The sequence below is a fragment of the Lepidochelys olivacea genome, assembly GCF_965140295.1.
Source record: "Lepidochelys olivacea isolate rLepOli2 genome assembly, chromosome: 16".
NCBI lineage: Eukaryota > Metazoa > Chordata > Testudines > Cheloniidae > Lepidochelys > Lepidochelys olivacea.
Genome location: NC_140426.1, coordinates 21,488,801 through 21,732,593, shown reverse-complemented (window position 1 = coordinate 21,732,593; position 243,793 = coordinate 21,488,801). Strand labels below are relative to the sequence as shown.

The 243,793-nt window shown below is 46.2% G+C and overlaps 5 protein-coding genes and 2 long non-coding RNA genes across 14 annotated transcripts in view; 3 read left to right on the top strand and 4 right to left on the bottom strand.

Moving 5' to 3' along the window:
* Positions 1-899: 899 nt before the first annotated feature.
* ENTR1 (endosome associated trafficking regulator 1) lies at positions 900-7,908 on the bottom strand. Its single transcript, XM_084650244.1, has 8 exons — positions 7,792-7,908; positions 7,603-7,694; positions 7,126-7,503; positions 6,352-6,425; positions 4,241-4,352; positions 3,127-3,189; positions 2,116-2,255; positions 900-1,560 (listed from the first exon to the last, which is right to left on the bottom strand). The coding sequence occupies exons 1-8, from the start codon at positions 7,859-7,861 to the stop codon at positions 1,467-1,469; spliced, it is 1,023 nt and encodes a 340-aa protein (XP_084506370.1). The 5' UTR covers positions 7,862-7,908; the 3' UTR covers positions 900-1,466.
* Positions 7,909-8,105: 197 nt separating this feature from the next.
* Positions 8,106-18,693, top strand: PMPCA (peptidase, mitochondrial processing subunit alpha). Of its 2 annotated transcripts, none has more exons than XM_084650242.1 (13): positions 8,106-8,260; positions 9,244-9,446; positions 10,413-10,492; positions 10,782-10,864; positions 11,143-11,237; positions 11,770-11,870; positions 12,749-13,012; positions 13,363-13,455; positions 13,816-13,934; positions 14,416-14,506; positions 15,094-15,156; positions 15,647-15,791; positions 17,064-18,693. In XM_084650242.1, exons 1-13 carry the CDS (start codon positions 8,208-8,210, stop codon positions 17,231-17,233), a joined length of 1,560 nt encoding a protein of 519 aa, XP_084506368.1. In that variant the 5' UTR covers positions 8,106-8,207; the 3' UTR covers positions 17,234-18,693. The 2 variants fall into 2 exon arrangements, with proteins under 2 accessions (XP_084506368.1, XP_084506369.1); XM_084650243.1 differs by having other exon boundaries at positions 15,094-15,160; positions 15,651-15,791.
* A 1,862-nt stretch (positions 18,694-20,555) lies between these two features.
* INPP5E (inositol polyphosphate-5-phosphatase E) lies at positions 20,556-34,943 on the bottom strand. 2 transcript variants are annotated; one of them, XM_084650240.1, is made up of 11 exons: positions 34,851-34,943; positions 31,221-32,298; positions 29,866-29,989; positions 28,884-28,981; positions 27,918-28,042; positions 26,839-26,958; positions 25,606-25,713; positions 25,316-25,477; positions 24,026-24,141; positions 22,611-22,747; positions 20,556-21,373 (listed from the first exon to the last, which is right to left on the bottom strand). In XM_084650240.1, the coding sequence occupies exons 2-11, from the start codon at positions 32,066-32,068 to the stop codon at positions 21,241-21,243; spliced, it is 1,971 nt and encodes a 656-aa protein (XP_084506366.1). In that variant the 5' UTR covers positions 32,069-32,298; positions 34,851-34,943; the 3' UTR covers positions 20,556-21,240. The 2 variants fall into 2 exon arrangements, with proteins under 2 accessions (XP_084506366.1, XP_084506367.1); XM_084650241.1 differs by having other exon boundaries at positions 31,221-32,292; positions 34,851-34,918.
* A 2,858-nt stretch (positions 34,944-37,801) lies between these two features.
* On the bottom strand, positions 37,802-80,128 carry SEC16A (SEC16 homolog A, endoplasmic reticulum export factor). Of its 5 annotated transcripts, none has more exons than XM_084649835.1 (33): positions 79,990-80,128; positions 69,728-72,611; positions 68,693-69,217; positions 67,685-67,830; positions 65,306-65,394; positions 64,057-64,192; positions 62,928-63,126; positions 60,973-61,150; positions 59,892-60,034; positions 58,641-58,702; positions 58,257-58,395; positions 57,616-57,858; positions 57,108-57,205; positions 56,102-56,183; positions 55,529-55,646; positions 55,108-55,219; positions 54,700-54,805; positions 53,859-53,999; positions 53,597-53,710; positions 51,261-51,465; positions 50,189-50,437; positions 49,245-49,333; positions 48,210-48,257; positions 47,862-48,023; positions 47,123-47,200; positions 46,834-46,890; positions 46,086-46,191; positions 44,332-44,469; positions 43,272-43,366; positions 42,127-42,201; positions 41,434-41,493; positions 40,472-40,549; positions 37,802-39,449 (listed from the first exon to the last, which is right to left on the bottom strand). In XM_084649835.1, the coding sequence occupies exons 2-33, from the start codon at positions 72,530-72,532 to the stop codon at positions 39,381-39,383; spliced, it is 6,945 nt and encodes a 2,314-aa protein (XP_084505961.1). In that variant the 5' UTR covers positions 72,533-72,611; positions 79,990-80,128; the 3' UTR covers positions 37,802-39,380. The 5 variants fall into 5 exon arrangements, with proteins under 5 accessions (XP_084505961.1, XP_084505960.1, XP_084505957.1 ...); XM_084649834.1 differs by having other exon boundaries at positions 68,693-69,856; positions 69,995-72,611; XM_084649831.1 differs by having other exon boundaries at positions 68,693-72,611.
* An 8,121-nt stretch (positions 80,129-88,249) lies between these two features.
* On the bottom strand, positions 88,250-168,974 carry NOTCH1 (notch receptor 1). The gene is made up of 34 exons (XM_084650510.1): positions 168,819-168,974; positions 164,471-164,552; positions 126,196-126,458; positions 125,065-125,403; positions 118,596-118,718; positions 118,058-118,291; positions 117,352-117,507; positions 116,967-117,152; positions 115,409-115,522; positions 113,612-113,725; positions 110,859-111,092; positions 110,309-110,419; positions 108,612-108,804; positions 107,840-107,985; positions 107,311-107,424; positions 105,761-105,880; positions 105,199-105,351; positions 104,151-104,379; positions 102,853-103,054; positions 102,489-102,642; positions 101,846-102,030; positions 101,105-101,237; positions 100,310-100,567; positions 100,093-100,205; positions 98,526-99,097; positions 96,925-97,353; positions 95,781-95,929; positions 94,959-95,175; positions 94,559-94,649; positions 94,125-94,290; positions 93,025-93,320; positions 92,370-92,517; positions 92,160-92,257; positions 88,250-91,456 (listed from the first exon to the last, which is right to left on the bottom strand). The coding sequence occupies exons 1-34, from the start codon at positions 168,874-168,876 to the stop codon at positions 90,026-90,028; spliced, it is 7,611 nt and encodes a 2,536-aa protein (XP_084506636.1). The 5' UTR covers positions 168,877-168,974; the 3' UTR covers positions 88,250-90,025.
* A 38,863-nt stretch (positions 168,975-207,837) lies between these two features.
* Positions 207,838-211,180, top strand: LOC311531861. 2 transcript variants are annotated; one of them, XR_014714295.1, is made up of 2 exons: positions 207,838-208,002; positions 210,769-211,180. It is a non-coding gene; the product is annotated as an uncharacterized lncRNA (long non-coding RNA). The 2 variants fall into 2 exon arrangements; XR_014714296.1 differs by having other exon boundaries at positions 207,838-208,130.
* A 27,333-nt stretch (positions 211,181-238,513) lies between these two features.
* LOC311531859 overlaps positions 238,514-243,793 on the top strand; it is a 23,088-nt gene continuing 17,808 nt past the window's right edge. The window contains exon 1 of the long non-coding RNA XR_014714292.1: positions 238,514-238,713. This is a non-coding gene — a long non-coding RNA (uncharacterized lncRNA). The remainder of the gene's footprint in view (positions 238,714-243,793) is intronic.

Sequence of the window (243,793 nt, the reverse complement as noted above, 5' to 3'; positions counted from 1 at the left end):
TCCATCATACACATTGTAAGGAGAGTGATCACTTTAGATAAGCTATTACCAGCAGGAGAGTGGGGTGGGAGGAGGTATTGTTTCATGGTCTCTGTGTATATAATGTCTTCTGCAGTTTCCACAGTATGCAGCCGATGAAGTGAGCTGTAGCTCACGAAAGCTTATGCTCAAATAAATTGGTTAGTCTCTAAAGTGCCACAAGTCCTCCCTTTTCTTCCTATAAATAAAGGAAAGCATCCACCTGGGATGCCTCTGAAAGAGGTTGCTGATCTGACCTTGCTGCTGTCTTTCCAGAACTACCCTGTGCGCATGCCACTTACACCCACCTCAATGTTAACAACCGAGGTAGGGTGCAGCAGCTAGTATACACTTTTATTTCCTACACTTCCCTTCACTGCACCTGCCATAGTAACACTGGAAATAAATACTGCAAATTTGAGTAACGACTAATTCCCAAACGCTAATTTCTTCTCACACTGCACCTATATTAACTTCCCCATTTTTCCAGTCACTACTATTTCATTGGCACTTGTTAACTCCATTTTTTCAGTCACACCTGAAGTTGGTATATGTAATTATAGTTTCACTTCTGCTCAAATTTGAGTTTATGGGTATATTTATACGCATTATACTCAATTCCTGTATTAGACAGAATACACTATTGTATTAGATCAGAGTTCTGGACTTTTTCTGGAAAGTAGTCCATTGCACAAAAGCAGCTGCCTCACCTCTACCAAAGTGACTCTTTCCACTTTAAAAAAGAACCCATCATTTTTTATTTTCTGAAAACCATTTTGTTTAAACCACCAAGAATCACCAACAAAAGGCAATAGTATTTTGCAGTTTAATTTCTTTTTTAAAAAAAAGTATGGTTACAAAACCTAATACAATTAAAAAGCCATTTTTAAATATATTTAGAAAGTACTTAAACTGTTAAAGTATTATGTATGGTGTAGTCTCATTTTCATATTTAATTATACAAGAGTTCAAAATATTTTCCCCTATCTCACCACTCATGGCAGTAACAAAAACAAAACCACAGAAAAGATTTATTTGCTCCTAGCATTTATAAAATACTTTGACACAGCACTACTAGAGGGAATGAGGGGAAAATGCAGGGAGCATAGTGTTTTGAGTCCAGTGCTCCAGTTCATTTTAATGGGAGACTGCAATGCACAAACAGCGAAGGCTGGGTCTTGAGGTCCCAATCCAGCAAAGCACTTAAAATATATGCTTTGCTGGATCAGGTTTCGGAGAGCCAGTGGTTGCCATTGTACTGTTGATACAATGTAAGGAAGGGTAATACTACACCAGTACATAACTGTTCTCCCACAATAAAAACATTAAGGGTAAAGGTTGCATATTTTAAGACAAAGCATTTTTTAAATATTAAAGCAAACAATCTTTGAATAGTGATTTTGGTATGTAAACAGAACTCTTGGGGTTGAGTTCCTTTAGTGGTTTTTTCACGGTCCATCATCTGAAATTTCAGAAATTCTGTCTATCGATTTAAGGAGTTCGGCAACAACCTGCAATGATTCTGCTCCAGAGACCAATTGCCTGGAATTTAAAAAACAAAATACTGAACAGGATAGGGTAGATTACAAGTAACAAGAAATGTTACCAGAAGAGGGGTTGATATGCAGAGACAAAGATCATCAGAGAACATCTATGCAATTTCAGTTGCTAAGAAAAACAGTTCACTTGAATTGCAAAATTCACTGTAAAAGAAAAGATTTAGGTAGTTTAGGATTAATATTTACAGTGTTAATTAAAAACCCTAGTTGTATAAAAGCTTAATACTACACAGAAAATGGACTTAATTTTGAACAGTTAGTGAAAAATCTGAATTGTATAATTATTTTCCTGCAGTGTGTGCACAACACAAACATAGCAACACTGAGCTACTGTAGGTGAAACTAGAAAGTGAAACTGAACAGTCTGTTTGAACCTCCATGCTATGTGAAATTGAAATTCAAAATGTAAACAAAATGTAAACATGATCTCATGAATGTCAATGGAAGAGCCTCCAGTACTGTAATTTTCATTTAGTCTATAGACTCCTATTAGGACAAGTTCTTTATTTTACTGTTCTCTTTATAAAGCTGAACTTACTTTATTGAAGAGCGTGAATTTGTAATTACTCTCAGAAGATTCTGCAGGGCAACATCTGCATTTTGTTTCACTACAGCCAAACTAGCAGACTCGCCCGTCTTCAAGGCTTCATTCTCTGTCTTGTAATTCTTCAGCTGAACCTTAGGAAGAGTTTAGTTTATTATAAACAATTTCTCTGGAGCAGATGCACATTTATTTATATAAAATGGCATAAGAAAACAATTCCTATGAGTATTTGAATGCTACTTTTGGGGGGCTAATTTAGGGCTCTCTCCATTAGGAACTTGTGCTATCTGCAAGATCATGGTCTCCACTTACAGGGATCAAAATTCTTCATGTGATCTCTGATCCAGGACTAACCTTGGAAGTCTTTACCAGACCTGAAAGCATCTGTACTAGAGTCCCACCATGTGCTTCTAACCCTGGCAGGTTGCTAGTTAGCAGTCTTGAAATCTGCTTCATTCTGAAAACCATCTTGCTGCTGCTTCCCTTACTCAACTTTAATTCTGATATTATAGTAGTAGATTTACCAACTCATTCAGAAGTTAATACTTGATATCAGAAATCTGGACTTCCAGGTGGTGTTGGGGTTACTGTCTTCTCTTACCAGTGTAAGATACAAGGCACTAAAATCAGTTCAAATTTAGAGTGTGCATTGGGGATGAGGAAGAGAATAATATGATTTTAATGTCTATCACGTATAACATACCATGGCTAAAAGTCAGTGTTTATGCCAATGGAAAGTGAGAAATCTCAGATTCTGTGGAATAAGAAGCCTCACAATAGTTACTGGTCCCATGGCGCACAAATTCTAAACTTTGGAATTGTGAAATTTTTGGTTTACATTGACTTAATATACGTTCAATCAGAACACAAGGACATTTTATAGAAGATTCACCCACAGGTGAATACTTTTCCAGTAGCACTGTTATAAACTCTGAAATATCAAGATATTTTCACTTGAAGTTCATACAGTAAGAGAACCTTAAAAAGGAGAGGACAGATTCATACCTGAAGTAATGCATTTTCCTGTCTCAGTTTTACAACATTATTTTCTGCTTTCACAGCCCGTTTCTGAAATAAAAGATACCAAGATTATTTATATTTATATTGCGGTAGCGCCCAGAATGCACTATGCATTTTCCTCATACAGAGGAATGTATAAGCCCTATCTCAAAGAGACTAAAATAACAAAGATCGGTATGTTACATCCCTTCCCTATCAAGTGATCAAGGCAGCAATACATCTCCTTCCTTCTGAATAAGGAAAGAATTTACTCACTATAAACAAACAGATGACTTAAATACCAACTTTCTTGCAGGCAATGTCTATATGTAAATATCTGTAAATTATGTGTAAGGTGGGTGTTTCCAGAAAGCTACACAGAATCAGCTGAACATGAGTGATTAAGTTTCAGAGTAACAGCCGTGTTAGTCTGTATTCGCAAAAAGAAAAGGAGTACTTGTGGCACCTTCGAGACTAACCAATTTATTTGAGCATAAGCTTTCGTGAGCTACAGCTCACTTCATCGGATGCATACTGTGGAAAATACAGATGGTCTTATACATACAAACCATGAAAAAATGGGTGTTTACCACTACAAAAGGTTTTATCTCCCCCCACCCCACTCTCCTGCTGGTAATAGCTTATCTAAAGTGATCACTTCTGTATTTTCCACAGTATGCACCCGATGAAGTGAGCTGTAGCTCACGAAAACTTATGCGCAAATAAATTGGTTAGTCTCTAAGGTGCCACAAGTACTCCTTTTCTTTTTATGAGTGATTAAGATTCTTTAATCAGTCATGCAAAGCCCTGACTCCTGTATAACTGAGGTACGTTTGGAGTGGAACTCAGCTCCTTTTCATGTTAGCAGCCCTTGCTTCACACGTGCTGTCAGTAATAGACACTTGATACTATGAAAAGTGATAGATAACTTGTCTCCTGAATAATGTAAGGGAAAAAGTTGAACCCAAGTGTCAGAGTTGAAAAGAGAATGTTACCATTACTGAACCATCCTCCCCCCTGCATTGCTTATGCTTCCTCCAGTGTGTGAGGGGGAAAACAAAAACCCACAAGACAACCCTGATCATGGTTCTGTACTATAAGAACACAAAGAAATATTTACAGTCATCAACTGGAGATTCTGTTCTACATGCTGCACCATTGCTTCTAGATCCCGAGCCTCTTTTTGCTCTTTAATCTTGTTCTCTTCTAGTTTTTTTTCAAGCTTCTTTACCCTTGTTAAAGAGAACAAAGTAGGCATTTTTATTTGCATTCAGTGGGAGAGAGTACAAAGTGTTGCAGGCAAGATGATTCTCTTAAGGGTCCAATATTTTTAGAACATCCTAGATAGAGGCTTCAGTATGACAAAAATGTTCATTCTAATGTACTATAGAAAATCCACCCACAGAATTAGGTTTCCAGGCTGGGCCTCAGGGGATTTATTTGTTCAACATCCATTAGCGTCAAGGATAATTATGCAGCTGAATCTCTGCACATCAAGTCCATTCACTGTTGTTATGTTTAACACCAATAATTTGGGCTTGAATAGGGACTGGGCGTGGCTGGCCCATTACAAAAGCAGCTTTGCCTCTCTTGGAATTGACACCTCCTCATCTATTATTGAGAGTGGACTACATCCACCCTGATCAAATTGGCCCTGTCAACACTGGTTCTCCACTTGTGAGGTAACTCCCTTCCCTTTATGTGTCATTATATAATGCCTGCATCTGTAATTTTCACTCCATGCATCTGAAGAAGTGGTGTTTTATCCACAAAAGCTTATGCCCAAATAAATCTGTTAGTCTTTAAAGTACCACCAGACTTCTTGTTGTTTTTGTGGATACAGACTAACACGGCTACCCCCTGATACTTGTTTTTATGTTGCTTTTCAAGCCATTCTGAGGTGTGGTTGGTTGTGTAACAATCCATTTTTAGGAAAGTGTGAATTGCCTCAGTATGTGAAGCAGCATGGTGTAGTGGACAGAGAAATTCCTGAGTTCTAATCACAACTCTGTCACTGACTCACCTGTGACCTGGGGAAATTCACTTAACCTCCCCACCATCAATTTCCCTATTGGTAAAATGAAAATACTTACTTGCCTCACAGGAGCAAAGGAAGGATGATTAATACATTACTCTGAAGTGTTCCAATAGGCAAGTTTGCCCTCATTGACAAACTGAGTTGAATACGTTATAAAAGAGGACAGGATTTGGCTCCAATTATTATTAAAAAAACAAGACACCAAATCAGATTAACATTCTTACTTTCCCTGATTTCCTTCTAAAAGGAAATCCAGCTGATTTCTTGGAAGCCAAAGTTTCTCAGCTGAAATAACCCTGTAGTGAAGTTGTCATACAATAGTGTAAACCAGTGGTCTCCAAACTTTTTACACCCAAGATCACTTTTGAATTTAAGGGCAACCCAGGATCTACCCCATCCCTTCCCCAAAGCCCCGCTCACTCTATCCCCCCAAATCTCCATCGTTCGCTCTTCCACACCCTCACCGGGCTGGGGTAGGGGTTTGGTAGGGAGTTTAGGCTCAGGGCTGGGGCCAAGGGGTTTGCAGTGTGGAAGGGGGCTCTGAACTAAGCCTGGGGCAGGGGGTTGAGGTGCAGGAGGAGGTGAGGGGTGCAAGCTCCAAGAGGGGGCTTAGAGCTGGAGGTTGCGGTGCAGGAGCGGGTTTGGGGTGCTGGCTCGGGGGTGCTGGCTCCAGGATGGGGCTCGGGGTGGGGAACACAGCCTGCCGCCAGGCAGCCCTTTCCTCCGGCAGTTCCTGGTTGGTGGTGCAGCATGGCTGCCACTAAGGCAGGCTCCCCGCCTACCCTGGCCCCACACCACTCCTGGAAGCGGCCAACGCACCCCTGCGGGAGAACGGGGGGGGCACATGGCTCCACGCACTGCCCCTCTCTGCAAGCACCGCCCCTGCAGCTCCCATTGGCCACAGCTCCCCATTCCCAGTCAATGGGAGCTGCAGGGGCGGTGCTTCTGCTGGCTGCTTCCGGAAGGGGCTTGGGGCTGGGGCAGGCAGGGAGCCTGCCTTAGCAGCAGCCCTGCAACACCACCGGAGATTGTGATTGACTGGGAGATCCTCTAGGACTGACCAGTCAACAGTTGGTGACCACTGGTTTAAACTGTCACAAATCTCGTTTCATTTAGTTACAATGTATAAGGATATCAGCACTTCATCTTCATTTATTAAGTTAATGATTTCTTTTCCGCTGTAGTATACATACTTGTCTGTCTGAATTTCAGAGAAGAAGTGAAGCTGGTTAATCTTGCTTCGTAGTTTGGCATTTTCTTCTTGTAGCTGCAGAAAAATTCTCATTAGAAATCAGGAATGTATGGTCTGGTGATCGTACTGATCTTTTAGCTTATGCTATAAAGAGTTTAGAACTATTTCAAGGGGCTTTATTTCATCGAACTCTGAAGCCAAGTTGCCTTGGTACCATGCACAGACTTCAGTGACAATGAAGTTACATTTTAAAGACCCTTTAGGGCAGTAGTTCTCAAACTTTTGTGCTAGTGACCCCTTTCACTTAGCAAGCCTCTGAGTACAATCTCCCCCTTATATATAAAAAAAAAATTATAAGTTTTTTAATTTATTTAACACCCTTATAAAAGCTGGAGGCAAAGCTGGCTTTGTGGTGGAGGCTGACAGCTTGTGATCACCCCCCCCCCTCAATGAAATAACCCCCTGACCCTCTGAGGGGTCCCGACCCCCAGTTTGAGACCCCCTGCTTTAGGGTGACCTAAAATAACTTTTCTGTAGCATGCTGAGGTGCAAACTCAAGCTCCAGCACTTCACAATCCACCAGGACTATAAACGAGAAAGCCAAGGTGAGCGAGGCAGTATCTGTGACTGGACCAACTTCTCTGCTGGTGAGAGAGAAGCTCCTCAGGCCGGGGAAAGGTTCTGAGTGTGGCGCTGGCGGCTGGGATGCTCCGAGTCCTTTCCCCCGACCGGAAGAGCTCTACAAGCTCGATCAGCGACGAGCTCAGCCGCCTACCTCCCGGACGGCGGGCTGCAGCGGGTGATAACGCCCATCTCCGGCTTCCGCCCCGGACGCCAGGCGCCGGTCCCCGGTCCCGAGAGCTGCGTAGCCCAGCGGGTCGCTCTCGTCCAGAGGCCAGGGAGCGGAGTCCTCCAGCCCCGACCAGTCCGGGCGGTCGCAGTAAAAGGAGTCCGAGGCGCTGGGCCCCGGCGAGGCGCCCCGGGGCCCGGCCAAGTGGGCCCGCTCCTCCACGGCGGCGGGCTGGTAACACCCGCTCCACTCCGCATCCTCCTCGTCCAGCAGCGTGCCGCCGGCGCTGGGGTCCGGGAAAAACGGCTCCGGGAGCCGCAGGCCCAGCCCCGAGGCCTCGGGGGGCGGCGGCCCGGCGGCGCCCTGCAGGGAGAGAGGGCGCAGGTGGGGGTCGCGGGCTGGCTGGGGGGGTGGGAGGGGGGTCGCGCGCCCGTCCCTCCCCGCGCCCCGCCCCCTCGCTACCTTGGGGCTGGCGCCGCGCGGGGCCGCGCTCCGGCCCTGGCTCCGCACGAACTCCTTGAAGGAGAAGGGGTTGGCCGCGCCGGGCTCCTCGCCTGCGGGGAGAGAGGGGGCGCGTCAGCCGGGCGGCGCGGACTCGGGGCCCGGGGAGACACCCCCCCCTCCCGCCATGCCCCCCCTCCCGGCTCTCACCGCCCCAGAGGTGGGGGTTCGGGGAAGGGGAGCGGGGGCCGACGGCTGGGGCGCGGTTGTGACCCGCCATGGCCCCCCCCCGCTGCCTCCGCCTCCGCCTCCCCCCCTCAGCAACGGCTAGAGAGGCCCCAGGCCGGCCAGTCAGCTCCCCGCGAGGCAGGAGGCGGGGCCATTCCCCGCCTGGGCCCGCCCTTCCTGGAACGGTCCAACCAGCAGCCACCTCGGGTCATTTTCGCCTCCGCGCTAACCAGTGGGAGCCCGCCTCCGGACACTCAGCCCCACCCCTCGCCGGCATTGACCAACCAGCAAGCACCGCCCCCGAACGCGCTTAGCTCCTCCCCGCGCCCCCCGCGCGGTGTCCGTGCCGGGCAGCCGGGCGGAAGGGGAGGCGGAGGCCGGGGCTTCCCGGACATAAGATGGCGGCGAACATGGTGCGGTTTCGGGGTGGCGCGTGGGGCCCGGTTCGCAGGTGAGAGCTGCCTCCTCCCCCACCCGAAGAGTAGTTGAATAGAGCGGCCCGTGGGCCCTCACTCTCCCCCTTATTGGAGCCCCCTAATGACTCCCCCCGTTAGCTTCCCCCCCAATGGAGCCCCCCGTGATCCCTCACCCTTCCCCCCCCCATGGAGTCTCCAGTGACTCCCCACCCTTCCCCCCAGAGTCCCCCAGCCTCTCCTCTGACAGGGGCCCCAAGGCCCTTGCTCTCCCCGAGCTCTTCCTCCTGCCAGAGACTCAAGAATCCTGGTCCTCCCCAGTGCCCGCTGCCAGACACCCCCAAGAGTCCCCTCCCCTGCCAGAAACCTCCCCCCACCCAAACCCACTCCTCAGTGACTCCTAATTGCTTCACCATCACCTTTCCAAGAACCCGGGTGCCACCCCCAGGCTCTCCTCTGACAGGGACCCCCAAGATCTATGTCGGGCTGCTGCCTTCAGGACCCCGCACACCCCTAGCTGCTCTTTGGCCAGTGACCTCACAAGATCCCCACAGGTCCTGACCTGCCCATAAATAAGGGGGCATAAATGAAAGCATATCTATCTACCTCATCTACCCAGCCTCCTTCCCTTGGGGCATCATGCAGGGCTTTCCTTTGGCTGGAAGCCCATTCGCTCAACCACATGATTGTGGGAACATTTTAGCCTCTTTCATAGTTTGCTGGACATTGAACAGCCCTTGATGGACAGAATTGGAAACCTCAGCAACCTTCTGGCAGTATGACTGTCACTAGTGAGGTCAGGGCCAGTTGATTCCATGTATCCATTTAAGTACTTGTGTGGGCCCCAGCACTGTGGTATCTGAGGGAATTTTTATCTTCTCAACACTCTAACAAAGTAGGGAAGTGCCATAATCTTCACAGTCAAAGCATCCACTCTCAATTGTTACTAAAAGCCTGTTTGATGAACTGAGGTCCGGTGCACTGATTAGTGTTTTTATACAAATGTCTATGATTGGTCTAGGTTTGGCCTGGCAGCCTACAGAAAATACAGCAGTGGTGGTGGCTGCCCCAGTGTCCCTCTCACTTCTCCTCTGCCTGGAGTGCCTAAGCCTGTCTTCGCAACGGTTGACGGACAGGAGAAATTTGAAACCAAAGTTACAATGCTAGAGAACGGACTGCGGATTGCGTCACAAAACAAATTTGGACAGTTCTGTACTGTAGGCAGTAAGTACTGAATGACTTCAAGCAGGCAAGTCTCACTGCTCAGGGGAAGTGCTATGACTGGTGTTATACAGGTCAGACTCAATGATCACAATTGTCCCTTCTGGCTTTGGAATCTAGGAATCATTGCATTTGGATCTACTGTATATAGAGGCCCACATCCTGCTTTGGCATCAATGGCCAAATTCCCATTGACTTAACCGGGAGCAGCTTTGGTATTTAGGTACCAACGCAATACAGACATACCTAATGGTTTGTCTTCACTGCACAGTTAACTTAAGTTATCTACGCTTGAGTTACTCCCCTTGAGTTAGCCTAGCTCAAGCGAGAGCAGCCACACTGCAAAATAACACTAGAGTTGTACCAAGTGGCAGAGTGGCAGCTGATAAGTTGCGTTAACTTGAGTTTTGGCCTATACCCCAGTGGGCCAGCCAACTTGAGTTAAAAGCACCTCACTTGAGTCAAGGGATTTTGTGTGGGGACGGGAGCAACACTTGAGTTATAACTCAAATGAAATTTGCAGTGAAGTTAAGTCCTTAGCGATATGGTAGTTAAATATTTACTTAGAAATAATCGCAAAAAGAAGAGGAGTACTTGTGGCACCTTAGAGACTAACCAATTTATTTGAGCATAAGCTTTCGTGAGCTACAGCTCACTTCATCGGATGCATACTGTGGAGACATTTTCCACAGTATGCATCCGATGAAGTGAGCTGTAGCTCACGAAAGCTTATGCTCAAATAAATTGGTTAGTCTCTAAGGTGCCACAAGTACTCCTCTTCTTTTTGCGAATACAGACTAACATGGCTGTTACTCTGAAACCTTAGAAATAATCGAATGCATTGAAATTATGATGTTTTAAATTGAGGTGGTCTTCGCTAGTCATATGCTTTCTCATGCTTGTAAAACCAGTGAATAGGCTATGGGGTTAAAATAAACATTAACTTTTTTTAATTTTTTTTTATGTAAGTTCTTATAAATTCAGGATCAAGACATGAAGCAAAATACCTTAGCGGCATTTCACACTTTTTGGAAAAGTTGGCTTTCTCTGTAAGTATTGTTTGTGACGATAAGGTTCTTAAAGCCTCTGTGTTAAATACTTACAAAAAACCTAACCTGTTATTAGTGTGGCTGTAATTATTCTCAGAAGGCCCAAGTCTGCTTTCCTTGAGCACCCAAGATTCTTACTGACTTCAAGGAATGCGGCTCAAGCTCTAAGTATTTATTTGCTTCAAGTGGGGAAAAAAAGAAAAGTGCTTCAGTTTATTAGATCACACTAACAAACGGTCAATAGACACATTTCATAAGCCTTAACACTTTTTTTTTCCCTTTTGGTTAGTCTACAGCCCAGTTTGGCAGCAAAGATGAAATTCTTCTCACCTTGGAAAAGCACGGGGGTATTTGTGATTGTCAGGCATCAAGGTACAAATCTTACTCTGTATTTCCCTATGCATGAATAGTTGTCATGATTGCTGACAATGACACATGACTGAACTTGATTTTCTGTTCCACAACAACAATGACTTTGTTTTTGAATAGCAAGAGTAATCTCTTTGTAGCAAATTGCAATAAGGATGCTAGTGTGAACATAAAATATGGAATTTTAGCACTTTACCATCTTCAAAGTAATGGGCAAATATTGCCCGGAGTTCATATATTCCACTTGTAAACTGAATGCAAAACATCTGTTTGTGTTGCAGGGATACCACAATGTATGCTGTTTCTGCTGATGCCAAAGGCCTAGACACTGTGGTGAATCTACTGGCTGATGTAGTACTACAGCCCAGGTTATCAGGTGTGAGAATCTGAGTCACTGTTTCAGGAAAGGATACCTAGACATCACATGACAAAATTATTTCAGTACTATTGTTCATTACATCCTACTTATTTAAAGACTTTACAAAGTCTGTGTTGAGTATTGGATTAGAGCAAACATTAAATTGCTATAGAATGTTTTTATTATGAAAGTTAATATGCTAATAAGACAGGCCAGTCATTTCCACTTCCTTCTAGCAACAGGGTTTGTTTTAGACTGTTTGCTTTCATCTGAGAAGATGAACAAAGAATAATATTGCCCTAGTCTGAAAATGGATTCAATCTACTGCTGCTTTCCTATCAGCCTCAGTGTTTTACTTAGGACTGAATAGTGTGTATGGATTCTTTCCCCCACCCCTCTTGATTTGGGCTTCTTTGTTTCTGGACCTCAGAGATTCTGCTGGAGCCAACATCCCATGGTGCTCCTTGTTGTCTGTGCAGGACCCAGGGAGTTAATTACCTATTCAATACTTTGGACAGTGGTTCATAGCCTTTGTTTTATCTCGCTGTAGATGAAGAAATTGAGATGACTCGAATGGCTGTGCAATTTGAGCTCGAAGATCTGAATATGAGACCTGATCCAGAGCCGCTACTAACTGAGATGATACATGCGGTAAACTGCTGTGGGGTTTGTCTCGCACACATTGCTCTCTGCAATATGTGATGCAGTTTCTTTCTCACCCTTTACTTAATTTCACTGGTGCTTTTTATCTGGTCTATAAACACACTTTTATTATGCTAACATAGAATTTGGGGAGCATTTTGCTTACACCTCCATTTTGAAATCCTATATTCTGCATGAGGTACAAAGTCAAGAAAGGGGCAGTTAAGGTTCCAACATAAACCAGAGCTTATTCACACTGCCATCTTTGTAAAGTGTGCTTGATACTTGGACTTCATGCTTCTTTTAGAACTTCCTGTTTCCAGCATTCCATTGTTTTTCCTGTTTCCACCTTCAGGATGATGACTTACATTTATGTAGTGCTCTTTCTCCCCAAGGATCCAAGCTATTCATCTAGTACCACTGAAGTCTGGGCTCTGGTTCTGCTGAGGCGGGCGGGATCCTGCCCCTGAAAGTATAGGCTATAGAAACTGGACAAATCCCTGCTCTTACAAACAGGGCCATGATATAATTAATATCCATGTACAGCAGACAGGGTCTTGGATTTTTAAAGCCTCTGGAAGTGCCATGTACATTGAGTCCATTAAGTTTACTGTACCTTCCTCAAAAGAATGAAGGGCTTTGTTGATCCTGAGTCCAGTTAGTCTAAATGTTTCAAACCTGACAGTTACCCAATCCTCTCCTGCTATAACTTATCTTTGCGGGTGGGGCACAAGTGAAATGATGCTCAGTATGTGTTCCCTCTCTTACTGCATCTACATTAGCCTAGGCACAAAGGGGCAAAGGAAGGCTCACGTCATAATTTTGAGGGAGAACAAAGCATTGTGTGTTCTAAACTAAGGGTGGTTGTGTGTTCACCCTCCCAATAGGCAGCTTACAGGGAGAACACCGTGGGACTCAACAGGTTTTGCCCCGTGGAAAACATAGAGAAAATGGATCAGAAAGTGCTCCATTCATATCTGCAGAATTACTATACACCTGACCGGATGGTGTTGGCTGGGGTTGGGATAGAGCATGAGCAGTTGGTCGAGTGTGCCAGGAAGTATTTGCTTGGTGTAGATCCCGTGTGGAGAAGCGAGAAGCCCAAGCAAGTTGACAAATCCGTTGCACAGTACACAGGAGGAATCATCAAGGTAAAATAAAAGCAAGAACTAATCAGTGCATCATGCAACTTCCTCTTGTGTTAAAGTACAGTAATAGATTTGAACTCCCTTGATTTCATTCATCGTGGTAGGTCTTCGTTTTCAAAAAGGCACCTCTTGACTTGTGATAAGCAGCATTTGTACCCACAAAACAGCTAATTACATTAGTGCTCATTTGTACATGCAGTTGCCTACTGTGCAGATGCAAGTTCATAAGCCCGCACTTCTAACAGCTGTGTGCGCCCATTGAGGCTGCTGCTGGGCAACTCGTTTGATTTCTGTAATTTACCAGGCCACGCTCTGAAGGTGAAATTCAATCCTAATTTGTTCTCTCCCCACAGCTTGAAAAAGACATGTCGGATGTGAGTTTGGGTCCTACCCCAATCCCTGAGCTGACCCACATCATGATTGGGTTAGAAAGCTGCTCGTTTTTGGTAAGCACTGTCCCAAAAGTCACTGCTGTGCACACCCTAAACTAGCAAAACCTTGAGCAACCATGTCATTGTTCAAAAGTTGGAGCTATTTTGTGTCTGAGAGTACAGACGCATGCAGGTAGCAAGGGAGCTTTTTCCAGCAGTAGCCTGGTGGGAGGCTGGGAAAGGTTTTGCCATCAGACTCTCAAATGCAGGAGTGTGCTATCACATGCATCGCTAGCAAGACCTTGGAGCGATGCACCAATATTTGCACGGCTTCTTGTGTTCATCGGGGCATTTCTCCTGGTATTTTCCCTCTTCCACTTCACTTTGAGCACCAAGAGGCACTGCAGCTCCACTGACTCTCTCACTGTGATTCAGGAGGAAGACTTCATTCCCTTCGCTGTATTAAACATGATGATGGGAGGCGGTGGCTCCTTTTCTGCCGGAGGGCCTGGCAAGGGCATGTTCACCCGTCTGTATCTTAATGTGCTCAACAGGTGTGTTTATCTCCCTTTCAAGGAATGCTGCCAAAGAACTCGTCTCTGATGAGGGCCCTGAACAGAAGGCCTCACCTGAAAGCCTAAATATGTCCGGTTTTTAAAAATCAGCTCTAAGAAGCCAGACATGGCTTATTTGGGAGGAGGTGGGTGTCGTTCAACTGAGCACGCAGGTGCCCTGGGATCCTGTCATCCTCCACTGGCCCAAGTCTTCAACAGGGGGGAAAAAATTGTGAAAATCAGCAGTTGATGCAGCTGTTCCTGCACAGTATCCTTCTCCTGTTGAAACAGTGGGGAGGGGAGTAGAAGGCAGACATGCACAGAAGAAAATAATCAGGGGAGCGGAGACATGTTCCTGACTCTTGGACTGACAGTTCAAATTGCCATCAGCATTTGGGAATCCTATCTTGAAGATGAAGCAGGGAGTGTATTGTCTTTTGTTAGTTAGAGAGTACTCAGATGCATGTTCTTGTACTTACAGGCATCACTGGATGTATAATGCAACCTCTTACCATCACAGTTATGAAGATACAGGTCTCTTGTGTATTCATGCCAGTGCAGATCCTCGACAGGTACGTGGCTCTTCTATATCCCAAGCCATAAATTCATAAAAGGTAAGTCTGTCGCTGACTTAATTTCAGATAGTCGTTTTTTCCATATTATCATTAAGCGGTTATCGGTTGCATATAACACATCAAACTTTGTCATTCACAACTACAGGGTACGTTATTTTGAGGTGGGGTTGCATGTTCATAATGGCCAATTCTAACTGTAAAATGTTACTGGCATTGTGAAAGTTCACGACTCTGGAAGAGAGCATCCTATTTTCCCACTTAGCTATGTATAAAGATGAATTGAGTTTATGTATTCCTGACCCACTGCTCTTCCCCAAATGGCTCAAGTGCTCTGCACAGCCTCACTCCCCTTCTGGCAAAGCTCCATTCTCAGTGATGGGAATTGCTTCTGTGGTGCCCTACTACAATTTTCCTGTACTCATGCAGTTCAGTGAAGGAGGGGTTTGAATCTTTCAGACTCCAAAAGGAGAAAAGGGAAAGTCACCTGCTGATTGCTGGTTTTTGATCTTTTTGGTTAAACCCAAGCTGAGAGAATGGGCAGGCATTATTCTATTTTTCTTTCAAAGACTCGCTTGTTTTTACAGGTCCGAGAAATGGTGGAAATAATCACAAGAGAGTTCATTTTAATGGCGGGAGCAGTGGGAGAGGCAAGTTGCCCAAGCTCTGTTTTATGCACATAGTCTCAGTACTGAAATACCATGGTGATGGGCCCTAGCTAGGCTGATGAATTTCATATGTAAGATTTTGAATGTACATTTTCTACTGACTATGTTTCATGTGTTTAATAGTCTAGTAATCACAAGAGCATCTCCACAAGGAGGCAGGTGTTTGTAGATCAATTTTCTGTGTGTACAGGTGTCAAATATCTATGTAGAAGAAGGGACCCTTTGCCCAATCCTGACTTCACGCCACTTCATTTTGGAACCATTTCCGTTAATTTACCAAGCACCTTCCTTTTCCTTTTAAAAAAACCCACCTCTTTAGACTACCCCCAGCTCCAGACTTATGCTGACAGCAGAATGAGATATTGATGTCTCCCAGTTATTCGTGGAGGATGATGACTGTGTACAGCAGGTAGAGTAGTTGCCAGTCCTGAGACCAGTCTAAAGCAGTCTGCTGTATTTTGTTGCCATACAGGTAGAATTGGAGCGAGCAAAGACCCAGCTGAAATCCATGCTTATGATGAACCTAGAATCCCGGCCAGTTATCTTTGAGGATGTAGGAAGGCAAGTGCTGGCAACAAACACAAGAAAGCTCCCTCATGAGCTGTGCTCTCTCATCGGTGAGGAAACCCCATTGACTTTGCGCTGACCATGTTGGGCTGTAGGTGCACTCTGCTGATACCTTCACGCAGGAGCCACCTCGCGAGTTCGGGTGGGAGGATTTAAACGCCTAAATCCTGTCCTTGATAAAACAGGACCTTTTGGTAGGGTGCCACCTCTTCAGCAGTGTGAGACTCTTATAGGCTCTTAACCCCCAGAGTGGGGGGCAGGGAAGTTTCAGCAGAATCCCTCAATGGCAGCAGTCGCTCTAAGGATTAAATATTTGTTTGTCAGTATTGGGGCAAATTCCCAGCTCACCTTGCTGCTGATGGTATTTCAAATATAGACAGCAAATGTTAACTAGTGAGGCGATGAAGTCTGAGCCAATGCCCATTTAAATCAACGGAAAGACTTCAGATTAGGCTCTTTTTGTCTAATGCACTGGAAGCCAGGCCATCCCAGCTGTGGCATGGACTTGCTCTGTGTCTGGCCAAGCCACTTAATGTTTCTGATCCTCTGTTTCCCCCTCTGTAGAACAGGAATTACTACCTTTCTCACTTCACGGGGTGTTAGGAGGGAGGGTGACAGTGCAAATGGAAGTGCTCGTTTTGCCCCCGCAGCCCTAGGGTGTGTTTACACTAAGCAAGGCTTAAAGAGACACCATCAATTTGATTTTTAAATTAATTTTAAGAGCCAGCCCCAAAAGGCTTTTATGGGCAGCCCTGGGAGTAGCCCCTGCGAACAGACCTAGGCCCAGTTCTGCCCCTCCTCCCCATTCCTGTCTCTTCTATCATCTGTGTTGCCTCTCAATTTATTTCAGCTTTGCTGCTGTCATTACTGAGAGAGGCCCTCTTGGGTGGGGCGTAGCGCATGAGTGATATGGGCTGGTTTGTGTACCAAAACCAGAGCAACTGACCAGCAGAACTGGCCTGACAAAAGCACTATCAAAAAAGTTTTCTCTGATCTCAGAACAATTGTGGCAATTATTTAACAGTTACAAATCGGAGGGAAATGCAGTTGTGAACCTGTCCCCCTTTAACTGGGCATACTTGTAATAAATTAACTTAATATCTTCAAAGCATCTTACAAAGTAACCCTCAACTGCTTGTGAGCTAGCTAGCTTGGTGCTCCCGTTTGACAGAAGGAGAAATCTGACACACAGTTTCAGAGCTGGGATTAAAATGCAGGCATTCCAAGTATAGATCCAGCACGATGAAATTATTCTGCCTTCAGGGCAAAGCTTCTATCTCTGTTTAAAATGCATTTGAAATAGCTCTTGTCATCGTCTGCAGGTAACGTGAAACCCAACGACATCAAGAGAGTGGTCGCTAAAATGCTTCGTAACAAACCAGCTGTGGCTGCACTGGGTGACTTGACGGAATTGCCTACGTATGAACACATTCAAGCAGCACTGTCTAGTAAGGATGGGCGGCTACCTAGGATGTATCGGCTTTTTCGATAAAGCAGCAAATGCTGTATAGAACAGGAAACTTACTTTTTATATACATATTGTTCTTTGGATTATGTCACTGCAAAAAAAAGAATATTTACATGCACATGGTGTAAATACGGAACTTTTCTTGTAGCTGAGACGGCGTCAGCTGTTCAGAATGTGAAGCGTTCATGCTGGTATAAGCTTACAGAGCGGACCCAGCTCTGAATGACCACTTTGGCCATCAATAAATTCTTCTGCCTTCCGCGGAAGGCTGTGTGTGTAGGCCTTTCTCTTGGCACCTTGAATAACAGTGTGGCAAAGCAAACCTAAACCACTACAGGTGAAAGGGCTACACATACTGATGAATTAGCCAAGATCTTACAGTTACCACTTGCTTTAAATATCCAGTATTGCAAGGGAAGTGTGTTCGTGTTACTTTTTCTTGATAGGTCTGAGCATTGGTGGTGGTTGTGTTCCTTACGAAAAGAATAGATTTAGGTGGAGTTACATTTCATAAACCGGTTGTCCTCCAATCTTGCAGACTGTGAGTAGTAATACTGTCCCTTGGGGAGGATTGTTACAAGTGTTGCTAAAGTAAGGTGCTAATGTGATGCTGCTTAGTCCAGAGAATATATACACCTGAAATCAAGTGGAAGGGAGGGCACTAGAACAATCTGTCCCCGTGACAAAGTTCTGAGTTTATACTTCATTTTAAAATGTAAATATTGGCTGCTTTTGTAAAATACCTTCAATAATCTGAACAAGATTGCTGCATGGTCTTGTTTAGACGTATCATGGATAACCTACTTACTTAGTTACAGCTTTCCATCAAATGCTGTGCTCTCAGACAGATTCCCCCTGTGAAGGGTGTGGGGTGGTAGATATGTGGCCACACAGTGCTCCCTTGAAATTAGGTTGAATCTTAAGTGCAACTCCTTGTTTCTTGCAAACAGAAAAGCAATTTACCCTGATAACTGCCTATTTCCCCAGGAAAGATTAAGCTGAATTAAATGTTGTCAGCAAACAGACAATGATTTGTATTAAGAGCTTAGTTTTGAAAGTAATTGGTTCTTACTAAAAGCCATTAAGAAGAAATCCATATAAGAATACCAACAATAACAGGGTTAACACAAGAAACCATCACCTTTGACAGGTGAGATGTAATATCCAGTTATATACAAATTTCTGACCTTTCTAGACATAATTAGTGAAATTGTTCAGTGCTGCCATTAAATGACTCTGCATCAGTGATCAAACTGAGCAGAAGGTTCAGAGGCAGCTACTGGCTGCACACACATAACATCCATTCATGTGAGTGGAAGTTGTGCATGCTTCTGGCCCAGAGAACATGCCCAAAGTGGTGGTGTTAATACTAACAAAATGCAGCCGCTTTTTGAACCTATGGTATGCTGTAAAACAGACCGCTTTGTCCTGTCAGTTGTGGTGCGTATGTTTGTCAAGGAAACAAATAAAGGCAATGAAATGAATGGGTGTGATTAGTAAGTGAGCAAAGTGACTATGACAGTTTAGAAAGTTATCAACTCTTAATGGATTTCTAGAAGGCTTTTAAATTGATAGTTAATGAAGTGCTTTTAAACTAATCCATTAACACTTAGCAAGGCAAGCAAGGACACGCTTCTCCTTTACAGCTGAGGAAAGATGACATGATTAGCCCTAGGCCACCCAGGCAGTAAGCCCATGTCACAGCTCTGACTAGAACTCAGCTCTGCTGTTGCTCAGCAACAAAGCTGGCTCTAGCTAAGGTGCACAGTTTTGTTGGGTTTTTTTTTAAGGAACCAAAAAAAAATGACTAAAACTGATGGCTGGACCTGTCCTGTGCACAAACAGAGATGGTTTTAAATTCAGAGGCTCTGTCTCACTCTGTGGGCTATTTATCTTGGCATGTACATGGTCCCATAGGCTTAGGGCTATGCATCTTCTCACTACTGCACATACCCAGGAACCTTCACTCTCTCTGCAAAGGATTTATGGCACATGGGCAGAAGGTCCCTTTTATAGCTTAGTACGGTTCCTACAGGAAATCTACTTCTCAGTAACAAGCTTAATTTTAGAAACCATGCCATTTGAGGTATGAGTAAATCTGTTCCTCATTTTATTTGTAAACAGAAATTGGGACAGAAAACACACTAACAGGTGCTTTAACACAAAAATGCTGAAAACTGAGAGAAAGTTGGACTTTTCTTTATAATTTAATTTCTAGGCTATGTTTGCAGTATGAAAATATCACTTAAACCAAAATCTGATGTGTTTTTCAAAGGGGATGGGGAGACACATTAAAGACTCAGTTCCATATGGTGCTCGGGTCAGTTGAGCAAAGCACTTAAGCATGTGCTCAACTTTAGGCATGAGAGTAGTCCCCCAGACTTCACCCTTGCTGAATCGGGGTTGGCATACTCAGCACCTTGCAGGATTGAGCCTTATGTTCCTTCCATAAAGCAGCCAGTTCTCATTTGCTCTCCTACACATTCAACAATTCTATCCTCAGATACCTCAATGAAAGTTTTGCTCAAGGAGGCATTGATACACAATTACTGAGAGCAACATTTTTGTTGAAAAGGTGATTAATTTATTACCAATGAAGGGTAGTACTTCTCATAGGTTTTCTTCTCAGAGTTTGGAATGATCACAATATTGTTCATGTTCTGAAATATATCTTTTCATCCAAAGGTTTATTGTGGAAGTAGGTGATTGCAAAATACTTAATTACAATGGAGCTTCCTCCAAATCATTTGCTTTGTATTTTCAGTAGTAATGTGGTTTAAAAAGTGCTAGCTTTAGCTAATGATTCAAGCAAGGTATGCCCATGAGAAGTTTTACTGTATTAACGGTCACGTACATTTTACCAGTGTAATACTTGACACTTAAGAGTGCCTTTACCTCCAGAAGAATCCACATTTTGCTGATTGGGAAACGCGGGGGACATAACTTCTCCAAACTGAGAATCAGAGAAAGAACAGAACTGAGTTATTCTGATTCCTGGTTCTTGCTCTGAATATCTCCCAAAGGTCAAAATGCATTTTTCTCCCACCCCAAAGTAGCTTTCTTTAGTGCAGTTTTTACTTCTACCATAAATCACTTTTTGCTGGATTTTTACACATTAACGCCACGGAGGCCACTGATTTCAGCTGCAGTGTCTCTTGCTGCTGCACGCTTGTAGCCGATTTCTCACTGAAGTAGAAACTGGATCTCCACTGCAGAGGATCCATAAATTATGATATGAACATTGGTTCAGAAAGTCTGACTTTATCTGAGGACATGTGCTCGTTTGAGAGATTAATATGCACCCTTAGCAACAACAGAAGTAGTAAAAATAAATACTAATTAAAAGGCCATCTCAAATGCACTTTGATTACTGTACATCCATACAGATCTTGCTGCAGAGGTCCACAACAGCAAAACTATTACGAGCAAGCATCAACCTGGGAGAGAGACTGCTCAGGTTCTCTAGTTGGTCCCCTTAGGTATTTTACAGAATACATTTGGCTACAGGTAAAGAAAGAAATAAACAACTGCCATCAATGCCCTCCTGAGATGGATACTTACAAAGCAAGTATCCGGAACAGACTGAATAAAACAGATGGAACCACAATTGTCTCCTTTTTGCAAAATGTCCTTGAGTAACCGCTCCAATCCAAGACCGCTCGTAATACAATGCACCCAATGGGGCATCTTGTCTTGGGTATGGCCAGAATCACCACCTAACTGCATCCTGTTGCTTGCAAAGGAAGTTTTGCTAAAAGTGACCTGACTGAATAAGCAGGGGCCTCTGTTCTGAATATTTACTCCCTTTCTCTTCAGCAATAAAGCACTCAAGTTCCTTGGATTAGCTCATGCAAATGAAACTTGAGAGCTGAAGTTTAAGACATTTAGCACAGGCCACAGCAACTGGTACTCAAACCGAGACCCCTTCCTCTTAAGCTGTACCTCTGCAGACATGGAATCAAGTCGTCTTTGCCTGGGTCTGAAATCCTCCTCCAGGGCACCATTTACAAGCTTGTTGCTGGGCTTTAAGGTCAGGAAACAGTACAGACTCTGCTGGATTTTTGGTCCTTTATCTCCTGCCGCTTCTGAAGTTCCCTTGTAATTCGTCTCTTTATTCCAATTAAATAAAGTTCTCTGTCAAACTGCCCTGCAGCGAGCGGGATGCTAAAATATAAAGAAAAGCTGTTAGATTTGTGCAATGTGCACAACTTATGTTGACTTAGAGCTCCATGATTAGTGAAGGACCCAACAGTAGCAAGAATGAACTTTTCCATTTTCTCTTGGACTAAGGCATCTGGTTGTTGCTCTAACATTAAGTGAAACTAAATGTTTCTCTACCGTCGCAGCAAGTTAGGCTTGTTTGGAGAGGCTAGATTGAATAGTAAAAAGGAAACACCCTCAATCTAAGCATGAAACTTCCAGTATTAATGGGAAACATACATGAGGAAGTGGCTGTCAGCACTGGACCCTTAAACATATGACTGTCAGTCAAATAGATAAAAGAAACAATAAATGTTTGGTTAACTATTAACTGGTCCTGCGAGTCTCGTTATCTAACTTCCAAGAAAAGTCACTCTGAAATGTGTACGACTCCACAGCTCATCCCCGTTGTTCCGCGCAGGCTAAGATGGAGTTTACTTATGCAGGATCGGAAAGCCTTCGTCTTCCTCCTGAGCCCATAAATTACTTCCCATCCTGTAGCCAGGGAGCAGAAGAATGGGAGCAATGCACCAAACCTGTTTGCCTTCATGGAATCAGCAACATCTCTGTATTTATCATGTTGACATGGTCACATTTCACCCACCCCAGAACAGAGCACCTATTGAGTTCTGGAGGTGGGCAGGCACAAACCCGCCCACATCTGAAACCGAGCAAACAGCAATTTTAACTGCACTGACTTCCCGAACACCCAGTCAGCACTGTTTTCTAATTTATAGATTCTTTAACATTTTTAATTACTTGGGCATGCAACTCACAAGGGAGACAACTAGCTCTACTGAAATGCAACCACTTCTAGGGAGGGGGAAAAGGAAGTTTTGGGCAAGGGGAAAAGGGCAGCCCCCCTATTTCCTCTATAAAGGGCAATGAGAACTGTCTCTCGGATGAGCATCCTTATGTGGTAAATGCACTAGACTCAAGTTATCTCCCTCAGAAGGACCAAGGGGACTGGCAGGAGGGATTCTGCTATTGCCAGGCTGGGTTAAATGCTCTTTATTGTTTTCGGCACTGGGTCCAAACGTTACACAGAAATCACCCAAATACACTGCAGTGAGTTACAGGGGATTCATTCCATCTCAGGAGCTCTTGTGACAACATAAGCCACAAATTCCTGACAGGAAACATGTCCTAGGAACTCACTGCAGCCTGATCACATGTGTAGATGCACAAACAGGTCACTGACTTGTCTCTGCCGGGCCTGACTTTCACCCGGAACAGCCCGTACACTGGCCTGTGGTCTGACGTTTTGACCACGGAACAGGAGGAGTACTTCACGGCATGGATGTCATCCTTGTGACGGCTCCTGTAGATCACTCGATCCTGGGAGGCCGAGAAAGAAAGAAGGAGGGAAACAGATGGTCACTCCCTTTTGCCTATCTGCTCTGGAGAGAAACACTTGTTCGCTAAAGACACAGGTTAATTTAAAACCGTCCACTTTTAAAAGTGCCTTGCAATCAAAGGAACTCAGAGTCCTGTGTAGGACTCATTCTCCCCTGCCCCAGCACCCTGGGAGGGAGGCAGCACACTGGAGCATGCATATCTGGCACTGCAAACCCAAGGATCTGCTTTGCATACAGCTCTACGTGTTGGTGAGAATTCCCTCTCAATGAGCTTCCATGCCCTACATGGCTGACCCTCTGGACTCGAAGAGGGATAGCTGTCCCTGCCGCATCTCACCTCCTATCTGGCAGGGGACTGGGGATCCTGGATCCATATATCTGAGGATCCACTGACCCTTCCCCTAGCTCACCCCCTATGTGCCACTCTGCTTGGGGTGATGTGGAAGTTTCCAGCATGCCTGTTTGATCAGGTAGACACACGGCGATGGGAAGGGCATCCCCATCAGTCACCCACAACAGGTGGATTTCCTCCCATAGAGAGCAACAGAACTGCTATCCAGCTGTGATGGGATGTTCACCCCACACTAGCCTGGAAAGTTGTAATGTGGCTCAGAGGGGTTAAATAGGCCCACGTGAGGGAGAGCTAGGCTTGACAAGCAAGCACTAAGAGAGACTGAAGAGCAGCTGGGCAGGAGCAGGCAGGGCTGGTATAAGGCCAGGAAGCCTGCAGTCATTCTCTGGGCTTACAGAGGGAAAGCAGGAGACCCAAGGGAGAGTAGAAGCCCTGGCCACGAAGGCAGGGTTTACCCAGAAGGGCTGTGGAGCGGAAGCCTTGTAGAGGTGGAGCAGGAAATGGCCCAGGGAAATAGCAGCAAGGTTTTGGATTGTGCAAACCGTGGTCACTGATTCGAGATTCCCTGACCTGGAACCCAGATTAGTGCATGGGCCCAGGTTCCCCGATTCTCCACTGGGGAAGTGATATAGTCTTGAACTGGAGGACTGCTGGGAATGATAGCCGGTCCACCAGTGAAATTCTAGTGACCTGGCCAGCAGGCCAAGCCATAAAGAGGAAGCACCGCAACCCCTGGAGTATGAGAGAGGCCACCCGAGCGGCAGGAAGGGCATCAGATCACGCAGAGCCATTTCCCAGATGCAGTCAGGAGGAGGAGCCCCAGCCATGAGTAGAGAACCTACAGTGGCCAAGAAGGATTGTTAGTCCATTCCCTCCCCAGAAGCATGTTTATAAGTAACCCTGTACCGTGTATGAAGGCGTCCTCTGCTTGGAAGTGGTGTCGTAGCTATCCTGCCCTATATCGAACTTATAGGAAGGACGGAAATGAATGGCAGCCTCCTGGAACCCTTTGAAAATAGCCCCTGCAGGGGAAGGGGAGACAGTATGAAGAACAAAGTGATTCTTCTCTAGTAACCAAGCATAACAGCATCTGGACGTTTACAACACACATTTTAAAAGCAGTTTACCAATCGGCTAGAAACTAAACCAGTAATGTACAGGGCTACAAAACCGGACCCAGACAGCATAACTGGGGGGTTAGCTAAAGTCTGTTCAAATTAAGGGTGAATCTCTAATAAGGGAACATTTAAAAGACTGGAGAACTAATACTTGGCATGTTTATGGTACCTTCCATTGAAACCCTCCGCATGCTTTGCAGATCAATCAGCTCTAAGCACCCCTGTGAGACAGATGGGAATTCTCTCCAGTTTACAGAGCAGTGAAGAGAGGCAAGGCACACCCCACCTAAGTGCAGGGGAGACTCCCCAACTCCAGGGCACTAGGACCCAGGTGGCGGAATTAACACGACACTTGCTGCCATCACATTGTTCACTTGTGTGTTCTGCCCTGCGTTTCTCTTGTCTGTTTAGACTGTAAGCTCTTCGGGGCAAGGACCGTCTTCTACCCTGTGTTCGTGCAGCAACCGGCACAATGGGACCTAGTCTTGGCTGGCCTGCAGGCACCACCATAATAGACGTGATTAATAATAATGGACTACCTTGGCAGGAGCATGTGGAATGTCAGGCAGAACCCAAGAATTCACATTCCTACTCCCCTACTTGGAAGTGTGATTAGATTTGAAAGCTATTGGCTTTCCCTTCCCAGAGACAACGCCCTCACTTATTTCACCAGCAGGAGAGTGAATTTGTGTGGGGGGGTGGAGGGTGAGAAAACCTGGATTTGTGCTGGAAATCACTTTAGATAAGCTATTACCAGCAGGACAGTGGGGTGGGAATAGGTATTGTTTCATATTCTCTGTGTATATATAAAGCCTGCTGCAGTTTCCACGATATGCATCTGAGGAAGTGAGCTGTAGCTCACGAAAGCTTATGCTCTAATAAATTGGTTAGTCTCTAAGGTGCCACAAGTCCTCCTTTTCTTTTTGCGAATACAGACTAACACGGCTGCTACTCTGAAACCTGTCACTTATTTCAGTGGCTATTCAAGAAGTAAGGAGCAGGCTGTAGACATTCACATGCTTGGAAATCTCCAGTCAGTGGGGACTAGCAGTAGAGGGGAAGGCAGCAAGTCCCTTACCATTATTCATTTCTTTAATGAGCTGGTCATACTGCAGTAGCTTGGACAGGTCTTTTTCCAGATGCTGGTTCAGGATTGAATCCACGCTCTCACGATCCTTGTTTAATCGGAAATTGAAGTCTCCAAACCAGAACACCTCGTCGAACCGAGTTGTGACGTCAGCTGCAAAGCCAAGTGAGACGGCCATCAGCCCGATTTCTGCTTTGGGGTGGAGCAGCAAGTTAAGCCACAAATCCTTCCACTAGCCACGCACACACACACACGGATTCTGTTCACATCAAGTTACTCACAAGGGCTGGATCGATAGGGATTTGTATCCGGGACATTCTTGGGAAGTGCAAGTGCTTGGATGGTTTTATTGTAGTCCAGTATCCTCTCATACACTTTACCATCCCCCGCTGAAAGAGAGATGCATAAACACTGCAAATTCATGTGGAAAGATGGAGATTTTGTGCAGAATATAAATACAATTGCCATGGATCATTATTATGTAGATTGTGGTAGAGTCCAAAATGTGCTGGGCACTTTCTAAACATGTAGGATGAGATGGTTCCTACCCTGAAGAGAGTACAAATTAAAAAGGCAGCGACAGGTGTGATAGGGAAAGGGGACATAACATACAGAGCATTTGGTGTGTTAGTAGAAGTTTGGTTTGTGAGTTCCCTTCCCTCATACTTCCCAACCCTGCAATCCCCAGCTTCAAATCCAGTGTCATTATGCACCACCACCCCTCCGCATGTAGGAGCAGTTAACTCTCAGGATCCATTAATGTAATGTACAAGGAGGTGACCTAATCGGTAGGAGTGATCTTCAGAAGAGATTTAAATGAGGAGAGGGGAGTCATTTTGTAGACCAGCCCTCATTCTTTATGGAGGGAGAGCGTGGAAGGAGACACAGATGTGGGAGAGCTGGACAAATGGCAATAAGCCTGGCGTCACTGGCAAAGTGGAGGAGATAGGGATGGGACAAAACTATGAGAGACAAAGGGAGATATATAAGGAGCAGCAGCCTCAAAAGCAAGGAGCCTGAACTTGATGCGACGGAGAAGAAAGGAGTCAGTGGAGGGATTCAAAGCAGGTGGGATGGAATGAGAGGCAAGAGGATTTTAGCAGCTGTTCTCTGTATGAACTGGAGGGGGCAGAGTGAGTGCTGGAAGACCAGAGAGGAGCTTACAGTAATAAAGCCAGAAGAGGAGGATTTAACTGTGTGGTTAGAGCGAAAGGCTCAGATCTCAGAAACGCAGCGAAGGCAGAAGCAGTAGTTCAGATATGCCAACAAGGAGTTCATTCTACACTTGGTTTGCTCACAGCTTAAATGGTGGGGTGTGCTATGGCAAAGAGGAGATTAAAATAAGGAATTCATACACTTTACCACTGCCAAGAGCAAAACACAGTAGCTCCATGTCGGAGTCAGCCTTAGAGCAGTAAGTAATACAGCAAATGGGCACAAGTATCTTGTAAGCCAGGTGAAGCAATTTCCGCCCCCCAAACAGGACATTTGTGTTAAGTATGTAACTGACTCACATGTGAAATGGGACGTGACGAAGAGGAAGGAAGTCCCAAAGAACGTGAAGCAGATTCCCAGGGCTCCCTTCGTTTTGATCTGAGACACAATGCGAGTGGTCACAGTGGCATATTCCACCTCTGCAGGGAGAAGGAAAGAGAAGCTGCTGCTGTTACAGGAAGCCCATTGAAACTGCATTGTGGGGAGGAAAGAGGGTGGGGAAGGGAGGAGGGGGCAGTCATTTAATCAGGCTGCTGCGTTGTTGATAGGGCTCCGAGGATCCCAGCTCACTTTACAAACTGTACATGCATCATTGCAGTACGCCCGCCCTCCGGCCAGGCCCCAGCCAGGCAGTTAGCAGGAACACATACCACCACTGGCTCAGGACGTAGGGAAAACACCTAGCAAGTGCCACAGGTTTGTGAAGGTCCATGTGGCACAGACAAGACCTCTGCTGTCAAGGTGGCATCTGCGAGACACCCACTTTAGATAAGCTATTACCAGCAGGACAGTGGGGTGGGAGGAGGTATTGTTTCATATTCTCTGTGTATATATAAAGCCTGCTGCAGTTTCCACGATATGCATCTGAGGAAGTGAGCTGTAGCTCACGAAAGCTTATGCTCTAATAAATTGGTTAGTCTCTAAGGTGCCACAAGTCCTCCTTTTCTTTTTGCAAATGTCACTCAGCTTCTCTATCTGGGAATCTAGCCTTCACAGAAGGAGGAACGATGCACCCACCCTGGTGGCAGATGAACCTCGAACTGAAGGGAGTCCAGAGGCTTCAAACATGAGGTTTAGTCCTAAAAGCCATCCCCTCCGGCTTGTGGTTCATAATAAATACATAGGTTACTCTGCTCCCAAGAGGTGCTTAGCGCTCACAACCCCCATGGAGCTCTCAAAAAGCCTGGTCCTATTTGGCATGGCAGGCTACTGATCAGAGTTTGGGCATCACAAACACTTTCAGCAGGTAAGGAGAATTTACACCTTTGACTGATGCCACTCTGAGGTTTCCACCCACCATTACAAGCCTCCCTGTCCCACACAGCGACAGCGCAATTTTTCCCTCTCTGTAATCTCCAGCGCTTAATTAACAACGTACCTGAGCAGAACCAGATGAGGTCTCTTCTTATGAACACTGACATGTAGAGAACTCCGTGTGCAGCTGAGTACAGCATGACGTAATGGGGCCCCAGCGTCTCCTGCAGACGGATCTCCCACTCTCTTCTATGGGAGACAACAAAAGCACCATGGCTACATCACAACTACAGGACAACATGGAGGGGAAGAGTTATCAGTCTCTGGGCAGTAGGAGAGAGAGATGTAGCCCTTGGGAGGTGCCACAATGATGCCCACTGGTGATGAGAGGAAGGTGATGGTGATGAGGAAGACAATGGAATGAGCAGGCAGCGTGGGGAGCCAGCAGTGTGAGGGTGCAGCAACTGCTACCATATTAGGGTTTTCACGGCAAACCTCCTCTACCAAAACAATGGTGCACTGGGCTGATCTGAAGACAAACAGCTTTTTAAATTGAGGACGTATAAAACCTATAGGCAAACACAGTAAGCACCTTGTTGGTTGCATGCAGCAACTTTACTCTGACATAGTTTTATATATATCAATAGATCACAGGAACTGCCAGAGGGCATTCTGAAATTCTTGGAAGGATGCTAAGAATGAATGCACATCCACAGCATCTTTCAGCCAGCCTGATGCCTAACTGTACCCTGGGGAGCGACCCTGCTTAAGGTCACACAAGTCAGCAGCAGAGCTGAAGGTTCCCACTGAAATCAAGAGTTTTGCTACTGCTTTCAGTGAGAGGAGTACCGAGCCCAAACTTTGGGTGATGATAGGTGGTTAGGACTATTATGAGGTTAAATAAAGACACCCTCTAGAACTCGTTTTCTCCTTATACTGAGGAGTTCACAGATTTATGAAATATAAATAAAGCACAAGGGGAATTCTATTCTGTTTTTTGGTGTATTGAAAACTAATTTAAAAAGAAGAAAAAAACCTGCAGTGATTAGCAAGTGACAAGGGTGGCTCTGCATTACACTGTTTCTGCTACCTGTCTGGACAGCCTTCTTGAACGCCAACAACATACATGTCCTGGGCATAGTCAGGATCCGATGGGAACAAGAAGTCATCCAGATTCTCTGGAAGTTCCTACAAAAAAAGGAAGAGATGCACAGCGTCCGTTATGCTAGCATTTGGAAAAGGAGGGGAGGGAAAATCCAGAAAGACTTCAAGTTGAATGAGTTAATAAATCACTTACAACCACTGCTAATATTTTGTACTTACATAGCATTTTAGATCTGAGACACTCAACATTAATCAAGTCTAATAACCTCCCTGCCCCATAGCTAAGCATCATGGTACCCATGCTGTAGATATGGAAATTGAGAAACAGAGGGGTGAAGAGTTTTGGTCAAGGTCACACAATGAATGCCGTGGCCTAGTGTGTATTTTTAACTCCTCTCGGATATTTATTTAAGAAGAGTTTAGAGGCTATATACAGACCTCTTTAAAGTCCTGAACCTGCATCCCCCGTTGAACTCACCTAGTGAGCCTCAAACTCTCTGGCTCTGTCCCTAAGTCACTTGGCTGCAGCAATCTCAGGTTTCTCTGCTGTGCAGAGATGTAGTTACAATTATGTTCCCCTTCAGAGACATTCTCTCCATAAGCAGTTGTGCATCACACAGATTAATAGGGCCCCAATCCTAATTGAGGCCCTAGGGAGCACTCACAATACTAATAAAAAAGCAGCAGCTCCCACCTTCCTGCTCGCTATATATCAAATACTACAGGTCACAGAATTTCACCATTACAACAATCACATCTGCTCAACTGAGCATGTGCAAGAGGATCCAAGGACACAGGAGGAAGGCTGAGCTGCCATAGAGACTAAGCTACTCAGGCAGAAGAAGATCAACATCATAAATATATTGAAAGTGACAATTTCGCAAGAAGCAGTGGTGCTAGTCCGTTTAACAAACACAGGGGGAAATATGCATCGCCAAGAGCCAAATTCAGGAGATTCATGTACCCACCTTCCGGCCTTGCATATTCCAGGTGGCCACAAATATTCCAATGCTCCGATCAGGGAAATATCTGCTCAGTTCTTCTGCTCCCAGCAATGCACCACTAGCTAGAAGACTGCCTTCCAAATAGCTTCTGTGAAACAAGGAGAGGGAAAAGAATTTTTAAAAACTCCATATTATTAAAAAGGCATATAAGCAAATGTTCTGGTTGCTGGAATCCTAATTTGCATCACTCAAGAATAGACCCAAATCTTAACAATATTTAACATTGTATAGTACTTTGTGTATTAAAAGTTCCTTTAAAAAACGAGCTAATATTCACAGCCCTCAGAAATGCAGCATTAAATATTGAGTTGCTTCCAGGGAGAGAAGACGTGACACCGAAAGAGGAATCTGGCCAGAACACCAGGGTCCATACACTCTCTTGTGAAAAGTGCCACAAGGTTTTTTAACACCCACAAGTGGTCAGGGTTGTTTGATATCTTAGTCAAGAGACAACAATTCTAGCAGCACAGTTCTACTCACTCTCCTATAACACATGGGCACCCGTCAGTAACGGCTCAGCAGGAATAATGAAATGTACTGAATCACTAATACTACTTCCTGCAGCACCAGGTGCTCCTTGGGGGTTTTCATATCCACTGAAGTGAAGTACTGAGCTGGCCCAAGCCTGCTTTAGCTTGGCAAATCTGATGAGATCATCGTCGCCTGAGGGGGCACAAGGCCATAAGCATGAGACACTAAAGATATGAAGCACACAGAACAAAGCAGAGTAGCTTGGAGTTCTCAGAGGTCTTCTTATGGAGGAACAGAACACTCAGCATCCTGTTTCACAGCACGCAAGCTTCCTGACTATACACTAAACCAGAAAGGACATTTTTAAACAGCCAAGTTGTATTAACACTCTTTTCAGTTACAACATCCCATTTGCCATTTAGAGAGCTCTCTGAGCACTGCCAAAGCTGCTTGCAATTCTCTCAAGCAATCCCCAGTCAGCCTCTGACCAATGCTCAGGTTGGTGTCAGGAAGCTCTATGATTCTAAGCCTTGATTAATACAGCCAGCGACTGCACTTTCTACATGTTATGCTTGTGCTCTCAAAATATTCCCCGCATTTCCTGGACACACATTGATCCAGCCCCAGTGTTTCTTCCTAGCATGCTGCTCTTCTGAGGAGCTTTGCCATAAAGCAGCCATTCAAAAACTTGCCCCTCCCATGACAGTAAATATAAGGGAACAAACAACTAATGATAATTTGCTCACTGGTCAAGTTACTTATTCCAGACAAACAGAATTCTGCAAGGCAATGGGCCATCTAGTAACAAATACTGTATTCTCTCTGCTGTGAAAAGAAGGAGAATATACCTGTTTCGAACATCCTTGGCACGAAGAGGGGTGAGCAGGCTGAACGTAGACTTCATGGAGTCTGTGGAACAGCTATCGCAGACCATCCCACGGTTGTGAAGCCCGGTGTCACTCAGGCTGCTGCTCAACCTTTCAAACCTGCTCTGAGAATAATGTTGGTAATCCATATAATCTGAGTCGATCCTATTAGCTGTCCTCAGCACGTGAGAGGCCACGCTGAGTTCCAGGGGGGGCAGTGGTCGAGGGGGTGTTATTTTGGACAGCCGGGGTTTGCTGCCTGAAGATTCTTTCCCCTGCATAAGCCCCACAGAGGCACTGGGAACCTCAGAGACCTGTTTCTCGGAATCTGAAATGCTACCCTTGTTCTTCCCATAAGGGCTCGCTTCCGAGGCATCCTGCAAGTTGTGCAAAGAACCCTGTTCGCCATTGAGTACCACTCTGCTCCTGGTGGGATGACTCAGGGACGACTCCTGGAGAGAGCCATTGGAGGAGCTTGTCTCATTGGGATCGATCAGATTTTCCAGACTCATTCTAAACACTCTCCTCCTCCTCCAGCTTTTCTCATCAAGAGATGATGCTCGCGCTAGCCTGGGTTTCCTGGGAGGCTTTGGAGTGACAGATTTAATCTTCATATTGGGTTTGATTTCATCAGGGGGAAATCTTAAGGTGTCATTTAAAAAGGATTCTATGTCTGGATGGTCCTCAAGTGCAAGCACCCTGCTGTCACCAGCCTCCTTCCTCATAGCTCCACCAGTCTTCTTCACTTGCTGGTCCTGTAGTACTCTGCCCGCTGTGTTCGAAGTAATACATGCCACTGCATGCTGGGAAAATCCATTTGGAGGGTTCATTCTCCTCCTATGTACCAGCTATGGACCCCTCTCCATAGAGTCAGTCCCTCAAAGAGTCATCTTCCTTTACTGTATAGTTTTGGCTCGCAGCGTGGTAAGTTCAGGAGTTTGAACCGAAACACAGAGATCGGGAATGTGAATACACATGAGTCTTTTGCCAGGAATACAGGAAATTTATGTGAGTAGCAAGATGCATGGCTGGAAAAGCCTTAGAGGTAAGAAACCTGCAACTGCCCAAAAGAAACAGAACTGTAACAACCTGCTGAGCCGTATACTATAAACACAATAAAATCATGCTCTTGCATAGCCCCTTCCATCAGAGGATCTCAAAGCATTTTGCAAACCTTAACAAGCCCCCTGTAAAAAAGATTAGTGTTATTTCCATTTTACAGAAGGAGAAATTTAGGCCCAGAAGAGTGAAGTGACTTCCCAAGGGCTGTATGTGACACTGGAAGTAAATTCCCACCGTGCGTTTTATAAGGCAGGATGTTTGTTCACTTTAGCAGAGCAGGAAATGAAAATTAAAATCACATACAAGTTACCACCTTAATGTTTTAGGCTTTCAGATGGTCACTCTGTGTGCTGATTCCATAATACAGGTAGGTAAAACATTCAGCATCAGAAATCAGTAAGTTTTCAATGATCTTAGGTTCTGTAATGATCCCATATCACCATAATCAATTAAGGTAGACCTGTGGCTGCAAAACACATAGGCCACTACCACTTGAGTTGAAGAAGACTCTCCCTTAGCTGCAGCAGCATTAGGCGTTTATATGTGCCCCTCTATGGGACACAATCTTGGGATCCACAAAACAACTTCTTACCATAAAGGCAAGGTGCTTGTCCAGATAGCTACAAGCAAATTGCAGTACTACACTGCATTGCTCAACAGTCTCACCTGACAGGGGTGAAATGCAAATCTTATCAGAGTTATCCTGTTAAATATCAATCAAGCCTGAATGTTACCTTAATCTTCTCAACACGTATTGGGTCAACACGTGTATGTTCTCCAGTGGCTGGGAGTCTGGAATGATATTCTATTCCTGGATTCACCACTGATTATTTATTATTAATATGGCACCAAACATTTACTAGGAGCTTTATGACCTTTTAACCTCTCGGAGGAAATTTACTCACCTGTAAAATGGGCATACTACTATTTACCTGCCTCAGAGGAGCCTTATGAAATGTAGGCCTCACCTGCACACAAGCTTGCATAAGTTGTTGAACTGGTGCAAACCGCTCTTATTTTGGCTTAAGCGTGGCTTACTTCATTTTACGGTTCCTAACCAATTTAGAGCTAAACCAAAATAATCTAAAACCCTTTGAGACTCGGGTTCAAATCACCATACCACAGATTATTTTCTAAGGTACTTGTAAGAGAAGTTCTGCTGGTAATGCAAATAATAAAGTTTTAGTAAAGCTACTATGGTGACTGGAGTAGCATAAGAGTCTGGAGAGAATAAAGGCAGGGTTTCTTTATTGGCTAAAGAAAAGGACTCCAGACTGGGCCTTAATTCCTGTTCAACCGTAACATTATGCTACCCCACAAAAGGGTGGGTCACTCCTGGGGAAACTATTTTTATCCAAAGGGGCTGGGATTTTTCAGTGACCTGATGGACAGAGAGTCTAAACAGCATGGTTAGGAAAGGCCACCCCCCTAGCTCCCCTTTTCTGGGACAGGGACCCCCATAGCTAGGGCTGATGGTGCCCGAGCTTTGTGTTAGTGATAAAAACACTTATTTCACTCCAGGTGTGTGTGCATATGGGGACTGGGACACAGATATTGTGTGTGTCTCTATATATTGGGGGGGGCAAGATAGAGATGGGGGGCACAGAGACTGTGTCTATCGATATAGCAGTGAGACACACCAGTGTGTTTGTGTGTGGTGGGGGGGAGAACACAGGCAGTGTGTGTATGGGTGGGACTCACACTGTGTGTGTATGTAGGGGGGGCACACACAGTGTGTGGGGGACACAGAGATTGTGTCTGTCGATGTGGCAGTGAGACACACCAGTGTGTGGGACTCACACTCTGTGTGTGTGTGTGTCTGTGTAGGGGGGGCACACAGAGATTGTGTCTGTCGATGTGGCAGTGAGACACACCAGTGTGTGGGACTCACACTCTGTGTGTGTGTGTGTCTGTGTAGGGGGGGCACACAGAGATTGTGTCTGTCGATGTGGCAGTGAGACACACCAGTGTGTGGGACTCACACTGTGTGTGTGTGTGTCTGTGTAGGGGGGGCACACAGAGATTGTGTCTGTCGATGTGGCAGTGAGACACACCAGTGTGTGGGACTCACACTCTGTGTGTGTGTGTCTGTGTAGGGGGGGCACGCAGAGATTGTGTCTGTCGATGTGGCAGTGAGACACACCAGTGTGTGGGACTCACACTCTGTGTGTGTGTGTGTCTGTGTAGGGGGGGCACGCAGAGATTGTGTCTGTCGATGTGGCAGTGAGACACACCAGTGTGTGGGACTCACACTCTGTGTGTGTGTGTGTCTGTGTAGGGGGGGCACGCAGAGATTGTGTCTGTCGATGTGGCAGTGAGACACACTTGTGTGTGTGGGGGGGGGAAGAGACACACAGCGGGGGGGGGGGCAGTGCCCGCGGGGTGTGATCAGACACTGAAGTGCCGGGGGGGGGAGCGGGCTGGGGACCCCGTGTCTAGACCAACAGGGGCGGGGGGGGCGCTCAGTCACCCTACGGGCAGGGGGGCGAGTCAGAGGCCGAGCGACCCGGGGGGGACGGGGCCCGCGGGAGGATCCGGCGCCGCCCTCACCTCCAGTCCAGCGAGCAGCCCGCGGCCCGGCCTTAGCAACCGGCGCGCTCGGCAGCCGCGGGCCGGGGCCGCCCCTGACAACGAGCCGCCGCGGCTCGGAGGGCCGGAGCCCGCCGCGAGCGCGCCCTGCCGCCCGGAGGGGGGACCGGCGCCCTCAGCCCCGGCGGCCCGGCCCCGGCGCAGCGCCGCGGGGGCGTGGAGGCAGCGGACCCGCCCAGCCGCCTGCCCTCGCTTCGCCGCGAGCAGCGGCTCAGCCGCTCCCGGCCACGGTGCCCCTCGCAGGGGTCTGATCTGGCTTGGGTACCCCACCCTTCACCGCACTTCAGGGCTGCTTGCTTACAAAATCAGACCGAAAAATACAAGGGGCACAGCACCCTGCCTGCGAGAGAGAGAGAGAGAGAGAGAGAAAACAAACAATTTACCATCTAAATACCCCAAGGGATCCACTGGAATAGCACTGTTGTGCTCACGTTTCCCTGTAGAGCGTATATACAAGTCACTGTCTCTATGCAATTTTCGTTTGTACCAACTCGGCGGGTGCTTTCGATGGAGCCTGTTGTAAAACTAGCCAAATATCTAGATGAATTGGCATCCGATGAAGTGAGCTGTAGCTCACGAAAGCTCACGCTCAAATAAATGGGTTCGTCTCCAAGGTGCCCCAAGGCCTCCTTTTCTTTTTGCGAAAACAGAGTAACAGGGCTGCCACTCTGAAACCTGTACCCCCAGAAGTACTCAGACCCCTTGTTGAGAACCAGGGGCCTCCCATTTCAGCCTTTCAACAATTTAGCAAGATGCAACAAGGGATTAAACATGATATACTAGGAGCCGCTATTCCTAGGAGATAGGATACAGAATTTAGAAGGGATGTTTCAGGGTATTAGACAACTGAAAGAGTTTAGGAAGTAACATTGTCGTCTATAGGCAGAGACTATCCCACAACTGTCCATTACATGGTATCCTACAGGTGCCTCGAACACTGTCAGTTCTGGCTGCACTACAGTGGAGCACTGGCTGAAGTAGGTATGGCAATTCTTATGTTTAACACCCATTCCTTTTTCATTTTTTACCCCTTAAACTGATTATACAAGTAGATTCTCACTAGAGTTAGCCAGAAACCCAGGTCGTTTGCAGTATTCTTTCCACCATACACTACAAAACTTGAGCAAGAATAAATGGAAACTTTTTCTGTCTCACCTCTGCAGCTCGGGAAAGGAAATGTTTTTTAAAAATATACATGGTAGAGCAAATTACTAGGATTTTTGAAAAACTAGCACATGAAGTCTGAACCGATCTGCAATATCAGTAGGCGGCCCTATGGGAAATCATGAAGGATCACAGGAGACACCGTCTCACCCATTGCACCTGAGAGATGGAAGGGGAGAACTCAGTGCTTAATTTGTGCCAGTGCTTGGCAAGGCCGAGCCCTGGCTCCTCCAGGCTTGGCAATTCATAGCTTTGGCGTTCCTGCATCAGTTATCAATGTAAAAAAAATCGCTTGAGCCACAGCACCTCTTTCATTGCATATTAAGCACTGGGAGGACTTTCATATAAAATTTGATTTGAACATGGAAGTGTCAGCTAAAGAAAGGTGCCTAGAACTAAGGATGAGGCATTTCTTGCTTCTCAGACTTAGAAATTGATTGGAGGTTAGATACATGCTACTAAATACTTACTTTAAAAAAAAAAAAAAAAGGAAAAAACCTCATTGACTTGGGCCCATAAAGTAGGGATGCAACAGGTTTTAACTGTGCCTGTTCTAAGCAAGCACCTCCTACTTCAAGCCGTCTGTAAGTGGACAGAAACTAATGCAGCTTTTATCATGGAATCTTCCAAAAAAAAATTTCAGTGAATAGGCCCATCATAAATAGGATCAGTGCTTGTCATCCAAACTCACCACTATATACAAACTAGCATCAAAATGCAGCTGCATTCCAGGTGGAGGGAAAAATTTATCCAAGGTCCCAGAACTTTTGAAAACTACCATAAAACCTTTAGTATCTATACCAAGAGAGGACCTCTGACGTAGATAAATTAAGTTTGTTGCAGAAGGACGAACAGCTGCCAGCATTTGAGCCTGTGGTTGCAGGAAGTGCAGGTATTTCAAAAGTTAAGACATAAAACATGCAGTGAAGGTGTGAAGAAAAACTAATTATCCATATCTGAACTATAAAACAGCATTATTAACTTTAGTAAACTGGCTGTATCTGAATAGAGAAAACATAGTAAAAACAGAAACAAAAATCAAGAAGGCTGGCACTTAATACGAAACATTGAAAGCTAGGAGGATTAGATTAATATCTAGTCCGCACCATTGATGCTTTGTATAACATACTTGATTGCCCTGTTACTCAGTTACAAACAGTTGCATATTATAAAGGTAAAAACAGTGCGCTTTCTAAACCATTCCATGACAAATGGAAAATTCCACACACAAAAAAGTATCCAGGTGGAAGAGAAGATACTGACTACTTTTGATGTCGGGCTGCAGTAATGCAAACCCAATAGGAAACAGCACATTTATAAAACCATATAAAAATCAGAGGCTTTGGGAAGGTTACCCAGGGATGAATCCTTTAAAAAAAAAAAACCCTTGTCTGATATTTACTGAAAAGTGTACATTTAAACCAACTGTACTGCTTTTCTAATAAGCACTGATTTTTTTTATATTGTTACAAGCCTGAAACAAATTGGAAAGTCATTTATTTACTGTAAAATAGGTTTTAATTTTGAACATTAAAAGGAAAATATTCACTTTTAAATCAGAGGTTGAAATATCAATTTCCAATATATACAAGTTAAAGATTAGTAATGGATAAGTGGCAATCCTTAAGAGGCAGTATTTTCTAAATTATTTAAGAAGCCTGAAGCGTTCAGTGATGTATCTCCAACTGTCCAGAAAAGTTTCCATCCAATTAGCTTGCTAACCAATAACCACAAGAAAAAGTAAAGTGTGAAAGTGCTCCAGAGCGCAAAATATTTTATTTAAGAATTTACAGCATCAAATCTAACACTTCGGAAAGACAGCAGCTCCCAGCTCAGAGGAAGCCTTCTTGAATTAAAAGATATTTGGCAGTCTCTGAAGCCAAGTATCTGAACAGGTTTTTAGTTACAAAAGAAAGCCACACTGACTGCTGCTGACCAAGTCCAGGATTTAGAGCATGGACCACTACCAGAAGGCTACTAATTCCTCCAAGTCACCACATTTTATTTCAAATCATGTATAATCCCTTTGGAAATATACATACGGCTGCCCAGATCTCAAAAGGTGGTATGTATTACCCAGGAAAAAGGGGGCGGGGGGGAATTAATTCCACATATACATTATTTCAACTCATGGGCAGAATGCAAGTAACATCAATCAGCTTCCTTGTCAAATCCTAAAGAAAGTATGACCTAATGATTTAATAAATATTTGAAGTTTATTTTCTCTCCTTGTGGGCCATTCAGACTTTTCAATGCATGTGAATGTTACACCTCAATGGTTTTCAGAATTTCCTATACTAAACCTAAAGCTTTTCAAGTCCATCAGTAGAGGTGTAATCCATTTAATTTAGTATGAAATTCAGTTGTTAGCTATTTAAGACCTTAGTTATTTTATTAACGGAAGTTCAAGAGCAGAGCATTAGGAAGAGATTCTGGCACTCAAAAGGAAAATATTTTTTAAACAACTTTCAAGCTGTTACCACCTTAATTATATAGTGCCAGTAGTTTGAGAGAGAAAGCAAGTAACCATATTGCACTTAAGAAGAACACTCACTCATCAGAAATAGTACAGCATTGACTATTTTACAAAGAGCTTCTTTCAGACTATACAATTTGTTTTACAAGGAGTCTAAAACACAACTACAGACATACTAGATAAAATCCAAATCAGACGAATTTCAGATTTTATTACAGTCACAGTTTTAATTCACTATAGGCCAATTTATTTATTTGGATGAGCTGAGGCCCCCCTCCCCTAAAAAAAAAAATATAAGCATGTGAGGCATGTCCCAGATGAGCATCTTAAACCTTCATATATTGGCAAATGCCAGTATTGTTTTATATGCATTACAATTGTGCATGGTCCTGTTAAGGCCATAGAGTTTTCTGTTAAAAGGTGGACATATATGTCCTACATTGGGAGGGAAGTGTCCTTCAGAAATGACCCTAAAACCTAATTTATGTCTTCAAGTCACACTGGTAGGTTTAAAATCAACCGAAGAACTCCTCCCTTTGGTGGCAGTTTACAGTTGGTTTTCACAACAGACAGTAACCACATCCTTCCCCATTCATCCTTCTCCAACCCCAGTAGGAGATTATACCTTTCTAACCAGCTTTTAAGGGAAAATGTATATTTTTTCTAGTTTGGTAATGATTCATGTACATGAGCTACAAGTAGGGAGACCCATGACAAATGATCAGCCAGCATTAAATTACTGTCATGTCAATTTCAAGATTGCAATGATACTACTATGTGCCATAAAATTTGAGTAGTTCTTTGAATGTCCAGAACTAGTGTAAGTGTTCCAAACGTCAAGTCATTATATTCTATTTCAATGTTGGGTATTTTCTCTGTCCAATTCTCCCCAGCCTTGAACTTCCAGTAGTTGCAGGAGACTGAAAAAGATAAAGATTTATAAAAATCAAGCAATTGCTCTTCTCACCTACTAAAAATCCTGCAAAAATCTGGTTACCTTTCAGAACAAAGACTGAATATTTTTTTCTGCTTTGAAAAAAGAAATTTAATACGCTGGAGGTCTAATCCAATTCCCAGTGATTTACACAGGAGCTGGACTGGTCCACAACTAAATTTAACATCCTAGTGTCAATTAAACATGTCACTACTATCCATGTAAACTGCTTAAATATAAAACCAAAGTTTATCAGAGATTCAGCTAGCAAGGCAGATAATGATTTGCTTGTCTGCTGCCATTAAGTATTAAGATGCTAAGCCACATTTCAGAAGTCTGTTGTAACACACCAAGATTGATTCTCCACAGGACAGGTGTGGGGTGTTGCATGTGTAAGCACAAATTCAAAAGTGATGAACAGGCTGGGCTAGGGAACCTGACCCGGTAGTAGTGACAGCCTGCTGCATGGCTACCCCATGATTCCTGTCCCCTCACAGCAAAGCCTAAAACAAGAGAATATTTCCCATGCCCCACTCCTTTTGACCCTGCATACTTGGTTGGGAGGAGCAGATGTAAGGGACTATGGCTTAGCACCTAATAAGATTAAATTCCACAACATTATGGAGGGCAGGGCAAACAGAAGAGATAGGGCCAAGTGATTTGTAAACTGAAGGGACTAGCACCATAGAAACAATAGGAGAGCTGTAGGTGTGGATCAGAAAGATGAACAAGAGTGAACAGGGGACAGAGGTGGAAAAGAAGGGCGTATGCAGAGATGAGACAGAATGAGATTAAGGGCAGAAAAGAAAGCAGAGAGTTTGTCTGTATGTTTGAAACTGGTACATCATGCCACGTCACTTTTTGAAGGCAGATATGAGAAGCAGACACGAAGCAAGAGATTTCACCATCACTATCAGCTATGTCAGAAATATTTTGCTACCTGGCTTTATTTTCAAGATAAAGGAGCCCACACACAGTTTCTCTAGCAACAATGAGGGTTTCACTCACTTGTGCAAATTGAGAAGGGTTGTAGAACTGAACAGTTCCTGCTGGAGGTCCCCCAGAAGGTGGCACACTACGGAGAGGCTAGAAAGCAGATTACATTCCATTAATTCTACGTATTATCTCTCCCAAGTTTTGTTTGCTTACTAGTAGAAAGAAGATATTATAGGCATTGCTACTCTAAAGTAGGTTCAGAGCAGCAGATTGCAACACATGGGTGCAATATGTGTCAGCACTTTTTGCAACTCTTTATTATTATTATTATTATTACTATTTGCTTAATCTGTAGGCATTGGCAAAATAATATCACATGCATGAACTGTAAACAGCTCTGAAAATCCAAGCATGCAAAAACGAAAGTAACAAGACACCAGTGCAGCTTTACTGAATTAGTACCCTGTGGTTTTGTTAGTAGAGCTTAGGCCTCCCGCAAAAATAAAATGTTCCATCTGTGAGAACTGTTATGCTTTATTGTACGTACAGAAAAGTTTTATGATGTCAGCTCTTTACAGTGCACTGAAACGTAACAGCAGAGATGAAGCATTCCTTTAATTCCTACAGGGGTTGTTTACAGATTAAACGGGCAAGGTTATCATTATTGAGTTCAGAGTATTGCAGCATATTAAGTGTTTTTGTTTGTTTGTTTTTAATTTAAGGCAACTGACTACTTTGGCTCTCTCATTAATGTAAGGACAGAGTTGAGCAGAATTACCAAGTGAATTACTTAAGAACATAAAAATAAAGCAAGCATGCCTAGATTACGTGCTTTTTGATAAATGTAATGGTGAAATTTTGAAGACCCTGTTTAAGTGTTAAAAGGAACACTGCATCATACGTTATTTTTAATATTAATTCCTTGAAATGGAGGAGGGGGGAAATGACTTAAAGTAGCATTAGTAAGAAACTGAGCAAATGCAAAATAAAGGGGGAAAAAGCCAATGTAAGTGAAAATGGCCAGCCACATGTACCTGATTAAAATGCTGGCTTACTTCACGTGATAATGAACTCATTGAACTAGAGCGCGAAAGCTACAAAACAGCAAGAACACACACATACAAAAAACAAATAAAAATGTCGTCATGCATGTCACTGCCCCAAGCAGTTTTCAGTCATTTTATTTCATTAAAAATGAAGTTTCACTCTGTGAAAGGTTTAAACCAATTTTGAATTAAAAAAAATGAAGAGCAAGAAGTTAGTTTAAAATCAAAAGGTTTGGGTTTTTTTTAGAAAGCACAAAATTATAGATAAAGAACACATTTAGTAGGAAAAAAGGTGACCTGGCATATAGCGATCTATTCTCCTCTTTGTGTGTCAAGCATTTAATATTAGTGAAATTAAATGCATGAACAGAGGCAAGAGACCCCAAAGAACTGTTACTGATACTTTGTTCTGAAAAGACATTTTAAAATCCTGTTCAAACAGAACAAGGTGCTCTTGCAGCAATGAAATTAAGACATTTAGCTTGTACTTTGCTTATGGAATTGAGGGGCTCTTTCGTTTAGATTTTTAGAGGCAGTAACTAAGTTTCCATCTTGGCTAGTCATCAGCAATTGAATCAGTTACTTGCTGTTTTAGATTATGCAGGTTAAAACTATTACAGCCTGATGGTTAAAATACGCTGCACAGAGGCAATAGCTGACCCACTCTGAAGCAAGCCTTACCTCTCCTGAATGGGAGCCATCTGGATTGGACCCAGGGAGTTCAGAACCAGGTGGAAGCATTGTAGAGTTTAAATACTAAAAAAAAAGGAAAAAAAAAGTAACCCTATTCATTTTCAATATCTTAAGTCAGCGAGACCAAATTTAGATTTCCAATGGGATTCTGTATTGCTTTATGCTTGTACTAACACTTCGGAAGCAACCATAATAGAATACACTGAGATATAACAAACTTGATAAGGCTAACACTGCTGAGTAGGCTGCCATATTCTGCATGACCTGAAGCTTTTGAGTGTCCTTCAAGCATAGCTCCGAGAAGAGCCATTTTTACTAAACCATCCGGGATTGAGTCAGCTGAGTACACGGAGGTTCAATGGCAACTACTGCAGGGAAAGAATGAGTAGTCAGGAGGTCTAATTAGTACTCATTTGTACTATGGTAGCACCCAGATAACCCAAGTTAGACTGAGCCCCCATTGTGCTACTGCCACAGAGTCTCTGCTCCAAAGAACTCACAATGTAAATATCTGAAATCTACATCTTAAATATGTGGCAGATATGGAGGTATGCAGAAGAGACAGGGTATTCTATTAATAGGTCATTGGTACTACAAAATTCTACATTTTGGGAGGAAGTCATAAGACCAAAGAATTCCTGCCCGTGTATTGACTGATATTTCAATAACGTAAATGTGGCTTGACTATATAACGTAGTTATGAGTCATAGGAACAATAAAGTAAATAGTACTGAAGCACGGAAAAGGTACTTCATCTCCACAGAGGGAGTAGATCATGTCACTCTCAGGCTATAAGTTACCAATGACATATAGAGTGACTACCGACATATTATATACACTAGGAAAAATAATTAAGGGGTCCTAATCCTATAGGTGCCCTGCATGTGGACCCATAACTGAGCACCTACAAAACTGGGGCCCAGGCAAAAGGTTTCCATCTTCCTTCTTCCCCTGTGTTTTCTCTTCTGTCTCCTTTTCCTAGTTTTTTCCCTTCTTTCACTAGGGATTATTTATGTACAGGTAGAACATGCCTTTTAGGTTATGCCACTAGGAAATGGCAACCATAATACTTAGTTTTTTCAATAAATGTTATAATTGGATACGAACGGTGGTTTGCATCTTTACTAACCTACCTGTGGTTCTGTAGTAACATCAGCGCTGACTTGATTTGCAGAGAATGTCTGTTCTCGTGCCCCGCTCCCTTCCATAGGTTGCTGTTCCTCAGGAACTACAGAAGAAACAGGTTTTAACCAAAAATGAACACTGTATCAGACCTTACAGATATATGAGGAACAGAATCAACAGCAGAACCAGGTTTTCAGAGTAGCAAACTGCAATCAGCGAATGAGCTGAATTAAAAATCTCATTTGAAAAGTTACACTGGTTTGATTATATTCAAGGAAAAATATATTAGATCTATTTCTATTATTTCTTCCATCTCCCCTCAAAGATGGTGGGAAGTCTTGTTCAATGGATGAGCGCACAGCTAATTATATTACTATAGTTAGCCATATGCAATACAAGCATATACATTTTATATGGGAAACCTTGGAGCAACACAGTAAACAGAGGATCTATAGCAAGAAAATATGCTGGTAAGGCCCAGAAAACGTGATTCTGGGACAGAAAACAGCAGGTGAGAAAGAAACGAGAACTGACGCCAAGCACTTAGCAAATATGAATAAGGGTTGATGAATTATGTCACCTTGCACAGTTCAAATTTTGGGGGAAACAAAAGCACTATTTGTCTAGCAGAGAACATACATTGCTTAATCAGATTGCTTTATGAGGTGCTCTTTGTGGGTTCTAGTAAAAACTCCCATTTCCTGTTAAATAAAAATAGAGTTACTATATAGCATCAATGTTTAAAAGTGTCATGTGGTTTGGAGAACAGGTGCTGGACTCACTCAGATTTGTTGTTCTGAGGTCCTAGCTGCCCAAGGCAGCTAAGACATAACCCCTCTTAGTACACGTTTTCTAGAAGACGAAGTTTGTGAAGTGCAGAGCTGTAGCTGTTTTTTCCCAGTTGCCATCTCCAGGCTAACATGGCATTCAATGCCTTTTAAAGTTGTTTTAAAGTTTAGACCAATAGTAACAGGAGTTAACATTTTTTAGCACTTTTGATACATGTAATGGATAAGCATCTGTTAAGAGGTCTGCTACTTGCAGTTTATCTGCATTGGGTTTACACACCTGAGTTTGGAACAAACAAGTTTGCAGGGATAGGCATTGGTGCCAAGGGGGCAAAGAGGTCTGATGGGGCAGGAACAGCACCACTGCATTTCGCTCCACTTGGGTTTAGAATGTCAACGTAACGAGCTCTGGTTCCTGCTGAAAACAGGACAACAAACATATGGAAATAAGTCAGCTTGAAGACAGAACAGGTCTTCTGGTTAAAACATCATTCAGGATCAGAAAAAAGTAGGCCCAAGGATCAAGATGGTAAACCCTGAATCACAGCATATGGTGTTGGCAGCAATCACAATTGTGATGCTAATTTACCCAGCAACGCCAATCTTGCCCACAACTCCATGACATGGCAAGCTGTCCAGTGCTCATCAAAGAAGCCACCTCCAAAAGGGGTGGCAACTTTGCCTTAAGAAAAGGAGTACTTGTGGCACCTTAGAGACTAACCAATTTATTAGAGCATAAGCTTTCGTGAGCTACAGCTCACTTCCTCAGATGCATATCGTGGAAACTGCAGCAGGCTTTATATATACACACAGAGAATATGAAACAATACCTATTCCCACCCCACTGTCCTGCTGGTAATAGCTTATCTAAAGTGATCATCAGGTGGGCCATTTCCAGCACAAATACAGACAGCCCCGCAACCTGAAGCAAATACTCACCAACAACCACATACCACACAACAGAACCACTAACCCAGGAACTTATCCTTGCAACAAAGCCCGTTGCCAATTGTGCCCACATATCTATTCAGGGGACACCATCACAGGGCCTAATAACATCAGCCACACTATCAGAGGCTCGTTCACCTGCACATCCACCAATGTGATATATGCCATCATGTGCCAGCAATGCCCCTCTGCCATGTACATTGGTCAAATTGGACAGTCTCTACGTAAAAGAATAAATGGACACAAATCAGATGTCAAGAATTATAACATTCATAAACCAGTCGGAGAACACTTCAATCTCTCTGGTCACGCGATCACAGACATGAAGGTCGCTATCTTAAAACAAAAAAACTTCAAATCCAGACTCCAGCGAGAAACTGCTGAATTGGAATTCATTTGCAAATTGGATACTATTAATTTAGGCTTAAATAGAGACTTGGAGTGGCTAAGTCATTATGCAAGGTAGCCTGTTTCCTCTTGTTTTTTCCTACCCCCCTCCCTCCCCAGATGTTCTGGTTTAACTTGGATTTTAACTTGAAGAGTGGTCAGTTTGGATGAGCTATTACCAGCAGGAGAGTGAGTTTGTGTGTGTATGGGGGTGGGGGGATGTGAGAAAACCTGGATTTGTGCAGGAAATAGCCCAACTTGATTGTCATGCACATTGTGTAAAGAGTTGTCACTTTGGATGGGCTATCACCAGCAGGAGAGTGAATTTGTGTGGGGGGGTGGAGGGTGAAAAAACCTGGATTTGTGCTGGAAATGGCCCACCTGATGATCACTTTAGATAAGCTATTACCAGCAGGACAGTGGGGTGGGAATAGGTATTGTTTCATATTCTCTGTGTATATATAAAGCCTGCTGCAGTTTCCACGATATGCATCTGAGGAAGTGAGCTGTAGCTCACGAAAGCTTATGCTCTAATAAATTGGTTAGTCTCTAAGGTGCCACAAGTACTCCTTCTCTTTTTGCGAATACAGACTAACACGGCTGTTACTCTGAAACTTTGCCTTAGGGTTCTTCACAACAGGGACAATCTTAAGCCTTCCCCTCTATCCTGGGGACTGCCATTCACAACCGTGCGGTTACCTGCTTTTCTGGAAAACATGTTGACACCAGGTGGACCCCCGGGCCCAGGTGGAGCAGTCTGAGGAGCTTTAGGAACCCCGGCTGGAGGTGGTGGCAGTGGCTTGCTCTGGAACCAAAAACCAGTATTAGCCTTTGAATGGCATTTTTAAAACAGACATTTCTCTTTGCTGTTTTCCTTAGCCATTCCATCACACATGTAATTGGACACATTCCCCACCCTCCCCAGTCTAGCTCAGTATTTCTCAACCTTTTCAGGCAGGCAACCCCTTATGTGAAATCAAACGTTTTCAGAATCTCCTCACATTCACCACAAGCATTAAAAAAAGTAACAGCAGCAATATTTGACCTTAAAGAATAAGGGTGTGCAGAAAATGTGATGCCTTGTGACACCTCCTCCTGCCCCCGCCAGGATCATGACTCTGAGTGAGAAAAAGCGGTCTGAGTGGTGTCAACTCTCGAAGACCATAGTCTACTTTCAGTTACACTGGTGTAAATCAGGATAAGTCCCCTTAAGAAACATCACAGCACTCATTGGATCCACACCAGTAACTGAGGGCAGAAACAGCCCCAGAAAACATATCACTCACTCTGATTTATGTAAATATTTACCAGTTGCAGTTCATGTCATACTACATTTTAACCAAAGTAGCCAGCAAAGATGGCTTTTAAGAGCCACTATTTGGAAGTCCCATTATCTGACACTTATCCACTCAGGCAAAGGAAAAAGAGAAACTCCTCAGCATTTTACCTCCTCTTCTGGCTCGTCTAAATTAACCCAGCGCTGTTTCTTTTCATCCCAAACAATCTATGAAGAAATCACAGTTCAAGATTAAGAGTGCAAATAGGTAACAAGGCAAGTAAGCAGCAAATCATTTATAATATTAATTTTGAAACCCATTTTCAGAATTAGGCATTTTGAAAAACTTAATGTATAAAGTTTTGTTTGGCCGCAAGAAAAAAAAATCCATACTCTATGGACTAGAAACAGTTTGAGCAAATTAACGTGTGTGTTGTGTGCTGCAGTTTAGGGCCCTTACTGATTTGTTCTTATCATCTGGAAGGTGAGCTTCATTCTTTCCTTTTCCCATCAGCCAGCGAAACCAATTTGCACCACTCTAAAAATAAATACAAGGCTTTTTAGTGTATTCCTCTAAGAATCTGCTGATAGCAGATTTAAAAATCTAACTTCATACAATTCCATTTCAATTAGTCCTTCATATAAACTGTATTCCAAGACAGTTTAAATGATAATCAATAGAGAAAAATTAAGGCTCATATGGAAAGGAGAAAGATGCTAGTAGTTGAAATCATGAATTTCAGTGAGGCAGAGAGATACAAGATGCCTGAGCCAGATGTAAGAAGCTGCAGAGGAGAAAGCTCTTCTCAGCTGAGACAGGTGTATGGCAGGCCAAGAGATCAGTGCTAACTGAGCAGAATGGAGTAGGAAATGGGGAGTCAGACAAGTTCTGAGAGATTGGCTGAAGTCAGAGAAGGCAATTTTGAACTGGCTCCTGAAGAGAAGGAGAAGCCAACTGCAATGTGTGTCATTGCTTCAGTTCATGTAACTTTAGTGCATGCTGGAAAGCCACGTAGCAGCATTTTGCACATGCTGGAGCCTGGGGCCTGCGCTGAACGTGTGGATTGAGGCTGCAATAGTCAAGACGAAATGTTCATCTGATGATTCAGGTAGGCAGCCTCTCCCCATTTTAGCACCATGATTTACCATAGGTGCCATTAATCATTGCTACTTGTAACTAGATACCCATTTTAATTTACCTTTCTCGCTGCTGGCTCCTTCTTGATCTCTTTGTTGGTCTCTTTCCCTTCAGGAATGGATGGAGGAGGAGGAGAGGGCTGCTTTGCTGCAGAGTTGCATCTTTCTCGTCCTATAGAATGGGTGGAGGATTCTGAGGTGGTCCGAGATCTTCGCCCATAGCCCTGTATTACAAATATGCAGGGATTTTAAACCATTTTACTACTAACCCAGAGGGATTATATTTTATTTTGCTTAAGAAATTCCTTCTTTTGAAATGTCAGTAATAACAGAGATGCAAAGTAATTAGAAGTGGGTGAAATGTAGGTAGGAATGACGATATAGTGAAAAACAGCCTGGTCATGGCATACCATATGTGCTGAAGACTGAGAGGTGGATCTGGATCTTCGTCCCGGTGCCTGGTTAGATACAAAGTCAGCACATGCTTAATAAGCAAGCAATTAAACAAACTGTAGGCAGTACAGTCCCCTTCATTTCCAATTTTAATTACACATTCCCAAACAAAATGCAAGCCATTTGAATTAGTTGTTGAGGCACATCTTTACCCTCGGGTTTAGGTACAGAGGCAGAGAAAGCTGAAACCTAACTATGCTTTCACAGTAGCGTGTCCAATCTATTGAAGAGGTAATCGTGTCAGGGCATCCCACTGAACACACTCATTAAACAGCTATCACCATTGAGAGAGAGGCTGTAAAAAAATTTAAAGGTGACTGATGTTTGCTACATTTTCTGTATGTGATCTTTAAATTATTTTTTAAAATCTTTTTAAAGCAATTTTGGTATTAAAAATACCAGAATTTAGATTTGTACATTTATTTATTTAATAAGTGGTTAACATCACTTCATCCATTGGCAGTACCCAAATGTGTCCCTATTAAGCAAAATTAACGTTAATTCTGTTTCAATTAAGCAACTTTTATCTCATGAGGCTAAATCAGTTCCCTAGGAGATGTCCAACTTAAGTGACTTAACGCTGAAAATACCTGCTGTACAGTAAAACAGATGTTTGTGGCTAGGTTTCGAACACTTATGTACAATTTGGATAGCACCACCAATTGTTCAGGGCAGGACGCCTTAAGTGCAAATCAATACTGCCTTTTAAAAGCACAGACAGCAGACTTGCTCACTAGGATCTGCTTTTCTCTCCCACTGATGTAGCTGGGTCGGCATATGAACATTTTAAATCCAACAGGTCTGATTTTCTACTTCCATGAGTATTTTAAAATAGTAGGTCTCATGTTTCTCCTGGATTGTTTCTCTTCTGCAAGAAAAGACTGGATTGGTGCTGAGGTGCACTAGTATTTGAGAGTGCCACTGAATAATGAGTTCCATATTTGCATAGTGCGATTTGGAGAAAGCACTAAGGATGTATGATGTAAAAATACCATGTTTGCCATTTTTCCATAGAAATCCTCCTCTCTTTGTTCAGGGAAAGTTTTTTGAATTGGAGATTCCTGGGGAATTCTCTGCATTGCTTGAAAAAGAAGAAGAACAGAGTAAGTTAGTAAATTTCAGTGTTTTTCAACACATAATAGATGTCTAAGCAGTTGCATAAGAACTGTGATAAACTTTACCCAACTTCTCATTGGTTAGTGATTCTAATGCTGATTCTAGATTCTAGAGAACGTGATGCTTTAAAGAATTAACTTTAAATTTCAGGGCTTGCATAAACTGCATTTGATGTCTTTTTTTTTTTTTATAAAGTTTATTCATGTGTATTTAGTTTCCTAAAAAGGAGGGTCAGAACCGGCTAAGTGAGGCATTCCTTAGGATGGTGCTGTGCGAGATTCTTTGCACAGCTCTGGTCAGTGGAGATTAGCCTTCACATGCAGCATCTCCTACTATTTAAATTCTATGATTCCCACAGTTCTAAACAGAAAAGGAGTACTTGTGGCACCTTAGAGACTAACCAATTTATTAGAGCATAAGCTTTCGTGAGCTACAGCTCACTTCATCAGACATTCACTTTCAGCCTGAGGTGAAGAACTTCCTCCAATTCCAATCATGAGCATTTCCAACAGAAACTGCCCATATGACGACATTAGGTAGTGGTTTTGTGATAGACAGGTGTCCAGTAGGGAACAGGCGGTGACTCACTTACTTACGCTGGATTTATGTCAAACCTTAAGTCAAACCTGATATGCAATGCCAGCAGTACTCAACTCTTCTCAGTGAGATTCTTCGCTTTCTTTTAAGTTTTCACTCTACACTCAGTTACCCAAGATTTACTTCACAATTTTAATTATTGAAACAAGCTGCTGTGCACTCAATCTCCAAAAAGACTTCAGTGCCCTTAAGGGCAGGGAAGACATTTATTCAGAGCACAAACCTGTTTCCTGGTTTAACTGCTCTTCTGGCCGTGGTTCTGCTGCTTGCGGAGGTGGTCCTCCCGGTGGCATTGTAGATCCCAGGTACAGTGAAGACTGTTCAGCTCCATATTGATTTGGAAAGCCTGGTGGTGCAAAGCCAGACCCTGGCCCAATAGAGGGAGGGGCTACAGGATAGAAAGGAACACCAACAGTTTCTTGCTGAATAGGAGGAGTCACAGCTGCTGATTCCTCAAGGATAGTCTGAGGGGCTGCAGAACAAAATTTAAGAAAATTACTAGTAATAAAAAAAGAGAGACATGGTCTAAGCACTGGACTGAGGAGCCAGGATCCAATTCCCACAACCTCATCTGTAAAACACAGAATATGTGTCTACTTTACAGGGATGCATTTTACTGTGAAGAAGTTATTGCAGTTCATGGGCAGTAGGTCTTTTTTAGTCTGTATTTGTGTATTTGACAAATGTTAAGCAAGTCACCATATCAGGAGACCTCTCTCTGAGGAGGATCTAATACCTCCACATGGATAAGCTCATGGAATGCCTACTTGGGAGAATAGGCCTCAATATTCCCATTGTTGCTGCCTGGCATTTTTTACGTCCTTCGTTCTCACACTTGCTTCTGTGGCAGTAGTGAAGCAGCAATAGGATATGAAGCAGCCGACGTACAAAACGAAACATGTCATTCAAAGACAATGACAACCATTTAAAAAAAACCAGTAAACTCCTTTGAAGTCAAAAGGGGACTGTTAAACACTCCCAGTTATGTTTCAAATATCATCTCCTATTTCTGTCCCCATTACAAATAAGACATGAGCCCGATGCCTTTATGGGGTTTCTATATAAACTGTACAATCTTTACATCCATTAACATACGATAAAAAGTTAACTGGCAATTACGTAAGGAAGTGTTATGCTGCATGAGTCAATCTCCAAAAGAGCCAATTTATAACTAAAATGATATAGCTTAGAAATGAAATCCCATTAGTTTTACTTTTAAATGATTTCTCTATTTTGTAGTCCACTGTATTGGTTCTTCCCCTTGACACACATGGAGAACAATGTGAAATACTAACCTGAAGGCATTAGCTGCACACCTTGCATGGGGTGCACCGTATTAGGTAACAAGGATGCCAACAATGGGTTTTCAGTAGCAGGCCCCATTTCCTGTCCAGATCCTGTTCCATCACACTGACTGATATGGTCTAATTCAGAGCTTGGTGTGCTACAGGCATACTGCTGAGGGGTGGATCTATCTGCATTGTAAGCTATCGTACCATCCTGTTGTTAGGAGAAAACAAAAGCCTATTAACCACCATAAGATGTTAAATTCATAACCCAGGAAGAGCTTAACAAGGAAAGTCTTCTAAATAAAAAAAGATCATTTGTTAGTTTCTTGAAGGTGAGGAAGGGAAAACTTTGCAACTAGATTTTCCATTCACAACTTTCTCAGGTAAAAAATAAGCAAAGGGTCACTGTTAGATCAAGTTCAGCCCCCCAAAAAGATGCTTTAAAAAAAAAACCAAAACACAAACACACAAGCTTTTGCAAAAGCAAAGGCAAGTTTAAGAAAAGTTTTTCAGGTTTTATAAAAAAATACTAATAGAATCAGTGTTTTAAAATCAGCATACCTCCCTCTTGCAGTGTTTGTAACTTAGTTACTACGATCAATACTTACATGCTCACCTTTCTTCTAACAAGTGCATCTCTGCTTGCTCCTATTAAAGCCTTGGAGTTTTACAGTTTTCCTTGCACAAGGATGCATAAAGAAGTCTATTCCACACACACATAGGGCCATCCTTAGGATTTATGGGGCCCTATGCATTATTATTAAACTGGTGTCCCTATTCCTGACGGCAGCCCGGGCTCACATGTGTATTTTAGATAAGGATGGTCTTTTGAAGGATTTATTTAAAAAACAACTATGAAGATCCAAGTATTTAAGGTTAAAGATGAATACTCAGATTGTACATCTAAAAAATCTATGCAAGGACTTTTTGAGAGATGCGATTTTATAATCTTCAGCAAAACACTCATGAAATATTTTTAAAGAAAATTTTAAACTAAGGTCCTGTAGGCTAACGTGTTCTGAGTAAATATTACAGTAATACACAACTGTTTTTGCCAGTAAATTCAGAAACTGACAGTATATAGCTGGGGGTTAGCACAGGGGTGGGCAAACTTTTTGGCCCAAGGGCCACATCAGAGTTGCAAAACTGTATGGTGGGCCGGGTACGGAAGGCTGTGCCTCCCCGAACACCCTGGCCCCTGCCCCTTCCCACCCGCTGACTGCCCCCCCTCAGAACCCTCAACCCATCCAACCCCCGCCCTGCTCCTTGTCCCCTGACCTCCCCCTCCACGGATCCCCTGCCCCTAACCACCCCCCAGGACCTATCCACCATCCAACCACCCCCCCACCCCCGGCTCCCCGTCCCCTGACTGCCCCGACCCTTATCCACACCCCCGCCCCCAGACAAGCCCCCCCCAGACTCCCACGCCTATCCAACCGCCCCCTGCTCCCTGTCCCCTGACTGCCCCAACCCCTATCTACACCCCCACCCGCCCCTCCGGGACCTCACCTTCGCTCCACCCAACCACTCCCTGTACCCTGACTGCCTCTGGGACTCCCTGCCCCTTATCTAACCTCCTCCCCCACCCCCTTACCATGCTGCTCAGAGCAGCAGCAGCAGCTCACAGCCCTGCCGCCCGCAGCAGGAGCATCGGGCCAGAACGCTGGCAGCACGGCAAGCTGAGGCTGCTGGGGAGGGGGGACAGCAGAGGAGGGGTGAGCCTTCCCGGCCAGGAGTTCAGGGGCCAGGCAGGACGGTCCTGCGGGCCGGATGTGGCACTCAGGCCGTAGTTTGCCCACCTCTGGGTTAACAAATGCCTGTTAAATGGCTTCATTACCACTTGAATGGCTCTTTTAACAGTTTCAATGTTGTGCTAATAGGTCTGGCAGGCTGTAAGGCTTTTTTTACTTTCAAGTACTAGATCTCCTCGGGAGGAAGACTCACCAGGCTGCAGCAGCTGGCTGTGGGAGCCTGCTGCAAGGATCAGAACAGGGATAGGAAAAGGCGGGCGGGTGGACACTAAGACCCAGGGGTGCCCCAAATGTTCGGGTGCCCCACACAGCCGTATGCTTGCGTATGCCTAAGGATGGCCCTGCACACACACACACACACACCATCTTTCAATTATTTTACACTGAAAACTGGGGCACCCACAAGACTGCACATCAACCTGATTTAAGTGATATGCAACCGGGTAGCTTTAATATGTAAGAAATCAGAATTTTCTAATTCCCATCTATTATTAGACAAGAACAAGTGCACCACAAAAGCATTTTATGAAAAAGATCTTAAGTAAAAATCTTAGCATGGAACCCTTTAATTTTGGAAAGCAGATTTTATACCTTGATCTGTCCATCCAAGTGCCGAAGTCGTACCAACCATGAAGGTTCAATAAATAATTCCTGCTCTGGTTTCTCTTTAATCTGTGGGTCGAACAGGCGCAACTGAGATGATATCTATCAAAGGAAGCATTATAAAAACAAACAAAATTGGTAAAGAGGTAAATAAAATGGAAATTTTAGAGATTTCTAAGCTATCATTCATGAACCAAAATGTATCAAGCCATGAGTGCTTAATTCTGAAAAGTACTCATCCCTATAGTACCTGAATAAGTTGGCCGATAAGCACAGGCGAATAATAGTAGGGATTTTTAAGAACGGTTTTGGAAATCACTTCACAATAATGAAACGCTTGTGCAGCAAGTCCCATCTCAGCTAGTCGGCAAGCATAGATGAATTTGAAAACCTGTAGAATGAAAGAAGGTAAAGTTATACTGCATGGCCAAATCATTTCTAAAGGTATTGCAGGGCAGTTTGCTACTCCAGCCGCAAACTGAAGTATCCCATTATCACATGTACTCTAGATTTAAAAATGAATACTAGTCAAAAAGCTTTCAAAGTGTTCCTCCACTCAAGTTCTACAAGAGGGGAGTCAGATTGTATACAACAGGTACAAACAAATCCTGCCTGATTTCTTCTTTGAATTTTAAAAATTCAGTCACTATCTTTAATTTAGGTTCTGGAAGTCTGGAATTCACAATATTTGCTCTTGGGGAAAATCAGATTTAGTGGTTAGCATCAGGAAAATCCTAGAACTACACAGTGCAATGATCCAGGTCATAAATGTAGAATTAAATATTTAAAAGATCTACATTTATTTGGATGGCAAACAGAAAACAAAGATCCAGAATTATGGGGTGATTTTTTAAATGTTTAAATCATTCCTGAGTTTAACTTTTGTTTACACTAGAAAATTACCTTGCATTATTTTCATCATCAGGAGTCTTTTGGGAGCAGGTTTTTGGGAGGGAGGGAGACAGAGACCAGGCCCTTCAAGTACTTGAGTATGCAACGAAAGTGAACACCACTCCATTCAAAAAAAGGATAAAGAGCACTTCATACAAAACCTGTGATACGACATTAAAAAAAACAGAACCGCTACTAGCCTGGAAATTGGGTAAACAGCAGGGCTGCGTTCCCAGTGACTGTGCATATTCATAGGATTCCGTTCTTTGAATGGCTTCATTGGTGGCAAACTTTAAAAATGGCAAGCTGAGAGAAAAGTGGAAAAACAAATTAATTTTGACATATTACTTCTAATTTAGATCATGTAATGTTACTGGCACATAAAAAGTTAGTCACATGATATTACTGAGTATAAAGCATCAGATCAAGAAACTTCCATGCTTCAGAAATAAGCAGCTAGGTCCTAAACAACTTTGGTTAAATAATTATATATTGTGGAGTGTTACTTTTTGTGATATTCTAACCATTTCCTTCTATTTTCATCTTTTAATTTAAATAGCAAAGTTTTACAAAAACAAAAACAAGGGCAAGTAATTTGAATTCCACACCTGTGATTTGATCCAATTAGAACAAGCTTCGTTGTTTTCTTTGTATAAACGCCAAACCCGATCTGGGCCATCAGGTAGCAAAAATGAGCAGCATCTAAAAGGCCTTTAGAAGCTGAAACAAAGCACAATAGATCTCTCATGAAATTCTATCTGAATGGTACATAACTAATTCATAGTATCTTGAATTGTTTTGGCTCTTTGTAATTCCAATTTATCCTCACAAAACAAAAATCCGCAGAACTAGAAAAGGTATGGTTTTATCGTATAAGTAGCAATTGTTTTATGAAAACTAACCCAGCAACTTAAGTTTAAGAAAACCCTTCATTTGTTCAGAGCCCACATCCATTCCATTGCTCCCAGTATAAACAGCCCTGCTGTTTACCCACTTTATTCTCCACAGATTCAACTTCAAATTACTTACCAAGAGTATCTCCCATGGTGGTAATAGTCCTTGATTCCACATCCATGTTATTGGTCAAGTTGGATAGCACCATAGCCAGATGAGGCCTCCAGTCTCCCCATTTCTCATCTCCACAGCACTAGATTAGAAGAGGTACCCATCAAGCCATAGAACAGAAGGGTGCATGGATAAGAATTACAACCTGAGTAAGGGCTAGAATATTTTTTGTGTACTAGATCAGGTATGCAAGAACAATGGCCATACTACTGGTCCATCTAGCTCAGTAGCCTGTCTTCCAACAGTGGCCAGTACAGATGCTTCAGAGGTAATGAACAGAACAGGGGAGTTATCGAGTGATTCGTCCCGTCATCCAGTCCCTGCATCTGGCAGTCAGAGGTTTAGGGACACCCAAAGCATGGCGTTGTACCCCTGACCATCTTAGCTAATAGCCATTGATGGACCTATACTTCATGAACTTACCTAATTCTTTCTGGAACCCAGTTATATGTAAAAGCATATTGCTAGTGTGCTGTAAGAGGTAATTCACAACAGAACATGTACAAGTCTTAATTGAAGCTTATTCTTAAAACTCACTGTGGATGCTGCTGGCATTCTTCCAGACATTAGCTGGTAAACAGTTTGCAGGGGATCATTAATTGGAAGACTGTTGGCAAATCTACATAAAAACAAAAATAAAAATAATTATAGGTAAGCAGTTAACACGACTAACATTTTTATATTTAGTTTAGCCTTGAGAAAGGAGTACATTTTCAAAGCTCTGCAGTGAAATAAGTGTAATTGGCCAGTGAATCACCTTTGAAACGGTTACTGACTAAATTATTGGACCCGCAGTACAGTCATATGCAAATACAAGCCTAGGAACAGTCTCAAGAGTCGGGCTCTTAGTGCCAGCAGGTGTAACACTGTTTCAGATACTGTGGGAGGACAGGAAAAGCTCTTATGTACAGACAGTCCTTGCTGGAAGATGGTTGCTTTTTCCGAAATAAGAAGGAGTGGGGGCATAACATTATTTGGGTATTAAAAGTCCCAAAAGTGAGTGGGGAAAATAGCCACCCAAAACTCTGAAGGAAGACAAGCATACATATAGAGTATTTAATCCCTTTAGTGTGAAAATCTGAGTTTATTAAACGTGAAATGCAGCTAATCCCTCCACTATTTCCCCCCTTCCCCCCATTTTCATTAATGCACTATAGTTTGTATGGCATAATTCTATCAAAGCAAGGAAGATCTGTCAGTCAGCTAATAAGTCAGTTTACGGCATGGTTTAAGATCCATAGAGGAAATCACGTTCCAGTGAAGGTGGTAGCAGAATAGCTCTTGACAACAGTTGTAGCAGTCACTGCAATTCCATGAAGTCTAACTTTAAAGGCTAAAGTCCCTGAAACTAAAGCTCCAACATGACTTAAGTCAACACACAGACAATACATCTAAAGCAGAATCCCTGCATAAGCACAGGCACACATCATAATTGTGGCCTCAACTTCTGAGCCACAGGACTTTACCTCATTAATGGGAAATGAATGGCTATTCCATACTAGAAGCATATTCTAATCATCATCATAAAGCAGCAAATCATTACCTGGTCATGACTCTTGCATGTGTTCTGCTGTCCATTTTACTGGCAAGAAGCAGAGCATGACCCCATAATCCATGCTTCATGGCAGACTCCAAAGCATCCTATTAATGTAGAAAGCATATGAAAAGTAAATTAGTTTACTGGGGAACAAGTTCAATACACCACTCAGGACAAAGTACTAATGATTTCTAGTGCAGATATCTTGTGACTATGAACCGAAAATGATCATTAAGTCACATGTTAGTGTGTTACAATATAATTTGGCTTTGAATTGTGAATTCTTTGGAGCAGGGAATCTGTCTCTTTACTGTAGCGCGCCAAGGACATTGACGGTACTATAAATATTACATATTATACACATTAATATTTGTCTAGCTTTCGTTTTTATTACCTGACATTTTAATTATATGCAAGCCACTAGGGTTTTAAGGATACGTGGGTTTTGGAACAATAAATCCAAGTAAAAAAAACAAACTCAAACAGTACTTTAAGCAACAGTGTGACCATTCACCTTCTTACGACCATAAAGCAGAAGTTCCCTGAATCTCTCTGTCTCTCTTTCAAGACTGTCAATTGTGGTTATAAGACTATCGGTGAGAAATGAGAGTTGAGCTTCACCAGACTCCTCTTCCACTTGCTCCAAAGCCTCATTAGTGAAGTCAATCAAGTTTGCTTCATTGGGCGATTTCCCAGGAAGCCAGACTGTTTTGTGATCCCGTAGCAAAAGCTCTGCAATGTCTGTGCCCACTACGGTCTATAAATGAAACAAATTCAATTACTTTAAAATATTTCAGTCAAATTATTTCAAACACTTGAAGTCTAACAAGTTAATTAACACAAATGATGCAGTGGGTTGGACAAAAGGAGATAAGATTGGATTAGCCAACTCAGGTGTCCCAGCAGCACTATAGAGATAAAGACTCATTGCTCATCTTATTTGGCACTTCAAGCAGCAAGATTAAGGAGGAATACCTGCCTTTTGAGCTTTTGACCTGCATTCTTGGCCCAGTACAAAAAACTTACATATTCTTGCCGCCTTCACATAAATGGAGCTGTTATATCTTAAGATTCTTATCTAAAGCCTAAAGATAAAGGCTCTGAAAACTGACCTTCAGGGCATCAAGAGAAAGCTTACAAAGATTTAAGACATACCCCATTCTGTCTGCACAACAATACAATAAAATCCCAAAGCAGGCTTGCAGACTCTTTGTCAATTAGATTTTCATTCTGAAAGCACTGTGTGGCTTTGTTTTGTGCAAAATTAATGACATCCACTTTATGGGTATCATCTCTGAAAGAGGAAGAAAAGTATGCAATGAAACAATGAATCAGTATGAAGTGCCAGACATCATCATCACCGTAATACGTAGAACAGAGCAAAGTCAAACCTCCAACAACATTTAGGCTTGTGGAATATAGGTAAGAAATATCTGATCAAACCCAGTTTAAATCTATTATTTGTGGCCATGCAAAATTACAAAGAAATATTAAGCTTGAGAACACTTTAAAACAGCTTATCAAATCCTTAAAACATACTTAGCAAGAGGGCCCGGAAAGGCTCTCATCTCTTCTTGTTCTGGCATATGTTGCAACATAGTCTAAAAAAAAAAATACAAACCATAAAAGCATGATGAGAAGCTCTTACATCTATAAATTCCACTATTTATACAGTAATTCATTTTGTACCTAACAGTGTATCTAAAATTAAATAAATAAATGAAAGCTACACATAGCTATGCTGTCCAGGAGTGGTAGATTAGATGACACCATAGGTTGTGTTCCCTATAGTATGTTTGTTAGGGCCCTGTCCAATCCCATTTAAATATTTTAATTAATTTCCATGAGAGATTATTCCACAGCACAAGATCTCATGGGAAGTTTTTCCTGGTATTAAGTCTACATTTTCCTTTTCATATCTCCTTGTGACATTCTAAATAATTCCTCTGTCTCCTGACTGTGTACACCATTCAAATACTCGTAGATAATTGTGTTCTATCTTGGTCATGTTGGCCACATTCTACTCTTTCCCCATAAATCAGATCCTGCAACTCACTTGTTACTCTTCTCTGAACCGTCTCCAATCTGTCCACATCTTTCTGGTGACCAAAAACTTTGTATTCCTTTGGCCCACTGGTGGAGTCACAAGAGAAAGGGAAATACACACAAGGTACTTATCTCCTTCCAACTTCGGTACGTCTACACAGCGCACCTCCGAGCCTGGGTCAACTGACTCGTGCTTGAGCTACTGCACTAAAAATAGCTGCATACATAGTGTGGCTCAGGCTGAAGCTCGGAAGCTTAAGGATGAGGTGGGCTTGAGAGCTAAGCTGCAATGTCTACACAGCTCTTTTAGCATGGTAGTGCAAGCCCTATGAGCCTGAATCTGACAACCCGGGCTCAGAGATTCACTGCCACAGGCTGTGTAGCCATACACCAAGATAGCAAACCATCACCATCGCAGTTGGCAGAGAAAGGTACAAACGCTCATGTCTCAATCAATGGCTGTACGTACACAAAAATCAAGACCCCCAACCTTCCTAGGACTTGGAAATTCTTTTTTAATTAATCAAATGCCATAGTGAGAAAAATGGGTTTGCGGAAGAAATCGAAAGTGAAAATATAAGGAAATTTTTACAGAAGCAAAGAATCAACATTTGTTTTTCTATAAACTAATGCACACACAACAGAAAGCCATAACATAACTGAAGTGCCCTATTTTCCCTTTAGAAAAAAAACAAGATTTTATAAACATAAAATGTTTGTATTCCTGGTGTACTTTTGCTTTACCTCCATACTGTGTATCTCAACCAAAGCCGGCTGTCCTTCTGAAGGCAGGTTTGACAGCACTTTTGTCAGATGGCCCCCAGGACCAAACCTTGCACAGACATGAGGCACTAAAAATTTCTCAGGCGTTGAGGGTCTTGATGGGACTACAGTAGAGAGAAACATCAAAATCAAGTGACTTAATTACCTTTCAGCAACTTAGTTATTAACGTTTAATTTAGTTTTCTATATAGTTCTTATCACAATCAAAGCAGACATGAAACAAACTAGTTACTGAAGTTGGCTAAACACCATCTTCAAAAAGTTAATAGCTATACTGTCCTATCAAATGCAAGACACAGTACTGAGAGCAGACCCCTCAGAAATTTGAAATCATGAGAAAAAATTCTGTACAGAGAACTTGAACATTATTTTTCCCATAAGAGATATATTGCTTGTCAATCCCCAGTATATTTCTGTGCATTTCTATGTTTTCAAGGACTTCTGACAAATATTTTCTTTAAAAACTACTAATACTTTTTGATATGAAAAACTCTATTTAGAAACAATGCTGTTTAATTGCAAGAAGCAAGGTGAATAGAAAAATCAAAAGATTATATAAACAGAATTGTTTCTAAGTTATGTTTATTTTAAAGATTCTCCATGAATTAAGAGTAGATTGAATTCAAAGCATGCTTGGATTCAAGAGAGTTTTACAGCATCCCATTAGTATACACTTGCTTCTACCGCAAACCCGACAAATGCAAAATAAGTGTGCAGTACTTAATACATAACCAGTGGCAATTAATATCTGGCCATAAAATAACAGAACTGTTCAGTGACAACCCAGGATGGAACAAGCAAGGACTGTCCTCACAGTGACCAAAACTTAACTTAGGTATAGCTCATCTCTATGACTCTACAAATCGGGAACATTACATTCAACTGTTATCAGTTTAACATCTATTATGAACACAGGTGTCTTGACTACCAATAGGTTCAATAAACGTTTGTAAAGCATTTTAAAAGTTGAATGAAAGGCACAAAAGCAAAGAATTGTTAACTATCCTCTCAACCCAACCTTCCCGCACATTTTTGCAAATACCTTGTTCTACAGATGGCCATCCAGTTTCAGCTGAGTAGCCATAATCTGTAAAAGGCTGTTGACCATCAAAATTAGCAGGGTATCCGCTGTATGGATAATCTGTGTGAAGTGAGACTGGCTGGGTGGTGGTTTCATATGCATTAGCGGTCAGATCATGGTTGCTTCTATAAAGCTGGCTCTGAATAGAACATAGAATCACAGAATCACAGAATATCAGGGTTGGAAGGGACCTCAGGAGATCATCTAGTCCAACCCCCTGCTCAAAGCAGGACCAATCCCCATTTTTTGCCCCAGATCAACTAAACGGCCCCCTCAAGGATTGAACTGACAACCCTGGGTTTAGCAGGCCAATGCTCAAACCACTGAGCTATCCCACCCCCCAAGGTGGGACTTCATGAGACCACCTCTCTCTTTCCCCGCCTATGCTGAAGACAACGAGAACGCTGGGAAGATAAAAACTTTGAACTGAGGAGACTGGTCCCAGGCAGAGAAGGAAATTCAGCTGCATATTAAGAACTGGAACCTGCATTCAATATGCAATGGGGCGAGAAAAGCTATTTGATTCAAATCTTGCTTAGTCTGAAAGTTTAGGATTTAGAATGCATGTTTACTTGTTATTTTCTTAGGTAACTACTACTTATAATCACTTAAAATTTATCTTTCTGTACTTAAGAAACTTACTTTAATATTTTAATTGCTGCATTAAAGACATAATAGCAGGAGGGGAAAGAATCACATGGGCTGAATAATGTGGCAAGCAGGACTGAGGAGCTTTTTATCTCTCATTTAGCAACTATATGGGTTCCTTACAAGTATTTAATATAGTAAGTTGCACAGAACTTTCACTGGATTTATGAAAGCTGCACAGTGAATGAAGTGGTATAATGGACTTGAGCTAAAATAGTTTGTCTATTTTAATGCTCTACTTCCCTATGTTCCTCTCTTACAATTTGATTTGCTCACCTCAGACTGCACTTGTGGGTTTACTTCTCGCTCTGCCAACTCCTCCCCCTCTTTTTTTAAATGATTATTTGCATGTGTATTTTGCCAAGAATAAAAATTCACAGAATGATTTGCAGACTATAGTGCTGCTTCACCCGCAGCTCAGCCAAGATCAGAACGACCCCAAAACCTTTTCTTAGTGCCTCTCCTGACTTAAGAGAAAATCCGTCTTGATTGAGTATGGATACTCCGTATAAATGCCTGGTTAACCTCCAGTTCTCCATGTCCAATATCAAAGAAACATGTGGCTCCCAAATGGATGACTAAATTTAAAACTATATTTGGATTCCTGGAAGGTTAACATATGAGACCACAGATAATGCAGATGGAAATTCCTACTAACAGTATACAAGAATCATCTACCAGTTAGAATGTTTCATGGAATTATCTGTGCATTTGTACTTAAAATTAGAAGGGTAATTTATTTTTTTAAAAAAACCTTACAGTAGAACACTGTTCTGTATATCAATCCAACAGCCTCGACTCTTTACATGTATTCCAAGTTTCAGCCCAGTATTAGTTTTTATGCTTGTGATGCTGGAAGGAACAGGACATATAAAAATAGAAATGTGGACACAGTGCTCCCATTCCCAGTGAATTGTAGGATCAAGCCCTTAACCAAAGAGACCATTTCTTCCTACATTCTTATGTAACACCAAGCACAACTTGAGCCCCAGTTCTAATCAAAGTCTCGAAGAACTACCAAATAAATATTTTAAAAATCCAGCATACACTGTGGCACAATGTTCAGTCTCTAGTTGATGAATATGAACTTTCAAAATGCGCCTCTATTACCCAAGCTCAGAACAGAAATAATTGCAACTTTTGTATGTTTATGATCTTCCACTAGCTGCTAGAGATTTTGTCCAAGAGATTGTCAGGTAACCCCATTCCTAACATCAAGCAGGTTAACAGAACAAAGTCAAACACATGATGCACTCATATGAACTCACTTGCTGAGAGCGAGAACTGAAGCTGCTCTGATGGCTATGAACACTGTGGGAACTACGGAGACTATGGGCAGAATGTTCACTGTGGACACTTCGTCTGTCAAATTCATCACCATAAGGGTCTCTGTGAGGCTCAGTTTCATCATCAAAGCTTCCAGCAAAGCGAGGATCATATCGCCAGTGATCTTCATATCGGTCTTGTCTAAAGAGGAATGAAATATGAAAATAGAGATAAGAACCTGTATCCTGGGAAGAACTAACTTCAGTGGATATTTGTGTCCATTAACTAGAGAGTACGGTTTCAAGAGACCATGTCACAAACTAGGCCACAGGTATAGGTTTTGTAAAGTAGACAGTCCAAAACCTGATTTAATAGAAATATCTTCAGTTATTTTTTCCCTTGAAAATATTTTCTTGCTGTGATTTAAACCCAGCTTTATAGCAAGTGCATGAGAACCAGGAAGTAAAATTGACTAATCTTGTGTTCACTGTCCAAAACGAAGTGCAAAAAGTAAACAAACAATGGAGCAGCGTTTCAATTTTTTAGTAATCACGCGTTAGTAGCAAAAGTATAAAGATCAGTTTTTAAAAAGACATGATTTTACCCTGACAGTATCCCTTTCAACTTGAAATGTTGTTTAGAGACTAATTGCAAAAACCTAGGTTTTTCAAAATTAAGACAAATATCCCATTCTGAATCCATCTAAGACAGAAAATTTGAAGAACATCGTTTTCTTACTTTGGTTTCTCCTTAGACTCTGTACTAAGTCATTTAAAAAGCTAGTTACAAAACAAGTCCTATTTCCTAAAATCATTCTCTCAAAGCTGGTTTATCCAATGTACCTCAATTTCCATAACAATTCTCCTTGCCATAAAGAAAACATGCAGACTGATAAAGAACACTTTAAAAAAATCCTGTTTTAAACCTCAAACATTTTTATAGTCTGTCATGCAACAGATTTGCCTACTTAGAGTAAGACACTTTCCCTTGAAATGAATTTAAAAAAATTCTGCCCAGAACTTTACAGAATAACTTGAAACTCTGAAGCTTTCTGGATAATCAAAAGTTTCAGTAAATTACACTAAAAAGCCAGCTCTCAAAGCCTACAAATACAGGGCACGGATTACAAACCTGTTATCATATGGATATGCCTCTCTCTTTTGGTATGGATTCTGTTCAGTGTCATACCAGTATCTCTGGTCATAACTTCTGGGATCTCTATATCTGGAGTCATATGCTGATGGGTAACGTTCCCAGCGACTTGGATCTTTAAAAAAAAAAGAACGGGTTTAATCTAAAATCTTTGCCCAGTTAGTTGCTCACAGAACTTCTCTATTTGTTCCCTCCTGAAATGCATACACCTATGTTTTGTTAACATCTGAGATAACTACTGTACAAATCCAATTAAAAAAAGCTTTCAAAACAAAGTTGAGATACTAATTTTATTAGAAATATGTTTACTCATACATTTTGCCATAACCAGATGAGATCAAATAAAAGTTATGAACTGTTGAACTGTAAGCAAAAAAGCTATTTATCAATTTCATGTCCCTGTGATAAATTTGGTTATATCCAAGTGTAGTTATCAGATTACTGTTATGTACCTCTTCTGGATACTATACTGTACTCTTTCAAAGGGATGGTCTCTGCAATCTAATAGATCTTTTCATCTAAATTACTATGAGGCTAAGTTATGATAAAATTATTTCTACAAGAAGATATGGAAACCCTCAATATAAAATCCTGGAGTTTGGAGGAGAGGTAGTCTTGGAGTAGGAGAAAGAATTGCCTCTAGAATCCCCTATCCACATTGGTCTGATAGAATGCAAGGACTGATCTCCAGAACACTGTTACCCCATGGGTGACTGTGGGGCATATTTGTGCAGAGCACTATATTTTGAGGTAGTCCATTTATGTTCTGATAATTAACTAGTTTTCCAGTGATGAAGAATTTGTCCACAATACATCTGCTCAGGCACAAGTGGGCACAGTGGTATATGTTGTACACTACAGCAAGCAATTCCATACATGTGCCACCGTATAATTTTACCATGATAAATGAAGGCAAAAGAAAAGTTTGATCATTTTCCTCATTGTCAAATAGGGAATCAAAACAATGAATTCAAACGTAATTTTCTGCTTTTCCCTCCTACTGAACCAAGGATACAGAGATGACAGCAAAGCATTAAGGACCACTGCAATGCAGGACATCAGTTTTCAACAAACTGAAAGCTTTATTCTCATTAGCTGTGGAAAACATGACAATTTCAGTAAAAGACAAGTTTAGTTTTATAACAGTTCTCTGATGCTAATTTTAATACACTTCCCATGTTTTTTCTGAACTACTCAGAAAAATTTAGAATTCATTGTCCAACTGTACCTCCATAATTATATGGGTTTGCATAGTAGTCTGCATAGTAATCATTCCAACCACTTTTTGGATTATAATAATCTTCAGTATACCCCTGTCTGAAAGAGGAAAAAAATACGGGCGATAAAATACCATGATTAAAAGAGGCATAGTGACTATTCTTACAGTTGTTAGAGGATAGACACAGCTGATATTGCTTATACTCACTATGACAACAAAATTTCTAGCGTTATCGTTTTTAAAAAAATGCAGTTACAGGAAGTGGAAGGTTCAGGGAACTAGAGCCTATATACCAGAACATCACTAATACAAATCATTCCGTGCCATCAGTGACTGAAAATTGTTACCATACAATAGCTTAGTGGCTTGTGAACAGATTTGTCTGTCAGTCCAGTCACTTATGGACAATTAAACATATCACAAAAGCCATTACTACAACTGGCATTCTTACTGGCTTCTCTACTGATGCTGCCAGTATAGCTAACTAGGTATTGAGATAACGATTCTCAGCTCTAGAGCTATGAGAGGTCAGCCATATTACTGAACCAGGTACAAATGTTTGGTGGGGATCAACTTTTCCATTTCTGCAGGATTAATTTTTAGTAACCAATGCCACCAATTAAATGAATCTGAAAGTCTCTGTCCACACCACAAACTCACATAATTGGTAGTGTACACTCAGTGAGTGCCTGAATAGGTCAAGAGAGGTGCAAGCAGCGTAGCAGTGAGTGGGAAGCTTGTAAAGACAGCATCCACTCTTGCAGGAGTGAATTTGATCTGATAAGATTTTGTCAACCTAGACTACTTTGGGAGAGATTTTCAAAGGCACAAAAGGTAGCTAAGGCAACCAATTCCCATTTGTGTCTTTGGAAAATCTTAACCTACCATTGTGAGCCAGGACCATGAGTTATATCAAGGATTGTGCAATAAAACACTGATTTTTAACAGAAGAAATGTTATTTTGGTTAAAAATTAAAAAAAAGAATAATTTAGTTTTGCTCAGTCTTAGCAGGGCAGATATGAACTTTATAAAAGCATTAAAAACATTTAGACAGAAGGGACAGTAAAGTTGTGTTATTGCAGAAACTGACACGAAAATTTATCAACCCAAACAAAAATCTACTTGTCTGCTCTCTATTATGATAAAGAAACTAAATTTTATTAATCTCTTAAACATTTTTTACAGTAAGTGGGCAAGAATAATTTTACAAGGCTGTGATTCCAAGGAGTTTTGAAATACTATCTGTAATAGTGATGATGTGCCCTGAGAACAGTGCTATCAAGAGAAAGCAACCCCATTAACTCATCTCACCATAAATTCTCACTGTTTTTGGAGGTTCAGATGTGCACAAGACTATTGCAGCTGTTTGTACTGCTCCTTAAACCCATAACTTCCTCCATTCCCTTTTAGAGGCTGTCAAATATTATTTCAGGAGAAGGAGGTTCCATAGCAGAATTACTGAAGATATAGCTGATGGCAACTGGTGTGAGGTTCATGCTTTCTAGTGGACAATCCATTCTCTCAAAGCCTGTCGACTTCTTTGTCATTGTTACAGCAACATCTTGTGATGGATGAAAAATTCATATAAATTACTCATGTAATATTCATTATAAATTAGTTACCCTTGTGAAGGGTAACTGGCTGCTTCCTGACTGACATGAGTAATTTCAGTTCATCCTCTTCCTTCATTTTATTTTATTTGTTAATTGTTAAAAAGTTTAACATCACCACAGTGAAAGTCATCACTGGAAAAGTTGACCTGATACAGAATTGTGGCCTTTTTTATCTGACTCACAGCCTCTCTCCCATCTGAGAACAAAAATCTATGTCTCAGTCGGCAACATGTACTGGTATATTTTCAAAAGCAAATCCCAGGAGGTACATGCAGAAATGTCATTTGTTAACAGGATTGGAGAATGTACCGCTTACACACAGCTTTGTAAACGTTACTCTTAAACTCTAATGAGAGGCTGTACCCTGCATTGCTTTCTCAGTGGACAGACAGAAAATAGAGAATATCAGTACTGATGCTATTGTTGAGCCCCTTCTAAAGGGAATAAGACTGTAATGACAGCCTACAAATGGGCATGAAGGAAGGCTTAAGGAGCAGTAAGAAGATGACCGCAATCTTACCATTGTCATTTTATACATGGCATTGTGTTCCCTCACCTCTAAAAGCAGCAAACAATCTGCAATTCATACTTTTGGATTATGTGTTTAATAGCATGTGTAGTTTAAATTGTAGAATGTTTTGTCTATATTGACAGACTCATTTCCACCATCTAGCTCCCATACTGTGAGCTACACAAGATAAAAGTTCATTATGCATAATTAAATTTAATCCATCAGGACACACTAAACCTTTGCATAGTTCCCTAATTACATACCTAGAAGGAGGTCTATCAGAGCACTGACTAGCTCTGGAACTAGGACGCTCAGGCTCACCATATCGATAACCACCAGGCTCCACATAGGCAGCATTGCTTCTACCATAGTGATGGTAGCGGGGACCATATTGTCCATAGACATCATCCTCGAGAAGAGAGGTTTATATATTACCAACTAGTAAGTTAAAAAGTTTGAAAATCTGACAAGGAATAAAACAAAAACAAAACCTGCACACATTTTGCTATGGCTAACCCCTTTCTGAACACTCAATTTCTCTTCTTCCTCTCCCCACCACCTTAAAAAAATTGAAATTAGCACCCACGAAAGATGCTGTATTGTCAACCATGGATGCTGAAGTGTATTATCTTGCCACAAAGGGTACAGATGGCTACACTGTTCCCTGACAATGTGCCTTAAAACCCAATTTACGAAAATACTTCTGAAATTGTCAATAGTCCCACCTGGGAGGTAGGGCATTTTTAGGATTTGGACATCCGTCCCATTAGGACAAGGTTGAAACCACCATCTTTTTCACTCAGGCCCAGAAAACAATGTTTAGATAGCAGTCACTGTCACTCCTGGAAGTTAACAGTATTAATACTCATTTCTATCTTAAATCTGTTTATAATTTATCCACCATTTTCAGTTCTGTCTTTATAAGTCTGGGTTTTCACACTCCTGATTGTAAATTTATTTTTCTATGAATTTTGATTCTGCTTTCTGACATCAGATATGTATCATGTTTGTTAGCTTAAAGCTGCCAGTTAGCCTTTGGAAGGATTTTTTGGTAACATTTTCATTACTTTCTCATTACCTACAGTTTTGTTGAGTTCTTGCATTATGTTATTGACATTGTGATATCTCTCTATAATGAAATATAAAGTGAATCTTTCAAGATAATGCTATATTGTTGATCACTTCAAACACTTCATTAGGATTCAAAGACAAAAAAGTTACTAAAAACATCAATACAATTATGAGAGAAGAGAAAAAAGTTCCTGCTCTACCTGGTAATAGAGATGAGCTGCACTTCTAAGATCCAGGGGAGGGTAAGGCTGTGGATATGGAGTCTGATAAGCATCATAAGGATGTCTGTAATAGTAGTAAGGGTTTTGTGGTGGCCCACAGGCATCCTGAGGAGTCTGAGAAGGTGGTGGATTCTGCTCTTGCTGCATGGCTGGCATGGCTCGCTGACTGGTGGTAACAGATGCTGATGAAGTTGGAGCACTCAATGACTGACCAGAAAATGGTTGTTTATCAGCACTTGTTTGACTATAGCTTGTTGGTGGCTGTGTTGAACTACCCTCTGGGAGACCCGCTGGATAATACCTATTAGTTGGCATCTGATTCTCTTGTCGCTGTGGTGCTTGGGTAGGTTTAATTCCTGAAGCCATCTGATAATTTGAAGGAACCAAGGACTGCCCAGAAGGTACTGTTTGCGGCATTTGAGCAGTCTGCTTTTGTTGCTGAGAAAGCAATGCCCCCTGTGTGGCTCTGTCTGATGGAGCCTGAAGCTGCACATCTTGTGTTACCTGTTGATAGAAATGTTGTTTGTCATGTGTGTCTGGCCCCATCTGGCTAGCATGTTTGACTGGCTGTTGAGGAAATACTGGACCACAAGAAAGTAACGGATTATGCATCTGTCCAGGATTACTGGTCTTGCTTTTGTCCAGTGTCCGTATTACTGTAAAATCAAGTGCTCCAGAATTTTCTTCATGACTATGTGAGTCATTTGTAGAATTATTATTAGGCACCATGGTATACACTGGTGGGACTAACACCACACTTGCATTTCCACTGGGGAGATTTGTCCCAGGAGAAACAGCTGAGTCAGATCCTGGTTTACTAGCAAATTCAGGCAGACAACCTTCTGAATTAGTATTCTTTTGACCTTCTGGAGCCAAATTAACTGGAGTTTGAGATGGAGGTTGCATCAAATTTGTGGATTGATTTGAGGTGATTTCTGAAGAATTAACAGGGCTTTGTAATAAATTAGAATGTGACAGATTAGAAGATGGAGGCATATTAACTGAAGATCCAACCTGCATCACAGACAATGACACATCTTCCCCAGGGAGGATCCCACCAGCATGTGGAGCTTGGAGTCCTGTTACGGGTTTATCTTCAACTCCAGGATCTTTCAGTGAAAGATTATTTTCATTCCTGGTTAGCTGATTACATAAAGAAAGAGAAAAATTAATTGGCTGAGCCAAATTATAGCTTTGATTAGGCTGGGCAATCAAAATAGGATGATTTTGCAGAGATTCTGTGGGTGGAGAAGACAACAAACTTGCATAACCTGAACTTGCCTGAGACTGAAGTGCCTCCTCTTCTCCCATTTTGGGAGGATTCTCAAGGTTTTCAGAAGATACATTTCCAGGCTGGGACGGCTGCACAGGAACACACTCTGGTTTATTTGGCTGCTGATTGGACAGCCCTTCTTCGGGCGGTTGAATAATTTCCACTGTCTGTTTAGCAGGTACATACACTGCAGGAGCAGCAGGGGCTAGAAGGACATTACCCCCAAAGTTAGGTAACTCATTGTGAGCCCAGAGAGTTGTTGCTGGACTCTCACACTTTTTAGTTGCTCCCTGTGCTCTAGTTGAGGGTCTTTTCTCAGGTACCAATTGTATGTTTTCCACAACAGGTCCACTAGCAGGTTGCAACATGTTTCCAGATTCACCAGTGACTGTAAGAGGCAATGGATGTACTTGGGGCATGAAAATAGTTTCCAGGTTATCTGGCGGCTGTTCAAGATTACCTGGTGAGGCAGCAGGCGTAGCCATACTTTTCTTAGTATTCTTTTGGTTTGGGTGGTTCTCTCTTAGTTCAACCACCATTTTCGCTTGGTCAACCTCTGCAGGTTTTACCCCAACCCCATGGGACCTTACTGGTTCAAAAGAACTATTTGCACTTGTCTGAAATATTCCTGTAGGTTTGGGGGGACTTGGAGTTTGAGGCTGTGACAGATTACTATGGTAATTCTTGCTGACATTTGGCTCACTCGAATCTCCTCCCAAAGGAGAGGAGTCAATCTGCTTAAAGAAACTGGCAGAGGACTCCTCATCAGGCTTCCCACTTTCTTGCTGAATAAATGTACCAATAAGCTCTTGAGGTCTTGTTGAACTAGAAACACTCCTGTGGCTTATGTTACTGTAGTTTGAGGATACACTATCAGATCGGACCGGATGAGGTAACAAGTCGGGTGCCTCTAGATTTGGTCCTCTTTCTGCATGGCTCATAATGGTGTTCTTTGGAAGCAACTGCCCCGGTAGTGACCCATATCTGTACAGATCAGAACCTACACTTGGGGATGAGCGATTAATATTCTGTGGTTCGCTTGGCAGAACTTCTTGATTCTGAATGCATTCCAGGTTCTCAACATTTTCATAATGTGACCCAACATTCTCATTAGCTTTGCTATCATTTGCTTTGTCATCACTAATATACATAGAGTTTTTACTGGTCTGTGTGTCATGCTGGCTGCTTATAGTTTTAGAAAAATATTGGACATCCATTCCCTTTTGCACTGTCTCATTAGCTGAGCCTGTGCTAATCTCTGGTTGAGAGAGAACACTAGTTGCAGCTTGCTGAGGATGCAGTGGTTGGTGATACATATGTCCTGAATTTAGCTGACAAGCATCATAGTTAGCTTTACCGGACAGATCATTTTTTTCTGATGAAAGTATTTCTTCATTTTCTGCCTCATCCCCTTTGAAAAACATGGAGATAGTTCCTGAATCTGCATTTGTGGATGTATGTCCACTTGGTGTTTCAGACACATTTTGAGATTGTTTTTGTGGGTTATTTTCCTGAGTGATGGGATTAACAAAACCAGCATCTGGTAAAAGAGGCTGTGGGTAAAACTGTTCTTGGTAAGGTTGACTTGGCCAAGGATTAGTCATTCTTACATTCTGTCTAAACATATTTTCAGGCTGAAAGTTGTTCACATGGTGGTTGGCAACTGGGAAGCTGCTTATCTCATTCTTTTCACCACCAATGGGCAAAGGTGCTTGCATGGTACTTTGTGGAATATGTTGATGTACGGGTCCCTGATGCAGATTTGCTTGGGGAGGAAGATGGGACTTAACAGCAGAAGAGTGAGAAACACTATAAACTGCATTCTGAGAAGGTGGCTCAGTATAGGGCCAGTAGTTCTGAACTTGAGGCTGCAGGTTATCTTGAATGGGTCTCCACTGAGGTGGGGTTTGTTGAACAGGTGGAGGGAGAAATGGTGCTATTGTAGGCACTGAACTATTGTTGCTTGGATCCCTATTAATATCTTGTCTGCTTAGGGGTCTGTTTGCCACATGTGCCATAGCCGGATGTCCACTGAGAGACTTTTCGTGTGCTGCTCCTGTATTATAAAGCGACTGTGCTGAAGAGTTATGGGGTCCATGTTCTGCATTTGGATGCATTTGATGGATTTCTGCAGTGCTATTTATAATATGTGCTGGCGATGAAGGAGTCACCACATTAGAAAATGTATTTGAAGTTATTCCTGGTTGAGATACAGATGTTGATAAAGATGTAGGCAGTCCATGAGAATTATCCCCTGCATATGATTGAGAAGAATGCACACCAGCTGGACGAGGAAACACTGATGAAGCAGGACCTGGCATAATCAGGGGATTGCCTTTGGATGGATTACCTAACAGGGAACCTTGTGGAGTTTGCCTGCCAAATGCAAAAGGGTCTGTCACAGGTTGCACCGGGGCAGTTGCTCCTGAGACCGGTGCATTTGCCCGTCTACTAAATGGGCTGTTTCGCCAATACGTGTTCCGAGCAATTCCTGCAGGAGGAGGTCCACCAGCCCCTGCTGGAACTGTCTGTGGAGGTGGCTGCATGACGAATTTCTAGCAAAGTCAAATGTTGTTTGGAGAACCACCAATGAATGCTGTAGACAGGTTTTCCTTTTTCCCCACACTGAAAAGGAGAACATAAGACAAATTAGTTTCACATCCCACTATAAGAAAACTCAGCATTTAAAAAAAAACTAATTCTGTTTTTTCCCTAAAAGAAAGAATTTTCAGAAAGTGATCTGCTGAAGACACAGGATTCCCAAAAATAGAATATTTGCCAGTTTTTCCAGAATGTATATTTATTTCACACATTGAGTTTTCACTACACTAGACTTATAATTGTATTTATACACAAGGTTCCATCTAACACTGTTTGGCCAGTCAGTGCAAATAAAGCCAAGCCATTTTAAAAACAATGTAAAAAAAAACCTACAGGGAAATGTCTTTAAATACCGTTTGGACCCAGGCAGTGTTTACACTGACTTTTACACTTGTGCGGAGCTCTTTCGTAAAGTCTCATACTAACAGCTCCACCAGGGGTAGCACTAGTGTAGTGACATTTATACCATCATGTCTAGACTGGCTTTCAGCAGGATTAGACAATATAGTGGCAAAACATCAGCAACTGAGCTATCCTAGCACTCCCACCACGGGTAGCACCAGTTAGTGGTAGTGCACTAGTGGAAGATATTAAGAAACGCTCAGTTAGGAAAACTATCAGCTTCCCATACTTTCTTAGGAAGCGTTTTAGCTTGAACTGCATTTAAACATAGGAAGAGCTGTATGAATGGAATAAAAGCATATTACTTTCAGAAAGAAATCCATACAAACAACACAAAATGTTATCTGCATTAATTCAGGGCGTTCCACTTTTATCACTGCAAGACATTCTGGGGCATGGGGAAGGAGGAAGGGAAGGAAGACATTACCAGAAGCAGAGTATTTTAAACTTAAAATACAGTCTAAATTCTCCTGTACAGTTCGTCAAAATATATATGCTCTCTGGTTAATTTTAACAGGACTGTTCTGGAAGTTTTCCATCTCAACTCAAACTCACTGATATCAGTTGTAAGAATTCAGTGGGTTGCACAATACCAGTTTTCGTAAGTTAGTTAAGACCTTGTATTTTTCCATTTATAATACTGTATCACTTAAAAAAATTAAAATAAAACAAGCCATGGCGATTTATATGAGATATGGGGCATTATTACTAGTCCCGTACTATACAGTGTGACCTTTAATAGAAATAGGCTATTAATGTAGTTCACATCATGGAGAGAAAAGCATTCACAGTAGTTGTGTCATCTATTGGATACATTTTTGTTTATCCTTCATAATAAAAGGCAACCAAGAGTTGCGCAGCGTTTTAGCAATATGACTCCCAAAGTCAATGGCAATAACCTATTTAAAACCACCTTTAAATTTCCGGTTAAGCAACTTGTGTCTTTTGATAGCAAGAGTTGTACGTTAAGAAACTACAACAGAACAAAGTTTGTGAATGGGTCAGGAGCTAAGCAGCTAGAGAAGGGGTTAAATGCAAAAACCTCTCTCTGGGGTTTCAGCTTAATCAAAATATAATCTTGGCAAAAAGTCTCTGGCTGCATTCATTCTGTAAAGCTTTAAAATCAGTAAACTTCAAAAACACAAAGCACGTAAGCCAATGAGCAGGAGAGCCCTTATATATTTCCCGAAGGCAACTTCCCCTGGCTTCTAATCAATACAATCTCTCATTACTATTTATTATTTGTATTACTGTAGCTCGTAGGTCATGGTAATGCAGCCCCTCTTTATGTGGGATCATTGAGGAGGGGGTCTGCTATCGGGGTCCCCCTCCATGGGGACCAAAGAGCCAATGAACCCCATTACAATGTTCTAGTTATTGCTTCATATCCAATGTAAATCTTTTGTTAGGATGGGGAGGAGGAGCAGAATTGAGTTAATGCTAGGCTTTTGAATAGAAATATTGAACTTAGATTTGTTAGTTTCAGGCATAACTTCAATTTTTCTTTAAAATTCTTTTTTAAAACAGTTGCATGCTTAATCCATGTCAGGGAACATTAGTTGCAATTCAAAGAGTTTTCAAAATATTGTAATCGTTTCTCTCTGCCTTGATATCTGCGAGAAGGTTTTCCAGCAGGGCACAACTACTGCCAACCAGGATGTTACCAGGAAACCCTGCCTAGTCAGCGGCTCCTGATTCTACACACTTAGAAAATGAATATGCTTCTAAGAATCTGTTTTGGACATCCCCTTATATTTATTTTTCCACAGTTAAGTTTTCAGGTTTTTACACTAAAATTATTAAGATTTGTGTTTTCATTGTACTAGCTGTTCTCATGCAATGCATGGGAAAGTGGAAACCAGAAATGTAAGACAATAGTTCAAGTGGAAACCATAATTTCTTGTGAACAAAATGTTTATTTCCCGTTTACAAATTTTTTAGTTTACCCAAAAACTTGTTTTTGAAAATGTAGTTGGGTAGAGAAATCAGTTGTTTTAGAATGTAGGTGTTGACTTTCACATTTCTGAGAGAGACTTTGTTCCTAACAATATTTTATCAAACACACACAAAACACTAATATCTTCAGCATTCTTGTAATAACGGATAATTAGTAAATTCAAAATTAGCGAAGAGTCCAACTTTCATTAATTACTTGTTCTCTTTTTTGTGGATCTCAGAAATAAATAAAGAACTCTAATCACAAACTTATTTTAGAGGCCCAAGCCAGGAGGATGCATTCTTTTCTGGATCAAAGTTAATAAACAGATCATACACAGCAAGTAGAAAAGGTGCGTAAGAGATTAAAAACACAAACTGCAGGTTATTAAAATGATGAAAGCAAGTAGTTTTAATCCACAATATCAATTTGGAAAAAAAATCTTTTTTCTAAAACTTAAAATTAACAGAAGGGTTTTTTTGTTTTTAATAAGTGAGAACTATGATGGCTACATAATAATCTCAGAACTAATCCAACTAGAGTGTTCACATCTAGGGTGGCAAATCTTGCATCTCAAAAAGTTTTACTAGTTGATAAGGCACAGTGGCCTACTAAATATTAGTCACCGAGTGACTACAGAAAATCTACAATTGCATAAAAAGGGCAGCCCCAGAAAAGGTTACCGAAAACAAAGTTTTACCAGTTATACCAAAGCGTAGCTATCCAGGTATAGCTACACTGATAACCCAATGTAGACACTTACTCCAGTGTAAGAGTGGCTTTTTTGATTTAGCTTAAACCTCTTCCCCAAGTAACATAAAGTAAAGCAAAAAAGCCACTCTTGGGCCTCCTCTGCACTTGAAAGTTTTGCTAATATAGCTATGACAGTTAGGAGTAGGAGGCAAAAAAAAAAATCCCACTTCCGATAGACATAGCTATGCCGGCAAAAGCCCTAGCGTATATGTAGTTTATAACAACAAACTCCTTTTCTCAATATAACTTATTTTCTTCAGGGAACTTGTGTAAATTATACTGGCCAAAACATTCGTCTGCGTGTACAAACTGCGTCTCCATTAGGAGAGTTTGCCAGAGGGTTCGAACAGGGAGTTATACCGTTACAACTATATCAGCTTAAATTCACTCCTTTAGTTATACTAAAAAAGCTTTCCCATGTAGACAACACCTAAACAAAGGGAAATGAACTGTTTAAAAAAAAAAAAAAAAGTCATTAGAACACCCCAAAAAGATATAGCTAAAATTTGAAAAATTAGGCTTAAGCTTTAAGAGTTAAAGTAATATCTAAAAGATGTATGAATACATTTCAGAACAGTCAAACTGAGGGGCCAACATAGTCAGTGAGATTGCTCAAAGTAATATTTGTTAGCATGTTTACAGAATCGATCGCTCAGTGTGAAAAATAATTCCACTGAAAGCTCATGTGACTGTCTTTCCAGAGGCCAACTAATAAAAACTCAGATCGCAATGCAATTTCAAGAACCAGACTAAGTTTTTTTTCGTGTTGCCTCCTAGCAACATGCATTATGAAGAGATATGTTTGGTGTTCTTAATTAATTTAATAATGTCCTGAGGGTTATTACATCATCACCACCACCACATGTAACTTTCAGTATGAGCCACAAAAGATAAAATGTTTATGTCTGCATTTTATCTAGTGTCTGACTAGATATTGGACTTAATTCTATATCAAATTCTGCATTAACTAATGTTATTACATAGCCCAAGTCAGTTTACTCAAAAAAATACAGCATAAGGAGTGTTTCAGACATGCATTATTCACACACAGTTCTCTACTTAAGCATGCAGAATAGCTCATAGAAGATTTTTTTTCCATCTCACAAATTTCTTGCAGTTCACATTAAGATATTTATATTCATATGAGCTTTCATTTTTATAACTTATTGTGTGTCAAGAGTGGCATCTTAGTAGAAAACTGAATTTTTGCAATGGATCAGGATTTGTACCCAAACAAGAAACCAATGAAATTCATTGAATAGCATCTGCAACACTTAGTGAAGTTTGAATGCAACAGGTGTACTTGAGGTGATCATTTACCCAAAAGTCAGCCTAGCTAAATAAAACTTATAACAAATGATCAAAACTAAAATGGTGTCAGTTTTTACAGGTTTCTTAATTCTTTGAAAAGGATCTTAATGGACCAAATGATACACCCTGGTAGAATCTGGAAAAATTCTCTTTGTTTATGTTAGGATTTTCTGTGGAGCTTAAATGGCAACTACTAAAAGTGAAATATGACAAATGTTATCATGAAGCAGTGAACAATGAATGAAGACCTATTACTTTCTCCACAGAGCTTTTCAGCGTTGTGTACCTCCTTTGTGTACCGTAACCCATGCACAATGATACAACAATACACACAAACCAAAGTAGTTAAATTAGTTATCTAGTACACGAGTTTGTCAACATCACTGCAGGAATACGTAAACAGCACAAATACAGTTAGAATACTGATTACAGATTTATCTAATTGAAGATCTTGGGTCATAAATATTTTATGCATAATTTATTCAATGAGCAAAACAGCCTCAATTAAGCAATTTTAACTATCAAAACAAGATCTACAGGCAACTGTAGTTTTGGCTGAGATGAAAGGAATCCAAAGTTTTCTCAACATCTCTGCTATGCTTTGGACACAAGCAAAGTAAGAGATAAAAGCTTGTGAACTGAATTGAAACACTAAAAGCTTTGTTATCCGGCATGCCGGGGGAATGGGGGGTGCTGGTTAGTCAAAAATTGTGGTTAACTAAGAGTTATACTTACCAACGAAGGGAGGGAGTTTAGGTGCGGGAGGGGGCTCAGGGCAGGAGGTTGGGGCACAGGAGGCGTTTCGGGGTGCCGGATCCAGGCGGCACTCACCTCGGGTGGCTCCCCACAAGCAGCAACATGTTCCTGCTGCTCCTATGCAGAGGGGCGGAAAGGCAGCTCTTCACACTGCCTCTGCCCACAGGTGCCACCTCCGCAGCTCCCATTGGCCATGGTTCCCGGCCAATGGGAGCTGCAGAGCTAGCATTCAGGAAAGGGGTAGTGCACGGAGTCCCCATGGCTGTTCCTCTGCCTAGGAGCAGCAGAGACATGTCACCGCTTCTGGGAAGCCCTGCAGGTAGCCTGGCAACTCTACTGAAGATTTGTATTGGGAGATATCAGAAATGCCTGTTTCTCGAGCTTTCGGGTTGGTAAATTGCCGGATAACGCAGATTTCACTGTGTTATCACAGAAGACCCTGCAAAAGGACACCAGTGGCTACAGTGTTAAGTTAATCCTATGCTGCAAGACAGTTTTTCTCCAACACTAGAAGCAGAGTAACTGAACACTTTTTAAAAATTCAACAGTATGATTTATTAGTCTCCCACACCTTTTATACGTTACTGGTCATCTTAGGCCGCAATCCTGCAGTCGGATTTGTATGGGCAAACCCCTGTGTTCACACGGATCCAATTACAGGATCAGGGCCACAAACCATAAGCTGTCCAGAACAGGCACTTCATCTTCCTGCATGCATGGATGACATCTAACATACTGTGGAACACTATCATACTGCAACAATAATGCTAAACACTTCCTACCAGCTTCCCCATAAATGCAAATATTGTTCTGATGCTCCTGGAATCAAGAACATAGAGCTGAACATGCAGCCCTCAGACAACAGCAACATAAACCTTTCCATTACTTTGGAAAGGAAATTACTAGTTAATTAGGTCAGTGGTTCCCAACTTTTTTCAGGCAATACTCAGCCATCATCAGCAGGTTCTCAAAGTCTCTCCTGTTCAATTATACACATGGCTAAGAAGCTACAACTGTTTGAAAAAGGGAGACTCTGCTTTTGAAGAGAGCATTTTAAATGTCTTGTTGAAAAGAAACAAAAACATTTACACTCAGGGACATACTTTCAAAATAGCCTTAATACCCTACATCTACCCACAAGACAGACCTGCAATCATACACACTCTAACCTACTGTGGAGCTTGGGTTTCCCAAACACAATCAAATAGGTGGCGGGGCAGAAACTTCAACTGCCATCTTTGCAAATTCATCTTACAGTATAAACCCATACATTGCAACATCTGAGCACCACCATGTCGCAATATCATGAAGTGTCACATCAGGGACCCCAATCCAATTTCAGGATTTCCCAGAAATCCCTTTTCTACAGCTGCTTCTGTTGCTTACATGCCACAAAGGCACCCTGAGAAAAATCAGAATTGTCCAGGGTGGGAACAGTAGGTACCATGTTCTGGGGACCAATATGAATACATACGAGAAGTTGGGGGTAATCATAGACAGCCAGTCCCTGAAGTACCCAGTGCTGGACCTTCCACCCCTACTGTCTATACATCATACTTGTACGTCTCCCATTACTCAATAAGTGCCTTGCAACCTTTAATTTATTTAACCTCACAACATCCCTATTTGATAGGGGAGTCATAAGATCTGCATTTTACAGATACAGAACTGAGGCAGAGCATCGAAGTCTCCCAAATCCTAAGGTAGCATCCTAGCCACTGGGCCATCCTTTCTCTCAATGTGAAGAGCTGCCCACGCATTTGAACCCCACAGCCCAGCAAGTCTTGAGCCACATTCCTCAGGCTATGCCCCCGGCCCAAACGACGTAACCAAATGACCTCCAGACTTCTCCCATAACAGCATCCACATCTCTTCATGCCCCAAGCTTCCCACCAGCCAGGCTGCACCCTACTGACATCCAGCTTTCTCACTTTGTGGCTCCAAATCTCCCAGGCCAAAGCTGCTTCCCTTCTCAAATGCCCCCGAAACCAGTCCCCGGCCCAGGCTCTACCCCACCCCATCACTCCCTGTCACCCTCCGCCCCGAAGTCCCCCTCTCCCCGGCCAGCTGCAACCCCAAACTCCCTCCCACCCACCCCCAAAGCGTCCCACTCCCTGTCGCCCCAAAGCTTCCACCTTCCCAACCCCTCCCCGCTCCCTGTCACCCCCCAGGCTTCCCCAACCAGTGGCAGCCCGAGCCCGCCCCAGCCCACCCCCCAGGTGGCCCCCGGCGCGCTCCCCTCACCCGGCGGAACCCGGCTCGGCCCCCAGGGGGTGCACGCAGCAGGCGAAGCCCCTTCAGCAGCAGACGCCTCCCCCCCTCACAGAAGCCGCAACCCCAACAATCGCCACCATCTTGGAACATCCGGCTCCAATGGCCCCGGCCGCCGACGTGTCACGCTCCGCACGCGATGACGCAGCGCGTACGCTTCGAGGCCACACACATTTTGTTTCTTTCCCCACCCCGTTGAGTTGCTTAAAGGGTTCGTCGGGTGGCGGCGGCGGGTGTAAACTCAGCTGCGTCGGCGGACAGAAAATGTAACCATCCCTTTAAGGGTTCGGCGCTCACCGGCGCGTGTCCTCCGAAGGCCGCCTGGGTTATGCGCATGCGCATTGAGGGTGGGTGGGCACGCTAACAAATACAGCTTCTGGAGACGCGAGGATACAGGTTCGAGCCCCACCTAGGGAGGTTGGAGAAGCCTTGACGGGCCTGAGCAGGATTCACCTGCTCAGCCTGTTATTCCGGGCTGGGCCTGTCCATCTCGTCAGACCTGCCCAACCAGACCGTATCTCCCTTGGGACACTATGACCCCCCCCCCCCCATGCCAAGCCGCATCTGAGCCTGGCCTGCCCACCTGTGTTGGACACGCAATGCCTTATTAAACACAGGAAAGCAGGTGCCCACCTCCCCCAGTGGCCCCTGCACTGCACAGCCTTAGGGGCCCTCCCCTCTTGCCTGTGCCCTCCAGTGCGTGTGGTTGTGTCCCGGGGATGGCCTGGGAGCGCTGTCAGCCCCTGCGCTGACAGCCCAGGTGCCGGCGATGCCTGGAGGAGGTGTCAGATAATTAGACATCTCTGACTAAACTGTAAGGATCTGTGTGACGAGAACCCCACTCCGCAGAGCCAGGGCTGGCTGATCTTCCCACAGTGTCACCAGGCACAGCCGGGGAACACCAGGGAGAGCAGGCGCTGCAGGAAGCACTGCCCAGGAGAGGCAGCGTGACAGTGCCCTGCGGCCCTCTGCCTGTCCAAATGCACTATTTAACCCTGGAGGCCGCCTAGAAAGTTGTCTGGGCAACCACATAGACTTCTGGCCTGTTGTGATTCCAAACCTCACCGAAGTCTCCTGATCGCTGTTCTCCAACCCCAGCCCCACTCGGACCTTGACCCTGCCTCTTGATTCCAGCCTAGCACTACCTATGATCTCCAACCCCAGCCGGACTCCAACCCCGACTTTGCCTATTGAACCTGGCTCCAGCGATTCCTCTCACCCCTGCTCGCTGATGACCCTCCTTGACTTGTGGATCCCAGCCCAGCTGTGACTGCAAGTCCAGACTGCAAACTCCAAATGGAGAATGAAGAATCTCGTCTCTCTGCCATGTGAAGTTTCCACTACCTTCCTTTCCATCCCTTTCATTTTTCTTGAAATGTGAGCGTCTGAGTGGAAGGGCTCTGCCCCCGCAGATTCACCCGGAAAGCTCCATTTAGAAAAGGCAACTAGAATAATCAGGTGGTTTCCTGCCAGGAGCTTGCTCAGTGTTCTCAATAACCACAGAGCAATAAACTCCTCTTACTTCGCATACATTCTCTGAATTCAAAGCACCATAGAATCACATCACAATGAACAATAAACACAATGTACGGGAGTCATTGGCCAGCAATCTTCCTGCCTGTTTCACCGTCTTCACACAGCCTCGAGAAGCACGCCATACCACAAACTATTCTGAGAAGTAAGGAAATTCAGTTTAGCAATCGTAAGGCCTAGTCATCTGTGCCAGTTCCTATATTATTATTAATTATTACTGCATTAAGGTAGCATCTAGGAGTCCCAGTCATTCACCCCACTACACTAGGTTCTGGACAAACACAGAACAAAAAGACAGTCTGCCCCAAAGAGCTTATGGGGTGGCTTTGGCTGTTGTGGGGTTGTAGCATTGCAGATACGTGAAATAAGGCAATAAGCTGTTAGTTTCGTAAATTATGGAGAGATGTGCAAGAGCCAAAATCCTGGATCTGAACTTTGATTTCAACTTTAAGAGCGGGCAGGTGTCCATATCACAAAACCCAATGTCACAACAGGTAAGCTCATGGACAGTTTCAGAAGGAAAGTCAAGGGCTGAATGGACCATATAGACTGTTTTGAGGCCAGGTCTGTACTATAAACTTACATTGGTATAACTACCGTCGCTCAGGGGTGTGAAAAATCCACACCCCGAGTGACGTGGTTCTACTGACCTAACCCCCAGTGCCAACAGCGCTATGTTGATGGGCAGGCCTCTCCTGGAAGTGGATTAACTACGCCAATAGGAGAGGCTCTCCTTTAGTGTAGAAGCATCTTCACTGAAGCACTGCACACAGCCGTACCAGTGTTTTAAGTATAGACCTGCCTTTACTGAAGAGATGAACTTGCAAAGAAGAACCGCTAGGGTGAGGCAGAGCACTGCCTGTGGAATGTTGGACCTAGGGTGACCAGATGTCCCGATTTTATAGGGACAGTCCCAATTTTTGGGTCTTTTCCTTATATAGGCTCCTATTACTCCCCCCTCCCCCGCCGTCCTGATTTTTCACATTTGCTTTCTGGTCACCCTAGTTGGACCTGTAAAATTAGCATCCAACTAAAAGGGAAATGTGGGTCTACCAACCTTTTCCATTTCCTTCATTATACAGCATGCCCTTCCAACAAGGCGGATGCTGGAAAACTTGTTTTCAGCTTTCAGAGTAGCAGCCGTGTTAGTCTGTATCCGCAAAAAGAACAGGAGTACTTGTGGCATCTTAGAGACTAACAAATTTATTAGCGCATAAGCTCTGTAGCCCACGAAAGCTTATGCGCTAATAAATTTGTTAGTCTCTAAGGTGCCACAAGTCCTCCTATTCTTTTTGTTTTCAACTGAGTCAGGTGCCTACTTTAAGGAGCATAGAAAGGGGGAAAGTGACTCTGATTTTTTGATTTTCCAGAGTCATTCTGCACCAATATTCTAAAGTGTGTGGAGCAATACTAGTTAGAAGTTTACTCAAAAGAGTCAACTGCATCCGTAGAACACTGTCTGGTTTCTCAAGGCAAAGATTTTGGAAGTTCTGTAGTAAGTATGCCTAGAAAGATTCACTGAGTTACCAAAAGGTTATAGAATGGATCACTGAAGTGCAATGGGGCTTTAATAGCACTGGGTTATTAGAAATTAAGCCAATCAAAAATTATTTTGTCTGAGCGGCAGTTGAATACACCAAGATGCTTGTTATGTTACTGCTTTCAGAAGCTACAAATTAAGGCCCTCATCCTGCAATCATTTACGCACATGCTTAATTTAACAGGAATGCTTAAAGTTAAGCATGTGCATATTTGTAGGATTGTGGTTTAAGATTCCATGGATTGTAATTTTACAGATGAAGTAGATACAGGGCCCTGTCTATGCTGCAATTTGAAACCATAGTTCCCCATTTTTAACAAACTGTGAGAGCACTGCTCCAGAAAAGCACGAGTTTTGTTTTTCTAAAGAAGCTGCTAACACTCTACCATGAACTGGGCCAGAGTTTTTACTGCATGTAAGTCTGTGCTCTAGCTCTGTTGTGAGGATGTGTTTCTCCTGGAGAAAGGTGCCACAAGTCTCCTTTTCTTTTTGCTTTTAAAGAGGAAGTCATTCTTCAAAAGTAAGAATGATGGGTCTTATTTACAACAGTTTGTGTACAGGTGTTTCCACTGTGCCTGCATTGTCATATTCTGTATTGAACAAAAAGCCTCTGAGACAAAAGTACAAAAAATACAAGTGACCTAAACAAACATCTTAATCAAGGGTCATTGTCAGTTCAAGGGCCATTTCCTGCCCACTTGATCATTAAAGCAAGGTAATATCCTCAAACCCAGCCCGAGCAGGGCAGGCAGCACTTTGATGATGGTGTGGGAACCAGACGCAGTGCTGTGATTTTTAAAAGTGCCTTTCATCTCTCTTTTGTGAGGACATTCTTATGAACCAGCTTGTCAAATGCCATTTACCTACACAGTCGTGAAGTGAACATAAAGGCTATGTCCTGGTGCTTCCCCTAGGGGTATTTTGTGAGGACATCTGAGTTTGATTAGCCTAGTTGGGCCTACATGGGTCTTTCATTATTGATGCTATTTACTGAATTCAAACACTATCAGGTTAGAGTGGGAGCTTATCTTTGCTCTTTCTGCTCTTAAGTGACTGATTGCACTATAATATCACACTGATGAGATTTCATTCTGTAGCCTTTACAGTCTACATGCAGCAATGCTGAAGTGCAGCCAGATCTGGGGTCAGGGTACCAAATAAGAAATAAGTGCTAGCCAAGTAACGGCAAAGGATCCTTTCCTTGCACACTGGACAAAATGCAGATGCGTGGAAGGTAAGAATAGAACATTTGCAAACCTGCTTTTCATTCTGTTCTGTGCAGTTACCATTACTCTCTTCGGGGTGCAATGCAGTTATATGTATCTTTCATTATTAAGTGCCGGCAGTGCGCTCAGCCCTGTACAACAGGGAAAAACGAAGACAGTCCCTGCCTCAAAGAGCTGACTGTTGAAAAATCTTTTACCTTTCAGTCTGAGTTCAACAGGGAGGCAATTGCTCTGGGGAGAGCTTATGCTTCAACTATCGGCATCCTATTAGTCCAGCCAACTCAGACATGCTAAGCTTTCTGTTAGCCTTCATCATTCAAAACACACTGAGTTCCCGGTGCAGTGCCACTGGGTTTACGCCTGGGATGAAATGCTCCCACTTTGATCCTTCTAAGGGGACAATCCCAACTGCTGGGGCACAAGTCAGAGATCAGGACCCAAGCACCTGTGCTGGAAACTTTCAGAGCAAGCACAGACAGCCCCCAGAAAGCCATGCAGAGCAGCAATTTCCAAATGCTCCATCTAATTGAGCAGGAATAAATGAAAAAACAAACACACCCAAAAATACCACCAACACAACTAATCCTCCAGCATAAAAACAAGTAGCTCAGATGCACCGGTGTTTCATTAGCAACAAATGTGCTTGCGCTCAGAGCGGCTGAGTGGTATTCTGTTCTAAACAGGTGCTTATAAATCCTTTGATCACTATGGTATAGTATAGAGGTTCTCCACCACTTTCCACCTGGACCCTTCAGGCCACCTGCAGGTTCTTGCCAGGACCCACCCAAATCCCATCATCTCTTTGCAGCCACAAAGGAGGGGGGGAGGGGGTCATGGCAAGAAAAGACAGGTGATTTGGGAGAGGGGGGTGTAAGGATGGGGGAATGTTGGTATTGGGGATGGTGAGCCCTGGGTGTAGGGTGGGTTCTGATGCTGGGGGCACCTAGATGAAGGGTTGATGGTGGGAATATTTCTCTCCCCTCCTCTCCACAGCGCTCAGCAGTCGTTAGCAAACTTGTAGAGCTTGGTCCAGTGCCCAAGGACAGCACTTTCCTCAGCATGTCTGGGGAGGGGAGAAGAGGGAGTCGGGGAAGAACTGCTCTGGAACTTATTAAGCTATCAGAGGGCTGGACCAAGGGGGAGTGTGGAGGCAGTAGCAGAGGAGGTGAGATTTTCCTTCCCTCCCTGCCTGGGCTCCTATAGGGACTTGGGACCATGGGATTTCAATAATCATCTGCCCCTATAATAGGGTTGCCAATTTTGGTTGCATGTATTCCTGGAGGTTTCATCACATTATATTACCTTTAATAAAAGATTAATCTTTAATTCCCGGAGACGCCAGGACAATTCTGGAGGGTTAGCAACCCTATTGTATAACCAGTGGGGTTGTAATCCAGAGGGTAGCCCCTTGTAACTTTCACCAGTTCACATCTGACTGGTGGAATAAGATTTGAGGGGCATGGTAGACAATCAGCTGAACGTGAGCTCTCAGTCTGATGTTGTGGCCAAAAGATCTAATGCGATCCTGGGATGCATAAATGTGAATCTTGAGTAGGAGCAGAGAGGTTATTTGACCTCTGTATCCGGCACTTGCACGCCCACTGCAGGAAGACAGTATCCAGGTCTGCTGCCCACCATTCAAGAAGGATGTTGATAAATTGGCCAGGGTTCAGAGAAGAGGCATGGAAATGATTAAAAGATTAGGCAACATGTCACAGGCACAGTCCAACGTGTCACTGGAAATAAGGTGTAAATTTTTAACAGTGAGAGTAATTAACTATTGGAACAATTTACCAAAAGTCATGGTGGAGCATCCATCACTGGGGCATTTTTTAAATCAAGATGGGATGTTTTTCTAAAAGATCTGCTGTAGGAATTATTTTGGGGAAGTTCTCTGGCCTATGTTGTACTTGAGGTCAGACCAGGGGACCACAATAGTCCTTTCTGGCTTGGGAATCTATGAAATGTTCAGGCTTGAAATTCCTTGACACTCTGGAAGCACAGGTTCAAATCATTGTGGAATCAGCTCAGCTTTCCTCCTTTATGAGGTAGTTAACAGCATGGGATTTGATTTATTTGGGAGTGGCTCTTTCAAATGAGACCTCAGAAACTGAGGGTATGTCTACACTTAACACATGACAGCTGCCCCACTGTAATGTTTCGGTGTAGGCTCTCGCTACAGCGACAGGGAGGGTTCTCCCGTCGCTGTAGTTAATCCACCTCCCCAAGAAGCAGTAGCTAGGTTGAAGGAGGGATTCTTCTGTTGAGTGGCACATCTACAGCGAGGTTAGGCCGACATAGTTCTATCTCTCCGGCTGGTGGATTTTTCACACCCCTGAGAGAAGTAGCTATGCCAATGTAAGTTTTGGGTGTAGACTAGCCCTTAGGAACTCTCTACTAATGATCCCATTGCCCTTTTCAGAAGTGGAGAGGTTTGTCCCCAGTGTTCTTAGCCAAAATATCACTGTCCACCATGTTTGCATAGCATGGTGTATGCTGGTTAGTCGCCTCCCTCGATCCCAGAAGCAGCTGCGTTTCATTGGCGCTGGATGGCTTGTGAAGTGCTGTGGGATCCTTTGGATGGGAAAGGGCTATGGAAATGTAAGATGTTGTTTCACTTATTCTTGTAATTAATCACAAAGACTGGGCATGGTAGCCTGAACATTTTCTGCAATAAGTACTGTGGAGTCCTTATTGCTCCTAAGGGATGCATTACAGATTCCTCTGCTATTTCATCAGTATGGAGGAAGCATTGCATGGGCAGCTTCTTGCTAGACATACTGAAAATATTTGGAAGAGACCCAGACAGTACTTTATATATAGATGTATACAGACATATATACACACACCCACACACTCTTCCCAAGCATTTGTTTGGGCAACAGAGTAGAAATGTCAATGTTCCAAGAGTTAACATGCTTATCTGATTTAGTAGTAGTTTCCAGTCATTGTAATAAATTAGGTTTCTATTTACATTCAGGTACTTTGGGACTTCACAGTTGCATTAAGAACAATACAGAGCTCTTATTGAAAAAGAATTAAAATAACTGTCTTAAAGATCTAAACACAACAGAATAGTCATGTTTGCTTTTTTGGTGAGGTTAGTTCACTAAACTTCATAGTGTTGGTTTCATTTTCAGTTCAAGGCTATGTTCTCACTTAACGAGGGATTTAGATTTCTTTTCAACTTCTTTACAATATCTACATTAGCAGCCCCACTTGTGGCCTTTTCCAGATGCACTCTGTTTTGGGTGTGAAGTGTAAAGCATTTTGCATTATTCAACACCATAGGGTTTGTTTTTTTCCAAAAGCCCATATATAACTAAAAGCAGCTACCCACCACTCACTCTTAGCTATCTCGTCTACCAAAAAGTTCTCCTAAAATCTAACCTTTGGGGTCAAGAGGGATTATTTTTCCAGTGGAAGAATTAAGAAAGCAGTTGAAGTTTCCATATAAGAAGCTGTTTAAAACATCTTCCCAGCTCTTCCGATTTTAGGCCCTGATCTAGTAGCGGGGTCCTCACAATAGCACAGCTCAGGTAAGAGACCTCCTGTACAGATTTCACTGCAAGGTCAGGGCTTTACGCAGTAAAAAAGTTCCCTCCTACAGACCTTGCTCAGGCAAAACCTCCAAAAAAGCCAATGGGAGTTTTGCCCGAATAAAAGCCTCCAGTAACATTTCCTACTGGCCCAATCCAACTTCCACTGAAATCTTTATTGACTTCAACAAGAACTGGATTGGGCCTTAGTTACACAAACAATGTATTAAGAAGGCACCAGTGTTTCATTTGGAGATGCAGGATTTTCACGCAGCCCTCAGGTATTGATGAGGAGCAGATGTCAGGTCAGGCAGGCTGGGGAGTTTGTCCACAACAATTCTACTGACACATGGCAAAAACATCATGTTCAAGTTTTAGTAAAATCTAGACGCCCGTGAGCATCATTTATTGCAAATCAGTTTACCAAAAAATACATCATTTTTGCAAACTACAACTTTGCAGGTAGATAACTTTATTACAGAAGATTTTTTCGTAAACTACATTCTAGTTTATAAAACAGAGGAAGACAACACCACTTGATGTTTAAATCACTCATATTAGGGATGTCACAATACCGATGCTCCATAAATGTTTACTAAGAGATGAGCACACAAGGGACTGCAGAAAGCCTTGTGCTTTTGAGAAATTTTAATCATATTTGGTTTCTAACTAAAAGGGATCAGGAATCTCTCCCTTTTCTTAGGTTTCCTTGATTGACTGCATTTTAGGTGAGTGAATGTCCTGTATGTAAGCATAGTGTTTGCTTTCCTTTCGCAGTCAATGAGTAAGCGATATTCTGACACCTCTAATAAGCATGATGTACTTAAGACTTGTTCATTTAGATTTTTGAAACAAAATCCACCTTTTAAAAAAAAACTTATTTACAAACATTAAATCTGCCATAGGCTTATACTATATTTTATATGGTTGTCTCCCCCCACCTCCACAAAAGAGTGCGCACCAATATAAACCCGATGCATCACTCCAGACTAGCAAGAATCAAATGTCACCATTTAAACACATGGGCTCAGCAGTCCAGTTTCTGTCTGTCTCCTAATTTCTGCCCTCCTGATAGAATAGGTCAGGGCTACAGCCGAACCTGACCACTTAAGTTGCAAACCCAAAAGTTCAGCGTTTCAAAACCAGCTTGAATGTTATGGATTGATAGTAGACTGTGGTTGGGCCTTGTAATGCTCTGTTAACTTTCATTCAAGTTGGTTTCCAGTAATTGACAAATGCCTCCTTCAAAATAGGACGGGCCACCCTTAAATGAAGGATGTGTCTAAAAGTCCAAGCATTTTTATTGTTTAAATTGTTATTCAGTCAATTGCAGAAAACCCCCGAGAAACCCTTCAGCAGTGACTCCATAGCTATGGGTTTTCAACAGATTTGGCAAATGTTCTGTTTCTTTAGGCAGCAACGTTATGTAGATTTTTTTTTTTTTTTTTAAGTTTATAACCTATCACAGGTCTGTAATCCTGATTTTTTTGATATAGACAGCATTTAAATATATATAAAAAAGAAAGAAATTCTTGTTCTATGTATTAAGATAAATGTACAACTATATAATACTGAAATTTTAAACAAAGATTCATGACTAGTACCATAAAATGTCCTCAGATAACACCCAAGAAAACATTTTAAAGTACATTTCAAAAATCGATTCATATTTATAATTTTTTCAAGGGGTGACATTTGTAGCTAATTCTCCCCCCTTCCCCTCCCATTTTTTCTGGGTTTGAAAGCAAAATAAAATAAAATAAAAAAATTTTAAAAAAATCAATAAATAAATGGCATTTCAGAATCACGAATCTTTGCTTATAACTTTACAAAAAGAACCCCCACCCCCTATCAAGTCAACATATTAAAAAACACCCCAAAAACAAAAAAAGAATTTTCTATAAAAGATCTAATAGTTTTTTATTCCTTGGCGCGCAACTGAAGTGTCTCATTTTGAGTTCTTAACAATAGAACATATAAATAAAAAGGCAGTGTTTTCATGTAAAATAAAAAGTACATAAATAAATACTAAAAAAAGATTAAACATTGTATTCTTATTTTGTATAAAAAACATATAAAAAGGGATCCTTCAGTCAAAACAGTGTCCTTAGAAGAAGTTTTTAAAAGATGATCCTAAGTCCCACTGTGTCAATGTCTCCGAAACACCTTCTTTACTTGAAGGCTTCTGGGATGTGTCCTATCTGTGACTGCATACTCGTGGGAGGGCTGGAGATTCCCTCTGACCAATCAGATATGTTGGAATGAGGTGACGAGCTGGACCATTGATCCGGTGACTCCGGAGAAGGTGTTAAGAAAGGGTGGTCTGGCACCTGAAGCTGGTGATTGGGTGTATTGTCCAAGGGGGAGGAGTAACTGTGTTGAGAGGGTGGAGTTAAAAACTGGGTGGTGGTCATGGGTTGCGTGAGGGAGGATGGTAGAGACGTTGATAGGATCTGGGTCTCTTGAGGCAAAATAGTGTGCACTGTCATGGTAGTGCTGCTCACCTGCTGCATGTCTGACTGGTTTAGCTCGTTACCGAGGAAATTTTGGCTAATGTGGGCGTTGGTGTTTGAGCTGGTATTGTGATGCTGCTGCAGATTTTGCTGTTGCAGCTGCTGCTGTAAATTCTGCTGCTGTTGGATCTGTTGCAACTGCTGGGCCTGCATCAGATGTGGCTGGGAGGCCAGCCTTGTATTCGGCATGGGCTGGTAGCTCATCATCTGAGACAGGGTAGTGGTGGGCATGCCGTTGTGCAGGGAGGTCATCATGCCATGCTGAAGGGCTTGGGTTTGCTGGTGAGCCCCAGGCTGGATGTTGTTTCTCATTGGATTATATTGGTTCTGGACCATCCCATTCTGCAGCCTTGTTAGCCAGTCGCACTGCCCGGTCAGGCTGGCCGCTCCGCCCACGGTGAAATTCATCGGTGCACTGCTCATGACTGCGCTGGGGCTGGATACGGGAAGGTGAGAGAGACGCGGGGGCACTGAATCGAAGGCCATCCTGCTGGAGCTGCCCATTGCCATATCCTGCTTTCCCGCCATGTTAAGATGGTTGATACTCATGTGGGCATCAGGCATGCCTGGCAGGTGATTGAGAGGCATGGAAGGGGACTGCTGAAATGGAGAGGTCATCAATGGAGGAGAAGCAACATCCGACAGGTACCCATGGGGTGACTCCAGGGAATCGACTGGAGACAGCACGCTAGAGCTATCTAGAAGGCACCCTTTCCCATCCTGCGATTTTTTCCTCCTGGCTTTGATGTCTTTGGAATCTTTGCTATTGCAGCTCAGGCCCTTGGTACTTGGCTTCCTAGCTTTCTTCCCCTGGACGTTGGGTTTCAGGTTGCCGATGTAACTGCTGGGAGAGCAGAGTGGAGGAGACAGGGTGGGCGCCCCCAGCGGGCCATTATGCAGTGGAGGGCTCCGTACCAGGTTATACTCGTCCAGCAGCCGCACAATGTCGTGATGCATGCGTTCCTGCGCAATGTCCCGCGGGAGCCGGTCCATGTGATCTGTTATGTCACGGTTCGCAAAGTGGTCCAGGAGGACTTTGGCAGTTTCGTAGCTCCCTTCTCTGGCTGCAAGAAACAACGGCGTCTCCTCCTAGAAACACGGGGGAGACAGTTTGTTTTAAAACCCCAAAGCTAACAGATTTCCCAAGCTGGTCCAATCCTGTTTTTATTTTAGATGTGAAGACATCACTCTTAATTAGGAAGCTCAGCAGCTGCACAAATAATTGCTAGGTTCATAAGTTCAAGGAGTTCAACTTCATGCAAAGGTAAGGGGCAGTCTCACTTCCTTGCATAGCTTCTCTCTCCCCTGGCACAAGTGCTCAGGAGAAAGGCTGCTGGGGAGCCACAGTGGGGACAATACTCATGGGAAAGCTGGGCTCCAGCTAGTTACAGAACTGGGTTGAATCCTAGGCTGGGGGAGTTTTCGGTTACCCCTTTTTTGGTAAGGTCCAGGGAAAGACCTTGCTGAATGCCTCTGTGTTTGAATTCTGTGAGTTACCTCATCCATATCCAATACTAACCCACTAATCACATGTGACCTTCACCTAAAAGTGAAGTGAGCAAACACACACTTGTTATTTCCTCCTAATCCAATAGCACACAGGTCACTAACACTGCATGTAGGGCCAACCCTTGGGCTCCGTATTCAAGCCAACTCCCATCCACTTCAGTTGGAGTAACAATCAGATGCAAACCTCACCATCTGGCAGCCAGGGTTACATTTTAGGCAAAAATGAGCCTCGGATTGACTTGTGCAAGGGAAATAATTGCTAGCCCTGTAGATCCATCCCTACCTTATTGTTCTGCATGTCTTTATTGGCACCGTTCTTCAGCAGCACCACGGCAGCTTCTACGTTATTCACAGCAGCTGCCCAGTGCAGTGCTGATTTGCCTGGGGAAGAAGGTGACACACAGCCTGCATTAGTCAGCAGTTAGAGCCACAACAAATATTCCCTGCCCTCAGCACCTCAGACAGCGGTGCGCGTTTTAGCAGGCTGCCATACCCAGGTCATCCACTGCATTGACATCTGCGTGGCAATTGATCAGATCCTCCAGCATGCCCTCCACGGCCAAGCGAGCTGCCAGGATAAGCGGCGTGGTCCCATCATGCATGCGGGCATCCAAATCGGTCGCTCTGTTCCTAATCAGGATCTGCCCATAAAGAGACGAATGCATGGAAAACCCCCAGCATTAAGAGAAAGACAGTGGATATTCCAGCGAGGTGTCCGCATAACAAAAACCACCAGCCCTCTTGCTGGGAGCCGCTACAGAGAGATCAAGGTCTGGAAGGGGTTGTGAAGGATCAATTCCCCCTCTCTCTTGCCTAGAGTTGGTCCCTGCAGGCCAGGAGTGGCTCATATAAGCGGGGCAGGATTGGGGAGGCTCGCACAGTACCTGCTCTGTGACTAAAGAGGCGGCTTCAAGTCGCCAAGGCTTACATCATTGTACCTTTCCACGGCGCTAAATGCTGGGTCAAATGCTAAAATCCTTACTCAGCAAAATTCTCATTGACATCAATAATGACTTGGCTGATTAAGGCCAGGATGGAGACTTTGGGATATGATCAATTAACAGGAGCCACAAAACTGACTCCCAGTGGCCCTTTACTCTATAGGAATGCACCACAGTAGGAAAGGTTGCTAGCTAAGGTTGATGTACCTGGAAGACTCCTTGAGCATCAGCTGACACAGCTGCATGGAGGGGCGTCCTGCCCATGTTGTCCTGGATGTTTGCATCTGCACTGGCCTCCAGCAGGCGTTTGGCAGCATCGGAGCGAGAATACCTTGCGGCCAGGTGGAGTGCCGTCTCGCCGGTTCGATCTGTCTGGTTGTGCAAGCTGGCACCCTGGTAAATGAAATCCGAGATGACAGCAGGAGCATCCTCCTCCTCTTCACTGTTGCCAGTCTCCAGTCCTCCTCCACTGCACGAAGCGATCATGAGCGGGGTGAATCCGTCTGGAAAACACAGAGCGACCCCATGAACAGCGAGGGGCTCTTTGCCCTTCTGTAATGGGCGATACCAGGGAGACGTTCTGACTTGCAGGGGCTACTTGTTTTCCTGGCACATCAAGCTCTGGTTCCTATGTACTTCCTGACATCAGAAACTAACACCCTTCCTCTGATTTTGATCTGAAATTATTCCTCATTCAGTAGCTTCTCACCACTCACTGGCTTCCCCATGTTGTCTGCTGTCTTGGATTCAACTCTCCAAAGCATTTCAGGGCACGGTTTACATGGAAGACACTATGCGGAATACGGCTGCACTGTATTGCAGTTTAAAAGCTTTCTGTATTTGGTTGTGGAACAGTCTCCCAAGGGAAGTGGATGAAGCTCTGATGCCTGGGATAGTTAGAACCTGACTAGACAAGAAAACACTTGTAAACATCCTATAGGGATCAATCCTGCACTGGCAGGGAGATGAACGGAATGATCTAAAGGGTATCTTCCCCCAACTCTAACCACTTTGATTCTCTGACTTCCCTCTCTGTGGTTAAATGAGGAGAGATTTATGGAAAACAAAATGCCACAAAGGCAAATCTCCTTAAATTATACAAAACAGTAGCAATGCAGCATGGAAGGACTTCTCGGCGGGGCACTTCTGCGTTAGGTTACACAAAGACTGACGTGTAAATGGCAGCACAGCAATAGGCACATTAGAAATGCGACTAGATAGATATTCTTGCACTGTTCAATTGCAGAAAGAGAATGAGGGTTATAGATTAAATTATGCAAGCATCAGAGCAAAGGAATCTCCCTTACCAGGACCTCGAACGTTGACATCCATGCAATCTGCATCAATTTCACCTTGCGGTGGGGTGGGTGCCATGGAAGAGATGCGCAGGTCGGCTGCATCTAGGTGCTGTTGAGTCCACTGCCTGTGATCTGTCTGATCGTCCGTGTCTGGCAGCATCGCCTGCTCCTCAAACTAAGAAAGGACAAAAGGAAGCTGAAAGTCAGACCTCAAGGAAAAGGCAAGAGAAGATATAAAAAAGCAGAGCTGAAATGAAAAGCTCTGTAAGACTCAAAGCTACATTTACATCACACACAGGTTGAAAAGGAGCCTTCAGAAGTTGTGATCAGCATGGTATGGAACCCTAAAAGCAAACCCTTGTGTTATGTCTCGTAGCACTGTTCACCTTTCTAATGAAATAGCTCACTGCAAGCACAGTGTGCTAATGTTACTCTTAGCTTACCCTGAACTTCTTAGTGTCCAAGGTTTCTTCATCACCCCATTCATTCTGGTTGTCATCCATCAAGGTGCCATCAGAAGCATTTTTCAGGGGTCTTTAAAAAAAAAAAAAGAAACTCAAGTAATTGGTTCTTTTGCAAAAACTGAGAGGCAATGGATCTCTCACTCTACATGCACAAAACTAAATGAAGAAATACCTGGCAATTTACAGAACATTAAAAATCCCCCCAAAGCTAGGGTATTGTTCCCCCCCTTGCAAAACCCTGAAAACTCTTCATAACCGTTTCCCCGGCTGTATCAGATCAAGCACTCAAGGAGAGAGCTCTAAAGGTTCCGGGAGAGCAGCACTGCCATCAGCAGCTGCACCCCACAGCATTTAACCGGTTAACAGTACGATTACTCACTTCAGTCCCACGGAGTCCTCCCCAAGTGGTTCTCGTCGCTTCTTCTTGCTTGACTCTGTCACTTTGAAGCCCTCTGGGAACCAGAGCTGCCCATGCTCCCTGCGCCGCTTTCGAGATACCACTACTCCCACTCCAATGAAAGCAAGCAAGACCAGTGCAGCCACCACCACATACATAGGATACAACTGGGAGTTCCTCTGGGGCTCAGCTGTTTCACCTGAAAAAGAGCGGGGCGCATGGAGACACAGACATTAAGCTGCATATCAAACTGGTGACGGAGCACAAATGAAGTGAAATTAGTTAATAGAGGTACCTATGGCTGATCTAAATCATCCCCCAAAATAAGGTCATTTTATACGCTATTAATCAGAATTGCAAACTATCAGCAAATTCTCCTCTGCACAAGCCAGCTGCATCAGGAGACAGCTTTACTTTTTTCTCCTTTAAGGAAAAGGATTAGCAAACTTCAAATCACTGCGCTCTCATTGAGCTGTTAAGACAAAAGGATTCAGGGGGATTTCGAAGATACAAACTCCAGCTCCTCACATGTCACTGATTGATTGGAGATGGGTGTTTTTTCCCCCCTTTTTTAGCTGTAATGATTTTGAAATAAACCCAAACTAAGCAAAATAAAAAAAAAAAACAGAATTAGTTTATTAATGTAGATTTAAAATCCACAAAGATTCAAGGTTATTAAAGCCGAACTGTCTCTGGATACAGCATTCTGAGCTTGGCTGCCTGATAATTGGATCACGGATGTGGGCTGGAAAGTTTCAATCACCTCCAGTCTCAATCCCTTCAGCAGCTGCCAGCTAAACTTACTTTTAACGGCTTCTATTTTGTAGGGGATGTTCAGGTTACCAAGCGAGGCCAAAGCACCCAGGAAAGCCGCCACATCAGTTGCACTCTGAAAGCATTGCGAGGAGGACTGGATACACTGGCGGTTGTCGATCTCCAAGTATACGATGGATCTGTATGGAAGGAGAGCAAATGGAAATAGAGAACAATGATCAAACTGAAGGAGAGTCAAGACCTAGGTCTGTTCTCCCCATAACCCCACATCAGGGTAGATTAAGATGGTGGAAACAGACTTGTTTACTTATGCATGGCCCAAACCTGCAGACCTAAATTAGGCAAAGCCCCTGCTAATGTCAATTGGAGTTTTACCTGTGTAAGGACTGTAGGATTTAGCCCCAAGTCTATTTGTCAGCTGTTCAGTAACACAGAATGTCTTTCCTTAGCAACGACAGAAGTCACACAAACACGAGCAGGTAATAAATAACAATAGTACTTGGGGCTTGAATTGCTTTTCACACCAGTTTTACCCCATCGTATTCGCCACTGATTTTAGTGGAGGGACTCCTGACTTCCACTGCTCTGAGTAGGAGAAAAACTGGGCCCTTTGTAGCTATTCAGCACAAGTGTCTCAAAGCACCTTACAACTTTGCAGTAATTGAGACTCCTAACAGACCTCCATGGTCAGGAAACCAAGGCTTAACTAAGTGACTACCTAAAATAACAAGAGCCAACCTAGTTCTGACTGCCAGTCCCACCCCCCGAGCGTGACTCCTAGCCAACACCTGGGACTCCATTAGCCATGTCAGTTGTAGCCACTGTTCCCTCTAAACTGTGCGCGTGCACACAGATCCTAAACCCCGTGCATACGGTGAAACATCGCGTGCACAAAAATTTGCACAGAAGAAATTTTTTGCGCACACGGCCTGCCACAAATTAGAGGGAACACTGGCTGTAGCATTATTTTAGAAAATTTAATTCCAAACCATAAAGCAGCATTGACATCCCCTTCCCAACTTCTCTTGCATAAGAAATTCAGTCCCAGTACATATTTAAAACCAACATCTTGGTAAAATTCTCCATCCTGCAGCATTTTCCTTAGAGCAGGTTATTAATATCAATAGGGCACAGTAACTGCTGTTCAATGAAAGCCTTTTCTCTGCCCCCTCACCCTCTGATATCCATCTGATCCAGCTCTCGCCGCTGCCTTTCACCGACACGCGATGAGAGGGACGTCTTTATTGTGTTGAAGACGGCGCTGGGCATGTCTGACCAGTTCTCCGTTGACCTCTTGATGTGGTGCTTTTTCAGCTCCTCTTCATTGCCGTAGTATGGGAAGATCATGTACTCTCCCTTGGGGTTCTTCTTGAAGACCACATTGGTGTGAAGGACACGGCTGAGCTCCCGGAGGAAGTTGAAGGAGTTGTTCTTCAGGTTCTCTGGGGTTATCAGGACCACCACTACCAAAGTGCCATCTGCAAGTTTCTCAGGCATGTTGTTGGCACAGTCCAGACCATCCCATTCACACTCAGCGTTGTTACACCCCTGGTCGCAGTGACCATCTGAAAAGTGATCTTTACAGTATTGGTCATACAGAGGACTAGGGAGAAGGAAAAGAAAGGGGAAAGGATTAATTACACCAACAGCCACTCTTATTATCCATCTATTAGTATAGTAGTAGGAGTTTCAAGGACTTCTCTCCTGTAACAACAGCACTGCTCACCCTGACACATCCTAAATTGCTGTATAAAGAGGGGAATCACTTTATGGAACACTGAAAAGCAACCACTTCTGGGGTGAAACATGGCAGCTATTAAACTATAGGTAGCAATTTAGGACAGAATGTGAAGACAATTACTTTGACCCAGGGAAACTGAGAGAGGCAGAATACAATTACTCAAAACAGAGTTTGTCCAGGAACCGGAGATCAAATCCGTACAATTGCAAAAGAATTCTCAGTAAAAGCCAGCAAGTATTTGGCGGATCTTCTGAAAGTTGGTGCCATCAGCAACACACCGGGAGGATGGCTTCAGTATTGGCCCACATGCTCAGGATCCAACTGATCGCCATAGTTGGGGTTGGGAGGGAATTTTCCCCCAGGTCAGATTGGCAGAGACCCTGGGGGGTTTTCGCCTTCCCCTGCAGCATGGGGCATGGATTACTTGCAGGTTTAAACTAGTGTAAATGGTGCATTCTCTGTAACTTGAAGTCTTTAAATCATGATTTGAGGACTTCAGTAACTCAGCCGAGATTAGGGGTCCATTACAGGAGCGGGTGGTAAGGTTCTGTGGCCTGCAATGTGCAGGAGGTCAGACTAGATGATCATGACGGTCCCTTCTGACCTTAAAGTCTGTGAGTACCACCCATTGTAACATGAGCACCACTTTCTATAGAATCCTGGAGATTTCTTGCTGATCTCCCACTAAGCACTAACAGTGCCAAACTCAACAAGGCACTGCTACCTATTGAGAAGAGTTCACCAAAGTGGTGAATTTCTATACAGGATGCTCCATCAGCAGAGACGCCCGAAAGGGAGCCAACAGGGGTGTAACATAATGGGATAAGTAAGTCAAAGAAGGGCCAAACCCAGGAAGTTGCTGATCACCTACAACTCCTAGTGAAGTCAGTGGACGTTGAGGTTGCTCAGGATTTGGCCCCACCTGATAATAAAATAGCATCTGGAGAACCAATACAACCAACCAAAGTTCCTCTGATAATCAGCAGAAAAGACCCTGGCTTTGAAGGGACAGTAATGGGGAGGAGGTTGCTTACTTGCATTGCCCTTCCACCTTCTGGCAGTCAAAGCCATCGTACAGACACCCAGCGTTGTTGCATTGTGAATCGCACTTCCCGTCGTTGAAGTACTTCCAGCACTGCAGCGACTGGGAGCAGTTCTTCCAGGGGTCGTTGAAGTTGAGGGAACAGTCCCCTCCATCCCAGCCGCAGGCATGGTTGTTGCACTTCCCATCGCAGATCTTGTTGCCAGCGAAACCCGCGCAAACGGGTATCTCACATTTCTCTTCAATTTTGGGTGGGGTGATGTCCTGGCCAACGCCTCCCCGGAAATCGAAATCCAGGATGTGGCAGTATAGGCCATTGAAATTTGCAGGGCAGTCGCACTGGTAATATGGGGGAGCGTCACTGAAGTATTCACAGGTGCCCCCGTTGTAACATGGGTTTGAATTGCAAGGGCTGCTGACGGGGTGCTGGCAGTCTGGCCCCGTGAAGGCAGGATCACACATGCACTTGGAGCTCTTGTGGATGGAGATGCAGGTGCCGCCGTTCAGGCAGTGCAGGTTCCCACAAGTGCGCGAGTCGTTTTCACAAGTGGCGCCGACAAAACCCTGGGGAGACAAGAGCCAGGGAGGCAGAGTTAGTGTCTCTGATGTTGCAGCCATCAGCCTTGTGAAGCACGGATCAGGAGGAACCAACTGATAGGGAGACAGTGAAAGCAGAAGAGCAGTGACCTAGCCAGGCTGGTTTTGTGCCCAGTTCTGTGTTAGACACTCAGTTCTCTCATCATCATTATGGCCAGCCTGGCCACAGCTCTGGAACAATAACTGTAATGTCCTTTAGTAATGTCCAGTCTAAGGGAGCTTGGTGCTTAAATCCCATTGAAAGCAATTGGGAATCAGGCACCTAACTATTATAAAAAATAATAAATCAGAAGTAGAGCTTTAACATTTACCTTGAAATTAAACATGGGGAAAAAAATCTAGACGCTCCTCTACCATGTGATCATCCACCTCCAACCAAAGCAGGACTCTTCCCCATAGGATATTTTCTAGCGCTCCATCCAGTCCAGCTTTAAATGACCCATATATCAGAGCTTCCACCATCTCCACTGGGAGCCTCTTCCACAGTCCTGGCAGATCACACTGCTAGGCATTGTTCTCTTGATACTCAGCCAAAACCTCTTTCTGCTTAACATCCCCCTCTTGCTCCTCGTTAGGATAATAGATGGCATTCTCCCACTTTGCTCACCTGCCCCAATTCCTCTCTCTCTGCCATGGTCACGGCCTGCACATGCTCACACCTGGCTACCACAGTCCCCTTGCTTTAATCACTCCCTGCAGCCCCCTAACCATTTGGGGCCAGACTGTAAGCAGTTACTGTCACATGTGGAGTCCCATGAACTGCAGTGGGATTCGTGAATAAGGGGCTCACAACCTGGCCCCTTTGGTCTGAGTTCCCTCCAACGTCCGGATTTGGAGGGTCCGCGTGATGTACTAGGACTCAGATTTTCAGGCCACATGGGACCATTAGATCCCCTAGCTTGCCCTCCTAGGAACATGGGGCAGAAACGTTGGGTGAAATCTGGAAGGAGTTAGATACATACCGGGGGGCATTTACAGATGAAGCCCCGGCCAGTGTTGCTAGCAACTGCACATGTTCCACCGTTCCTGCAGGGTTTGCCCTTACAGCCATCCACCACGGTATCACAGCGACGGCCTGTGGGGAAGGGGGCGGGGAGGAGAAAGGAGGCACCCATGAGTGTGACGTGTTACCAGCAGCCTCAGGGTCCTTCACAGGCTGGATGGGAAAGGCTCGCTCACCTGCATACCCCTGCCTGCACTCGCACTTGTAATCGTTGACGCGCTGCACGCAGTTCTGGGTCCCCCGCGCATCACAGGGGTTGGACAGACATTCATTGACGTCCCCCTCGCAGCGCTCCCCCACGAAGCCAGGTGGGCAGATGCAGCTGTAGCCGCCCACTCGGTCTGTGCATTTGCCGTTGTTAAAGCACTTGGGCCCCAGAGTGATGGGATCAAAGAAAGGGCTGCAATCATCAACGTTGATTTCACAGTGCACCCCTGGGGACAGATGGGGCAGGGGGAACAGCCCATGTTTAGTCTGAATTTTTTTTTGTTTTGCCCTAGCTCTGGTCATGGACCAGGATCCCATTGTGCTGGGTGCTGAACAAACCCAGAACCAAAAGACAAGGGGCTTACAAGCTAAGTATAGGACAAGAGACGGAGACAGACAGATTGATGGGGGAGTGCAAGGAAACCATGAGGCAATATTGGTCAGCATGGCAGGCACTGGTCTCTGCTGATCATCTAAGACACTAACAGGGCAGCTAGATGGCGTCTCCCTCTGCAGCATGAGTAACTGCTTGCCAACCTCCCCTCCAGCCATTCTAGTGGAAGTTGAGGACACCTGGTCTCTGGCAGGAGGTGACCAGTAGCGTTACAAGACCACTTGAGCTCCTTGATGGCTGGGCTAACAAGCTAATGTAATCCAATATTCCTGCAGCTGCTTCCACCATTAAGACCAGCGTGCATACACAGGAGCTAATGAGCACATACCAAGGATTTCTGCACTCAGAAAAGTATTCCCCATTAATTTACCTTGAGTCCCTCTGGGACAAGAGCATTTGTAGGTATTGATGAGATCGATGCAGGTTCCTCCATTCTGGCATGGGTGAGACAGGCACTCATTGATCTCCTCTGAGCAGTTAACTCCGTGATAGCCAGCAACACACTGCAAGGGAAGAACAAGGGGAACCATTAGTTACATTCACTCTGATAATGAACCTGTTCAGTTCTAATCTCGGGTTCCTATGCTGTTCCCATCACTGAGGTATCCAAGTGCCTAATCTCTTCCTTCAGCGGTCATGTGGGGGCTATTCTAGCCCTGATTAAAGGCCAGGATGTCCAAAGCATGGGCTAAACACTGCTTCCCCTCTCTCCCCAGCAATACCTGTGCCTCACTATTGCAAATGCAATCTACTGCATTTTATGCAACCCGGAGGCAGCCCAGTTGCCAATGAGGCAGTGTGGTTTGGAAGACGTTTGGACAGCTTTGTTTATAGAAAGAAGGAAAATAATTAGCACTTAAAAAGCACCTGCCACCTGTGGATCTCAAAGCACGCTACCAACACAAATGGATTATGCACAGGCAATGCCATTAATTCCACTTCACAGATGGAGAAGAGTGAGGCACAGAGAAGCGAAGTGCCTTGTCCAAAGCTGTAGAGTCAGGAGTAGAACCCAAGAGTCCCATCTCCCAGCCCTTTGCTCTAACTGCTAGGTCCCACACGCTCCCCGAGTGCTGCTGACCGCGGGTAGTCTGGCAGCCAGCCAGCGTACCTCACAGGAGTAGCCTCCCAGGTAGTCCGTGCACGTAGCTCCATTCTGGCAGGGGTTCGGGGAGCACTCGTCCACCTGCTCCTCACAGTAGCTGCCGGTGTAGCCGGCCTGGCAGCGGCAGAAGTGCGTGTTGCCTGTATCCACGCAGAGGCCGGAGTTCCTGCACAGGTGCGCCACGTCGACACCTGGGAGAGCACAAGGCCGGGGAGCAGACAGTGAAGCACACTACAAGGCCAGCGATGCATGGGCACATTTGTGCAAAATGGGCCTGTAAAGGGGAGGCTGCTCTTCGAGAAAAGCACCCCCATAGGGCACTGTTAGAAGTGCCAGGTCTTGGCCCACGCTCTGGCTTCTTTGTCTCTCTCCGGTGATCTCTGGCCAGGACAGCAGCCACTGGGAGTTGTTCTGAGTCAATGTAAATCACAGCAGCCCTGAGGTTGCTTTAACTTGTGCCAGGGCCTGAACTAGCCCCCAGCAGCACTAGGAAACAGGGAAGTGCAATGGAGGCGTACAGCCACCTTTGTCCCCGTTTCCTGGGCCCAGGACCGAACAGAGCTTGGCTATTCCTTGGAAATCTGACCCTAAACCTCCATGAATTCACCAGGCCCCAGGGCGCTATTGCAGCACTGAGAGCAGACGTTACCTTGCTGCTTCGCAGCCACATCACAGGATACGCTGGGGACGTCACAATACAGGCCCGTCCACCCGCTGTTGCACTCGCAGCGGTACAGGTTGTTGGTCTGCCAGCACTTGCCTCCGTTTTTGCAGGGAGAGGAGTCACACCAGCGCACCAGATTCTGGAGAGAGAAGAAGGAAGTTCATACTTTCCTTGAATGGAAAGGATTGTGCAGGACACAGCAAGTAGGGGAGAAATGAGACCTCTGGATCTGGGGTGCTGAGCTGCAGCGAACCTGGGACAGATCCTCCGTCGGTGTAAAGTGGCAATCCTTCCATGGTGCTACGTGAGGATCTGGCCTCATGTGATTAATGGGCTGATTGTTCTTTACCTGACAGTTGAGGCCGGTGTAGCCCTGCGGACAGGTGCACTTGTAGGTCCCATAGCTGTCCTGGCAGGTGCCCCCATTCAAGCACGGCTTGGAGTCGCATTCGTTGATGTCATGCTCACAGTAGCTGCCCGTGAAGCCCGGTGGGCACACGCAGGTGAAGGTATTGATGCCGTCCACGCAGGTTCCCCCATTAAAACAGGAGCTGGAAGGTGGGAAAACAAACATTGCTTCCCAGTAAACAATAGTGACTATTGTAATGGCGTTCTCCATCCATGGATCTCAAAGCCCTTGTACCAACATTAACTGATTCAGTCTCAAAACCCCTCTGGGAAAGAGATAAACACACAGATGGGGAACTGAGGCTTAAAAAACTTGTGTGTCTTGCCCATAGTCAGACATCAGTATAGTGGCAGAACTAGAAACAGAACCCAGGAGTCCAGACTGCTAGTCCTCTGGTTCAACCACTAAACGGCATAGCCCATGGGTTGTACCTCTCACAAGCTAGCACCTAACACAAGGACAGTTCATGGGAATTTTAAGAATCTATGCTCTTGCAATGTAAATCTACCATTTTAATGACTGGAGCAAAAACCACATGGTTTGGGCCCAAACTTCATTTCCTGACTTTGTGTAAGGTATCTGCATGGCCCTATTCACTGTTATATCTGAGCTGGTCATGCCCTTGAACATAGTAACCCTCACAGCCCTGCTGGGAGGCAGGGATATACTAGGATCCCCAGAGAGCTGAAACCCAGAGACACTAAGCAACTTACCCGAGGTTGCAGGGAGTCTGTGAGCGAGCAGGGATTGACCGCAAGTCTCCAGAGTCCCTGTCCAGTGCCTTAACACAACTCCAGAGGAAGCATGTGGGAGTTTTGGCTGGGAAAGGGCTACATATAATAAAGCCCTCAGACACCGACTCATTGGCTTCAGTGGGAGTACAGCAAGGACCTCCAGGGCCTGATCCAGCTCCACAGAAATCAATGAGAGCTTTTTTATTGAAGCCAATGGGAGCTGAACTAATCCCTTCCTTCACCCTTTGGCAAGATTAGTTTAAACAGACCAGGCTCCTCAAGCGAATCCAGAGCGGAGATGAGATTCCCCTGGGGAGACAGGATATGTGCCTGCCCCAACATAGCATCCTCATGAGGGCCACCTGCAATGCCATTGGCCAATGGAGTGAGCCCCTTGGGGCTGCTGGGACACTTGGCATTACAGCGACTCCCAGGCCCACCATCACCCCCTGGTAGCAACCAGGTGTTCAGCATCCCAAGCAGCGCCCAACCCCGGCCAGTTACCTTTCTGTGCAGTCAGGTGTGTTGTTCTCACAGTGGATCCCACTAAAGCCAGAGGGGCAGGTGCACGTGTAGCTGTTGACACAATCCGTGCAGTTGGCCCCATTCTTGCAGGGGTTGCTGGCGCACTCGTTGATGTCCTCCTCGCATTTGGGCCCCCGGAAGCCTGCCAGGCAGTCGCAGAAGAAGGCGTTGATGCTGTCAGAGCAGGAGCCACCATTATGGCAGGGATCTGAAAGAAGAGGCAGTCACGTAGCATTAAGATACAGCAGTTCACAGCCCCGAACACAGCAGTGAAGCCGGGCAGCTTTCATGCAGCATTAGCCCATAATGCTGCCACCTGTGAGCAGCCAGATCTTGCTGAGAAAACGGGGCAGTTCAGCCATGAAAAGAACCCAGCCCAAATTGAAGCTATCTCCAGTTCTGGAGCTCAGCCGGCAGATTCGCTCACAGGAGTATCAAAGCAGCTGAGCAAGGCAGCCCTGGCCCGATCCTGGACAAGGCAGGAGGTGGCACTGAATGCACAAAGAGCCCGATTCTCCATTCCCTGCTCCTTGTGTTGTCATTTGTGCCAGGGCCGGGTAGGTGTGAAAAGCTGCCATTTCTGATTCACACCCATCCTGCCCTGCTCTAAATGATGACACTGGGTACAGCGCCACGGAGAATCCAGTCCAAAAGTTCTGATTCCCTTTTGGACAACGGCATGGGTACCTTTAAAAACCACACAAGGTGCAACAGGTGGCATTAAAAGGGGAACATTGTTTCCCACCCTAAGCAAAGGGGAATCCCCAATGCCCCTGCGGGGGGAACTGTTGCAACTGCAGGCTTTATTAACAGCAGATCCTGTGAACGGCGAGCCAGGAAAACACTGCATCTCATTGGAATTTTTGGAATCTGCGTCATCGTTACAGGTTGTAACGACTGGTTGCCCTCATCCTTTCGCTGCACCATGTACTGCTCTCCCTGAAATTCAAGCTCCTTTAAGGAGTTCAGAATACAGAACACGATTTTAGCACCAGCTCGGAGAGTAGATGCTCGGCCCAGCTCTTACTTGGCTTGCAGTCGTCGATGTCGGTGTCGCAGTTGCGGCCGGTGTAGCCTGCTTTGCAGTTGCAGCGGTAGCTCCCATCTGTGTTCTGGCACGTGGCGCCATTTCGACAGGGGCTTTTCACACATTCGTTGATGTCAATCTCACATGTTTGACCTACAAGAGAAAGGGAGGGAAAGCTTTCGCACTTTAACATGCTGGTAGAAGTCCTGCGATCACGGTTTCCTGTAGCACCAGCACAGATCACCCCTATGGTGGGGAAGTATCACTATTCCCACTGGGAAGGAGGCGGCTGCGGCACACAGACAGGGAGCGAGTTGACCATGGTCACACAGTGAGTCAGTTGCAGAGCCAAGGATCGACCCCAGAAGTCTTGGTTCTCACGTCCTTAATTTAACAACAAGGCCACTCTCCCACCTTTGTTCTGATATTCTCTGAGCCACATGGGAAAGGGAAGGCACAAAACGAGAGGAGGGTTCAGCATAACCTGGCTGCCCAGGAGAGAGGAGAGTGCTGAACTCGGAAGAGGACGGCTCAGCGCACGCATCAGTGATCCCCTCCTTACCTTGCCAGCCAGAGGGGCAGACGCAGGAGAAGCTCTCGTAGTCCTCCGACTCTCTGCACTCGCCGCCATTCTTACACGGACTGGCCGCACACGGAGCTAGCACATCCTCGCACGTAGCCCCTGTGGACAGAGCGAGAGGGACACGCGGCTGAAGCCTTGATGGCAGGCTGCTGTCCCAAGTCAACAAAAGGTGGCAGGGCCTGGGACATGCTCGCTGCATCCAGCCCGCTGCCCAAGAAGTCTTGGGCTAGTTCCAGGCCTTGACAAGACAAAGGAGCTCGTGCTTCCTCCGTCACCCACCAGGGTCATTTCAGAATTCCCACCAATTTCACGGAGACCGACACGCCTATGTAGAGCTGCACTCCCCACTCATGACCTGCCTCTTGGAGGCCTTCCAGGAGAGCTCCTTACTGGGAAGGACGGGGATGTCCCATCTGCTGGGGGGGCTTTGAATGGTTTTACTTGGTCCCAGTTCCCAGTCCAGAGACAGCCTGGGCACCCACCTTTCAGATTGAAACTATGGAGACAATCCAAAACCGAGTCTTTATTTGACAGGAAAGTGCAGTTTTGGAAGGAGGGCTTTCAAATGCCCCTGAATGGTCGTTTTTCCTGTTTACACACTAGCCAAGGGCTAAATTCCCTCCAAAATGTTATCTTCCTTGTCAGCCGTTATCTTCTAAGTTGGCCTTTGCTATTTTCCAGAGCCTTCCACTCTCCTCCTCCCCCCATTGGTTTCCATGGCTACTGGCGAAGACAGGAAACTAGTCATGGCTTCCTACAATTGTGCACATGTTGCCATTTTGTGCAAGAGGAAGCAGGAAACTGGCAAACAGGAATCAGGTCAGCAGAAATTCCTCCCCCTACGGAATCCACAGCCGGTTATGCACCCCGACCTGCTGCGTATTTTTCCAAAAGGAGCGTCAGTGGGTAAACAGAGTTGTTCCCAAAACAGACCCTGAACGGGGGACAGGGCTGAAAGCAGAGGAGACACGACATGCTGTCCTTAATAACCCAGCACCAGACAAGGAGGAGTATGGGAGCCCAGCGCCCACAAACCACATCTTCACTTCTGTATTCATCGGAAAGGGGCAGGGACGAAGCACAAGTTCAAAATCCTGCCCTGCCGCTTCCGAAAGCTCCTTGGAGTTTCCTTCTCTAAGGTTTGGCTGTGCCAAAACACTACCCGGGTCGCCCCATAGCGTCCTGTACGCAGTCCCAGATCCTCAGCTCATGTAAGTTGGCAAAGCTCCAAGGAAGTCAGCGTTGCCTCTTCGGCTTACGCTGGCTGAGGATATGGCTCATGGCGTGTGCACAATAGGGAGGGAGACGGGTATTTTATGAATTATGGGCTAAACCTTGCTCCCACTAAAGCCAATAGCAAAACTCTCCTGCGGAGGTACTGGTGTGGTACTGCCTGAGAAGGGAGGGTGCTGTGCTGCTCAGTGAATCTCTTTTCAGGGCTGATCTCTCTTGAGGAAAGGATGCAGGACCCGAAAGCCCATGCAGCAGTTCTGCTGCAGTGTAACTTTCAGTACAGGCTGCTCTCTTACCTGTATACGGCAGGAGACAGTTGCATTTGTAGCCGGCTACATCATCTATGCAGGTTCCCTGATTCAGGCAAGGGTTGGAAGCACATTCATTGATATTGGTCTGGCAGTTGGGCCCTGAGTTAGAAGAACCAAACACACATCAGCAAACTCGGTGCAGACCATGATGGTGGTTTCCTCTGGCTCAAGAGGAATGGTATGATGGGAAAGCCAGAGAGAAGAACAGGAGGACGGGATGAATGAGGCAATGATGCACACAGAACCCACTGGTTACCTCTAGAGGCCGGTTCAGATAAGAGGTTAAGAGTTTACTACTGTTACCAACTAGAGGAGTATCTCCTTTAGCTGAAGTTGTGGCAGTCAGCCCTTTTAGTGCAGAAGGTTCCAGGTTCAAAGCCCAGTGCTGACCAATCCATTGTTGCCTTTCCCATAGATGCCCAGTTTGTGTTCCATGACAATAAATTCACCCAGAACTATCCACAGCAGCAAAGCTCCCACCACTCAGCTATAAGAAAGTAGTAACAGTCCTTACCGCTGAATCCCTCCCGGCAGGTACAGATGTATCCGCTGGTCATATCCTTGCAGGTGCCCCCATTCATGCAAGGATTTGATTCACACTCGTTGTTGTTGATGTCACAGTTTGTTCCGCTCCAGCCTGGGTCACAATCACACCTGTAGCTTTTGTCAGAAAGAAAAATATAAAGCAGAGAGTCCAGTTATACTCACCCCCCCAACCCCTTCAATCAACCCTTATTTTGTAACCGTCAGAACTTATTTGAAGCACAAGCTCCCAGCCACACTGAAGCAGAGAAAAGAGCTCGCAGCTAGTCCTGGATGACTGAGCAGTTGGAGAACCGGCGCTTTAGAGGCTCCTTGATAGGACTGCAGGATTCCACAATTGTAAGAGACCCGCATTAAGTCAAATGCTAGATCTCGTTTTGGGGGTGGGGGGGGGACGACGACACACTACAGCTCTTCACACCTGGAATCTCCAGTTCAAATCTGGGTTTCTACAAGTCCCCAAACCACCATGGCAATTCAGGATGCTAGGCAGTCTTTGCTCAGTGGAAGCCAGGGGCTACACCTAGAGCTAGCCATGTACACCAGCAACAGGGCACATTGACAGAGCTGTATGTGGGAGCCTCTCTGGAATAGCAGGAGGGCTGCGGAGCAAGATTTGGGTGTCGTGGCAAAGCTGTGCTGGGGCCCAAAATTGAAATAGCGAAGAGTGCTGCTGGAATTTGGAAGGTGCATTAACAGAGCTGCGTGGACAGATACATGCTGTTGGCTTCCTGAAAACCTACCCATTGAGTCCATCATTGCATTTCCCATGGATGCAGGGGTTGCTGTTACACTCATTCACTTCCAGCACACACATGGGATCGTGGTATCCCTCGGGGCAGATGCACGTGAAGCCATTGATGCCGTCCTTACAGGTTCCGCCATTGTGGCACGGGTTGCCGGCACACTCGTCGATGTTGATGTTGCACATTCTCCCTAGGAGGGGGAAGAGCCAAAAAGCGTCACCTCCGTGAAGTATGCGAGGTATCCTGGGAACTCTCACCTGTCTCATCAGGGGAGTAATAATAAAAGGGGTCTCAGGGCAGGTAGGCAAGGCTCCCACTGAGTGCAACGGACACCCAGCCTGCATAAAGGCCGGTAGGACGGAGTCTCCAAGCAGTGCTGGTTCTAAAGGTACATGCACATAATCACCGGCATGACTCCTCTTTGGTGGAAGGTGACTTAGCAGTCGCTGGCTTGCCTCTCTTCTTAATTAAATACAGTTGTAGGGAGCGAGGCCATCCCTGACATTACTTTGGTTGCAGGAGGAAACAATGAAGGGGAGCAATCTCAGCCTGTAACCCTACCTGCTGGCAGCTTGGCAAAGAAAGGCCCTATTCAAAGCCCCTGGCAGCAGGCATAGGGCAGAGAGACTCTGCAAGGCTACCGCCCCCACTGCGGGTGAGCAAGGAGCCAGCCGGGGTCTGTGCGTATCAAAGGACGTACACATTTTCCAGCGGCAATCAAACAAACCAGTTAGACGAGGCAGCAACCCGATACCCATGGGATTTGACGGTGTGGGAGCCTAATCACCAGCTTTCGACTCTTTCTATTATTGGACTCAGCTAAGTCACCCACCTGAGCCGGCAGGAGCCCCAGCCTCCCTTAGGGAGAGCGAATAGCTTGTTTCATAGACCAGCAGATGCTGCGGCAAGGAGGCAGGGACAGGGTCTACACTAGTGTCCAAGGCAGGCTTCAGATGCAGCTAGGGCCTGGGCTAGGCTAAGCATGGAGCCCCTAAGACAGGCTGATGGAGACTGATCACCTTGGAAATTGTAGCCTTCGCTGCCAGAGACTTTGGGGCCCAACTGGAGACCAGCTGATGGGGCCGGCTCTCTTCCAAAGGACCAGATTTTTCTGAGGGCGGGTGCTCAGGGAGAGTCTCGAATTGGGGCCTTAGGAACGGAGGCATCCAGGATCTCCAGCCACTTCCGAAATCGTGGCCCACATCTCTCTCCTGCTGCAGAATGCACAGCAGCAGGGCAGCTGCCTCACTCTGCGCAGTGAGGTTAAATCATTGTAAATTCTCTAAATAAATGCGTCTTCTGATGTGCACTCATCTCCTGCCCAATGTAGAGATGGCAGCTCTCTGAGGCAGAGACTTTTTTATTATATGGGTGTACAACGCCTAGCGCAATGGGGCCTTAATCCCTGATTATGGCTCTAGGTCCTTCCATAATAGAAAGAATAATCCATCATTTCATAACCTCTTCTGCCATTACCTCCTCTTTGCACCCAGCCTCAGAGTCAGGGGAGGGACTCTGCATTCAAAGTTTGTGGGTGGGATTTAGGATATTCAGACATCTAAATACCCAACTGAGCTTGCAAATCAGAGGGCTTGATTAAACCTGGGTGGGAAAATCTCACCCTACGATCATAGCGAGCTCCCCACTCCATCCTGTCCCCGGCCCTTTCTCCAGTGGCCAGCGACAACTCTCACCTGTGTATCCTGGCTCGCAGGTACATTCATAGCCATTGATCTTGTCTAGGCACTTGCCATAGTCACACGGGTTGCTAGCACAGTCGTCCAGATTGATTTCACAGTTAGGCCCTTAAAGAGGAAAATGTTACGAGAAGTTTACAGGCCTCAGGCCTCACTGACAAGACCAAATATAGTCAGAAGAGACTGATAATGGGGGTGGGGAACTGAGGCACTCTTCCCCCCTGAAAAAAGTCCTCCTTTGAAAACTCTTTCCACACCCCCAGGTGCGGAGGTGGTTCTAAAATAGACAGTCAAGCCCCGAGAACTTGCCCTCTTCATAGAAAACCCACAGGCCTTTCCCATAATCAGCCAGGCACTGGGAGACAAAGCAAGAGCGTAAATTAGCTCCACATCCCCTGGTTTTGTTTCCATGACCCAAATGTTCACACTCACCTCAACTGATCACATCCCCCCCACCACTCATGGACAGATAACTGGAGTCCTGCCAGAGCCCGGACTGCCCTGTTCACTGCTAAAACAGAGTCCCAGACGGGTGACTCCTCCTTACCTGTGGTGCCTTTGAGGCAAAGGCAGTTGTAGGCGTTGTTCCTGTCCTGGCAGGTCCCTCCATTTTTGCATGGGTGGCTCTGGCACTCGTTGATGTTGATGTCACAGAGGTGGCCCATGTAGCCAGGCTGGCAGAGACAGGTGAAGGCAGCGATGCCGTCTCTGCAGGTCCCATAGTGGCACGGGTCAGGGTCACATTCGTTTTTGTCGACTTCGCAGTGAGCACCCGCAAATCCTGGCACGGGGAAGAAGCCAACAGTCAAGCCAGAGCGGGAGCCTCGCGTCATGCACTTGCCTCTCCTAATGCAGGGCCTGGTCCTGAGAGGCGTAAAGCATGTGCCACTCCCTACCAAGAGCTGCAATGCTCAGAATCCCTTCAGAGCAGACCCATCGTGCCCATGGCTCCTCTCCCCAAGCAGCTAGGGGAAAGGGGAGGGAACACAGAGAGAATCTAAGTCCTAAGAAGTACCCATTTTTCCTTCAGCCATCCACAGACAACCTCACAGCCATTCCACTTCCACCCGAACACGCCTAGGTAGCGCGCTGTCCTGTGCCCACTGACATAGCCTCTGGAGATACCACAGCTGAGTCAGACTACACACTGGCTCATCCCTTCCCTCCCGACCCCCAGGGTCAAATGGGCTGGGACCAAGGTATTCCCCACAGCGATCAGGTAAAGCATTGCCACAATGCCACAGAGCCAGCCTGTATGGCTCACGTGTGCCTACAGTCGCCGGCTTCATGGGAGAGCCCCGGTCCCAACCCTGCCTGATCTGTCACGCCAGCCACTCTGTAGGGAACATTTGTCCAATCTAAAGAACCTGGAAATAGAGCCAGGCTGAAGGGAGAGTGGGTGAATTGCAGGCTGCAGAGATTCACAACCTGCTTTGGAGGTAGCCCCCTTACGTCAGAATGGGTTTACAAATAGTTAGATGGGGGGAGGTGGCACCATTGTATCCAGCCTCTGGATGACTGGACAGTTGGCGTGAGTTGCTCTTGAATGCAGTCACAGTGTTTTATCTACCTAGGCACTTGTCTGATCCCAGCGTTTCTATCTTGTCAAGCCCCTGTCACTGCAGTATCCGCACACCTCACAAACATCACTGCATGTAGCCTCTCTAGGCAGCAGGGCCGTGCTATTATTCCCATTGTGCAGAAGGGAAATTGAGGCACAGAGCAGTCATGTTGGGAGTCTGTGGCAGAGCAGGGACTTGAACTTGGGTCTCCTGACTCCCGGGCTAACGCTGTAACCACTAGGCAATTGTTCCTTCCCTCTTTCCATTTGAGGGCGGTTTCTTGGCCTCTTATAGCATAAGGACCCAGGTCCCCAATCCCATGCTTCACACTCCCTTAGCTTTCAGTGGGAGTGGAAGCCTCCCTTGGGGAACTGGGCCCCAAGATGCCAAGCTGCACGGAGAGCCTGCCTATCTCTATCAGCCTTGCAACTGCTACCCCCTCCCCCTAATTAATAACCGTCCTCCCCTGCCAAGCTACCCCAGCGCAGCGAGAGCACAAGCCCGGAGGAGTCAATGGGGCTTTGCTTGAGAACGTGGCCAGAGCACACAGAACAAAAGCGTCTCCCCCGCACTCAAACGAAAGGGCCTTTCAGAGCCAGGAGCGCTGGGCTTTGTCCCGGTGATACACAATGATCATCATTAAGCTGGCTCCGCGCAGGAGCCGGTGCCTCACTCGCTTGCCGGCCCCTCCGTGCATTTGTCATGGAATCCGAGGGGGGAAGGGGCGCGCGCACCCATAGATGATAACGCTCTCGCCATTATCCGGCCCTACTCCGCTCCCAGAAGTGGGGGGCGGGGGCGTGGAGGACAAAGTGCAGCTTTGACTATCCTCCATGAAACCCACATAGCAGCTTTTCATCAGGGCTTGGCATAAGCAATACACTAATTAGAGGCCATTCAGCTGGAAGATTTCTGGCGGGAGCTGCTCCACAAAAGAGCCACTGTTTGCCACTGCAGCTCATGTCATCGTCTGGGCCAGTCATGCCTTAGGTTTCACTCATCGAACCCACAGAGCCTTGCACCTTGTTTGGACGATAGAGGCTGCTTTATTTCCCTCCTTCTCTGTCTTGCTAGCGTTTGCCGTGGAGGCGGGGAGTAGAGACGGGGAAGAGGACAGGCCCCAAACAACAAGTCCCAGGCAGGTGGGATTATATGTAGGGTTCATTATTGGTATAATGGCAGTTCCAACAGACCCTGACCAAGATCAGGGCCCCGTTGTGCCAAGCGCTACATGGACACACAGCGAGATCCAGTCCCTGCACTGACCGAGAGCAGGGCCCTGTTGTGCCAGGGGTTTCACAGACACACAGCGAGAGACAGTCCCTTCCCTGAAGCTCCTACAGTCTAAACACAGCACTAAATCAGTTCTGATATCCATCGACTCCAGGAATCTGGCCCATTATTTCCAGATGCTGCCCTTCTATAGCACCTTTTGCCCAAGCAGCTCAAAACCCTTGACAAGCTTCCAGAACTCGATCCTGCTGCCGTGGCATTCAAGCACATAACTCCCCACCAGAAGCAGGATTGGTCCCTGATTAACGCTTCAGCATTAAATATTCTTACCATTTTACAGAGGCAGAAACTAACACAAAGGGTGACTTATCCAGGATCTCTCAGCAAATCCATGGCAGAGGCAGGAAGGGGACCCAGGAGTCCCAGTTCCCGGCCTCCCCCTGTTCTAGCTGCCAGACAACACTCCCGCGCCCCATTGTGACTGGTCAGCTAAAGGTCTCCCCACCTTCTGTGCACTCGCAGGTGTAGGTGTTGGGGCCGTCTACGCACTTAGCCCCGTTCTTGCACGGCGTACTGGCGCACTCGTCGATGTCGTATTGACACAGGTGCCCGTTAAAGCCTGGAGGAGAATAGAGAGAGAACGCTGGTTTTGCGCTGCCCCGGGAAGGCCAGCGCTGGGACGAGCACTGGCTGCTTGGGAGCATTTCGGGGGCCGTCTCAAAACCTACCGGCTTCCGAAAGAATGGGACTAATGGGGCTGCGGGTGTTGAGAGGTTTGCACTGGGCAGGAGGTGGCGGGTAGAGCAGGGGAATGAAGAACCTGTGGCTTCACCCCAACAGCCCAGACGCAACCTGGATTAACTTGTTCCCCACCCACTGCCTCTCTACCCTCGCCCCTTAACCAGGGCGCTTACTCCCAGCAAGTCTGGGACAATGGCTCCTAACACCAGCAAGGGGGAGGGGGCAGAAGGCGAGCAGCCCTTGGGCTCGGCCATGGCAAACAGACAGGCAGCTCCAGCTAGCAGATTCCACCAGTGGTTTGCCCCCTCTACCGCCCCAGCTCATCCGAGTATTTCCCAGCCCCACACATGAGGCTGGGGGAACCCTCGCTCCCTTGCAGGAGACGACATTTTCCAGACTGGGCTGGGGTTTCCATGGTGATGGCTGGATGGGGGGCTGTGACCCAGTATTGAGCACATCGTATTTACATCTCTAGAGGAGCGAAGGCTCTGAACTTCAAAACCTCCTTTCACAGATTAACCGTCTCCCCATTCTCTGTTCTACCCCCTGACTTTGACACCTTATTCAAACCCGCCAGCGTGGCCCCTCTGCCCAGCCACCCCTCCTCCCCACACTGGGGCCTTTTCAAGTGCAAAGTTGGGCTTTTTAATCCTCGCTCCTCTCCCCCGCTGGCTGGGCAGGCCCTGCTTGGCTCTCCTGTTGAATGCCAGTGGGCTGCGCTGCATCCTCCCACCCACAAGGCCCTGATCCCGAGAAGAGCTGTGCTCTGGCTGAAGTGTCTGGGATTTGTGGGCGCTCAGCTCCATTCAGGATTCGGCTCCACAGAAGGAAAGGGCTGGGGCTGCCGTGAAGAGAACCTCTGTGCCCCTTCTTTCACCTGGCCAATTGGGCCTCACACCAGAAAAGGGCCAGATGCTGCTCTGGGATAAATCAGTTGCGCTCCATAGATTGCAATGGAGAGATGCTGATTTACACCAGTTCTTCTGTGGAGACTCAGGCCTTTGTGACTGTCACTGCACTGCACACCGTTGCACTTTGAGGCATGTGCCCCCATCTCTGGAGCTAAAGAAGAATCTCTTCACAATACAGGGCCTATGACACACAGGAGGGCAGCTCTTAGTTCAACCAACAGAGGGCAGTGGGACATATACCACCAGTCACCGGTTTACAGAGCTCGCTACCTTGCGGAGCTCACTGAAATCATCTGCCAGAATCTCTCCAGCGTAGGCCTTTGGGGATTCTTGGGTGGGAGAGAGGATCCCAGACCAGCTCTCCCCAGACACTTACTGGGTCTAGGGGGGGAAATCCCACTGGCGCTCCTTCCTCCCTTCCCAGAACACGCCTGGTGCTCACATTTAAGTTTCCAGACTCATATCCAGGCTGCCAAAGCTAGGAGGCTTCAAACGAAAGGAGCGTTATTTCCCTGAGCTCCAGGGATCTGCCCCACTCTGCTGGGTTGAAATCCATCGGCCCAGCGTTGCCTCTGGGTGGTGGATTAATTCCAACTTTGTTTCCACTACAAAGGCTTATGCTGAAGGCAGTGCTATCGATCGCCCCGTACCTGTGGGGCACTCGCAGTGAAACTCGTTGATCTTATCGATGCAGTTCCCGTTGTGGAGGCAGGGGCTGCTGGCACACTCGTCCGTGTTGATTTCACAGTAAACGCCCTCGTAACCTGTGAGTCAGAGATCCAAAGTGCCTCTCAGAGTTTGCAGCAAAAGACCCACATGCGGAGCATTGCAGGCCTGCTCCGAGGGACGCCAGGCATGGATGGAGCCTGCCGTGTTTGGGGAGCATGGGACAGTGGCCTGCAATGCTCCAGAGCAAAAGCCAACCTGCAGCTGATGGGGGTCAGCAGGAAGCATTCTCTATGGGCAAGGTGTTCCATAAATCTCCACCATGCAGTACTTGCACCTTCCCCTCGAGCAGCTGGGGCTGGTCACTGTCGGAGACAGGATATGGACCCCAGCCTGGTAAGTCCTATGTCTGTAAGAGGCATTGTATAAAAAGGGCCCGATCTTACATTCTCTGTGCACCCAACGCCCTCGTTGGTTTCTGTCTCCCCACCCATCCCCAATATTCCTGTTGCCGCAGTATTGTCAAGGAAATTTAAACCCTGCAGCAGATTTTTCTCCTAAGCTTCATTCTCTGCCAAAACTCAGCCTCTCACCTCCACCTGCACAGACCTTCCCTGCAAATCAGAGCTCTGACTCAAGCCCACTGATGTCACTGGAGGTCTCTCCACTGACTGAAAATGGCCTTAAGGGCTCAGCTTGCTGACATCAGGGGCAGCCGGGCTGGGCCTGTGGGCTCTGAGATTTAGTTATGGGTCTTCCAGCTGGAGGGTTTTTAAATGCCCCACAGCAGGATTTCCCCTGCCCAAGGAACCTCCCTTGTCATTGTTCCTACAAGGTTTCAAAAACACTGATGGTAAGGTTACAAATAAATCACACTTCCATGCAAAGTAATCGCTCATTGCTAAGTGGTATCCACAATCCTGCCATCAGATCTGCATGCCCCATGGTGTCCTCTCAAAGTAAACCATGCTCCCCGCCAGGACCAAGTCTCCTGTGACAAATTGTTGCATCCGATGAAGTGAGCTGTAGCTCACGAAAGCTTAAGCTCAAATAAATTGGTTAGTCTCTAAGGTGCCACAAGTACTCCTTTTCTTTTTGCGAATACAGACTAACACGGCTGTTACTCTGAAACCTGTGACAAATTATGACTCTGTTCATTAGCAAAGTGCTTTGCCAATGCACCCAGATATGTGAGCCCCTCTCTGAGGCTCAAGCTAACTTATTTATACAAATAAGCCAAAGCCAATTTAACATAAGAGACAAAAGGAAGCAGAAACTGACAAATATACATACATATCTTATTTGCCTACTAACATTTACCAATCTCCTAGCTCAGTAGGAGCTTTAAGTTAATTAGTTTGAGGACCATTGTCTCACACTCCTTAATGTTTCTCTTCCTGACAACTATATTTCAACAAACCCTTCAAGTAGCATTTCTTTAATGAATTATAATTTCAATATAATTCATTCTACTTTCACATCTGCCTGCACAGATCAGGATCAGGGTCTAGGAGAGAGAAAAGTGACAGCCCTTCTACTCACCTGGCATGCAGATACACTGGAATTCACCAATCTGATCCAGGCAGGTGGCATCGTTCTGGCACGGATTCGAGAGGCATTCATTGACGTCTATCTCACAGCGGGGGCCCGAATACCCCTGGAGACACTGGCACTGGAAGGACCCTTGGGTGTTGATGCATTTCCCAGCATGCTCACAAGGATTGGCTCCTAAAAATGACAACTGCCATTGATAAAATCATCTAGCAGTCTCTACTAATGGTCCCAATGTCTGGATGCAAGGGGGTCACGGGGCATTACACAACCTCCCCGCCCCATTTATGTATTATTAAACCAAAACTCAGCTTGGGCCTCATCCGCTGACATTTCCTTAGAAACAACCCCCAAAGCTGGCAGCCCCTGCGTTTACCTAGAGAGCACTCGTCTATGTCTTGGTTACAGGCTGGGCCCGTGTAACCCGAGGGGCAGGTGCAGATGGCTTTGCCGTTGACAGGGTTGGTGTCGCAGTTAGAGCCTTCGTTGCAGGGGTTACTGATGCAGGCGTCATCCAGGTGGCACAGCAAGCCTATTGAGCAAAGCACACACACACATACCTGTCAGGGTACAGCTGTGGAGACAAGTCTCCCACCTCTGCATGAGCGGAGTGCTGAGAGACCCCAGCCAAGAGCAGACCCCATTGTGCCGGGCGCTGTACAAACACAGCGTCAGAGACGGTCCCTGCCCCAAAGAGCTCCCAATCTAAACAGACCAGACAGACAACAGGTGGCAGAAACAGAAACACGGAAAGGGGAAATAGCCTGGGCACGGTCAGAGCAGGCCAATGGAAGAGCCAAGAAAAGAACCCAGTCTCCAGACTCCCATTCCAATGACCAATTCACTCTTTACCCTGGGTGCAGGCAAAGGGCTAAATTCCCCTTGGTGTAACTCCACTGACGCCAGTGCTGTTACATCAGAGATCAATGTGGCCCAAGGGTTATAGAACAGAGAGCTATTAGATCAAGCCAGCTCCACTGCCAGGGCAGGATATAGTCCCCAGAATGTACCACTGGACTTTAATCTGGCTGCACGCACTTCCCTCCATCCCCATGTATCACACTAAACCTGCAATCACCCACCTGTGCGGCCATGTGGGCACTCGCAGTAGAAAGAGGCCACCCGGTCGTGGCAGGTAGCACCCTGGAAGCAGGCAGCCATAGCGCAGTCGTCAATGTTCTCACTGCAGTCCTCGCCAGTCCAGCCGTTGACACAGACGCAGTTGTAGCCACCGTGGTTGTTGTGGCACGTTCCTCCATTCTGGCAGGCATTCGGCATGAGCTGGCACTCATCAACATCTTCAGTGCAATACTGGCCTGCAATGGGGAGGAATATCATAATGAGTGAACCCAACTCTCATGCTTCAGGGCATGAGCTGGTCTCTCCACAGTGGTCAGGAAGGAATCTCCTGCCTCCCCCGCCACATGTAAAGCCCTGCACAGTGAGATAGATAGTAGGTATAGTGAGTTAGGTACTGGCAGTAACATCTGCCCTACATCTGCTCCCAATTCAGTCAATGGAACTTTTGCTATCTGCTTCATCTGCAGCATGATCTGTCTGCAGTCCCTAGTCTGTAAGCTCACCCAGTTCCCCACGCTCTCTCCACAGTCCCAGCTTTACCTGTCCACTCAGGAAGGCACTGGCAGTTGTAGGTGTTAACTCCATCCACACAGGTGCCTCCATTCTTGCAGTTGTTCCCAGGACAGTCATCAATGTTGTCCTCGCAGTTCTGACCAGCAAAACCTGGGGAAAGGAAACACCTAGGTCTACTCTCTGCTCTTGGCAATGGGAGGCAAACAACCTGGCCCGGCCTCCGGAACGCCACAGAGCTAACTGGAGCTTGATCTCCCACACCCCAGGAACAGGCTTGGCTATCCACAGCAGGATGCAGGTGCTGAGGTAGGTAACAGCCGCCTCCATCCAATGTGACCTGTGCCAAAGACCGGGGGTGTCTGGCTGCAGGGTTTGGGTTCAGCTCCGCCTCTGTTCCCAGCTGAACAAAATGCCCTCCTTCCTCTCTGACTCCCCGTTCCCCCTTCCCCTGGGACCACACTGCAACAAACTGCTGCATGCTTCACCTCTAGGATACACAGCTTTCAGTGCGACACTCTGGGCCCAATCCTGCAGCCTTTATTCCCGAAGACTAATTTAATGGCGTGAGACCAGAATCAGGCCAACTGTTTTCTCTTCCATTCCTGATTTTCAGTCAGGCTTCAGTAACCACCTGGGCTTTGTTTATTGCAGCGTTTGTAGCAGGGATGTGTCAGGTGGGGACTCTGTCTGCTCCCTAATGCAGCACTAAGCTGTATGTCACTGCTACGGGGACACAGGTGTTAGCTGGAAAGCCTCATCGCTGCTGGTTAGTGAGAAGTCTCCTCCCCCCGACTTGTGCAATAAGGAACAAGAAGTCTTTTCATTCCGAGCCACACAGCAAGCCCAACCTGTGGCAGGTTACTAATTAACGTGCACCGACTGTTTGCGGCAGCTCTTCACCCTTGGCTTTGAAGAAAGCCGCACAGGTTCACCTCCATTCCCCTCTGCAGACTTATTTATGAGCTGCAGGTTCATTCGAATGAAGAAATCTCGCTCTGGAACTGCAGGAATCTTGGAGGCAGCAGCCAGGTTCCTCCCACTTGTTGTTTCACAGGACAGGGTCTGTTTTTCAGAGGCGCAGAGCACTTGCAGCTCCCGCTGGCTTCAGCGAAAGTGGCAGCTCCCTGGCACCTCTGAAAATGAGGACCTTGATTCTTCACAGGGAATAGGCGGGGGCCTCGCTTTGCACACCCCTCACTCATGAGTGCAGCCTGCTGACTTCACGGCATGCCCACGTGACCGAGGATCACTCACGGAAGGGGCTGCAGAATCGGGCCCTGAATCACTGCATTTTAATAGCCCATTTAATGAGGCTAATAGCCAGTATTTCCCCCCAGGGAAAATTCTTCACCACTAGGACTCTTGCAACATGAATCAAGGCTTCCAATGCTACCGAAATCCCAGCACTCTTCTTTGCACCGTCAGGCTAGGGCTTTTTTAAATTATCTTCATCCCAGAGCATGACACACAGGGCAACTGAATAGCTTTTGACCTTTCCCAGCTCCCCAAGGTGGGCAGAACAAACACAAAGAGGCCAGGATCTTATCAGCAGATCTGTCAAGCAGGGCCCTCTCCCCTCCCCTGCTTGTTAACATTTTAAACTGTCCTTGTTACAGGGTTAAGTGATGTATTTACTGTAAACACTGTGTACCACAGACTGGCTCCTCTACAGCAGCTCGGCCAGCCTGCCAAAAAGAACATGCAGTAGACTCGGGCTAGACTGAAGCTATGGCTGGTTTGGGGCTACATTGCAGGTGTAATGAAATCGCCGCTCACCAAGCTGTTTGTTCAGCTCTGTGCTCACCTAGTCAGCCACTAGTTGAAACCAGACACAACTAACTATAGAAACTACTGAAATTAACTGTTTCAGAGTAGCAGCCGTGTTAGTCTGTATTCGCAAAAAGAAAAGGAGGACTTGTGGCACCTTAGAGACTAACCAATTTATTAGAGCATAAGCTTTCGTGAGCTACAGCTCACTTCCTCAGATGCATATCGTGGAAACTGTGTGTCCAGATGGCTACGCTGCAGAGACCAGGAGGGTTATGTCTACACTGCAATTACGGGGGCAGGAGCAGCTGCAGCTCATGTAGACACAGCCGAGCTAGCTTTAATCTGGATAGCTCACCTACGGGAGCAACACAAGCTAGCTGTGCAAGCAATGGTTCTGGGCGGGCACGTATAGGCCATGCATGCTGAAGCTTGAGCTGCTGCAGCTTCACAGCTCCAGAATCCTTAGCTACATTACAGCTAGCTGGGGCATAGGCCCATAAGCTGCAGTCCCCCCCACAGGACATCACTACAGACATACCCTGAAACACATGCCACTCAGATGGCTGCAAGAGTGGATAAGCCAGGCTGTGATGCTTGCAATCATCACAGGATGGGGACCCTGGAGCATTAATGAGACGTATACACAACACAGCCCCAGGTGAACACAGCCCTGTAGCATCCCTTCATGTGATCCTAGCCTCTCCAGCTAATCCAAATGTTTTGGTTGTCCTCAAAATATTCTGGATAATATTGGGTAACAAATAAGATCCAGGTCTCCCGGACCCAAGGCTTTGGTTTTATTTCCACTCCTTACAGTACGTCTACACTGCAGTTAGACACCCACGGCTGGCCAACGCCAGCTGACTTGGGCTCGCTGCAGGGCTGTTTAATTGCAGTGTAGACTTCCAGGCTCAGGCCCGGATCTCTGCGACCCTTCCACTTAGCAGGGTCCTTGACCCCAGGACATACCTTCAACACTTTTAAAGGGCCTGATTTTCCACAGTGCTGAGGACCTGCAGCTCCCACTGGAATCAGGCCCCTCATGTTCCACCCAACACCAGAGAAGTAGATTTAGTAACATTGTCCCCATTTTACAGATAAACAACCAGACACAAGAGACTTTATGCGAGTTGCCCATGGCAGGTCAGAGGCAGGATTAGAACCCACGAGTACCTGCGTCCCAGCCATGTCCTGAGCCTCTCTCTAAATGACTGCCTTGTTCTCCTCCCACAAACATCAGCCCCATAGTGAATGAAAAGTAATAACAGTTATTTATGATTGCTGGTAGAAGTCCAAAGCAGATAATGTTGATTCATTCCTAGCTTTTAAACTGCAGATCTGAGCATGAATGGCAATAACTTGTAACGTCCTAGATACCAGGATTAACTGATTTTGAACCACCCGAATGAGTAATTAGTGCTGCAATTACTTTAAATTCAGGGTTAGGTACTAAGGCATGATAACACAGATTAGATTAGCTCAGCTGTAAAAGACTCTGAACGGACAGACTCTTTTGAAATTAAAAGAGGGTATTGTTTTAAAATGTGCTGACCTACAGACCAGCACATCAATGAGTATCTTATCATGAGAAATGGCCCTCGGTCTTTTATGCCTTGGCCAGAATAATCTGATACAGTGTTTACTTCACAAGACACATGCTTCGGCTGGCCTGATCCTTGAGAGGTGCTGAAGGGTCTCAATGGAGCTTGGCACCTGGCAGGATCAGCCTCAAATAGAGAAGTTACCAGAGCATTCAATAGCTCCAAGGTTATTTTGCATGTTAATATTTGGCCATTGGACTTCATGGGAGGCAAACCAATAAAGGGTGCACTCAAACCCCTAGGAAGCAGTTCCCTCCCATCACAGCTGGGTGCCAAAGAGCTAATGCTTTCCTCACCCATCCCCCTTGCAGTAGAGATTTTCTCTCTGAGATTAACAAATTTATTTGAGCATAAGCTTTCGTGAGCTCACGTCATCCGATGAAGTGAGCTGTAGCTCACGAAAGCTTATGCTCAAATAAATTTGTCTGTCTCTAAGGTGCCACAAGTACTCCTCTTTTTTTTTGCGAATACAGTCTAACATGGCTGCTGCTCTGAAATCTCTCTGAGATGACATTTCACTAATGCACAAGGCATTGTTTCTTGCAGGAAGCTAGCTAGTCAGAGCTAGACTTCCTTCCCAGTTCTGAGAGGGCCAGCAGGGCACCACACGCCCTCTCCCCTCACTTGGAGGGCTGCCTTCTCTGTCACAATAACCCATACAGAGCTAAAATGGCCATCCTTCCAAGCAGCCACCAGTGAACTACTAACTTCTGGTGGGCGTTCCTGACCCCTGCAGGTGACACTTATCAGAACTCGCTCCCAGCTCTCACCAGCTTCGGAAGTTCATTCACTTATCTGGCCCAGGAGAAAGCGCTGCTGTTTTAAGTCACAGGCAGCTCATCTATAGCTCTGTCGTTTTAGATCATCTCTTGTTTGACAAACACGGATGACAGGAGCCTCACGACAGCCCTGGGAAGCTGGGCAGGGAAGTAGTACATTGTGGAAGGGATACTGAACCTCATGCTCCAGAGCTAAAACTAATGTAACTATCAGAGATCAGGATGAGTGCTATGCCAAGGGCAGATTATCCCACATCTGCCTTCTGGAGGGTTCTTACACCTTTCTCTGAAGCAGCTGGTGCTGGTCACTGTCAGAGACAGGACACTGGCTTAGACGGATTTGGGGTCTGATCTACTTGGGTAATTCCCCTGTTGCTGTACAAATATCATAATTCCCATTTTACAGAGAAGGAAACTGAGGCACAGAGAGGCCACAAAGCAAGTCAATGGCAGAGACAGGGACAGAACCCAGGAGGTCTTGATAGCGCACTCCCTGCTCTAACCAAAGTGTGACTCCCGCAAGGGGCTGGGAAGAGAAGTAGGGGAAGCCTCAACACAAGTCTCCCACTCTAACCACTATGTCATCTTCACACCCAAAGTAGCCACCCTATCATGGTTTATCTGTGAAAAGAGGAGATTAAAAATTCTCGAGCCCTCTCCACCGCACAGAGATTTCCCAGGCAGCTTAACACAGCCGATAGCGTCTTTCCAACGGCAGGGTGACTGGGCAGATGCTTCCTCTTGCTGCATCTGCCTGAGACAGGTGGAGGAGGCCGGTTTGGGTGAGAAACCAGACTAATCCTCCTGAAAACAAAGCTCTCCTACTGTTCAGCCTCCTCAGCAAAGGGCTTGGCCCAACTGCAGCTCCTTCTTGGGGGCAGGCTGCTGACAGGCAGGAAGTTGGTAAATTTCATTCCATCTGGCCACGAGCACCTCGCTGCCACAGAAGCCAGAGAGCTGTCTCACACCCACGAGCAAAGCTCAACCAGTTCCACTCCAGCTGCTCAGGCTCTGACCTCAGCGCGCTGTGGTGAAAACCTCCACAGCACGAGGGAACTGAAAGGTCTCCCTGAGTTCAGAGGCCTGGGTTCATCTCCCTGACTGGTGAGAAGTTAGCCAGACACCTGAACTCCACTTAAGTCCTCACTGGCTTAGACCTGGGCCCACTGCCTCTGCAGAGGGATGAATTAAACCCAGAGCGGGTAACCCCACCCCTTTCCTTCCCCTCTCTCGCTCTCCCACATTCTCCCTTTTCACAGTCATTTATTCAGCTACAGGAACTGATCTGTCTTGTTCCTTGGTTTGCCCAGCAGGGGCAGCAGAGAGCACGGGGGGGGGGCGGGTCTCCCTTCTCCAACTCAGGCCAAGAGGCCTCCCCTAACAGTGGCTTGTCTCCACTTGGAAATTTACCAAACTAGCTATTCCAGAATAATTGTGCCACTTTAGAAGTGGATTAAGCTAAATCAGAAAAAGGCACTCTTAGGCCGGAGTAAGAGTGTCTGCACGGGGGCTTCTGCTGAAATAACTATTCCAGATTACCTTCTGGAGTCAATTTCCAGCTGGAGATAAGCTCTGAGGTGATGTTTCCCGTCAACAGGGACTGCCACAAAGTATGCGCCCAGACTTACTGAGGACATCTTTGTTCCACCTCTGTTAGAGCTGGTTGTTCTCAGTCCCTTGAGTGGTCACTCCAGGTAGACTGCACTGTAGTTCCTTGGAAAGGTTTTGAATTTGCTGAGCTTTCTGCACCTCAGTAGTTCAGGGACAATAGGATGAAAATCAGTCCTCCAAAATGAATGGCAACTCGGACAAATCTACTGATCGGAGACGTTTATATGGCCCTCACCAATGTCGCAGCTCAGCATCTCACAATCTAACATGGTATTTATCCCCACAGCACCCCTGCAGTAGGGACGTGCTGTTATTGCCCATGTTGCAAAGGGGGAACTGAAGCACGGCGAGACTAAGGATATATCTACACTGCAACTGGGAAGCGTGACTGCGGTACGTGTAGACATACCTGAACTAGCACGGATTGAGCTAGCTTGCTAAAAATAGCAGTGTAGCTGCATCGGCAGGGGCTAGCTACCCTCCTACCTTCAACCCCAGGGTACATACTTAGCTTGATAAAAGTATCCATGTAGCTGCCAACTCAATCAACCCTAGCTCTGTTACACCTACAGATGCTGTGCTAACTGCACTGTAGACATACCCCAAGTGACTTGCCCCACGTCACACAGGGAGTCTGTAGCAGAGCAAGGAAACGAACCCTGATCTCCCAAGACCCACACTAGTGCCCTCACCCCTGGATCGCCACGGGCAAAGAGTAAGAAAGGCAGGCCGTACCTGGAAGACATGTGCAGTCATAGGTGGTGTCGCCGGTCTGACGGCAAGTGCCCCCGTTCTGGCAGGGCGAGGGGTTGCAAGGCACATAGAGGTGCTCACAGTTCTGGCCCGTGTATGCTGGCTTGCAGGAACACTGGTAGGTCCCGACCTCATTGGTGCAGCTCCCGCCGTTCTTGCAGATGGGAGGACTGGTGTTGCATTCGTTCACGTCTTGCTTGCAGTTGGCCCCGTGGAAGCCCGCTGTGCACTTGCAGACGTAATGGGCTTCGAAAGGAACACACTGCCCTCCGTTGGCACAGGGATTGGAGGCACAGGGATCTGCCTGCTGGCAGGTCTTACCTGGGGAGCGAACAAAGAGGGTGAGGCTGGAGATTGCAGCTCACCAGAGGGCAAACAGATGCAGAGTCCCTTGTGGGTTCCTGTGTTCCCCAATCCTGCCCCCTCTTTGGGATTCTGGTGGCTGAACGGTGCTCCTCCCCAGAGAATTTGCACTGGCATTCAGCCTGCACAGAGGCGTGTTTCATTCACAATACGCACTCCCCCTCTTGATAGCACCCCTCACCCCAAAGCGCGTCCCAGTTGTACACATGCTGCTCCCGCACGACGCCTGGCCTGCTGCATGCTAGCAAGAGGAGAACGGGACAAGCCACTCCACTAACCAAAAAGGCTGAGGAATCTTTCGTGTCCCCGCAGAGCGGACAGGACAAATGGATGGAGTTGCTGTTGCCTTCCCTGGAGCCTGTAGGAGTTTCGAGGCTGGTTTCTAAGCCTCCCCCTTTCTACCCATTCCCATGGACAGGCACTGGATAGCACTGTCATGTAGGAGGCCCACGCCCCCATGAGGACGGCAACACACTCGCTGCCTGGGGACAGGAGGAAGCACCCCGTGTTGCTCTGCATGGGCCCTCCTGCCCCTGACCAGCTGCAGTGAGCCCCTTAGAAGACCAGATGGGGGCTGCTACGTGGGAGCAGGCATTGTAAATACCCCTTGCCCTGGATTTCCAAGGCGCATCCTGGCTTTGGGGACTCTGCTCCATGCAGGGCATTACAACAATCCCACCCCTGTGTGTTGGGGATGGGGGCAGTGGGGCTCTCGGGGCTCCCTGACGGAGGTATGTGTGCTGGCCCCACCTGACCACCCCGGAGGGCACCGGCACTTGTAGTCAGTCAGCGTGAGCAGGTCGCAGGTCCCTCCATTGCGGCAGGGGTTGTTGAGGCAGGCGTTCTCCTCGGGCGTCAGGCACAGCCTGTCTGTGAAGCCCAGGCGGCAGGAACAGGTGTAGTCCACAGCGTTGCCACGGATGACCGGGTGGCAGGTGCCGGCGTTCTTGCACGGGGAGCTGAGGCAGGGGTTTGGCAGCTGGCACCGGTCACCTACGTGGGCACTGTTGCATCTGGGGAGAAGAAAAGACACCAAGTCAGAGTCAATCAGACCTCCCCACCATTCCCAAGATAAAGCGGCCCCTGCAGAGAGCTGGCAAGCGCAGGGGAAAGGGTTTGATTTGGTCCATTTCTCTTGTGTATCTAAATTCTTAGCTGCAAAGGCCAGTGGTGAGCTCTCAGACAGGCCAGCTGCATACACAACAATGCAACAAACAACATTTCAATTGGTGCAGATTGGCTCTGGAAACACGCGGCCCCGGGTGACTTAGTCCCCGATAACCACCAGGCTACGATACAAGGGGATCAGGCCAAACTTTTAGCATCAAAGAAGCAACTTGGTCCCACCCCTCCCATAAGGGGGCATCATGAGGCTTAATCAGTGTGGAGGAAGTGCTGTGAGATCCTTCTCTGGAGCGTGCTAGGTACTATCACTCACACAAGAGTCGTGGCAGTGAACTAGTTCCTACCGGTACTGCGGTGCCCACTCTGACGGCAGGGAAAAGTAAAAGGGGACATTTTTCTTCATCCCTAGGATGTTCTTCCTCCTCCCAAGTGCAGCCTCTGTCCAGAATTTCACAGCCCTAACAACCACAGACAAAGCCACTGGGCAAGTCAGACAGCACCTAACCCCCTTCCTGCAATCGGGTCTGTGCAGGTGGACCCCTTGCGTCTGTGAGGAGACTCACTGACTGGTATGGAGTCTGCCTGTGCAGACTGGATTGCAGGCGCTACATGACAGGGACCGTGTAATCATAGGATTGTACAGCACCTAGCAGAGGCTCTGACTTCCTGGGGGGGTGCTCAAAGCCTTGCCTCCTGCCCTAGGCCACGACCCTGCTCCACCCTTTCCCCCAAAACCTCTCCCCGCCCTGCCTCTTCCCATCCCTGCCCCACCCCCCATGTTTCCCCCCCCCCGCTGCTCCCCCTCTTCCCCACCCCCTGAATTGCTGATTGTGGTGGGCAGAAGGTGCTGGGAGGGAGGTGGACGAGCTGATTGGTGGGGCCTGCTGGCGGGTGGGAGGGGAGGAGCTGATCCTCAGGGCTGCCAGTGGGTGCTGAGCACCCACTATTGTTTTCCGTGGGTGCTCCAGCCCCGGAGCACCCACGGAGTTGGTGCTTATGGCACCTAGCACAATGGGGCTCCGATCCTGATCCAGGCCTGTAGGTACTACAGTAATATACAGGTTTATTAACTATAATGTTTCTTCTCTGATCTGTTACCATTTGCCTTGTGGGGTGTGACCATCACACCGATGAGAAAATGCCAGGTTTAGTCTCAGACTGAGTTACACATTGATCATTAAAAACAAAGTAAACACACAGAGGGCAAACAGCAGCTCCCTTTTTTGGCAGCTCAGTGCAGGCTGTTGGGGGTTAAATACACCTGGTACAAGACAGCTAGGTGGATTGTGCAGGGGAAAAGAAAGGGAGAAGTTCAGTCTGTGCTAAAATCAGACAGAGAAGAGCCCACTTCCCATCTCAGATGTATTGTAAAAAGGTAGTTAGACTAACACTAGCATACAGATCCTGTGCTCTCAGCTTGAATAGGCATTTTCCCTCTTAAAGCCTGATATAGGCTTCTGTGCTTGGTCCATAGCACCGGGTTGCTTTATCTTAGGACAATTTTTGCACATGTGGTTTCAGTTACAGCATCTGTTTTGGCTTCTCCCCTTCCCTGTCCTTTCATGGGCACCTTTGATTACCCCCGCGACCTGCTGTGGAGGAGAGAAAGAAAAACACTCCCTGCAGCCCGCGAAGCTGCCAACTTCCATGCCTGCGTGGGAATCACTTTCACACACACCCTGTAGCTCCCATCCCTTGCCACCTGTCTCCAACATTTTCCAGAGCACAGAAGTGCCATAAATCACTGAGATTTCAAAGAGCTTGTGGGGCATGTTCCGACCCCCTTGAAGCACAACCAAATAACTGAAGCTTGGGATCCAAGTAAATTGCCTTTCTCAGACCAGCTGAGCAGAGGAAGAACAATCCCCAACCCCCCCTCCTGTCCCTAATCAATATCAGAGCTGTTGGGGTCTATTTCTTTAAGGGATGCCAGTCAGCATAGCGCATGTTTGCTGGAAATACCATTTTATTGATTTTTTTTAATATGCAAGTCTAAGATCAAAGCGACCCAAGCACTGATGATACGCGTGTGTGAGATATATTCACTCTGCTTGAAATTCCTCCCTGTATAGAGAGCCAGGACAAACGGACCACTTGAGGCCTATTTTGAAGATTTACGTGGGGTATAGGCCTTGTGCCGGCTTCTCTGGAGAAGAGAGAAGGGAAGGAAAAGATGAAAGAGAAACATGGAACATATGCCGGCCCCTGCCGGATAGCATGCAGAGACCTGCAAAATAATAACACCTGGCTCTCATGTAGCACTCATCATCAGTAGATCTCAGAGCACTTTGCAAAGGAGGCCAGCGTCATTATCCCCATTATACAGATGAGGAAACTGAGGCACAGAAAAGTGACTTGTCCATGGTCACCCAGCAGGCCCGTGGCAGAGCTGGAAATAGAACCCAGGTCTCCCGAGTCCCAGTCCAGTGCTCTGCCCACTTGGCCTTTGGATGTTTAACTAAAATGCCACATTGCAATCATAAGACGAAGTCCCTCTAGAGACCCAATCAGGGTTTGTGGGACACCAGAGAGTATTCTGAACAGTGCTAGGAGGTCTTTGTACCCACATGCTTCTTTTCCCTGGATAGATTCCCTCGCCCTCTCCTAAACAGTAAGCCAGATTTGACGTTGACAGATCAATTTCCACCCCTCTGTCCCGAAACATACAGCTGGCCTTTCCGACCGTGCTCTTAATTCCACCACTTTGTCTCAAGATCTTGGCCACTTGCAACCTGACAGCAGAGAGCTTAAAGGGGTTGCATGCAAAGTGCCTTCAGAATGATCTGTGATCAGGGGCCCCTTTGCATTTTGACATGTGCAGCAGCCAAAGCCCCTAGTCTAACAAAGCCCTTGAGCATGTGTATAATGCTAAGACCCGAGTCATTTCCCTGAAGTTAATGGGACTATTTATGTGATTAAAGTTACTCATCAGCTTGAGTGCTTGGCTGGATGGGCGCCTAAAAGGGCCACAACTCTCTCATGTAAAGTGCTTTGAGATCCTTCTGGCTTTATGTAAACTTTACAATATTACTATTTCATCGACAACCGACAGCTTCCCCAACTTCCCTGTCTTGCAGAAATCAGAGTCAAACATATCTCAGCATTGGCAAACAAGAGCTCAGCTTTAGCCTGGATAACAGGTGTGGCATATTTATGCTTTCTCTTACATTACAGTCTTCCTAAACAGCTGCTCAGTTCTTCCTTGAAGATAAACGCTTTCCAAAGCAGTATTCTCTCCAACAGTGGGAGGGGGCCAAACAAACACATGCCTGATCCTTATCTCAGCATGAAGGCCTTTTAAAAAAAGACACATGAAATGGCCACTGGCCCAACCATCTGTTACCAAAAGCCAAAAGGTCCAAGCCAACTGGCTCATGAAAAAACAAAACCAGGTGATGGGAATGGGTTGCAAATGGGGAGTGTTTTCTGACCTAACACTTATGTGCTTTAACATAAGCCAGCCTTTCAGGGATGATGGCAGGGAGGAAGAGAGGAGGAAGAAATAAGGGCCAGATTCTGCCCCCCAGCGTAAAGACACTGATCTCCTTTATAAAACACTGAGATCTACTCCTGACAAGCGTGATATCAAAGCATGCATTGTTTTTGTTACCTTATTCTGCACCTAGCCCCACTGAAATCAACAGGATTGCTCACGCGGTAAAGGGCTACTCAGTAACGGGTGGAAGGATCTAGCCCCAAATAAATATGGGTAAAACCCAGCAGAAAATGGAAGCTGTGAAACGGTGACCTTGCGAAAGGGCTGAGCAACTTCAACGAGCACTGAAGTCGGCAGGAGCTCAGGGTACTCTGCAGCTTGCAGGACCAGGGGATTGACATGCTATGCACGGAATAAATTGTCATTCCTGACTCACAAACAGTGGTTGCTTAAGTTTGCTTTGTGGTATCCCCGGTCCTCCAGTAACTGACCAGGCTTAATGCTTCGAAGAGATTCCCTTAACCCCACACTCCCAAATCCTCCCAGCAAAGATGAATCTCCTGCAATGAAGTGGGGTTCGCCCTTATGTCTGCGCCCAGTTGTTCTCTTTGATTCACTCATGAATTAAACAAGAAGGGGGCGGGGGGAGGGAACAACAATCGGATTTCAATGCACCCCATTGTTGGGAACAACCCGACCCGCAGCAGAGACCCCTCCAAGCTGATGACAACAGGGAGGGGGAAGGGTGGGATAGGGAAAAACTTTCAGAGGCAAGAGGGAGGGCACTTGATCCTCAAAAGAAGGTTCTGGAGACAAGTCTCGTCAACACCTCTCTGGCACAAATCCGCCCGGCTCAGCACCTTTTGTTTGGCCTTTTCAACACAAGATGCTGTTTATTTCGCTCTTTGAACTGGGATGCTCGCATTACTGTGCTTCAAAGGGAGCTTTACTCCATTGCCTTGGCCCTGCCAGACTCTAATCAGCAGCCTCCCCAGAAAAGGAGCACATAAGGAGTGAAATGTGACGGACATGGGCTGGATCCTGAGCCTGGTGACGCAGCTGTAATTCCAGAGTCACTGTTCTGCAGACAGCGGCAGGGTGACCTGGCATATCGAGGTATTCCAGATTTACACAGATGTAACTGAGAGCAGAGTTTGGCCCACCCTGTTAAATTCTCCTCCAGACATTTGCCTATTTCACATTATTTGGCGACCATCAAAGCTGTAACTGGGGGAAATGAGTTTGGAGAAAGATTGTAGTGAGTTACGACAAGGCGTAGTTCTGTAGCTCTTGGGCCCTGATCTACAGCCCGTTGAAGTCAATGGAATGACCACCACGGACTTCAACAGGCACTGGATCTGGGCTCTGGTCACATGCTTTTAACAGCCACATGCAATAAAGCTACTCACAGTGGGGAGCTGTGATCAGAATCCCTCCTGCCGTTGCCAGAAATGTTAGCACTACAGCTCAGTAAATTGGTTAGAGACAGAGCCTCAACTAGCATAAGTCCCCATAGCCCCACCGACATGACTACAGAGATGCTGATTCACACCAGCTGCGAATCTGGCCCTGAAACCCCCTTTTTTCTTTTTTAATTCCCCACTTGTCAATATTTAAGAATTCGATCACCCTTCAAACTTATTCAATGCTTTCTTTTCCCCACATGACCAAATCTGCGGATTTGCTGACAAGCTACTGGCTGTGGGTAGTCACGAGTTACACTTTGCGATTGGTCATTCGAGGTCACAGTATTTTTTTGCACTTGTGACTGGATAACTTAATCCTTTTATAAAGGAGGAGGAGTTGGATAAGCTATATATGGTGTAAGCATTTGTGCAAATATATTTGCATGAGGACTGGTGAGACTTCTGCTTTCCCCAACTTCCATGTGAACAGCGGTGGCAAAGAGTCACGTGTACAGAAGTTCATAGAAAACAAACAGTGGCTGCTAGCACCACTGATGTGAACTGAGGCCTTTAAGCCAGCATAAGGCTTCTTTGCCATTTCACCCTGCCATGTTTAGCAGCAAAGAAAAAATTACCTGGATCTTTAAGCATGAGATGCCTCTTACTTCACTTCCTGTTGGCATAGCTCTACGAGCATCCTTAGTATGAGTAAACACACCCATGAGGCTAACTCAGGTTATGCAAGTGGCAAACTGAGCCTTCTGTTCTCACATGCAACTCTGTTACTTCATTGTGATCTCATCCTCCCAACAGCTCCCATTTGTGTTTTGTCCATCTGTTGGGTCCTGTCCTATTGTGAGCTTTCTAGGTCAAGGACTGGCATCTCTGTTCCTCGTCTGTGCAGCACCTAGAATAGCAAGGGCCGGAGCCTTGCTCGAGGTGCTTAGGTGTTACCGTAACAGAAATAAATAATATATGCATATTTAACATCTGATCCTCCAAGCGGCTGAGTCCTCAGCTCCCAGAGAGAACAGGATCAGAAACACACTGAGCTGAACTATCTTGATTTTCTCTAATGAATACTTCGGCGCTCCACAAAGCCTCGTTTCAAACCTGACACTGGGCAAAACTGAACTGCTTCGGAAGTGTGAGGTTCCTGTGGTCCCACCCTGATAGCCTGCAAACCGCCAAAGAGTTTACAAAATGCTGAATATTATTAAGCCCCAAAGGGGCGATTCTTCCAATGAGCATAGCAAGCGTAAAACCCAGAGGCATTCCAGCCTGTGCTAAAGCCACCAAAGAAGCAGGTTGCAAAACGTTCTACTGGGAGAGGAGAGAGGCAGGAATACATCTAGGTCCCGTCCCCCCTCCTCCCACAGCCAGTCCCCCCCTTTTTTTAACCTGATTCTGATTTCATTGTTGGGGATTGTGTGAGAATTTGTCAGGATTCTGAGACATTTTGAGTTAATGAGATGGCATTATCCAGGCCCAATGAAAAAGAAAATGTGTATAATAATAAATCAGGGCATCTGCTGGACACACAAAGGCTGTGGGGAGCAGGTGTGCATGTTAATGAGGGGACGGCAGCTGCCGTGTACCCTGCCGTCCAATAAACTTCAAGAGCTGCACAGGGTGGGCGGGGGGCAGCTTTGGGGATGGGGAAGGAAGTGGACTTCTGGGTGGCTGAATTGCATCCCTGCGTTAGGGAATTCAACAGGCTGGTTTTGAAGCCTGCTGTTCCTATGAGAGAGGCCATTGTGCAGCGCACCCCCCTCTCCGTCCCAGAGGGCCAGCGAAGGCACGCCGACTGTAAACTGCTAAAGTGTGCAGTCATCTGTTAAAACCACCATTTTCCCCCTTTTTTAAAAACAATCCTCAGAACTTTCACAGTTGCTTACGATGAGAACATCGCAAGATTCTCACCCGTCTCCATCCTAGAGAGAGAGAAAGAAACAAAAAACCCCAATGTGCCGTATTAAAACCAAACCAAACCGGGCTCTGCCGTTAGGAATACGCTGTGAAACTGTCTTCAGCTCACTCAGTGGCACCTTCCTATGTTGGGTCCCTGCAGAGGCTCAATGGTTTGTGAAGTGAGAAGCAGGGGCGGGGGAAGAGGGTTCTGTATCCAGGGATGTACTGAATTGCAGTGACATTATAATCTTGGAAACCACTCTCCTTTTAATATCAGCCTCAGTTCATCTGGCATTCAACCATGTTCTAGTGGGAATTGAATCAAAGGGAACTGGGACGTGGTGGGTTCTTAGTAATTCCATAATTGGAATTCAGATTCATGTGTGGTGGGGTTTTGTCAGGATTTGAAATAAGGCTCACATGGAAACTGCTGGGAGTAAAGCCCACCCACCCAATTAGTTTTCGGACCATTTCCAATTTAGATTCTTGTTAGCAGCGTTTTAAGATTCAGTGGCTATAGCTCAATCAGAAGTTATGGGCCTGATGCAGCAATCACAGAGTGAAAGTTCCTGGCCTGTGTTATGCAGGAACTCAGACTAGTTGATCAAAAAAGGTCCTAAAAGTCTATGAATATATGATCATGTTAAAGGGTCTCTAAATTTACAAATCTTATTTTAAACAAACCAATGTCCCTGCCTAGGTCATCAGTAACACTGCAGAACATTAACAGCAAAAGAAGTGTTAAGATGCTATAAATTGTTATGCTCTTTGTTTACTTTCTGCATTTCTCACACCTTGGACAAGGAAGCCACTTTCATATTTGTTTAGGGTCGGTTTCCCTTTCAGTTTCTTAGTGCAGCAACCTACAGCTTACAAGCACTACAGGCAGCTGTCTTAAAATAGCTGTTGGGTTTGTATTTTTCTTTAGTTTCACAGAAATATTTTTGTTGCTCTTAGGTTTTGAAAAGGTGGTTTTGTAGAAATTCTGAACATTTGGGGCCAAAATTCATTTGACAACACTGCTTATAGGCCCCAATTCAGCAAAGCATTTGCTTTGCTCCATCTCACTGGAATATAAGTATGCACTCAACTGATTTGCTGAATCAGGGCCTAAGTCCTGACACCTGGAAGTTTGCAACACTCCTTGGGAGAGAAAACTCTCGCCATACCAGACAGCAGAACTATTCTGAAAGAAAGGGAACTGATGTGTGCAAAGAATGCAAGACAAAAGCGACCTGAAAAACAACGAGGAGTCTGGCTCGTTGTTTTTGTGGATACAGACTAACATGCCTACCCCTCTGATAAAATGGACTTGGTAATATTAGCACCTTTAGTTTCTTTCTTGAAGGAGCAGATAGGGGCAAACACAGAAAGACTGGATAAAATTTACTATTAAAGCAAGTTTTAAGCAAAAAGCAACCAAACAAAACCCACCCGGCTTTATTCCCATTGTAATCAATGCAACACTGCAGGTTTATATGGTACATTGACTAAGACCCGGCAGGGCTCTGCACTGACTCCAGGAGCCACCTGCACAGACCCAATTGCAGGATCACGGCCCCTAATTCCCTGCAACTGCTGAATTAGAACCATCAAAACTAGAAAGGAAAGAAAAAGTGTCCCGGTGTCTCTCTCTGCTATGCACTCAGTACTGGAAGCAATGGGATGTCATTCCCACTTGCCATTGGGGAAAACATATTCCTAATCCAACTCTAGGGAAATAGCTACCATCAAATCTCACTCTGTGGAGCTCTCCTTGCAGGTTCACATTAATCTGATTATCTTTTCAAAACTATGGCGTGAGGGCTTCCTCTATCCCCCAGCTGCGGGCATGAATATTGCCGTCTTTGCAGAGACCATCAAATGGTTATCAGTCTCATCAGGAATACTGAACGCTGACACCAGCAACTCCTTAACTTAAGCTTGTTTTTTCCATGCTTGTAAGGCATGGAAACAAGATAATTAATAATATCTTATACATTTCTAGCACTGCCCACCCTGCAGGATCTTATAGCTCTTTACAAACAAGAATCATTTGTCATTAAAAACCACCAACTTCTGCAGTTCATGGGCCCATATTTGCAGACACACAGGGGAGTAACTTTACTTGTATGTGCAAGTGGCTGCGGGATCCACTCTTAGAACAGGGAGTGAAGGGTACTGTAGTTAGTTGAAATACAAAGAAGATTCCACTGAGTGCCAACTTTTGCAATTTTATTGCGAGTCTGACACTGTTTGGTGTTTTAATTCAAGCCCCAGCTCTGGGAATCCTGTGATTAGCTGACAAGCTCAGTTTTCATTTAAAAAAAGTTTCTGGTCCTTATGGTTGCAGAGAAAAGCTCGAAAACATGATCCATGTGACACCTAAAGGCTCAGAAACCAAAGGCAAATAAAAAGAATCCAAAATGTATTATTTTAAATCTTCTGATTTTTAAATCAATCTCATGATTTTAAGGCCTCACTCATGAATTTGGATGCTTGGGGCTGACAATACTGGGATTCAGGGAAGTGAAATGTCACAGTCTGAAATGGAAATTAGTCAAGGCGACTAGAGGATTCTGAAAATCCCACCAGGTGCCGAAATACCTTTAAAAATCCAGCGCTCAGTTCCTTGGCTAAATTCCTTTGAAAATCCAACGCTAACTCCTGTGAAAAGTGCCACGGGATCTTTCCTGATCACAAGTGGGGAGATCTTTCAGACTGATCCCGTCATCAGTTAACCTTGGTTTTTACTGAATGCAAAGAGACAGCATAGCCCCTTCTAGCACCAGGATGCAGCATTTATTGTTTTAACTCAGGCCAGACGGAAGAAGGAAGCAGTGTTGGTAGTGCTCTTCCCAGGTTTTTCTTAGCTGTCTCCCACCCCATCCAACTACTAACCAGACCCAACCCTGAACAGCTTAGGAAAGTAAACAAGATACAAGCTACTGGCAACAGCACAGGGTCGGTCCTGGGGCCGGTTTTGTTCAATATCTTCATAAATGATCTGGAGGATGGTGTGGATTGCACCCTCAGCAAATTTGCGGATGATACTAAACTGGGAGGAGTGGTAGATACGCTGGAGGGCAGGGATAGGATACAGAGGGACCTAGACAAATTGGAGGATTGGGCCAAAAGAAATCTGATGAGGTTCAATAAGGATAAGTGCAGGGTCCTGCACTTAGGACGGAAGAACCCAATGCACAGCTACAGACTAGGGACCGAATGGCTCGGCAGCAGTTCTGCGGAAAAGGACCTAGGGGTGACAGTGGACGAGAAGCTGGATATGAGTCGGCAGTGTGCCCTTGTTGCCAAGAAGGCCAATGGCATTTTGGGATGTATGAGTAGGGGCATAGCGAGCAGATCGAGGGACGTGATCGTCCCCCTCTATTCGACATTGGTGAGGCCTCATCTGGAGTACTGTGTCCAGTTTTGGGCCCCACACTACAAGAAGGGTGTGGATAAATTGGAAAGAGTCCAGCGAAGGGCAACAAAAATGATTAGGGGTCTGGAACACACAAGTTAAGAGGAGAGGCTGAGGGAACTGGGATTGTTTAGTCTGCAGAAGAGAAGAATGAGGGGGGATTTGATAGCTGCTTTCAACTACCTGAAAGGTGGTTCCAGAGAGGATGGTTCTAGACTATTCTCAGTGGTAGAAGAGGACAGGACAAGGAGTAATGGTCTCAAGTTGCAGTGGGGGAGGTTTAGGTTGGATATTAGGAAAAACTTTTTCACTAGGAGGGTGGTGAAACACTGGAATGCGTTGCCTAGGGAGGTGGTAGAATCTCCTTCCTTAGAAGTTTTTAAGGTCAGGCTTGACAAAGCCCTGGCTGGGATGATTTAATTGGGGATTGGTCCTGCTTTGAGCAGGGGGTTGGACTAGATGACCTCCTGAGGTCCCTTCCAACCCTGATATTCTATGATTCTATGAACTGTATGGGGTTTTGGTCCAGGATAGTGTGACTGCCCCGGGACCAAAATGTTTTAGCAGGGCGTTTAGAGACAGACTTTTAGCCCTCCTAGCCTCATTCACCCATGTAGCCCGATCTGTGAATCATATATTAATTACATTGATTCCATAAGAATTCTCAGTTATCACTCTGAGGTTTGACAGGTTCTTGTCCTGAGATCAGGCCCAGTATTATTAAAATGACTGTATAGTTGTAAACCTCGATGGGCACAGTTGCAACACTCACACTTTAGGAACCCTGGTGTATTTGTAATAGTTTATTAATACAGCTAGCAATGTCACAAACACTCTAACCGCGGTAGAGATGCAGAATGGGCATCTGAACATCCATATACTCACATCACCCCTTGCACAACAACCTGAAGTGTTAGCCATTATCTTCCTCATCACCATCCTCCTCATCACCAATGGCCATCATCCAGGCACCTCCCAAAGGCTAAATCTCTCTCTTCTCCTGCCCCCAGGCTGGTGTACAACTTCTTTAATATGTTACACTAATGCTACTATGTTTAATGCATATTCAGTAGGGGTTTCTCCCCTCTTCCTTATTTGTATGTCCTCACCCTACTAACGTTGGGCTGCATTTCTCCTATAAGTTAGTATATTAATGATCTCAGCTTATTCTCCAATATGTCCATTCATTCCATGGAACTCTTGTGGTCAGACATCTGCAAACATTCCCATCCTAAAATATCCCAAAGGTGGTGTTAGCTCATGTTCCTGTAGCTGGCTGGTGTCGTTATGGACAAACGTCTCCCTTAAACACTCTACTCACAGTTCCCCAAAACTTAGGGGTGACCGTTAGGCCACTGGTCTGTGCCAAAGTTCATAGGCCTCAAGCCATATGCTAACTGCTGACGCCCAGGTCTTACAGGAGACAGGCTTGTAGGTTCCTTGCATTACTGCTGAATTAAATAAATGCAGCAGCTAGCTCTATGGGCTACACCAATCCCCCATATAACAGATCCCACCCTTAAGCAAACTGCCTTTACACAGCAGGGAAATCTGAGCTGAATAAGAATTTGCACTAGACGTGTCAAAGATACACATTCGTTTTCATGTGCTGACAGGCAGAATATAGGCAAACCCCCTTGCATCACAGAGGGGATCTGCTTTCTCCCAAACCCCAGATTCCCTTTGAAACCACCAATAGCTCATGCCAGAAATCAGTTCCCAAGGCAGAAATCCCGACCCATCCACAGCCCGTTCCCAAAGCAAACAAGAATGGCTAAAATATCTGTGTTCTCCCTGCTGGGAGAAGCTTCCATTTATTCATTAACCTGGCGATGAAGTGTCAAATATTTCAACTGCAAAAAGAAAGGATGGATAGAAGACTCCAACAGGCAAATGACACCTGAGCTCAACACCTTTCACCAAATACTTTCCCTTGCACCCACACTGACCTCGCTAAGTTATTTAAGATGCTGCCTGGGTGGGAAAAGGTTGAGTTAGCACACTAGGAGAGGACACACCATGACAAAGTTGCCTCCTGACCCCCAAAATCCCCTGCATTTTTAAGATAACATTTTCAAAATGATCTGACTCAAACGTGACTGATAGAATCAGGTGAGATCTTGCGCAAAATGGGGATAAGACATAACAGAATGCTGATAAAGCAACCAGTTTCCGACACGTGCAGATACAGATACTGGGCAGCATTCTCAGCTGCCGTACGTCGGCTCATCCCAATGGAGCTATACCGATTTACACCAGCTGGGCTTCTTGCTCTTTACGCTCACTCTGACGTCCTTTCAGTTTAGCGATGACACAGGGAGTTTGATGGGTCAGCTCCCGTGACACCACTGTGGTGGGTTTGGCTTTTTTTAAAGGTATGTCCCTGCCAAATTTTCTAGTAATAAAATGTAATATGGTTAAAAAAAAAAAAAAAAGGTGGCCGGGGAGGTTCTAATTCATAATCCTTAGCATTTCTTTAGCACGTTGTATCCCCAGATCTCAAGCTGCTCTGCTAAGGTAGGGATCATTGCACGCTGCTCTCCCTTCTATAGATGGCGCACCAAAAGGTGAAGTGACTTGCCCAAGACCATATTGTGAGTCACAGTGGCAGAACTGGGAGTAGCAGCCCCCAACTCCATGCACCAGCTGCTGGACTATGGCTGACTTGAAATGCTACATAGTATGGTCACTTTCATCCACTGTGTCTATCCCAGGCTCTAACAGATTGCAACACAAATATTAGAAATATTAGGGTGCCCAACCAGTTCTACATCCATGGATTGTATAAGTGTGTGTGTGTGTGTGTGTGTGTGTAAACCACACCCGCACACATGCTCGTATGACTTGTGGATGTAGGAGTTGGTTGGGTACCTGTTCTAATGTTTTTAGATTACGCACACCCCAAATAAATTCGTTTCCTGTGTGCTGAGTGTCTAAGAATATGGTGTACTCAAATGTGCATTTAAAAGAGGTAAATACAATGTAAATACCCAGGGCCCAGTGCAGACCAGGTATCTTCCACTGAAGCCAGCTGTTCTTCCCTATGTCTGGTCTCAATCTGGCCTCCAGAGTATCACAGAGCTGATTGCAAAGAGACTAGTATAACTGCGTTCTAAGACAGGGCTGGTGAGATAGTGGCACAGAAGCACAAAGTGCAGACTCGGGGGCTGACAGCGTGCAGGGACGGGGAGGACGCATGCCAAAGGCTGGCCCGTGTCTCTTGTTCAACAAATAGCGCCTCCCCTTTTGTTCACTTATTTCAATATTTCCACTGTGCAGGGATTCTCTCTCATCTTACCAGCAACAGGTTCTGTCCCTCATACACTATAGAAATGCAGCCACTGAAAGCATCCTAAGGCAGATGTTTCTGTGACCTTTAACCCAGGACTAATTCAGAGTGTTGCTGTTTTCCTTTCTAAGCTAAGCTCCCATCTGCCACCCCAGGGACAGATGACAAGCCAACTGCCCTCCCCACCCCCAAAGCAAAAACGACTGACAAGAAACCCAAGACTACACTCCTACGGGATGTGCAGCACATGATGGGGGAGAGCAGCAAAGCCCTCACAAGACAGACATGGTAACATCCTATGCTATGTAACAACCAGCATTTTAAGGGCTTCTTGCAGATGAGGTTATTGAAAAGATGCCAGGTGTGTACAGCAGAATCAGCACTCATAAACAGAGCCAGCCTGCATTTCCCAGTTAGCATCACACGAGACTATTACTAACCCATGAGCTTTCAGCCGCAGACACCCCACTTAGGTTTTCAGGGTGACAGGAGGAAAACTCTTGTCATAGGAAGTGGGTGTTTTTCTGGCCAGTGCTGGGCACTGTTGCCTCCAGTGCAAAGGGATAAAGCCACAAATGAGAGTCAGTAGGGCTCAGAACAAAGCCTGCGTGGGGCATAACATTAAAACTTCCCAGTGACAGCAAACAAGACGGTTTCACCCACAGAGCTCCAGCAATCCTAGGACCATGGCATTCAGGAGGCGGAGTCACTTATTGGAGATGGGGGTGCATGGCAGCTGCTCTAGAAAATAGCCAGAGGTGCTTGTAATCCCACCTAGCAAGGCTAAGTACATGCCCCAGGAAGAAAATGCTGGTGGCCTAGTACACCAGCCTGGGGGGTCCCTTAAGACTGGCCTTCTGGTGCGGTTAGGTTCAGTGAGGAAGAATCAAAAAAAGGGGTGGGGAGGGGATGAGTTTGGAACCAGCACCTCACACCTTCTAGACATCCCCACCAAGTTTACACTGACCTGCTTAATCTCAGGCATGAGCAAGTAACTTCTTCCTAACTCTCAGCTGCTGGAAACATAAACGGCCATGTTTGTTTTCCCTTAAGGTAAAAGCACCTGTGGGAAAGTCTCGGAAGGAAGGGTCATGGCTTTCATTAGTCCCCCTGCCTTTGAATTAATGGGGCCCGTAGTTTCCCTCTGCCTCCTGAATAGCAGTCACTTGCAGGTGAGAGTGCTCTCAGCTCCACAGCTGACATCTGCCACTCACACCAGCCCCAGATTTCCAAGCCTTCGCCTTGCATTTCCTGCATTCCCTTCACCTCATTGATTACAGGTGGTGCCCTCAGAGATTACAAACCCTGCTGTGCTCCAGGTGGTGTTTTATGGACAAGTCCCTGCTCTCACATCACAGGGATTATTTATTTATTTATTTACACCAAATGCCTGGGTTCAAAGTTTACAGCTATTCATCAGCCGGTGGGTAATGTCGCCAGCGGACAATAAAAGCAGCACTTTATCATCTCTACCAGGAACATATCAGAGCTTGGCGAGGCAGGAGCTAACCTCTCAATGTTAGAGATTAGACACGGGGCCTTCTCCAGCCCCCATATGGCTGGCAATACAAGAGTGTTCCCTACAGTAAATTCCCCAGGGGATCTGTGCATTCCCAAGAGACAGGGCTTCTAATACCTCCCTGGGGATGAACATTACTGCTGCATAAAGGGACAAATAGGCTGAATCATGCTGTCAATTTTTAGGCAGACATCTTCAGTGATTTCACTGGAACAGGGATTTCCTACCCTTCCTCATGGTAATGATGTGGGCACATGAAAGGTGCACCTGCAGATGTAGGGGCTCAACACCTTTCACAATCTGACCCCAGACATTCTCCTTCGTTAGCATTCACAGCATTAGCGTATGCTGGCGAGGCTTGAGAGGGAAAGATGGAAAGAGCAGCTGTAAAAGAAAAAAATACTTATCACAAGATCTAGTTGCACAGCGATAGATTGGAAAAAGAAACTGTTGCTTTATGGGGAAGAAAGGTCTTGTGGCTAAAGCACAGGACTGGGAGTCAGGAGTCTGGTTTCTAACTTCGTTGTGTTGTCTTTGGCAAGTCACTTCACTTCCCAGTGCATCCATTTCTGCATCTGTAACATGAGGACAATCACGCTCCCCAAACCCACAGTGTAATGTTTATAAAGAATGTTAGGATGAAAAGTCCTACACAAATGCAACCTATGCTGAATGTGCGTAGAGCACACCCCAGCTGTAGCCACGAAGCGAATCTGTTGTTCCACAGTATTCGTGGCCTTTTAGCAATGATCCTAGATAAGCCACCTGACCTGGTGTCTGAAGAGCGCCTGGCACAGCATTCTTTCCATTGCTCGGAAACAGCACAGCAGAGGAGATGAAAATTAAATCCATGAGGTATTCCCTCTGGGGTTTCACGTCATACTTCACCATCCTAAAGAATGCCCTTTCCCAACAACAAACTAGGGCGTGGACCTCACTGAGCCTTAAAGGCAACTTCCTCGATTTGGCACAGTATCTCAAAGCTAAACAACTATCTTTGTGATAAGAATATATGTAGCATGTGCTAAAGTAACATCAAACCAAATGTTTGGACAGTCTTGTCTCTGCTTTGATCTCCTCATTCTCTTGGCCCCCTCAATGGGGCAGCCATTTTGGTCTTGACGAAAAGAGAGCTCAGAAATCGTGTTCATGGCAAACTTTAAATTCCACTGTAGCCAAATGAGCCAAAAGATCATCCACGCACCATGCAATAACCCGACTCCCTGTCTAGGTCAAAAGCAGGGGTGTTGCAACACAATTTGGACCTGTTCACCGGCCAAATTCCAGCAGAACCCTGACTGGCCAAACACTATCTGGATATCCCAATAGTGGAACATTTGCCAATGACCATCAAAGAAAAGGAGACTCTCCTTGAGTTGGATGCACTATAAAGGCTATGACACAGCTGAACAATTTCTGATTCTAAGCAGTAGAGGGCAGTGGTGTACAACCAGTTCATTAAACTATTTTGCAGCATTTATAGTGGATAATGGTCATCTCCATGCAGATAAACAGGAACTAGAACTGTCTACCTCTTGGGCAAGTCTTTAAAAAGTCCCTTTATGTAAACGAAATACATGTCTAGTAACCCAGTGGTTGCTTGAAAACAACTGTCAGGTCTGTTTTTACTGTTAAACTCCTACACAGAGGAGTTTATTCACCTAGTTAGATCACTGGTTTCTATTCAGCTGAATTCTCGCTGGAGAACATAGGCTACAATCAAGCCCATATTTCTTAGTTTAAATTAAATGATCAGCCTTTCAGCTGTGTACACAGTGCCTAGTGGGATGGGACCCTGATCTCTGCCTGCAGCTCCAGGCCCTACCGCAATACAAATAATAATAGCAAGGCCCATTGGTAGAGAAAAGCTGCTCTTGGGGACACAGAGAGAAAGATTTGCTTCCCGTATTCCAGCTGGTGTCCTGGTTTCATTCATGCACTGAAAAAATCAGTTCATTTGAGTGCAATTAGTAGATCCTGATTTCCACTTAGAGGCATAAACTCATGGAAGCTGCTCTCCCTGAGTGCACACCAGCCATGGTGGTCACCGCAGAATTCCTGTGAGGAGCGTTGCCAAGGATTAGACATGAAAACTAGTGTCTACGTGACAGCATAATGTCAGGGCGTCAGCCTAGCTAACTTTGGAAGCATCCCATCTATTTAATTGCAACCTGGAAATGGAGGTGACAGCAAGATAGCTTGCATCTCTTGGTCTAGTGCAGTACAAACTAAGGTTTTCCTGCCATGAGAGAAGACAAACAAGCATGGAAAATTGGTCCCTGTGGGAAAGCAAATAGCAGGAGGAGTCCCAGGTCTGTGCACTAGCCAGAGGTAAACTACAGTCTCTCTCTTTCAGCCTGATGCATCCTTTCTTGGACTGCCTTCCCAGTGTGGCTGTGTGAACAAGTCACCAGATGTTCCAGGCACAGCCTAAAGGTGGAAAGGAAAGACAGCTTTGTCCTGTTGGCCATCTGCCATGATTCCTCAGGGCTACCACGGGAACATTCCATGTTTTAAACTACTTTCTCCTCCAACAGGGCTCTGACAAGGAGGTTGTTCCAAGGCCACCACAATTCGGGGGAGGAAGGATGGTCTTGTGCTTAAGTCACTGAGTCAGAAGACCCACGTTCACTTCCCAGCCTTGCCACATACTGCCTGTGTGACCTTGGGCAAGTCCCTTAACCTCTGCCTCAGCAGGGATAAAAATAGGAACTCCTTTCCTTTATCTTGTCTATTTAGATTTTTAAGATCTTCAGGGCAGGGGCTACCTCTTATTTGATGTTTGTACAGCACTTAGCACAACAGGCATCTAGGCACCACTATAACACAAATCACCATCACCACCTGGGTTATGGACAGGCCACTGGGAAAGGTCCTCCTCCTCCCGCAAATTAAAGGTCACCTCTAGTGCAACAGATGGGTTGGGATGAACGAGGAGACTGCTCTCTAGATCAGACATTAGAAAACTAAAGCAGGTTGAAAAATGGGGATGGGGGAAGGCAATCACAAACATTTTTCTGACAGTTTTTCCTGTTTTCTCATTGAAATTTACAATTTTGAATTCTAAAGGATGTTGACCAGCTCTTCTAGATACAACTCAATTATATTCCTGGGATTCTGGATTTCTGGAGTGTCGGGGAGGCTGGGGGACCACGGCAAAATGGAGCCCCATGATCTGTGCTGTATGCATCAAACAGCTCATGTCAAAAGGGGTTGAAGAGCACGCACAACCTATATAAAAGTGGGAGTTTTCTCAACATCAGAATGATCAAAGTCTTAACCAGACCGGCTCTACACTCCCCAGGGAGCCTTCGGCAGAACACCTGCCTGTCTCATCACCACCTTCTGCTTCCAGGAGGTTGTGTGCGTGTGAGCATTCACATTAGAGGAAGCCTTTGTTTTTAAACCTTGCTCCCTTTCAGATTTTCCCCGCCCTCTGGTTGTTTGTGCTTTTCCAACGCCAAGCACACAGGAGCACCTTCAAACCCCCCCGGTGGGCTGAAAGTGGATCATTGTTGGGGGGCAGGGGGAAAATCCCCAGAACACCCACTGCTGTGTTCAAATGAGACATGAGTTATTTCCAAACACCTGCCTCTTTAAAAAACAAAACAAAAACCCACAAGAGGTCTGTTCAAGCCAATCTCTCCTCTGCAGAGCTTAAGGCTCTTCCTAATAATGAGGATGGCATGGTGGGTTTAGGATCAGGTTACTTTGAAACTACACCTGCAGTTTCTCACTGTGGTTTCTGGCATATGCATCCGTTAAGAAGTTGAATGTTTCATAGCAGTCACAATGGGTTCCCAGGAGAGCAAGAGAGAAGTAATGAGGGGGGGGGGGGTAAGCGAGGTGGCAAAAGAGGAGGATCAAGAGTTAGAAGCCAGTTCACGGCTTTCCAACACACACCTGGATGCTGGACACTTTTAGACGCAGTGAAGACTTTCAACAACCACTTAAAGAACAAAGTGCATTAAGAAGAATAACTGGGGAGAGGAGAGCAGAGGGTAATGGGATACAGGGCCTTTCACTCCTGGGTCCCTGGTTCAGATCCCACCCAGCTAGCTACAGAGTTTATGCTTTCTCTCGGCTAAAAGCTGTTAGCTTCTGAGGGGGGTTCAGTGGTTTTCATGAAATGCGTTTGGGGGGGTCCTGTCCTAAGCAAGCAGAGATTCCCACCTCTGACGGGGAGTTCACCCCAGAGGATCCCAGAAAAGACTCAGAGGGGGTTAAGTAACTGGAGGAGCCACACCTGTGGGAGAACTAGGCTGGATGAGCAAGTACTGACTGAGGATAGTACCCAGCTGGGCAGGACCAGGCGGGGCTGGTATAAAGCCAGGAAGTATGCAGCAGAAAGAGGGTTGCAACATGGAAGCCTGCAGTCATTCTCTGGGCTTAGAGAGGCAAAGGAGGAGACCCAAGGAGAGAGTAGAAGCCCTTGGCTCCTTGCCCTGAAACAAGGGTGGTGGAGCAGAAGCCTGATGGGGCTGGAGTAGGAAGGGCCCGGGAAAACAGCAGCAAGATTTGAGATGGTGCAGCCCATGGCTGCTGATTTGAGGGTCCTTGAGCTGGAACCTGAAGTAGTGGGTGGCCCCAGTTTCCCTACCCACCACTAGGGAAGTGGCATAATCTAGAATTGGAGATGATACCCAAATAGCGAGTCCAGTGAGACTTTACCCCAGAAGGGGAGGACTGTTTAGTGACCTGGCCAGAAGGCTGGGTCATAAAGCAGGAGCACAGAATCATAGAAGATTAGGGCTGGAAGAGACCTCAGGAGGTCATCTAGTCCAACCCCCTGCTCAAAGCAGGGCCAACCCCAACTAAATCATCCCTGCCAGGGTTTTGTCAAGCCAGGCCTTAAAAAAAAAATCTTTAAGGATGGGGATTCCACCACCTCCCTAGGTAACCCATTCCAGTGCTTCATCACCCTCCTAGGGAAATAGTGTTTCCCGATATCCAGCCTAGACCTCCCCCACTGCAACTTGAGACCATTGCTCCTTGTTCTGTCATCTGCCACCACTGAGAACAGCCTAGCTCCATCCTCTTTGGAACCCCCCTTCAGGTAGTTGAAAGCTGATATCAAATCCCCCCTCACTCTTCTCTTCTGCAGACTAAATAAGCCCAGTTCCCTCAGCCTCTCTTCGTAAGTCATGTGCCCCAGCCCCCTAATCATTTTCATTGCCTTCGCTGGACTCTCTCCAATTTGTCCACATCCTTTTGTAGTGGGGGGCCCAAAACTGGACGCAATAATCCTGATGTGGCCTCACCAGTGCCGAATAGAGGGGAATAATCACTTCCCTCAATCTGCTGGCAATGCTCCTACTAATGCAGCCCAATATGCCATTAGCCTTCTTGGCAACAAGGGCACACTGTTGACTCATATCCAACCTCTCGTTCACTATAAACCCCAGGTCCTTTTCTGCAGAACTGCAGCTTAGCCAGTCGGTCCCCAGCCTGTAGCAGTGCATGGGATTCTTCAGTCCTAAGTGCAGGACTCTGCACTTGTCCTTGTTGAACCTCATCATATTTCTTTTGGCCCAATCCTCCAATTTGTCTAGGTCACTCTGTACCCTATCCCTACCCTCCAGCGTATCTACCTCTCCCCCCAGCTGAGTGTCATCTGCAAACTTGCTGAGGGTGCAATCCATCCCATCATCCAGATCATTAATAAAGACGTTGAACAAAACCAGCCCCAGGACCAACCCCTGGAGCACTTCACTTGATACCGGCTGCCAACTAGACATCAAGCCATTGATCGCTACCCATTGAACCCGGCGATCTAACCAGCTTTCTATCCACCTTATAGTCCATTCATGCAATCCATGCTTTTTTAACTTGCTGGCAAGAATACTGTGGGAGACTGTATCAAAAGCTTTGCTAAAGTCAAGATATATCACGTCCCCTGCTTTCCCCATATCCACAGAGCCAGTTATCTCATCATAGAAGGCAATCAGGTAGGTCAGGCATGATTTGCCCTTAGTGAATCCATGTTGACTATTCCTGATCACCTTCCTCTCTTCCAAGTGCTTCAAAATGGATTCCTTGAGGACCTGCTCCATGACTTTTCCAGGAACTGAGGTGAGGCTGACCGGTCTGTAGTTCCCTGGATTCTCCTTCTTCCCTTTTTTAAAAGATGGGCACCACATTAGCCCTTTTCCAAACGTCCGGGCCCTCCCCCGATCGCCACGAGTTTTCAAAGATAACGGCCAATGGCTCTGCAATCACATCCGCCAATTCCCTCAGCACCCTCGGATGCAGCGCATCCGGCCCCAGGGGCTTGTGCACGTCCAGCTTTTCTAAATAGTCCTTAACCTGTTCTTTCACCACTGAGGGCTGCTCACCCTGGCAGACTGCACCAGGCCAGCCGCCCATCTAGCTCAGCACCCTGCCTCAGACCGTGGCCATAACCAGCTGCTTCAGAGGAAGGTACACAAAACACTACAAATTCATTCCCCAAATGACAAGGAGGAGGGTCAAAGCAAAGCCCATGCAAAAAGAAAAGGAGTACTTGTGGCACCATGGAGACTAACCGATTTGAGACTAACACGGCTGCTACTCTGAAAGCCAGTACAATCACTCTGCCCCACGGAGAACTGCGCAGGCTTGTCTGTCCTTCATCCAATTCTTGTTGCAACTGGGTTTGAGGACGGAGTTCAGCGCTCACACACCCGGCACATCTTGGATAAAACACAAGGGCAAAGATTTGTTCCTACCAGCACCAGCACAAGAATTTCCTCTTGCCAGCATTCCTTCATCTCCCCCCCCTCTCCTAAGGAACACAGCACTAGAACTGCGGAATCACCGTGGGAACCACTACAGCCAAACAGTGATGCTAAATTAAAAACAGCCTGTTTCACTTTAAACTCCTGTCCACACCTGAGTTTATTAAACACCCCAGGACACCGGCTAGAAAGGAACAGTGGGTGAGTAAGCAACGGGTTATTATGAGTGACATACAGTTAATATAGCAGGCAGCTGCATCTGCAATCTTTGCTTAATTTAAAAAAAAAAAAATCAAATTGTAATCCCAAGTCTTCGATGTTTTTTATACCTAGCCCAAGCCATCTAAGTGAGATTTTAAGAAGTAGGTTTTTATCTGAAAGACAACAAAAGGAATTCCCCAAAGCTGGAAATGCTTGTGTGAGAGGAGAGGGGTGGTTGAGGGAAGTACAGGAACTCAAGCTGCTGCTCTTTCTAGCAGGGAGGGGGCAAATCTTGTATTGTTTTGTTGGCAGAAATATCTGGACAATTTTGGAATCAAAGTCCCCATTGTAATGAAACACAATATAATCCCATCACGAAGTGAAACAGCCTGGACTATTCATCAATGATGGTAAATAGCTACACGGAAGTAACTGCCTTTCAATGGGATGATGAGTCCCAGAGATTCATTCACAATAAAAATGTAGGATGAGAAATGAGGAGGCTAAGAGAAAAATCATTTAATTCCCACCCTCAGAATCCAGGCTGCTAACTTTTTCCTGTTGATTTTTGCATTCGTTTTCAACGCCACCTCTTCAGCTGGTGTAGACCAGCATAGCTCTGTGGCCGTGGCGCAATGCTGATTTACACTAGCTGAGGGGCCAGCCATCTCTTGCCACAAAGTACTTTCAGATCCATCTGCACTCTGCCCCTGTTGATCGAAGGCCTAGAGAATTCACTGGGTATGTTTAATTGAAGGTTAAATTAATTTCCTTAGGGATCCTTTACTCCCAGACACTATCTGAAACAAAAAACATTTCTGGCACTGCAAATGTAACCGATACTTCTAAAGCAGTCTCATCCCTGAAAAACAGAATCCAGGCTTAATGCAGAGTCATGCATTAAATTCCAACAGGTCCACTGGGCTGTCCAAAGACCAAGGGTATAAAACACTTTGTGGGTTAGTTCATAAGGATCTAAGGCCTCCTACTCATGCAGGTTGTCCCCATTGTGTTACATTCTTGAGTAAGGACAGCTAGCATGAGTAGAGCTTACAGAATCAAACCCACAATTTGATTGCAGGTGGTCTAACTTCCATGTACCCCTCGGGAATCCAATCCACACAAGCCTTCTACATCAACTGAGTACACGTCCACTGCACTTTGCATATTAGCTGCAAATGAACATGGGTTTGACCTTTTCCCAATTTGGATTTTGCAATTAAACTTCATTAGAAATTCGTCCAAACATTTTTTATGAGAATTTTCACTTAATTTTTTGATGTTCAAAATAAAATTAAAAAATTCACCTTGTCAAAATTTGGGGGGGGGGGGAATGATGACATATTTGACTTTTTTTTTTGTTTTTTAAGACAGCTATAGAAATCATTAACCTTGGAAATGCTGGTGTCATTGGAGAGTATAGGATGTGACTTTTTTTGGCCTACGGTGCCATCTTTCAGTACCACTTTCACAGCAAAGTTAAAGCTCTTTTGTTGACTTACAGTAAGAACGCTGCATTGTGAGAGTAAATGTACCTCTGCCTTAACCAGAGGATTCCCATGTGGTATTAGGCCAGAATTACATTTGATAAACCGTGAAATTTTGGCATAAACTTCAGTACCAGTGAAACCATCATGTCACTAAAGGATGAATAAGACTTACCAGTACTTCATTTCTTTCTCAAAAATCACCTCATTCATGTTTTGGCTAATCATTTAAACTACCTTATCTCCATATATGGGAAAGTCCCACAAGCAACACATTCGATCCATATATCTACATTACTAATCTTGGAAATAAAACCCAAGATTAAAGTCTGAAGATACCAAGAGTTAAACAACCTATATTCAACCCTGATTTATAAACAGAATGAGGACAGGTTTCAGAGTAGCAGCCATGTTAGTATGTATCTGAAAGAAGAAAAGGAGGACTTGTGGCACCTTAGAGACTAACCAATTTATTTGAGCACAAGCTTTCATGATCTACAGGTCACTTCATCGGATGCATGCAGTGGAAAATAGAGTGGGGAGATTTTATATACACAGAGAACATGAAAGAATGGGTGTTACCATACACACTGTAAGGAGAGTGATCAGGTAAGGTGAGTTATTACCAGCAGGAGAGTGGGGTGGCGGGGGAAACCTTTTGTAGTGATAATCAAGATGGGCCATTTCCAGCAGTTGACAAGAATATGTGAGGAACAGTGGGGTGGGGGGAATCTCCCCACTGTATTTTCCACTACATGCATGGATGAAGCGGGCTGTAGCTCACGAAAGCTTATGGTCAAATAAATTTGTTAGTCTTTAAGGTGCCAAAAGTCCTCTTTTTTTTTTTTTTTTTTTTGAGAATGAGGATAGGATTTTGAAAAGCTCATAAATGACTTAAGAGGCCAAAATCCCATTGAAAGTTAGTGGGATCTCAGCTCCTCAGTCACTTGGATGCTTTTGAAAATACTAACCTAAAGTATTTCACTAGTTGCACTATGGTGAAACAAACGAGACCGAAAAGAGGAAGAAACAGACAGCAAGAATGAAAGAGAAAGACAGGAATAGTGATGGATCTAACTTGTGTTTTCCCATAAAAAAAAATACACAACCCCTCTGTAGCTTAAGTAATAAAAAAATCCCTTAAAATAGTTTTTTGGCAACAAAATTCCCCCTCTCCAAAGTCTGAGATTAAAAAATACATTTGAGCAGACAAATATTTCCTTTGAGCCTGATATTTTGGTTGTTAAATTTAACCAAGGAAACAGCCAGTGAGGGGGAAGCCTTCTACACAATGCAGCCTTCTACACCTTTCGCCTGCAAAAATCCCTGTGTCAACATGAAGCCTTATTGACTGAAAGCAGACAACAGGGGAGCCTCTGCCCTCAGGCCGCTATCCCACATTCTTCTGCAGTGTTCCTTAGAAACCCACCTTTTATTAAGAACAGCAGGCACGGTGAAAGGGCCGTCTGTCGCCTTGCCTTTTGACTTTGAGGCCTGTGTCTAACATTTTAATAGCAGCTAGGGGCCAGGGAGAGGTTGGGTTTTCTTTCCCCTCTTCTCTTTCCTCCAGGGTCATTCCATTGCAGGGTCGGTCATTCCCCCATCCAGCAACTGTCACTATCCTTTTCCTCTCTAGCCAACCAAACTAACCGCTTTCTCGCCTGAACGTTCAGACAGCGAGAGGACACCAGAGTTTTGAGGCTGACGGACGCCGGCAGAACTGCAGAAAGAGCGATTCCTATCTTTACCTGCATCGTCCTCATGACGAAATATTACAGTACTGGGCCTGCCTGTTACCCATAACCACATGCGTCCGCATGCCCCAAGTGAAGCTATTGCACTGTTTAGCACTGCATCTCTTTGGAAGAGCCTTATCCACATATCTTAAAACACTGGCACCCACGCATTGTTTAACTGTAGCCCATCTGCATAAATCTACTTTGTGTCTAATATTGATATTTTAAGCATAGACACACACACACCCCCCTGCCAGATCTACAACAGTCAGTTCTTATAAAAACAAAATGAAACTATGCATAGTCAAAGTTCAATAGCTCTATGCAGCAAACACTAGAAGAAGCCTTAAAATACTTTGGCTCTTGATCTTACAAGGCATTAATACCATTAGAAGAGATTCTATGTCATTAGCACAACCCCTTTAATTACGACCACCATGGCAGGAGGGCACAGGACTCAGGATGGCTGACAGCGTGAACAGCACAAATGCTGAAGTCTTTTTTTGTTATCCCTCCTGGGGACAGTCTTCGGTGGACACAAGAAGAGCCATATTGCAGCCTGAGCGGGCCTTGATGGATTAGCCTTTCATTCTCAGGGTCACAGCACAGCCCATAAACACAGTCAAAGCATCATGCCACTAATTCTGGTGCCTGTATATTATACCGTAGGATGGAGGTTTGGTGATTGGACTGCGCTGATGGCTCAGAAATCAGAGGCTGTTGTGCCAGAGATCAGCAGGCCTGGGAAAGAAAGATCAGCCCTCCAATGTCTCGGAGAGCATCTGCGGGGGTAAAGACACAATGAAAGATGCTGTACAAAATGAGGCCCAGTTCCCCTGCTCCATGGCAGCTATCCCATTCAACTCCATGAGACTACTCCAGGGAGTAAGGGTTTGTAGGATCACCCCTGGAGCCCACATGCCACCCATCTGTCAAAGAGCTTTCGGCTTCCAGGCTGCCAAGTCTCCATTCACAAAAGAATAAGACACTTGTGAATGAAACACTCTCCTGTTCTGCAGGAGCTTAAAAACTCCAGCTCCTGGCCCAGCACTGGAATCAAACTTTCACATACAGCCTGATTCTTCAGGTCCATTCTTGCCTTCAGCTACATCTCTGCAACCTTTCCGGCTTCCCAGAGTTAGCTGTAAGGCCTGTTCTAAAACCAAATTAAGGTAACCAGAGTCTTTCTATCAACTTAAGCGGACTTTGGATCAGGCCCTAGGTGACAGGATAGTGAGACACTGCAATATCTAAACTTTATTAAACTGGTTTCTTTCCCCCAGGTCACAGCAGCAACATGGCATCATAAATCAAAGCACTTTAGCAGACTAACCTCCCAGCCTTCCTTACATGCTGCAGTGGTACAGTCTATTAAAGAGGGGAGCAATTATGGCATCTTTAACACTTACAAATCCATTTCACATCTAAATACTGTTAAGCCTCCCAGAGTTTTGGGAAGGGAATTAAGTTAAAATCTTGTTAAAAAGAAACTGATTTATGTGCAAATAAATTTTGCAACTTGACTGAGCATGAAAGTTTCCCATTAAATTTCAGCTCCCTTCCCGCCAACCCTCTTCACCGCCCCCACCATTTGCTGAAGGTTCACGAGGGCTTTCAACCAATGCCTAAATGTTAATTGATTAACTGACATTGCCAATATTAACCTCAGACAGCCTTTAGGACTGAACATCATGGCATAAAAGTTAGAACAAAATGTTAACTCTTGTATGAGAAATAAGAGTCACAAATTACAATATTCTGCCCTCGTTAGGTTCAATGTTCAAATCATTGCTTGCTCTAATGGCACCAGCAATTAGGTCCTAATTTGGCAAAGTAAATGGGCTTGTAGCTAATTCCAACTGTGAATAATCCTCCCGATTTCAATCAGTTAGGCATGTACTCACTTACCTGGCTGAATCGGGGCCAGAGTTAGGACTGCTGAGTTAAAAGCCACTCTGGTTACTTTTGATTTTAATGAAAAACACCAAACCAAACCACCTAGAACAGTGATGGAGTTAGAAAATAATCTAATACACATCAGCCACATTATAGCAGAACTCTTCCCCTCCTGTGGTGGGGAGGGAAAACTATTCAGAACTGGGCTGTGCCCCCAGACACCTCAGTTACACCAGAGCCACACACTTACCCGAATCACTGTTTACCCATGACCCTGATCCTTCTTACATTCACGTCAGTAGGACTCTTGTCACTACAGTCTCAGGAAGTAGGCACCGTATCTCCTGTTTCATCTGTATAAACAGATTCTACTGCACTGTGTTTCTGCTTCAAGAAGTGCCTAGCAAGAGATGCACAGTGCTCTATGCATCATATAAGGAGAGTTTTCCATGCACAGGGAACATCAGGGGGTGGGAAATAGACGCGGAGAGGTTAAGGGACTTCCCAATAAAACCAGGAGCCCGGACTTTCTGCCCAACCTTCTAACCACTCAAGAATGCAACTTCCATTTTATGATGGGTAGGCAGATAGCTAGGGAGCGTATCTATTACAGCTGATAGGGATAAGATTAGATGGTAGCCCGCTGGGCCCATTGCAGTCAACGGGACTGAGAGTTGGGCTAACCGCTTCCATTGCGATAGTTAGTCCAATGCCGAGTGCTCTGGAAAATCCTGCCTATAATGCGGATATGTACATAGCTCACAGAAAGTATATACGGTGTTTTACAAATAGCATTTTTATATATATGCCCCAATCAAAGCAGGCTTAAAGCACAGTTTTAATGAAAGGAAAACCTCCAGCGTGGCAGACAGGACCCCGCCAATGCCGCCTCCTCCTCCAGCATCCCCTGTACTGCTACACTTCCAAGCTGTGGGCTCTGCTGATGTACCGGCAAGGCAGACAGCTGGCTCTGATACACAGCAGAATTTGTCACCACCCTGTAAAGTGCAGCCCTGCAATGAATTCGCTCCAACCTGACCTTCTCAACAGCTCTTTCGTTTCCTGTCGTTTCCATAAGGAAGGTCCAATCAAGTTGTTTATCCGAATGACTCTTCCCACGTCTCCTTACAGTGATGGGTTTCAACCTTTTTTTCATTTGCGGACCCCTACAAAATTTCAAATGGAGGTGCGGACCCCTTTGGGAATCTTAGGCATAGTCTGCTGCAGACCCCCAGGTGTCCACGCACCACAGGCTGCCTTAGAGAGATGTATGTACTTCACCCGTATGGTCAGTTTAAAACAGCGCTGAATACTCTTACTTATAAGCTTCAAAGAGGTGTACTTGAAAGAGAAAACTATAAGTGATCAGGTATTTTCAACCACCATTGGATATTGAGCAGGCAGGCTGGGGGATGAGGGGCCTGGGTATGGTCTTACCGAGATCTACCAGAGAATGCTGCACAAACACCAAAATCACGTCACAGGAGGCTAATGGGAGTTCTGCTATTAGCTTCAATGGGAGCCAAGAATGAAAGCTTCAGAGCCCCCATTCTTCACCCTGAACACTGTGGTTTAGAGGTGTGGGAGGGAAGTATTTAGCATGCACACAGCATCACCTCTGGATACACAAGCCTGAGATGGTAGGGACATCTACACAGGATTCCCCTCGCTTCTGCTGAAACTGGAAGCCTCTAAACCAAGAATAGCCAGGCTTAATCCACGTGGTTTTTCATGATCACAGAATGGTAGAACTGGAAGGGACCTCAAGAAGTCGTCTAGCCCAGTCTCCTGCACTCATTGCAGAACTAAGTATATTCTAGACCATCCCTGACAGGTGTTTGTCTAACTTGCTCTTAAAAATTTCTAGTGATGGAGATTCCACAGTCTCCCAAGGCAATTTATGATATGAATCTATTCAGTACCAATGAACAAACCCCACTCTAATCAGACTCTCATCTCAGCTATGAATGGGAAAGATGCCCATTGACTTCAGCGGGCTTTGGAGCAAGCCTTTATTTTGCGCATTGTCTTCCATACTATAGGCCAGGTTCTCATCTCAATTCCACCACTGTAAATCTGGAATAACTCCAGACTTCTTTGGCATTACACCAGAATTACAACAGTTTTGCCAAAAGGAGAATCTGATCCTCGGATAAGACAGCCTGATTTCAAGTTCTGATCCTAAGAGCCACGGAGTACAGATGTCTGTAAGATGGCAGAGAAGCATAAATGGAGAAAATAAACTCCACAACAACACGTTTCCCTGTTTGGCCCCAATCCCCAGCTGGTGTAAATTGAAATAATTCAACTGAAGTCACTGGCGCAACGCTGATTAACAATAGCTGAGAATCTAGCCTATCGTCTCTGTATCGTTCCTTGGAAATTAAACAAACAGTCACAAACCTCGTGTGTGAGAACATGGGAGCAGAATTCTTTGCAACCTGATGGTTCTATGGGAAACCAAACTCCTGGACCTGCAGAGAAGGCACTAATATTAAACTGACCTTCCTCAGGGAGATCTTTAACGTTACGCACCACATCGGGCCTTCCTTAGTGAACTTATAGTAAATGCGCATTTTTATTGGTCTATTCCAGTGGTTCTCAACCTATTTACCATTGTGGGCTGCATACGCGGCCCAGAACGTGTTCTGTGGGCCGCATCCAATGCTACCTGTGTGGCCCTGAGGATGTCATATGGGCTGCAGCTCTGTGCTAATTGGGCCGCAGGTTGAGAACCACTGGTATTCCCGGTGTGCAAAAAATCTAACATATTCGAACAAGTGCAAAGCGTAATAAGCGAGCATCAAACTAGAATCGCTACACTTCTGTCACTTGGGTTATTATAAGCTGTTTGGAGCCGTCTCTCTGCTCTGTGTTTGTACAGCACCTAGCACAAGGGGGTCCTCGCCTGTTACTCAGACTCCTAGGCACTGCCGCAACACTTATAATAAATAGTAATAATACCATCCTTCTAACAGCACTGCCAGAGTATCACGCAGGATCAGGCTCTTACCCAATAGACTCGGTGCCCTGAACATCACTGCTAAAGGGATGTTTAGTGACTGTGTTTCAAAAGTTGTCAGTAGTGAAGCGGGACAGCCGAGCATCAAATACCATCGACAAGCAGAGCAGTCCAGTTAATGGGACTGCTGAGATTTGTCAAATTCCCCAAGGGGTTCGATGGTTTTAAATTAGAATAAAAGCCAATGTGCACCCAATCCACCTGCCATTCATCCCATTGACTTCAGAGGATTTTGCGGGATGCAGATCAGGGGAGAATTTGGCTCTTAAGGCCAGATTCTGTTCTCAGCTGGCTCCAATGGAATTACTCTCGATGTACAATGGAGCCGTTTCCGGATTTACATCAGTGTAACGGAGCAGTATGTGGCCCTCAGCATTGAAAGTACAATGGACGAGCTTTCAACACCGAGGGCCAAATTCTCCTCAATTACATCAGTGCAACTGCTGCAGTGATATTCGGACAGCCAGCACATGGTATTACAATTGCCCCGTTTACCAACTCCAAACGTGGGTAGGAGCACATGGCTCTGGGGCTGCACAGGGGTGTATTTACCCTGAGAGAAGGGAATTTGTCACTTCCCCCCACACCTAGTTATCCTGCTGATAGTTCTGGCCGTCCGTTTCACTGTGTCGCTCAGTCACTCTCCCTTCTACCTTATGGCTCACAAAGCTTTGTGCCTGTAAATAAGGAATACACTACAGGGCTTGCTCCTGAAAACGCTGACATATGCGGCCCATATTCAAGCAAAGTCCTCCCGAGGCTAAGAACTGCAGCAGTTGGCATTTGCGTGGCCATGCTTTGACACCCTTGCCCACACAGCCCATTGGAATGAGCGGCTCAGCTTTTCCTTTTTTGCCCTGAAAATGCAAAAGTTTACATCCCATGACCTTCCATTTGAGCCCTTGAAAGCTTCCTGCTGTTGGACAGCCCATTACACTCCAGGAATGCCATTCCATTGACTTCCTGCATTCGGCTTCAGCTCTGCACACCTGCTCCGGGGACGCAGGACACCGACTGCCAAAGCTCCGTGTTAGTTTAGCTACGGCCAAGTAAACCATTTACCTCCTGGCGGTTGTGACACTGCACTGAACCGTGCAGAGGTCTCCAAATACCCACACTTCCAGGGAAACGAAATGGCCCCGTCTTTAGATGTAGCAACAGAAGCAGAATTACATGGAGGAATCACAGAGTCTGTGGTTCAACTCCAGTGGACAGGAGCAGACACGAACAGATCCTAAAAGTCTCAGCATAATTCTTCCTACACCAAACATAACTCAAGTTGTTACTGCTCAACAGGCCAGAAAGTAGAGCGAGCGCCATTAAAAACTGGGCAGGTACCACCCGCAGGCATTTACCACCGGGTGTGGGGTGGGGAAGTACACCCCTTCTAGGCACAGGGGGATAAACAGCCATCTCCTAATGGTGCCCAGTGTGATGAAGAGCAAGAGGTGCCATTTGAAAGGAAGGCTCCATTAGTCTGGCATTTGCACTGGACTCTTGTTTTCCACTATGCCCTTAGATCCCTTCAGTGCCTAGGCCTGACATAAACAGGCTTAGTTTGGTGGATGGGGGAGTTGCACAAAGGTGCCCTTTGCACTTCCCTGATCTGGTGTGCCAGGCTGGTCCTTTGGTGCCAGTTAGAGGCCGAAACCCCCTCCTTCTGGGTCAGAGGCCTCGTTCAGTGTCCAATCCCAAGAGATGCTGAGCATCCACAAATCCCACCAAGGTGAGTGGGAACTGCTCATCACCTGTCTGGATATGGCCCGCAGACAGGCAGATGGATTCCTATCTAGCATCTAAGCCAACCACCCTTCCCATCAAAAGTCTACTTTGCTTTGGGAAGATGTTGATGTAGGATCCTGCAAGTAAATGCAGGCTCCTCTACCCCACAGACTTGATTTATGGCCCTGAAAAACTGTACCCATACCCTGGAGATAGCTTAGCCATGAGAACTCACCATAATGACCACACGTACACCGGCCTACGGTAATTGCACCCTGAGGCTACTAGTTGGTTAAATATGTTTATGCTCTATAAATTTCACATTCCACTCACATACATACACGTTACCAGTCAGCACGTCTATGAACATGAGCAAAATGAGGGTCAGGGCACCTCCAGGTCTGAAAAGAGAAAGTTAATTTACAAAGGATGTTAGTTTAAAACTTGCTAATTGCTTGCTGATGTATGTTATTCAGTCCTTTAACTGCCAAATTGTTTGTTTCTAATGTCTTACAAATAGAGGGGCAAAGAAGGTGGGGGAAAAGTGGAACCATCTAATGCAATATACAATAAACTATAACAGCCTTTGGGCCAGATCCTCAGCTGGCAGAAATCAGCAGAGCTCCATTGAAGTTAACGTAGTTATGACAGGTTTCAGAGTAACAGCCATGTTAGTCTGTATTCGCAAAAAGAAAAGGAGTACTTGTGGCACCTAGTTATGACAATTCACACCAGCTACAATTCTAGCCCTCTGAGGTCAGATAGTTCTGACAGGGCAGGTTCAAGCGATGAAGGGAAAAAAAAACAAAACATAATATACAGCCAGAATCCTACACACAGTGTAGCTACACCTGCCATCATGAGTACAGGGTGTTCAGTAAACAGGATCCCACAAGTTCTAAGGCTCTTCTTTCTTGCTCAGAGTCTCTGGTGGCATTTAAGGAAAACAGAGTGATCAGTCACTGCATTAACGATTATGCTCCTTCTGTTCCCAAGCCCTTGGCCAAGGGACTGGAATAACTCAATGTGTTTTTGTGGAGGCAGAATCTCAGTCAGCTGAAGGTGGTAACGAGGGATTTCACCAAGGCCAGACTCTCAGTTCATCAGCGTAACTCCGCTGATTTCAATGAGGAAACACTTTGCACAGGCACAAGGCAAAAGGCACTGGAGAATGAGCCCCCCAAACCCCTGTTCTGAAAAACTTCCTAAATGATGTTTAGCAGTGAGGTGGCAGGGCACTGCAACCAGTTTCTTGCACTAAGCATGTGACAAAAGCTATATGCAAAGTTCAGCCATGAAATCACTCTTCCAATCCCTCTTCTGACTCTGAGAATAGAAGCCACATTGGAATGGGTGGGGGAAAAGTTTAATATATTAAAAAATCCCTATAAACCAGCATGAAATAACACAAGGGGCCAGATCCTCGGCTGGTGTGAATGGATGAAGCTCTGCTGACTCTGGGGGCAGTGCTGATTTATGCCAGCTGAGGATCTGGACCAAGATTCTCCTCCACTGGAAGCTGCAACAGGGGATGCTGGTACTTTTGTATTTTTAATCTCCCCTCTTCCACCAAGTCTCCAGGCTCCAACCATGTTCCTTCCGAAAACATGAGATCAGACTTGAAATGACCACCCAGGAGTCTCAACGTGGCTGAATCACCATGAGACTGTTCCTTTAAGAGTTTCCTCTGGTTGATTGTTTCACACTCCACCCTCTTCCTGTCCAGCATGGAGGCGACGTTTTTTCTTTGTTATTATTTCATGGAAATAACGTTGGGCTAAAGCACATGAGAAATATCAAGCCAGAAGGAAACATCCGTCCTTTAAAATGAGATAACAATGACCGAGCAGTTGAATAACTCAGAGGCCACAAAGGACTGCAGAATGAAGACTGTCGCCGGAGCTTTCTGGTTGTCGCCACAAAATTATTTTAATCTAAAGTAATAATCTCTTGCTTTTTAAAATCGAGGTTTAAACAAATATTCCCCAACTCCTACGGGTCAGATCCATTGGCCACTGCAGTTTTTTCGTTGACCTCCACGGCCTTTGGATCAGGTCCTATATCCAGAAGTTGAGCCATAAGGCTGCAGAGATTCATAAACAAAGGAAGTACTTTAGCAAACTGACCTTTTCCTCACTGCAAACCTAGTGGTTAGATTTAACCTGTTCCTTCGCCTTAACAGCTGCTTTGCTACACTGGGCCAGATTCTCAGCACGTTGGCGTAACCCACTGCTTTCAGTGATGACACAGGTGGGACTGAGTTTGTAATTCAGCCCCCTCCCAAACCATCCGCTTTTAACTAGTGGAACGGGGGCTCGTTGGGAATAAAATTCATGTCACAACAATCTTAGATCAGTCCTATTCATTTGCGATGGTACCAGTCCAAAATATAACTGTACCAATGTTTAATTAGGACCTATCACCGCAAGTCAAAGTGATCCTCAGAAAAATCTTTTCATCTGATATGGGAACATGCTTGATTCAAATGAAAGCCTATTCCTTAAAGCCACAGTTAACACACACACCACAAAACTACACTTGTCAGTGCTGTTGCAGTCAGCGGCTAGCATCACCGTCTGCTGGTACAAGCTTTTGCAAGCCAGGCTTTTTAATGTTATAGATTGAGGGCAAGAGTTTGGTGTTGGGTTACTTTTACCTTGAGTTAAGTTCCTCGCAAGATCCCGTTAGATGAAATATCACAATCATCTTTCTAGCTGTTTGCAAGATCATATTGTTCCTGCATAGGAACTCGAAAGAGACAAGGTGGGTGAGGTATTATCTGTTATTGGACCAACTTCTGCTGGTGAGAGAGACAAGCTTTCGAGCTCACACAGAGCTTTTCTTCAGGTCTGGGAAACAAACTCCGAAACCCACAGAAGAGATCTGTATAAGCTTGAAAGCTTGTCTCTCTCGCCAACAGAAGTTGGTCCAATAAAAGATATTACCTCCACCACCTGGACTCTTTAATGTCCCGGGACCAACACGGCTACAACTACACTGCATATAGGAACTCTAAAGGCAATTTAATTAGGCCACTTCTGTTGCAAAACCTCTAGCTGATCAAATGCCCAGGCCTCTTCATTCAATTAAAGCTCTATGTACACAGACGGACTGGCAAGGAGACATTAAGATAAAGGACCAGGAGTTTTCGGAAATGTAGCTGTAAAATAATAAAAGTAAGTGAAAGCTCATCATTTCACCCCAGTGATTTGTTTTCCATAACAGGGCTTATACATTGATAACTCTGAAACCAAAGTCACCTTCAAGTAACTCAGTTATCTCTCTGCTGTAATGAGTATCCACAACAAATGCAGAGATACTTCTCCAGTGGAGTAGCTTCTCCCTCGTCCACTATTTAGTTCACTCCACTTTCTAATTGGATTTGTGGGGGGAGCACAAAGGAGCTTTATGGCCAAACTGTGTTAAGTGCCAGGCCAAACTGAGATGTGGCCTCAAGCCAAAATGGTATGTTTCATTCAGGCGCCAATGGGAGGTGCTAACTTTTTCCACTTCTGCTATCTGTGCTCTTAACTTTGCTTTGTTTAAGGGGCTTGGAAGCAAAACTCCTAGTAAAGAGATACTTAGAGAAGTCTGAAAAATAAGATTTTGCTAACCCCATCAGCTACCTCGGAAGTTACATCTCATCCAACGTCTCAGTCCCTACTAAATTTGCCTTCCCGAAATCATCATCCATTAAAAGTTCAACCTACACAGACAGCATTCAATATTAATGGCTACCGAAACCTTAGTTTTCTGCAAAAAACAGCTCACACATTCGCAAGCAGCTCTGTATTCATGGTTAAGATAAGTCACTTGTGGCTGCCAGCAAAGAAATTCTTCAAAGATACCAAAAATCTCTCTTTTTCTCTTAAAAAGGACAGATACTTTGGAGGCTTTTCCTCCTTTTAATAGAGCTTGCACACATCAGATCTAATTAGATTCCACTGCCATCTGCACATGCAATGTAAATCGGGGGAGTTGGAATTTAAGAGAAAGAAAGAAAGACAGACAGACCGACCGACCGACTACAAGAAAAAGGAGGGGTGTAGGGTTGGGGTGGGGGATGGAAAGAGTTATGCATTCGGGGAAGCCATACATGATTAGTCACACAGCATTAATCTGCCTCCCTCAACAATAGCTGCCGAATTTCGACCGAATCCCAGCTGTCGCTCTTTGAATGAAAGAAAACAAGATTTAGAGCGTCAAGCGTTGGTAAGGGCTTCTGCAAAATAAAAAAAAAAAGTGGCGTGCATTCATTAGCAGCTCACAAAGGGACCCAAATTTTGTCCATTAAATTGTTCATGTGCCTGATTAATTTGCTGATTTTTTTTCCGGGTGGGGGGGTGGTTTGGATGGAAGGGAGGGGGCAGGAGATGACAAACTGGGCAGAATAACCCAACTGAAGCAAACATGCAAACCTGATCTTCCCCCTCCCCACCGAACGTTGTCGAGGAAGATTGCCATTCAACAGTTGGCATGGAAATGCCTTCAGGTCCCTCTGCAGAGGGGAGCTCTGAACTGGAAGTCTGGAACGGACAAGACTGTCTTCTTGGCTAGCCCCGACCTCGCACACGCTTAACAGGTGGATGGGGGAGGCTGGCTGGAAAACAAACCCATCCGGATTTTGTTTATGTAACAGTGAAGAAAAAAAAATAAAAGACTGGAATCTTATTCATTTCTCTTTGGTTATTATTCCTTGGAAGGTTGGAGTGAATCAGTCATCGCTGTGGTGGGTCAGTTCATGAGTCCTTCAGGGAATCCCAACATTTTACACATCAGTTGGCTCCATGATCCAGGATTGGAGAAGGCCGGTCAGAGAACCATCACATAAAACTATCTTGCAGGCAAAAGGTGCCTTCCTCTTACCGAGTGAGCCATGCATTTTTATGAGCCTAATCCTGCAACACAGCATGGGCCATATCCTTGGCTGGCGAACATCGACTCCACTGACTTCAGTGAAGTTATGCTGATGTGCCATAGCTGAGAGCCTGGCCACAACCGCCTCCAACCCCCATTGACTCTCATGGGAGATGGTGGCCCCTTGTCACATCCACTGAAATCAATGGATACCTAAATGTCTGTTTATTTCAGTGGCAGCAGAATCAGAGTCACGATGTTAGGAAGATCACGCTCTATTGTAAATTGACATTACGGTGTCCACAATTCAAGAAGCATGTTGATAAACTGGAGGCAGTTCAGAGAAGAAGCAGGTGAAGGATTAAAGAATTGGAAAACATGCCTTATAGCAACAGACTCAAGGAGCTCAATCTCTAACAAAGAGAAGGTTAAGGGATGACTTGATTACAGTCTGTAAGTACCTATATGGGGAACAAATATTTATTAATAATGAGCTCTTCAATCTAGCAGAGAAAGGTATAACACAATCCAATGGCTGGAAGTTGAAGCTAGAAAAATTCAGATTTAGAAATAAGATGTAAATTTTTAGCTGTGAAGATAATTAACCACTGGAATAATTTGTCAAGGGTCTCCATCACTGGCAATTTTTAGATCAAGATTGGATGTTTTTCTAAAAGATCTGCTCTAGGAATTATTTTTGAGAAGATCCATGGGTTTGCTATATAGGTTGTCGGATTAGGTGATCAGAGTGGTCCCTTCTGGCCTTGGAATCTATGAATCTATGTCACTGGGTTGTCACTGAGCGTGATCTCTGGCCAAAGGGTAGGATAAATAATAGGATACTCTTAAAATGCTTGCTGAATTTTTTGCAGTGGACATTAATGCTTTTTACAGGCCCAGCAGCTGGTTTCCAAAGCACAAGATTCTGGGGCCAGAAGCGGGAGCTTGTCCTGGAACGAATAAGGCTATCAAGAATCTCCCTTAGAAGTTACTTATTGGTCCAGATGGTCCTGCTCCACTGCCTTCAACAGGGTGACACATTTGGCCCTGTCTTGTATTTTCCCCCAACCAGGACACCACGCTTCATCACACTTCCACTGAGGCCAAAGGCCTGACTTGCACTGACTCCTATGCAAGTAGGACTGGGACCAAATATGGCTGCAAATTACTCTTGCACCTCAAATAAAGAAAATGCTTTTCCTCTTTTAGAATTCAGTCCTTCAAAGCAAAGTCAACTTGATGGCAATGTGTTCGTCTCGATAAAGGAAACTCATTGGCTCAGTTCTCTTTTATACTTACAGGCATACCCCAGTCCCATTGGAGTAAGTTTCACACTTTCCCCCATTCAAGCAGGATTCGGCAGGCTGTGTACATCGTAAACCTGCAAACAGAAGATGAGAATTAACCAGGAGCTGGGCCATGTCTACCCTACAAAATTACATCGACTGTTGGTACACAGACACCTCAATAATTACATTGTGCGTGTTGACGCTTTGTTCCTTGTGTCAGCAGTGTGCGTCCTCAGCAAGAGTGCTTGTATCAAGTGAACTGTCAGTGTGGGGCATTGTGGGACAGCTTCTGAAGGCCAGTAACAGTCGACGTAAGCGATGTAATGTCTACACTGATGCTGTGTCCACCCAACTACATCAACCTTGACGCTATGTCTCTCGTGGAAGTGGAGTTATTAAATCGGCGTGGCAAGGCAGTTCTGCCAGCAGGAGTGAAATGTTAGCATAGACACTTCCATAGTCAGGTCTATGGTAAGTTGCCTTGCGTTGACCTAACTCTGTAGTGTAAACCAGGCCTTCGACACCTCTATTAGCCTAATCCCCAGAAAGAACAAACCGAGTCTTTTGCTGATTGAAGGCCTTCTCTTACTCAAGTCTATGAGAGGTGGTCTTATACTTCACTTGTAGGTGAGTGGCAGGTCCATGCTAAGAAGAGCCTGCATATTAGTCTATAACAGCAGGCTCACAGAGACGCTAGCGCTGCTAAACCTCTGGAGGCGATGGGCTCTCAGAAGAAGATGTCCTCAAATGATGAAACACATAAAAATGCATAGCTAATTGCAACGGGTGGAGCTGTGACCAGTTTCTAGGCAGCACGTGATTTCAAAGGGGGCTGGCATAACATTGCCCAGTCTCTTGTCTTTCATGCAGGGAAAAGATGGCCTGAAAAGATAATTTTTGCAAACTTGATGGATTTTGGACTCAATCATGCATTCTTTATTCAGTTAAACTCTGAAGGAGCTCAATGGGAGCACTGCCTAAGCATGGAGTTGGTCAGGGCCTTAGGATTCGGGTGACATGGGCTATTCTAAAAACCTAACCAAGGAGACAAACCGGTAATCATTACTCATGGGAGTAATCTTTATTTAAGTGAGCAGTCCATTGAAGGCTACTAGGGTAAGGATTTCAGGATCTGGTCCTTTGGGCCAAATTCTGCTCTCAGTTCCCCTGGAATTACTCCTGATTTTACATCTCAATCTGGCCTATTGATTGTAAATTTTTCAGGGCAGAGACCCTTGGCCAAAATTGACTCTCACGTTGGGGTAAAACCAGAGTAACTTCAGATCAATCAATGGAGTTACTTCAGATATAAGAGTAACAGCCGTGTTAGTCTGTATTCGCAAAAAGAAAAGGAGTACTTGTGGCACCTTAGAGACTAACCAATTTATTTGAGCATAAGCTTCCGATGAAGTGAGCTGTAGCTCACGAAAGCTTATGCTCAAATAAATTGGTTAGTCTCTAAGGTGCCACAGGTACTCCTTTTCTTTTTACTTCAGATTTACAGCAGGGTCTCTTCAAGCAGAACACATCCCTGGGTGTTTGGTGTGTCTGCAAAGCCCCAAGCATCTCTACAGCACTGCATAAAAATAATTCAGTAATAATAATTGTAGATAGGACTCTTAACCAATAAAAACCAGCAGAGGAGCCACTGCAGTGGCATGGGACATTAGTGGAATGAAGGCTGCTCATGACACAAGTTGTTTCCAATATGTAAATGGCAGTGTACAATGGAATGCCACCAAACATATGGCGACGTGCTAGCAATTCTCTAGAACAGCTTACAGGGGAAAGGGGGCTGCCACGGAGCTTTAAAGAAAAGCAGTCACAGAGCACCCTGGGCTGCTTTCACAAGGCAAAGTTATCTGCAAACTTGAAGTTCAGATTTCAGGGCAGGCTCCCATCCTTGTTCTCAGCCACCTAGCTGGGTTTCTTCCCCCCCCCCCCCTCCACTCCATACTGCTACTCTCCTGACTACAGAAAACGCTCATGAAACTATTGCTGAATTGTCTGGCTGTTCAGATATTCATGATAAAAAAAAAAAAAAAAGGACAAAAAGTGGCTACAGACTGTCCTACAGAGGGAGAACAGAGAGTTGTAAAGCCACAGGCACACACTCCCCTCCTTGCTCGTGGGAAAGTGCAACAGCTGCAGAGCAGAGCCTTCCCTGATTCCTAACAAAGGGGGAAATCAGAGCTACCCATTGTAAAACGTTAAAGACACCTCTTGTTACATTATTTACTGTAGGGCAGCTCTCAATCCTGTATCCCCCTTGATACTCAATACCTGCTGCCTGGAAGATCTGATTGAGTCAACTAACAGCCCTCCTACCTCCTACCATGCCAACACACTGCAGCCTGCTTTCTCTGGGGAGGAGGGAATTAAGCCAGCCTGGGTCTCTCCTCAGTTATGCAAAGTGAAGTGAAACCAGACAGCGCAAACGTTACCTAAACGGGGTTTTTTTCCCGGAAGGCTGTGATGACACCCTTACTATGAGTAAGACTTCTGACTTTGTATCATAACTCTGAAGTATGCCGGGGAACCCTACACTCCTTAAGGCACAGAGCATTGCTCAGTCCTACGCTCCCTGGTCCAAAAGCTCCAGAAGAAAAACCTCAGTCTCTCTCCTGTTTAAAAATCTTTGCTTTCAGGACAGATGCAGCTAGGCATCCCTTTTTACACACACGAGAGGTGGCTATACAGGCTGGCTGAGCATGGACCCCTTTTTTTCTCTTATACACCAACACGGTGTCTCCTGGTAAGCTCCCTTGCTTGCATCAGTGGCACTGGTTTCAGTGGGAGTCAGCGTGGCAGAATCCAACCCCCTATGTCACAGCTCGCATCTGTTTGAGCCAAAACATTAAGGGCCAGCTTCTGCTGCCTTTTCCCTGAGTAGCACTTACTCTGTGTTAGCAGGCCCCAGGCAGTAAGGGAGACTACTCACGTGAGTAGGTGCCACTCCTGTATTTATACTCTTACAGAGCGCTTTTCAAAGCGCTTCACAAACCTTTATTTTTTTTCCAGTGTTGTGAGGATAAAGGCAGGATCGAAGTGCTACATTTGCAAGCGGAGGTGATTTCTGCATGTTCAGGAGAATTTTTTTTTTTTTCTGAAAGCATCTTCCTACTCATTTCTCTCCCCTTGGCGAAGCTTATGCATCTTTCAGTTTAGGCCTTTTAGACTAAAAAAGAATCGCTGCACGAGTTTCCATTTGATGGTTTCCCCACAGGTTACTGCCCTGTGCCGAAACAAAACGGCCTCTGACATCCGCCCCAAAACTTGCGAGGAAAGGGGCTGAGAGAACAAGAAATCTGACGTCGATTCGAGAAACAGGAAACAACGAATGAACCAGGCTTTCAAAAAATAAAAGCCAGTCTCCGGCCTGAGCCTGAAAAGAGCACAAGGGAAAGACCTTCTCTCTGAGCTTTGCAACATGAAATATTCCACTGCTGAGAAAAAAGAATTCCTACCAAAAAGCCCCCCCCCCACACCACACCCCATTGCTATCCTGAGATCGGTTCGCAAAGCTTCTCCCCCCCCCCCCCACCCAACCCCAACACACAGGGGCTTGGGTTGTGTTATAAAGCCAGTCATGCTTTCCAGCCCTGGTGATGGCAGCTTTTAAAGGCTTGCTCCTCTCAGGAGAGCTCGAGAGAACCAAGTTTGAAGAGCACTCAGCTCAACCCACCCCACTCTTCCCCGCCTTGGATTTGGTTGAGGGCTGAAGGTCTGCCACCTTCTGAGGCAGGATCAGCTCTCCCCACGGACTGGTTTAAAAGCGAGGGGGTTAAACACACTGGATTCCCCGCCCTGAAGCTATGCCAGCCACACACCCTCTCAGGTGGGTTGTGATCTTTTAAAATCAGAGGGGAGTGGAGAGGCGAGATTCCCTCTTGGAGGGCAGTTGGTAGCAGACGGCAAACGAACACACACACACACCCCCAGAGCAATTTCACTCCGGATTGCTCGTTTCCCCTGATAAGAGCAGAACTTTTCAAGCCACAGCCTCTTCCCCTTCAGCCTGCTCTGGGCTGAGCCGCTGCCCGTCAGCCCTTCTTTCACTTTGCAGAGGGTTTCACCCGCCTTAGCGTGAGCCCCGGCCTCTCCCCCGCTAGAGCCCCCCAGCAAGGAGCTCTGTCCTCTTCTCCAGTCAGCAGGGGGAAGAAGGGAAAGACACGGGCGAGAAAGTTTCCGCTTCGCCTGCGAGGGGAGGCAGGACTGTGCTGGGACACGCCGGAGCCCAGCTCCAGCTCCCGGCCGGGGCGCCACTTAACTTCTGCTCCGGAGCATCAACTCTCTGGCGGCCACAGACGCCCCGTCCCAGCCTCTCCCTTTCCCCCAGGCCCAGCCCTGGCCCCTACCTCGGCTCAGCACGGGCAGCAGCGACAGCAGGAGGCTCTGCACCAGAAGCTGCTGCATTCCTTCTCTTCGAGCTCCACACGGGCGTCTCTCTTTGCGCTGGTCCTGGCCCCCCCCTTTTCAGAGCCACATCGATCCCGGGGCGCCCCCAGCCAGCCGGCGGGCATGCAGGATCCTCCCCTCCCCCCCCAAAAAAAGCACCCCCAAACTCAGGCGGGAAAAGGAATCCGCTCCCAGGGAGAAATGCCCGGTGCCCCCAGAGACGCAGAGAGCCGCGGCGCCCCGTGCAACCTCCGGCTGCAAATCCCCCAGCGAGGAGAAGGAGGCGGCTCTGCGCTGCGCTCTCCGCCCTTTTCTTCCCCCCCCCGCCCCTGATCCTTCCGCCCAGGTGCCCCGGGGCTCAACCCAGCCAGCCGCAGCGCCCTGCCAAGGGGCAACGGGGAGCCTGCCCCTGCGCTGCAGAGGAGCAGGTGGGGGCGGGATCGATTTGGGGAGCTGCTCCCTTTAAGCCCCTGCGCTCAGGGGGAGCCTGGGCAGGGGAAACTCCTTGGCGTCGGGAAGTTTCCCAGGCTGCTGGAAGTTTTGTGTGTGCGCGCGCACGCGGAGGGATCCCTGCGCTGCTCATCCCCAAGCGGGGTTGGGGTGTCCCCCCCCCGCCACCCCCGGGATGCCCTGCCCGCGTCCCAGCCCGGGGCATTCTGCCCCTGGGCTCCAGGAGGGCGCTGGGGCTGGTGGAAGGGTAGGAAACTCTGGGGAAGTGTGTTTGCCCCTGGGCAGCAAGAGGGGGACTTGAGGCTGCATGTTGCTGGGGAGCCGGGGGGGGGGGGCAAGAGCTGGGTGCTGCTAGAGGACAAGTTGTATCCACTATTCGGGGGGTGGGAGAGAGTAACCCCCCCCCACACACACACACGCACGCACGAGGTCTGTGGGGAAAGTCATTGATAGCCAGGCTGCAAAACCTGGGGACTGGTGGGGAGGGGGGGCAGTATTCAAATACGGCACAACAGATGCACCCACAAAAATGTGCACTCAACCCCTGCACCTCCCAGAGCCTGTGTTGTGTGTGCACCTGGATCGGGTAACCCTGTGGCTAGCCACCTATCAAGGCAGGTAACTGCGGGGTTTTGTGAGAGCAGACAGGTTTGCCTGCCTTTCTGACAGGCCAGTCCGGGAGAGGAGGTCTGTTCAATTGTCCAGCTGCAGATGGAGAGGATGCATTTTCACCAGGGCAGTGGATGCAACCTGCATTTTTGCAGGTGCAGTGTGAGCAGCTCCAAGTTTGGCAAGTGAACAGGTGAATAAACAGGTCTGTGAGGTCACCTTTTGTGTCTGCCTTGACAAACCTGCCTCCCCCCCGCGGAGTCCCACAGTCTCAGACACCTCTGGGTCTCCAATGTATTGACTGTGTGATTGACTTTTGCTCTTGGAATGTGCTTGGTTACACAAAGTGAGGTGACTTATCAAAACCATCCCTATAAAGATTTATCCACCCCCAAGCCCCTGCATATTGGGAATGCATTTTTACCTACTCCTAGCATATATATTCTGCTCCAGTGGAAATAGCTCGAGTGGGGTCTGTTTGTTTATTTCTTTTGTGCTATAAACTTCTGAACTTTCAGCCAAAGCTCTGGCCAACAATAAAGAAAGAAATTAGCTAACTAAATAAAAGAAGGCCTGGAAGCCAATTCTAGAGGAGGGAGGAAAAAAACCCAAACTTGAGCAAACGCCTAGCCCAGACACCTGCATGGGCAACATTAAACGCTGGCTGCTGCCATGTGCTGTAGCTACCTCTGTATTTTATTCTGGGCACCCTGTTCCTCTAGCTCTCTCCTGTTAGGCCGGCTCCATCCAAGGGCCCAGTCCTGCAAAGCAGAGAGCTGTCTCTGGAGTCAATAGGATTTCTGTACGTGGCAGGCTTGCAGGATGGATTCCTAAATGTGACTACCGCTAGGAACTTAACAAGGACAACTAATTGTAGTTACTAATACAATCACATGTACAAGGCCCAACCCCTCCTGCCCCACCTTGGTGCTCCAGCATGGCCTGAGCAATTACTATATAATCCCAGCAATTAAAGCTGAACTGAAATCGGCCATCTGTCTAGGTGCCTAAATATAGATTTAGGTGTCAAATTCGAGGCACTCGTGTTTGAAAATCTTGGCCAAAGTCTGTACCTACGGTGAGCTTTTTCCTTCACCTCTCCCGCTACTACACAACCCGTGATGTAACACCAACAATGGCATCAAGTGTGGGAAGGCTCATGTACTATCTTCTTTTCCACTGTGTCACCTAATCCTGCGCAGATGGTAGCAAAAAATGCCAGTGCCTTGCCGACATGAGAGCTCCCTCTTTTGCTACCACCTGGGTAACCACATAATCGGTTAGTGCAACAGTGGGAAATGTGGAGAAAAAGCTGAGTCTGTGCAAGGCCTAAGGGATTTGCCCAAGATCACATGGCAAGTCAGTGGCAAAGTCAGGAAGAAAGCATAGACTTCCTGGCTCTCATCTCAGTGTTCATCCCACTAGTGTACAGCTGGCCCTGCTAGCAACCTGGCACCTATCTTTTACTGGGATCCACCAGCACAGGCTATGACATCTGCACATGGGTCTGTGCTAAGCCATCCTGTGGGCCCCTATCTGCAAAGCGTTTCTGCCGTGTCCTGGACCGATCATCATTTCAGGGAGAATCCAAGTGCAAACAGGACAGATGAATTGTCCTGAGCCAGCTGTATCTGTTTTGTCCCTCCTTTGTCTCCAAATGGTTCTGTTCAACCTCTACTGCTTGCTAACAGGGAGTCAGAGTCAGGGAACATGCCTGTCCCGGTTAGTGTGCGTTTGGTTAAAAGGGGGAGGGAGAGGGAAAGAGAGACCAACTCCACAATGGGTTATGAGAAGAAGTGACACCTCTCACTTGTCCCTTGTCACAGGTATGTCTCTCACTTCATCTCCAAAGGCACCTCCCATCCTACACAGAGCTGGTGTTACCCCACTATTTCCTGCTGTAAATTATTTCCAGAGCGAGTGTGAAACAAATAAAAAAGCGGAGGGGAAAGTCTCTGTTCAGCAGATCAAAGGGAAGAGCCCCTCAACATCATTTCTCTGTTGCATGCTGTCTTCATTTTCTTTGTGTCTTTCGTCCTTCAAAACAGGCCTCTGATGTAAGTGCCCCAGCCTGGATTTAGGGCTGTGATTTTCCAAGCGAGTTGGGTGTCCCTTTGAATTTAATCACCTGTGAAAATCCAAGTCTAGGTACCCAGCTTTAGGCACCCAACTTTGGAGACTGTGGCCTTTGCCTCCGCATGCCGGTTACCCCCACCTCGTGAAATGAGGCTAATATGAAGTAATTTATCCACCTTTTTCAAGTGAAGGTCCATGGGTAGATATTAAAAACAATAACCACGATGTACATTCTGACTCTTATTGGCCCTGATCTGAAACACCCTGAAGCCCAAAGGGGATCTTTCCCTTGACTTCACTAGGCTTTGGATCAGGCACGTTATGGACCGACAAGAAGCAAGCGGGAATGTGAGCATTTACTTAAGTGCCTTTTATGCTTTACTGCTGTCAGGCCTAGAGTGTTTGATTTAAACACGTAGGGAGGCAATGGTGACATCTGACGATTTCATGGTTTTGTACGTGCCCTGGGGTTGATATGCCGACAAACTCTAGCTCTAAGCAGGTTTCAGAGTAACAGCCGTGTTAGTCTGTATTCGCAAAAAGAAAAGGAGTATTTGTGGCACCTTAGAGACTAACCAATTTATTTGAGCATGAGCTTTCGTGAGCTACAGCTCACTTCATCGGATGCATACCGTGGAAACTGCAGCAGACTTTATATACACACAGAGAAGCAGCAGGAGAGTGAATTTGTGTGGGGGGGTGGAGGGTGAGAAAACCTGGATTTGTGCTGGAAATGGACCAACCTGATGATCACTTTAGATAAGCTATTACCAGCAGGACAGTGGGGTGGGAGGAGGTATTGTTTCATATTCTCTGTGTGTATATAAAGTCTGCTGCAGTTTCCACGGTATGCATCCGATGAAGTGAGCTGTAGCTCACGAAAGCTCATGCTCAAATAAATTGGTTAGTCTCTAAGGTGCCACAAGTCCTCCTTTTCTTTTAGCTCTAAGCAGTAGCTGTTGGCTGGTAGGCATGTTTATGTTTCTACCTGAGCAGATAGCTTTAGTGCCTCTCTTTACATCTGTTATTTTCCACACTTGGACAGGGAAGGAAACTTCCCCCCTGTGTTTTCCTCCCTTTTTCCTGCTCTCCAAGTTGAATGGCTCACAACAGCAGCTAGAAGAAAAGGAGGACTTGTGGCACCTTAGAGACTAACCCATTTATTTGAGCATGAGCTTTCGTGAGCTACAGCTCACGAAAGCTCATGCTCAAATAAATGGGTTAGTCTCTAAGGTGCCACAAGTCCTCCTTTTCTTTTTGCGAATACAGACTGACACGGCTGTTACTCTGAAACAGCAGCTAGGGGAGAGTGAAGAAGATAATGGGGGTAGGGTTGTAAATGCTGCCAAAACCCAGAGGAGGGGACATCCTCGCACCTCGTTAACACTTAGCTGCTTTGCCCTCATCTCTTCTTTGCTAGTTTTCTCTTTGAGATTACAAAACATCAGCCCCACTCTGCACTGATTGGCACTCCCACTGGCTACAGCACTTGGACTCCTCTCTTGTCACTGGGGCTACAGAGCAGAGCGGAACCGGCTTTGTGCATCTGAGTATGAGGTTTCTCCCTGGCAGAAGTAGATCTAGAATACTCCTAGGTATTGAGTTTCCCTCCATTTTCCCCATCTTGTCCATTGTGTTTGCACATTCATAAGCAGTTAGCAGGAGCCTATGTTCCCTTTGCCCGGGCTTGTTCTCTGAGCTGGGAAAGCACTCCAGGTGCAGGTTAGCTGTATGTCTCCTAGGGTTGTTCCCTCAAGAAACCTGTCATGAGGGGTCCCACAACCCCAAATATGGCCTTGTGGAAGGATTCCAGACTCAAGAGGCTTGGAGCGGCGAGGCAGAGTGGGACTCAGGACCCCTGGGATCCTTCCCTGACGTTTCTGGGCCAGTCTCTTGAGTCTCTCTGCACTCCAGTTTCTCCAGTGTTGACATAGGGGTAGTGAAACTCTTGTGAAAGGCTTTGAGGTCCTCAGAGGAAAGGTGCTTTATAAAGTTCAGCCACCGTTATTCCTGCTGAGTAATACCTTACTCCACACATATAACCCCATTGGAGGATGCGGTTGCTAGCTGGTTCCAATCTAGCTCATGCTGGTAGTGAAAGCTGTTTCCATCAGCTGTGTCCCCCTCCAGCACTCTGTTAGTGGGTGACCATAGCACAGAAATCACCCCAAGTGGCTTGGTTTGGGTAGTCTCAACAGAATCCCTGTGGGGGCTGGAGAATGAACTGCCATTTCACCCCTAGGCCACATGTTGCACTGCAGTACAAGTAATTGTGCCAAGACCAGTGTAGACCAAACAGTCGGAGCAGGTGAAGACACATGCTGAGGTGAAATGTTGACCCCACTGAAATCAGTGAGAGCCTTCCCATTGACTTGAACGGGGTCCGCATTTACAATAACAGCACCTGGATCATTTAGGGTTCTTGTCCTCTACAGATCTCAAGGCACTTTACAAAGGAAATGAGTATCCCTATTTTACAGATGGGGAAACTGAGGCATAAAGCAGGGAAATGACTTGCCCAGGATCATCAAGCAGTAGAACTGGGAACAGAACCCATGTCTCCTAAACCCTCAGTTAGTGTGCTCTCTGTTGGTTAACACACTGGTAGGCATTGGCACCTTGTCTACTCTTCTGCTCCTATGGCTGGCCCCACCTGTGGAGTTACACTGCTGATAGCGCAAAGATGGGGGAGTTTGAGAAAAATGCCAGTGTTGACACAAGCCTTGGCAATGGGCCTGATGGCTCAGAGTTTAGGGAAACTGGGCGAAGTTTTCCCCACTCTCTCCATGGACAAGGAGAATGAACACCGAGGAGATGCACAAGAACGGGATGATGCCGCTGTGTTCCCCTTCCCCTCCATGAGCGGTCTGCGAGGTTTGGGCTCTGTGTTTGGAGAGGGATGGGACCGGGGGCAGCCAGGTACAAGAACAGGCAGCGAATGAGCATAAAACACCCAAGGGGATATTTCTGCTGTGGGGCTCAGCCACTGCTAGGGACATTCAACTTCCGCTGCACATTACAGGCCAAAGCTAAATCAGGGTCAGTCGCACCCGGAACAACAAGGGGCCCAATCCTGCTCTTGTTGAAACCAATGGGAGTTTTGCCACTGACTCCGCTGGGGATAGAACCGAACTCAATCCGGTGCCCACTGAACCCATTGGGAGTGCTTCCACCAACTTCAGGAGGCACCTTAGCAGAAATGCTACAGCTATAATGAAATGTCCCTTTCCCTGCTCAGACACATACAAACCTAGTTTTAATCTGTTAAAATAATTTACCAAAAGGCTGATTATCCTGGCAGAGGGATCTTAGCACAGGGCTGCCTTTCATTTGCTTGTTTCAAAACACTTCCTATGAAGACTGTCCCATTTTTTTAATAAGAGGCAAATTATAAAAATAAACCTTTTGTACTAAACTGAAGAAGTTACAGGAAAATAAGACACCAAGCTGTTTATTTTGAGTAGACTTTCTGGGTTAAAATCATGGGATTTTAGGTAGTTTTCCAAATAACAATCATAAAATGGTTTTAATAGAAATAATGGAAAGTGTCCATATGATGAGTTGTTCAAAAAAATCCGGACACATATAAAATTTTTAGTAAGTTAAAATCAAATGGGTCCGAACCTGGGATTTTGGGGGGGTTGGGTTGTTTGGGGTTTTTTTCTGTTTTTGTTTTGTTACTTCAAGCTAGGAAAATTATGTTCACTAAGCAAAACTTCATACAAATATAATCAGGTAGTGCACATCTGTAAATTATTTTCATGTCTCCAGGGGCTGGAAAAAAACCCTAAGTGAGACCAGCATTCTTCTATATATTTTGCCTTGACAGCTCAGGAAAAAAATTGCCAAACCCCACAGTTAGAGCACTGGGCTGGCGTGGGAAAGTTGGTTTAGTGAGAAATTTGCCCTAGGCTATTTAAATAAAAACAGGCATTTTTTAATGGCAAATGCCTGTTAAACACAAGCAGCAACTGGTGTGTCTATTTCTTCATGTCACTGCCATCTCTTTATCATCCCATTCGATATTTTGCACTTAGACATTTGGTGCAATAAAAATAGCAATGAAAAGGCAGACAACAAACTGGATTTTACTTCCTTTTCCCAAGTCACGTTTAGCTATGCATTCCGGTGCCCGCCATCGTTTGAAACCACAAACAGTGCAGAGCTTTAGATATTGTTATGGTCTGTTAAATATAATCTGGGGAGATCATCCTGGAAAGTCTACACAAATAAAAATACAGGCAGTTGCTTATATAGGGGCTGCCGATGTGAAACTATCTTCGCCAAAGCTGCTCCATAATGGGACAAGCCTGCAAAGGGGAAATGTGGGGCAAATCTGGGGCAAAGGGGAAATGTGGCGGGACTCGCAAGAATGATCTAAATCCTGATTTATTTTTTTTAAAAAGAGCTGACTGGTGGATTGAGTAGGCACAGTCATAGGATGAATTGCACTGTTCACACTATTTCTCTGCAGCGTCGCTTATTAAAAAGACATTGAAAGCATGTTTCCTTTGATAATTACTCAGCGATGGAGGAGTAGTCCTGCATCCGGGGAAGGAAATCATGGCTAAAGGGGTGAACGTCTGGCAAAACTTCATGCACCTAATCTCCCTCTTTCTGCAGACAGTAACGGGGGATGAAGGGAAAGGAAGGGTGGGTGTGTAAGATCATTACATTTTTTACACTTAGGGCTATATTGTGGCTGAGCCATGTTGGGGTGGGGTTGGGACATGTACAAAGGCTCTGCTCCAGCACGAGTCCCCAGAGTCATTCTGGGTAATGCAGCCAGAATTGCCTGAAGGGCTGCACCACCCTGCGAAGGGGCCGGGACATTGGGTGCAGAGTGTGATCACCCCCTCCCCAGCTCAGCTGTGATGCCCAGGGCAAAAAGTGGTCAGGGCTACGGCCTTGCTCTTACCCTGGCACACCTCTAGGAGGAATCTGTGCACACCTGTTTGTTATGGTAGGGTTGTTCCTGATTCCTGGGTCGCACATGCTGGTTTGTTATTGTAGGGTTGCTCCCAAATGCTGTTTCTCCATGTATAAAATGGGGATAATAATAGTTACCTAAGTGATTAGTGGCAGGGGCTAGAAGGGGATTTAAATGGTGTAGAGGGATGAATGTCACTGCAGGGTTGGTACAGTGTTTGGAGACCCCTGGATGAAAGCTGCTGTTGAGTGCAAAGTACTATTGTTACTAGCAAGTATATGCTGTGTTTAAAATAACCTGCCTTTAGCTCAGGAGAAGGAGGGGAAAGCAGATATTTTCCAGCCATCGCTTCAATAGGTCTCTTACCTTTCTGCGCCACTGGCTAACTCTCGTTTACATCAATAAAAGGGCTGAAACGTTCGCTGTTGCGTAAATAGAGGCAGAGATCCTAAACAACGTTTGTCCTACAGCTCTGTTCATGTGAACTACACATCGGAGCAGGTTTATCAGTGATCGTTTCTTCCATGCCTGTAGGGTCAACTCCTTTTCTAAAACCAGCCTCTGCGTGCGGCCCACACACACACGTCTGCTGTGCAGGAGGCCTGTGCACTGAGGTTGTGCATTGAATTTGGAGATGGGTTTTGCAGTAATTTTGTAGAAAATTACAGCACCCAGCGTTGGGGGCGCACTCCCCATTGTTATATGTTGAACTGTTTGTGGATTCAGTTCTCCAGCAACTTTGTCTTGCTAATGCTGGTAGATAAGGCACCAGTCTGGGAGTCAGGAGAACTGGGGTCTATCCTGAGCTCTGCCACTGTCTTACTGTGTGACCTGGTAAAGTCACTTAACCTTCTGGACCTCAGTTTGCCCACATGCATGGTGCTTTTGGAATGGGGGGACCAGTGGTTTGTTTATATTTATGAGTGACACCATGCTTCAGGGCGTTGACTTGCAGGGTTAGGAAGGAATACCACCCCACATACTAGACTAGCAAATCAGCAAGACCCATTATGGTTTTCTCCCCACCTTCTGCTGAAGGCAGCTACCAGATCAGACAGGCCCTTGATCTGTGCCAATATGGCCTTTCCTCTGTCCCTGCGTCAGAACACTGCCCTCACTTTCCCACAGTTGCTTGCTGCATGCCCCTGTCTGTGCGCAGACCTGCTGTATCCTCTGGATAGCTGTCTGACTGGTGCTACCTGGTCTTTGCTAAACCCCTGACTCCACCTCCGCCGAGAGCTCAGAGTAATGATCAGAGGGAGCCGGGGAACAGGACATTGCACAGTTTGTATACAGAGTGAAAAGAAGGAGCCGGGGCTGGGAATTTGGGGAAGCGCTGGCTCCTCCCAGTGCAAGGCCAAGAAAACTTTCCCAGAGACAGCCAAGCCATTAAATCGAGACCTGGCCTTTCCACAAAATGCAACCAACCAACAAACCCTTCTCCAGTTCCTTTGGGTTTTCAGCTGCTCTAAGAGACCCTGCACTGACCCCTTCACAAGCTCCAGCCTGGGGGCTGTGCTGGGTTGGCTGGGTCCAGGGTGGCAGGAGCTGGGCATGTAGCCAGTGGCACTGTGGAGATGCTGGGGGATTAGAGAAGCCAGGGCTGTAATTTATACTTGGGGACCCTGTGATCCCTTGGCCAGGCCAGAATCTAGAGGGCACCTGAGCCCTTTGGCATCACATTCGATGCTGTGCCTCCCCTCAAGGCACAGAACATAACAGCACCTCTGTCTTTCACATCTCTCTTCTTTTCCAATGTTCCAGTTGATTTTTTCTTCTAAAATTTTCTTTCTTTGAGGCTTTTTTTATTTCTAATGGGTCTTTTCTCTCCCTATCTATTTCTTGGTGGTGTTTTCTCTCTCTCCTCCCATCTCAGTGTCTCTTCTACGCTTCTGCTCCCGCTGGATTAGGCAGGACTTTTGGGCTGGGTAAGAAATTCAGGATAGGGCTCTTACATAATAGCTACTTTGAGAAATATAGATACTTGAAAATCGTTGCTGGCAGCAGCAAAAAAACCCAACAAAATGATGTGTGATTTCATGCCATACATGCCTGGGCATGTAGCGTATACTGCATATTTCTGGATTGTGAAGAAAAGATGGATATTTCTTAGTTATGCAGGTGTGATCACAGCTGAATTCTACTTCAAATGAGCTGCATGAATGTAATTTATATACAGCCTCCCTTAAGGCCATTTGACAGTCAAGAAATATGTAGTATAACATGGATATTTTGCTGTTGTTAGTTTATTTATTTTAAACCAGTTTATGTCTCCAGAGAAGGGTGCTCCTGGGAATTCAGAAATATACATTCTAGCTCACAAACATACTCTGTAAGAGGTTTGGTTATGTAGGTTACTTAAAGGCCATTTTAGTTAATAGGGCAGCTTGCCTGAGTAGGTTGGATGCCAGCTTGTTATTAAAAGCAATGAGTATTTAAGATTTAGGAGTCTTTTTGTAGCACGACAGCTGGTTGAAATGTTCATTTGCAATTTTTTCCAGAGAAAATGGCCTTTTTTTTTCCCCCAGGACAAAACCTTTTGTTTCATTTTAAATTTTCTCTTTCTCAAGGAAAAACCAAAACCTGAAATTATTCAGTTGAAAACCTGGAAGATTTCAAAAGAAATGATAGGTTTCATTTGGATAAAAAGGCCATTTTTGTAAATCAATAAATGGAACATTTCAAAAGAAGCTAAAGGGAAACAGTTTGTTTCTTTTGAAATTGCTGGACGGAAATGCTTTGCATTTTCCAAGCAGTGCAGTGTGGTACCTTTTGGTTCATGCCTCCTGGAGTCAATGGCCAAATTCCCGTTGATGCTGATGGTGGTAGGATCTGGCCCCTTTCTCTAGTGCCTTGGAGAATATGACTCTGGAATCGGCTGCTTTTTGTTCTGTACATGCATCCATGGGGGTGACTTCCTGGGTCTGTCACTCTGCATCTGGAAAGAAGTTCAGCTGCCTCTCTGACAAATGCCCCCCTTCCTCCAGGCCCTACTGAGGATTCTCCCTGGTACAGGAACCTGCATAGTGGGAGGGGTAGTCTGGGGGGAGGTGTGATTTGGGGGTGGGGCTGTGTGAGTGATACATATCCTTCCTCCAGATACCCAGCAGAAGTAGCCCAGGACCTTCCAGGGAGCAGGGGCAAAGTCCCAAGGAGCTCAGAGCCAATGCTGAGGCGTAAGGCCACCCCACAGTTGGTCCATTTCTCCCTGGCACATTCCTGAGTGCTGTGTGGACTTGGGGGATACCATGGGGTTTGTGAGCTGGGCCTCAATCCTTTCTGCCTGGATGGGAGGATGCAGTTGCATCTCCCAGAGGAGAGTGGCTGGGTATTTCCACCCAGGGCCACAGTCCGGCTCAGCACCATTCAATCACCCTGGGAGATTCAAAGACGCGATTCCATTCAGGGGACAGCTTTGACACCAGGCCACAGGAAGTGGGAGCTGTTCACTCCCAGACTGTTCCAAAGCCCTGTGCTCACGTGGGGCCTGGAGCTCTGGTGGGCTTCGACCGCCTAAGGCCAAACATTTCAGTAGTAAGAGTCACCCTCTGCGAAACCAGCATGTGAAAGGACTTGCTGCCGGAGAGAGCTTCCCACCCATTTCTGACCTCGGAGCCTCCGAGCAAAAACACTGCCTGGAGAGAGGCCAAAAATAATAGCCAATTCCTTCTACTCCCTTCCTTCCCATGCAGACCACATTATTGAATTAGCTTCACAGTGGAATCAAAGTCCAGCATACGAAGCTGAGCACCAGGAGAAATCAGCTGAAAGATGTTGTTTCCTTTTGGCGCAGCCCGGCTAGGAGAGGCCGAAAGGTGTAAGATCTAATAATAATCCCATGGGTTAGACTGCACTTTATTACACACACTCTGATTTCTGGTAAGGATGGTGCACTGCTGCCCTTTAAGGGAACTTCAGAAACATATGGGACTTCCCCAGAAGGCCATAACTAAGTCTGACAAAGAGAGAAACAAAGAGACAGACAGACAGATGGTATTTTGCTTCATCTCTGGATTCCTTAAGTGCTGACAGCCTGGCCCAAGCCTTATGCAAAAATGGTGGTTTGGTGGCTTCTGCTTAGCAGCCTGGAACCACAAACTTTGTCTATATTGTTGTTTGTTTGCTTGGGTGAATATACAACAGCATCTCTCAGCTCCACTGGAAGGAAAGACAAGAAAACGGTGGTACAGAGAAGCGAAGTGACTTGCTCTATGAGCCAGTTTCAGAGGGGAGGATGGAACCCAGGAGTCCTGCCTCCCATACTGCCTGACAATGGGAAACTGAAAGGAGGGAAATTTTCCTTGCTGCTCCCACCCAGATTCTCATTTCATTTTGACACCAAGAATCTTGGCCTCCATTTGATTTTGTCAGAATTAATCAAGTCACTGAAATATCCCGTTTGGTGGGACACCGGAATTGTCTTCTTTGTGCGCTGTTTAGATAGCATGTCAGCAGTCCCTTCCAGAGCTGCGAAATCTAGGCCAGGGTTTAGGACAGCCCTGTGTTGTGACACTGCGCAGTGCAGGGTGTGTTTATTTAATATGGGAGCTAGAGAGAACCACTAATTCTGCACGTGTCCAGGCGTCCCAGTAAAGAATCCCTTTAGATTAATTAGAACCGAACCCCGTCTCTTCTTCACCATCAGGGACACTAGTGTACTCATCTCTCTGTTCCCTATTGTGAAAGGGTGTATCTGTCCTGTAGCGCCCCCTGCTGGCTGAGCATGGCTCTGCCACTCCCTGCCTCAGTTTCCCCTTCACTCAGCCTCCTCAAAGACAAGACCCCTTCTTGGGGCCTGGTTTATTAACATAAACATACAGTTAAGTCTCTGCTACCCTGGTCTCACACTGGGTACAGCCCCTCCTCACTGAGGTCTGTCTCTCTTCAAGTGTCCACGATGGCCCCAGCCCTTCTGCCGTTTCCAGGCTCTGCTCTATCTCTCCCTTCAGCCTGCCCTGGGCTCCTTTAAATACTCCCTGCTCTCATCTGAGCGTCCGCTCTCAGGCCTTCTGCCTTGGGTCTAGCCCTGCTCTATACCTCTACAGCAGCTTCCAGGCCTTTCTACCGGCAGTTTTTCCACATGCACACAGGATCCCAGTGGGCCTCAGAACTCTTCCTCTGGTCAAGGCTTCCTGCAGGAGCTTCCTTCTCTCTGCAGCCTCTGCCACAGTTGTGCCTTGCAGGACCCTCCCCTCTGGAGTCGAGCGAGGTCAGTGGGTAGCCCTCCTTCCCCTGCTGCTGTCTCCCCCTTTATAAGGTCCAGGTGCTTTCCCTAAAGCCCAGCTGGGCAGCAGGTAATCTGTCACTGGACCTCACTGCTTTTGAGGGGGGCCAGTCCTACTGGGATCCCCCTTGATTCAGGGTCACTTGCGTGACTGGAGTGGCTTTGAGCATGGTATCTTCAGACCGCCCCTGGCCGTGGCTCTGCTAAAAGTCTTGTGATGTTGGAGCCAGTCATCGGAAGGCCCCCGGCTCAGTCTCAGACCCTGGCGTTAGGCCTGTGGCTCCCACTTCCACTCCTCTAGCCACCAGGCCACACCCAACACCAAATTCTGGGAGTCCGTGGAAAATTTGGCTCCCGGTTTAAGGCATGTAGGAATCCCTGGTTTTTATGGATTCAGGACAGACCTTGAATGTTGTCCAAGCACGGTTCTTTTGTGGGTGACAGAAAAGAGGAGACAGGTTTGCAGGAGGAGACCCTGCCCCCCACCTCATTTGCCAGCCCTCTGCTTCCCAACCACTGTGCCCTGGCCAGAGAGGTGGCCGAATCCTCCCAGCCCATGGGCAGAATTAAGGCCACAAGGCTCTTCTATTCTTGGGAGGTGGGGCTTGCCAGGGAAACAGGGCAAAAGCAGAGCAACTGATCCCTTGGAACCAGGAGAGGGGTGGGAACCGAGAAAACCGTGGCCCGGAAAGCAACCCCATGACCGCTGTCCCCATGGTAGGCCAATGGCAGCAGGCACAGCTTGCATTGCGGCACAGCCAGGGCAGGTTAAGTCGACCCAGCTACTTGCTCAGGGGTGTGAGAAATCCAGATGCCTGAGCCATGTAGATAAGCCGACCTCACCCCTGGCATAGGCAACGCTAGCTGCCGCCTCTCGCGGAGGTGGATGAGCTGCAGCGACCGGCGGGAGAAGGCCTCCTGTCACTGTAGAGAGGCTGGCAAGCAGCTTGAGCATCAGGGCTGATATCCACAAACTCCTTGGCCTGGGCCACAGCTTCAGTAGGTGTAAATGAACACAGCTCTGAGAGAGTCATTGGCACGGCCCCCATTCACACTGGCTGAGGAGCCAGTTGGCAGGTTCAGAGCCCAGCAATATAAACTCAGCCTCTTGTCCCCAGGATAGATTTTTCCAGGGAGGATCCTCTGGGTGGGGCTTTTGGAAGCCATTAAAGATCCCATGACGCACTTGAAAAAAGAAGGGAGGTTACCCTCATGGCCCCTTGTCAAAAATGTCATCCCAGTGTTACACTGTGAACTGACTCGTCCACTGCCCCAGAGGTGGCTGCATTTCCAGTGCAGAAAGAAGCGATTGTCTTCTGGTGTTGGCGAGGGAAGGTCTCTAGCAAGTCGATGTCGTTAATATGGTCTCATTCTTTTCGTGTGCTTCCCTGACTCTGTCTGCATCCACTTATTGTGTGTAGACAGCGCTGTGTCAACGGGAGAGCTTCTCCCTCCGACATAGCTACTGCTGTTCAGGGAGGTGGATTAATGACACTGACAGGAGAAGCTTTCCCATTGGCAGAGTAGCCTGTAGCACTGTATGAGCAGACAAGCCCCTAGACTGTCCACTCTTTGTGGCCGGGGACATCTTTTTGTTTGGTGTTTGTACAGCACCTAGCACCATGAGCTCCTGGATACTACTGAAATACAAGCATTGAATACTAATAATAATTAGGGGAGGCTGCAGCTTTCTGTCAGTGGACTGAGACTGGAGCCATTGAGCTGGTGATATGCTGGGCATGCTGCAAACAGTTAATTACAAGGAAAATAAAACGTTCTAGACTGTTTCTGTGCATCGCAGGGTGCTGGTGCTTCTGGAGGCAGCCCAGCAGAGAGCTGTTTGCTGGGAAACAATGGCAGAGGGAAGGTGTGAATCCCTCCCCTTCTGGTCCTTGAGCCAGTGACTTCAAAGCCGGGGTGACCTGTTAAATGCGCAAGCCGTTACATCAGCAATGTGTCTCTCAGACACAGAAGGAAATGTTACACAGATGCCCCTGTGCTGGGGAGAGCTGGGCTGTGTCCAGAAGGCAAATGGTTTTCTTCCTGAGCTCTAAGACTATCTTACATGGATACTGCACCTTTAATCAACAGGGATGCTGAAAGAGCTCAGCAGACTTGACAGAGAGGTGATTTCAGCTACCTCGGGGGTGGAACACAGCAACAGTTTAGGACAGGAGGCGTAGAGGTGCCCATCCAGGGAAATGGGGGAAGAGAGTAAGTGCTAGGCTGGAATCTGGCCAAGGAAATGAGACTGACACCTCTGCACTTGCAGAAAGTTCCAGGGGATCTGTAATGCTCACACGTTTCAGAGTAACAGCCGTGTTAGTCTGTATCCGCAAAAAGAACAGGAGCCCTTGCGGCACCTTAGAGACTAACAAATTAAGCTCATGCTCTAATAAATTTGTTAGTCTCTGAGGTGCCACAAGGGCTCCTGTTCTTTTTGCAATGCTCCCAAGCAGTCACGATGCTGCTTTTCTGTCCCTTCCGAAAGACAACAGCTCTGCCCCTCATGCCGCGCTGGGCTGTGGGTTCAGCGCTGATTCTGGGAGAGGCGAGCCTACCACTACGTGACTGGCTCCTCTTTCGGCTTCACCTCGGCCCTCCTTAGCAGAGCTGACCCAGACCACACCTGCTTAGCCTGCAGGAGCAAAGGGGCTCACGGCACAAGATGCAGAGCTGCAAGAGCGTTCGGTGAATTTCCCCCGAAGTCTGAAGATTGTTCAGGCTGCCCCACTGACTTTGGTGGCTTTGATTCAAGCCTATGCTCAAGCATACTTCCCCTAGTATACAGGTTCTGTCTATCTCTGGTGTTTATTATGTGCTTAGTGTTTAACACACAAAAAGGAAAGGCCATTCTTCACTTAATGCTCATGTGTATGAAGACTCCACCCCAGCTACTGATGGACTTCTGAGTACATACCAGCCCTGTCCCCACTCCCTGTGTGTATAGTTATGGATAGCAGGGCAGTTGAACCTGCTCTGATGATGTATACTAATGAAAATAGACCTGTACAGTGAAGGCAAGGAGGCAGAATGTAACAAACCAAGTTGGAATTTAGCCAGGAGCCTGTGGCTAACACCCTGAGTTAACCAAGTAGTTGTGCATAACAATTCTCCACCAAACAGCAGTTGTCTCAAGTACCGGGTGATCTTAATAGCACCTAACAATACCACATCAAAAGCTAGGGTGCCTACCTGTGTTGTTTATACATATACTTAGCTCTACATTTCCTTCTAACAGCAAAGAGAAGTGTTAAAAGCCCAGTGATTCAAGTGTCCTATTTGGTTAGATACTGACGACTGAATGGTGCATAATGGCAAACTTCCCTACTTGTAAAAAGAAAAGGAGGACTCGTGGCACCTTAGAGACTAACCAATTTATTTGAGCGTAAGCTTTCGTGAGCTACAGCTCACTTCCCTACTTGTACTTATCCTGCTGCTGATTGCTCTGGGAAATGTCTCGATGCCACTGAAGTATAGGTAGGAGTGAAAATGGACTCTGCTTTCACATTACAGGCAACAACCTCCTGTTCTCCCAGGGACAGGCAACAGCAAAAATACATCAAAGCCTGTCTGACCACAGAGAGTAAACAGGAAGGGAAAAGAAGACAAACATAGCTACTCACAATTGTCAAAAAGAGAAAAACAACAGGATCTCCAGGAAAGAGAGGACTAGTTATCACAGAATTTCAGCTGGTCGAGTGCCCCACTGCGGAGGTGGCTCAAGGACCCACATGCTACAAAGATCACCAAATACACTGCGGCTAGGAAACACTGCTCGGGTGCGGGGCTGATCATAGCCTCACTTGCAGGGCTTTAAAGCCCATGTGTGCTTTCTCTGTCATTTATACACTCTGATGGGTTGGCAGAGGCAATCCTGGGGCTCCATACTCCCTGGTTAGACTCTGCTCCCGTTGTCCTCCGTGGGATCAAAGTCAGGCTACATGTGAATAGTTCCCATGGACTCCAGCAGGAATTACTCATATCCTGCAGGGAGATAACCAGGCCCCAGGACTTTGGGAAAAGGGTTCGCAAGAAGAAAATGCAGAATATGGCTGGAATTCCCCATGCACATCAGTTCTGTGCAGCTGCTGTTTATCTATGGGACTTATGCTTGGCCCCCTTTCCTGTAGTATCTGAGCCCCTCACAATCATTACTGTATTTAACCTCACAACACCCCTGTGCCACAGGGCTGGGTTGTGATCTCAAGGCGTGTCTCCATTACAGATGCTACAGCTGCCCAGGGTTGGCGCTGTGGCTGTGCCTCCCTAGCACTGTAGTGTAGATGCTTCCTACGGTGCCAGAAGGGGTTTTCCCGTCGTTGTAGTTAACCTATCTCTGATGGAAGAGCTCTTCCTTTGATCTAGCCGCATCTGTACTGTGGGGTTAGGTTGACCAAATTATGGCACTCAGTGGGGTAAATTCTCCACACCCCTGAGTGCTGTAGCTAGGTCAATCTTTTTCAGGGTAACCAGGCCTAACTGACTTGCCATGCTCGCTCCGTAACACTCTAACCATTGGACCATCTATCCTCTCTCTCCTCTATTGTGGGGGCAGAAACAGCCTTTTGTGACTCAGTGGCTAGGTAACTACCCTTTCCCTGAAGGGAGGATGATCTAGGTTGGCTCTAACAGGTCCACCTCATATTCCCTCTAGAAAAGGGAAGGCAACAATGCCCTGTCAGTAGATATCACTGGGCTAGCCTAGGAGTAGACAGGGTCTTCACAGGCCTCATGGGTCATGACAGATGGAATCATAGAATCGTAGAACTGAAAGGGACTCAAGAGGTCTTCTCGTCCAGTCCCCTGCACTCAAGGCAGGACTAAATATTCTCTAGACCATCCCTGACAGGTGTTTGTCTAAGCTGCTGTTAAAAATCTCCATCGATGGAGAATCCACAACCTCTCTGAGCAATTTATTCAGTGCTTAACCACCCTAACAGTTAGGAAGTGTTTCCTAATGTCCAACCTAAACCGCCCTTGCTGCAATTAAAGTCCACTGCTTCTTGTCCTATCCTCAGAGGTTGAGGAGAACAATTTTCTCCCTCCTCCTTATAACAACCTTTTATGGACTTGGAAACAGTTATCATGTCCCCCATCAATCTTCTCTACTCCAGACTAAACAAACCCAGTTTTTTCAATTTGCCCTCACAGGTCATGTTTTCTAGATCCTTAATCATTTTTGTTCCTCTTTTCTGGACTTTCTCCAATTTTCCACATCCGTCCTGAAATGTGGCCACACGCTCAAGACGACACATTCTAGCTGACGGCGATTCTTCCCAAACGGTTGCCTACGATGCACAAGCCATTTTGGAAAGTGATTTACTCTTCCGTGGCGGGCCATGGGGCGCTGTTGACTTTTGGCTCCCTTTCAGCCGGGCACTGGAGCATGTGCCTACAGGAACACTGAGAGCAGTCTCGCTCACATCAGTGGGACTGTTCCTGTGCTTGTGGGGAGACACAGGCTTAGAGTCACCGTGGGTCGCAGGCTGGACTCATTTCAATGCGGAGTTCTTAAGAAGTGAGAGCATGAGCGGGCCCAGCAATCAATTGCGTTTGATACCATGCCTTTGAACAATCCTTGCTGCAGTGCGGAATTTACAAGTCATGGCTCCAAACCAGCATCCGAGCTCTAGACTCATGGGCATCACAATGGAAACAAACCAGAGAACACACCCTCAGGGGCTTTGTGCTCTCCTCCGGACCGTACGCTCTGTTGCTCATGGGAGGCATGTCCGTAAAGAGAACAGAGCATTGCTGGGAGTTAGATGTAGTGGGACACTAACCCCTGCCAGCGGGCTGCAGCCGTGCTGCGTGGTCTTGCAGGGAAGGCTGGGCTGTGTCGCATGTCAATGTCTACCCCTTAATTTTGTCACTGTGTTAGTGTTGCAGCCAGGCTCAGTTTCAAACGTCGCTGCCTTGTCCACGCGTACTGAACGCAGGAGGGCTGGATGGCTCAGTAGCTTGGTAATGGGATTACGGGGTCTCCCGCCTCCAGGTCACCAGCTCTAATCTTGTCAGGAGGGGAAAAGTCAAATCTGGACAGAAGGCAGCGCTCTGGGGTGCCTGGTGCCTGGCCTGTGAGTTGGTGACCTCAGTCCAGTGCCTAGTGGGCAGGGGTCGGCAGAGCAGGCACCTCTGCTCCAACGGACATGCCCTTGGTCCCAGTCAGAGCTGCCATCATCCCAGCACGCAAATAGGGGAGACGCTTCTCATGCTATTCCTGTCTTTTGGCTAAACAGAGGCTTGGAGCCTCCCCATGCTGAGAGACCGTTTGGGAATGACGCTGGCCATTCTGGGATACAGCCAGGGGAATTAGGGGAATTTCACCCCATCTTGCTACAATTCCCCTGCCCTGCTGGAGCTAGCTGGAGTGGACATTTCCCAGAATGCAGCAGGCCTGGGGGCAGAGCCCGGAATCCCGGGTTCCCTACCCACAGGGCAGAGGAATGCTGCACTGCAGTACAACACTGTGGGAACGCACAATCAGAGGGGAATGCATTGCTTTCATACACTGCTCTGGGTTACACCAGGGGAGCTGTCTAATGCAGATCAGGCCTCAGTCATCCGCTGGGCACCAATTTGGAAAGGGAAGATTTGTCTGAGCAAAAGAATGATTAAAAAACTGAGTTTCAGGATTAAACCCAAAAGGACAAATATAAATAAATCTCAGACATGACTGGAATCCATAAAATAAGAGAGACCTTATCGGAAAGCCCTCCAGAAGGGTTCAAGTTGCTCAGCAATGTTTCATTAACTGGCCCACAACTAACATAAATTCCAATGAGGTGAATACAATTGACATGGTGAGAGTGACAGGACTGGGAGTCCACTTGTTTATCCCAGCTGTGAGAATGCTAGCATGAAACCTGACTCTCTGGCCTGCTTCACTGAAAGGAAACCTCATTGTTCCGAAAAGGTTAAAGTAGGAACCCCCTGGAAATCTCTTTTAGAGCATTTTCATCAGGACTTACAGGGCTTCCCACTGCTCATCTGGCGAAGGTGATATGATTAGCCTCCGTTCTGCTTGGACTGTCTGCTTTGAGTTGCTTAGCTCTGCTGCAGCACTTACTGGTGAGTTATTGGGACAACTCCGCTCAGGACATTTATGGGATGACTTGATTCATCAGCTTGGCGGCAACTGGCGTCCAGCGAGGTTTCGGTGAAATCCCCAACTAGCTGCTTTGCAAAGAAACCAAATTGCAGCTAAGCCCGTGCGCATCCGTTCAAGAAAAATGTGTATTTTGTTTGGTAACATTTTGCAGCTGATGTTTCTATGGAAAACAATATTATCCAGAGTTCCAATAGTTAATATTAAAAATTAAAAAAAAACAAGAGGTTTGGAAGGATCAAATTCTTCCTGCTTCAGAGCATCAGCTAACCTCAAACTCTTGGGAGGTAAGAAAGACACTTCCTCAGGTGGAAGATTAACCTCAAACTGCTGACTGCTAGCTTCTGGGGCTGCCCACTCTCAGAGACAGGTCTGGACCAGTCTGGCAGTTCCTATATACATACTGCATCCTGGTGGGAACACTGCAGTGGACAAGTGTGAGAAGTTTGCTTACTCTGCGGAATCCTGCTGGGAAAGGTTGCAAAGCCTGTTGCATCTTATGGAAATCCTCATGATGTGGCATCACCTCTGTCCTGAGGAGCCTGTAAAACCCTGCCAGGGTCAACAGGAATTGGGGAGCAAATAGAGGGGGACTCAAGCCACATCTTGCGATCTAGGGTGTTGATTCTGGCCCATCTCCAGTGGCAAATTTTTAGCTATTTGAGCGTTAGAAGATTAATATGTGTATTTGTGTTGTGATAGTGTCTGGAGCCAGGGACCCATTGTACTATGTGCCGTACAGACGTAACAAAGAGACAGTTCCTGCCATAAGCGGCTTGCTGCCTGAGTCAGGAGACTCAGCATCGGCAGCATGAACCTAATGAAACATTTCTTGAGAAACACCTTTTTGAAACTTTTACCTTAAATATATACAGGAACCACTCTCCCACCCCCCCTTGAGATGCAGCTTCTTCTGGGGTGCAACATGACACCGCAACTACTGCACAACACGTTAGGGCAGGAAGTGAAGTAAAACACCATCCATTGATGAATTTCTTGAATTTAACCTTCTTGCACTTCGCTTGCCGTGTTGAATATTTAACGTGAAGGTGATTGCCAGTGTGAATATGTAACCGACTGTAAACAATTACTTTTATCCTCAGAGGAAACTCATGAAAGTAACATGCCGCATGTTCAAAGGCAGAGCAAGACTGTATCATGTTACTTTTCCCTATAGCATGTCAGGGTGTCTAGTTACTGGCTCTCCAAGTCATCACAGCTGGAGCCCCTTGAATGAGATGGGACAGGTTCAGAAATTGAGAGACACAGTGTGACGGGTGGGATCACAGAAACCCCCTTGGGGCTGCTAACTGATGTGCCAAGATTACGTCTTCCCCTGCTTTCTCTGCCAGCTTGGGACTCCAGCACGCTGTCTTGCTAAGCCAGACATGCCAGTCTGCTCCAACACAGGCCCAGGGTCTGAACCACGTGCCCCAAAGCAGCAGACTTAACTGAAAGCAACTTAAGACCTGTTCCTGTCTTTAATACTCAGATGCCCAACTCCCAATGGGGTCCAAACCCCAAATAAATCTGTTTTACCTTGTATAAAGCTTATACAGGGTAAACTCATAAATTGTTCACCCTCCATAACACTGATAGAGAGATATGCATAGCTGTTTGCCCCTCCCCCCCCAGGTATTAATACATACCCTGGGTTAATTAATAATTAATAAGGGGGGAGGGATAGCTCAGTGGTTTAAGCATTAGCCTGCTAAACCCAGGGTTGTGAGTTCAATCCTTGAGGGGGCCATTTAGGGATCTGGGGCAAAAATTGGGGATGGGTCCTGCTTGGAGCAGGGGATTGGACTAGATGACCTGAGGTCCTTTCCAACCATGATATTCTATGATAAGTAAAAAGTTATTTTATTAAATACAGAAAGTAGGATTTAAGTGGTTCTCAAGTAGTAACAGACAGAACAAAGTGAATTACCAAGCAAAATAAAATAGAATATGCAAGTCTATGTCTAAGAAAACTGAATACAGATAAAAACCTCACCCTTAGAGGAATTCCAGTAAGGTTCCTTTTACAGATTAGTCTCTTTCTAGTTTGGGTCCAGCAATCACTCACACCCCCTGTAGTTACTGTCCTTTGTTCCAGTTTCTTTCAGGTATCCTTGGGGGTGGAGAGGCTATCTCTTTAGCCAGCTGAAGGCAAAATGGAGGGGTCTCCCAGAGGTTTAAATAGACTTTCTCTTGTGGGTAGATACCACTCCCTCCCCCTGTGTAGAAGTCCAGCTACAAGATGGACTTTTGGAGTCACATGGGCAAGTCACATGTCCATGCATGACTCAGAACTTACAGGTAGCAGCCATGGTTTACATGCTACCTTGAACATCCTCATGTAGACTTCTTATGTGGATTGGAACCTTGCAAGATCCATGAGTGGGCACTTAACTTGCAAATTCCTTTCTAAAGAAGCTGACCAAATGCTTTACTAAGGCTACTTAAAAATCAAGCAAGTACACAGCCAATATTCATAACTCTGAACACAAACATGATACATGCATACAAATAGGATTGATAGATTCAGTAGATCATAACCTTTACAGAGATATGTCACATGGCATATGTAGCGTAAAACATATTCCGGTTATGTCATATATACATTCAAAAGCATATTTCCATAAAGCCTCATGGGGGGCACCATCACAACAGGGGCTTATAAAGCTCACTAAATATTCAAGCCACTCCTCCTCCTTTCTGAATTGCTATGCCAGTTCGTGAGGACAGTAGAGGAAAACAAATCTGGCAAAATAAGACCTGTTTAATAAAATCCAGCAGTCACTAAATAATTTTTCTTCTGTATGTGATTCAGGCAGCTGTGTAATTGTTAATCACCCTGATCTGAGAATAACACTGAGATAATGATGAGGACACATCACAAGTTTAACTGGCTTCTTTCTCCCTGATTAAGCTTTTTTGGTGAATACCTGTAATGGAACATGTCACAGCAGGTTGTCCTCAGCAGAGAATTATTTCATCTTCTCAGGTGCCTATATATAATATCCTTCCTATGGATGTAAATTAAATCTCTGTCTTTCCTGCTCTTTCTTTATCTGAGTTATTATTACCCATTGCTAAGAATATGCCTTTTGGTTGAGCTATGTTAGAAAAAAGTGACCATCCTGTGGCTGAGCTCTTGCCTACACAGGAAAGTTGCACTGGTTTAACGTAAACTGTTACAAACCTCTGTGTGGAGGCTCTTATTTTGATTGACTTAAACAAGTTCCTAATCGACTTAAGTGAAACCAAAACCAATACTTTTCTTTCATACTCGCAAAAGAACACTGTACCAGACAGTGTTGGCCGAAACACCCCACCCTATCAGCAAGCGTTGAGCCTCTTGGGAAAGAGATAAGTGGGTTCTGCTGACTCACTGAGTCAGGTTCATCATCATCTCACCCGGACATATGAGGGCTGGGAGAGGATATAGAATGTGGGCTGAGCAGTCCTAAGGGAGGAGGCCTAGAAACACCTGAGGCTGGGGAGAAGGTTACAGCTGAGCTTTATGTTACTGGTTTTTTTTTTTTTGTTTTCCAGACCTCAGGAAGGGAGTGAGTCTGAAAGTGTCTCCAGCATTTAAAGGGGGAGAACCCCAAGGTTCATGAGCCTGCATTTTGCCCTTTCTCTGCAAGCATCAGTTGGGATGAGTGAAGCCTGCCCGGCATCCCTCGGTGCCAAATGGCTGAAAGGCTCTTGGGTTATTCTAGGAGAGGAGGGGACATGACTGCATTGCATCTCCAGCCTTTCTCAGAAGCCTTTCTGTTTTTCCCAACCATGAAATGAAAGACACTCCGGTCTGTAAACAGGTATTTCCTCTTCTCATCACATTTATCTGCTGACTCCCAGCTGCCCTGTCCTTTTCCTTTTGTCAGGCTGATGTTAGCCACAAACTGAGCATCACCACATCCTCTCTTCTCCCACTCGGCTCCGAGCATGACCCTGAGAGGGCAGAGGCTGTGCCTGTAGAGCCTTCCATGGGGTACTGCAGTAACACGAGTGCTGGGTTTGCAAAGTAGCTGCTCCTTCCCTTCATGAAAAAGGCCTTCATGAAAACCAGAAAGCTGCAGCAATGGGTGAGCGAGTATCTGGGCCAGCCGCCAGGTTTGAGGACAGACAGCGGCGTATTAATGCCTAGGCCGACAAAGCCTAGGCCTAGGGCGGCAAATTTGCAGGGGTGGCAAATTTATAATAGCAGCCAGAGGCTGCTTTCCCCAGCGCCGGTTCGCGCCCTCCGCCCCGGCCCCGCCCCAACTCCACCCCTTCTCAGCCCCCATTCCCTGCCCCTGTTGGTCCCCTTCCCCAAATCCCTGCCCCAGCGATGCCTCCTCTTGGGGGAGGCAATTATTTCTGGGCCTAGGGGCGGCAAAATCATTAATCCGCCACTGGGGACAGACAGAGGTGTTACCTGTCAGCTGTGTGTTCTTGGGGAAACAGGGCACAGTACCCAGCCTGTCTGACTCACAAAAGACCTTCTCCCCCCACCCCGCAGCCACTGCTTGAACCAAAACCGATCAGGAGAAAGACTTACAAAAAGCAATGAAAAGGCAGTGGGAGACCCAGCCCTGGGGAACCTAGGTCCTGCAGCATAGTTCCACTGGGAGGGAACTTGCAGCAGGGAGAAGTAGAGCTCCTTATGAGAACACAAGTGACACAAGCAGTAACCCCGAAGAGTAACCCTAATAAATGAGCATATCCCAAAGTAATGGGCAAAGCTGGTAGCAGAGGGCAAAACCCAGATTAAACAAGAGAATGGGCTGTAGAAGCCAAATTCTAATGAAGTCTGCAGTAGGTTCCTGTAACTGACGCTGCCTTCTAAGATTCTTTTACATCAGTTTAAATCAGGAGTGAGTCCAGTCGGTGCAGTTGCATCCATAGCAAAGCAGTTTGAGAGACGAATCAGGTCCTCGTGTGTAAACTGCGCTAACTTAGAGCCCAATTTTCCACTCACACAGGTCTAAATCTGGACTAACTCGATTGAAGTTAATGATCCCGACATGAGTTACGCCAGTTCTACGCCAAGGTCAATCCGTTGGATTTGGTGGAGTCACACCAGCATAAAAGTGAACATAAGAACGGCCACCCTGGGTCAGACCAAAGGTCCATCTAGCCCACCAGCCGGCAGCAGCCAACATCAGGTACCCCAGACGGATTGAACTGAACAGAACAGGCAATCACCAAGTGGAGTAATAGAACGGAAAATCAAGTCCAGTGCAGTTACACTAGTGTAAAATCAGGCCCTTGGACTCTGGTAGATGCACTTTGGGCCTGATTCTGATCTCCTTTTACACTGGCATGACTCCATCGACTGCACTAGGAAATGCACTTTTGGCAAGCACTGAACTATGGCGGTGTTAGGCTTGATTTGAGAACCTGAATAGAGTAGACGAGAGCTAGTTCTGATTTACGTCAGTGTGTGAGAGAGGAGACGCAAGCCCTGAGAATCCTTCTGTAACTTACACTTCCTCACACATCACTTCTGAACTTGGACCTGAGTGTGATTTTAAAAATAGAGTCGAGGCTCTCAGCTGGTGTAAAGTGAAGTAGCTTCCTTGAAGTCTATGGAGGATCTAACCCATTCTATACAATTAAATGGTGCAGTTCTGGCTACATAGGAACTGCATGCCTGGGGCTTTGCAAAGTGACCCAGGTGGGGTGGAAAATGTGCACCCGACTCTCTTGCATGCATGGTAGATCATGAACAGCCTCCACCAAAATGAGGAAAAAGAAAAGGAGTACTTGTGGCACCTTAGAGACTAACCAATTTATCTGAGCATAAGCTTTCGTGAGCTACAGCTCACTTCATCGGATGCATACTGTGGAAAGTGTAGAAGATCTAGATCTTCTAGAAAGTATGCATCTGATGAAGTGAGCTGTAGCTCACGAAAGCTTATGCTCAAATAAATTGGTTAGTCTCTAAGGTGCCACAAGTACTCCTTTTCTTTTTGCGAATACAGACTAACACGGCTGTTACTCTGAAACCACCAAAATGAGGGTACCCTGAGAACTGAGGCATGGGACAGCCACAGCATTCACAGAATATATCAGGGGAGGAAAAATCCAGCAGAGCAGAAGCATTATCAGAATCACAGGCTCAGCATGGAGAGGGGGGGAAAAATTAATGTTGACCTTGGGCATCAGCTTCGCAAAGATTATTGTGTTCAAGAGACATTCTTGAAATACTTCATTCCCATTCGTCTGTTACAAAACGTGCTTGCTATACAAACGGGAGCGGACGCGCCCACAGGCACCTATCGGATGTAAAACCTGGGTAGGGCTCTCACAGCGGATCTGTTTGCATTGTCCATGCCTGGGATGTGGTTCTTGCTAGGCCCACTTGTCTAGCAGTTAGAAGAGGAAAACAAGAGAAAGGAGCATGTCTGAAGGTGCTGGTAACAACTGTGCAATTAGGGTGCTATTGCTTTTCCATTGCTGGTTTAGAACGGTTATTGCATTTGACTCCCCTTAAAGATAAAACCACTGGATATTATGGAGATGGATGCACCAGAAAAACCTTGGATGGGTGGATAGATTAGATTAAGATTTAAATTTAAATTAGAAGGATGAGGCATTCAGAATGTTGGCTTCATTATCTCCCCCCCACCCCCCCATCTCACTTTGCCAAGTCCATTGAATCCTTTCTGTGTGGTTTTCATTGCAAATCACTAACACGCTTCAAATTAAACACAGCAGTGCTGAAGACCCTACAATAACACAGCTTGCCTGCATGCCAGAACATAAAAAATGTTTTGGATAATGAAACAGATTTCAAGTTTAATGCTGCCCAAGAGTGATGTGCAAACAGTGAGGGAGGGAACTGAACTCGGTAGCAACCCTTGCTATATCATAGTAAGGATACATGCAGTTTATGGACCTGAGCCTGAACCATTAAAGTCAATGGGAATTTTGCTTCTTACAATAATTCAATGGGAGCAGGATTGGAGCCAGCATTGGTCTGCAAAAATCTCTGCAGGATGTGGCGCGGCTATTGGTCATGTAGAAGGCCAAGTGTCTATTTCCTTTGGCAGTCAGTGCTGAGAAAGGATCATCTTGTGGTTTTGGCAGTGAGTTGGGATTCAGTCGAGCTGGGTTCAATCCCTGGCTCTGCCACAGATTCCCCTTGTAATCTCGGGGCAAATCACTAGTTAGTTCCCATCTGTAACATGAGGATAGTAGAACTTCCTTTGCCTTGATTATTTAGATCACAGCTCTTTGGGGGCAGGGGCTGTCTCTTACTATGGGTCTGTGCAGGTCCTATCACACAGGGAGCCTTCGCCTTGGTTGATTTTCTTTTCTTTCAGTGAATGGAAGGAAACATATTTGTTTCTTCACAATGAAGCCTGTTGCTTTAGGTCCTGATCCTATGTCTGTGGGAGGAGTGGGAGCTCAGGATCAAGCCCATAATCTGCAAACGAAGACGGTAAATGTAGCTAGTGGGAAAATATAATTTTAGACAGTGACATTCTGGTAATGCACTCTAGCTGATGGGCCTGCAATTTGCCTTTCTGTTTTGTCCCCCTCCCTTGGCTTGATCATTTTGCAGTGTTGTTATCTTATCCAGTTCTTAGAGCTTCAGTGGGAAAGGGAAAAATCAGCCGGGTAAAGCAGTGTTTAAAAAAACCAAAACCAAAAAAAGCCCTCAGCATGAACACGAGAGATCCCTGCTGCATTGAGAATCTGGTGTATTTACTCTGGCAAAGGGGGGACAAAGGGACTTAAAATGGGTCGGATTGATAAATCTTTGGGCCAAACTCCCTGAAATAGCAGCAGCAGCTGGGCATGGCAGCTTGAAATATCACCCTCTTTCCCGCTGGCGCGAGTTCTGCTTCATGTCCTCCGAGAGCCCTACATGCTAGGAGTTCACTGTATTCATTTAGTTACTTTGTTTCCTTTCCTCGTTACTGTGTGCGTCTGAATTTGCTGCTTATTAAAACGGAGGACACGCAGCTTTGTCGATGCACTTCCTTCCTGACCTGTAGTACGCACCCTGCTATTCCAGTCCAGGGCTCTCCATGCAGCTTGGCCATTGCCTCTCAATCCTGTCCTGCAGTGTGTCTGCCATTCCAGTCCCGGGCACCCCCACAGCTCTCTCCATTCAACTCAGTTCTGACCTGCGTCACCCCTCTAGTCCAGCCCTGGGCTGTCCTGGGCACAGCTCTCTCAGTGTTGACCTGCAGCACTGAGCCATTGTGAAAATCTTCTTGCCATGAGTTTGTAGGTAAAGATGCCCTGAGACATTTGGGGACCGGTCGTAGGGAGAAAATTACTATTCATCTGGCTGCTGGTTTGGGAAATGCTAGTGCTCAAAGGGTTAATCAGAATGCTGGGTGCATTGTCCCTGGCTCACATTCCGATCTCATTCACACAAGGACAATTTGCATTGACTTCAAAGGGAGCTGCCTGTCTCTGAGGAGCTGAATGCGTGATCCGGCCTAGTACAGTGGACCTGAATCTGCTCAGATGGACATGTCACCAGTGATCCCCAATATGGCGTGGAAGCGATGGATGCTCTCATTTTCATTTCCTGCTTCCTGCAAATAAAAATAAACCCCTAGGAAGCCCTGTGCCTCAAGGCCCCAGGTTCCTGTGTATCTCGTGTATTTATAGGATCTGCATTGGAACGTGAGCATGTTAACATTGTATCTGACTCTCACCTGCATTTAGGGAAGGAAATATCATGTCCCTTTTGTGGGGGTTTACTGAGCTTCTTTCACCCCCCCTCCCCCCCCCCGCCAAAGCCTTGACCCTTTGTGGCAAAGTTCACTCCAGACATAAAAATAAATGTGATCCCAGTGTCTTGAAATATGTGCTCGTCTCCCTTGGTGTGTCATTAATGTTAGAGGGCTCATGTCATGGAGCAGGATGGAAGAAGGTACAGCTCTTCAGGGGGTTATTTTTAGTTCCTTTATTGGGCTCCTGGTCTGTTTCAGTGTGGAACACTCCAATCTATGTTTTGGGGATGTTACAAGAACTGAAACTTACTTCTCTTCCTGGAGCTGAAACGGTCATTCCACAACGCCAGGGACCTTTCCAGGAGCACCACGGTGGGCAGCAGAAATATAGGCGGCTGCTTTCTCCTCAGCATTGCGCCCAAAGACTTAGATCCCCATTCGTGTAAATCAGTGCAGGGTGCTTGACTTCAGCTGAGGCTCTGGCCTACAACACTCTTATCACACACTGCTTTGCTCTCCAGCGCAGGATTACAAAGAGGCCGCAGTATATACCCATGCTAATCCCTGCAGAAAGCAGCCCAGCTGGCCTGCTAAATTCTGCAGTCATCTGAGCTCAGCTGAGGGATGCCATGCCTGCTCTTTGTGACCCACACATCACTCTTGTCGGCTCACCTCTCACTGAAGTTTCTGCCAGGTTCGTTTGGGAATCATGCTACAGCTGCTCTGAGTGTTAAATATCGATGCATACCAGCATGGGCATCACAACGCCTGCTATGGGGTGGGAGGGGAAGAAGCTGTCAGCACCAGGGTGGAAGGGTCATGGGATGTTGCACTTCAGAAGCAATGCCAGGGCATGCCGGAGTCGTTTAACTGCAGCGAGGTGGCAGAAGGGCAGCCGTGTCCTGCAAACCCGCAAAGCTGTTGCTCAGGCCTAGGGAAGTGAGGATAGTACGTGATTGTCGTTGTAAGGGCCCTGTGTCCTGGGCTAGGCCTAAAATTGCTGTCTGCTCGAACAGTCTAGAAAATGACTCATCTAAGTCGCCATTTGTTCGTCTATCCACCACTCCCTGCCCATAGTGCCCATTGGTTAATTCAGCTAGCCAATGTAACCTCCGTTTTTCTTGCAGGCTCCAGAGGGATTTAAGGCCAGGCAGGGCATACATGCAAACTAATCAGTCTCTCCTTCCTGTGCTCTTCTGTAATACAGTCGCTGGGACTCAGTCTTTCCCAGGCACAAGCTTCTGACTGACTTGGGTGGGAGTGCTGGGCCTGGAGCGCAGGAATGGGCCTGGCATGGACCAATGACCTGATCCAGTCTGGGAGAAACTGGCTGTCTCAGTGTGGACAAAGTTCTGCTCTCACCTCTGCAGGGTGGCATTCGGGGCTGGTATTTTCTACGCTCTTGAAACTGTTGTGTGTACCCAGTGCATGAGCTCACCGCATTCAGCCCAGATCCTCAGCTGGTGTAAATCAACATCGCTCCATTGGCTTCAGCGAGGATATGCCTTTTGACAGCATCCAAGGATCTGGTCCTATCATGTCTGACTTGTTTGGGAGCTATGTGTGTGTGAATGGAATGGTGTGCTGCTGATCATAACTTGTCGCTAGTCATTACCATGCCTGCTCTGATGCAGTCCACCGCATCTTGGTACTGACGAGTCCTGGTTGTGTTTTAAAAAGGGAAAGGCATGAATTGCCCAAGATTCCCACTGCCACGTCAGAGTTTGCAGAGCAGTGGTGGAACCGAAAAACAATACTTAGATGTGCATAGGAAGGGCTAATTCCATCATAAGAAGACCTGAAAGCTTCTTCCAAGAAACCAAACAAAAGCCCTACAAAGCTCAAATTCTGGCAGAATGCTATGAAATCTACGGCTAAATTATCCTCCATGTTTCACCCACGCAGTCACAGTGAGACCTATGTGCTGAAGTCCGACTGCCTTCCCTGAAGTGCGAGAGGATACATGAGAGCAGAGTTTGTCCTTTGCAGAGCAAAACCGGTGCAATTTACAACCATCAGGGATGAGTAGGGTTTATTTTTTTAAGCAAACTGCCAAGATACCCACAGAGGCCAGATGTATATTTTCCAGTAGAGTCCCAAAGGCAGCAATAGTCTGGAGGCGAAAAATAAATCATGTTTCATTACACTTGGTACAGAATTAGATTGCCTCCAAACAAACTGCCTGTTTCATTACCTTCCATATTTAGCCATCAGAAAGACTTCTAGCAAAGCCACACAAGCGATAATGTGCGTATGGAATATATCATGCCATGAAAATGGGGGTACAGATGCCCCATGGACCTTGGCAAACTGGTGTCCTCGTGGCCGCAATATGGGCTCACTTGTTCCTGTCTCCTTCGGAATGCATGTTTGGGAAGTGAAAAGTTGACTATCCAAGGATGGGAAATGCCATGACATGTTGTCCTACCGGAGAAGCGAAAGAGGTTAATAACTTCTGCCCTATCAGGTGGCCACTGTTGAAGTGAAATCCAGCAAGTCTCAGGGGTCAGTTGCAGCACTGTTCTCTGATCCCTAGCATGCTCCTTCCTTGCTCTCATTCACTCCAGGAGTGGAATTCAGATTGCCTAATTCCCAGGGCCATGCAGAGCTGGGGGTTGGCCCTGGAGTCTCAGCTCCCATTCTGCTGACCTCACTTCGACCTGCTGAAGCAGGTAACAAGAACAACAGAGACACGTGGGAAAGGTTTGACTCCTGCCTGCAGGAAAACAATATTCCGTCTGTTGTTGTCTGAAATCAAGGTGAAAAAGAAGAAAGAGTTGTCCAGGGAGCAGTTGCAGGAGCATCTCCTGGATAAAGAAACACTTCTCTAGTCAGAACCCAAGGGGTTTCACCTCAACCGCAGCTAACTGCCCTCCTCAGCAGTGCAACATGTCCAGGCATTCTCCATCCCTTTGCAGTTCCCCACCTGCTTTGGTCTCCCTACCTGATAAACAGTGTGACATATCCGATGGGAGGTTCACTGGCGACCCAAACGCCAATCATGGGATTGTGAGGTGATGTTAACCCTCTCTTCCCTCCAGGGCAAGAATGCCAGTCGGACAGAGACACTTGGTCTAAACACACAGCTTTAGTGCCTCAGGTGGTGTAGCTTCATTGAAGCTGATGTTGACAGAACAACACTGATCTTCACCAGCTGTGGCTCTGGTGCAAAGTTGGCATTTACCAAAATATCTAGCAGACTTGGGGTCTTTCTCCAGGCTTGTCCCACTGGCTGAATTTCTGTAGAGCACAAACTTTGCATCTATTTGAAGAATTTTAGGCTAGCGCCCGGACGACCTGTATGGATCTAATTTGCCTCTCCAATGCTGGCCGAGCTCTGTTCACTTGGATCGGAGCCCTGGGGGTGGGAACGTTGGGCACCTTCCTTTCTGGAACATGTCTCTGATAACTGTGCTCAAAGGCAGGAAAATGTGTGATCAACAAGGAAAAGAATCTGCTGTGACAACATGAGAGAGGGGTGTGGTGGGGAACTCTGTGGAGCGGCTCTCTCATTATAAACCAGGGTGGTCTGATGGCTAATCATAACCCTGGAAGTCAGGACTGCTGGGTTCTGTTCTCGGCTTTCGCGTTGGCTTCTTTTGTGATCTTGGGTAAAAGGTCACTTATGCTGACAGAGTCTATAGTGGCCACTGACCTGCAGTGCTTCTATTGCTGTGTGCCAAACCGGGGCTGATTTCCAGAGGCTCCGAGCACTTCAGTCTCCTACAGCACAGCTGATTTAAGGGCTTGGTTGGCCCCTAGATTCCCATCTCCGCCTGCAGCTCCATGAGACACGTGACGAGGTGCACCCCAAGGCAGCACTGGTAGTGACCCGTGACCCCACTGCCCCTGGATGTACAGCTGATCACATGCAGTAGCCTCGCGTCTCTAACAGCCTGAGGGGCCACTGTTTATGGAGACTGAGTAGCCGCAAAATGCTTGCAACTGTTGTCTACTGACAGCTTATCTGATGGAAGGGCTCCCATTTCAGCTGAGTCTAAACCCCAGCTCCAGCCTGCCTTCCCTCTAGGCACCTCTCCTGTGTTCCTGCTCTGTTGTCTACTTCCAGCCCAGCCTCGCTCATATCCACACTGTGCCTTCTCACGGAGGTGCCCAACAGATAAGGCCGCTTAGGCGCAAAGCCTCCTTTTTTGGCTCAACAAAGGGACATTTCTGTGGCTTTTCTCGAGTTCTTTTCTGCTCTGGTTGAAAAACTGGTGTCTGCTAAGGGGCTGAGCCAAAGCCTTTCAGTTTCCATTTACTTCAACGGGCTTTGGATCAGGTGCCAGGGGAGCCAGTTAGCCACAGCTGGGAGGCTTGAGGCTGGATTCTCCACTGTCCGGTGCCTTATGTCATCAATCACACCCATGCAACCTCTGAGTGAGCCCCTGCCAGCAGTGTGAATGCAGAGCTCCGATTGGGTGGTGTTTTAACACCGTTATAAAAAGGGTGACACCAGCTGCAGCACCGTGGAGAACTAGGGCCCCATCCTGCATGATGCTGAGCAGATCGGTGAGGCACTGAGCACTCTCAGTGCAGTCAGTAAGAATCGGGGCTCTCAGAATTTCACAGGGATGCTCCGCACCTTGCAGGACAGAGCCCAGAGCGCAGGAAAAGTGCCGGCAGATAAATAACTCCGAGCTCACAGCATTTGGCCTAGGGATGGATCTGCTCAGATGTGGCTCAGCAGCTGTCAGAGGGTACAGTCCTCCTCTTCCACTAACTTCTCCAGGGTGGGAGGGTGCGCAAGCCATGCTTATGGCCCAGTGCTGGAGACATGAATAGGAAATGCCGACTTTTCTACAGGTTCTTTGGCCCCTCCGACAGAACTGGAGACAAAATTAGCTCATCATCGTCAAATGGACATACTCTGCTGAGGACTGCTGTGCCGGTCAGAGCGACCCTGGTTGGTAGCAGAATTAAAGTCCCCCTATGGAAGTCTTTAGGATGGTGCAAATGCTCTGTAGAAAAGGACTCGTTCTCTATTCAAATCTTTGATTTTTAGACTCATTTGTGTGGAATGCTGTTATATGCTAATTGCCATTGCACGCTAGAGATTTAGTCCCTAGGATTTTTCCAAAGAGCTTCACAGGACGCGTCTTGGAAGTGGCAAATTTCACAGTAGAAACATTGATCATGTACATCACACTAGACATAGGAAGAGCTCAAAGTGCTGTACAAAGGTGGCAAGAGTTATTATCCCCATTGTATAGGTGGGGAAACTGAGGCACGGAGCTGTGACGTGCCTCACCCTGAGGTGAGCAGCTCCATGGCAGAGCATGGAGTAGAAGAAGCCACATCTCCTGACAGCGAGAGCTGTGCTTTAAGCTCTGCAGCCTGCCCTCAGAAATGACAGCTCCCTCCCCACTGAGCACAGCTTGCCCTTGTCATAGGCCTCCTTAGGAGTGACTGTTCTTATGCAGAGCTGAAATAACTTATTTTAAAGAAAGGGGGGAGGGGGAGAATAGAAAAAAACCCAACCCTGTAAAACTGGAATTGAATCACTATTTCTCCCGAGGGATCCAACGCCTGCATATTCCCATAACCTTCTCATAATGCATTGCTCATGTCAGACCTCGGGAGAGAGAAATTAATAGCTAACAGCAAGCAGGCAGGGTACAGTTTCCCCCCCCCCCCCAGTTCCCAAGGGCATATACATTCTAAAGATACTTTTTCTTTACATTCAGTCCAAAGAATTCCTATTTAAAAATACAAAAAAGACCACAGACGAGTCAAAGAGGGTTTGTGCCAAACAGGAAATATTCAATAAATGTTTATCCCCCAACACAATGGTGGGTTTTCTAAAGCTTCAGTTCCATTTTTTCCCCTAGGTTAAAGGCACCAAGGGTCTGTTCCTCAATCCCTCCCACCTTTGGACGAACAAGAAGCTGGTTGGGGCTGTAGCCACAAATTTTGATCACGAACCCAAATGTGACCTGCTTCATGCTGGAACATTGTGAGGCAACATCAGGGCAAATGGGCCCGATCCTGGACCAAATAGCAGTTGTGCTGTTGATTTCAATGGGAGCAGAAGCAGGTGCCTTAGCAGAAAGTAACACAGCATCAGTGGTCTAGTAGCTAGGCCACTAGCCTAGCACTTGAGAGAGCTGGTTTCAAGTCCCTGCTCTGCCCCAGATTTCCTGTGTGACCTTAGGCAAGTCACTTAGCCTCTCTGTGCCTCAGTTTCCCATCTGCACCGTGGGGATAATGGCTCTGCCTCACAGAGGTGTTTATAAGGATAAATATATTAAAGATTGTGAGGTGCCCACATGCCTTGGTAAGTACCTCAGATAGCTGGTTCACTGCATCCCCATGCCATTGTGGGATATGATTGTGTCTGCTGTCATGAGCTACGTTGGTTTGAGTTCAGTCAGGGCTTGTATTGGTGATTCCTCTTCAGAACAATAAAGGATCCTGCCAGGAACGGTGCTAGTGATTCAACGGTCAATACAGAGCCAGTGCCGCATCACGCTGGAAGAGAGGCCGTCTTTCCCAGGGTGTGCAAAACACAAGCTCTGATCACTAAAGATCCTATTGCACTTTTTGTAGGAGTAAAAGTGGTGGCCCCAGTGCCTGGACCAAGTTCCTGCCCGAATCTATTATGCAGTCATGTTGCTTTATGAGGTTAAACAGACACTCCATTCAACTCCAGAGGGGGCTGCATTTCAGGGAGATGACATGATTCCTAGGTAGGCAGAGAAGCCCGGAACTTCAGGAACATGTGTGCAATTGTCATAAGTGGGTGCTAACCGTGCACACAGATTAGGCACGACGTCCTGAAAATCTGTGCTGGAAATGGCATAAATCCCATTCTTTTAAGTTTCCAGTGAACGCATATCACATAGGGTAGGGCGTGCTAGTAAAATTGTTGTCAGTCCTCTAAGAATTGAATAGAGAACTCCAGGGCTCCTCAGTCTCTGGGGAGAAGCAGCTGCCTACCTGTATCAGTTTAGGTCAGGACATTCTTGGCCAGGCCCCAACATTACTTTTAGGCACTGAAGAGATAACCAGCCTCCAAAAATTGCCGTCACATTCCCCCCCGCCAGAGTCGCTGCTTCTTTCCAAGGTCAGTTCCCCTGCACCTCCTCCCTCAAAGAAGAGATGAAAAAATAAATCCATCTGGATGATGTTTCCAACCCAGGCACCAGGACCCAAGGCTGGGAGCCAAGAGGAAAGTGCCTGTGAAACACAAACGTGGGAGTTTGAGAAGATCTGACAGGGAGGCTGTGAGAAATGCTTGAGACTGGCAAAGCTTCTGCCTCCGTGTGAGCTGCTCCCCCCGTTACATGACAACTACGACGCAGATGAGAGAGTTCATGGGTTTTCGTGAAGGCAGCGTTAAACGTAAGCCATAAGGGAGGGTGTAAACCAGGGCCGAGGATTAGCAGAGAGAAGGAAATTAAGGGCAGAAAGAGAAGGAAATGATGACAAATGAACAATTCTGGCAGCCAGTTTAGGGACAAATCCTGCCTGGCTGTGGGATGGGAAGGCTGGCTGGGGGTGGGGCACCTATGGAGCACGATCACTGTGCCCCTCCCCTGGCTAGCAGAGGGCACCATGTACCCTAGAGCTGAGCACGTTTAGGCTTTGGTCACCACTGGCCCTTGGCCAAAAGGCGATGCCCCCACTCCAAAAGCTCCCATGACATTATTGTTTTGTGGCAGGGATGGGCCTGAGCCACCCGCTTTGGAGCCAGATCGGACATGTCCCAAGGTCGTTTCAACCTAACCTGTTGCAGCTGTAGACCCCTTTTTTCAGAGGTGCTGACCGGTGGGTACCTGCCTCTCCAGTCTACGCCAATGGCCGCCAATGCTCATCACCTCTGAAACCCAGACCTGTTGTCGGGATCAGCGGCAAAGTGGGAGACCAATTGCTCTACAGTTCAGGAGTGCGTTTGGCGTGGGGGGCGGGTTTGGAGCTGGGCTCATCCCTTCTTTGGAGCAGTTTTCTGCTCTAAATATCCTCAGGGTCTAGATTTTGCACCAGCAGTAGGGGCAGTCTGTGAAGTCAGTGAGCGTTTTTGCCCTTCACCTCACTGAGAGCCAGCTCAAGTGCTGAATCCCTTTACCCAGCGCTCCCTGGGATTTTACAGTCCCTGTTTGCGGTGGAGGAGACGGGTAGACTTCCTGCTTCCCAGGCTCCCCAGGCCAGGGAATGTTATTTACGACCCTCAGGTTTTCAAAGCAAATGTAAATTAAGGTGGGGAGGGAATGGGGGAGAAGACAACTCCCACTCTGCGTTGAAATTCCACTTAATGGGCTCTTGGGCAGCAGGAAACAAGACAATTAAAACCTGGCACCGAGGGAGTTAACCTTCAGGGTTTGGAGAAGCCATCTCCATCCTCAAAAATACAATTGACCAGGAAATAAACAAGAGCTTATGTTTGTTTCATTGCACAACTGAAAAATAAAAGGATTTCCTCTGGCTTCAGGGAGCCGTGGGCTCCCTTGCCCCTCTAGAGAAGGGGTTAGTGCCATAAACCGAGGGCTTTTCTATTGTTGTTTGCTGGAGAAATATTTTATGCCTCTGGTTTATATTGTCTATTGAAAATATCCCATCAGCTAAAATAGTAGAAAATGATTCCCCGGGATACCACTAGGCAATTCCAATTTGTGCTGCAGTAGCAGCTACTGGCCTCATTTGGGATGGGGCACCACTGTATTCAGTGAATTAGCTATTACCAGCAGGACAGTGGGGTGGGAATAGGTATTGTTTCATATTCTCTGTGTATATATAAAGCCTGCTGCAGTTTCCACGATATGCATCTGAGGAAGTGAGCTGTAGCTCACGAAAGCTTATGCTCTAATAAATTGGTTAGTCTCTAAGGTGCCACAAGTCCTCCTTTTCTTTTTGCGAATACAGACTAACACAGCTGTTACTCTGAAACTAAATACATTGTATCTCCTGCCCCAAAGTGCTTGCACATTAAAGCTCTGGTCCTGCAATGAGCTTTGTGCAGGTGACCCCTATGCACCCAGGCCTGATTCCATTAGCCTGTGTGGGAGCAGGGATCCAGCCATGCAGAACGCTGGGGGCCTCATCTCAGTCAAGACACAGCAAGTGAGTGTAGCAGCAAGAGGAGGGACTAGAGGAGGGAGGATGAGAGTCAGCTGACTAGTAAAAGAACCCTATTTGTGAAGAGTGTTTGGTTTGCTGGGGTTCGTGCATCAAATTGTTAGTGATTGGTGAATACTGAGGCAGCCATTGATTGGTCAAGTGTGAATGTTTGCAAATCCCCAACATTTCATAGATTTAATTCCCAATTGGTATTCTTGAGAACTCCCAGCAGCAGGCGCATCATTTGCTCTTAGTTATACTTTGGCTTAAAAAATTTCAGCCAACCAATCAGGGAGCATAAAAAAATTGCATATGGCGTAGGTGGCCAAGCATGGTATACAAACAACAAAAAGCCAGAAGGAAGAGTTTGCAAACAACCCACTGTTTGCAAATTATCCGCCCAAACTATTTGCTCAGTGCTCCTGAGTAATAAATTCAGCTGCAGAAATTTGGACTGGTTGGCAGGTGATTTGCTAGTGCAAAGGAACTACCTTTTGTAAAGCGCTTGGAGATCTTTGAAGGACACATATGGAAAGGTGAGTTCAAAGTATTATTACTAAGCTATAGTGCTTTTGTCTATCAACGGTATTTACACCATTTTAAATCTTGTTAGAATAAATAGGGTTGCCCTTTTTATCAGTGCAGTCTTACTGAAGTTCAGTGTGAAAACCTCAGATTCCCCACTGTTTAATGATGTTTGATGACATTAATGTCAAAACAACTATACCGGATGAGTGGAAAGAAAATAAACGCCAGGAAAATCACTATGCGAAAAGTACCTTGTGACTCAAGCAATCTGCTCCCTGGGAGTCTTTCAGTCACATCTGCTGACTGTGCTAAGATCCAAAGATCAAGCAAGCAGCACTCCCAGTTACAAAAATCACCTCCTATATCTGCAAACCACTGAATGAGAATAACCCCCCCACCATGTATGTTCTCCTGACACATTGCTGTCACTGGAAACAACAGGCTTCTCTATCCACCATGTTCAAGGATCGCAAAGTGTTTTCTAAAGGTGAGCCAGGATCATTGCCCCCATGATGCACACAGAGGAAACTGAGGCCCTCCGAGGTGCAGAGAAGATGTCATTTCCCCAGGGTCACACAGTGAGACATCAGAGACGGGAATGAATCAGGACTCAGGGTAGGTTTGGTGGGGCTAACATCTCATCAGCTGCTTTGAAAGTCGTCATGTCGAGTCAGGTCTGGGGTAGAAGTGGGAAATGTACACTGGGTAGCTTTGGATCTAACCTCAGACAAAAACTGCAGGGTTTGCAGGTCGCAGGGTTTGAAACTAAAACTTTCCCACCCACTGATTTGGGGTTTCTGCTGGTAACTCAGCTTTTTGTTCTGTTTGTACAGTGCCTAGCACAACAGAGTCCTGCTTCTTGATTGGAGCTGCTAGCCATGACTGCAATGAATTATTAATTATTATTGTTATTAGTTAAAACCATGCACTGTATACTTTCCTCTGATAAGAATTCTTTTACAGTTAAAATTGATTATGGAAAAAACCCAACTGTCAGAGCATTTTACTTGGGTAGGTCAGATGTCAATGCTTGTGAAGGATGGTCTGAGCCCTGATACAAGGCCTTTAGTTGTCATTTGAAATAGAAAATAAATTAATAAACTAAAATAAACAAATGTCTTTTCAGCAATAAAGTGGGTGTGGGGAAAAATCCACACTCATTGTTATGCGCTGAACAGCTCCATTTGCCACCTTTCATTTCCCTGCTGCAATGGTACCTTCAGAGCCTGGTTTCAGACCCTCAGCTGATATAAACTGGGTTAATGGAAATGCCGATTTGGCTCTAGCTTTGTGTGTCTTTAAATGCTGCTTTAAAAATCTCTGGAGTGTAGCTGGTTCAATCCTGCAAGAAATGGAGGGTGCTTAGCACTTCCTAGTATTGGGCCATGCACTGATATGAATGCTTGACACTTGTGGAGTGTCATCAGGAAAATCTCTGGCAAATGCCTTTTTTTTCCTGAGTTTCTGCAGAGATTGTATTGGTAAATGACAAATCCTTTCCTTAGTGCTGGGACAGGAAACCTTTGTTAGCAGTTTATTCTACTTTTATTTTGTTATTACTAAATCTGTGTATGAGGGGTTCTACTTTCTCACCAGGGGCTACAATCTGTAATTGTGTTTTAACATGTTCACTAACACCATTGTAATTTGCAGCATGAACAAGAAACAAACATATGTTGCTAGTCATGTTTAACCCCAGGGCTTCTTAGCTGTGTGACTAGTAGCCTCTCCAATTATTGGATGTGAAACATTTCTTAAATTCTGATTTATTATTTGCCATAAAAACAGGTTGATATTTGAATTTCACTCATCTTGGATTGTGGGAATGTGCTGGTCAGTTTCATGTGCTGTATCTAGTCAGTTTCAGGTTCTCATGCACTGGCCCAGTTCTGTTGTGTTTGGGTTCACAATACTGCAGGGGGATGATTACATCTCAGCAAAAAACAATCAGTTCTCATTTAAAAAAAAACAAACAACTCAGTTGCATATAAAGAAATAAAATACACCTGTATATTGGGCCAGTTCCCAAGATGCTTATTCTAGTGTTGCAAACTCTCTCAGTTCTATTGCAAAGATAGTGATATTTCATGCTTTTCTAACAGCCCAAGCTCCTGGAGTCGTGCCATTAATTAAGGATCTCAGCTTTTTTTTTTTTTTTAAATTTTATTTAAAGTAAGTTTCTAGCCCTGATGGTTGCAGAGTCAGGCTGGAAAATGTGACCTGAATGCACCCTAGAGGCTCAAACCGGCAGGCAAATTAAATGAACCATATTTTTAAAAAACACATTTTGTTTGTTTTGAGGCCTGACACATTATTTTTGAATGCTTGGGGCTGGCAATACTTTTGTTCAGGGCTTGCTCAGTTTGCACTCACCTGTGACTCAGTCAAAACACCCAGGCTGAAATTCTGGGCTATGTCTCCACGAAGAACAGCTGAGGAGGGGTGGGGCAAAATTAACACCCACTTTGTTAACCACTCTGGGGTTGCTCCAGAGGCCAAAGTGGTCTCTGGCATAGAAAAAAAACAAGGAGTACTTGTGGCACCTTAGAGACTAACACATTTATTTGGGCATAAGCTTTCGTGGGCTAAAACCCACTTCATCAGATGCATGCCAATGAAGTGGGTTTTAGCCCACAAAAGCTTATGCCCAAATAAATTTGTTAGTCTCTAAGGTGCCTCAAGTACTCCTTGGTTTTTTTGCTGATACAGACTAACACGGCTACCACTCTGGCATAGAGTAGCCCTAGAGAGCTCTCCTTTCCAGCCTTCTGAATCCCTCTAGCACTCTGTCTCACAGCCCTGCCTGCTCTTGCCCCTGGGCAAACTGCCTATAGCAGGGCTTGTGTGAGGTGGTCTACGCAGAGTAGCTGACAACAACCTAATGCAGATCTGAGCTGGGGAAATCTTCTCCGTCCCCTTGTGGCTGATATGGACTAACGCGGCTACCAGTCTGAAACCAGTCCCACCACTATGTGCTACGGCAGCAGCATACCCATAGAGTGGGAGGCAGGGCAGAATCCCAGCCCGTTCTGATCTCAGTTATAGGGGCAGCAAACAGAAGCAATTCTACTAAGACCGTGGGCGTTGCACCTCCTGGAATTTGGCCCTCTGTGAATAGTAACTTATGAGGCTTTTAACTTAATGTAAGGGCGTAAGGCAGCAAAGTGTCTCTGGCAGAATAAATATAGTTTGTAACTTTTTTTTAGTCTGATCCCAGGCTTTGTCTATTTATATTGTTTTCTTTTTTAACCAGTGCTTAATGGCATCCTCCCAACAACAGATTCAGGCTGCTGAAGGCATTTCATTCTGCTCCGCTCTGAACTGAGGCACTCATTGATGGCTCAAATCCGCAGACAGCCTCTGGGCTGGAAAAGGACAACACCACTAGGACATTTTTCAGGCCAAAACTTGCCAAAACTGGATGAAACAAAGAATTTTTTGTCTTTGGCAACTGCAAACTGTTAACTAAGCCATTGCGGGTCAGATTCTGGTCTCTTCTGCAGTGAATGTAAATCCAGATCGGTGGACCAGATCCCCAGATTTATACCATCTGAGAATTTAGCCTTATGAATTTGCACAGGTGTAGAATCTTTCTCTCTAGTTTTTTAAGATGGGGAACCAATTGGTAAAAATAAACCCCTGCTAAATACGTGCTGCTCATCTGACTTTCTTGGCATTTTTCTTTATTGCAAAAAATAAATATTGAAAATATTTCTTTATTGAAACCCAGCTAATTTGCCGGCTGGAAATGACAGCACTGTGCATTTTTTATCTTGTGTACGTTATGCAACACAAGCAACTAGTTCTGGTTTGGGTTTATTTATTTATAGGCATTTCTATGATGCCTCTCTCGAGAGCAGCTTTGAGGGTATTTGTGGGACTTTTCTACATTCCCCATATCTCTCTTAGTATCCAAACACGTCAGCAAAAGTAGAAACTGAAAGGCAAAATAAGCCTTTCAAGGTCCAATTAAATTACAGCCAGTAAACAATTAGGCATTAAGCTGCACTTGGCATGTCAAGTTAGAGGATGTAATCGTTTGCAACTCTTTCATTCGCATCCCTTTCCTTCCCCACCTACCCCTCTTGCCGAAAGATCAATATTTTCCTCAATGTGTTTCTCAATCTAAGACTTTCAATAGATCCTTAAATTATCCTGCTCTTCCCCCACAACCTCAATTCAGGCCCCAACAGCTGGCCTTATGTGTGTGTATGCCCAGTCAAATCAAAGCTAAGCATCACCCAAGACAACAGATGGTCAACCACAGGTCATGTGATTAGTGTCTGGTGCATGACTAGATTAACAAAACTACAACAGGCCCAGAGTGGTTTCTGGAGTTGATGCATTGCAACCAATTCTTTGGATCCATCCTGCTCACACTTATTTTTCCCCACATTCAAATAAATCTGGTCACCAGCTAAACCTGGCGGTGATCACATTTCACAGGCCCAGGACTGCCTGGGAAGTTTGCAACTGGTTTTAAGATTTCGGCAGCCAGGATCTTGCACGAGAACATTTGCACCGCTCTGCTTTCTAGAAGGTCCATCCAGAAGACGATGCCCAGAAGCTTTGGTGGGGCTCAGCTCTCTGCAGCGTTATGAAAGGAGCTGTATGTCTGGGACCCTGCACACTGCAGCCTGTGGTTGGCTTCCCTGTCCTGCTCCAAAGCCTTGTGTCTGTATATGTCTGGGTCTATATCGTACATGCTTAGCAGGCTGGCAGGCATCACTTCCTCTAGACAGCGACACAATTTCATCTACAAGCACTTGAACATATTACCAAGTCAGGGCCTTGTTTTCAAAGATGTCTGATTGGGGAGGGGGGGGAGGAGGGGATGGACAGACATCTACCGTTTTGGACTTTTCCTTGTGAGTGTTTACATCCCTCTGCCTGCAGACATTGCTGTCCATAGCAAGTCACACCGCTCGGGCAGCAAGTGCTAAATTGAATTTGAAATTCAGGGTCTGATGTTCAAAGGCTGCCTGGGAGATCCCCCGCTGGTGCTGCCAGCATTAATTTAGTTGCTGTGTTTTTTTAACTTCCTTTGTCACAGGGGTGAGACTGCCGCCTCCCTTCCATCTCAAACCCCCCAGTCGGGGAAAGCAGACCCTAAAACGACAGGTCGGTATCGGGCATTTCACGGTGGCAATAGAAAGGGCACAAAGCTTCGAGAGGGTCCAGCTGGGATATCGCTTGTGGTCACATGAGTCTTTCCTTTAAAATAGAGAGAGAGTGAGAAGCTGTGGGCAGATGCTGCTCAAGACAATCTGCCGCCCCCTAGGAAAAATGTCAGTGTGCTGATCTCTTCTTCCCCAGAGAACGGAAGCTCTCCACCGGGAGAGCGGGGTGCATCGGATTTTCTGCAGGGGGATTGCAGCAAGTCTTCTGCTGGCTCAGTGGTTATGGTAGAAGGGGGTGGAAGCAAGCGCCAAGGCACAACGCCACTCACTTCAGGTTTGGCCCAGCTGCCCTAGGCAGAATCGGACACCCTAGGCAGCTGCCTAGTTTGCATATAGCTAGAGCAGCTCCTGGCTAATGACCCTGAGGCTCTAGGCCTGCTGGACGACTGGGATCCTGAGGCTGCTGTTGTGGAATAAGCAGAAAAGGTTGAAATCGTCAGTGTCTCTGAAAGAGGATGTGTATCACAGCAGTGCTTGGGGTGCACGGTGCTGTACAAATACAGAGTGAAAGACAGTTCCTGCCCAAGAGCTTGCAATCTCAACAGGCAAGACAGTCAAAGGGTGGAAGGAGGAGGAGAGAGGAAGTAACCTGCCCAGGGTGAGTGTCAGAACTAGGTCTCGTGAGTCCCAGTTCGGTTCCTTATTCTCTGCCCCAGGCTGCGTCCCAGTGATCTCCCCACTAGACTACTTGTAACCTCTTTGGGCCTCAGTTTCCCCGAACACTTACTTTTCTCCCTCCCGGGGATGCTGAAGGACTTCATTCATTCACATTGTTCAGGTGACCCCAGTTCCCTCGATCCCAGGTTCTTTGCTAACAGAATGACACTAATCCTTGTAGTAGCTTTGTGTTCTCTCTCCCAAATGAAGGATTAAATGCTTTGGGAAAACCTACCAGGAGCCCAACACTCATGAGCAACCCTACCATAACGAACCAGCTCATGCAGCCTAAGCCATAGGAGCAACCCAACCATAGGAGACATTTATATGTAATCCATTGCTGAGCCATGAGGATAAAGGAATGTTAGCTGCAAGGCCAGATCCCCGCTAGTGTAAGTTAGCATAGCTCCACTGACTTTGATGGAGTGATGCTGACTTACGCCAGCTGAGGTTCAATTCAGCACCAGAATCTATTCCCTAAACAGCTTCAAAATGGAGTTGGAGGAGTATAGTTGTCCCAGATATTGGGACCACCATCCCGGGTGACCTCCCAGTCAGGAAAAAGATCCTGTTGTTCTGGAGTAAAGAGTGCTCACACATGGACCTACTCCATGTTTAGACAAGCCCTAACAAACAGGAAGTGTCTGGAGCCTTCCCCTGGAGCTTGAGGAAAGTCCTCCAGTCTTTTAAGTGACCCCTGCTGATTCTATACCGGGCGGGTTCTCTGCACACTTCGATGAATAAGTGGGAGGCTGGGAGAAGTTAAGCCTAGGTCTGTGGGATAGGTGATGGACCCCTACGCTTTTGCATGGGCTAGACGGTGCATAAAACAGCGGCTAATTAACCCCTAAACCATCAGACACTGCCCCACCTTCTCTCTGTGTAAGTTTCCTGTTTTTAAAAAAATAAATAAATAATAAAAAAAAGTTTTTGGAGCTGCAGTCGAAGGCCCCAAGAAGTGAAAAGCTGCAGCTGAGATACCAGCTGTCTGCCTTGCTCAAAGAGCGGCCCTGTTTATCTCCCCTTGTCTCTGAAGCGGAGCCGCTTGGGTGCCAGCAATCAGTTGTTATTTGAGCTGTACAAGCTGTGTTGCTTTTATTTATTTTTTTCCATGCTTAGGGGGGGAAACCCCCCGACAAACTCCTGGCTCTTATAGGGTGACCTATTCTTTCTACCTCACTGGCAACAGCCCTCAGCTATCTGCCCAGTTCGACTCTCCCCCACCTCCAGGGGAGCTCCCACAAGGGGTCACTGTGGATGGGATCCACTGGCGTTCAGTGCAAGGCCATGGGATCCTGTTGCAGTTCTAGATCACCCAGGGCTTCGCTGGCTTTCTCGCTGGGGAAGATGGGGAAACAACATTTGGAAAAAAAGGTTTGTGAAATTCCGTGGCTGATTTTTGGCCAAATTTAGCTTCCGGTGGAATTTCTGACCAGCTTTTGCTGAATTTTGAATCCCCCAGAACATCATCATCCACCCATCCTCCATCCCTGGAAGCACTGGGCTGACTGTCGTTGAAAATTGTGTCAGCCAGAGGCGTCGCTGCTGGGGTTGGGGGTGGAGGTAAACCTTCCTTGCTCAGCCCCTCCTGGCTACATAACTGTCTGTGCTGCCAGGCTAGCACAGGAGATGTGACACCAGGCTGGTTTGGGAGGGGCTGCGCACTGATGCCTGTGTTAGGTCTCTGAGCATGTACCATGGGAAGCAGAGGGTTTCAGGAACCTGAGCAGACTCAGGCCCGTGGAGGCGCTCTGTCTGCTCAAGACTGCAGAGCAAATGTTACCCCTGCATCAGTCCTAGTCCCTGCCGTTCCCAGGGCTTAGGAGCCCCTTTCCCTGCAGACACTCCCTCCAATGCTCCTGCAATCGGACCTCTTTTAGGATGACTCTCTGTGGACTCACTGCAGCCTCTTGCCAATGGGCTCTCTCCCCTGGCAGCTGCCTGTGCCCCTTGTGCCCTCCACCTGCCCCTTCCGCAAGAGCCTTCTCCTCTGCATCTTTTGTGGCCTCTGCCTTGTCAGCCCTTGTTCTCGTCTCAGACTTCCTCTGCAGATGTGCCCTTTCCTCCCTGCCTGTTCCCCTGGGGTGCTCTGCTCACTGCTGCTGGCCTCATGACTACTAGCTGAAGAGGGTGAATTGCACAAAGCCTCCTGTGGATGCCGAATGCTGCCTTGTGCCATTTGTCTCTGCCAAGTGCCCCAGGAGCAGAGAGAACCCGCTCCCCGAGCAGGCGCTGGGAGCAGAGGCAGCAGCCGCAGGGCATCTCAAACTAGGGAGGGGTCAGGCTCTGGTTTCTGATGCTGTGCTTCTGGATCGCTTTGCCGACTGGTTCCTTTCTCCAATTCCCAATGCTCCCCTCACCGGCCCCTGCTGCAACGTCGCCCTCTGCTCTCTGCTCTTGCCCTCCCTTGATCTCCCTTCGTTTCCCCCGCCCAGGCTCCTAGTTGATCATCCACTCCCCTTTCCTCTGATCACACTGTCTCCTGCTGGACAGAATTCCAACAGACAAAACGCCAGCGGGGACAAGGAGGGGGCGAGGAACAAGCCGGCCACTTGCTACCTCTCACCCTGATCACTCTGCTTCTGTGCTCCATCCTGTCCACATCCAACGCTTGGACTGTCTTGTCGGCTTAGTGCCTGCCCCAGAGAGCTTACAATCGCTCTCTTATTATCCGATGAAGTGAGCGGTAGCTCACGAAAGCTCATGCTCAAGTAAATTGGTTAGTCTCTAAGGTGCCACGAGTCCTCCTTTTCCTTTTGCGAATACAGACTAACACGGCTGCTACTCTGAAACCTCTCTTATTACCTGTGGTTGCAGCTCCTAGCACAAGCCTGATTCAGGGCCTCTTAGTGTTACTGGAATACAAATAACAGCCAGCAGTAAGTGTGTTAGGACGCTGTTTCTTGGAGGGACACCAAACGAAGGGAAGCTGTGCCGATGATTGACACCGGCAACTCTTTAAGCAGCAGCAGCTTTACAGGAAGAGTTGAGGGGGGAGAGAGGTGGGAAGAGGTGACAAGGGTGACAGAGGAAGCAGTCACAATCTGTTGTTTTCAGGAGGGAGAGAAATCTCATACCCCGCTGAGCTGCCCATGTTGGACTGCTGAGAGCTCAGACTAAAGACACATCATTGGTGGCATCTCCCTTTAAATGTAGCAGGAGGCTGCCTGACACCGACCCAGAGCTTCCTTCAAAGTTCATGTCAGGCTCAAGGGGCAAAAGAAAAAAAAATCTCCAGCCCTATCTGTCCCCAGGGATGATCAGATCCCAGGGAAGCTAGCCCCAAGTGCAGAAGGAAAGCAATCCAATCCGCCTCAGTCCTTAGGAAATGCAACTGATCTTCCCTCATCCCCCACCACTCCTCACTCGCTTGCTATTCTCGGTCTCCTGGGAGGGCTCCCTTGCACATCTATTCCATTATGTGTGCCCTGGAAGGGATCAGGAGAGTGAGAAATGGCACCGGCACCAGCTCATGGTTTAGAATGTCAGGAAGCAGATGGTAATTTACATGTAGGTGTGAGGGGAAAAAAATGCCTTTAACTTGGGGGTATTAGAAGTTTGGAGAGATTGCTTAAGATGAAAGTCTTATGCTTTGTTAGCAGCTGCAGCCTCTTGGGAGGAACTGAAAATTGCCTAAAAAGAAAAGGAGTACTTGTGGCACCTTAGAGACTAACCAATTTATTTGAGCATAAGCTTTCGTGAGCTACAGCTCACTTTCCGATGAAGTGAGCTGTAGCTCACAAAAGCTTATGCTCAAATAAATTGGTTAGTCTCTAAGGTGCCACAAGTCCTCCTTTTCTTTTTGCGAATACAGACTAACACAGCTGTTACTCTGAAACCTGAAAATTGCCTGTGATCTTGAGTGAAGCTCTACGTAAGGGGGACACAAAAGGAAGCTAGATTTCCTCCTCCCTCTCTTCTTCCTTCATTATTTAGGTTCCCATAAATCCAGCTCCCAATGGGGACAGTAGGTTGGATTTTTCCCACTACAACTTCAAAAGCAAATCTGGGAAGTATAGAGCTCCGAAGGTGTAACTGAATTGCTGCCCAGCGCAGTGCTGGAGTCCCCCAGGTTCACCATTCCTGAAGGCTACAACTTTCCTATACACCATGGGCATATCACGAATAACCTGCTGTCCTGGTCTGACCATCATCTCCTCACCAGATCCTGGCCTTCCCTCTACATCGCTAGGGAACTGACACCACAGCACTTGCCTGCCAGCTAAAACTTTCACATCTTTTATGTCTTTTTCCGCTCAGTTTAGAAGGCCAATCCATCCAAGAGCAAGGCCAAGGTGGCAGTGAGATGGGAGAACAGTATAATCACCTACCAGCTATTGGCAGCAATACCCTGGCACCATGGCACCTCTCCTTTCCCAGCACCACCCAAGAAATTAACGCTGGTTCACTGAAGAACACTGCTTTACCAGCATGAATCTACTCTGACCTGGAGAGACCACCTTTGGGGAAAGGGGAGTTCTCACTCACTTGCAAGTCTTTCTGTGCTGAGGCTTTTGTGGAGTAGACACTTGTGTCTTCTAAAAACTAGCCTGAAACCACCAGATCTCTTCCTCTAGGCCAGTCACTATCCAACAAGGCTTGATCGGAATTGACAAGTTAAAGGTGCTGTAACATATCATCAAGCCCCCGAGACCCCCAGTCCCTCTTAGCCCTGAACCCAGCTGCATTGTTAGCCAACAAGGGGATGAAAATGGGAAGTGTTGCCTGAAAGAAGACAGGCACATGTAAAGAACAGCAACCTGACCACAGAAAGGAGACAAGTCAACTCTTGCTGGAATTAGCGAGTATCACGGGGTTGGGGAAGAAATCAGCCAGAAATCATATGATATGAGTTGGATGTGGGGAGATCCCTATGGGAAAATACATGTTTAGACTAAAGTGAACAGAGGTCCTCATTACTCAAGCAGAACAGAGGTTCCTTTCAGGCAAGTAGCTTCCAGCCACTGGAGGAAAATTGATGGAAAAAGCACTTTTATTTTTCATTTCATAGCCGTTAACAAAAGATGCAAAAAACTGCCTCCTGTAATGTAAGGAGTACAGAGCCAGCTGAGATTCCTAAATCTGTGAAATGAGGTGGTTTTGGACTATGCCTCCCAATAGGCTTTTTTATTTTTGTGCTCAGAAAACAAAATAAGTGAGTTATGATTTATTCACTGTCCATATATGTTAAAAGTGCTTTCCACAGATCGTCATCAACATATTCCTTAGCTCTATGGCTGAATGAAACTAATAAAGCACTTTGCAAAGGAGGGGAGACTGAGGCACAGAGTGGTGATGGTCTCGGCTAAGGTCACTCAGTATGTCAAAGTCAGAGTCAGAGAGAGACCCCCGGCTTGCTTACTTCCAGGCCAGTGCCCTTACCCTCTGAACAAAGCTATAAGCCTTAGCTCTGCTGCCTGAAGAGATGCTATGAGAAAGAAAATAATGAAAAACCAATCTTTTTAAAAATCACTTTCATCTGCTCTGGGACAGCAAAGGCTCAAATGCCTTCAGCATAACTGAATGATGTCACTGCAGGGAAGAGTTAAGGTTACCTGAGTGCCCTAATTGTGAATTTCCAAATCTGAACCTGCTTGGATTTCTTTTCAGTTTAACCTTAACTCTGACTTACCTGGGTTTACCATTCTTGTTTTTGGGGATAATTACCCCAGCTGTCATGTGACGTATTGTACCCGTCAGGGACTGATCTGTATCAACCTTACCCCCCACTCAGCGTTGGTTTTGTGTCTGAGATGGTACAGAGCACTCTGGATGCTGACTCCCGTGCTGTGACCATTGCACCCTGTCCTTCCTGTAGCACAAGGTAGGCCATTTGTTAGGTTTCTACGAGAGGCACCTTGACTCCCTCCTTGCCTGCTGTGTTGGAGCAGATCCTCTCTTTCAGACTGTATCTTGCAGAACTCTTATTTGCACCGCCTGGCTTTGTTACTGCTGCACAAGCCCACGCCTGTAACTCGCCATGGCTGAGTCACTGACCTGCTGCCAAAGGACCTGGTGGCATTTAGAGAATGCACGTCTAGTGCCTTGTCTTGTCTGGTGCTTCGTGCTGTTCCACAGAGAAGCCTGGAAGACTTCCTGGGGACATTATATGTTACGCTGCATTCCCTCTGATAAAGAAATTATCCCTAAGTTGAGCACTGGTAGATGAAGCTGGCTGGTAGGGGAATGCCCTGACATGCTCTCAGGGAAAGACTAGATGGCTCTTGTTGAGAAAGTTTTTTCCCCATGACTAAGAGATGATCCCATGAATATACTGGTGAAAAAAGGGAGCACCTCATTAATCTGTGAGGGGAACCCACTGTCCTTGAACCACGGGGGGGTTTAGCCCATGGTGTTTGTGGCTCAGTCAGCAGGTTTAACTGGGGTAATCAATGAGCACTGTGAAGTACATTGTTGGCTTGGAGGGGCTAGGGGCTGGGCTAAGCTGGCATTCAGGAGGCGCTCTGGGTGCCTGGAAAGAGCAGGTGGTTGGGTTGCGGTTCATGGCAGGACTTGGCAGCCAGCAGCTGAGGTGGTGTTGGAGTTGCTGGAGAATGGAAAGGCAGAGGCTGAAGGAGCTGGACTGCCCTGAGATCTGAGCAGGAGTCCTGGGGTGACTTGAAACCAGGGTGCTGTGACTGTGCATTGGTGGGGCTGGTTACTACACTAAGAATGGTGCTGGTTCGGTGGCTCTGTACATGCAGAGTATAGTGTGCCACCACGGCTGGCTATAAGCTGCATAGCATCTCCTTCTCTTCCTTTAGCGGCTGATTCTTCCTCTCTGCCTGCTGCCCATGCTCACCCTCAGACCTGCACCTCTTTTGCCTTCTGGATGGAGCAGTAACATCTCCTGCCCTTTGTGGAATCACCTCATTGCATTCTGCTCCTGTTTGGATGCCTCCTCTGGCCTTCCTGCAAGGCTCATGGGACAGCTATTTTGGATTTGCAAAAAGGAAAGGAGGACTTGTGGCACCTTAGAGACTAACAAATTAGTCTCTAAGGTGCCACAAGTCCTCCTTTCCTTTTTGCAAATAGAGACTAACACGGCTGCTACTCTGAAACCTGCTATTTTGGATTTGATTCCTACACAATCAGTTATGCAACATGCCCTTTTGCTGCGCTGCCTGTTTTGGAGTAATAGCTATGACACCACCCAGTGTAGGCAACTCCCAGAACTTGACATTTACATGATAGGCTTTTCTTTAAACATCCTTAGCTAGAATCATGGAGATGCCAGGGAGGAGCCTGTCAGCAGCTGTTGTTTTAATTAAAAGGGAAAGGAAGTGTTTTGCTGGATGATTGTTTTGGAAGAGAAATCTGCCACTGGGTTTCTGTACTGCTGACATCCAGCTCTGAAGGGGATGTTGATTGGGAAAACCAGTGGAGAGTAAAATTGCTGTTATCCCTTTATATGTTCCCCCAGGCCCTGTCTGCCGTTGGCAGACTGGTGTGAATGAGAGAGGGTAGGATCTGCCCCCAAGTGACTGTAATAGGAAAATAGGCAAGCAGAAGATATGCAGGGCTCCAGAATCGCCATCCTCCAAGCTATAATGATAATACTTTCCCCCTATATATTCCAGTGCCTCTCATCCCAGGATTGCAAAGCGTCAGTAGATTAAGTCTCTCAAAACTCTTGTCGGGAAGCTAAGTATCATTCTAGCCATTCACAGACGAGGCAGAGTCTCTGAGAGATACCAAGATTTTCAAATATGAAGTTAAGCACCTGAATCTGCACATACAAACCTAAAGCAATGGCTTGAGGCACCCACAATTTCCACTGACGTGCTCAGCACTTCTGGAAATCGGGTTATTTAACTAGGTGCCTTAGTATGGATATAGGTGTCTAGTTTTAGGCATCAATGTTTGGGAATGGCAGCCTTAGGCTCGCATAACACTGGAACATGGGCACGTTCGAAGAAATGGAAGGCACCAGACTGCAAACCAATCAAAGGAAATACTTCTTCACACAACATGCACTTAGACTGTGGAACTCATTGCCACATGATGTCATTAAAGCCAAGAATTGAACAAGATTAAAACACGGATTGGACAGTTATATGGATATCAAGAATATCCAGAGTTACCAACTCAAATTGTGAGGCCCTACACTCAACTTGATGGCATTTCTTTGGATGTAACACACACTGAGCCCCTAGCATGGGGGGGAGGTGGGGGGGAGGAAACACAGAGCCCTGGCATGAGGTAGGAGGGTTGTAGCAGGGGAGGGGAAGGTGGCACACAGGAAGTTTGGGGGTGGGGTGGGAGAAATGGAGGGATGGAAGTTGCTCCTGGGATGTGCAAAGAGCTCAGCCACCAGAAACAACAAAGTGTGTCACCCTTTAGTCAAATGCTAACAATTTTTCAAGGGATATTAAGCCTCACGGTTCAGGGTATCAGCCAATCTCTAACTAGAGGAGTTAGGAGGAGGTCTCATGCCACATCTGCCTAATGTGAGGTTTCTTGCACCTTCCTCCGAAGCATGTAATTCTGTAAGAGTCAGGACATTGGGCTAGATGGAGCTCCGGTCTGATCCAATTCCTGTGTGCTCTGTGCCTCAGTCTCCTCAGCTGTAGAATGGGAGATAATGATACGCCCCTCCCTGCCACAGACACAGGGAGCCAGTCAGTCGATGCCTCTCCCGTGCTTTGCACATGTCGCGGCGTGTTCTAATGATGGGCGCTCCCTTGGCACGCAGCCCCTGACGAGCCAACGCGCTGCCCTCCCTGGGCCCCATTCTCCGCCAGCGTCTCGCTCGATGCAGGCCGTCACCCGTCAGCCGCTGACCATCAGCTCCTCTTTTGAAAGCCACTCAGCTGAGAGCTAACAGCAAGCAGCAGAAGCTGGACGGAAGAGCACAGTCAGGGGCCTGTCTCCCACCGGCTGACCGCATCTCAATCACACGCACAACAGGCTTGCGCGCGTGGGCATATGCTAATTGCTGCCATTGTTCCCCCACCACCCCTTTTCCCTCTTCCTCCCGCTGATCCCTCCTCTCCAACCTCTCCAACCGGCCCCTACAGCAGCTCTTCAGCATTTTGTGTGAGCTGCAGCTCAAGGAAGTTTTGTTCAGCTCGGCTAACCTTGGCAGACGGACAAAGGGACGATTGTCTGCTGCAATTTTGCCCTCAATTGATTTCCCGATCAGCCTTCAGAACGGCGCAGCCAACCAGGTCCTCGCTGACTAACATCATTAAATTAAACTCCAGGGCTAGGATAACCAGGGAGTTAGGAGCAAATTAAACCTTTTTAAGGGGGGAGGGGGAAAGGCCTGCGTTTCAATGAATGAGATCTGAGATGGCTGCAGTAGCAAGGGGGCAGCTCGAGCTGCCCTCACCGTCTTGGTCCACGGCCAGTGCTAGATAAGGCAGCCAGGGCGCTTTCCCATTCATCAAAGAGCAGCCCTGGGAACCTCCCTCTCGCCTCTCCCCCACGCACAGCTGCATGCAGGACATTGAGTGCACGTTCACTTGCCAGGAGAGGGTTGTTTCCTTCCACAGGTGCTTTGGGTTTGTGAGTGTGAGTGTGTGTGGAGGGGCAAGTAGGGAGGCAGTGCTGGAAACGGAGCCATTCGCTGTCCACCTGGAGCTGACACAGAGCGTGCAGGGGGGCTAGCTGGGCATGGGGAGGGAGGCAGAGAGCTTGAAACTCATGCCATTATCTCAAGGAACTGGTGCAGATTTTTGCCTCCCCCCCCCCTTTCTCTTCACCTTCATTGCTGCTACTTCTGGCATCTAAGGTTTGGAACATTCTTGGAGGCCTGTAGGGCTTCGGGCGGGTCACATCTACCGGAGACAAGAGCAGGCCCTATTTCTGCTTGTCATGGTAACAGCAGTTCCAAAATCTGAGCAGGCCTGGCTGCTGGGAGAGGGTCCCATGCTATAGAGGTCAATTCAAGCAGGCTTCATTTCTAGAAGAGCTTCCAGGAGTACAGTGGGGTTCCAATCGGGGCAGGCCACATTTCGGGGAGTGCCAGGGTCCCAACCCAAAGAAAACATGTAGTGAAAAGATCCATTTAAAGGGGATCCAGCTCTAAAAGGCAGAAAAGAGGCCGCTTTTGTTACAGAAAGATCCCCACTCTGTTCCACTCTCCTCAGGCTGGCTCCTGTTTGCAGATCATCTCAGAATAAAGACTCTCTAGGGCGGCGGGGGACTAGAGCTTTTTGTATTCACTTCAGGGCCTTTATGTGCTTGTTTCAGATAATAGGGCTAATCACTGTCATTGATGGCTGGGAGACAAGGTGCAGGAGGAAATGTCTCTTATTGGATCAACTTCTGTTGGCGAGAGAGACAAGCTTTCCGGCCACACAGGCAGCCCTGTAGAAGAGCTCTGTGTGGCTCGAAAGCTTGTCTCTCTCACCAAGTTGGTCCAATAAAAGATATTACCTCACCCACCGTGTCTCTCTAATAGCCGGGGACTGACATGGCAACAACTACACTTCATACAACAATTGATGTCTGTGGGAATTTTGCCCTTGACTTCCTTGGAAGCTGGGTTGGGTCCAGTATCTTCAACACTAGGGATTCATAGAAGCCAGAAGGGACCATTGTAATCATCTAGGCCCGGGGTGGGGAACCTTTTTTTCTATCACGGGCCATTGACTCACAGAAAAAAATCAATCGTGGGCCACACACAGTCCCATGGAGTGGGGCTGGGGGGGGGGGGGGAGAGGTGAAGACTTGGGGCTTCTCCCCGCAGCGGGGAGAGCTGGCACTCGTGGCTCCAGCCCCGCTGGTGGTGGTGGTGGGGAGGGGCCCTAAGGCTCAGGGCTTCCAGCCCATGGCACCGAGACTTGCCACGGGCCAGACGAAATTAAACAACAGGCCAGATCCGGCCCGGGGGGCATAGGTTCCCCACCCTGATCTAGTCTGACCTCCTGTATAACACAGGCCAGGGAACTGCCCCCAAAATAATTCCGAGAGCAGATCTCTTAGAAAAACATCCCATCTTGATTTTAAAATTGTCAATGACGGAGAATCTACCACAACTCTTGGTAAATTGTTCCAATGATTAATTATTCTCACTGTTTAAAATGTATGCCTTATTTCCAGTCTGAACTTGTCTAGCTTCAGCTTCCAGCCTTTGGATTGTTAGACCTTTCTCTGCTAGACTGGAGAGCCCATTGTCAAATATTTGTTCCCCATGTTGGCACTTATAGCCTGTCGTCAAGTCATCCCTTAACCTTCTCTTTGTTAAGCTAAGTGGATAGACTCCAGGAGCTCAGTCATTAGAAGGCATGTTTTCTAATCATTCTTGTCCCTCTTCTCTGAATCCTCTCCAATTTGTCAACATTCTTCTTCATTTGTGCGCACCAGAATTGGATTCCAGCAGCGAGCACACCGGTGCCAAACACAGGTAAAATAATCCTTCTACTCCAATTTGAGATGCCCCTGTGTATGCAGCCAAGGATTGCACTAGCCCTTTCGGCTACAGCGTCACACTGGGAGCTCATATTCAGCTGATGACCCACCACGACCCTCAAAAATGAGCCAACCGGCTGGGAAAAGAGTGGCAGCTTTCCCGGCCCCAAACCCGCCACCAGCAACATAACAGCTTTCTAGAACCGAGCTGGATTAACGACATTGACCGAGAAACCCCTTCCGTCGATGGAGGAAGCGTCGCCGCGACAGATGCAACAATCGAGTTGTGGCGCTGCATTGGAGGGAGAACCTGAGAAAGATGCCCATTCTTAGCGTAAACACTCCAAGTGATCAAGAGGTCACCACGTCCCTTGGTGATCTAAACCCGTGGTTAAGAGCCCTCATTGTGGTTTATCTTTCCACTTTGAATTTTTCCGAGTTCACCACCCAACCCCTGGATCTTCTCACATCTCTGCCTTATCAGGTGTCAGCAAGGAGCAGAAGCACCCGAAAGGCTGTTCTCACAGTCCTTTGGACTCAGGGGAGTCATTTCAGAAACATTCAAGGGGGCGAAGCAAAGTGGTGCCAGCATTTAGTACATTCTCCATTCCAAACTGCATCATGACAGAGAAAAACTAGGCAATTAGTGCTTTCCTAATGAGCACGTCCAAAGTCCGAGAGGGGCTAAACATGGACGTCATGATGGAGCAAATAGACTTGTGAAAAGTCGTGGGGGAGCTGCTACCCCTACTTGCCCCACAGCAAATGACGCTCTGATAGGAATCACAGATCATGCTGCCAAAATGTCTCAAGGGACTGTAAAGCACAGGCTGCTCTATGCCTCTGTGAAAAGGGGGCAGGAAAAATAGTCCTACAGCATCACCGATATTCTTCTGACGGCTTGAAGCAGACTTGGTTCACTTAGTGCTGTCTCTGTGTCTCCCCATTTCCCAGTGGGCTCTGGCTGAGAGGGACAGCCTGGGAATGAGGCTGTGTTTCTAGCCAGCCACTCTAGCCAGACTCAAGCCACCAAAGCAAACTATGGGAAGTCAGGCCACCAACTCAAAACGACGCCAACGACAGAGAGATCAAGAGGTGGTTTTATTTAACCACACCCCAGGCTTGCAGTTGTGTGCAGCAGGCTCCGCAGCATGCTGGGTGGCTCAACAGCAGGGGCACTTGCCTCTCACCTCTCCTCCTGGGACTATTTAAGTCCAGTCTGAGATCTTAAGTGCAAGGAATCGGTTGGTGCCAGCTGGAAAGCAGCCCATCCCAGGAAACCACTCTGAGCAAACGCAGTGGTCAGCCTATGGTCAGGAGACTAGCACTGAATAATCGCTCCACCTGTGGGGCGCTTGTGGGCTTTCTGAGCTGTCTTGGGAGGGTGGAGGGGGTTCTCATGGAAAAGGACATGCATGGACAGAGGAGGGATTAACTCCGCTGGATCCCGATTCGCGGGATTTTGCCCCATACCTGGAAGGCTAGCCAGCATTTTGCAAATCAGCTTTGAAGGAGCTGCAAAAAATGGAGCCTGTTTTATAAAGATCCAGGCAGGTGGCAGCCTGAACTCACTCCTCTAATCCCATCACTCACAGTCCCATGAAGTCTCTGGGTATCGGAACTCCCAAGTCTTCTTGAGGGCAATAGTTATATATTTTTTGTTGCACAGAATATGCCCGAACATATCCCAGGAACGTGATGGAACAGGGAAGAAACAGACTTTCCCACCATTGCTTTTCCAGCTCCTTGTCTCAAGGCTGAATCTTTTTGGAATGAAAATGAATAAGCAAGTGGAACTTGGAACACCTGCTGCACTTATAGTCCTATCTGCATCAGATAGTCTTAAAGTGGAAGATGCAAAGCAGCTCAGTGGCCTTTGCTGTTGTCAGGCACTTGGCTGCTTGAATTATTGTAGAGCAGGGGGTTCTCAAACTTCATTGCACCGCGACCCTCTTCTGACAAAACAAATTACTACATGACCCCAGGAGGGGCCAAAGCCTGAGCCCACCCAATCCCAGCCACCCTGAGTGCGGGTGGGGAGGCGGGGCCAAAGCCCCACTGCCCCACAGCTGCGGGAGAGGCAAAGCTGAAGCCCAAGGGCTTCAGCCCCAGACAGTGGGGCTCGGGCTTTGGCCCCTGGCCCGAGCAAGTCTAAGCCAGCCCTGGTGACCCCATTAAAACAGGATCGCGACCCACTTTGAGGTCCCAAGCCATATTTTGAGAGCTGCTGCTGTAGAGGATGCTGCAAGCACTGATTCACTAATGAGATGGGTTTTAGCAAAAGTCCCAGCCAATTCTATGTTAAGAGAATCAGACCGATTAACTCAAACAAAGGAGGGGAGGGAGTAGTAATTAATTAAGATATACAAGGCCAAATTCTGCTTTTAGTTACCCTGGGTGGAAACTGGGCGTGATACTGAAGGCAGAGATGCAGCGGAGAGCAAAATCTAGCCCCTGAAGTCCACGTTTCCTCATGTGGTACCCCTGATAGGGGTGGTGCATGCTTGAAAACTCCATTGTTGACTCAAAGTTTTTATGTCTCTGGGGTCTACGTCACCAACAAATTCATAGGATCTAGGAGAACATCCATCAGTCTCTCTCATGCAATAAATGTGGTCAATGACAGATCTAGGCTTTCATCTGAAAATGAAGACCCTCAACCTTCAGTAGTTTATCTCTGCTTCAAGGCTGCACTTAGGAAGCAAAGCCAATCAGAGGCTATTCGAGGTGGGCAACCAGATCTCAGTGCTTCTTAACTTCTCATACAGCAACGGGGCCTTAGATTGGCATCATATTCCACTCGGCATCCAAACACTTGAAGCTCTTTGCAGCCAAGTGGTAACTGGCTTCAGTGAGGTCTGGATAGGAGTCTGGAACAGCATCACGGTCTTTTTAAACTCCCCTTCTTCAATTCTGCCTTCAGCCAACTCAGGCACCTAAGCAGCACCAACTGTTATGATTTAAAGTGGAGTGATCTCTCTTCTCTGGAGGAGTGTGAGGAGACGGAAGAAGAAGGATATCATTTGTTCTTTTAAGAAGCAATTGGCCCAACCACTCCTGGCCTACAAGAAAAGGGAGAGAAGATGAGAACAGGCAAGAGGAAGGGAAGCGAGGAACAGACACTGCCCGATTTCCCCTCCACCCCTCTCTCTGAAGCATGGGATGTTGGCTACTACTAGAGACAAATCATGGGGCATTGGTCGGAGACCCAGAATTTTCAGAATAGCTCAATGCCCACAATTGGCATCAGATTTTCAAAAGAGCTGAGCTGTCCCTGAGGCACCTAAATAAGGGGTGGATTTGTCAGAGAGCTGGGGGGAGGGCTAGCTCAGTGGTTTGAGCATTGGCCTGCTAAACCCAGGGTTGTGAGTTCAATCCTTGAGGGGGTGATTTAGGGATCTGGGGCAAAAATTGGAGATTGGTCCTGCTTTGAGCAGGGGGTTGGACTAGATGACCTCCTGAGGTCCCTTCCAACCCTGATATTCTATAATATTGGATTCACCTTGGGTGTTGAGCCCTTTTGTAAACCTGGCTCTTTATGTAGGTGCCTCCATGGGACTGAGCTCTTTTGAAAATCTATGGCCAATTGTGAATGCTGAGCATGCAAAAGCTCTCTTGAAAAACGGGCTCTCAGTTCCTAGGGGAACAGACTTTCCTTCTGGTATTTCAACACATCTCCTTCCGGTCCCAGCTGGAAGAGAAGCAAAATCTCAGCAGGCTGTTTTGGAACTGTAACTTCACCTTGTGGGTGTCTCGTCATGGCCAGGGGTGGCTCTGTGGCACCCGGACTCAGTTTCCCCTCTTAGTTGCTCAATAACTCATAAAAAAGAGGCTTTCATGAGTCCAATAACAACACCCTTCCATTGGGTCTGGTTTATTAACAAAGTAACAAAATACAGATACCCACGCCGAGGCACCATCTTTCCTGCAACTTCACTTTGCAGCTCCCCTTTCAGCCTCCATAGTCCTCTCTTTTAACCATTTGCCATTTGACTTAATTCATCCTCTCCACTAGTGGGAGGCTAATCAGCTGCGTCACACCCACCTCGTTTTAGGAGGGTCTGTAACAAGAACCTGTATAGGCGTTTTGGATTTGATCATTAATGAAGATTATGGGAAGAGGCTGTAATTTTTTCCCCAAAACCAATTTGTACCCACAATTGTCACAGAACTGTGACTTCACTTCAGGAACTGGCCGATGGAAAAGCTGGGCAGCCTGGGAGAAAATTCCTCTCCACGTGCAAATATTTGCCATAGCAGCAGGGAAAAACAGAGAATTACAGGCAAGAGAAATGATCCTCGCCTTGCAGGCTCCCTTTGATCAAGTTTGCCCTGATAGGAAAGTCTCTCTGTAATATCACACTGGACCCTTTGTCTTTGAGATATTGAGTGAAATTCATCACTGGTGTAACGCAGTTGATAGCAGCAGAGTTGACCATAGGGATGAATTTACTCCTCTGTGCTTCCCTTTCCTGTTGTCTCCTTTTTGAGCAGCTGATCAATAGAGTGTGCACATCCTGGAGTTTTGAGGGAAGAAAGAGTGGGAGGCAGCTATCCACAAGTAACAATGAAGGAGCTGAAGAAGCTAAGCTTCAGCTTCAATGCAGAGCCATGTTTACAAAGCGGGCAAAGGCAGCTGGGCTTCCAATGGGGAGCAGAGGGAGCTAGGCGGGGGGCAGTATGACATAATGTTTGCACAGAGATTCCATGGTAACCTCGCTGTAACTCCAGCTGAGGCTCTAGGCCTGTTACTTCTAAACCAGTAAAAGAAAAATGAAGAGGAGAAGTTGGGCAAAGAACCGGATAGTCAGTTCTTTTAATACTCAAACAGTGGTAGGATCTTTGGGGGAAAACACTCACAGAAGGCATCTTATTCATGGATCGTTGTTACACCATATCAGTGACTTAGAAAACCACATGCAGTTGAAATAAGCATGACTGCCCAAAACTTTCATAGCTCAAGGGATGCTTTCTCTAGCTGGCTAGTCTCTGCTCAGCACAGCTGAAAATGTCATTCAAGAAGCCAGGCTAAGGAGACGCACTTTACAATGACCCCTGAAGGCGGCCGTGCTGTGGCAAGCCACCTCATGGAGGGAGCTCAGTAAAGGAGGGCCTGCTGCTGGGATCCCCCAGCTGGCGCCCTACAGAATTCAAGCCCATTTGCTGACACCAGAAATTTCCCAAAGGACCATCACTTCCAAGAGGGATCATAGGCTCAGGGAAGGTTTTTTTAAATAACCAAAATCCTAGGCCATTCAGAGCAATTTGAGGTCATAACCAGTACCTGGAATTGCCACTTGGGAGTAAATTAGGAACTGAGACAGAGCACTGCCAATAGGCATCATACGTTCCTGAAGGTTGGCCCTGCCTAGCAGGTACAGAACACCATTCAACACCACCAGCAGCTTCCTTATAGTTTATATCCTGTTACTTTGACAGCCCTGGGGTAGTGCAAATTCTGTAACTAATTAGTCCATCAATCAGTGATATAATCAGTGCCTCCAGGTCTCATTCTGTTGGAATCTATGAGAGAGATTGGTTTGGAGAGCTCAACGGAAGAAATTTTCCCCATATATACAGAATAACTTTTCAATGTCATAAGGTCACTTAAGCTTCCTTGGGATGGCCAGTTCAAACCTGAACTGATGATCCTGTTCCCGGGAGTGAGCTGATATTTTACTTACCGTTTCTGAAAGAAAACTGAACTTAAAACACAAAGTTCATATGAGTGAAGAAGTGCCAAATTGATCTAACATATCCAGACAATATAGATTGTAGTGGAACTCACATCCAGAGGGCAGCGAGGAAATGCTATCTACACCAGTAATCAGTCATTAAGATTCTCAAACTAGACTCACCAACCTTACCAAACAGAGCAAGAGATGAAAGAGAGCAAACAATTTTAATCACATGTTCTACTGGGGATAATTAATCATGATATTAAAACATAAAGGATGGGATTTTTCAGATCAGTGCATACCTACTTATTCATGCAAAAATATGCATGTCATTGTACACCTAATTTTCACATGACTCTTTGCAGAATCATTGTACATTATGCATACAAATGGTCAGTGATGTCACTAACTGGTATTTACTGTACAAGTGTCACGAATGTATGTACAAATGCTGTGCTGATAATCTGGCCTAAAAAGATGAATCATCAGGCACGACGGATTTTTTTTATATAGGAATTTTCCATCTATTATGTCAGTTTGCCCCAATATCTGGACAAGCTGAGTTTGTCTCTCTGGGTTGATTCTTGGCAACCCAAGAAAGCTATTGTCACACAGCGGTGGCCAGCAACTTCTTTCTCTTTTGGGATGCAATGCACACTGTACCTCCCATAGAACTGGCAATTAAACCTTGAAATCAACATAAATAACTTACTACATCCAAGCCAGCAAAGGGGACTAGCCATCTCTTCTTGGGGTCATTTCTCCAGCCCTTCCTGTGACTCCTAGAGGAAGTCTTGTATCAGCGCTTAGTGTTTGTTATAATGAAATGTACTGTTACCCCAAACTTGTCTCTCTCTCAACGATAGCAATTTTCATTGTAATGGTATGTTTTACAGGAAGCCTGCGTAATGACGCCAGCCTGATAGCTGAAGGGATGCGGAAATCTGGACGCTGTCACCAGCGTGACAGGAGTTGGGGAACCATTTTATCTCCACCGAGAAAAGAGCTTTTCTAAAGCAGGGGTTGGCATGAGGAGGTAGCTGGGTGGAATGAGAAATCTTGCTCCCACTAATCGCCCCATTACCTCTGTCATCTGTACAGCACTTTAGCCGTAATGCATGCCCCGCTGCAGCCCTGGGATGGACGGAAATACCACCATGGCTCCTTTTACGGATGGACAAACAAAAGCAGAGGAAGCACTCAACTGACGTCAGTGTCAGAAGGGGGTTAGCACTCAAGAGCTCTTGTCACCTGTGCTCGCATTACTAGAGTGTAACTCTTTCCAGGCCTAGATTCATCCTCGAAGCCAATCAGCTCAGCCCATTCCTGGTGCCTTCCAGGCCACTGGGATGGCTGCGCTCAGTAATCCGAAGCTCGGTATTAATGTGGAGAGCTAGCAGCTGTATTGAAACACCTCTCTTCTGGCTGGCTAACAAACGCCAGCTCTAAATGGAGAAACCTAGTGGGCCAAGTTTAATGCTGGTGTAAGCAAGCACAACTTTTGAAGCGGATGGAGTTATGTAAGGGCCAAATTCAAGCCCGAGGGCTTTTTCTGGTTCCGGATTAAATCAATGGCAAAGCTCCTGTTACCTTCCATGGGTTTTGAATCAGGCCCATAGACTGTAACTACACATAAACAACATGGAGGACTGGGAGTTCATATTCTATCCTCTAATGGAGAAGGGGTAAAAATGGGGTGGTGGCATTGAACAAGAATTTGGCTGCTGAACACCTTGGCAGAGGGGAGCACTGGGATGCAGAGCATGCCTGAATCAAAGGGAGTTTAATTAAAATTTCCCATGGAGCGAGATGAATGGATCCAGTGCCCCACAGGGAAGGCTCTTCTCTGCATCTGCATGCGCAGAACCCATTTTTATTTTCAAATATAGCTGATGATCCGTGGTCAGCAGGGAAAGCCAAAGAGACAATTTAATAGCTTCTTTGTGCCTCTGTTCTTCCACAGCCCAAGGGCTTGTGAGGAATCGTTGCCTTCCTTCTACCATTTGGTTCCTTTAAAAGTCTGAGGTTGGCACAGTCCTCACGATTCCATTTGCATCGGTTCATCATACAACCTGGCAGGAATGAGCTCGTAGGATCCAGCCAGCGTGGTTCCTGGAAAAGTGAAGCATATCTAACTATGTTCCGAATCCTGGCAAACTCAGAGCCAAATTTTGCTGCCCTTCTTTACATCAAATGGTGCTTTACTCTGCTGTCAAATGAATTTCCGTGGGACTAGTGGGGGAGTTAGGGAGTACTCGGGCAGAGTCTAGTCCTGAGATGACAATGTAAACAAATCTCGTAGCTCCGGGCAGAAGGGGATCAGCTGGGTGATCCAAGAAAGAACTCCTCCACACTCACCCCCATGCACAATTTGCTACCTGTAATGGGTTGTTTTCATCTTCCTCTGAAGCATAAGATACTGACCATTGTAAGAAACAGGATGCTGGACTCAGTGGTTTAATCCAGGACTCGGTTTAACCCAGGGTGGCAAATTCTATGTTTCTAGGATTTGGGGGACTTCTCCCAAGGTAGGCAAATGTGAACTTGAACCTGCAATGGGAACACTTCCTCACCGCCCCCCATGTATTCTTATAGACCCTAACACATGTTAGATACTTACCCACATGCCCTTCCTCTCTTCCTGACAACTCCCAGGTCTCCTCCCTTCTTACCATAGATGTCTTCAGGGGAAGATACCGAAGCTAGAGTTGAGGAAGGTGCACATCTCGGGTCAGTTGTGCAACCCTCCTCAGTCCAAGTTCCCTGACCTTTCGCTAGCATGGTCTGATGTTCCTGAATGTGTTGGACCTCAGAGGCTGAGTGCATGCACATTTGGAGGTTCAGGTGACCACTCTGCAGGTCTGATGTCTGTCCCAGGAGAGGAAGAGGAGAAATGGATGTTGTAGGCTGCTGGCCTGCTTCTCCAGCCCTGGAAGGACTGATACCCCACTCAAAGTCTTCAAGCTCCTGCCTCAGGGCGGCGCTATTTATTAATTCAAACTATAAAACTCACCCCAAACAGGCTGTAGGGACTCAGAGCATTTTCTCCTTGCATCTCTTCCCCGCTATTCAGGACCAGCCGCAGGAGCCCCCTTGCTGCCTATACCTCGTCTCCAGAAGACACCTCTGCCCTGCTCAGCTGGGTCTGAGAATGGAACAGGGTTGGCAAGCCCATTAGCCCTTCTTACTGATGTATTAATAGAAAAATAATATTTCAAACCCCTAGTGCTAAATAAGCTGGGCTGCCTTTTCATACTAGAGCAGCCCAACCCCTCTGCTTGTAAGTCAGTCGCCTGCCCGCCCTCCCCATATTGGCGTGCTGCAAGAAAGAAGCTGAGTTGGAACAGCTGCTGGAATTACTAGGAGCTGGTGGCTGGCAGGAGCAGTAAGTAAATCCTTTTGCTGCACTATTTTCTTCTGAAAGGCCCCATTCAAAGCCCATTGCTATCAATGGACAGACTCCCATTAAACTCCAGGGCTTTGGATCAGGCCCTAAGTGTGGGATTTGGAAATTTCATGATCAAAGAAGAAAACATTCTTTCCACTTGGTGCACCAGGGGCCTGGAAACGCATTCTGTGGGCATGGGTCATGTAAGGGCAGGAGGGACTTTCTGTATTTTCAGACCACACAGTCTGCCTTTTGCTTATTGCCAAGGGTATTATAATGATTGAGGCAGGTCTTCACCTGGTGTAAATCAGCTTAGCTCCATTGCTGGGATAGTCCTTAGAACTGCAGACTATTTACACCCAACTTCAAAACCAAATTGAGTTCAGTGGAGCTCTGCTGATTTACACCAGCTGAGAATCTGGCCCATTATTCTATACAGAAATCGAAACAGACGTTACATTCTCAACATGGGACAGTCTGTGTTAGTCTCAGGAGAAAAAAAATCCTGAACAAGCCTAGAGATTTTCACTGATTGCAAAATATAATTCTAAGAAACCTGCAAGGGCCAAAAAATGTGAACTCATAGATTCATAGATATTAAGGCCAGAAGGGACCATTATGATCATCTAGTCTGACCTCCTGCACAATGCAGGCCACAGAATCTCACCCACCCACTCCTGCAATAAACCTCTCACCTATGTCTGAGCTATTGAAGTCCTCAAATCATGGTTTAAAGACTTCAAGGTGCAGAGAATCCTCCAGCAAGTGACCCGTGCTCCATGCTACAGAGGAAGGCGAAAACCCCCCAGGACCTATTCCAATCTGCCCTGGAGGAAAATTCCTTCCCAACCCCAAATATGGCGATCAGCTGAACCCTGAGCATGTGGGCAAGACTCACCAGCCAGACACCCAGGAAAGAATTCTCTGTAGTAACTCAGATTCCACCCCATCTAACATCCCATCACAGGCCATTGGGCCTATTTACCATGAATAGTTAAAGATCAATTAATTGCCAGAATCATATTATCCCATCATATCATCTCCTCCATAAACTTATCGAGTTTAATCTTGAAGCCAGATAGGTCTTTTGCCCCCGCTGCTTTTCCAGAACTTCACTCCTCTGATGGTTAGAAACCTTCAAGTCTAATTTCAAGCCAGTTTATATCCATTTGTTCTTGTGTCCACATTGGTACTGAGCTTAGATAATTCCTCTCCCTCCCTGGTATTTATCCCTCTGATATATTTATAGAGAGCAATCATATCTCCCCTCAGCCTTCTTTTGGTTAGGCTAAACAAGCCAAGCTTCTTGAGTCTCCTTTCATAAGACAGGTTTTCCATTCATAGATAGATATTTAGGTCAGAAGGGACCATTATGATCATCTAGTCCGACCTCCTGCACAACGCAGGCCACAGAATTTCACCCACCACTCCTAAAAAAGACCTCACACCTATATCTGTGCTATTGAAGTCCTCAAATTGTAGTTTGAAGACCTCAAGGAGCAGAGAATCCTCCAGCAAGTGACCCGTGCCCCATGCTACAGAGGAAGGCGAAAAACCTCCAGGGCCTTCCAATCTGCCCTGGAGGAAAATTCCTTCCCGACCCCAAATATGGCGATCAGCTAAACCCTGAGCATATGGGCAAGATTCATCAGCCAGATACTACAGAAAATTCTTTCCCGGGTAACTTGGATCTTACCCCATCTAAAAACCCATCACAGTCCATTGGGCCTATTTACCATGAATATTTAATTACCAAAACCATGTTATCCCATCATACCATCTCCTCCATAAACTTATCGAGTTTAATCTTAAAGCAAGATAGATCTTTTGCCCCCACTACTTCCCTCGGAAGGCTATTCCAAAACTTCACTCCTCTGATGGTTAGAAACCTTCGTCTAATTTCTAATCTAAATTTCCTAGTGGCCAGTTTATATCCATTTGTTCTTGTGTCCACATTGGTACTGAGTTTAAATAATTCCTCTCCCTCTCTGGTATTTATCCCTCTGATATATTTATAGAGAGCAATCATATCTCCCCTCAACCTTCTTTTAGTTAGGCTAAACAAGCCAAGCTCCCTGAGTCTCCTTTCATAAGACAAGTTTTCCATTCCTCGGATCATCCTAGTAGCCCTTCTCTGTACCTGTTCCAGTTTGAATTCATCCTTCTTAAACATGGGAGACCAGAACTGCACACAGTATTCCAGGTGAGGTCTCACCAGTGCCTTATATAACGGTACTAAAACCTCCTTATCCCTACTGGAAATACCTCTCCTGATGCATCCCAAGACGACATTAGCTTTTTTCACAGCCATATCACATTGGCAGCTCATAGTCATCCTATGATCAACCAATACTCCAAGGTCCTTTTCCTCCTCCGTTACTTCTAGTTGATGCGTCCCTAGCTTATAACTAAAATTCTTGTTATTAATCCCTAAATGCATGACCATTCCTCGGATCATCCTAGTATCCCTTCTCTGTACCTGTTCCAGTTTGAATTCATCCTTCTTAAACAGGAGCTTTTTTCACTGCCATATCACATTGGCGGCTCATAGTCATCCTGTGGTCAACCAATACTCCAAGGTCCTTCTCCACCTCCATTACTTCTAATTGATGCGTCCCCAGCTTTTAACTAAAATTCTTGTTATTAATCCCTAAATGCATGACCTTACACTTCTCACTATTAAATTTCATCCTATTAGTATTGCTCCAGTTTACAAGGTCATCCAGATCCTCCTGTATGATATCCCGGTCCTTCTCTAAATTGGCAATACCTCCCAGCTTTGTATCATCCGCAAACTTTATTAGCACACTCCCACTTTTTGTGCCAAGGTCAGTAATAAAAAGATTAAATAAGGTTGGTCCCAAAACCGATCCCTGAGGAATTCCACTGGTAACCTCCCTCCAGCCTGACAGTTCACCTTTCAGTGTGACCCGCTGTAGTCTCCCCTTTAACCAATTCCTTATCCACCATTCAATTTTCATATTGATCCCCATATTGACTCCTTAGAAGTCAAAGGGATTTATCCTGAGAACGTGCTCAAAACTTTTATTTGCCCTGATGACTTTACTGACAATGTCCTGACAACTTATTGGAAAATCAACCAGAACACTAAGTGGGAAATCCCCATCTGTGGAGACAGCCAGCATAAGGCTTACAGAACATTTATGTCCCACTTCAACACTCAAAATAGGGTGTAACTGGTACCTGGACCTTGGGCTAGCTCTGCACAGGGATGAGTTTCGCCTAAGGAACCAATACCTCAGCCTTTCCTCTTCTGCACTTGAGCAAAGCGATGTTGACTTCAAGTGAGGCTGGAGCACATGTAAAGAGCTCATGATCTGGCCCATTAGGAGGGCTTCAGAGTCCCTTTATTTGAAGAAAAATGATGCGCTGGCTGAGACCAATCGTCAGGGATCCTCAGGTACCTCGCAAACATTAATTTACCAGGGCTCTCATCTGCACTCCTCTCTCTCTCTGTCTTAGTGTGCCACCCATCACTGTGGCATCTGAGTGCCTTCCATGAAAAACCAAGAGCAGTAGCAAAGTCCCCAGTGGAGTTCATAGAATCAGAGAAGATCAGGGTTGGAAGAGACCTCAGGAGGCCATCTAGGCCAATCCCCTGTGCAAAGCAGGACCAACCCCAACTAAATCATCCCAATTCTCTAGCACTTTGCTCTTGGTGGGGTCAGAACTCTGTTTCAGTTAGGTTTCTGGGGGTAGGGTGGAGGGTTTGGGGCCTCCTGACTCAGGCAATATGTCCACTGAAATCAGGAGCTGCATTACTATTGGTTTTGTGGATTTGGGGTTTTCTCCTGCTGCATAATCTCCAACCCACTGGTTTATATGCTTCCCTTGTTCCCAGCATGCCTTGCCCCAGATACTACAAATGGATGCCCGGGGGACTACATTTCCCAGCCTGCCTTGCTTTGTGGTTGAGAGAGAGAGAGAGAGAGAGGTTGAGGTTGAGGTTGAGAATGAGAATGGCTGGAGCCATCCTGAGCCACCATGGTCCCGCCACCATTGAGGGGAGTTCCAGGCAACCCCTGCTTATGGAGCTGCAGCCTCAGGCAGCCTTAAGCCACAACTGCTTCACAGAGATGGAGGCCTCCCACTCAGTGACCAGCCACCTTCCCTATTCCAGGAACGTTTTTACAGGTAACCCTGGACCAGGTGAGTGGGTTCTAGAGGGTTTCTCTTACAAGCTGCAGAGGATCTGTACACTTCATTATAGCGGAGTTAAGATAAAAATTGTAGCGAGAACTTCTAACGTCTGGTCTCATCAGCCATAGAGCTGTCTGACCCACAAAACAACGGGCCCCCTTTCTGGTGAAATTTGCCCAAAAAATAAATCCTGCTTTTTGACCAGCGGTAGTTGGCCAGAAGCAGAAGCATTGACATGGGGGCTGTGTTCAAATCTATCCTCCGCTATTGTGCTTCACACCAGCTAAGGATATGCCCCCTAGGACTTCTGGCAAGTTCCAGCCTGAGAAGAAACAGTCCTCTCTCCACTGCTTCCATTCCTATGGGATCATTAGCCTGATCTGAAATCCATAGAGGTTGGACACTACTCCGAACCAAACCTTCAAACCAGCCTTTCTGAGGTTCACCCACTACTGAAAATCCACCAGAAGGAGTCAGGTCTGCATCAAGCAGAATGCTTTAGAAGTTGCTTGGAGGTTAAAGTTTAACTCCTAGTTCTAAATATCAAACCAGAATCTGAATTCCAGTTTCACTGCTGGCTTCTTTCTGTAAACTTTGCCAAAACAACCCCCCTCCCCCACAGCAGGATCTGAACACCCCATCAGGTTGGTGAGAAATTCAACGTCTACCTCTGGATCTGAATTATGCAGTCCAAGCCCAGATCTTCAGGGAATATTGCAATGACCAGTGCAGACAACACCGCTGCCAATAAGTGGTGCTGTATCTTTATCTGAATAGTAAGTTGTCTTGTTTTTGGGGGTGATTGGGTGGAGGGCTGGGGAGAAGCAGAAGTTAAGTCCTGCCTGTGTGTGCTGGAGTTGTCACTTGCAGCATTCCAACAAATCCTTTTTTCTGTAAGCGAGGACTACTGTGACTGAAGTGGAAGAAATATTGCTGAACTCAATGTGAAAAGTTCCCAAGCTAGTCTTTGTATCCGTGTGTTTATTAGCCTGATTTTAAAGCTCATCTGAGTGAGTGCAGCATTTATCATCCCTGGGGTTTTACCCTTCCATTCATGGTAAAGTATTTTCATATCAAACCTGAACTTTTAACCCTTTTGGGCAGGTCAGTGAGGCCAGGCACAAGAGGTCAAACTTTGTCCTGTGGTTGCTGAGAGCTGTTCGCAAACGTTACCATCTTTAAAATGAAGGTTTAGAAATACCTCACTATTTTAAGAGGTTAAAAGTTGGAAGCTTGTTAAGGAAACTCTGCATTGTCTCGGGCACAGTCTGAATTTCAATCTGCCTTCAGATTTTAAAAAAGCAGTTCAGACAGAACAAGAGATGCTTGTTTCCCCCCATTTCCAAACCTGCATGCTAAGTCATGCTCTGCACCAGGCTAAAATGAATATGTATATTTCAGTGACTTAAAGAGAAGGTAATCAATTTGCTGATCTGAAAGCAGTGGGCACTGAGCTTTTCCAAAACGCGCTCTTTCAAGTCAAATCAATTATTAGAAACAAGGGCTGTTATGAGGTCAGGGCTTTCTGAATACCCAGCACATTTCTGAATAGATCACAGCCTTTATGGTACCTTGTTCAACTAGTAAAATATTGATCGGCAAAGTACTGTGAAGGTTATTACAAAAGTTAGCTTTCAACAAGGAGCAAAATCCTGAACTCCTTCCACAGGAGTAAGGACAGGGTAAAGCCTCAGAAATTGGCCCTGGAGTTGTAACATTTGTACTTGATTTCAGTGTATGTACAAGTGAGGGATCACTAGAGCTGGTGTAGCATGGACAAGTGTGCCATTTTCCCGACTGCATATCTATTGGACCTGCTCCTTGTTGCCTGGTCCTAGGTTTCTCTTGAACAGAGGCTGAGTATCCTGCCAGTCTGTGCAGTGGTTGTGGACAAACAACCCATCTGAAAAGCTGGTTGCATTTTTTTTTTTTTTTTAATTTTGACAGGGGAAAAGGAGGAAAAAAGGGGGGAAATTTGGAGAACATTTTCAGGATGCATCTTTCACGTGTTTTGACCAGCTCTATGCAAGGAACTAGGATAAGATTTACAAACCCATTCTGCTTCTAATCTAAAGGGAATGTGAAACCACAGTGGTTGCCATTAAAAAGTCAACGTTTACCAAGTTGCCACATAGCAGCAGCTGAGATACTGCCATATCCTCCACCCGGTCCTTAAAATAGGAAGTCACTATTATGTTGTAGATGCTACTGTGTGGGAACAGGGGAGAAATGCTAATTTTTAGCACCTTTAAATTGGGATTTCAATGCCTTTGAGTGGTGCCTCACTACAGCTCTGTAAGGAAGCGTAGCAGGGCATGGCAGGGCCCCCTTGCTCCTGCATCTTCTAGGTCCACAAAGTCACTCTGAGACCCTCAGGCTAGTACCCAGTAGTGCAGTTTATTCACAGGCTTGTTCCCACCACTGTTTCGCCATGTACAGTTGGCCCTTCACCATCTGCAGGCAGGAGGGGAGAGCTACTTCCCTGCTTCTACTCCCTGCCTTTTCCCTTTCTTTTTGTCTCTCCCCACCCACCCCCAGCTTCCTTCCTCTGAGGCTTTTATACAGCCCCAGGTTAATGAGGCGGCAGCTGTCTCTGCTTCCCCAATTAGGGCCAGGTTATCTCTAGCCAGCTCTAATTTATTCCCCTAAATAGGAGCTGGCATGACAGAGGGCTGAATCAGCAACCCTTTGTCCAGCACCTTGTCACAGGAGGATAGTTACAGAATTATTGTCCCTATTTTACAGCTGCGGAGACTGAGGCACAGGGAGATTAAAGTGGCTTCCAAAAGTCACACATTGATGGGAACAGAACTCAGGCATCCTAATGACCCATCCCCATCTCTAACCACCCTGCGCAGGGCACACAAGATGCCACCCACCAACTCAGCTCCAATTGCTCCTTTCAGACTCACAGGCTCCTCACTGAGAAAGTAAAGAGTTAGAGATGTGAGAGGCCCATGCCAGTGACAAGCCAGTGCCTCGACTGTCAGCCGTTTGTTCCAATTCCCAGTATCAACAAGAACAGCACTGGCCAAGCCTGTCCTTGGAACAACATCAGGGACAAAGTAATGAATATCATTGCCAATGACTTTAAAGGATGACATTAGCAATAAGAAGCAAAGGAGAGATGGAAGGAGAATCTAGGCCTTTGATCCTTTCCAAGTCTCCTTTCTCAGCTGCATTATGGGTGAGGTTTGTGTGTATGTGTGTCCTTGACACTGCATTAAAGCTACAGCTGAGGCCACTATCACTTTCTTCCCAGACATTCCTCAAACACAACTGCAGACCTGACCCAGCTCTGCCCTCGGCCTTCATGTGGTGGAAACAGCTGCCGGGCCAGGGGAGTGGGATGAGAGACGGAGAACCCTCGCTGTTTATTTTCATTCAGAGTCACATTGTTCCCATTATTCCTGTGAATGTTCAATACTAATGAACCCCCCCACGTGTGTTTGTACAGAGGCATGTGGGTCTGTGTTTGCATGTCTGGGGGAGCAAGTGGATAAAGTGCATGTGTTTCTGTGTTACAGGCAGGGTGACCTCAGAAATGTTGGGGTCTAAGTTTGTCCCGGATAAGCCTCTGTCCATTGGCAAACCAATCCAAACTCTCTGAATATGTGGGGGCTGAGACTCTCCCCAGATTGGTGCCCCCTGGGCAGCATTTCATCTGGTGACTTGGCACTTCTGGGCTCAGTACAATGTACTGAGACTGGCCCACTGGGCGGTTTCAATATGGCTTGTAAAGCACATTGAGATCCTCGTGGGGAAGGTGCTCAGGAAGGACACAGCAGGATTATTATAAGTGGATTGCTGTCCCAAACCACAGCTCAGCACAGGAAAAGTACGAAGAGCAGCAGAAAAGAGTTCCCAGGGTATTTCTACGTCGCCACTGAGGAAAACCTCTGGCTCTGGGCCGAACGCAGAGATGAGGGGTGTACGTCTGGCTCCACGGTGCTCTGGGAGATCCTGCCGCACTCAGTCACCTGTCGTGCAAGGGAGTCTGAGTTCGAGGTTAAAGCAGCCCCACCTTCGTTAGCTGAGCATAGGTGTTGGTGTCTAAGGTAATGGCACGTAGACCATCTTATGCAGCACTTCCATATTGGGGCCTCCTGTCTCTCTTTCTCACCCCCGCCCCTAGGTTTGCTCTTTCCTGCTGCATGATAAAATAAATGGATCCTTAAGAACCCCGGGGCCCTTCCCTCCCTGCTTTCCACAGGATCGGAGTAACACCCCTTGACCTCAAATCCTGAAGTCATTGGGAGTTGTGTCTAGGTAACCCTACCCAGCCCCAGGGAAATCGAGTGGTGACTTCAGGCTCGGGCCCATGGTGAATTTCCCTAGGAAGGGCACGTTTGCTTCTCTGCATACGCTGAATGGAGAGACGTAAGCACAGGCCAGCCAGGGAAGGCAATGGGGACAGGTGCTGTCAAGCAAACAAACTGCCTGCGGCCCCTGGGCTCAGCTAAGAGCTGCAGGTAAAAAAGCAAACAGGATGTGGAGTTGCTGGGCCTGGGAACCAGATGATAAACCAGCCAGGGACAGAAGCGGAGGGGGGGTCCAGGCGATCAGCTGATCAGTACCAATGAAGGTGGCCCTCTGCCCCAGGGTGGACTGCAGTGTAGGATCATGCAGTAGTCAGCTGACATTGAAAGTCAATCCAGCTCTTCTCACTGCTACTGCTGCCCTTGGGATGCTTTTAGAGGCCACCCTTTTCCAAGGTTGCCTTCGGGAGGAGCAGCGAGAGAAGGTGTCAGCTCCGGCCAGGCATCAGCTGCAATGCACAAGGCAAAGTCATGCTAAGTAGCGAGTCATTATAAACCCGCCATTAATACTACTCCACCATTCAGCACCGGGCTGTGCACCACCAAAGCCGATGCCATCTGATGCACATTCTTCACAGAAACATTTCAGGCTATTTTCTTTCAGAAATACCCTGTGATTCTCCCCCTCCATTTTCCCCTTCCCTCCCCCCCGGCATGGTTTGTACATCCCAGAAATTCTGCAGCTTTCCCCAGGATATAAGGCAAAGGGTAAAATGGATGCAAAACCAGGCACCATTACCACCGTCCACAGTTTGTGCCATGACAGCAACTTACTCTTGAAAGTGGGCCTGTTCCAGTGCAAACGTTGCACAAAAAACACAACCAGTTTTCTTGCAAATATTTTGTGCACCTCTGCAAATTGTAGGCCTGACCCAGCGAGTCTGTTACAGGATTTGAGTCAAGCCCCATGGGAGTCAGGAGGACTCTTACCACTGACTTCCAGGATCCTTGGATCAGGCCCATGCTGAGCATCCTCATGCCTCATTGACTTAGGATCAGCACCATGGAGGACTAGGCTGGTTACTGGGAAATCCCTGGTACAGCAGAAACTATCATCCTTTTTTGCACGCAGCTGTAACACTTGCGTGTTAGTTTTTACCTTCCTTGGTGTGAATTTTATGCACTTCCTGTTCCAACAGGAAAATGACATTACCGTGTCACCCATAACACTTCCCTGCTTAAAGCAAAACACCTATTATCTTAATGAGGACTGGAAAACTCCCTTTGTTTGATAATAAGCAGCTCCAGTCATGAGAGATAGTGGGGAAGCTGATTAGAGTTTGGATGGCTTCGGAAGTTATAACATTCAAAAACCAGTCGGAGAACACTTCAGTCTCTTTGGTCACTCGATTAGAGACCTAAAAGTTGCAATTCTTCAACAAAAAAACTTCAAAAACAGACTCCAACGAGAGACTGCTGCATTGGAATTAATTTGCAAACTGGATACAATTAACTTAGGCTTGAATAAAGACTGGGAGTGGATGGGTCATTACACAAAGTAAAACTATTTCCCCATGTTTATTTCCCCCCCCCACTA

Bases quoted from the DNA above. Each gene is read 5' to 3' on its own strand.
- ENTR1 (XM_084650244.1), bottom strand. From the start codon at position 7,861: ATGGCGGGTCACAACCGCGCCCCAGCCGTCGGCCCCCGCTCCCCTTCC. The intron at 7,504-7,602 runs GTAGCGAGGGGG...CTCTCCCTGCAG, and splicing joins CGCGCGGCGCCAGCCCCAAG to GGCGCCGCCGGGCCGCCGCC. The intron at 2,256-3,126 runs GTATGAATCTGT...ACTCTTCCTAAG, and splicing joins AGGAAAATGCATTACTTCAG to GTTCAGCTGAAGAATTACAA.
- PMPCA (XM_084650242.1), top strand. From the start codon at position 8,208: ATGGCGGCGAACATGGTGCGGTTTCGGGGTGGCGCGTGGGGCCCGGTT. The intron at 11,871-12,748 runs GTAAACTGCTGT...CCCTCCCAATAG, and splicing joins TAACTGAGATGATACATGCG to GCAGCTTACAGGGAGAACAC. The intron at 13,935-14,415 runs GTGTGTTTATCT...TTGTACTTACAG, and splicing joins TATCTTAATGTGCTCAACAG to GCATCACTGGATGTATAATG.
- INPP5E (XM_084650240.1), bottom strand. From the start codon at position 32,068: ATGAACCCTCCAAATGGATTTTCCCAGCATGCAGTGGCATGTATTACT. The intron at 25,478-25,605 runs GTGAGTAACTTG...TTGGCTTTGCAG, and splicing joins TCCCTATCGATCCAGCCCTT to CTGACGTCACAACTCGGTTC. The intron at 21,374-22,610 runs GTCAGTGACCTG...TTTATATTTTAG, and splicing joins GTCAGGCCCGGCAGAGACAA to CATCCCGCTCGCTGCAGGGC.
- SEC16A (XM_084649831.1), bottom strand. From the start codon at position 72,532: ATGCAGCCACCTCCACAGACAGTTCCAGCAGGGGCTGGTGGACCTCCT. The intron at 48,024-48,209 runs GTATGCCATGAC...TTTGTAATACAG, and splicing joins CTCAGTCTTCAGCACATATG to GGCTATGGGCGAAGATCTCG. The intron at 39,450-40,471 runs GTGAGTGAAACC...TATCTTTTTCAG, and splicing joins ACCCTTCTCAATTTGCACAA to TCTCCTGCAACTACTGGAAG.
- NOTCH1 (XM_084650510.1), bottom strand. From the start codon at position 168,876: ATGCAGCAGCTTCTGGTGCAGAGCCTCCTGCTGTCGCTGCTGCCCGTG. The intron at 126,459-164,470 runs GTAAGTATAAAA...TCTTCTCCCCAG, and splicing joins AATGGGACTGGGGTATGCCT to ATGCAACAGTGCCCACGTAG. The intron at 93,321-94,124 runs GTAAGGGAGATT...TGTGTTTTCCAG, and splicing joins TGTCAACGTTCGAGGTCCTG to ACGGATTCACCCCGCTCATG.